At 40.4% G+C, this 288,358-nt stretch overlaps 8 protein-coding genes and 1 long non-coding RNA gene across 30 annotated transcripts in view; 1 reads left to right on the forward strand and 8 right to left on the reverse strand.

Annotated features, from left to right (window-relative positions):
* Positions 1–5,982: 5,982 nt before the first annotated feature.
* On the reverse strand, positions 5,983–27,768 carry slc6a4a (solute carrier family 6 member 4a). 3 transcript variants are annotated; one of them, XM_063493258.1, is made up of 14 exons: positions 27,284–27,768; positions 18,743–19,658; positions 17,440–17,574; positions 16,751–16,973; positions 15,483–15,621; positions 12,116–12,250; positions 11,858–11,961; positions 11,490–11,617; positions 11,228–11,340; positions 10,313–10,444; positions 9,496–9,595; positions 9,184–9,284; positions 8,815–8,982; positions 5,983–7,865 (listed from the first exon to the last, which is right to left on the reverse strand). In XM_063493258.1, exons 2-14 carry the CDS (start codon positions 19,212–19,214, stop codon positions 7,791–7,793), a joined length of 2,025 nt encoding a protein of 674 aa, XP_063349328.1. In that variant the 5' UTR covers positions 19,215–19,658; positions 27,284–27,768; the 3' UTR covers positions 5,983–7,790. The 3 variants fall into 3 exon arrangements, with proteins under 3 accessions (XP_063349328.1, XP_063349329.1, XP_063349330.1); XM_063493259.1 differs by lacking the exon at positions 27,284–27,768 and adding an exon at positions 21,533–21,691; XM_063493260.1 differs by lacking the exon at positions 27,284–27,768 and adding an exon at positions 20,667–20,795.
* A 7,060-nt stretch (positions 27,769–34,828) lies between these two features.
* On the reverse strand, positions 34,829–56,477 carry blmh (bleomycin hydrolase). Its single transcript, XM_063494128.1, has 13 exons — positions 56,393–56,477; positions 55,774–55,920; positions 53,510–53,707; positions 51,413–51,522; positions 50,579–50,720; positions 50,344–50,432; positions 50,132–50,224; positions 43,285–43,440; positions 43,019–43,177; positions 42,858–42,925; positions 41,967–42,084; positions 41,617–41,683; positions 34,829–35,136 (listed from the first exon to the last, which is right to left on the reverse strand). The coding sequence occupies exons 2-13, from the start codon at positions 55,781–55,783 to the stop codon at positions 34,988–34,990; spliced, it is 1,359 nt and encodes a 452-aa protein (XP_063350198.1). The 5' UTR covers positions 55,784–55,920; positions 56,393–56,477; the 3' UTR covers positions 34,829–34,987.
* Positions 56,478–57,428: 951 nt separating this feature from the next.
* si:dkey-52l18.4 (uncharacterized protein LOC560708 homolog) lies at positions 57,429–61,039 on the forward strand. Of its 3 annotated transcripts, XR_010095513.1 has the most exons (6): positions 57,429–57,687; positions 58,183–58,524; positions 58,620–58,865; positions 58,963–58,991; positions 59,098–60,644; positions 60,739–61,039. XR_010095513.1 is itself a non-coding variant. In XM_063493524.1 (5 exons), the coding sequence occupies exons 1-5, from the start codon at positions 57,636–57,638 to the stop codon at positions 59,203–59,205; spliced, it is 777 nt and encodes a 258-aa protein (XP_063349594.1). In that variant the 5' UTR covers positions 57,429–57,635; the 3' UTR covers positions 59,206–61,039. The 3 variants fall into 3 exon arrangements, 2 of the variants coding, with proteins under 2 accessions (XP_063349594.1, XP_063349596.1); XM_063493524.1 differs by having other exon boundaries at positions 59,098–61,039; XM_063493526.1 differs by having other exon boundaries at positions 58,632–58,865; positions 59,098–61,039.
* A 94-nt stretch (positions 61,040–61,133) lies between these two features.
* On the reverse strand, positions 61,134–155,625 carry rap1gap2a (RAP1 GTPase activating protein 2a). Of its 6 annotated transcripts, XM_063492788.1 has the most exons (24): positions 155,515–155,625; positions 134,992–135,027; positions 84,764–84,848; positions 78,496–78,531; positions 76,028–76,060; positions 75,331–75,363; positions 74,972–75,193; positions 74,765–74,868; positions 73,299–73,377; positions 72,868–72,921; positions 71,973–72,056; positions 71,762–71,862; positions 71,116–71,245; positions 69,400–69,555; positions 69,233–69,304; positions 67,747–67,833; positions 67,481–67,621; positions 66,316–66,465; positions 66,051–66,163; positions 65,859–65,957; positions 65,623–65,743; positions 63,636–63,738; positions 63,419–63,492; positions 61,135–63,096 (listed from the first exon to the last, which is right to left on the reverse strand). In XM_063492788.1, exons 1-24 carry the CDS (start codon positions 155,553–155,555, stop codon positions 63,088–63,090), a joined length of 2,163 nt encoding a protein of 720 aa, XP_063348858.1. In that variant the 5' UTR covers positions 155,556–155,625; the 3' UTR covers positions 61,135–63,087. The 6 variants fall into 6 exon arrangements, with proteins under 6 accessions (XP_063348852.1, XP_063348855.1, XP_063348854.1 ...); XM_063492782.1 differs by lacking the exons at positions 134,992–135,027; positions 155,515–155,625 and adding an exon at positions 102,569–103,227 and having other exon boundaries at positions 61,134–63,096; XM_063492785.1 differs by lacking the exons at positions 63,636–63,738; positions 134,992–135,027; positions 155,515–155,625 and adding an exon at positions 102,569–103,229 and having other exon boundaries at positions 61,134–63,096.
* Positions 155,626–161,532: 5,907 nt separating this feature from the next.
* On the reverse strand, positions 161,533–181,221 carry LOC134640952 (von Willebrand factor A domain-containing protein 5A-like). Of its 7 annotated transcripts, none has more exons than XM_063493066.2 (37): positions 181,111–181,221; positions 180,506–180,983; positions 180,268–180,383; positions 179,247–179,381; positions 178,792–178,849; positions 178,213–178,415; positions 177,901–178,123; positions 176,578–176,744; positions 176,380–176,494; positions 176,081–176,253; positions 175,903–175,991; positions 175,666–175,810; positions 175,105–175,184; positions 174,900–175,014; positions 174,623–174,781; positions 174,434–174,537; positions 173,952–174,172; positions 172,572–172,622; positions 171,125–171,172; positions 170,685–170,887; positions 170,373–170,595; positions 170,083–170,249; positions 169,885–169,999; positions 169,565–169,737; positions 169,386–169,474; positions 169,154–169,298; positions 168,418–168,497; positions 167,935–168,049; positions 167,643–167,801; positions 167,426–167,529; positions 166,935–167,140; positions 166,106–166,162; positions 165,544–165,573; positions 164,618–164,677; positions 164,026–164,171; positions 163,696–163,819; positions 161,533–163,600 (listed from the first exon to the last, which is right to left on the reverse strand). In XM_063493066.2, the coding sequence occupies exons 5-37, from the start codon at positions 178,829–178,831 to the stop codon at positions 163,521–163,523; spliced, it is 4,209 nt and encodes a 1,402-aa protein (XP_063349136.1). In that variant the 5' UTR covers positions 178,832–178,849; positions 179,247–179,381; positions 180,268–180,383; positions 180,506–180,983; positions 181,111–181,221; the 3' UTR covers positions 161,533–163,520. The 7 variants fall into 7 exon arrangements, 6 of the variants coding, with proteins under 6 accessions (XP_063349136.1, XP_063349135.1, XP_063349134.1 ...); XM_063493065.2 differs by having other exon boundaries at positions 180,820–180,983; positions 181,067–181,221; XM_063493064.2 differs by having other exon boundaries at positions 180,796–180,983; positions 181,067–181,221.
* An 18,081-nt stretch (positions 181,222–199,302) lies between these two features.
* Positions 199,303–223,654, reverse strand: LOC134641038 (von Willebrand factor A domain-containing protein 5A-like). 2 transcript variants are annotated; one of them, XM_063493223.1, is made up of 23 exons: positions 223,549–223,654; positions 222,101–222,195; positions 221,890–221,937; positions 221,524–221,726; positions 221,212–221,434; positions 220,719–220,885; positions 220,521–220,635; positions 216,495–216,643; positions 216,333–216,421; positions 215,251–215,395; positions 214,697–214,776; positions 214,507–214,621; positions 212,777–212,935; positions 212,588–212,691; positions 211,619–211,839; positions 208,225–208,260; positions 207,535–207,567; positions 206,723–206,752; positions 205,972–205,992; positions 203,430–203,474; positions 200,335–200,489; positions 199,824–199,947; positions 199,303–199,733 (listed from the first exon to the last, which is right to left on the reverse strand). In XM_063493223.1, exons 2-23 carry the CDS (start codon positions 222,129–222,131, stop codon positions 199,654–199,656), a joined length of 2,373 nt encoding a protein of 790 aa, XP_063349293.1. In that variant the 5' UTR covers positions 222,132–222,195; positions 223,549–223,654; the 3' UTR covers positions 199,303–199,653. The 2 variants fall into 2 exon arrangements, with proteins under 2 accessions (XP_063349293.1, XP_063349295.1); XM_063493225.1 differs by lacking the exon at positions 222,101–222,195.
* Positions 223,655–228,754: 5,100 nt separating this feature from the next.
* Positions 228,755–229,568, reverse strand: LOC134640869 (uncharacterized). Its single transcript, XR_010095491.1, has 5 exons — positions 229,494–229,568; positions 229,336–229,379; positions 229,168–229,227; positions 228,928–229,057; positions 228,755–228,844 (listed from the first exon to the last, which is right to left on the reverse strand). It is a non-coding gene; the product is annotated as an uncharacterized LOC134640869 (long non-coding RNA).
* A 24,822-nt stretch (positions 229,569–254,390) lies between these two features.
* On the reverse strand, positions 254,391–263,238 carry LOC134641799 (von Willebrand factor A domain-containing protein 5A-like). The gene is made up of 18 exons (XM_063494383.1): positions 263,175–263,238; positions 262,849–263,051; positions 262,537–262,759; positions 261,449–261,615; positions 261,251–261,365; positions 260,949–261,124; positions 260,769–260,857; positions 260,481–260,625; positions 260,102–260,181; positions 259,825–259,939; positions 259,573–259,731; positions 259,372–259,475; positions 258,841–259,049; positions 258,693–258,725; positions 257,093–257,140; positions 255,071–255,219; positions 254,775–254,898; positions 254,391–254,658 (listed from the first exon to the last, which is right to left on the reverse strand). The coding sequence occupies exons 1-18, from the start codon at positions 263,212–263,214 to the stop codon at positions 254,579–254,581; spliced, it is 2,259 nt and encodes a 752-aa protein (XP_063350453.1). The 5' UTR covers positions 263,215–263,238; the 3' UTR covers positions 254,391–254,578.
* Positions 263,239–279,160: 15,922 nt separating this feature from the next.
* LOC134641797 (von Willebrand factor A domain-containing protein 5A-like) overlaps positions 279,161–288,358 on the reverse strand; it is a 17,389-nt gene continuing 8,191 nt past the window's right edge. For all 6 annotated transcript variants that reach the window (XM_063494377.1, XM_063494381.1, XM_063494380.1 and 3 more), the window contains 3 exons: positions 279,877–280,040; positions 279,580–279,703; positions 279,161–279,464 (listed from right to left, as the gene is read on the reverse strand). In XM_063494377.1, the coding sequence (XP_063350447.1) occupies positions 279,385–279,464; positions 279,580–279,703; positions 279,877–280,040 (368 nt within the window). In that variant the 3' untranslated portion in view covers positions 279,161–279,384. The remainder of the gene's footprint in view (positions 279,465–279,579; positions 279,704–279,876; positions 280,041–288,358) is intronic.

Consider the following 288,358-nt stretch of genomic DNA (forward strand, 5'->3'; position numbering starts at 1 on the left):
CCCACAAACCTTAGCTGTGATTGTTAACTCTCCTGCTTATGCTGCTGCTCATGACTCTAAAGCTTTCTGTGAGTTTGCAGTGTCATTAGGTTTTTTTCTACACTCTCTGTCAGTTAAACCTAGAAGCAGCAGGTAAGCCTTCTGGGGTGAAACTCACCAAGACCTCAATTAGCCATAGTCGCATGAAGTGGGTGTTTTGAACCACACTTCTGAGCAGTGTTCTGAAACATCTGCGTTTTGTAAGCTCAAACCGTCAGTATCAAGCCTGCAATCCCTTGCCAACCTTCCAGTGATTTTCTAGTGTTTGTTGCAGTCCTCATGTGTTGATTTCCTTGTGTATGACAGGACAGTTTCATGTTCTTAGCTCTGCTCTTTCCATGGATTATTTGTCATGCTGTTATCCTGTTTATGACCTTGACCTGTAACCTATGACATTTCTATGGTTACAAGTAGGAATTTTGGACTTTAACTCTTTAATTATCCTCCGGTATATGAGCCTTTTTGTGTGGTCATCCTCTGATCTGCTCAGTTTGGACTCTGATCCTATGGATTTCTTCCATATACTTCTCCATGCAGAATGGCAGTGCAGGAGGAACACCTGATGTCCGTTGTAATACATGTAATGCATGCTAAAAATTTGAGTTTTCTTGTATAAGCTGGACAACTTTGATTTATATAGAGTCAATTCCCTGCCACAGCCACCTCAGGAGCACTCAACATTAGGTAAAATGTTTTCCCATTCTGTTTAAGGCTATTTTGCACATCTCAAACACTTCCACCTCTACATATATTTTAATTCAAGCACAATGGATGCATTTCAGAGAGTCTATTAAGCATCGCTTCCCCTGCTCGGTCTCTGTCTCCCTCATCTCCTCATCTATAATGAGAAGACAACAGATCAAGGACCTCTCGGTGTATCTTGGCAACAATTATATGAACTAAGCACACAGGAAAAGTGAGAAATGGAGAAAAGAGAGACAGATAGAGAAAGTGTGTCAGAGAGAGAGAGAGAGAAAGTAAAAGAGGGCCCACTGTGCGGAGATAAGATGGTATTCTCCATTTGTGCAAAATGAGTTCATTAGGGGAGGGAGAGACAGTCATTGCAGGGAATCAAGGTGTCTGTGTGATAAAGGGTGGGAGCGACAGATTGGAGGGAAAAAAGAGTTTCATTTCCTGTTCTTCAGAGGCACCGACGGTATCGGAGAATCAGCAGAGAGGCTGAGTAGAAGAAGAAAAAACCGGAGAGACAGGGAGAGGACCGGCCGAGTGTGTTAGAGAGGTAAATGCCAGGATTATTTGTCAGGGAAAAGAAGAGTCACCCTCTGAAAAAAAGATGACTGAGGGGAGAGTTGAAAGATATGTCAAATTCAGCTACTCTGTAAGAAGTGGAAAGCCACTGTGACTAAGTGTTAGGGTGCAAATCAAATCCTGTGAGGGAGTTCTCAAAGTGACAGCAGCCCAGACACAGAGCACTGGCCCAGGCTCGCTCAGCCCAAATTCATATAAGAAAGAGAAAAACAGGAAGATACGAGTGCTGGGAAAGAGATGAAATGAGCTGGAGGTCTTGATAGACACCTGATAGTGAGGGAGGCTGGCAGACAGGCAGCTCGGCAGATGCTGAGATGACAGGTACAGCGGGGTGGAGGGATATGCTGGCTGTGCTGCGCTGTTTAATATAGATCTGCAGCGATAAGGTGAGACACAGAACACAGGATGTGTCCATCAGCTGGGGCAGAGGGAGCTCAGAGGAAATTGCCCACAATAAAGTGCAGACCATCGCACATACAGGAGGAAAGTCTGGCGCGCAGCTTTTAGCATGTGGACCCACTACCAGGGAGGTGCAATTTTTATTTTTTTTTTAAGTCAATTTTAAAGTTCATTTCAAGCTTGTCAGATGGAGCGGCTGATGTATGGAAAATGAGAAAAACTGCTTACAGAAATCATAAACAAAATTTTCTTTTCCATAGTATCAATACCAACGCTGATGCTGGTATCGGATCAATACTAGCTTCATAGGATCAATCGGTTGTTTCCATCCTCTAAGTTCACTATGAAGTCCACTGAACTGTGTTGAAGAAATTTTTCTTTAGGAAGGAAAAAACAACATCAAACACGAACATTTACATCCCAGCTCTAAAAAACTAACATTTTCAAAATACATGAAAAGCTGAATGGTGTTTTGTTACATTTAGCAACAGGAATTGAAGTTCTTGTAGAGGACATATGCACATTAGCTTTAATTTGTATTCGACAAAAGAACAAAAGAATAATGGTAAAGTGCAAACTTGACGGGGGAAGAAAAAAACACATTTGTTGCGAACACAACTTTGGCTCTTTGCAAGCACCTGCGCAGACAGGATGCTAATGCTAAGCTAACAAGAGCCCAGAGTGAATGCCAACCCCAGCCCAACAGCCAGACCGTGAACTTCAACATGTAACAAATGGAGTCAGGCTGCAGCCTCCATTTCTACTTGTTCATGTTTCTAAGGTAGGAACTGTAACCTCAGGTTCATGTTGTTAAATGGTAATTTTGAGACAATGTGTTCCAAGTCATTTTATAGAGAAATGCAAAATTAATAGAAAGAGCAGTGTCATGAATTACTTTCTCCTGGGAGTAATTCAGTAATTTAGTGCATTACCTTTAAGAAAAGTGTTCTGTGTAATAACAACCCTGGCACTGATCACAACAAAGAGAGGAAATACCTCCACAAACATTTGACCGCACATTAATATGCAAAAATGTCTTTGATATGCTGCTGTGGTGGCCAATGAGGACCCAATGAAAACTGATAATTGATAATTGGAAGTGAGAATCAGAATCACTAAATTCTTATCAGTCCATATCAGTTCAGTTTACAAATTAATGATCATTCATCTGATAAATCAGGAGACTCCGCTCCCTCCTATATAAGCTGCATTTATACTTTAAAAGCATTGGTATTGGCCTTGTATTTTACTTGAAGTTACCAAAATTTGCAGAATCGAACAGCACTATTATACATTTATAGAACTGCTCATCTGATGCATATTCACAGCTCAGATGGGTGAACTTCAGGTCAACATCTCAGCATTGCAGGAATCATACACACACGTGTCTCCTCATATTCTATTGTTCATGTCAGTGTGTGTCTCTCTGTGAACACAAGACTGTTAGCTAATGCTGCTGATAGCAGATTTCACTTACAGGATTAATCAGTGATGACAAGAAACTATTACCTTCTGTGTAATTGTACACACAGATGCACACAGTTTGATAGACAAACTCGGAATATCCTGACAGGTTGGGACAGCCCACGGCAACAGATGACTTGCAGAGGGCTTTGATGCTAATACCTTTAAGACTACATATCATTTTTCACAAAATATTACTCCACTGTATCTGAGCTGTTACCCGAACAGACTGTCATCAGAGAGTGACACACAGAGGAATCTCATAAGATAATCAAATCTTTTATTTTTCTCGGCCTAGAGCACTTACATGTATTTTAGCACAGATACCCAATCTCTTCCAAGGAGTGGAGCCCCCTGCAAAGTCACCCCAATTATAGACCAAAAAAGACTGAAAAGTATGACTTGCTTGGAAGGCTTACCAGGAGAAGATATATCTGATATTCCTGTCTTGGTGTGGTTCCTGCATCATCTTAATACACAAAACTCTCTTGTAGTACAAATGGTCAGAAGTTCAAGTGTTTTCTTTATTAAGTTATACAATATAATAAATATATTATCAAGTTGGGTTTGCTGTTAACCCAATTTAATTTACTCATGATCGTTAATAGCATTAGCTAGCTTCTAGGCTAGTGCTAACTGAATGCTCAGACAACATCACTGGTCAGTTGCAAAGGTGATCTTGTGTTGGAGTTGTTTCTATATCAACATTGTTATAATGATATAGAAACAACACCAACACAGGGATATCAGGAGAAAGGCTTTTCTCTCTAAAAAGAAAGTGGCAGCATGGCCTAGGTTTTGAACAAACCACAAGATTTCTGGAACAATGTCCTGCTCTGTGGGTTCTCTGGGCTTATTTTTAAATTTGTGGTTGTTATTTGGTTTAATGTTAATTGGTCCAGGTGTTCAAGTGTTTCCTTTAGTTCCTGTGAGATTTCCAGCCTTGGACACAATTTCTTTGTGAAGTTACTCCCTTTGCTCTCCCTCCTGTGTCAAGTTGCTATTTTTATGTTAGATATTTCTATTTTAGTTGCCTCTGTTTTACTTAGATGAGCATGTGCCGCTTGTGCTTTGTCTATCATTTTGCTCCCCGTCTCCTTACCTTGATTAAGTTCAGCCGTGTTTTGTGGTCCTGGTGTTTCCAGTTTCTCGGATTGCCTCATGTGGTATATCTACAGCCTTAGTCTTCCTTCAGTCTTTGTCAGAGTGTCTGTTAATATCTTCTTCTGTTGCGTTATGCTTGCCTCTGCTGATAAGTCTGATTTCTTTAGTTTGATTTATGTCCTGGAGTTTGAATTTTTTTTTTGAGCATGAGTTCTTAACCTTATCTGTTCGCCCTTGACTGTCCCCTGGGTGACAGGACAAAAGTGGTGGTATCTGGCACATACAGTGCTCAGCATAAATGAGTACACCCCTCTACATTTGGGCCATTGATTGCAAACAAGATTTGTTAATTTTCCTAACAAACTCATTCAAGCCCATGTTGCAAAAATGAGTACACCCCAGTTATAGTCTTAGGAGAAAAGCCACACCTAAGACTACAAAATTTGAATTAACAGGCATTCAACCACAGGTGAGTCTAATGATTCATTGATGTGACTGAAGTGATGAGACAAAGATCACTGTTTTTGGAACTAATGGTTTTAAAACTGTATGGCGTCATAAAGGTGAGGATTTCAAAGGGAAATGCATGGTGCCTACAGTGAAACATGGTGGTGGCAATGTCCTTATGTGGGGTTGCATGAGTGCTGCTGGCATTGGGGAGCTGCATTTCATTGATGGTATCATGAACTCAACAATGTGCTGCTCTATTCTGCAGAAGAAGATGCTGCCATCACTTCGTGCACTTGGTCGTTGTGCACTTTTTCAACACGACAATGATCCAAAGCACACATCTAAAGCTACTGTTGCATTTCTGAGGAAGAACAGGGTGAAGGTGATTGAATGGCCAAGTATTTCTCCTGATCTGAACCCAATCGAACACCTGTGGAGTATTCTGAAGCGAAAAATTGAGCATCACTCTCCATCCAGCATCCAGGCTCTAAAAGAGGTTATTCTGGAAGAATGGAAAAAGATAGATGTTGCAATATGTCACAACTTGTTCATTCCATGCCTAGATTTGGTGCCGTCCTTGAAAAAAAACGGTGGTCATACAAAATACTAGATGTAGTGGTTTTTGTTGCGGGGTGTATTCATTTTTGCTTCCACCAATTTTAGTAAAACTGAAGATTTTGTGATCTAAGCTATATTATTAACCTTAATTTCATGTTATGGAGTTAAACAAGTGTTCAATAAAACTCAGCCTTGTGAAATTTTTGGAAATTGTTCTTTTGTTCATTGAGCTACTGATTAAATTCATACTTTTTGAAGGGGGTGTACTCATTTATGCTGGGCACTGTATACAAAAATTTTAGAGACAAATATGAAACCATCTGATCCCAAACTATCAAGGTGTTGCAAAGGCACAAAGTCCAGACATGAACTTTATTGAAATGGTGTGTCAGGATCTAAAGAGAACTGGGCACAAACAAATGCCCGCAAACCTCAATCAGCTGACGAAACACTAGGAAGAAGACCGGACCAAATTTCCTCCGCAGAGATGAAGTTATACAGATAAAAATTTAAGTTATTGGGACGAAAGATCATTACACACTATTGTGTTTAAACCCTCTGTTTTTGAGGGACAGCAAATAAAAAGAAAAATGTCTTAAATGGACAGTGGCTATAAAGGTAACCGAAATAAAACTGTTTATTTCAGACATTTTAAATAGTGAATCATACAATTTTTTTTGAGGAAAATACCGTCCCCCGAAAAAAACAACTTTGAGTCTCCTGGACATCTCCATACCTCTGCCTTTCTGCTCTTCATAGTTGCCCTCGCCTCTTCCTTACTAACCCTCTGCACTTCCTGATTGCTTGAATTCATCAAATTGTGAACAAGAATGGACAAACACAAAAACTTACAGATAAGATGACAGAGTTCATTGTTTAATTCCATATAACTTTATTATCTGTTATTTCCCATATATTTATTTGTATATATATATTTTTATATATATATATATATCTTTATTCTATACAGTTGTAGTCTCAATAGTCTTTTATTGACATACAAGGATCGCAGATAAGCTTGAGAGGTACGAGAGAGCGAGGCAAGAGGGAGTTTAATTTCTTCATAAGATGTTTTGGCATTTAACAAGACAACAGGAGCACGTCACAGACACCCACCCACACGCACACACACATTTGTAGCACAGGACACATACACACCACTGCATGCACACATAAAGGGGCTGAACACCTCTAACCCGTACAACATACTACCTGAGGTGTACACACACACGTGCGCACACACATACACACGCGCACACATTCGCACGTCAACGGGAGAATGAGGAGGAGACAGGCATTCACAGGATTACATTAATACCAGACTGACTAGTAAATACACATGTACATGTACAGTACTCGCCATATTTTTAACTCCTGCTCCTACATACACACAGATACTCTCTGGAGCATACATACACGCATACACACACAGGCAGACAGATTTTTTGGTAGAAAGTAAATCGCAGTAACGCTGACTTTCAGACTGTGATACTGGTAATGGTATTAGCTCTGATCCATATTTGGCTTCTCTTACTGACAGTTACGCAGTATGACGGCAGAGCGCAGAGCATGAGTGTAATTAAACAAAGACCATCGGCACTGAGTCTGGTAATGTGTGGTGAAAGATGCAACGACAGCACTGCTACATTGTAAAATAAACTTGTGTTATATTGCAGTTACAAGAATGAATACAAGTGGTTACTTTCCACTGGTTATTATAACAGTCTCTCTTTTACATGACCACACACAGTCACAAACGTACAAATTCATACTACTACCAGACAGTGTTTCACAGTGTAGGAACCTCATTGCAGATCTGTCCTTCCTCCAAGATGCCACCAAATAAACACAGGCTGACAGTCAACACAACAAAACCACAACAATATTGAAACGGCTTTAGAAACAAGAACAGAACAGATATCATATATTTGGCTTCAGTAACAGATGTAAAAGATACCTGAATTTTGCTACATATTAGAATGCATAACTTAACAGCATTAAATAAAAATACAACCATTAACAGTCAGAGCAAAGTGGACTGTAATGTATTTATCTGGCCTTCGCTGACTGAGTTCATTGTACAGTATCTCCTGTTTGGGTACATGTTTTACTGTCTACATTAAAGAAATTGTGTCATACTTATCACTTATTATATAAAATTACTGTTAGAGCTGGGTGACCTGAAGAAAAACCTGGTCACTGAGTGACTCTGGTGACCCCTTTTAGGTGGGACAGAAATGAGAAGGTGACCACAGAGATTCTGCAAAACTGAGGAAAAAAAAACAGCACGAGGATCCGATCTGAACCAAGCTAGACATATCAACTAACGCCTGGCTTCATCTAACTCCATTTAAATTTCTACATCTTGGTTGGAACGAGTGTAGGAGATGCACGAAAAGAGGCAAAGACGGTGAAAGGTAGCCCCCTTGTCCTGTAGTTTTGCAGTATGTCCAGAAGAGGGCACTCCAGGTAGGTAGAGTTGCACCTTTCTTTTGGTCAGGGTTTGGTCAGACTGCATTTGTGACAATAAAATCCCTGTGGCTGTCACCGCCGGGCACTGGAGTGATGCTTTTTAACAGACGCTGTGGATAAAGAGTAAAAAAGAGATAAAGAAGGAAAAAAAGACAGAAAAAAGAGTAAATCATAGTGACATACAGAGTAAGCAGAGCAGTTTTAGTAGTGACAATGGTATCATTATTAGTTACCCTGCCAAAAAAACATCAAGAAGTATCTATTGGTAAAATATACACTGCTTGAATTAAGATCTTAAAAAGAGCATATTTGTCATATTGTTTTGTTCTGAAATAATGTAGAAGAACACAAAACACCTTCGATTACTGATAAAACACAGCCACCTGTTTTGTCACGTTTCACTTACACGCTCGCCATCTCCGTTCACATGTACACAAAAACATGACTTGTGACTGTCGATCTGTGTCGGTGTCATTGTGCACTCTGGCAGCAGAGTCAATAAAGGGCGACAGGCACAGAAGGTCTGTCTAGCGGCCTCTTTGATGTCCTCCTCCCTTCTGTCAACCCCTCACACAGGGTTTAACAAGATTTTAATATCAGTGATGACGATAACGATGCAGACTTTTGCATTCGCTCTGCATTCACAATGCATAATGTGCATTACAAGGTGTTATGCAAAACACCTGGTATGTGTCTGGTGAACACAATTTGTTGACTGATTTGTTTTTTGATGCTGCAGCGCTGCTGACGGACCGTGTCCGGTCACCTTTCAGTTACAGCAACGTGACAGGCTACACATCCGCTGCAGGGTGTGTGCGCGCGCGTGTTTGGTCGCCTATTCTATTTGCTTTTTTTCTTGCTAATCTCTGGCCCGTGCCTCCACCTTGTTCCTTTGATCTCCAGTCATGTGTTCACAGGAGAGAGTAAAACCTGGCAGCACATGGAAAAGAAAAGGGCCAGAAGCAATCCTTTGTTGTTCCAGAAATATCAGTTGGTCAGGAGAGGAGACGGGATAGATGGAGAAAAACAGAGTTAGGAGAGAATTCAGAAATTCTGCACCTGTTTGAATGTGCCCTTAGCATTGAGCAGGTGGTAGACCATGTAAGAGGGCACACAGATGAATGACGACACCCCGATGCAGTAGCCCAGGACAGTGGTCCATGGTGGGTATTGGTACTCAAACAACCTGACCTCTGGAGGGAAGGCCAAGAAGCTGATGATGATGAACTGAGAAAGGGAACAAATCAGAGATCAGACATAATGAAAGAATGAAATATCACAGTAAATCTGACTACCTGTCATGTCAGCTAAAAAGCAAATGACAGCTGCTAAAACTATTTTACCTGCAAGGGCTTACTCTTCAAACTGCTAATTCCAGCAACTAATACAACTTAGTGTAAGTGTGCAAATGCTGTGCATGACACTGACCAGCAGAAAGCAGGGGCAGATGGCCACCCAGCAGACCCTCCAGAAACAACCCGGGTAAAAACCAAGCATGACCTGCACGTCATTACAGAAACGGTTGGTGCCTGCAGAACGCACACAGACACACGGATACACCTCAGAGCCAAATATCAAGAGCGAACATTTGTCTCATTTCTTCTATGTGAACTGACAAGGCAGCTGTGCCACAAATAAAGCTCAGAACTACACTTTACACTGTATTTTAATCACTTATTCACGCTGTGATTCTCATTAAAGTCACAAATTTCCACCATCGCCACAAAAATCACCACTCACCGTAGAACCAGGACACTGCAATGACTTCCAGCAGCACCACAGTGATGACTGCAGGGCCCGTAGCGTACTCCTCAAACAGCTTCACTACGAACGCTCCTCCCTGAGACACGACACGGACGAACAGGAGGAGAGTTATTTCTGAAACGTTTTCTATGAATGACTTATACAACTTGTGAAACAGTGTTCATCTGCCAAGCCTAAGACAATGAGTGTTTAATTGAGCAGAAATCTGTGGTGGTCACTGTCTTACTTTAATGAGGGCTGGAGATACATGGATTACTGAGGCTGCTCTAATCTGATTTTCAGCAGATTGGTAACTGCGACACAATACGCTGCATAAAAACAGAGCAGCAAAATTCAAGCTTATTTTACCAGTGTGAGCAAGTTTTTATAATCTTATGATATATACTGAGTGAATTTGGGAAATTATGGAGACTGAATAATGAAATTTTTAAGCTTTAAATCTTTTGTTGGTAATGTTGGGTTCAGGAATTGAGGAGGTAGACCAAAATAATGACCACTGATCCGGCCGGGTGCAATTAGACGGCATTTTAATGAATACACGCAGCGTGGAGCCAACACTGTACAGATTCAGTGTTGAACTCCCTTACAATAGTCAGAACCCAATATTTATAGGGGTGAAACAGTACAGCCCCCCCCCTTTCTGTTGCCAGGCAGAAACCAAAACCACAATGACTTTTAACATAGTTTAAAAAGAACATCGTCTCGTCTCCATCCAGGTGCCTTCCTGTTGTCCCCGGACAACAGGAAGGCATTCTCTTTTGACAGTAATGCGATTATTCCCAAATATACTTACATATGTAAGTGTAGAGAGAGCTCCAAGGTAACACACACACACGAGGCCAAAGACGAACCACTCTCGTCTCTTAACCAGCAAATGAGGGAACTCATCTAGCATAGCTGTGATTACTCCTTCCAAGCCTGCAAACTGGGGTCAAAAAGATAGCAAAATAGAAGAAAAACATCAAGATGAGGAAAATGAAGTCAGGTGTGTTTATTTGACCATGTTTTTAATACCTTTGTAAAGCATATTCTGACAGGTTTTATCTTAAAAAGCACTATATAAATAAACTTACTTACTAAGATGGGGCAGAAGGAAAAGAAGGTTAGGGCAGCTATATGTCATGTATGTGAAAATTTCACATCTGTGTTATGTGCTAATCATTCACTGTTTCTCTCATCTTGCAAAAGCTGCAAAGATACACAGCTTTGCTTCTGGACTTGGTGTTGAACTGCTCCAACACGAGGTCATGTACACCGACATATTTTGCAGTAATATCCTCAGTCATAAAATCAAACAGCATAGCATCCCCATTGAAGGTTCTACAGTGATTATCAGCTCGTGATAAGAGCTTACGGATCTCTCCACCTGGCTGCCTCCGAGCAGATAAACAAAGGTTTATGGAGACGAGACCATCACACAACAGTGATATGAAACTCCTATCACTTTGTTTTCGCTGAATGTTATTCAAAATTGAACACAGAGGACAAATAATGCCCAAATGCTTTAAAGGAGAAATGAGCACAACTGTGAAATCACAGTCAAAGAAAAAGAGGCATTCCCCTTTATAAGAAGACAAATATGAAACGTCCCCAAGAACTGGGAGTTAGGCAACAAGTGAATATTTTAGATTAAAAATTAAATGCGAGGAGCAAACCTTAAAGAATGGTGACTGACTTTAACACTAAAATCAGTCATTGGCAAACTAACCGTGCTATCCAGACCCAACATGATGATCATGAGGAAGAAGATGATGGCAAAGAAGGTGGCAGCAGGCATGTTTGCTATGGCTTCTGCATAAATGATGAACAACAGACTGGGACCTAGAGAAAAAAAGTGAGACCTGGTATTTATATGCCATCCAAACTTCCACCAACAAACATCGGAGATTCAGTCGTTTATTCTGAATAAATTTCCAAAAAATTCAGTTTGGATAAAGAATTTCTTGCAGTGTGTTGGTGCGGGGCCCGACCTGCATCCTTTGCCACAGCGTCCACATTCTGTTGCCTCATCTCAGCCATGTAGCCCAGCACAGTAAAGATGACAAAGCCAGACAGAAAGCTCGTCAGACAGTTCACTGAGCTGGTGACCAACGCATCTCTGACAGAGGAAACAAGTGTTTAGCAGGAAGATGACAAAGTTAGAGCACCTACGCAAAGGATTTAACCTTCTGGTAATTTCATCAATAAAGATATGTCAATATTCATGGTGACATATATGTTAAATAAAGGATTTGAGAGATAAAACATTTCTGCTGAACTTCAGTAAACACAGAGTAGCATTTTGACATTAAGCAAACAGATGTCACTGATTTATGAACTCATTAACAAAAGTTTTTACTTGTAGCAGTTGTTGTGAAACGGGTTGTAGCTGGCAAAGGCAAGGAGCACGCCAAATCCCGGACCCAGAGAGAAGAAGATCTGAGCTGCTGCATCAATCCAGACCTTTGAGAGAGTGAGAGGTAAAGTGATGACAAATAATGATGGGAGTGAAGGACACGCGTTTAGAAATGATTCAGGAATAAGAGAAAGAGGGCAGGATCTGAGCTCGCTACATATGTTGATGATGGACCTTGTCACACTGAACCAACGGACTCACAGTAGTGGAAAGCAGCTTCTCCCAGTCAGGTTTGAGATAGAAGACGACACCCCTCCAGGCCCCTGGCAGGGTGGCCCCACGGATGAGCAAGATCAGGAGGACCAAATAGGGAAAGGTAGCAGTCACCCAAACTACCTAATACAGAAAGCAAAGAACCGTTTTTACTCTAATTTTAATAAACCTTTATATATGCTTAAAAAAGTGTTTCTGTGGTCCACTCTGCGTTCACTGACTACGTTACTGTACAATAGATAGTATTAGACAGCATTAGACACACTGCTGACAGCAGCGGACGAGCGAGCTACAGCTGACAGCAGCTAGCGGGTCATCTGCTGCTGCCCAGGATCCCTGGGGTTTGACTCGCTAGACCGCTAGTGACCGCTGGTTGCCGCTGGGGCCTGCAACTTCAGGCAATGTTCAGTGTTCTCCCCTGTTGATCGGATCTGATGCTATGCTCTTTGGGCAGCTGTCACCCTTCCTGGCCATTGCAGGGGCTTTGCACCTGGCCCTGTTTTGCCCTAGAATGAAGTCCTGGAGGACATGCTAGCAGCAAACTAAACCGCTTAGACTCACGACTAGTGGTTATAGGCTGTGTAACATCTGTACTGGAGATGGTTATTATCTGGTTTTCAACCTAACCCTGGGCTTCTGGCTGTATGTGAAACACCAGCAGATTAGACACCAGCATAGAGTGGTTCCTAAGATGGATATGATTAGAATCTGGGCCCCTTCAACTGGTGCTGATATAATGTTGTTTCTGTGACTTGGCTATCCAAAGCTATACTGGATAAAGACGTGGCAGTTGACCGTTCCAGAAAAGGCACCTAAGCAATTTGAAATCTTGGCCTTAACTATTAATCTGTTCTATCAGTCTATGACAGTTGTTGGCTGCTATCGGCTTCCATCTGCTTACCCCAGCACGTTACCTTCTCTGGTTCAACTTTTATCTGAATTGAATTTAAATGAAATCATTTTGGTAGGTGATTTTAATTGGGGCTGGCTTTCTTCTGTTTCTGTTTATTTTAAGGCACACTGCTTGTTTTTAAGTCTAACTCCATTTATTCAAAGCCCCATGCACCTTAATCCCAAATCCCCAGATAAACCTTCTCTTATAGACCCTTTATTTATACAATGTGCCGCAGAAGTTTTCCACATTGGCAGTTTTTGCCAATGACCTGAGTGATCACTGCATAGTTGGTGCTGTGAGAAACACCAAAATCTCACGCTCCAAGCCCCACATCATCACAAAAAGAAATTCAAAGCTTTTCAGTGAGCAAGCTTTTCTTCACGATTTATTCAGTTTTAACTGGGGTCGTATTACAATGACTGACATTGGCAATTTAGCTTGGAAATATTTCCAAGAGAGTTTTATCTATTTTGTGGAGAAACATGCCCCTTTTTGCCAGGTCAGGCCCTTGTTCAATTCGGAACTGGCTGGCCTCCTACATGAGAGAAACCAGGCCTGGGCAGCTGCGAGAAAATCCGGATCCGATGATGATTGGCTATGTTTTTGTCAGCTGCGTAATCAGTTTACAGTTTACTGCCTCCATCAGGAAGCGTACTTTCTGACTTTAACCACTGACAGTATAAACGACCCTAGGAGGTTTTGGCAAACTATGAAGCCTCTCCCTGCCAGCTCTCATTCCTCACAGCTACCTCTTCACTTAATTATTGACTTCATTCCTGTGTCAGACAAAACTGAAATGCTTCTTTTTAACAAACACTTTGTTGCTTCTTGTTCTTTGTTTAGCACAGTATCTGATGGTAAACCTCCTGCATACAACTCTGCTAGCAGATCGGTTACTAACACTCTTTTCTTTACACCTTTCATGGTAGAAGAGGTATGTAAGGCTTTGAAGAGCCGCGGCACCAAAAAATTGGCCGGTCCTGACAGTCTTTCTTCCTTCTTCTTGCGTGTGGCAGCAAATATCATAGCTGAGCCAAGAACTACTGTGCAGCTCTTTTTATTGATCTATCAAAGGCTTTTGACACTGTTGACCATGGCATTTTAGGTCAGAGATTACTGGAAATAGGCCTTTCAGTCCGAGCAATTGACTGGTTCTCCAATTATCTTTTGGACCGTAAGCAGTGTGTGCAGCTCAATGGCCTCTCTTGCAGTTTTTTAAATGTCACTAATGGAGTGCCGCAGGGTTCTGTTTATGTCAACTGTGTTGCACAGAATCTAGATGCATCTGTTCGTTTTTATGCAGATGATACAATTATTTATTGCTGTGCTCATACCATTGACATGGTTTTCAATTACACCTAGCTTTTGATAGTATTCATTCTCAGCTGGGTCAGCTCAGACTTAAACACAGAAAAAACCAAAGTCATGCTGTTCTCAAACAGAAAGAGGCCACAGTTTCTATTGAAACTGTGGCCTCATACAAATACCTAGGTAGTGTGATTGATGAAAATCTTTTCTTCAAGCCACACATTGACCATCTATTAAAAAAACTGAGGTTCTTTTTCAGAAACAGATCATGTTTCTCTTTCATGGCAAGGAAAAGGCTTGTTGCTGCCATTTTTTTACCCTTCCTGGATTATGGTGGCATAATTTATATGAATGCCTCTGCTCACTCTTCATCTTTTGGATTCTGTCTATCATGGAGCATTAAGATTTATGACTTATTGTAAACCTTTAAAACACCACTGTACTGGTCCTCATTGGTCTTACGCAGGGATGTTCACTGGTATCATTTTATCTATGAATCTATTTCTAGTTTACTGCCCTATCAGAGTACATGTTACGTAAACAGTTTAGACTGGGGTCTCCGGACATCATTACATTCACCGTTCCATCAGTTCGTACAGAGCTTGGGAAGAAGGCATTCTCCTTTTCTGTCCCGTCTTCATGGAATACATTGCAGAAGGATTTGAAGCTTTCTCAATTGATTTCACTTGCAGATTTCAGACTTGCTTTTAATATGACTGTGCACATTAGACATATTTAGCTTCTTTTTTAAAATATTATTGTTGCAATTTGAACATGTTTGTCTGGAGCAGGCCTCTCTTGTAAACGAGACATTGGGTCTTAATGGGACTACCTGTCTAAGTAAAGGTTAAATAAAAAATAAAAATGTAGGATTTACAGTATAAATCTATTTCTACCAGTCTGTTTTACTCCTTTATCTGAACATAAGGGCACGAACTTTATGTCTAAAAATGGTCCTATATTGCCTTAGCTAGGTTCTGATATTCATTCCTTTCTAATCAACTTTTCCACACTCGATGATGAATATAATGAGGGTAAAGAGAGGACAGGATAACTGCTGGTTTTTTCTCTGTCCATATGTCTCCATCCATCAATCCATCCATCTGCTCTAACTGACACCCCCATCAGCCATGCAGGCACCCCTTCAGCTACCTTTCCAGACGTCTTGACTCCTTTCCAGATGCTGAAGTAAACAATGGTGAAGATGAAGAGCAGACATAAAGCCAGTTGCCAGCTGATAGAGCCCAACTCGTGCAGACCTGGGGAGAGATGGACCTGCAACACCTGCCGGCTGGAAGGAGAAAACAAGAAAGGGTGTTTGTGTTGAAAGTTGAGGTTGAATGAAATGCAAAGAGGAGAGACAAGGAAGACATTTTATGCAGATGAATCGACAAGAGGACAGGAGCTAAAAAGTAACTGAGTAGAGGTGAAGAAGTGTAGGAAGTGGAAGAGGAGGAGAGCAAGCAGGAAGGGAAGGGCATATTGTGCAGAAGTAATGGATAAAACACAAAAACAATATGGGATTGGAGACAAGGGAATGTTGGAACATTAAGGAAAGCAGAGGAAAAGGAAAGAGCACGGAAAGAAGGAAATGTGATATGAGTGGACTAGCGAGAAAAGAAAGAAAACCATCAGTACGCAAGACAAGACTATTACTATTCAAAAGGGTTTAGACAAACTTTATCGCAACTTTTGTTAAAAGCTAAAAAAAAAAAAGGAATCAGAAACAAACTGTAAGGTCAGTGTGTGGACACAGGTTAAGCACCAGGAGCTCAAATGAAAAAACTGAGACATGAATTGTGCTAAAAAACAGGAAATTCTGGCGCCAGACTGAGTTGTGGAATCTGTTACTTTTAAACCTACGTTAGGAAAAGTCAACTCTGCGTCAACCCTGAATCTGTCTCAGCAGTCGGACGCAGTGCTGATAAGACTGAGCCCGTTGACTGCACAGACCCAGAACAGTCAAGAATAACAGAGACATTGTTTTTCAAAAGACCCCGACTTAATCGCTGCAAAAACAGCACATTAAAACCTGGTTAACTCTTGGAGGACTTATATTTTATTACTGGCTAATACCAAGCATTACTTTTCTCTGATACTTTATATTTTCCCATAATCCAGTACTTCAAAAACTTGTTCTCTTACCTGCTCCTAAAGGAGCAGTTCATACTTCTGTATTACTTATGCACTCATAAAGAATCTCCAATCAGTCATTCGTGCTCCGAAATACTAATGAAGTCTCCTTGCACTGTTTTCACCACCAGTAAGGGAAGTGGATTTTTAGGGGATGATGGTGGGGAATCTGTCCCACACACCAGAACCAACCCTGGAATTGAAGTCATCCTCCCTTTCTTCACCTGACGTCTCCCTCCTGCGTAGAGCTCCCCCTATGCCACTACATCTGACTTACATGCACTTACGTATAGAACTCCTCGGCAGGGGACGTAGAGGAGTTGGACCAGGACACGTTGTGGTCTGAGGACATGTAGCGGTTACAGTTGGCTGTATTCCAGGGGTTGGTGCAGGTGGACCAAGGCAAAGTGGGCCGGAATGATGACAGTAGGTAGTACAAGGCCCAGGCCATGATGGTGTTGTAGTAGAAGGCTACGTAGAGGGCTATGATACAGATGGCAAAGCCTATCCCTGGGTGAGTTGAAGCAAATAAATACATAAGTGACACCAGATCACTCACTGCCTACATCACTCACAGACATCAGTGGGTTATTTTTTCAAGCTAATTCAGGTTCCCTTTGGGTGAGTGTGTGACATTTCCAAACAACGACAATTTACATACTATCAAATTTCTGAGCATCTGGCATTTGGCATGAAAATGTGACAATTTCCATAACAGAGAGTCAGAACATCTCACTAGAGGTACAGGAAACTAGGGATGCTCTTCAAGGGTGGGGGGGCAGGGAGGTTAAATGAGCTGTCTCTTGGACTTGGATGATTTGAAACTCCTTCTTCGTCTTTTTTTTTTTTTTGTTTTCCTACCTCTAACTTTCCCATCCCTCTAAAGTTATCTTCTTCCACATTTCGTCCAAGCTGTTTCTTTTGACTTTCTCCCTCTAATCGATTCTCTCTCTCTCTGTACACCCCTCCCTGTTACCTTTGAAGATGGGACAGATGTGTTTCCAGATGGAGATGCAGCCACTGCGATGAAACTGGCCGAGAGCTAGCTCCATGTAAAACAGAGGCACCCCTCCGAACACTGCCATCAACAGGTAGGGCAGCAAAAAGGCACCTGGACAGAGACGTTGGAGAAATTTGGGAGGGAGAATAAATGCGTGACAATGAACACATGTTGTGGGAAAACAGTAAGAAGCCAACTGCACTCAAGAGAAACTGAGCTCTTTCACACACCATTTAAGAACACTGTAAAAATCCTAAAAGGTGCCAAAGCTTATTATTTATATACCTCAATCTATTCAAAAACAACACTGCTGTATTTATTATGTTTTGTGGAGTTATTTTTGCTCAAATCCTATCATAAAGGATCTCGACGTTGATGTTGGCTTTGTTCTAAAATATGAAAGTAATAAAATTAAAGGCCTAACACAGATGAGCAGAAGAACATCAGGACGGCAGCCAGATCTCCGAATCTTCGGCTTTTGCGGTGTGTTTGATAACACATCGCTCTCTCCTTCTTGCTATCTGATTGTAAACTTATTTCCATGTGCACGTGTTGCATTTGTGTGTGTGGACGGGACGGTGCTTGTGCCTCTTTGTGACATGAAAGCAAAGATAAGGGCTGATTGAGCAGCTGCCTGCGAGACAGGTTATTAAGCAAGGAGAAAGACACTGAAAAAAACACAATTAATACTGTTGCCTCTATCAAGTGTGTCCCCAGTCTTCATCTCTACCTCGCTCTGTGAGGCACACACACTCACACACAGAACACAGGAAATTGCAAAGGCTTTATTATTGCAAATTCAATAAAAAGAGAGGTTGTGTTTGCCGCTAGGTGAGGATCGGCTAGTGAAAGAGCAGGGCAGACGCAAGCGTGGACTTTGTGAAGACATACCTTTTTGTACCTCCGATTGCGCAAGAAATAAGCTACATCAAAGCATTCATCCATACACAACTTTGTTAATTGGGGCACTCCTTGTAAGCTATTAAAGCATTTATTGGGAAGTACCACAAATCATCCTAATCTAACTCGGTCTTTAATAACGGCAAAGCTCGAGAGCAGTCGACCGACTTCAGCTGTTACATATAAAACACATAATGTGAATTACAGAATACACAGCAGTGAGTATGAAAGAGCCTTTTCTTCTGTCTAATCCTTCAAATCCTGTTTGCTTTAGCATGGGATCTGACGTGTCGTCTCTCTCTCCATTCCACCACACTTTATGTCTCATTCTCCCCCCTTTGACACGTTTCTCCCCTCCAAACATGTTTTGCTTCCTCACCTCCTCCGTTTTGGTAGCAGATGTATGGGAAGCGCCAGACATTTCCCAGGTCCACGGCGTAGCCAATCACAGACAGAAGGAAGTCCATCTTCTTGCTCCAGGTTTCTCTGGGTCTGTCCAAGCTTGTTTGCTGGACCATCAGAGTCCTTAGGCCTCCCAGAGGTGCTGAGGATCCAGTACCGCCTCCGGGTCCTGAGGCTGTACCCGCAGCGCAAGCTGCAGTTCCTGGGCCCTCCCTGGGGCTCTGAGGGGTGGATGTTGTGAAGCCATTGGACACCTGCTGGCCAGAGCCAGATGTCATGCTCTTGGGACCTCTGTCTGCAAGCCCATCAGCAAGCATAAGTCTGCCATTTTCACGCTGTGTCCCATCATCTTCTCCCCCCATGTCCTCTCCCTCCTTGTCCCTCTCTCCCTCATTCTCCCCTTTGTCCATTGTCAGCATGCTCGTCATCATCATATCTTTTGTCTCCATTGGATTGTGTTGATGTTCGTGTTGGCAAGGTAGTTAGGGGTGGAGAGAGGTTCTCAGTGACAATGAAGGGAATGTGGTGCTGCTGTCTGATATGGTGCCCATTAGTGGAAAAGAAGCTTTAGGAGAGGGGTGTAGTGAGAGTTTGGGACAAGACTGGGGAAGACTGTCCTTCTCATGCAGGTAAAGGAGATAAGGAACGGGAAATGAAAGCTAAAAGAAGAGAAAGGGGCCAGATTGAGGGGGGGTGTATGTGGGGAGAGGACTGAAATGTGTAAGGGTCTGTTGAGCAAGAGGGAATAAGAGCGGGCTGCAGGACAGACAGAGGAGGGTATACGAGAGGAGAGAGATGTGTTTGAACAGGATGTGGCTAGCAGAAAAGTTACAAGAATCTTGGATCTATTCCACAAACAGCTCGTCCTCTGAGGCCCACAGTGATGGTGCAAACTGCAACACACAGAGGGGAAACACACGGGTAAATCACAGGATAAGAGCTGATCTTTTTTTAATTACTTTGCAGTAAACCTAAATAAAAACAGAGCAGTCCTCAGGGCAGTTTGCTTTTTCTGGATGAGACAATGAAAACGAAAATGGCTGTAAAAAAACCTCCAAAACAAAACAGGACAGAGTTTTGTCTTACATGATAATGAATAAGAGGATAAATCCTAAGAACAGAGGAAATTGAGGGGATTCTGCTGCGACATGTCGATTCACTTACTGGAGACTTCTACTTCTGTTTCTCATTTTACGCTATCAGTTGCATAACTTGTTTTGATGCTTATCTGACCAAAGTAAACTGGGAAGAAATTAGAGAATCTAAATACCAGCGCCAGCAGCACGTTTGAAGGCAGGAAATGCACATAAAAAAGGGGGAAGAAAAAAAAAGGAAAACAAAAGAGCATCTGTGGACATGCGCTAGAAAAGATGCTCTCTAATTTTCATAGCGACAATAAACACTGGGCAAAGATTCAACATCAGTCAGATACTCTAAGCTCAACAGGTTGTTCTTTGGTTGCTGTGGCGCTGAAATATGTTTAGCAGTTTTACAAGAAAATAAAGGTTAAGCTGAAAAACAAGACTTGCGCAGCATGAGAACCAACTATTTATCTTTTTTCTAATGCAAATTCTATTTTTTTTAATTTACCCATGCAAAACCGAATTCAGGCAAATAAAACTAAACATGTATTTCAAGCTCAAGGTGCAAACAGTTCTATAAATTCATCTAAAACCACATCATAAAGTTCACATCTCCTAAAGCTGGGGTTTTTTTTGTTCTTTTTTTTGTTTTGCAATAGAAATTAAATTCCGATTCTAATAATCCAAGATGCTTTCGCATGAGCGATGGGTCAAACTATGACATCTGTTCAAAAGTGGATTAGTTTGTTTATAGTGTTAGCCCAATTAGTAATGAACTGTAAAATGTGGGAAGACACAATTTACATGGAATGCCATTACCTTAATGAACAACGAGTGTCCAGCAGTTGTACACGGCACGACATTCATTCCTCACCGACATCTGACTACCACACAACAAAGGACGCCGTCAACTACATGGACTTGAGCACAAAAAGAAACAATGGATCGCTTCCACTCCACTCAAACTTTTTTCTTCTCCTCTTGCAAACCACACTTTTAATTTCTAGCAAAAACCCCCCAAATTTCTTCATCACAATAACTTCCATGTGAATCCTCACCAGTATGAAAGAAGTATTGCGTGTTCCTCGATTTTAAAAAACGCGATGGAAAATCTGTTTTTGACCTACGATGACATCAAAGACGTGAGAATAAAATGAGACAAAAAAAAATAAAAAATCTCCTCAGCTACACTTACCTCATAAAGACAACAAAATTTATGAGCTGTCACACAATCTCACAATAAGTGAAGAAAAACAATGGGAAAGGTCTCAATATAATGCTATTTTCTGGACTCTATGTGCAGACAAACTTCATCACCAGGGAACCCCCCCCACCCCCCAAAAAAACAAATAATAATGAAAAATACACTACACTACAGACTGATACAGTGGTGCAAACTTTAAATTCACTGATCTCAACAGGAAATTATTTAATCTCTTGCCGTTTCACAAAGTCATTTTTAATAAAGAAAGAGACGATAAGATGACAACGTCAAGATTTCAGCAACGATAGACTGAAAGAATACGAGATGTGAGAAAAATACTAATGAGACATTATAAAACAACCCAAATTAAAAACAAAAACACTCTCTGCAGCAATCTTACTAACTTTTGAAGTAAAAGCACTACAAATCAAACCAAAAATCTAAAGTTATAGGTTGTACTCAACCCGCATGCATACGTTACCTTTAGAGACAACAGAAGAGGTCAAGAAGAACATGTGGCGCTTCAATCGTATGTGAAGAGCGGCAGCAAGAACTTCTACCCAAAACTTAAAGAATCCCGTGGAATGGCAAAAACTTGCCAGAGAAACAGCGTGCCCTAGCACATCAGGACACCGTGTTTGCCCATTGAGCTCTCAAACCTCTCTCATTTTTCTCTCTCTCTTTCTCTCTCCCTCCCTTGTTGTCCCTCTCTCTCACTCACCCAACCACACTTCCACACACACACACACACACACACTTCCACACATGCCTGGTTCAGAGAAGCACAGCCGTGCAGATGTATGCACAGATGGATGCATGGATGCATGCAATCAGACAGAAGATAATAAAGAATCATTAGACGAGCACAGACCTGCACATCACAGTATCAAGTTTTTGCTTTGATACACTGATAGTACAAACAGAAATGATGAACTGGAGCACAGATCCAACATGGTATGGTCATGGCAGAACTGTCATTAAAGCACAAACACAGCCACACAGTGCAGACAGGGGAAGTCCTACCCTCGAGTAGTTCTTCTGGCATTGTGGGGCTCTGTGTCAGGGTACGTCTTACCTGCACACACACACACACACACACACACACACACACACACACACACACACACACACACACACACACACACACACACACACACACACACACACACACACACACACACACACACCACCAACATACTACACTGGTAAAGCACTGCTGTGCTGCAGTGCTTTTACTCCCCCTCTTTCCAGTTTTACTTTTAGATTTTGTCAATCTAAAATGTCTTCTAGTTTTTTACTAAAGTTTCTAACGTGCACCTGCTCTGCAGAAATGCAGTCTTTGCTGCTCTGACCCCGGTTGCATACATACAAGTTTCCCAAACAATTTGACTGCACAGTTGATCTCAAATACATTTTGCAAGATACTGTCTTTCTGTCAAATGCTATATTTGATTCATTTACAAGCTGACTTCTGTGTGTTTAAAGTGCATTAGCAATCGTTGGAATTAAAAGCTTCACTTAAACACAGCTTGCTGCTCTGAGCCTCTGAGCAGCTGAATCATCTTGCTTACTGTACTTGGTGCAAGGCTGTGGTAGTCCAACTGTGTTCTCTGTACCTATACTCCCCCAGGTTATTGCTGCAGCTTAAGCATTTTTGCTTACTTGAGCAACAGTTCAAAAGTATTAAATACTCTCATTAAAGCTGCTTTACATATCAAGTTAGGTTGTGAGAAACAGAAACTGGCAGACCCCATAACAACCGGTGTTCAGTAACACATCTTTTATATAAAATAAAAAAAATATTGGCTCTGCAATACTGTTATGTCAACATGTAAGTGCATTTCCAGCCTGCCTGGGTGGTGTGTGGGTGGACGGGGGCACATAAATCTGAGGGCTTATGAGATGCTTAAGTAAAGAATTTAAAAAAAAAAAAAAAGTTATGTTATTGTCAGAAATAATGAATATTTTAGTTTGTTGTTTCTCTGTTATTTGAATGAAACCATCCGAGAACTTATTTATCTTTAACAAATTTTTCAATATGCTTTTATTTTTTATATTAAATAAAATAAAACTCAGGATTGTAAGAAATGCATTAAAAGTCCCATCTTGGTTAAACATTACCACCACTGTTCACACGCAGTGCAGACAGACACAAGCACAAGCATGCACAAACACTTTCTCACGCACACCATTGCTGTATAAACCATATCTGCACTCACACAGCTGAGGCAAAGCAATACCTGTCATGTGTTATTTAAATGTTAAATAAATAATTATATGATAATGCAAAGTCTCCACTCCCGGTGAACCATATGTAAGTTAATAAGTAGGTTTTGTTTTTTTCCCCCCCAAGAATCCCAAAGAGGGTCTCAGTGTATCTCTTACTCTAAAACAACTCAAAGCTTTTGGGCTCTGTGCCAGCTTCTAACAGCCTATAGTCTGGACCTTAGACGACAGGAATGTTTGAGTAAAAATAATGTGCAGTATGCTTTGGCAACTCTCAGGGGGTTTCCTGAATGATTTTGGACTCTAGCCTGTAGAACACAGTCAACACTATTAGCCAACCTTCTTTTTGTTCAGCTTTTAATCTGAACGGAACATACCTGACAGAAATGAACAATCAGATTGGACCCAACAGCCAGTTTTTCTGACTAACTTAATTTATTAGAAATGAATAGCTAGGTGAAGACAAAATTACCTTTGACTATATTTTTGTACTGTGAACTCCTGCCACTATCTGGCTGACATCAGGTTGGGCTGGAGCCCATCCCAGCTATCATAGGACAAAAGGCAGAAAGCATCCCGGACAGGTCACCAGTCTATCACAGACAGACAGCCATCCACACATGGCCAATTTAGAGTCACCAATCAACCTAATGTGCATGTCTTTGGACTGTGAAGAGAACCCACACAGCAACAGGCGGATAAAGCCGGACAGTAGATTAGAACTTAAGACAAATGTGCTACTCACTGATTTGTGAGAAGCCAATATCCTGCTGTATATCAACCTAGCTTAAATATTGATGTATATTATCCATCTGTCAGTTATAGTGCATATTTTAAGCATTATCTCTTCGTAGTATATTTGGCACAATAAAAGATCTTTCAAAATAATCTAAGTAAGTTGAGAGACACGGGTTAAAATAAATATTATATTTAGGACAGTTATTCGTAAAATTTGTCTTGCATCAACCCAGAAACCCACTGAACACATGGTGTCACAGTTTTGCAGATTTGACATGAAGGCAAATAAAACACAATTTGATTGCTGTACATAATGAAAATAACATAGCACAGCTCAGTATTAATACGCATAACAAAGCCTGTTACTTCCTGACAGAAGATGTTGCAGTAATAAAGGGTAAAAGTAGACGATAGCACAGAAAGAAAGGGGGGAAAGTCCTGTGAAATTATACTTTTGATTTGGTGTTGACTTAACCAAAAAGAATAGTTTGAGTTTGTAAAAATAAAAAAGATAAGACAAAAAGATGAGAAAGAAAATGTCAGAGAAACGTATCATTTGGGCTTTGAAGAAATTTGCTTTTTCAACATTATTTTCCCATTGAATAAGAGACAAAAACACTAAAAAATAATTCATGAATCTTAATGAAGGCCTTTTGTTTGTACCGTTTCTCTGACATTTTTTTAGGCTCTGTAGGCCATAGTTTCTCATAGGTTCCTGACATCACACCAACTTTAGTCCTGGCTAACTGAAAAATAAACAGTGCAGGCAGGAATGGGAGGCAAAAACCATTCAGTGCTGCACAAACAATTTAACTAGAATGTGGGACCTTTTGTAATAATACTCCCAGGAGAAAAACAAGTTTTTTTATTTTTCAGATTGATGTGCGACCTGATAAGCAGGTGTGCAAACACAAATTAAGTGGCTTTACTTCCTTTAAGGTTTCAGTGTTTATAGGGGTGACTGGGTTTTGCTTTCATTTTTGTTGTACTTCTTCTTATTATTACAAAACAAAGAAACCAGTTTAATTCACAACCCCCTGGCTTGATTTGTCTGCTTTTTGGCTGCATCAACACATTTTCTATCCTGGTCTGTACCTCTGACCTCCTCTTTGTTTGAGTTTAATTTGGAAATCGCAATCCAAGTCATCCAATAAAGTAACAAGTGGTAATCTAGGAGCCGAGAGATTACGCATTAAGCAGAATACGTCAGACACAAGCACAATGAACACTGGTACAGCGAGTGAGAAATTTGGATTTAGCCCTTCAGTGACACCTCTTCAAATATAAAAACGGACAGACCTGCAGCTTTTCAACAGCAGACACATTTTCATAAGAAAATCATAACCTTATTATTGTGCTCTCTCTTGAAATCACAGAGTGATTATACATATATGTGCTTTTAACCTAATACTCCTAACCCTCCTCATAAGCTCTAATACAAGTTTCAAAACACAGAAATGTAGTCAGACTGCTCAACCTAAATTTTGGCCAATAACAGTCCATCTAAATACTTGTTGCTGTGCTACGATGAAAACGAAGTGCTTGCTGACAATAACTTATGAAAAAGTGCTGAATATGATCAGGTGCCATGTGCACATTCAGTTTTATTTTCTTTATAAGATATTGCCTAATTATTCTGTACACCCTGTCAAGACATCAACTATACTTTTAGTCAGCTGTGCCAAAAGCATCCATTAATGCAGGAATTTAATGATATTGATACATCAATGGAAACAATGTCTTACAGTGACTCACAGAGGCTTTCAAATGCTATGACCCATGTCTAAACTTTAAATGTGTAAGGGTTTTTTTGTGTGCTTTAAAGAACTGTGTTTAAAGAAAATAATATAAAGGTGAAAAGTACAAAAGCAGCCCTTGGAATGGTGCATCACAGCCTGTAGTCACAATGCCACAGGTTAAATTCCAGCTGGGACACAGGTTACAAACTCTGTCGCTTCCTCACACTTTCCTAACTGAGTCTTCAGTGTGATTTAGTTTCACAAATGAAGTAAGATAATAAATAATAATATCAGGTTTATAAGACAAAGATAAATGTTGTCACTAGGAAACAAAGGCTCTATTGACTGCTAGACGGCCAACACTTCCTGCCAAATAAACACTTTGCCAGCACAACTTAGGAGCTTGACCTCTTACTTCAACCTCAAGTGGTGACATAAGCTCTTGTTGGGACGGTGGCACAGCCACTAAAACTAAAGGCAGTCCTACAGGTGTCCAAGGACAGATTACCAGCTAGGTAATAACAGCAAATTCTGCTACAAGCATTATGAAGTTATACTATTAAAATAAACACGAAAATACAGTCTGAAACAGCCTGGGGCGTAAATGCTAGCAATGGGTTAAAATAAATGAAGTTCAGTTCATAATTTGACTCTCATTAGAAATGTCCTGGTGACATTGAACACAGCATCTTTGAGATGTTGCAGATATTTTCCAGGAAGGCTGAAAAAAAAAAATGACCGCCTCATTACTTATTTGATTAGCGATTATTAGGCTAAAGGCTATCCACCCTAGATATTCTTTACTGCTATGAAAGGATGTTGAAACCCAACTATCTGCAAGCACTTATTCCTATTTCCCTTGAAACCACAACAGTGAGATTCAACTAAAACTTGGCAGAGTTATAATCTGTGGGCAGTTGATGTTTGTGTTAATTATTTGGGGACTTTCTCAAAACTGAGCAGCTTAATGTCCTCGAGGGAACAGCTAGAGCTGACCTGTTGAGCAACGCCACACATTACCATCAGAGAGGTTACAGTCACATCATTCTTTATTCTGTATTACAAAACATCTGCCACGAAGATTGAGAGCATAAAATAGAGAAGAACGCAAGAGGTGCTAAAAATCATCGAGAAGCTTTGATTTGGCGTGCATCGCACTTTTCGTTGAAATATGAACCCATTACCGATAATTACTTCCATATTCATTAATCCAAAAACTGAAAGTTTGTCACAAATCTGGCAGCTTCGAAAAGTACAAATCCACATAAAAGAGATTAATAACAGAGATGAGGATATCAGAGGCCCCGAAAGGAAATTAAACTACTCCCATCCAACGCTTACATAAAAATACAAAAAACACCTCTCATCTCCTAAATCCCTCCTGGTGTTGCTGAACATTTACACACATGCACCAGGCATATGTAAAGATCTCACACACTCGCTGGATATGAATTTACAGCTGAGGACTGATTACAGTAAATCGCATATGATGAACCTGCTGGTGAGGAGTCCAGGCAGAGTAGTCTTACCTTGATATCGTTAGAAGGACAGCGTGCGTTGCCCGTGGAGCATCCGGTCATCTGGACCCCCAAGACGTCGCCACCGACCAACGCCGTCTAAACCCAATCACACAAATCACACATGCCTGGGCTTACAGCGGGCCGCGTTCTGCTCCGCCCGGATTTAAGACACAAACACTCGAGCATGCAAGCGTCCGCTCACACCCAAACACACACGCTGAGCTTTAGAAAAGGACACTCGACCCTAATCCAGCACTCCTTGGTGCATATTTATAAGGGTCAAAGAGGAATGAGAGAGGAGCTTGTGTACATTAATTATGCTGCATATGTAAAAAGGGAGGGAAAAAAAGCAACATGATGAAACACCAACATTATGAAGTGAGTGTGAGAGAGAGATTTTTTTAATGTCCCAGGCTGTCTGTGCCCTGGTCTAACTAACCCATTTACGGCCACCTGCAACCTATCCTGCCAAATGGACCGGTGCCAGGTACAGTAGTACAGTCAGTCTACTTGGCCTTTATTGTGTGTGACAGACATGAAATGAAAGAGATAAAAGGAGGCATCCTGAGCAGAGAGGGAAAACAGTCACAGACATGTTGATATTAAATTATAATCACTGTGTCCTCGTTCCTTCTGTCTCACCAACTCTCACACACACAAACTCTCCTTCTTGTTAAAGGCCGGTGTTGAACGTCATTCCAATCAGCATCAGCTGAAGTACTAGGTTAATCCTCACGGCATGCAAACCACACACAGGCGTGCAAACACACACACTGTTGAAGAAATGTGAGGCAGTAATGAGACCGGTTGTGCGATGACCATTCCTGTATGGTTCAGCGATGGGCTAATTCCTCCTGTCAGACACAAACGGCTGTATGTGGAAACTATCATAAGACTAATTTTGATGTCAGGACTTTTAAGCCTAGGTGCACAGGTTCATAAGTTCACAGGCTTGCTTTGTAACACACCGTACAAGAAGAAAACTTTCGAGAGAGGCAACAGGTTGCAAAAAAGGAAAACACTCACATCAAATGGCCATTAACCTCAACAGTGCAAAAACAGAAAGTAAAAAAAAATCCTTATATTACTTGTTTAGAGGTAGGCTGTTAGCTCATGTCTTTACAAAGAAACCTAGAAGACACTGTAGAAAATGTAAGGCAAACAAAAAGAGAAATGTCCTGACATGAACTACAGCTTTTAGGATAAAAGCAGCTCCTCACTTCACTTCACACAAACTGGCTGGTTTATTTAATTCATTCCATGTTTATGGTAAATTGACTGGTACTAATATAGTTAAAGCTTTTCTGCTTTAACCATTTAAGTACATGTCTTATAGTACTTACTGGTACGTCTGAAGGACTGGTTTTATGTACATACCAGTCCATTTAACACTAATAGTAAATGGAAAACACCACTATGTATTGAAAGTACTCGGGCAGGTCCATTTACCATTAATAGGAAATATTCTGATGCTTATATAATAAGAGTTTTTCTACAAAAACTATACAAATACCAGTCTTATAGTACTTGCTAGTACTTGTATTGTTAAAGTAGAAAAACTAAAATTACACTGTTCAAAAAATATAATTAACAAACACGTTTTAATCACAGTATAGCATCAAGTCAGTTAAACATCTGGGGCATTGACCTGGACAGTTAAGTAGCAGAGGGGGTTAACAATCAGTTTCAGATGCTTTGGTGTTTATGAAATTAACAACAGGTATACTAGAGGGGCAACAATGAGACAGTCCCAAAATAGGAATGGTAGTGTCTCTACTGGTAGCATTAGGTGATACCCTAACGCTACCAGGTGAGCCCTACCAAGGTTGTACAGGTAGTCCAACTACCATAATGGAGTTGTGCCACTGCTAGCAGTTTTGCTGTGTCCCAGCAGAGCATATAAGAGATTCCAGGAGACAGGCAGTTACTCTAGAAGAGCTGGACAGGGCTGTAGAAGGTAATATACCCATCATCAGGAGAAGTATCTACACCTTTGTGTACGGAAGAACAGAATGAGCCCTACAAAATGACCTCCAGCATGCCACTGGTGTGAATGTCTCTGACATGACAATCAGACACACACTTCATGAGGGTGGCCTTAGGACCCAACTTCCTCTAGTGGGCCCTGTGCTCACTGCTGGAGTTGGTTTAGCATTTACCATAGAATACAAGAATTATTACCTGTGCTTTCAACAGGTGAGTTCAGGCTCACCCTCATAGAGGGTCGCAGACATATAAAGGTCTGAAGAAGCGTGAAGAACATTACGATGCCTGTAACATTGTTCAGCACGACCAGTTTGGTGGTGAAGCAGCGGCGGTCTGGGGAGGCATACCGATCGAGGGACACAGAAACCTCTACAGTTAACTGCACTCTGACTGCCATTAGACACTTGGGTCTTTTTCCTGGAGTCATTGTCAGACCTTGCACTGGTGCAAAGGACTAGCCTGCCATTTTTTCACTTTGATTTTCAGGGTGTCTTTGAATTCAGCTCTCTGTAGGTTGATCATTTTCATTTCCAATAAATGATGTGACATGCTCTCATGCCTAAAACATTACCCAGTTGATATCAGTATAGATATCCAGCATGATTTCTTTCCCACATCCAGACTTGATGCGTTCCTTTCACTTTTTTGAGCAGTGTGTCTAAGTAATCGTGCATTTACTGTTAAAGGTAAATGGACTGGCACTTAGAGTTGGAGCGTTTCTACTCTGAGCATTCAAAGGACACTGTAGGACTCAGCCTATCACGCACTCTCATGCCAGCATTTTTTCTCTATATCTAAGCGCTTAAGGAAACATATCCGATGCTGCTTCTGGGCTTCACTATTTTGCCCAAGGATACTTCAACACGCTGGAGTAGGGAATAGATCCACCACTGAGACACACAGGTGTGTTACTTATCAATAAACTATGACGTCAGAGATATCTACAGTGCGTTTCCTGCTAATAAAATCCTTACCCAACTCGACAACAGTAACACTTTCGCTGTAATACATGAAAGGAGGAAATAACTGACTAACACCCAGTTCAAAAGTTGAAAGCAATGGCCAAGTTTGCAAACGAATCCTCTTGTGACCCCCTATGAAATACTCAGCTGGTTTATGTGTCGCAACAATAAACAACAGTTTTAGCGCTTAATTTACTGCGGTCATTTGGCTACTTCACACAAGAACAATAACAGCTAGCTCGTTAGCATAGGTGTGACAATATAAGCTATAAGCTAATAAAAAAAATCAGCCTTTGGATGATAACCCACTATTATAAACGCAAAGTCTACACTGAAAATTACACAAACCTTAATTTGTCTTCATAAAACTGTTGTGCTGAGTGTTGAAATCTTTTACTATCAATATCTCCCATCCAAAGGTACAGTACTCTTCTCCAGGAGATAAAACAAGTTACCTGTTGAACCTTGAAGCCTGCTGATTCGTGATAGGCTGTTTGATGTCCCGACGCCCAGATTAACCAATGAAAAATGCTTCACTTTAAAACAAAATAAAAAAACCCACTTTGGTACAAGGGGGTCTATTTACTGTCACACTTAACCACTTCTTCTTTCTCACGAAAAATCAGTTCAAATACCTCTGCATAGGGTACTGCAATAATGTAATGTAGGCCCACTGCATGGGCCTACATTAGTGTCGCCGCAGTCGCTCAAAAGTTTGGAGTAGGCCAGAAAATTTCATAGGAAATGTAATCCAGACACTGACTGAAAATGATTTCTAATGCCAGTTCTGTCTTTCCAGCTTCAGTTCTGTGAAACACAGAGACGAATCGCTATAATAATAATTACTCTGCCCTCCCCTCGTGAACATATTGTGAAACCAGGAGATTTACCAGCTAAGATTTACACACCTCTCTAAATTAAACCCAGATAAAATGCCATTCCTCTGAGGGGTGATTTCTAGGAAAAAAATTTGCTGGGCCATTCACTGACTGTTATAAATACAGGCAGCGGTTAAATCCTACATGATATATCTAGCTCCTGTAGTGTACAGATTTCAAAAACTACTCCACTGTTGCCATAATTCACATCTGACTTAATGGTGGTGTGTGTGTGTGTGTGTGTGTGTGTGTGTGTGTGTGTGTGTGTGTGTGTGTGTGTTGGGGGGGTCAAGTCAACCTGCAGGCATCTGGCAGAAATGACTGAGACAGATGGAAGAAAACTGAGGGGGGTAAGTAGAAGTGAAATAGTTATAAAGAAATATAATCTGCAGATGAAGGCCAGAAAAATGGAGTGCCAGACACAGGACAGGGCGGGGGGCAAGGGGTGGGTGGAAATAAAACTATTAGAAGTGAAAATAAATTAAAGAAATGTAAACTGATCGGTGGGAGGATGTAGGAGTAACAGTTCAGGCTTAACCTTTGTGTGAATATATCAGGGATTGTTATTCTTCTGCTCATTTGTCTCCAGTGAGCAGTGCAGTGTGACAGGGAAAAATGCAGAAGTGGCAACAGCTAGTTACTGACCCTGCAGCAAAAATAAAAGGCTTCATCCAAACCAGACATACACCACAGTAAGTACACTCATGTACCAGTTACGCACCTTCAGTGAGTCTGTGTTCTCCATCCCAGCAGTTTTTCCTTGGATCCGTTGTTCAAACAGCTTCGTTTGGTTTATCAGTGATCTAGATTAGGAAATCCTACATTGTGCAATCTAAGACTAGCTAATGTGTCTTACTTATCTGCAGTTTGGGTTTTTTTTTTTCATCCTGGATGAAATCACCCTGATCCAGATGCAAACTTTTCACAATTACCACATCCTGATTACCAGTTTTCTAAATAAGACATTATCGCCCAGTGTCTGAGCACTGCAGATATAGAGTAATATCCAGCATGCCTCTGCATTGGAACTTCAAGAACTAAATACAAGGAAATATACATTCTGGATCATAGAAAGTGTTTGCTATCTTATAAAAAACAAGAAAAACATTTTAAATATTATTTTGAAGCTCTGATTTGAGGAGCCCGATATTCAGTAAGGTTTGGGTTGCTATAGGAGATTTTTCCTTCTCCTCACAAAGTGCATAAAGCTCCTAAGAGCCTGATGTTTTTCTACAGTGCCACTTAAACGGTGACTCAAATCAGTGTAAATTACACATTTATTTTACTACATCTCCTTCAGGAAATCCACTCTGAATTCAGTTTTCTGCTTGGATGAGGATAACCACCATGCTAACAGTATGATGCAGATGTTAACAAAAACTGCTTTGCTTAATGAAATTAATTTCAGAATCTTCTCTTTCAAAAACACACAAAAAAAGTCTTTCAGGAGCCAGCAGGGTATTGATGTTGATTTGTTTTTTTTAGCTTTAGCCACAACTGCTGAGGATGTCAAGTAGTAACTCCTGTGACACACCAACTGCTGGGAGGTCAGAGGTCCTCCTTACCTTGACAGGAGTGTTTTAAAGCAGGAAGAGCAGAGAGCACAGAGGAAGTGGCTGGATTTTTATGTGGATCTTTAACCTAAGCATCCTGTGTGGGATTAAGTATAAATTTCGCTAGCTTATCTTTTTTACTTTCACATGTATATGCAGTCAGGGTGGATACAGACAGAAGATATGATAGGAAATCATTATTACACATTCACAGTCACAGCTGGCTCCATATTTATTTGGATGCAAACATTTTTGGTTGTTTCAGCTGTTAACTACCACATACTCAAGTTTGTATTTATGCTCTTTATGTAACTAAGTCACTGAGCTTCAGTTTGAAGGTACTCATCTAAAATTGAAGGTAAGTTTTTGAAAGAACAGCTCTTTAATATAGTTCAGTCTCCTTTAAAGGGACCAAAGGTAGTCAGACAATCAACTCAAAAGCAATTTGTTGGACTGGGATTGGCTATTCTTTTGTCATTTCTTATTAAATTAAATGTAGTACAAAGTCTAGAGTTGATTACCAGTGTGGCATTTAAAAGCCGATTCTGTAAACCCACAACATGTGGTCAACGTGGAAGTGAAACACACCACCCTTAGGCTGTAAAAAGCAAAACAAGATAGCAGGAACAAATCCACCATTTTTTAAAGGATAAACTACACTGGTGAATTGGATATATATGTATAAACAAATAAAGAGGTTTGGCCATAAAGGGTAGAGTTTATGAGAGCAGGTACAGATGGTTCAGAACAAGGTGCAAATCATCTATCAGCCTCAAGAAGAAAAAGGGCACAACAGGCATTGCAACAAAAGGAAACAAACCTGCAGAAAAGCTGTGGAACAGCACTGTTTTGACACATGGAACTAAGCTCAACCAGTACTAGCTTGGCAGGGAGGGAAAAAAACGAAAGGAGGCGGCTAAAGATCAGCAAAAGTGCTTTTTGTGCAAAACAAAAAAAAAGGAGAAAAACCCACACAAAAAAACAAAAACAAGCTGCAGACAGCTAGTGATGTGCAATACTGCAAATCTTCCTATCGTTCCGCTGGCAAGTAAACACAGGGCCAGTACTGCAGATACAGATACTGTTAACTTATAAAAGCAGGTTATTTGGGAGAGGGACGGCGTGTCATGATTTATGAGATGACTAATCATCAATGTAGATATTGTGCACGGTTTAATGACTCCTAGATAACTGGGATTTTTATTTTCCACTACAATTAGTTAACACAACAAAATGCAGCTTTCAAATTTAATTGCATTTTTGAACTGGGTTTTTTGGAGACCTGGAACGTAAATGCACCCACCTCTAAAGCACTTTGGGTCGACTTCTGTTGTTTAAATGTACTATAGGCTATAAATAAAAGACGTGACAGTCAATACAAAACATTTCAGACATTTTTCACAGTGCATGTTTGGAGGTATGTTTCTTCATTCCTACAATTAATTTATTTAACACAATTCAGTGGGCTACATACTGAACTTAGAAACAAAGCATGGTTCCTACTGTCTGTCCTGCTCGTATTCATCCAATACCAATACCAGTGTTGACATCGATCTACCCACCTCTACAGACGGCTGCAGCAAAGCCCTGGTGAAGCATGACAAAGGAGGACACCTGCTCTTTTGGTATGTCCGTGGGTTTTTCTTCCAGCAAAGGATTTTCCAAGTGTTACAAATTAACATTTTTGGTTATCAGTTAATTTTCTGTCCCTTAAAAAAAATAAAAATAAAAAATAGGGAACTTCGCATCAAGTTGGCTGTACTTCTCAAAGGGTTAATACAACATTTTTGTTCAGTCTCTCAAACTTCAACTGCATCTGAAAACTGCGCCGCTGTCCAACAAAAATCTGGACTGCTGTTTGCTATTCAGGGGCTGGTTTACACTGTGCTGATTGCAGGGACGGGAGGTTATGATATGATTGCGTTACTAGTGTGTTACTTCCAGCACTTAACTATGAACTGCTGTTTTTTCCTGGTGAAACACATGCACACAAAAGTGGAATACATAAACTTCAATTAAAAACATTCAAACAACTTAACGGCCTTGTACAATATTTGTCAGCAGCTAATCAACTAATAAAGTCCAGAGCTGAGATTGCAGATACATGCAGTGTCTAAGCAACAGAATAAACCTCCAGCAGTCTGAGAAAGAAAAATAGACAAAAGACAAAGGCAGTCTGGTAAAAAAAGAAAACAAAATCTTTATTATTTTTTCTAGAAGTACAGGCCGTTTTGGAAGGAGGTGTTGAGGAAATGTTGGAGAGGTAAAAGCAGCTGAGGAATAGGGCGGAGTCAAATTGACCAGAGGGTGGGGCTAAAACCTAGATTTCTCTAGCTATGCCAGGGATCCCATCGGGTCCCAGGCAGGAAGTACGATGGGATCCTGTTGCATCACTTCCAGGACATCACCGGTCAGGAACCTCTTGTCTACCACCACCTCGTAAACATACTCAGAGAACCAGTCATCCGTCATTATCAGGTAGCCTACAGAGACAGAGGGAGACAAGAAGACATCAGGTCAGCTGCTTGGATTCTCCTTGTGATTCAAGTACTCAGCAGAAGACTGACTCTTTTCAATAAATTACCAAAACAAGGAACAAATCTCAGTCAGGTTCTGGTCAAGAATGAGATAAATATGATAGGTAAAGTTAAACCCTAGATCTAAAAAATTTTCACATAGAAAAAGGTTTTAACTGTTTAAAATGGCAAAATTGTCTGTGAAACCAGACAACGAGAGTCACAGCACTCAAACTTCAGGTTTGAAATTCACTAGAAGGTTTGCACATTTTGTGGTAGAAACAGGTGCCTGAAAAGCAACAAACAAACAAAACAAACAAACAAAAACCCACACACATAATGTATTTTAGAAAACCAAAATATCTCAACACAAGCATGAAAACACATCTCAGGACTGATTTTGATCACTGGCATGAATCCCGTCTAGGTTTTTAAATATAGAAGTGAGGCCTATCGATTATGGTCATCGTTATTAAGATGCTATGCAATTCTTTAAAATCAGTTTTCTTTGAAATCTAGATTGGGTTTTTTTTTAAAGCATAAAAATGGCAAAGATGTACAACTGCTTCCCATTATTGTCTATCGTCTCTTATACATTTGATGATGAGATCATTTCCACAGTTAAATTAACAATTTTGTCGTCCACTAAAGAATCTTCAGTCCTGAGTCCAGTCCCATGTTGAAACATTTATCTTTCAGTATATCTATTTAATAGAAAATGAAGAATTTGGCCAAAATGCAAACAATGAAAAATGTGGGTTTTTTTTTTATAAAGGAATATCGTAAAAATAATAGGCCAACTCGTGCGTAGTAGAATGTTCCTTCAGCTCTTGTGTTTAACACTGAAGGCGACGGCTGAACACATCAGAAAGCTTTACAATGGCACGTTCATCCAGCTCCCAACATCTGTCAATAGCAGCAGCAGCTACACCCAGACCGAGCTGGATAAGAAGCCTACTCTCTCATTGAAATGGAAAACTTACATGATAATGGAAATTGTTTAGCAGAACTCAGGAAATGAGGCCAGTTAGCATTATTTATCAACATCTCTTGTGCCAATATCACAATCTGATATAGACCTTTTTTTTAAAGATTTTTATGAATATGGGGAAAACACCATGAGGTTTTAGTATAAGGTAGCTGCTGTAAAATTCTTCAAATACTAGCTTTTTTTTGGGTCCACTTATTTCCAAATAATTCTCACAGGTAGACAGCACTACAGACTCATACAAAGTGGCTTATTTTATTAATCTAGCGATAATGCGGTTATGCTTCTTTCATTGTAAGGGGAGGAGTAGAGAGGAAGAAGAATTCAACAGAATGGTCCAGCACACTTTGTTGATGCATGCATGTTTGAAATCCTGCTAAGTGCTCTTTAGTTTTAAACTATTGTTCAACAGGCAAAAGAGCTTTTTGCAGACACGAAGGACCCCCGCCCGTTATAGTTCACACTATCCCACCCTTCAGTACGGCATGCATTCAGCACTTTAGCTATCAGCTCTGCATGCACACCCTGATAAAACCAAACAATGTCTGCTTCCCTCTCCCTGTGTCCCTGTGTGCAGCCGTACAAGGTCAACATGAATGAGTTCAGATTCCTGTGAGTTTACCTTGAGCTTACACTGAAAGGATGCTGGAATAACCTGATCACTTTCTGGATGAGAATCTAGCCCCATACTGAAACGATTAATTAAAATCAAAGATGTCTGTGTGCGTCTTCCGCATAAATAAAAGAGGCTAGAAGCTCGGTGAAACCAGAGCAGCTCAGACCTAGTGCTGAACTGGCCCATATGGGAAGCTGGATTAGAACTGGAAACACTGAATTCAAAGTTCATTTACTTTTCTTTCCCCCCCTTCTTCATACCACCTTTTTGCTCCAGCTCTTCCTCCCCCCCCCCCACCCTTTCTCGTGTGTTCGGAATTGAGCAAACAAGTGCGTCCCTCCAACTGTCAAGTTGACTTATCAAAGACGTCAGGGTAACCGCAAGAACGTGCACAGTTCAAAACAATGTATTGGGATGGCGTGTGTGCTGTGTATCCGTGTTCTTCCAAGTACGCAAATCTCACATGGCATACTGCCTGGTTCTCACTGCAGTAACCATGTGTGTATTGATGTGAGCTTCCTGGAACCCGCGTGTTGGGTGGCATAGTGTGTGTGTGAATGTTGGGTGTTATTTGTTTTTTGGGATCGGCTGAGTGTCCTGTCTCAGACCAGATGGGTGTAGTGTAAGCGAGCCACCTATTCAGCTATTCTGAACAAAGGACGCAATCTGGCCCAGAGGATCTGTGATTTTAATCCATATTGCAAAAAAGAAAAGGTGATGTGACAATGATTTAGACATTTGAAAATAGCCATTTTTATCCCGTTTTGCAAAATCTAACTACTGAAATAACTTTAAACTGCAAAATGCCTAAAAGCATGACTAACACTATATACATCGTGTATTTGCTTTAATTTCATGGTTTATTTTTTTTTTTTTAAAAACAAAACAAACAGCTAGCTGTTTTCCTTATCAGCATGACTAATGCTCCATTTTACAACTTTTTAAACCCTACGATCACAAATACCACTTTCTACACTGAAGATAACATGTTGCACTTAAATGTAAGACAACACCACTCACATGGCAGTGTGTCTGATTTAAAAAAAAAAAAAAAGACAAAACAATCTTGTTAGTTAGCCAACAGAGCCATTTACCTACTATGGTTGTGAATGGCTGAAAATTGGCCATCCACTAGGTAGCCAAGGTGGTCACCACAGACCTTTTAACCTGACACAGTGGGTAAACACTTGTTACTTATTAGATTAATAATGATGTGAACGTCTGCCAGTGCCATTTACAACACTTAAAATAGCTGCTGTAGAAAAACCTACTTGAGGGTCACAAATGTACAGCCTTCTACACTCGACTTTCTGACCATCACGAGTTCACCACCTGAGTAACCACACTGCAGCTGTACCCATATTACTTGTAGCCGTACAAGCCACGACGGCACAGCCTGCAACGACCGACCATTCAGTACTGTCGTTTCTTCCGATGCGTCTTTCTATGGGTCAACTCAAAAGAGAGAAACTTTGGTGGTGAAATTGCAGAGCAGTGAACAAGTATAAATGTGTGCAGTGGAGTCAGCCACTTGTGTAGACTCAACAAGGTCATTTCAGCTTCTGTAGTTTTGCAGCATAAATTAATGATCAAGTGGAAGAGAATAAATGGATCAGTGGATATTAAAATTATATTTATTTGTTTATTTATTTAAACACTTGGGCTCTTTCATAGCAGTTTTATAAATTTAAAAATGTTAGTTTCCTTTACAGGACTAAAGAACAGATAACCGTTTGGGTGAAAATAACAAATCTACAGAATCCTTAAACCCATATTAAACTCTCAGCGATTGGGGCCAAATATTACTCTTAAACGGTGTAAAAAGTTCGAGTTGTAAAGTGAGCAGAGTCATAACAACGTCTGTTTGAAGGATTAAAGATGGAGGAAACGGAAAGTTAAAACTCTCCTGAGAGATCCTTTTATGGTTAGAAGAAATATTAAAAGACTAAAGGGAGACATCAAGTCTTTGGAAATCTTACAAGCACTTTCTTTCTTGGCTTCCTTCTTTTGCTCACTATTCTTTAATTTCTTCAGTTCTTTGTCATTTTCCCCAAATTGCCTCCACATCTACTTCCCTTCTTTTCTCCCCTCAGCTTTTGTCAAACAAACAAAGCCTCCAGATTCCCCAGTGAACTCCACTTCTCAGACTTTTCTTCTCAAAAGAAAAACTTTATTAATTTGGCTGTGGAGGGGCTGGAGGCCCTGGCCTTCCCCCATCTGCTGGTGTTTATGGAATAAGATATGCATGAAAAACACTTCATTTGACTGAGGGGTTTTCACATATTTTCTCAACAGTCACTAAGGTTTGTGGGTTCAAGCAAATATTGAGAGTAAGTGTGCGTCTCGTTATGTGTACATCTTGTACTGTATGTCTCTGTGTGTGTGTCACGAGATGATCCACCACTGACCTTAAATACTCTCCCATCATTTGGAGTGGAAGCCCAAGCTCAGTAACAGGGCGGTAAGGCAGAGAAGATCAGAGGAAGATTAGGAAAATGAATAAATAAATAAAATAGTGGGCATAGCAACAGTCATCTGGGGCAGTGGTGTGGAGGACCTGTTGTGTTGGGAGGGCTGTTGCATAAAGGAAGCCAAACCTACTTAATCACAGACACCCTACAGTTTTCCATGATGCCTCAAAATGCTTTATTGGTATTTTGACCAAGACTGACTCAGGTTATCAAAATTAAATCTAATATGTGGTTTAAAAATAAAACAAAAAACAACTAGACCACTAAAAAATAAACCGTGGTTCAAAAGTTGAAATTCTTTGTACGCTTCTGGTGTGTTAGACAATCAAAAGGTCTCCATGTCAACAGCTGAGGACCAAAACACACTTTGAAACATTTCAGACCTTAGCTTCTGCTATGTGTCTCTCTATTTTTAACGTTTACCTTCAGCTCTAATAACTTTATAAAGCACATTAAAATGTGCTTTATAATCACATGTGCTGGTATGGATATTTCATCCCATTTCCAATTGGATGCTTAACTGCTGGGCCTGTATTCAATTCACACTGATAGGATAATTTAAGGCAGGTGGCACGGTGGTTAGCACTGTTGCCTCACAGCAAGAAAGTCCTGAGTTCAATTCCACCACTAGGCTAGGGTCTTTCTGTGTGGAGTTTGCATGTTCTCCCCATGTTTTGCATGGGCACTCTGGCTTCCTCACACAGTCCAAAGACATGCAGTTAGTGGGGTTATGTTAACTGGTAACTAAATTGGCCCACGGAGACTTTCTAACGCATTTTAGTCATGTGATGCAGTCATGTGACCAATTAAACAAAGATAGCGGAGGGCATTATACAGCAGTTGTTTTGTTTGCTCTCAATTTTGACAGCCCTATTAAAGATTAATATCAGTTTGTACAAGCTTCAGATAGCTTTTCTTCAAATTATTTAATTCTCCCTCGCTTTTGCAACTTTGTACTTTTGTGTTACTCGCAGCAACAACTCCACCTCATTGTTAGTCCATTTAAAAAACTCAGTGAGTTTCCTCGACCTTTTGCCGCGACGTTTCAACGAGCCGGAAAGTAAATAAACAGCAGATAGAAATGAGGCAGGTCAAATCTTCTTGCGTTTCACGCATGCGCAGTACTGGAACGCAAGTGTTTTCAGCCGTTTCAATGTTGACGCACAACTCTGTGAAAACAACTGAAAATGCTAGCGTGGACGCGGAGCATTTTCAGACGAAAACGCTGTTTTCAAATCTGTCCGGGCTAGTGTGGACGTAGTCTGTGTCTATCTGGTATCCCTGCAACAGACTGGCAACCTGTCCAGGGTGTACCCTGCCTCTCACCCTCTGACAGCTGGGATAGGTCACAGCCCCCCTAAGACTAATGGACATTAGTTATACATGGCACTGTATATTAAAATGCATTAAAATCAGCTAATTAATTAATAGATTAGTGTTGTTGAATGAACTGTTGTTCTGAATATCCAACCATCTTAACTTAAAAACACTGTGTCATACATCACTCTAGTTTTTCAGTCAAACTTCAACTCTCATGCATGCAGTACCTCAAATAGCCAGTTGAGTCAGTTTCCACAGACACACATGTAAAAGGCCCATTTATTAATGAAATTAATGAACTGGACCTCTCAAACATGTTTCTGGTATTGCTGGCTTTTGGAGATTTATGTAAAAAAAAATTATCTGACAGATAAGTCAGCCTGCTGGATGTTTGAGTATAGTAAGTCTGTCCAAGAAGACTGTTCTCCACATTTGGCGAGTCAAATTCTGTTTTATTTATGCGTATATTTATTAGTAGATACTGAGACAATAATGAGAAAGTTCCTATGTTTGGGAAATTACTATTTTTGATATCTGTGCCTGAAAAGTACGCATACAGTCAAGCTAGCTTTAGCTGACAGTTTGGCCCCTAAATATTCAGTGCTGACCAACAAAGGGCCTGGCATTCCTGACTCGAGTCCAGAAAGAAAGATATAACTGTTGCCTGTGAGCTGTGTTGCTTTATCCAACATTCCTTATTTCCTCTGCTATAACCTGCCCTGCAGAAGTGCAGATATTTGCACACAATTATGAGACAGAAGCCAATAGCAGAAATTCCTTTTTTGAATAAACATGCATAATCTGTATCAAACTTAAGCTCTGTAAATTTCATAACTCTTATTATTTTTATTTTTTTAAATAAAGGCCCCCTGCGTTTCTGTTGTGGTGAGGAGGAACTTAACCAATTACAAGTTCAAGACCCTGTTTTTAATTTAAGGAACACAAACAGGAAGATTACAGTTTAATCACCCGACCAGAGGCTGACAGCCGATAACCAGCGTCACATTAAAGAAATCAGGCTTCTGCTCTGCAGCAAGAGGGTTTTGTGTTACCTTTGTTGCCACGGTCATCACCCCAGGAGTTTTCCACCCTCCACTTTTCATAGCCTTCTTTTCCATCCTGAGAGACAGAAGGAGAACAAGAGACAATGGGAGATAACAGTGAGACAAGAGGAAAGAAAGTGTCCTGACAGCTGGGGTTACTTAAAAAGGGGGGAAATTGACAGCACTACAAAAAACTGCAGCGGATTAAAGCAGTGTAAACACACGGCAAGACTTTCATACAATAAACCTTGGGAAATTCTGAGTGTGTATTCTCGCTGGACAGTTTGTATAAGTACTGCATGTATACATGAGTGTACCAAACAGTCACATACCTGTACTGCATGATTGTGTGAGCGTACCTTGTCTGTGACAGCAGTGAGAATCATTGCATGGGTCATGAGAGAGTCGCCATATATCAGTCTCTCTGCCTTTGAAAGGTTCTTCACTGAAACCCCAAACACAAGCTCATGGTTGAACCTGTATGAAATGCACAAAATCATGTGATAACTCCAGCTCCTCTACACACTTATGACAAGAAATGGTTTAATGCATTTGTGATTTGTCATGTTCTAACAATAATAAAATCTGTTTCTGACAGGAACAGTGGGAAGAGATGTAATGACCATAAAAAGCCAAAAAACACGCTGCCTTCATAAGCTGGGATTTTGCAGCTAAAAAGGCAGCCCGCTGTTTCATTTCCACCTGGAGCATGTCTGTCTAGAAATGAGGCCACATTAAGCCTCAGCCTCATTCCAGTTATAATGTACTGTTACAAGAAGAGATCTGTGTGAAAGATGAGCTTCAGTGCAGATGAAACCAGACATTCGGCACCATGCTGGTTTGGTTCAGCGGGCAAATTTAAGCCTGGCGCCAGCAACTCAGACACAGATGCTGCTGCTGCTGCACCTGAAGGGCAAAGATGGGCACTTTTCCTGCGTGGGGAGACGGACACCTCAAAGAGGCAGATGTTGTCTGGTCCGGTCAAATGAAGATGTGGCACAGATAAAAAAGCTCCCTTTGTTGTTAAGGCTTTTTAAAGATACCTTTACCACAGTCAAGTGAACAAAACAGATTTTGTTTGCCGTAGACACTCCCGCTGTTCCTCTAATCCTTTAAGTGTAAGAGAAGGGAGAAAAATCCAGTTTCTTTGTTTGGTATGCCAAAGTTTATCTTAAGATAAAGGACTACTTCAACACTTGTTGGAGACTTGTTCATATACTGTACACTGGACATCCTTCAGTTATACTCACACATTCATGTCATTAATGCCCAGCTTGCTGTGGAAATGTTTCCCAACGTCACAACCGAACCACACAGCCTAAGATGGGTGGAAAGAAAAAAAACCAAAACAATAATCACAGTTGTGCACACACATCTGTGCCTGGAGTTGTGCCCACTTGTGCCAACGTACCTCTCCATCCTTTATGGACTCAGCTGCAGCTTTTTTCAGTAGCTGGATGGGCTGGTTGTTGTACAGAGTGCTGCGACCACCAACCATGTTACCCAAGAACTCGACACTGTATAGCTTTCCATAAGGATTCTGGGGTCGAGGGTCATTTACAAGGCAGACCTGGCGATAGAGGAAATAACCACACAAGATCAGAGTTTCTACAGCTACACAAAGACCACAGAAACCTACAGGCTCTCCATCTGTGGTGTCCAAGGGGGGTCACTTACTTTGTCCTGAATGTTGTATAGGGGTTTCACATGCTTCCTGTAGAACTCCTGAGGAGTGAGCGGTCCCATGCGATTGAAGTTCTTATCCTTGTCCCTGTACTCCCAACAGATGGTCTCAGGAGGGCTGCCTAGACAAACACTGGCCACTCGGAAAACCTGCACAGCACAAAGACAGTTTAGATAAAGGTTTGGCTTTAAAGTCTATTTAGCATTTGTAGGCAGTTTAAAGCAAACATGGCACATTTCAGCAAACTCTACATTTTAATAAGGCAAGCAGAGATTCCTACCAATTCACCTCAACTACAGAGACGGAGGGAGCCACCGCTTTCACTTGAGCCTGTATATTCAATATTCCTAATTTGCAAACATCTGTTGTCCATCCCTGCATACCCTTGATGAGTACCAAGACCTCTTCCAATTATCCCTGCATTTTCCCACTGCTGCGCTTCCATTCTTTTCCACTTGCAGCACACACCCCTTTGCCCTTCCGCCATGTGCGTCTTCCTTCAGTGCAGAAGTTCAGAGTGAGTTCTTGTGGGCTAAATCAGGTTGTTTGGACTGGGCCGTCTGTCAATCTGGCCCTCCTAACCCCTGATATAGCTATCTCTGGAATTTCCCCCTTAAGCTTTTCAATACTCCCATCCTCTGTTCTTTTCCCAAGACTGAGCACATACTTTTCCTATGAAATATGATTAATAAGGGACTGAGAAATTAATCATTGTATCGAGACCATTATTCGCCGTAGATAAAAAGAGGGCCACTAGACAGTGACACATTGCCTTGGCAATGTATCGCTTCAGTGTGTGTGTTAAAGGACTAAAGGAAACCTAGCTCCTGTGGCAGCGCTTTCCTGACCTTTACACACATTTTAAATATCCCATTATATAAAGTAGAATGTAGGAGCCCCACTCCAGAAATGCTCACATAGTGGAAAAAAGGCATAAATTCAGGCCAGTCTTAAACAAACAAACCAATCCCCTCTTTGTTACAAAAATGCGTAAAGTCACAAAAATACAGACGCACACAAAAATACACACTTGCGCTGAGTCAACAAAAGCATCTGCTTAAGCTCCCCACACCTCCGAACTACTTTGTTCCCAATTCAGCCACTTTATTTAGACTGCTCTGTGGGCAGGAGGACACACCAGGGTGTCCATCCACTCGCTAGGTCTTAAAAAACACCCGCCGGGCTCCACTCCCTTTTCCTCCAGTTCCTGCATTTAATCTCTCCTGGCAAATTAAAACATTTCCACTTGCTTTACAATTTTCTTCTTTCCGATGCCCTGACACATACAGCAAGTGTCGCCCTTAACACCAGCCTTGTACATTCTCATCAGACCTGGCAATGTAAGTAAAGCGACTGTGAGGAGAGGAGACCTTAGTCAAGAGAATAAACAGCGACAATGACATCAGAACAGGATCAATATAGAAACACCTGCTGCCTCAGTGACTGACATGCATGAGTGATGGGGAAAGAGGGACAGGTGGTGGGGGGGGGGATACAGAATAGCAAGTTTGCAAAATATTGGGCTCTCTCTTTCACATCTCAATGTAATGTGTCTGATTTGATAATGTCACAGAGTAGGTTTGAAATTAATTTGCTCAACTCCAAGTTGCAAGCTTTTTCTAATTTGATTCTCAGAAACCACTTCAGTGAGTTAAACTGTCTAAAGATTTGTAAATTCCTATTTTGAGACAGTTTACAATGACCCGAGCCAAAGCCCCTCGATTCTTTCCTTAAACCCAACATGCGTTGTTCATAAAAATCTGCAGAGCTCGATCTGTGTTTAGATTCTAACTTCAACAGCCATGTCATTCATATCTTAATATTCTAAACATCTGAACTGTTAACAGGTTTCAGGAACCAGCTGTTGTAAGTGATTATGATGGAGTTTGTCAACATGCGGCTTTCTTTTCAGCTCATCAGTCTCTAGTGGAAGACCCACCTCAGGTCTGTCTCCATTCTGTGACATAGTGAGTTTGCATGTCTTGGTACAAACAATGAGCTGAATGCACGCTATTGGGGCTAACCCTGGCTAATGTTTGATAGCATCTGCGCTCCAGTGTTGAAGACGATGGCCCGAGTTGGCTCGACTCAGGATGCCAAGTAAAACGTACACAAAAGCTGAAAGAAGTGATTAAAAAGCAATTTTCACCTTTAATATCATTGCAATTTAAGAATAATTCACCAAAGTTGGTACATAAACCACACCTTATTGACGGTAAAAATTAATTTAGCCGTCAATACTTGTAAAACTAAAATCTTCCACATTTGTAACATGCTATAGCAACAGATTTAACCTGCAATCCTTGTTTCTGCTTTAAAAACTGAGTGGTTTCTGTCATATCAGGCCTGGTTTCAGCCAGATGCACACTCAGCCAAAATGACTGAGTGTGCATCAGAAATTAGTGAGGGTGATCAGCTTTACTGGTGCTAACCCGTAAAGTATTCAAATGGTCACTGAATTGAAACCATGTCTTTATGGATATACATTTACACCTAAGTGTCAAAACTCTTCGTTAAGAATACAGAGGAGGGCATCAAAAGTCATCTTTATGCAGGAAAGGGTTAAAACATACATTGAAAATGTTCTTGGATTGGCACAATTTGCCGAATTGAGGAAAACCATGCACCTCGTTGCTACTCTGAGATAAATTTATAACCATTGTCTAGAAGCTGGACTTGTGAGTGTAAGCAAATGACACCATGCAAACAGTTTGGATAAAAATGAGTGAGGTTTTGATTAAACTTCCATGTTTTGTAAATATGCAACACATGTGGGCATTGTTAAATTCCTGCAATTGTGCATGAAAAAAAAAATTCAAGAAATGTGGGTGGACAACTCTAAAGTGGCTATTCTGAGGCTGCAATGACTGCAGCCGGTAACAAAGACATGTAGGAACCCACCCACATCGAACAACAAATCAACTGAGCCAACAGCCTGCAGCGCAGGGCGTGTGAGCTGTGGTAAGAGGGTTCCTCTGCGAGTTGATGGCTGTCTTGTAAATTAGACTTGTCTTAAGAATCACTCTCTCTGTATTCAGAGCCAAGAGCAGAGCCGCACATGGTGTTTCTGATTCCATGACGCAATGGAGCATGGAAAGGGTACGGTGGTGGCGTGAGGAATACCATCTGTGTATGTTTCATGTGTGTGAAGTGCTGCATGTGCATGTATAGTTTCCAGCGATTGTGCCTTTGTACTGTCTACTTGTCCACACAATTGACAGAAGAGAAACCCCGATGCACATCTGAGAGAGCATGAAAGAAGAAGGCTGCCTCAACAACGCTTGTATGGACACAGGAATCCTAGCAACAATAACGACAAACTGTCAGCGCACAGCGGCGATTTGAACGCCGTTTCTGCAGGTGCATTATGAAGTGGGTTAAGCCTCTTTTGCCAGGGTTCTTAGATAAATGTTATGTGGTTTGAGTCAATGTGCCTGAGCAGTGTTAACACACACAAAAAAGACTTGATTCTTCACACGCAAAGAGATTCATTCAAATCAAGCACACCCCAGGTACAGTAAGTGGAAGCAGAAGCAGCGACCCAGTGTTTCTGTCAGGGGACTGTGTGTGGGGCTTGGTGATGAAGACCAGGGCACAATTGCAGCTGCCACGTATGGCGGGTGGACAGCATCACTTCCACATGCACCCAAGTAGGACTGGCATGGCACTTTAATCCTGAGAAACACGTGTGCACACATGGATGCAAATGCACATGAGCATGCAGAGCTAACACTGTGTTTCCAGACAGAAGTCTGGAGGTACACAGGGTTCTTGTGTCCACAAACACTGTTTTGGTTCTAAACGAGATGAAATAAACAGTGAATTTTTAATCTTAAACACAGGTTTCTTAAAACCTGCCTGTTCTGCATGAACTTGGGCTCACGATTGGCATTGGATGGTGGTATTGTGAACTGGCTGCAAAGCCTCTGGTAAAATGTCCGTCATCGAAAGTTTGACATCTTGGTCCTAATTTACAGAGCTACTATTTAGGAATGTTGTTAAAGCTACAGCAACATGGGGGCGGGGCCAATCCCAGCTGTCACAAGGCAGAGGCAGGGTAGACCCTTGACAGGGCGCCAATCTGTCCCAGGGCTAATGGAGAATGGACTGTAGGACCAAGCCAGAGTACTCTGAGAGAACCCATGGACAACATGCCCTCATATCTACATACAGAAAGGCCTCAGCCAGGTGGCGGATACAAACCCAGGACCTTTCTGCGAGTGCTAACCCATGTGCTGACCCAATGACGTTCCAAGTTATAAATTAAAAAAGAAAGAAAAAGTAACAAATCTTAAGTGACTAATTGTTTAAACATAATCAATGAACTGGACACGTGGATGGATGGATGGATGGATATAAGAATCATTATACAATTTCTGCTGATAAGCAATAAATAAATAAAAAGACACCTCAACACTTCAAGGAAACCATCCAAACAAATGTCTGTTATGATGGTGAAAGCAAAACTCATTACTCATCTCAGCAAACCATGGAGAATACTTATGATCAAATACAGAAACTATGGTATAACCCCATTCACAGAATAAACAAAGTTTAAAGACATTTAACATTTATTCCCTTGTTGCATTTGCTGGGAGCATCCCATTATGAACTGTGATCAGAATAATTTGGTTCCATTTTGTAAAAAAAATAAAAATAAATGAGTGTGGTTCTTCACAAAACAAAACACTTCCAGGTGTACATACAAACATGCTGACAAACCTCTGTCCTCCCACCCAGTCCTCCATCTTTACTCTTGCACAGCATGTGTTTGTGGATGTACATGTCTTTGTGTTGATGGCTGGGCATCTACCGAGCGACTGTTTAAACAAGCAAACAGCCAGCAGCACAATACGACCTAACAGCTGACAACAAAAGCTGCTTAACCGGACCCAATTGTCTCAATGGAAGCTTGACTGATTGATCGATTGACCCACCCACATACACAAGAGCCGTGAATAAAGCTTCACGCCTACATAGTGCAACTTGCCCAGTGTTCAGAAAGCACACACGCAAGCACACTGTGTACCACATGTAGTCCCTTAAACACGTGTTACGCTCATGACGTGTTGCATGTGTTTGTTTACATGTGCCTGCACACCTTTCATTGTATTGTCTCTTTGAGGTAAACCAGCATCACTGTCCAGCATTAGACGTCGGACTGTTCCATAAACAAGATCACTATCAGCAACTTTGTCACATGAGAGGTAGTGTGCAGGTGAATGGACACAAACACAAAATGTAGGTCAAAACACTGTCTGCACATTAGAGAAAGTTATTAAAAAAAAAAAAAAAAAAAAGGCCCAAGATGCATTTACTGTCTTTACAAAAAGTCCAACGTGAATGAGCACTGTAAGAAACACAAAAGTTATCATGCATATGCAGACAAATGTTGGCATTTGTCTGGTTCTATTTAAGGGAAACCTGTCCTTAATCATTTATAAACAAGATGTTGTCAGTGTTATGAGCCTGAAGCCAACATAAATGCATTTGTTTTTGTTTACTTTTTTTTTTTTTTTTTAACATAGAGTATTGTGTTCTCCCTTTACCTTGTCTGCAAATGCATGTCTCTGCAACATGCACTGATGTTTAACTATAGCGCTGGGATATTATAAATGCATTTCTATAAAACCGATTATTTATCATTAGAATTTAAAAATCTCAAATTCTCCTATTGGACTTGGGAAATTTTGATACCTACATACTAGATGTCACAAACTGAAACTATAGCTTTGTAATAAGTTAAAAGTCGCTGACAACTTCATATAGAAATTGAACACATCACCTGCTAATGTTTAATCTAATATTAGTGTTCATAGACACACTGAATACATACAGCCTGCTTTGAGCATCTCTTCTGGCTAAACATTTCTCGCCTCAGTTATGTATTATTTGACAGCTCCCTCTTCTGGTAAAAGTGGAACAATGTTACAAGAGCTACATATTTTCCATTTGCTTTCAACACTTCTGTGTCTCTACAGGTCTAACTTCCTGTTTCTAAAACTACAACAGAACTACCAACTTCTGCTCTCTTTTACACACTTCTGCTTTTATTTCCACTGCTGCAGCCATCAAATCTGTCCACCTGTCACAACTCTGATCAATTAAAGATGAGAACCCCTCAAACCCATGTCTTTAAATCTGCTGATGAATGAAGCTTACATGTAATTAGTCTAGCCGGAAGGCAGACTAGACAGCAGTTTCAGTGCTAACAAATACTACTGTGTACAAGTTGACTTCTTGTCCAAATATTCATACCAGGCTTTATAAAATTGTAACAACCAGCACACAAAATCATCATGTTTCAACATCCCATGTGCTTAAAAAAACAAAACAAATCTGCCAGGACAATTATCAGGCAGATATCACCCCACATGCATGGATAAACTAGGATGAAAATGATCAATTAATAAGAAGAAATAACACTGAGTGAAAAGAAAAAATTAGAGCTGCGGACTGGAACCGGAGCTTACACACAACTCGTCAGTAAAAATGTACCTGAGAACTCACAATGGTTTTTCACACACTCTTCTATTGGTTAACCATTTGTATTTTTTATTTTTACCTGAAAAATAATTTTTGGAGGTAGTGGGGTAGCTGAGAGGGTATATGATGCTGCTACCTAGCAAAGAGCCTGGGCATTCAGCCAGGCGAACTCAGCCCTTAGAGTTCCTGAATTTTTGGGAAGTAGCACACTTTGAGCAGGGAACTGCTCTAGCGGTCCCACGCTTATTCAGAAGTTCCTTTGTTCAAACACAAACTGTGATCCTATAAAAGTTTGCAGTGCTCTGAGAAAAACACAAGCAAACAAAGAAACTGCACATGCGACTTCAATCTCACCTCCTCTATCATGCTGTCCATAGCGTCAGACAGTTCGGCTTTACTGGCATCGCTGGCCACCATGTTCCTCAGTCTTAGGCAGTATTCTCTCAGCTGCAACACATCATGAGGTAAACAGTCAGGACGGGCTCACTGGCATTATGGGACTTTAGCTGGACACATATGTGAGCTCCATTTATTTTGTTTGAACTGAAGGAAGTGTGCAAAAGTACCTTATGATTGAGGATGTCATTCATTCTGCGTGAGGCCTCTGAGCTGTGTGACTCTGGGAAGCATTTCTTTGGAATGACGCCATACTTCTCTGTAGACAGCGCAACATTAAAAAAATTAATTAAATAATAAAAATAACATTATTTTTAAGACCAGAGATTTTAAAACCAATGAAGCTCACTTTCTAGTATAAAATTAACTAGAATACACAGCCACTGTGCAATGATAAGAACTAACCAATGAGATTGACCAGCATGTCCCACTGCCCTCCATCATTTGTTGGATTGGAGAGAAGAAACTGGACCAGGCGTCCATCCACTGGCTCCTTCCTCTGTGCCGTCTCCACACAAGCTTGAAGGAAGTAGTAACAACGCTCGATCTGAGAGATAACAACAACAGAGACTGTCAAAGTAGACAGTCGACCACATGAGACTTGAAACAAAACCAAAGAAGAAGAAAAGAAAAGAAAAAAAGGTACCAGAGAGGCATCGTTCAGCTATCATTAGACTTATTACAATTTAAAGAGCTACTGTCATCAACTGTAATTTGTTAAAATTAGTTTTCATTTAAGTTAAAAATCTAATGCAATAGCTGATAACTTAAGGAGAGTTTTACTGTTTCTTTGTTTACGACTAATACCACAGTAGCTGAAGCTCGCATGTCTGGCACCTGCCACAAAGAAGGGGTGTGTTTATGATGGGCCTGCTAAAAATACACACAGTTTAAAAGAGAAAGATGACGGCATTTAAAAAAAAAAAAATCAGCAAGGCGTCACCGTGACGTTGGTCCGGGTGGAGCACTGACAACAACGCACAAAAGAGGGTTTTAGGTGGGACAATGACTGTATAGTAGAAAGGTGCAGCATAATAACACCACACCAGTGGCACATGCATGCACACGCAGTGTCCCAACTCCAAAACAACAAAAAACATCCATTTACCAGAATGTTACATCACCAAAATCTACAAAAATAATAATAATAATAATAATAATAATAATAATAATAATAATACTAAAGGAGTGAAAAAGCCCACAACCATAACCAATGTGTGGTGTTACTGTGTGTCTTACCTTGTCCCAGAAAAATAGATAGGACTGACTAAACTCAAACTCCTCTATGTTAAACTTTTTCATGAAGGGCAGTCGCATGACGTTGAGGCACGAGAAGATCCAACATCTCCCTAGTGATTAAGAGAAAACAGATTTAGAAATATGCAGGTTAGTAAAGGCTAACAGCAATATAAAGCCATCCTTGTGCGCTTGTGATGATAACAAGTATCACAAAAAACCTGAAAGACTAGAATCGCTTGTTTAATTAGATCCCTTCAATGAATAACAGGGCTGTAGTGGACCAGGATTTCTGCAGCTGAGACCGATTGGGTGGTTCATTAATTAATGATTGGGTGGAAATTTAAGGTTTTAAATTTGCTGAATGCTGAAATAAACGGGCAGCAATGGCTGTCAACAGGGGCTGATACATGAATTCATCTGTTTCTAAACAGCAGCCTTCTCTTTTAATGTGGCTGGCATGAATTGTCTTAGAGATGCCCCAAGTCTATCATTTCTTTCTTATTTAATCTATTTTTGAGGCAAGACTAACTTTGGTAGCCCACACCATCCCCACCAACACATGAGTCATTCCAGCTGGATCTCTCATGAAGGCTGTGAGGTGCTGAAATCCACATACTAGAACAAGATTTCGGTTTAAAGAAAACAACCCAAAGATGTGTCAGCTGACCTACCAGAGGTTAATGCCAAACTGCGCAAGTGAAACATGCTAAAAAGGGGAAAATAAACTCGTTATTTCAGTGAGAAAATATGTAAACACAATGCAAATTTTACATTTCGTGCAAAAACTATAAATGATGACAGAAGCTCTGAAAGAGGGAGTGTGGCATACTTTGCATACATCCAGAGAAACCACAGCAATGATTAATATACAGTATATATTCCACATTACATACAGTCCCTCTGACAATATAAGGAAATAAAAAGTAATGCTGCTTCCAGTCCAGCTAGGTGACAGGTCAAACCCCCTTCTTTCAGCTGCCCCCTTTAGAGGTTGCCATAGAAAATCTTTTTTCATCTGAGTAAATATCACAGATAATTGTGTCACAATACACCGATACCGTAAAGAATCAGCTGTAATGTTTTGACTATTACAGAATCACTGTATAATCACAGCATTATTATCATCATCGGCTACATATTACAGTCATATCTTGAGTTAAGACTGTGATTCCCACTCTTGGCAATAATTAATCAAATATCCAGCCATGTCTATTCATCGTTTGTGATGTACAACTGCAATCAAATTATATGTTAGGAAAATAAAGCGTTATTTGCTTCAGAAATGACATCATTAACCGGTGTGCACCAACTGTCAACGGTTTGAACTGTAAAATGTTGCTGTGAGGACAAATATACAACATTAGTAAATTCAGTGTGTTAAGCAGCTGTTTGGGTTGACTGACAGGTACAGCGGTACAGAATAATACACCCAAATGCAAATGTGGAAATAATCCACGTCCTTCTTGATATTAAAAATAAATACATGCAAAGAACTGTTTTAAGAAAAAGTTACCGCTAAATATTTTGCACATAGAAGTTTATTTATCACCATCAAACAAGGTGTAAACATTTTGAGCATCTGTGACTGGCGGCAGGTGCAAACATGACAATGAAAACTAAAAATGGGAATGATTTCTAAATGAAACAGACAATAAGTGGCACTCCGACACATAAAGAAGAGCATAAAGCATCAGGCGTCCCCTAGCTGATCATTGACTAGTTTTGGATAAATGGCACATGGGTGGCACAGGGGTGCCGTAGTTAGCACCTCATAACGCCCCCCATTTTTTGCTATGAGGACGAGGTCGTCCAGCAAACGCTCTAAAGCTTTCCAGGCCAATGAGTTCCTTAATGATACAAATCAAAACTGATTTCTGAACAACCCTAATTTCATAAATCAGTTTTGGCATCCACCTGGCACTGTGAAGGGCACGTGGCTGGAAACCTGAATCCTTTTGGACGATGGCCAGCACCCCCTGAAACATGGCATTTCAGGAACACCTTACCCAAGCCATTCAGCCCTGCTAATACAAACACTTTAAACATGCATCTTGTGCAGAGTACATGTGTATGTAACTGTATTACATCATGTCCTACCTGAGTTTTTCTGGTTGGTGATGGGCTTGCCCTCTGTGGGGATAGAGTGCTGGAAGATGTGCACAGTATCCTGTACAGTCTGCCGGTGAAGACAAACCTCCAACGGGTCGATGCAGGTTGACACATTCTGGGCCAGCAGATAACGCGGCTCAGACCGCATCCGCTTAACAAAGGTGGCTACCTTCTCTTGACTCAAACCTTTAGGAACAAGAAGTGGGAGACAGGGAGTGTGATGGTGAAGCGGAAAAAAATAAGAAGGGATGGAGAGGGAGGACAAATAAAGTTAGCACATTATAGAAAAGCTTACATGGCTAGACATTCAGACAGATTGTCTGCATCCAAAAGTGGAATTTCCTACTGTTCCAATTCCCATGACTCAACTGTGCGGTTTAAGCATGCACACTTCCCACTTAAGAGCTATCTTTTGAGTACTCACGCACTCAGATGTCAGAATGATGCCTCTAATACCAGATCGATAGTCATAAACTAAGAGCATATGCTTTATTGAACACCATAACCGCCTGGTACTTCACTTCTTTTTTCCACAGTCCACACAGAGATTACATTGGAATCTATAAAAGGTACCATATACGATTAAGATTAGCCCTCTGATAAGGAATATTCTGGGTACATGGAGAGGCAGTACCAGCAAAAGAGGACAAAAATGAAGAAAGCTTTGTAGTAGCACTACTACAAGTTGCCCCAGGGAGCTGAGGGCTGGTCAGAGCTGGCTGCTGGGATCACTCATCTGGCTCCATCTGTGAGAGGAACGCACTGGAAAGCCTGTCCAGTCCCACTGGATGGGGGTAAGAAGGGGTGTGCGCGTACACACACACAGAATCAAACTGGCACTAGTGTGTGTATGTGTGGTTTTTTTATTCCGTCAAATAATAGCATGGAGCAATTAAACATTGAGAGGGACATTGCCTAGTCATGCATGCTGCCTCGAGTTCAAACCTCTTGCTCAGCTGCATTCTGTTATTTTCTATCAACACAAAGCTCAAATGCACTGACCATCGCAGATTAGGACAGTGTCAAATCTCATTAGCTGCTGTGTTATCAAAAAAGAAAAATGGGAGAAAAAAAATGTAGAAGCCAGCCTAAGGCAAAGAGTATTCTGGGAGTGCGGCCTCAGTCATGTGTCAGCGCAACACGGTTTTCCTTAAGCCACAACAGCTAAAAGTTATGACATTGATCAGTATGGATAGATGAGGAGGACGTGTCAAAAGGTCAGCCTGTAATAGTAAAAGCCAGCAGCTTATTTAAATACAATATCTGATAGGAGTGTGTGCACGTGTGTGTGTGTGTGTGTGTGAAGAAACGGGAAAGACTCAGCCCAAATAAAGTTAGTTGGCCAGGCTTTTAGTCAACAACTGAGTGCATGAATGGTGAGGACAGAGATCACGGTGGCTTTCTATGGAGAGGGGCCAAGCACAGGCAGCCAGGGTGACTTGCAAATTTACACACCAGTGCTCTTACAGCTGGCTTTACATTAGCCAAGCACTTTATTATCACTTTATTATTACTGCTCCATAGAGCTGGAATACAGACTTTGAAAAAAGGAAACAGGCTTAGGAGGTGGTCATTGTTGCTATCAGCTTCACAATAAAAAAAAATGACAATATTGAAATTCTTAATGTTTTTAATTTGTTTAATTTCAACGTATTTTTTATTGGTAAATGTTGCTGTGTAAATCAGAGCAGCTGGCTACCACAGATCTTAGGTTCAAGTTCAAAGTCAACCTTTGCCCAGAAGCATATAAACAGTTGTAAAACAAAGTAGGGAGTATTCCTCGGCTGATTGGGGTGGTTATTGAGATCTACTGAAAAATAAATGAAACTACTCTCTTTTCTAGTAAAAAGCAGGGTTCCCCAAACAGAACTCTCACTTCCATGAATGGCCACGACTTTAAAGAGTCACTGTGGCATTTCCAAGACGAGCTAGCTACTCTCTGGCTAATAAATCCCGTTCCTGGAAAGAGTTCCTAACGCCTGAGCAGAGGAGCAAGATTAATGTATTTAAGATTGTGATGTTGGCACCGTGCTGACAACCCCATAACCCGTCGGGGGGGTGAACTGTCAACCTAGCTCACAGAGAGACGGACGGCATAAAGTCGTGCTAGCAGGCTGGCATGCTAACGCAGTGAATGCTAACTTTAGCACGGGTTAGCTCGGTCAGCTGTCATTCTCCTGCAACCAAAAGCAAGCTCCACTCATCCAGGCAGCCACAAACACTGAGAGGGGACACAGTGACATTTAACCTACCAGTTTCCATGTTGCCGAGAAGCTTGAGGAGCGTCAACTGTTGTCCAGGAAAGTCGCCGGCTCTTTGTTTATCTCACCGACAGTCTGTCAGTGTGACCACGGGGTGCGCTCGTTTATGGGCTCCTGGCTTAGTCTTAGACGTGGCGGCTGGGCGGGGTTTGAAGACAATGTAGACAACATTAGCTCATGAAGACGATTCACATACTTTGTAAGGGCACATGCCCTTTCCCTGCTCAGATTTACATCTCTACTGCACGTATTTTACTCTTTATTTATTCAAGAATATAAAATCTAACTTAGTTTGGTGTAGTTCTACTCAAAATTTAGCTTAAAATAAAAAGCTGTTATCTGTAACAAAGTAAGGAAATAAAACAAATATTTTTTACACTGTTTTCCTAATTAGTCAACATTTCCTGCTAGAAGCTTACAAATGAGTAATTGTTCAGTGTGAACACTTTTTGCCCATGTATGCAAATCATGTTACAGAGAAAGGGACAACATTAGATATGCTCAACTTTAGCCACCATTTTCAGCCTCTCTGGGTTTCTCAGCTAAATCGCATGAATAATAACATCAGCTGTAAAAGCAGGCTAAATTAAACTAAAGTAATAACACTTACTACTGGCGTCTGTAGTTTTTTTTAGTTTCTTTCCAAAAGGAAGCATCCTTCTCACTTCCTCTGTATTTCCTGCACAGCGCTGTGGAAGATAAACAAGCGCTCCCAAAAGTCAAAACTGAAAGAGTTACCGCATACGAAACGTCCGGTTTTCAAAATAAGATCACGTGCAGCGCTTTTTTAGCGACACAAACATCACATAGGACTTAGCAGGAAATGGGGACTCTATGTGCTTAAATCACTTACATGCGAGTATATTCCCTTCAAAGGTAACCAAAGCGTTTACTTTGAAGATTTGTTGTGCGCTGGGAATGGGCTTGCAGTTGTACTCCGAGTGGAAAATCCCTTCCTGCGCGTTAATAGTACAACAGAAACGTAATCGTAAAAAACTTTCCCCAGGCTATTTTCTGAAATAAAGAGAACACAAAGCACTTTCGCTATAGTAACAGCGGTAAGCTATGCAGCCAATGCAAGTGGGTCGTTCCTAATATTTGGTGCCATCTGAGTCCCCGTGACAGAATATAGTGTATTTGTGGAAAAGTATTTGTGGAAAATTTCTGCAAGCTTGTCTTACACTATTAACCTCCTTCTATCATATACAGCAATTATACGCTACCAAAATCGTTAATTTCTGTGAAATATTCAATGTTTTCTTTTTTAATAATTTATTTTTAGTAGGAGTAGTGCTTGTTTGGCTTCTGAAGTGGGAGATGCCAAAGTTTGAAAACCACCGAGCTAGTGAGCTATTCAGCTTCAGCTGTCAGAGATCTGTAAACTCCAAATAACCACATAATCAGCCATGTATGCCTTAATCAAGGTCTCTGGACTAAAATGTTAATCAAGACCTGCACAGAAATGAGAAGGAGAAGGATTTGCTGGTTTCTGTTCTCTTTTGTCTCTTCATGTTATAGTTCTTTGAAGCCGGCCCCTTTCCTGCAGGAAATTTTATATTCCTGTTCATGAGATCACTGCTTCCCGTATTTCAGTTTTGCGTGCGTGCTTGTGCCTGCATGTGTGGGTAAGTGTTCACTTCCTTCATCTCTGACCGGATAGGAACAACAGCAGGAGAAAGGAAATACAACATAATTACCGAGTAAAAGAAAGTGAAATACCGTGAGCCCACTCACTCGCTCCCTAAGATTTCCAGAAAGTGTGGCAGCATTTAAGAATCAGCCGTAAAATGTAAGCACAAACTCTCTTAGGGGAAGTGACAGAAACACCGTTAAACACATCCTTACAGTCAGACATGTATACCTATCTCCTCGGTGTCATCAGCTTCGTTTATGTCTTCCATGCTGGTAAGTGATCTCTTTTTGAAACTCTGACCAAAGTTCTCATTACATAAAGGAAAGTCTCTCTTCTTGCCTTAAGTTTTTTGGGTTTTTTTTTTTTTGTTAAAGCACTCGTGTGAACTCTCCATCTTCAGTATTCTATAATAAGATGCCATTTGCCATGTGTTTGCCTTAAAAGCTGTGGTCATGGCAAAGCGCACTGCGTGCGTCTAGTTCTTTGAAATGTTTGTTAAGCTCCGTGCCTTTTAAATGTGGCCGCCATATGCGTGTTTTATTCTGAATGACGTGTGTTTCACTGCATATGGAAATTAGCAGATGTACCAAGTTAAACAAAAACATGTGAGTTTGTGCGTGTGTGTGTTTATGTTCCCTGATTATTAATGCGTTTTAGTGGTTATAATCTAACCAGATTGGGACAAAGGAGCACCAAACTGCACGAGTTTCCTTGGCTACACATTCACGTTCCGCTACAGTGGCTTAAATCTAAATTCCTTCTTTTAGGTCTCTGTGCTGAAGAATGCCAACTTAGTATTTTGGCAAAACGCGAGATGGATTATGTGCCAGAAGGGGGCATCTTGTTATTGTCCTGTGTAGTTCAGCACTGTGGAAACAACTGGACCGCTGCCTGGATGTGGGAAAATTCAACATATGATTTTAGGAAGCCTGTGAAGGAAAGCGAGAGACACCATTTGACCAACAAGACAATTTCAGCCAGTCAGACAAAGCTATTCTTAAACATCCAGAGTGTCAACCAGTCGGATGAAGGTTCCTATGGATGCATGGTTGTTTGGGATACAGGTGTAAGTGAAAATGGACATCGCACACACGTGAACATTACCGCAGGTACAGAGAATGACATATAATGAAGTGCATCACAGTGCATCTGCATTTTTGCCAGCAGGTCTTACTGCTTGTCATGTATCCTCCTCATCATATAGCTCTCATCACAGGTCCCTCTCCAAGGAAACTCCTGCACAGGGTTTTGATCTGTGCTTGTGCATTACTCTGCCTTCCCATCATCCTGGAATTGGCTCGCTGTCTGAGCTCAGAGGTCAAACCACAGCCACTTCCTAGGGCACAGGTCATATATGAAGTTCCATACGCAACCCAACCAACCATCTTGGCTCCACGACCTCCACCTCGATGCCCGGTACCACAGAAATGCAAAACATCCCCTCCCAAAGGTATATCCTGTGTTTCCTTTTGTTAACCTTATGAGGCAATACTCAGAACGGGAATTTTTACCATGCTGTCTTTTCTTCTTTTTTTTGTTTTTTGCAGTTCCACCTAAAGTCAAGAGGAAGCCAGAAGTAAGTGAACATACTGTTTTGAAACAGTCCTTGAACATTGTGAACTCGCTGACAGGCTTGCATCTCCTAAACTGTGCCGCCCCCCTTACTTTTCACAATGTTACAGGTGATGTATGCAGTGATTTCACAAGGTGCACTGAAGCAGCAGGGAGCCACGAGACAGCCTGCCCAATCTGCAACTGTCTACTCATCCCTCAGATTTGACAACCACTAATGGAGTTATGCATTATTTTTATGAATTAAATCATAAAGTTATATAATTTTATATATATGTCTTTACGAAACACTGAACGTGGTAGCTGCCACTTCTTGTGTTTTGTTTTTGTTTTTTGCAAACTGCATCTTTGATACAAGCTTGATACTCTGCATTTTGTGAAAAGTCTTTAAAGTGACAGTTTACCACAGAATCAAACACAGGTTTTTCCCTCTGGCCCATATTTGCTATTTTTCCATCTAGATTTTTTTGGGGGGAGGGTGTGAGGTGCTAGTTACAGATGAATCTCCCTGCATTGAGCAGTTTCATGTAGGAACTACTCTTCCTGTCAAATTACAACCGCCAGCCACATCACCTGACCGAAACAAGCCAGCAGCTTCCTAGTAACACAGGACAGGAAGAGAGAGGGAAATGCCTGTGCTTATTATCTCCTACCATACTGTCATACTGAGCAGGAGCCTCTCACCACAGATGCAGCTTCCTTCTAAAAAACCAAAACACATGTATAGTCCTGTAAGAAGGTTTTCTCGGGACTCTGTGCAGTCCTACGAAAAACTAAGACCTTTGCTGCTTCCATAGGAATTAAAGGGGTAAGTAGCAGCCAGGTGCAGTTGATCAATAAAAAAAAAATAAAACAAAACAAAACAAACAAAAAAAAAAAAACGGCGCTGGCACGGCTGGCAGCCTTAACCCAATTTCCCTCGGGATGAATAAAGTATAATCAATCAATCAATCAATCAATCAAATGCATCTGATAAACTGATCACCAGGTGTGAACGCCTCTATGAGAGCCGAGGTTTGGGCAGTTTGGAGGTCTGGAGCATTCAGGTGTGTGTGAACACAATGAGGGAAGACATCAGCAATGTTCTTAAAGAAGCAATTGCTGCTGCTGGTAAGAACTACATAACAGAATCAGCGGGCTGGGTTAGATGTGGATAAAAACTAACAAAACAGATGAGCATGGCTTTTTTGGATGTTTTAAGACAAGAAAATGTATTCTCTCTAAAATGGGAAAGACCAAACACAGCATATCAGCACAAACACCTCATACTAGCTGTCAAGCACAGTGGTGGAGGGGTGATGTTTTTGGCTTGTTTTGCAGATACAGGACCTGGGAACCTTGGAGTCATTGAGTCAATCATTAACTCCCCTGAATACCAAGATATTGTAGAGTCAAATTTGAGGACATCTATGTGACAGCTAAAGTTGCGCTGCACCTGGGTCATGCAGCAAGACAATAATTCCAAGCAAAGCAGCAAATCTACAACAGAACAGCTGAGAAAGAGAAAAATTGATGTGTTGCAACGACCTGGTCAAAGTCCAGACCTCAACCCGACCGATATGCTGCGACGGGATCTTAAGAGAGCTGTGCATAAACAAACCTCAATGAACTGAAGCAACATTGTAAAGAAGAGCGGACACAATTCATCCACAAGGATGTAAGAGACTAAAAAATTTCAAATGTTCAAACTACAGCAGCTAAAGTTGATTTTGGAAGCTATTTAATAACAGTGTGGACTTACCTTTCCACAGGACTATAAAGTATGGGACTACTTTAGGTAGGAACCAGAAAAAGAGCCACTTTAAAAAAGGATCACTTTCATGTAATGTTACATATAATAAGGAGATATTGCATCGCCCAGCTGTACCACCCTGAGGCGCTACAGTGAGCAGACTCTGCTTTGTGAGACGATTTCACAGATCTTCTGGTTTGTATCGTTCTAAAATGTGACCACATTAACTGCTGTCAGAATAATGTGATGGTGCTGCAGTTTCAACAAAATGTGAAACGAACTTCACTCACATGTTCAAATATATTACACATTAAAGTATAGACAAGAAAAGCACCCGTGTGGAGAGATTGCATTAAAAAAACAAAACAACAGAAAACCTGAAACAAGACAAATATGACACAAAATACAACATTTTATTTTAGAATAAATTCTCAATGGCACATTACATAACCAAATATACATATACATGTTTAGACATCTTTTAACTTAATATATTTCCTTTAATCATTTCACCGTTAATTAGCGTACTCTGCAGTAACAATTTTTACATGACATCGATGCAAAAAAAGTTTAATAACTTAAGCGTATTAACAAAGGAAAGGCTGCAGGGCTTTTTTTTTTTTAGGCGACACCTGCTACAAACTATATGACATCTGAACTTCCCCAGAGGATTTCTATCCCTGCTTCCCTTACTCGAGGTAATCACCGACCGAGGGCAGCGTGTTTGGCAACACGCCTGCCTCTAGTCCTGATAAATTAGAAAGGTACTACTCAAGTTAGAACAGCTTCCTGGCAAGTTAAAAGGTGACCTACATGTAAATCACAGAGGGCGTTTGTAATTTGGGTGAACCTAGCTATTAAACCTTTTACACTCTTAGGCCAGCCTAAACTACAGGAACTGTTCCCTACACAGTAAGATTACACCGACATTAACACACACCAGCTTGATTGTTTTTGGTCACACTGGAAGCGAATGTGTGTGTCTTTATGCTTCTTTTCCAGGCTAATGTCAGTTGAAGATTAGACCCGTGGTCCTTCTGTGCCTGCGAGCACCCGACTTTGCAGTTTTTACTTGTATTTTTGCAACAGCTAAGTCCTTTTTTTAAAGGCTCATAGTTTACATTCAAAGTGTTTTTTGTAACTTCAAAGGTGGTTCGTTATAACCTGAACTTCATATTTTTCAAGTCATCCTCATCAGCTCACATCCTGGGAAAAACCCTGGAGATGTCCTAAAGAGCCGCCGTACGTACACGCCGATACACCGAGCTAGCGAGTTTCAATGGGAGGTATCAGAAGGTGAAATGTTTTCACTGAGTGCAACATCTATTTTGAGCAAATGTGGGTGTAGATCGGCAACCCACAACTGTGCTGTAACCAGATCCCCGTCCTCTCACATAGTGAGACGCACAGAGACGAGACGGAGGCTGAGAAAGAACGTGTCAGCGGCGAAAAGGGCTTTTTTTATGTGTGTGATGTGATAGATTGTAAGGCGCAGCTTTGGCTAAAAGAAGCTTGTGGCAAAATGTGTTGGCAGTGCCCCTCCCCACCCCGCCCCCCACCCCTGCTCTTGAGTTCAAGTCTATGAAGTTGCCCCTACGGATACAGAAATGCTGTCCTAGGAGGAGACACGTCACGTTTATAGTGCAGTAGACACAATGCAGCAGCTAGCGGGATTACAAAAAGCCTCGTCGAAATCAAAACTTGTTCTCTGGAAAAAGCATTTACATTATGCAAAGAACAAGCTCAGAAAGCACAGTGGAGAAGACTCCCAGCCGCGGTGCCTCCGAGGTCTTCCTACTGCGAGTCTTCTGTGCGCAGTTTTCGTCTGTTCAAGGGCGAAGGCAAATACATCCTGATGGCTGATGATTTCTTTTTTTCTTCCTTCACTGGGCACTCAACAGTCAGTGAGATAAAGGTTAACAGTTCGGCCATAAACTCGTGTCACAATTCTTCTAGGTGGTCATCATGTTTCTCTCTATCAAACAAGACGCTTGAGGAAAAAAAGCCGAGCTCGGCTTGAACTCACAGTATCACAGCCACGCCAAAGACCCTCACGTAAGGTGGATGAGCAACGGTGCAGCGAGTATCGACTAATCTGTAGCTAAAGGTTGGTTAGAAACAAAAGCCAAAATGTCAGCTGCTTCTCCTCCCTATATACTCACAGTAGTTTCAGTTAGATTCTAGTGTGCGGGGGACTCGGTAACCTTCTCAGGTTATCCTTGGCATTGGGAAGTAGTTCTACAGTGATTTTGTGGTTGTTGTTGTGACTTTTTTATTTTGTTGTCGTTGTTTTATTTTTTTGCAGCTCTGTCAGCAGGCGCTGTCCCTTCATTGTGCAAGGTTGGGGTTTTTTCCGTTCCACCCAAAGCTACTCAGACTGAAAGAGAGAAGAGGGAGAGCGTTCAGCACACGTCTTTCAGTCCGGGCTTATTACCCAACATCAGCTTGAGTGTTTCAGTCACATTACAGAGTTCCAGAGATAATGAGATGTCTATAAGATAGACAAAGTGTTAAAAAAACAGACAGACACACACACACCAGGGGACTTTTTGTCATTGCTGCCAGCATTCTGCCATAATTATCTTAATTTCAGTGTCGAACTTTCTCTCTTTAAAAGTTTTATGGAGCTTCTGTCTCGAAAAGTTGGAAATATCCTACTGAAAAATCTTAACAAGGCAGTGTTCAAGTATCAGACTTACAGTCGTGGATGAGTGGCTCATTTTGTCAAAGCGGAACTTCAAGTTTGACCTCGGTGAAGTCTTAGTTTTTCCATCTGTGGAAGAAAAAAAAGGGAGGAGACGGAAAGGAAACAAAGGAAATGCTCATTAGAAAATGAACTCATCCACCTCTGGCGTATCATTCTGTTCAAACTGGACTAAAAGCTAGTCCACGAATGCTTTATGAATTTAGGCTTGCCTGTTGGACTGCGGCACATGATGACAGGGGTGCAGGACCCTTGGCTTTCTATGTTGAGTGCGGGGCTGAAGGCAGAGGAAGAAGCTATGGGTGGATGGCTGGCCTGAGGGAAGGAGAGAAAGCGGGAGGACAAAAGTTAAATATGGACACAGACGTATGGGGGTGGGGGGCTAAAAGAGGTTCTCTGAAACGAGGGAGCAGAATTTTGCTGAAGTTGAATTTAACTTGCCCCTCAGCAAAGTGGGAAACATTGCAAGGAGTTGGGTAGAGCTGGCTTGGAGGGAAAAATTATCATAAAATGGGTTAGATTAAAATAGGTGATGTGGTGTCTTAAGTTTATTTCTAACTCAATATTTTGATTCCTGCATTCTACTAGAGTCAATTTGCATTATTCATAGTTAAAAATAATGCTTATTTATCTCACACAAGTCCTTTGTGCAGCTTATCACAGCTGCTGTGAGGTGAGAGGCAGGGTACACTCTGGAGGCAGCGCCAGTCTTTTGCTAGCTAACACAGACAACAATTCACACCTACAGTCAGTTTAGAATCATCAACCTAACCCCAGTAACTGCACGCTTTTGGGTGGAGTAGTTGGAGAGAACCCACACAGGCACAAGAAAAACACAAACTGAGGTGAGCACGACTCTCGCTGATATCATCAACACAACAAAGCAGAAAAATATGCTTTAGAGAGACAGTGCATAGGTAAACAACATGGTAAATGGACTGGTTCTTATATAGCGCTTTTCTACTCTATCTGAGCACTCAAAGCGCTTTCAAAGCGGATTAGTATAATAGCTCTCCTAGAAGATTTTTAGGGGTAAAGGTTTTGAAATATGTATACATATATATATGTATATGTATATATGTGTGTGTGTGTGTGTGTACAGTCGGCTAGTATGCTAGCTAACGAGCTAACTGTAGCATAAAGACTATACAAATGCTAATTCGCCTGGTTCCAAAGGTTGTAAAAACTAATGAACTAAAAAAAGTAAAATAAAAAAACAAAAACTGACCCCTACAAACTTTACAAATAGTTTTAATCTGCTGCTTCAAGTCTCTCTATTGCGCTAATAAAGACTGCGTTTTTCTTCCCATCCAGCCTATCAGATTCTCCCTTGTGATCCCCACTGGTGTACTTTACTGCTGCATCAGGCATTTAACAATTGCTTTAACAGTTTTCTCTGGCATTTAAGCCGTGTCTCTATCTCTCTCAGAGTTTCTACTGCGTAGGGATCATCTGTGCAAGCTGATCTCCTGCCAAACACTGAGAGGAGGAACAATTTCATAGCGTTTCTCAGGTAAGATAAAATAACACCTTGAAGCGGTTTTATCTGATACAAGGCGATCAAGTAGAGCTGCAATCCTCATAATTGAGATGCGCTTACTATGAAGCAGTTCTTAGTAATTATAGACTATTTCATCCACGACACTGACACCACCAACTACTTCAAACCTTTGGTTCTGACTCCATACAGATACGACAGAGTATTAGGGCCACATTAAGAAAAAAAAAAAAAGTCAAAATTTCGAGATTAAACTCGAAATACTATTTTGAGATGATGTTGTAGGCTGCTATTCTCCATCTACCTTGTGTAGATGACTTAGAGAAACAAGTTGATCAGCTGTCTTATTGTGTCTTGTGCTTCAACATACATCCTCTTTGCTGCACGAGGGTGTAACTATCTGTATGTTTGTATTTGTCCATTGCCACCTAATGCATCTTGCACAAATCCGACCAACTCTTCCAAGTTTGTGTGATTTTTCCTTCAGACCAGATGCAGCTTTTTGCACCATCTCTTCAATGTTCTTATACTTTATTCTCAAAATATTATTTTGACTTTATTCTCAAAATGAACATCAGTATATTTTGTTTATTTATGTGGCCCTAATACTTCTTTGTAAAGATGTAACTCTCAACAGCACAACACATTTTCTTTCTTTCTTTCCTTCTTTTCAAATGAAATGAATAAAAGTTTGGGCTCACCGTCTCCAATTCTTCCAGAGCTTCTGTTTCTCCCGTGGTGCTGCTGAAGCTGCTGGTGCTGGAAGAAGAACGAGAAATGTTCTGCCTGCCGCCGCCGCACTCCTTCAGCTTGACAAACGGCCTGTTGAGGAGAACACAGAGGAGCAACCGTGAGTAAAATTTGTACTGACGTGAAAAAGCAAACATTAAGCAGTATTGTTAAAGTATTCTTTAGATAAGATCAGCTTGGGTCTCACCTTTCTTTGTTGGGACAGATCTCAGGTGAGCTCGGATTGGATGACGTCTCTGATTTCATGTCCTGGGACAGCGGGCAGCTCTCTGCAAACTTTTGGTCGCTGCATACAAAAAGCAAATCCGTAAGTCAAAAGGTAGCTGTTTAAAAAGACTGTAACAGTAATAACTTCTGAATGCAGGGACCTTTAACCTACCTACGCGTGTGTTTGTCTGAAGAGGTTTCTGTGCTGGAGTGGAGACGGGGGAAGAGACCCGAGCGCCGTTTTACAGGGCTCTTCAGGGGAGACTTGGCTGACAGTACAGGAGGCTGCGTATAACAGAATAAAGAATTTGGCTTCTCTTAGTATTGCAGCACTTTAAAAATGTTCCCCAAAAATCATCCAACATTAAATATGGATGAGTAAATGAACAAGAACCAAAGCTTTTTGCTCAAGTCACATCTTGCTGAAGTGAACTCACAGTGAAGGTGCTCTTTGTGCATTCGCTGGTGCTCTGCGGCAGACCTCCACCACTGAGGCTGGCTGGAACACCACCTCCTACACCGGGGCTCCTGTGACGGTGAGACCCTACCATAGTCTCCATGGAGTGGCTCCTGACCCGCATGGCTCTCTGGAGAAACAGGAGAAAAGAGAGAATGAGCTCATGATGAGGGAGAGGAGGAGGTTAAGGAGTAGAAGCAAGTAAAGACACATGGAAACGGTGTGAAATAATGAAGTTGGGGGGAGGCAGTGTCAAGAAGGTGACCACAAGAGGGCGCAGTTGTCCAAGGAGAAGAAAAAGCGAGTTAGAGAAGAAAGAGTATTGTAACTGTGTTACACTCATTATTCATATCATTGGTTCATTGATATAAAAGGAGTTTATGATAACTTCCGGTTGGTAACATTCAAATCAAATGTCGATACTTTTCCCACCTTTGCTATCTGCCTCAGCTATGACCAGCTCAAATTCACACACACACAAACAACATCATATGAGATCGTCTTTATTTATCATCATATAATTCCCCCACGTGCATTTACAGTGACACAGAAAGGTAATACACAGCAACTGCCACGACAGCAACAATAAGAGCGCCCCCTGGGACCGACTGCAGAAACTGCAAAGCCGCCGTCCACAACACCTGCGAAGAGCGATAGAATCAAATGATTACATTAGTTACACATTTTCGTGGCGACAAACAGAGACACACATTCAAGGCGGTCCTTTTAAAGACACTCCAGCCTTCAGTGAGCACGTGCAATGGCGGTGTGATGGGTTAGAGAGATTTAGGTGGCTGGTGAGAGGAAGCAGAGGAGAAATTCATAAAGAGAACGTCACAGTTTCATACAGATTTAGCGCCGCAGCGTTTTGCATGTTCACATGTTCACACTGAATACACACACACACACACAGACACGCACACACACTGTGAGTATAAGGTCAAAATTCTCAAGCACAGAGAAATCCAGGAGCGTCTGTGATAACAATGGTTTAGCGCCTCAAGTCATCTTGCAGACCTGTGACATTTCGCTGACCTACAGCGAGCAAACCTGGCACTCTTGTGCTGTAATGACGGTGATTAAATAAATGTCACAGAGCTGAGAAAAGATTGAACGATGTACTTTTTGTCTAGGCTCATGTTCACCTTGAAGGACTCCAGCAGGCCTCCGTGTCCCCCGTTCTCAAGCTTGTCCTCCTCTCCGACCTGTCCCAGACCAAGCGCGCTTTGACTCTGTCTGTGCAGCTCGTCGTGGAGATTGTCCAGCAGCGCGGCTCGTGTTCGCCCCTGAAATTGGTTCACACACACGCACACAAGCAGGAACGCATCAGGAAAACGATTAGGGATGAATCGGCAGAGCGGACCGAAGGCATGCTGCGGTGTTTTGGTGTAGCTGTGCGCGCGTGTGTCACCTCCAGTTTGGCGAATTTGTCAGATTTGTAGCAGGCGTTTTCAGCATTGATCAGCTTTGTCAGCAGGAAGTCTCGAAACTCTGGGCCCTAGAGAGCGACAGAGGCGAGGAGGGAAGTTGATGAGCAACAAGGAATGGGGAGGGTGACAATGACGAAAGGAAAAGGTGACCTTAACGATATACAGACAACAGTGCCTCAGCTCATTGTGCTGTGGTGATCATGAGCGTAAATGATTTTAAAATCCCATCTGCCTCAAATTCCCCCTTTTCATCCTCTTATTCTGCATTGAGCAGCTTTATTATCGACTGAATGCTGAAACCAGTGTCTCTAATTTTTTTCTGCATTGGAGTTTTGCTTTTGTGACAGAATCCTGAAATAAATCTTTCATCCTTCACTAAGCAATAACTTTATAGAGATACTAAATACCTGTGACTGTATTTTCTTATTATATTACCTTTGGATATTTTCTCCACGAACAGGAAGTCTTTTGCACTAAGCTACCTACAGCTTCTTATCTACTTTAAGATTGGCATCAATCTCCTAACCAACTCTCTGCTGGAAATCTAAAAAGGGTATTTTCACATGCTTGCAGACACCTTTTACTGAAAGGCAATCCGTGCTGCAGGTCAGCGTGTCATTTCCTGCCAAAAGCACTACTCTTCTTCTTCATATTGAATGACTGGCTGCCAGCGGAGGATATCAGTTCATTTCAGTGAACTTTAGCTTTTCGTCAGCACAAGCCATTGAAGTCAAGGTCAAAAAGTTGACTCTGCCTGGTGTGTTTTTGGTAGTGTTTGCGTGTGTGTATGTTGTTCTGTCTGTAAACAGCTCAAAAGGTTTTCAAGGAACTCGGATAAAAACTGGGGGATGTAGAGACCTTGAAGTCCACCAAGGTCTACAAGGTCAACTCAATGATTTATTGATCAAAAATTGACAAAAAGCCTTAAAACTATTTTTTAAAAGTGTGGTGTGTCCTGCAACGATATAGACAGTACCGTTTGACCTCTTCTTTATGGTCAAATAAGGTCAAACTTTCATAAAATGACTTTTATCTTTAAAACTGTGCTTACATTCGGAAAATACATCCTTTGTTTGTATTAGCAACATTTGGTAAATGATTCTAGTGTATGGGGAAAACGTGGCCAAATATCATGCCACATTTGACCTCTGACCTCACATTTCCCTTTCTCTCAAGTGAAAACAAATGATATGCTTAGTTAGAAATATACTGTAGTATAATATTATATATAATATAATATAATAATTCATTATGTCAAGTTATTTACAAATCGTACCTATTATCCATTATCTACTCCCTTGCGACCCTTATCTGATTTTTACTGCACTCAAACCTCTTAAAAAAACAAAGAAAATAAAGTCAATATATAGAAAATATAATATTATTCCCTTAAAAGTAAATACTGCCCAGACAGCGAGCTGCCTTGGTGGTGCTTCTTTTCATACTGAGATCACATCTGCCGCTCACCTTCTTGAAGATGGCTGGGTTTGGGAGGGGAGGTCCAAATGAAGGTACATCTTCCCTCGCCGTAACAGACACCTGTCAGCATAAAACAAGTAACAGCCACATGTTACTGTGGCCACCGGCTCACTACAGCACACACGGAAGGAGAGGAAGTATTTTCCGGTTTGTACCTTGTATGTCGTGTGCTCTGTGCAGGGGTTCTCTGCCTGCACCAGGACGTAGGCGTGCAGGAAGTTGGAGGCGATCATGTCCGGAACAAACGGTGTGGGCTCTTCTTGGAAGACTGCGGCCACAATGTCGTTTCCTATGTGCCTTTTTCTTTGGAGCTGAGGAGGAAATAATTACCTCGGGTCACCGGTTTTTGCTATGTGTTTGTTTTTGAACGCTTTCAAAATAAGAGCTCGGGATATGGCTTCTACACTACATGAGCCCCTGAATTCAAGAAGGGGTCATATGGTTCTCGGGAGGATTTTAGAGACTTCACATCAAACCCTCAGCGATAGCTTATATAAGAGCAATTTAGTTTTTTATTAGGATGGCAAAGCTCATTGTCACCGAGCACTTTAAGACTACAATGAAGGTTCAAAAAGAAAAGATCTTAACACAAGATTTAATAACTGCCAGTGCAGGGCCCATCAGGCTTATCTCAGTGCTGGATTAGAATAAGAGGAGCGTGCTACATTGATAGCAAGTCCATAAAGTCTTCATGATAATTCTCCTCTGAAACAGAGGGGAGATTTTATTGTTTAGAGTTCATTAAAATAATACATTTGTATGATAGAAAGGCCAGAAAGGTCAGTGGTTTAACACTGTGTGCAGATTTTGGTTGTGCATCTGCTATTTTCACACGTCGTCCACAAGTGCCAGACAAGACTTGACATGTGTCTTAGAATACATGCAGTTATGTGTGTATCCAAGTCATGCCCCCACTGTAATTTAGTGCGGATGCTGCTGTCAGAGTCTGAAGAACACTGAAGGTCACTCGTTGATGAGACTGTTCATCTTTGGCTACTCATATTTTTTTCCCTTCTACTTCCTGTACACTGAAAACTTTAGAATAGAACATGTTTGCAGAAAAATGAGATTCAGCACAAAACTGAGAGCTCACTGCAGACACTAAAAGCAAAAGTCTCTGTAGCATTTAAGCTATTGTTTTATATGGTATATAATATACTGGGGTGACAATTTGCTAATAAGTGATTTAATACACTGCTACAGCATTTTAGGCCATCTAGTCGCTCTTTTACTCCTTTTATGAATGGATTTTAAAAGTTTTGTAACTGATCCTCCTTTATGTTTTTCTTAGTTTTTTCATAAGAAGCCAAAGAACAATTTATTTAGTTTCTGAAACCAGCTGAAAGATATAGATGACACAAGAAAGGTCAGCTTTGTTCAAATATTAACTTCAGATCAGCACCAGATGATCCTTTAACCCTAACCACGATTGAATCCTAACCCCCAACCCAACGATGGCTCGAAACGCTCCCTTTGTTGGATTTTTTTCCTGAGTGGACATCCGCAGGTTCTTTTCTGTGTCGCAGGACATAATAACTATGTGATTGGTCACTTGCAATAGTAAACCTGGATCAATATTAATCATATGATGATCCAGGAACAACACCAACACGTGAATATCAGATACACCATCAGCACCACAGGCATAAAAGCAAGAATGTGCTCCTTTTAAAGTCCTCTTTTATAGCTGTGAGATGATCTAGTGCATTTAACTCAACCATTCTTCCAACAGGGGATCAAATCTGAATTCAGTGCCTTTGAATCAAAGCAATTTGATATTGATATTTCTGGGTTCAAGTGCCCCATTTGGCAGCTAAATCCATACATGCATTCAGTGTAACAATAATAAAGGCAGAATTAAGCTGTGATACCTGCTGAACATCACCCTCGGTGAAGGGAAGCTTAGTTGACACGTGGAACATAATCTCCCTCTGTCTGAAGACGGTGTAGACAGATTCAGACCCCGTCTGTCCATGGGACACGTCCAGCCCACCACGGAACCTGTCACAGGATCAGAGCTCTCATGTTCTCTGTGCAGCCTCCAGCCTTCACTTACAAGGTTCTGTTTCATGCATTTTAAAAATCCTGTCATCACATTTTAAGCCTAACTGGCTCCAGTGTCATTCAAATGTGATGTGTCAGCTACAATTTATAGTCTCCTTATGTAAAAGCAACAAGTGTAACCCTATAGGAGAAAGCTTGCGGCACCCCCCCCACCCCCCACCTTACAATAAACAAAGCTCTGATTACCTGTCCATGTGGCACTTTCTTTGCACAAATCTGTTGCACTAAGCAGTTTACCCACGTTGCATGCTGAGTCCGAAACAGCAGGACAAATTGCTCCAAGGTTACAGTAATTAAAGCTCGCTATGTTCTTCACTGTAATAAGCCCATGGTTCCTTCTTTTTAGACTCACTCGTTCCTTTGGATTTAAATTTGACTGAATCCTTTCTTCCTGCCACTTTCTCTCACATTACTCTAGTTGTTTTATGCCAACGAACTGCATTTTACCCTCACCCTTTAAAATCTTGAAGTTCAACGGTGTCTCCTAGGATACTGAGAAACTCCTTGAAAGCTGGCGTCTCCTCATTGTTTCCAAATAGCTCCTCTTCTGATGTCTGAGGAGGAAAACACACACATGCACATAAAGTGAAGGACAGAGAAGAGAAAGATAGATGAGATAAAAGGGTACATGTAAAGTGAGCGGAAGATAATTAAAATAGCTCACCTGTCCAAACTTCTGGTAGATGACTCCGAATTTGAACGTGTTGTTCACCTCATGTTCATCGTAAGCCACTATTAACTGGGATCCCTGTACGTAAACAAAATAGAGGAAAAGTCGTACTTTCTTCCTATGATTATAAGCTGTACACTTTTAAAAAAAGAAGTGTTTTCCTCCTCTATAACACGTCTCCAGGGCAGGTTTTATTGGGTCCATGTTATGTAAGGCTGTCATGCAACAAACTGTATAGCGGCCCCCAGCGAGGGCAGTGATCCTGTTGCTGTCTCTTGCATACGGAGACACAGATGGTTTTTTTCCTTCCCTGAGGCACAGGCTGAAAGCATGCTCCATCACACTCCTCCATCAGGCTCACAGGAGGAAGAGGAGGAGGAGGAGGAACAGATCCATCAAATTCATTTTAGAGAGTTGCGGTATCATCAATCGTTTCTTGACTAATATGCTTACTGCGCAGGGCAGATGTTAGAGAGGCAGGAGGTAGGGGGTAAAATGTGACAAGAAGGACGTGTTTTTCTGGATAAAATTTTAGGAGGTTGAAAAGTTAATGAAATCCAATGTGTAGGGACAGGCAGGTGATGCTGGCAAAAAATAATTAAAGCTCAAATGTCTACAAAAGCCCCGGGCTTTAAATAAAAGCCATCAAATATTTATAGAAATGAAAATTCATGAAAAGTTATTTATGAACATTACTATAAAGTTGTGGCAGCTATAATTAAATGTCCTTTCAGCTATACTGCTCCCCTTTGTGTCTCAGGAGACGTAAGGGACTGGAAAAGCTACCTCATTTCAGCTTGAATGAATATTTGCCTTGACGAGGACGGAAGAGCTCAGGTCACACTGGGTGTGATGATGGTTGCAGTGCAGGAACTGAGGATGAACTCACCCGTGGGTACAGGACCGGGTTGAACTTCAGCCCTGTGGCATCATCACAAAAGACCTAAAAGACGAAAAAACAGAGAGAAGGATCACTGTAAAGGAGCACTAATCCAATGTACCAGAAAATGTCTTTGAGATAATAATAATCAGTCACATGTCAGAGAGCAAAAAGAAATATAACAGGAAGGGAACAATTCCACTTCAACATTTTTTCCTGTTACCTTGACTTCTTTAACCTAATGCAATTTTTGTCCTGTTATTACTTGTGAGAAGTGCTATTCTGAAATAATACATGTGATTACTAAAGTCTTTCCTTCTCCCTCACGCTCAGGTTTTCACCATACCTCCCTGAATATGTGCCATTATGTTTTGATGTTGCTATATGTGCATGGAAACTGTCTGCCTTTAAACCTGGTGTACCTGTGAGCTCTATCTTACCTTGGCAATCTGTGGTACGCTGGGCAGCTGGTTGATCCCTGCTAAAGAGATTCTATCGTGAACTGTTTTGGTCCTCGACCTGCAAGAAGAATATAAATTGGGCATCCACTTAGAGCAGGGATCTCAAACATAAGGCCCGTGGACTAAAATCGGGCTGGCAAAGACTCTGATCCGGCCCACTGGATGGCTTTGGAAAATGTAATGGAGGGCATACATTTTGGACTTTTAACTGTGTTTTCATAAGTTTTCCTACCGATTAAGAACTCATCTATGGCATTTCATAGGACACTAAAGTAATTTTGTGATAGATAAAAAAATGAAAACAATTAACAGAAAGTTTTTTCACCGTATCCTATAAAAATGTCAATTTTTTACAGTGGTCCCACAGTAAAAAAAAATGCAAAATGTGAATGAACAAAAACTTTATTTTATAATTACAGTACAGTCTGGGCAGGGAGCTGCATAACTTTTTCTCTTATTTTACACAATTGTTTGTTGCAGTTTAAACCCAATGGGGATTAAATGGGCAGTTAAAGGGGAATTTCACTGGCCCCGCCCACTCAAAATGGGCTGAATGTGGCCCACAATGTAAAAGGAGTTTGACTTATAGGACCGTTCAAGAATTTGTTCCATCAAAGAGATTTCTAGTTAACTCCTAGTGTCCATGTAGTTCACTGTGCTGGTGAAATTCAAGGAAGAATATGAGGAAATTTGAACTAATCATTTTAACCAATTTTGAATTAAGAAAAAATAAAGTCACTGGGTTCATTGACTAAATGTAGCAGTGCTGCTCATAACACTAGCATTATCACAGTCATCTGTCATAGAGAAGATTAGCAATCACCTGGCTACAGTTCTCTGTGCAACACCCACAATGGCTACGTAACAACAAAGCATTATGCTATTTGTTTTGCTCGCCCGTTAATCAAAATGTCACCAACTGTGATAATAGCAAAAAACATTATTCATCACAGAGCAATATAATCATATGAAATTTGGTAAACATGGAGTGCACAGAGCTGCAATAAAACAGAATGGAGGCCTGGGTTATTAGTGTGTTTTAGCCATGCCAACAGTGTTTGTGTGTCTTCAGGGTTTTAGGTTTGTCGAATAATTAATTGGAGCTTGACTGTAGTTCAGACAGAAATGTCACAAAAATGTATCGCAAATGTTTTCAGATATGTTGTTCACTTTTCCTGTATCGGCACTATGAGAATGGCATTTGGGTCGTGTGGATGGATTGATTTTTGCCACAACATTTGTTTTAGAAGAATCTGAATGAACTAGCACTAGGCCAGGACAGGTTTTCATTCATCCTACTTTTGCTCTTATTATCACTCTATGGCAGGAATTTTTGGTTTAGCCCATCACTAACAGGAACATGAAGGAAAACCACATCAGACTTTAAATCCTGAACTTATAATATGTGAAGTGAAGCTACTGTTGCTGCCTTTGCCTGACTGTACCTGAGCATGATGCGCAGGAACTCCTGTCCCTCAGCCTCTTCGTGTTTCAGGGACATGATGAGGTTGCCTATGCTGCTGCCGGTGCAATAGTAGTTCATGTGCTCCTGGGTGTATGTATATAGAAAAGGAGGTAAGCGAGGGAGAAAGGTGCAGTTTAGACTTTAAAGACTCGCACTGCTTGGTACAAACTGACATGACTGCTCTAACCTTGCCCAGGAAGTGTTTGCGGTAGGCACGGGCTGTGCTGTTGCACTCCAGACGGTAGCTGTGCCCCCCACCGGGGCTCATGCCCTCTCCTCCGTCTTCCTCCTCACAGAAACTAGATTCTGAGGAAGATGGAGTTCCTGCCGGTGCTTCCACATCCTCAATCCAATAACCCCCGAACTGGGGCAGGATTACCTGGGGGTATGGACCACCCTTCTCTAGGACCTTGCGTGTAAAAGGTTGGGAGAGAATGAGGAACTAAAACATAACCAACTAAAAAAGTGTGTGCTTTTCATGCTTTGCCAAAGGTTGCAAATGTTTTGCATTATGGCTGAGTGAAAGATGAGCTAGAAATGACTCACATCTTCTATCCGTGGGTAGGGGATATAGTCATCCTGTAAAAAAAAGAGGACAGACATACATACACATATGAACACACCATCAGTAACACTTTTAACTTGTATGAACTTCACTGATTTTTGCGACGGTGAAACAGATCCAAGCACATCCACAAACACAGGTGCGAAAGGGGAGTGCAGCTCAAGATACTAAATAAACGTCGGGGCGATGATGCAACGCAAAATGCAAAGTCATCAGCAAACATCAGCGAGGGAGTGTGTTTGATTCAGTGGCCCCTGAGATTTTAGAGCTGTTGTGTGCCTTTGGCACTGCTTGCCCGGCTTCAGTGTGACCTCTAAAATACTGCTGAGGCCTGTCTGCATTGTTGGTGGTGCAGGGCTCCGGGCAGCCAGTCATTTATATTCTGTGGCAGCAGGAGCCAGCAACTCTGGCAGGCCGGAGAGGATCAATTGACAGCTGGAGTTCATTCAACTTATAATCAATCTGATCAGGGGGTTATGGATTTTTGCACTTTGAAAGCCCTGAGAAAAGTCTGAAAAACGTTCACGGGGTGTTCAGAATTCCTTCGCGGCGAGGAGTCCGACCACAGAGCAAAGCAGTGCAGCAATGAAGCACAGCATGCAGAATAAATGGTGACACACACAGACACACTAATGAGACCCACAGAGAAGATATCAACAAGTGTGTATCGAGTCACACCTTCCATTTTTTGGTCTCTTCAGCTTTAGGGACCTTATTAAAGTCCAATCGCAGCATAAGAGTGGAAAAGCACAAGGGTCAAAAAAGAATTTAAAAAAATACAAGTTCAGTTTATTTGTGCAATGTTCCAAAAGGGTGCAGAAACATTCTTGTTTTCAGACTTCAGACTGTCTCATCTGCTGACAGGTGAAAACAGAGTGAGTCATACATGCTAATATACTCTCCAGCAAACACAAACACACACACATACACGAGCGCACACAGGTAATGCAGTCACTTAGTCATCCTCTCTCTGAATCCAGCTTCCACACACTAAGTGTTCCTTTCTTCACTTGCTATTATCATTTGTTGTTACACAGAAACGCTGAGGCGCAGGCCAAAGCCTTTTTTTTTTCATAGTGTGCAGCGCAGTGCAAATATATGCAGATATGAAAAGCCAATCTAGTAGACACAGTAAATTGGCCAATTATGCTACGGGCCCAGTGGAACAGCTCATCTACATGACTGAGAATAAGAGTGAGGAAATAAATGCATGTGTGCAGATTCACAGCTCTTAGCATACACACCACCACCATCGCTTATACTGCCACCAATCATACCAAGAGTCAGGCAGAATTCATTTGAAGAGAGCAAATGCAACCCCGACACACACACACATACAAGTGTTTGCACACACTTCTAAGTCTAATCTGTAGTGGTTTATGTCTGTCTGAGTGCATACTGATGGAGCAGCTGTTGCAGTCAGCGGGGAGTCAGTGTCAACAGTATGACACTGATCAGAAAGAGTCTTCAGAGGCTTCGATTTTTGGTCATACAGAAGAGCCAACAAAGGCAGAGGAAGCAGAGAGAGGGGTGAAAATTGGTGAAGCTGCCAAAAGAACAGGAAAGGAGGGAGTGGACCGGAGATGGAGAGCAAAAAAAAGAAAAAAGTGACCTTCATCATCAGGAATACACTTTGAAAGCCTGATTCCAAACGTTCAGAGCCCAGACGAGAAGGTCAGTGCAAGCTGAGCTTCAGCAAAGACTGACGAGCTGCCAGTTTCACTCTGCATACGTGTGTGACTCTTTGATCATCAGGCTGCTTAGGGGGCCGTCATCCTCTAGTTACACTTTCTAAATAACTCCAGTGATGTCCTCAATCAGGTTCTCCCTCACGCTGACTTACTATCTCACACCTTGTCTCCTCTTAGCTATTTCTGTTTACTTCTATTCTAATCACAGATGCTATTTTACATTGTTTTTGACACAGTCTCTTACACGATGCTGTGTTTCTCTAACTGTAACTAGACCACACGGCAGTCTTACTTGCTGTTACTGATACTGTAAAGAATATTTTCAACAGTGGATCAATGCGTATGTGGTACAGTGAATAATACTCACTGCAATAATCAGAAAAGGCTGCGCACATGAGACTGACCTAAAATGAACTACAGAGGCCGACAAGTCAGTCAATGCTCATTGAGTTTTTGAGCGCCAGTAGAGTCCCACAGCAAGGGGGAATATCATATTTCAGGCTTTGGATGCACAGAATTGTTTGTTTTGGTCTTTTTATAGGATTCGTTGGCAATAGAAGGAAAAAAATAAACACAAATCATCAGCAGTCTCAAAGAAAGTTTAAAAGAAACAAATGGAAATGTTATAATTTTGTTGGAGGGCGCTTTTCTGGTATTTAATATGGTGCATTCAGGGGTCACTGGATAAAACTGGCATTCCTTAACTTTCAGCTGCAGGTCAGTTCACACCTCTTGGATCCTGAGCGAAGAAAGTCTAATGACTTAAAAGTATGGGGCTTTCTATTCTTAACCTATTAATGGTTCTGCCGTCTCGACCCAGTATGACCACCTAATAATTCACGTCTTGAACATCTAATAATAAACCCGCATGAGCAATTATCTCTGTCTGAATCTTCCTATGGTCATATGCTCCCTTTTTGGTATGTTTTCTTTCCTACCTTACTTCTCTTCCTCCTCACCCTTTTTAACCCCCCTCGCCCAACCCCATCTGTCCTCAGACAACTCAAAGCCTGCACCCTTAGGGCCCTGTGGAGGGCACAAAGTGGTCGAACACAGAGACAGAGACAGACTTTGTTCAGAACAAAAATAAAATCAATGTATTCCACACAGAGAAGGAGAAAATAGTCATGCCAGTCCAGATCTTTGTGTGGATGTTCTTCTCTGCCGCCTGCATGCCTATTATCCAATCTAAGACACACGCAGCGCTGACTTTCAGTGATTAAATCATCAGCGTGAGCCCTATTCAAGTATATGTTAAAGCTGATTTTGGTCAAAGAAAAACAAGGTGATAGGAGGAACCCTCTTATGGCAAAAAAAACTCTCTACTATAGCTCAGTAGTGCTGGCTGAAGATAGGGAAAGAATGGAGGAAATAGGGATACTGAAATAAGGAAATGATAGAGGGACAGCAGCAGAGAAGGAAATGGCATTCAGAGGAATGTAAATTTCGTCATACCTGCATCTTTTCCAGCATGTCGAAGAACTCTGCGGACTGGAACAGAGACAGAAATAGATTACAAAGTATCTAAAACAAGCTGAAAGAGAGCTAAACTCTGACTGTCAGAGGACGACAATCTACTGACACCATTTAGTCGACAGCAGTTCAATCATCGCCCTTTGGCTGGCTTCAATTTACACCTCACACAAGTGTTTTGACACTCAATGCTCAACCTAAACGTCTGCATTTAAAGCCCTCACACTGATAACATTCATCTGCAAGAGTAGATTGTGCCGCTCCCTCCCCTCCACGGGATCAGCTCTGCAGCGTCACAGAGGGCTGGGTCAGCCTCTCACACCCGCACGCGCTCACACACTGATAAAAAACCACTTCCTCAAAGAGCAACACATACTACACAACACACAAACCAGCTTCCTTAAGTGCATTCACACACACACACACACACACACACACACACACACACACACACACACACACACACACACACACACACACCGCCCTGTTCCCACGGGGCCTCCGCCTTGCCACATTAACAAGCTGTAAGGGTGATAATGGCACTTATGGCCTTTATGCTCAGATTTTGGCACATATATAACGTGCAAAGCAATGCATGGACAGTTTTAGGTAACAAGTGTGTGTGAGCGCATCAGCGCTTTGACTCACATCACAGGAGATACTGATCTCTGACCCTAAATTAAACTTGCCATTAATAAAAGCTGGTTTAAACACAGACAGAAGTTGAGCGCCTCTCATCATCAACTCTATAACTGCAGTGTTGTGCTTCCTTTTTAAACTGCTTCTGCAAAAACAAACAAAGTCGACTAATGCCTACTTTAATTATATTTGACAGCTAGAGTCATGCTGGCACATGTGAAGGAGTTTTTGCTACATTGAGTGCCCAAGGCAGCTAAAAAGACACGCTGTAGCAGTTCACCTTTGCAGCGTCCCAATGGGCTCTTGGGAGTGCAGACAGCATGTTGAGCCTCCAATGGTGTCCAGACAAGTCCAAGGACAAGGAAGCCATATCTGCCTTTCTGTTCCACTGTCAGTCTAAAACATATCTCTACATGCCTACTTCCCTTTTCTCACCGTTGCTCTCTAATCTCAGTGTGTCATTATACTAATCTGTCCCCTATACTCTCTTATTACTCAGTCATTTCCTCTTTTCTTTTATTAGCCTTTTTCTCTCTTAGTTTTTCTTGCCTTTTCTCTCCTGCTCGCACTCGTTCACTCTTTCTGTGTTAGCCCGGTGACATCTGGATATCTTATTTCCCATGGCAACCTGTGGAGGCTGCCACGATCAGCCTGTCTGTCTGCCTGGCTGACTCAATGACTGGCAGACTCACTGGTAGCTAGAATTCACACATACTCACGCTAATCATGAACACAACCACCCAGACACTGACAGAAATGATGACAAAGCACAAAAAAAGTAAACGGGAACTGAACTTGCTCACATTCTTCTTCTGCTTTCTCTCATATATATATTATTATTATTCTCCAAATATCAGAACATTACATCTGCAGCATTTGCATGGCATTTCTATTTGAAAAGTCATTAATTAGATGCACAGCCTTTTTGGGTGAAGGGATGGACCGAAACTAAAAGCCCTGACCTCTCAGCTATCAGGTGTACATGAAATCCAACCGTTTGAACCCCCCCCCCCCCAAAAAAAAAAAAAACCCTCTCACCATTGCTCGGCTTTGTCACACTTGTGGCCCAATGGCACGCAGCTGAACTGACACGCATGTGTAAATGTAAAATTTTAGCTCTGTGGTTGCAAAATGTTGCACACGTGGGTGTAAAGCAGCTATTAAGAGGGCACAAAACTGTAGAAAGTTTAAGAGGGTGCAGAGGATGCCGCTACCTCAGTCATAACACTAAGCGCCTCTGCGGTTGTTTCTCCTGCAGTGACTTGAGGACGTGAAGTTTGACTCGATGTGACATACGCCTATTTCTGAAGTCACAATATAAACAAATATTAGCTGCAAGACGAGGTAACTGATTAACTTAGCAGCAATAACAGTAAAGTTTGAACACATGTCTGATAGCTTCAGTTAAAGTTCACTTGCTTTGATGTTGTATTTACATAGAAATGATAAGTTGGTATGAGTAGAAACTTACTAATCTACATTCATTCATTCATCATAAACTTGCGCGCCAAGTTGAAAAAACTCCCCATTACACATCAAACTGCTGGGACTTGCATGGTAACCAGTGCAGACTTACCTTGAGAAGGGCAGCCAAAACATTTGAGTCTTTATGTGTCCCTGCCTTCCTCTTATTCTTACCCTTCCTTCTACATTTTAGAAGAGCTCTTCCCTCTCCCACACATTTATAATGTCTGTTTTGCCTTCAAACATGGCCACTAAAGCTTAAACAGGAAAATCAAGTAAGGCAGCAAACTGAATTGTTTGTCAAAGCAAAACAGGTCATGCCCTTGTTTATGAGTCTGACACACACACACACGCTTAGCCTTACCCTAATCATCAAAAATGAATGCCTAACCCTAACCCATAGCCTAAACCTAACAATAACACAATTGTAAATCTGACACTAAAACCTTATTTTGAGCCTCAAAAATGCCTTAAAACTTGTATGGACAGGCATTTTGTCCTTATAAGACTGTTGGTCCTCACAAGTATAGTGACATGCCAATTTTCTGTCCTCTCAAAGATGCCTAAACAAGTACACACACACACACACACACACACACACACACACACACACACACTGTAAGTCATCCAAGGTATTGCCAAGTTTGGTGTTGCTCTCTTTGAAGACTGTTGACTATCAGCATCCATACACATTATTAACGTCACAGAAGGAAGTGCCTGAGTAAAGTATTGTACAAATACAAACATTAGATCATCTGTAAGGAAGAAATTCCAGGCACAAACTATACAGTCTCTGTTTTAACATACACTCCCTAAGCCAGTCTACTGCTGTACAATGGTGTGGATAAATTAGAGTTAAACCACCAAATACATAACTACTTAGTATGCTAACTTATAAATTGATCATGGGCCACTTTGTTAGGTACACCTGTTCAACTTCTTGTTCAGAGCATTCTCATTCCCGACGCGTAACATGCCGACGATTTGTCACGTCCCGAGGCGTCCCAGGGGAATGCGAAAGGTAACCTGCCGCGCCCCTATGATATGCGCCTGATTGTGGATGGAATCCAATAAAATGACGCTCCCGGCGGAAACACACGTTCCAGCAGTGTATTCCAGTCCTAACCCTAACCCTAACCTTTACCACAACCTTAATCGTGTTAGATAGTGTTTTGCAAAGCAATTCATGAGGAGAAAGTAAATAAATGTACATGTGTAGATTCAGTCCAAATGGTTCTCATGTTTCCTCCTGTTTCCGAATGCGTAACATAGGAATGTGTTGGGTGGCCGAAAGCGTAACTTACCGGCTATTTGTCACATAGCGTAATATGTTACGCTTTGGGAGTGAGAACGTGCTGTCTTGTTATAGCAAATATCTAATCGGCCAACGAGATGGCAGCAACCACATGCACTTAGGCATGTATTTGTGGTCAAAATGGCCTGCTTAAGTTCAAACTGAGCATCAGACGGAGAAAGAAATGTAATGGTTGTTGGTGCCAGACAGGCTGATCTGGGTATTTCAGAAAATGCTGATCTGCTGGGATTTTCCCACACAACCATCTCTGGGGTTTACAGAGAATGGTCTGAAAAAAGAGAAAATGCCAAGTGAGCGGTGGTTCTCTGGATGAAAATGCCTCGTTAACATCAGAGTTCAGAGCAGAATGGGTCAGACTGCTTTCAGCTGATAGGAAAGCAAGAAAAACTCAGATAACCACTTGTTCCTTGGCATACTCTGGTCTCCTTAGCTCCAGCATGGTTTAAACACAACAGCCTATCTGAGCATTGTTGCTGACCATGTCCATCCCTTTATGACCACAGTGTGCCAATATTTGATGGCTGCTCCTAGCAGGATAAGAGAACATGTCACAAAACTAAAACAAGGAGTTCACTGTTCTCAAACGGCCTAGACAGTCACCGAATCTCAATCCACCAGAGCACCTTTGGGATGTGGTTTAATGGGAGATTCACTTCATGGATGTGCAGCACGCCGTTGAATCTGTGCCATCACGGTTTAAGAAAGTTCAGAAGTCAAAAAGAGTGGCTGGTGTGCATATATGTCAGAATAATATTATATTTACAGATGATCAAGAAGGGGTTATTTGTTTATAACATTCAGCATTTTGGATCTGAATTTCAAAATACTCACATCACACACGTTATATAAGCTTGTGAGTGGCTTTTGACTGTAAAGCAGCAGAAATGGAAATACTCAACAAACCAGAAGTACCTCCGAACTGCACTTAAACGCATCACTTGAGCAAACACAGTTTTCCCGCCGCTGCTGCCTAAACACGTTTGCTCGTGAGCTGTCCTCTGACGCCTATAACCTTAAACGCTTTTCCTAACCACGTAAAGAGCTTCTTACGAGTGCACCTATCTAGCAATTAAAAAACAAAAATGGATAAATGCAGGATTAGCGCCGACACGGTGCTGACAAAATGGATTTTATAAACGTGCTTTGCGATCTGAGAAAGGAGACAAATGTTTCTACACAAAAGGCACGGATTTGCCGTAAACTGCAATTATAGAAATTATATGTTTCATACGTTCACTGCCAGTGTGACTTTGATGATGAGGATCTCGCCATTAGGCCACTCTAGCTCACAGCAAAATTGGAGGCTGCTGTTTGATAATTACAAGAAATCAGCCACACATCAAGAAGGTAATTGATGCCTTCTGTCTTGAGTTATATTTCTTCCATAATTTCTCTCATATATGATTCCTCTGAGAGCATAATTTCGGTTCAATCGTCCCTTTCTGACCGTGGACAAACTCCCATTCAGAGGACTCGGTAATGATGGCTTGCTTTGAGGTTGCTATCCTGACCAGGAGCCATCAGCTACTTCCTCACCATGCTAATCTCCCTCCATACAGAATGTATTCTTTCTTTTTGTCATGCTGAAGGAAAATGGAAGATCTTCCGCTTTAGTGTGAGAGTAGTGCAGAGAGAGTGCTGAATGTCTGACAACATCACACCTCACACCACATGAGTCAGTGTAACAGCACCTGAGGAAGATGATCATCTACAGCCAGATGGATTTTATTTGGTATTAAGATCTGTAGTTTAGCTACACTCTCATTTTTTTTCACTTTGGTTCACAGTTTGAAGACAATTCTTCCTGGTTAGGATGCATTCGGTCTGAGAATGGGTTAAATGGGGTCCCACTGTAGTAGACCATGATTCAATTTACATCACAATTCATTTTTAACAACAAAACTTTCTATCTGCAAAAGGAAGCTCAAAACAATGACAAGCATGGAAGAAAAGTGAGATCAGGTCCTCGAAAACCGCTTCGTGCTGTCATATACGGAAATTTCCAAGTGCCAGTCAAGGTAACAGGAGCCAAGGTAAAGTGCACACTCAAATGAATAGACATTTCCTTTTACTGGATGTCTTGTAGAACGCATCCTTCACTTTCCTGTAAAATTTCGAGACAAAATATAAAGCCAAGATTTAGCGGCACAGATGAGCATTCATTGTATCTCAGGCTCTTATTCCGCTTGCCTCCAGACGTAATCCCTTTTTTTTTAATGGCAAGCAGACATTGGAAAAAGAAGGATTACAGTACTCCACGCCTGGAGGAACCGTCACAGCAAAATAGGCAAAAGTGCGACTGAGTTTACACAATGACATCAGCATGTTTACGTTCTCTGAGAGCAATAATAGATATAACATATAATAATAGATATAAATAATGAACCTGATTTGAATCTTTAAAAAATAATAGGTTTTAATTTGTGGCATAGATAGCAGATGTTGTGAAAGCATAATAGCCTGTATTCGCCTGACATTTAGTCAGGACAACGATAGGAAAACTGCTATTTTCATTTGCAATAATTTGCAAGAGATAGCCAGAATCAGCTGAGCCATGAGCTGATGGGGACTCGCACTGAGATCAGCTGATTTGCCGGGATTGTAGCTTTGCTTGGCTTTGGCCTGCCCGAACTAACACTGTGCTTTATTTACGTGCACAAATATGTTCTCTTGAACTTTTGTGACACTGGTGTTTGTCACTGTCTCTGAATTGCATGCTTGTTAAAGGGCTTTCACACTGAGAACAATCACAGTCAGCTGATTTAACACATGTAGACAAATATCATATCCCACCATTAGCAAACATGCGTAGGTGTGTCTGGCTGCTCATACCTTCATGCTGGGTGGTGCAGTGCGGGGTGGTGATGGGGGACATTCTCCCAAAGGGACGTTGGAGATGTTCAGCAGCTCCTGTTTCCTGGAGAGAAGAAGAAAAAATGAAGAATAAATACTAAATCTTTTTTGTTTTTCTGGAACACATTTAAAGGTGTTTCTGCTGTTTAAACACCGTCCACCATGATATAATAGTAGTAATAAACAATTTTAAAGCTAAACTGTTTGAAATATGCAATATTTCAAAGTTCTCTGTCACACAAAACCTGAAAAAAAAGTCATCTGGGGCTGGAAGACTATGCGATGATTCATGTGTTTCTGTGTATCACACTTAAAAGCATGAGCACACATTAATGATCCCAGACGTTCAAGACTGAGCTGTCACTGATGGACAGCTGGAGGATTAGCAGCAGCTTCAGTCGTGACGGTTTGAGATGAACATCTCTCATGTTGAATTTAAGATCAAGATCGAGTTGGTGGTGTAGCGGTGAGCATAGCCGCTTTCCACACAGTTCGATTTCTACCTCTACTTCCTCTGGAGAGAGATTAGAGTCCAAAAAAGACAATGGAACACAATAAATGCATATGTCTAGCTTTTTTTTTAATGTGAAATGACTATGCCCCCTCCTTTTTGTTCGTTAGATGGAGCTATCGTAGCTCCTCCATCCTTTCATGCAGCAGTGTCAAGTGGTCATGTAATGCAGAAATAGTCCTACTCCTTTCTTTTCTGTAGTTAAATCAGCAGTGCACCTTGATGTTGGCAGATGACACACATTTTTTTATGAGGCTCACATTACAAAAAAAAAGAAAAGATGCAAAATCACAGCCACATCTCCATTAGCCATATTTTGGGACACACCCAGAGACAGCCCTACTTGTTCTTCAGGACACATGAAAAGCCCAATTCTTTCCACAGGCACGGTGATCACACAATGCAGCGCTGTGTTCACCCTGCGTATGTAGTATGTTAGCTTACAGTCGGCGGATGATGTGTGAATGTCAGTTGTAAGGAAATACAGACTGGAGGAGTTTATAAGGACTGAAAAAAAACCACCCATCATTTTCTTAGACATTGTTCATTGCCTCTCTTTGTTCTCTTTACCCTAGAGCAGGGAAGGACACCGTTGCCTTTTTTTCCCACTGACCTGTGAAAAGGAAAAGCTTGTCCAGACTAAGGTCTCTGTGTAAACCCCCGCTGTGTGTCTCTACAGCACAGTGGCACCTATCTTTCTGTCCCTTACATTTACACCTGTGCGCAGGGATGGAGGGAATTTGTGTCCGCAAGAAAAGCAAGGAAAGATGTGGAGCTGTTGTCCTTGCAGCCTGGGCTGTGTCTTTGAGGCAATAAAACTACGATTGCATCACATCAGATAGCTACCGCCCAGGAAGGGAGAGGACGCATTGGGACAGCAGAAAGAAGGAAGCAAAGAAATAAATTAGGAAGGTCATAGAGTATATGTGTGCGTGGGACAACGTGTGAATAGAAAGTTTGGATGAAAATGTGGTGTGTCATACTCTAGGAAGGCGCTATTAAAATCAGCCTCTATGAAAACAGAATAACACACAGTTGTTCAGCAGACTCCTTAGAGGAGAGCTCCACCCTATAAGCTAGACCTAATACCAGCAATAGGGGTGTGAAGGTCAGAGTTTGTGAATGAAAGTCTGGATAATACATTAAAATTACATCTCACCGCATAATAGCTTGCTTGTTATTTTTAGGAACATTGGCTTCCTGACAAATCATTAAAGTGAGGGTCAGACTGCGACCACAAAGTGCCCATCAAGGAGGTATCATTTAGTAATTTCCTCCAGTGGTAGATATGTATCGTGTTGTTATGACAACACCTCCTATCTGCACTCACTGCGAACGGGTGAACCTTGTCTTTGATCTCCCTTTCTGTTTAAGTTCATTAGAGCCAATTAAAGTTAATTAAATTAAGGTGGATTATGTATGTTAACACTAGTGGCTCAGAGAAGGAAATATGAGAAGGAATCGTGTGTGCATGGAGGCAGGGGGAGATAAGGCAGCACTGGACGCGTCAGTGATGACTTTATATTGTAAAGAGGTGAGTGAAGAAGACACACTCAGTGCATTGTGGGAAGTGCCAGGAGCCTATGCCTAGTGTAACTAAAGGAGGATTCATGGTCACTCGATCCAGCCCTAACAATATGCTCTATCAAAAAGGAAAGGTTTAAGCCTAATCTTAAAAGTAGAGAGGTTGTCTGTCTCCTTCAACTGGGAGCTGGTTCTTGATTAGTGCACTGCCCTCTACTGGTAATTTTTTGTGGCTCCTATAAAACTATATTTAGATATGTTAAAGAGTTTCGGAGATATGAGTTCACTTCTTGCCTGAGAAAGTGAATGTGTTAATAAAATGATAAGGCTAGGTATGAGAATTCCCCTTCCTAGCCTAATATGCCAGATGATACGTACAATTTAAAACTTACATTTGGAGTCTTTGAACTTGACTTGATTCAACAAATATAAAAGTTTAACATATGGTCCAAAAGACAGATATGAAGCCTGGTGAAAAGAATTGAGGTCATCATAGTCCCCGGTCAATGTGGCTTTTTATACAGTTCTGTGGGCTGCCACAGGCTCCAGTGGCACTGGAAGAAATTACAAAATGATAAAAACGGAGATATATAAGAAAAGGAAGCATTATGGGTGTCCTGGCACCAGTTATCAGCTGTCAAGTCTGCTCCGGAGCCTCTGACTTTATCATGAGGAAGACAGAATAAGATATAGCAGAGAAACTTTTATTTAACATGTAATCTTGTAATCTTTATCAAGCAATGGATGGAAATCTGAAAGAAGAATCTTTGAGATTTCTAGTTATTCCTTCAGAAACTAGGGCACTTTTTAAAGGGCCTGGTAGGTTTGGGAAATATTGCTGTGTATTCAACTTTGTGACTCAGATGCAAAGATAAAAACAAGATGAGAATTCTGGGAATAGGCACTTTTTTAATTAACAAGAACTGTGGTCAAAGAAAAACTAAATACCTGAATAATTGTCTGGTAAGAAAAAGAAAGAGTAAAAACTACAGTGTGGTTAAAAAAACAAAATGCTGGCCTGTTAGGTAGCTCACAAGGCTCTGCAAGCAGTGTTGCTGGTACTTAGAATGTGAATTTTCTTTGCATAGGTTTGCATGTGTGGCTGTGCTTCTTCCTCACACCGTCTAAAATACACATGTTCGATTAACTGGCGGTTCTAAATCGGCAGCGTGACAGTGTGTGGTCTCTTTGTGTTAGCCTTGTGAAAGACCGCTGACCTGCTTTGGTGTATCTCACCTTTCACCCTGAACCTGACCTGCTAGGACAGGTTCCTGCCTATCACTTGGATAAATGTTTAAGGAAAGGGGAACAACATTAACAAGTAAGCACTCAGGCTGTTATAGGTGAGATCACGGGGTCAAATTGCATTCATTCCTCTGGCTCTGAGCTAGCATGGATAATGTGCAGCATTCATTTCTGAGTGAGCAAATGGGCAGTGACTGCCACACTGTTAGATTCTTTTAATACTGCTGGGGAGGAACAGCTGTGTGGGTCTGTGAGGTCTGGGTACTCTTCCAAGAACTGGGTAGTCACATGTGAAATAGCCATTCATCTATCCACAACAATAAAGTGGTTATTTAAACTGCAAAACAAAAAAAAGGTGATTGTTGGATAAATTAGGTGCACTGTAACTTAACTCGGCCTTCTGTCACCTGGAGCTAAGATTAAGAGGTTGTAAACTCGCAAAGAAAAAATAGGACATGCCATGCTCTACATTTACATCAAAACTAGTACAAGCTGTACCGTTCTTGTACAGCAGTGCGTGCCTATAATCCTTCTTGGATTTAGCTGGTGCTAATTATGGCTAATTCAACAGTAATTACATCTACACAGTCATCATGTTTATCTAATGACGATGTCAGTAACGCGTGCATGTGTGTGTGTGTGTGTGCGTGTGTGTGTGTGACAGAGGCTGAATGAAAGGCCCATAAAAGAAAAAAGGCTTTAATACATCTCCGTTATTGATTAAACCCTCGAGATTAGATTTGGAAAGCGGGTCAACGGGAGAGCTATCCAGGACACAAAAGAGTGTTTGGGGAACAAAAAAAAAAAGAGGGGACAACATCTCTACATGACTGACTGATCCTAGTAAGGAGATAAGGAAATGAAAAGAGGAAATCAGGACGATGGAGAGAGCTGAGATGATAAAAATAAAGAACAGCGGACAGACACAGAAGGACCGGGAAGAGGGTGAAGTGCGGGTCTCTGGTATGGAGCCCTCTCCCAAGGGCTCATGAATCAGTACTGTTTCCAGTTGGTCCTAATATTTGTTAGGAAACCTGATAAAGAGCCTGATCTTCGTGCTGATTGGCCAATTACATGACTGATGGCTCCTGTAATGGGGCTAATACAACTGTAATTGGACACAAAAAAAGGAAGAAAGATGGTTGAGTATGTGGGGGGGGGGGGGGGGGGGGGGGGGGGGGCAGGGTACACAAGAATCCATCAACCCTAATGTATATTGGTGTAGGCTTGTAATAAGGAATAACACCACACAGCACAATCTGCTGCAATGTCACATATTAGACCTGGCAGCTCCAGCCCTGATCAGTACTTATGCTGGCTGATATTGACAGGTGGCATACAGACAACGTGATTCCTTTTGACTCATATACTCTGTAGTTAAGTAAGGAAGTCATGAATGGATCCTAAAGAAGCCATGATGGTATTTTATGAATGGGGCCTTGAATTTAGATTTCCAAACAAGCTAAGTGTAGCCTTGAAAAAGGGTGCCTGTATGGATGAAAACTCTTACGTTTGCCATCGTGTGTTTAATCTAGTTTCCCATATTAGCTGTCCCAAAAGTCTACTCCACATATAGATTTAAGAAACGGATGCACGGCTTAGTCAGCTGTTTGCCATGAAGACTACAGGCATCCCAGATATGCACGGATATGTGTAGAGGTCAGGAGAGAAGTAATTATGAGGCAACTGCAGCCCAAGTCACCGGCTGCTTCCTGCGGGAACATCATGCCTCGCCCTCTCTGTCTTACTGCGACATGAATAGATACAAATTTGGCAGCCGGCAGGAGATTAGACCGTCCAGCCAGACAACCTGAAACACTCTCATTATCAATAAGAGGGGGAGACAGATAGCGAGAGGGGGGTGAAAGGAGGGGGAGGAGGGAGCGGCATGTCTTGTATCCCAAAAAAAGAAACGCTGCTGCATTTCTAAATCAATAGATAAATTTGTTCAAAAATAATGGCTCCTTCATCTACAGAGTTGGTGCACTGGAGGGAGAAGAGGAAGTAAATAACCTTTTCATTTAGCCGTTCTGCTGATAGAGTACAAGAAAGTAAATGGATTCGGTGTTCGCGTGTGCCTCTATGTGCATGTGTGACACTCTCCAGACCCTGTTTTAAGAGCAAACACACACCTGAAGATGCACTCTGTCATTATCACCCTCACAACTTGTTTTTGTGACAGACTGGAACTCTCACCCAAGGGCACTAAAATATTCAAACACACAAGCTGGAAGCTCTCTGGCTCTAAAGGAAAGACAGTTTGCTGTAAAAGTAGAGACAGTTGCCTTTGCATTTCATAGACTAAACCATAGTGACAGTTTACATATACCAGCCAATTTATTGGGTACACCTTGCTAGTATAGGGTTGGATCTGTTTGGCCTTCAAAGGTGCCTTAACTCTTCATAGTGCTGGAAAGAGTCTTTTGAGATCCATCCTTTATGCAAATCTCCCAGTCAACCACATCCCAAAGGTGATCTATTGAACTGAGATCTGGTGGCTCTGCGGGTTATTTTAGTAAAGAGAACTTATTGTAATGTTCAAGAAACCAGTTTGACATGATTTCAGCTTTGTGACATTGTGCATTATACTGTTGGAAGCAGCCATCAGATGATGGGTACACTGTGGTTATAAAAAGATGTGGTCACTGTGGTCATCAACAATACCCAGATAGGCTGTGGAATTTAAACAATGTTCAGTTAGTACTAACAGGTCCAAAGTGTGTCAGGTAAATATCCCTCACACTGTCAGATCCACCACCAGCCTGAACCGGTCGTACAAAGAAGGATGGATCCATGCTTTCATGCTGTATATGCCAAATTCTGGCCCTACCATCTGAACATCCCAGCAGAAATTATGAGTCATTAGACCAAGCAATGTTTTATTATTATTCTCCAACTTTAATGTGTCTGTGTGAATTGTAGCCTTAGTTTTCTGTTCTTGGGTGACAGGAGTGGCACCGGGTGTGGCCTTCTGCTGCTGTAGGTTTGATATGTTGTACATTCAAAAAAGCTCTTCTGCGTACACTGGGTGTAACCATTATTTGAGTACACTCAACAGTCTAGTCATTGTCCTCTGACCTCTGATGTCAGCAAGACACTTTCATTGCTCACTGGATATTTTCTCCTTTTAGACCATTCTGTGTAAACGATAGAGATGGTTTATGTGGATAGGGCATAAATTGTGATTCATCAAACCAGGTAACCCTTTTCTAATCTGCTGTTCTCCAACTTTCTTGAGCTCTTAGTGTAATTGTAGCCTCAGTTTTCTGCTCTTAGGTGACAGGAATGGCACTGCCGTGGTCTTCTGCTGCTGTAGCTCATTCAAGGTTCAACAAAGTATGCTTAGATTAAGAAAAGATGCTCTTCTCCATAACTTGGTTGTAAAGAGTAGCTATTTGATTTACTGTTGCCTTTGTATCAGTTTGAAGCAGGCCATTTCTTTCTGAACATGTCTACATGCCTAAATGCACTGTGTTTCTGTCAAGTGATTTGCTGATTTGCATTAATGGGCAGTTGAACAGGTTTATCTAACAAAGTGGTTGGTAAGTATAATATACAACTTTTTTAAGCAAATATTTTATTGTAATTTTCACAAATTAAAGAACAGGGTATATATGAAGTGGATGATAGAGAAAAAATGTCAACCTTGAAGTGAAATTAACCTGTAATAGCTTTTAGCCATCTTCCATTTATACCACCTATGCATTCAGAGATACTCTTTCAAAGCTTTTATCAAGCTATGGTCTTCATTCTCCAAGACTCTCCTTGGGTTCTGCTCATCTTTCTCCTTTTTAACTTGACTCTTTGGTTCTCTCCTCTCCTAATTATTTCTGCATTTAACCCAAGCATCAGATTAAACACATGCCAGTGAAGGTCTTGCCCTCTCGAAGGCCGCTGACTCTCACCCTGGGAAATTATGATCGTCCTGTCAAGGAAAATGGTGTTTAATATGCCGCCATAAGTCTGCTACCCTGGAAAAAAACAAAACAAAACGTCTTCTGACTGACTGTAACTGTGCCATTTAATATGCTGGAGCCAGAGGTAGTGACGAGAACTCTGACTTCTAAGATAAAAGATGTGCAATAAACCAGTGTGTCAGACACACAAGCACGCTTTGTTGCTCGACACTGAATTAACCATCTTAACACCAAAAGAAAACACTACAAGCCAGTAAAAAGGTTACATATTGTAGCTTTAGCCTCTGAAATGTCAGTGTTGTTCTCTGGCTCACTGCACCAGTGCTGCCAGGAAACCGTTAGACATTTATGTGTATTTACCTCCCAGCAGCAGAGTGACACTGATAAAGGCCACGGGCTGAAACATGTTTGTTTCTTTTTCTTCGGCCGTGCTTCGTGCAGTTAATTACACTTTGTTTGGATATCCCAGCAATGCTCATAGTCACCGGTCTGTGAGGTGATGACGTATTTTGTGAGTTCATTAGCCTGCGGCCATTCGATCCAGCAAACACCTGAATATCAGCACAATTCCAGTAAGAATATGTAATGCAAACTCCCTCGCTGAATGAAATGTCATTCCACATGGGTTCAGAGAAGGTGTCGTGTCAGTGCTCTTTGTAATTGCTTTTATTTTTTCAGCACTTGCACATCCCCTGGTGTTATCTAATGATGTATCCCTAGAAAGATTCACCTGTCTGTCTTTTATTCTTTTTAACTTTTGTCATTTTTAATCACACTTCTGTCACATACATGTATCAGTGCATTCATCTGAGGCACAGAAAGTGCATTAATGAGACTTCTTTCTTTTTATTATTCAGATGATCTGCATGAGGTTTGTTATCAAAACTTTTGATTTAAGGAAGCAAGAGTTTTTTTAAATTAATATTATGATTATTTGTTCTCTTGCACAGCACTGCATTGCAGTGAAAAACACAGTTACCTGGCATCAATCGCTATCAATGTCATATCAATCGAAATGCCTCAAATCCTGCCTTATCCTATTCATTTTGTGATGTGTGTGTGTGTGTGTGGGGGGGGGGGGGGGCACTTCCTCTTTATCATTGCCCGATCTCACCCAGTGTCACTGACTTGAGTCAAAAAACAAAAAAAAAACTGAGTTAAGCATCTGTCGGATGACACTGAATTTGTCTCTTCTCCGCTAGCTCCACCATGTCGGAGTACTTGATAACCACACCAGAGCAGAAAGGTCCTGGAGAAAAATGGAAAGATATGAAGACAGAGAAGCAGAGACGCAGAATGAATGAATACCAGACAGATCGCTGAAAGAGAGAAGGCCAAAGAGCGAGGTATGGAGAGCGAGAATAAATGAATCTGCAGACTAAAAATAGCTCTCTCAATCCCCTGTGCAGAGCTGGGTAAATAGGGCTGTCTTGCGTGGGTCCCTGGGTACTTGTTAGAGACAATACCATCTCATCCATTACACTCAAAGACAAGGTTGTCTGTCATACACACACAGTATATGTTCACACAATTTGTTCAAGCAATATGAAGCATATTGCTTTTTTCATTCACCAAAAAAAATCTCACACTAATGTATAATACTGGCAAAGTTTAGGTATACCTCCTCAATTAGAGCTAATTAGTCTTTGTGTAGTGTCATTTGTTGAGCACAATCCAACATGGTCCTAAACATTATTTTTAACAAAAATCAGCTTGTTGAATGCAACTCCTTCCAAAAAACAGAAAGGCACTCAGCTGGTATTCACAAAAAGAGTGAAACGCTGTGTAAAAAGAGGATTAATTGTGGATAGCGAAGAAAAACACTGCGAGAAGGACGAATGGAAACACGAGTGAGTCAGTGAATAAAAGCGGAAATGTTAAACAGCGGGAGGAGGAGAGTTTGACAGCGAGCAGAGGGAAGGAGCTACGGCAGAAGGAAAAACTTTGTAAGGTTGTCAAGAAAAGCAGCATGAGAGACTGTAGTTTTAAACAGTAACTGCACTTAATCTCTTAATGAGGATTTCTTTCTGTTAGCACAAATGTTTAAAATCTCCCATTGGCTACGCTGAACACCTATAAGAAGTCTCAGATTTCCTTTTCTGCAAAGTCATAATAAAAAAAAAGAAAACAAAGAAATCTCACTGAACATTTTAAATGCATGATATCATTCGAACAACTTTAGCTAGGAAAATAAGGTTTCTCATTACAGGAGCAAAACTGAACATTTAAACAAACTGCATGGCCATTTGTTTTCATTTACTTTTACAAAACCCTATGAGCCGAACTGCAAGAAATTAATTTCATGGTTCCAGTAGGTCTCACTGGAAGAAGAACCTTACATTAGTTTACAATATAAAGGACCTTGAGGTGACTGTGGTTATTTGGGGCTATATAAATGAAATGGAATTAAATTGAAAAATTGAATTGAGCTAAACACCTGGAGCTAGAAACCTGGAGCAAATGAATATTTGAAAGCCAAACTAAATTTGCAGAACATATACTTTAAACCTGTGTAACAAGAGTCTTTTGTGTATGTGCACAGAATCAAATGAAGTAATGTTAGGTTGAAAAAGACAGAAAATGTAAGGTCAGATTATTAGCCCTAATTTCCTTGTTCTTCAGTGCACTAAAAGAGCAAATGTTTCCATTGATTCTAAGGGGCTTTTACTTTTGCTTCAAGTCTATTTTCATAGAACATGAATTCATCAAGTTGCAGAAAAAAGACGGTTAATACTGAGAGTTAGCTTGACTAGTTAGCTACCCTCACCATCTGTTACACGTGTTAGGACCCTACTGGACCACATTTTGGCTTTAGAACTGTGCTACGTTTTCATGACACAGATTCAACAAGCTGCTGGAAACATTCCTCACAGAGTTGGATCCACACTGATATGACAGCATCAGGCAGTTATTGCAGATTTTATGGTTGCAAATACATGATATAAATCTCAAGTTCCTACACAACCAATGGTGCTCCACTGGATTAAGATCTGGCGACTGTGTAGGCATTCACAACATTCAGGCACCTGAATGTTGTGAATGCCAAATTCTGACCTTACTGTCCAAATCTTGCAGCATAAATTGGCAATTATCAGACCAGGTAACATTTTTCATATTTGCTTTCGTCCAACTTTGTTGAGCCCCTACAGTAACTGTAACCTCAATTTCCTGTTCTTAGCAGACAGGAGTGCCATCCACTGTGGTCTTCTGTTGCTGTAGCTCATCTGCTTCGAGGTTCAGCATGTTATTATGCAGAGATTCAGAAAAGATGCTCTTTTGCATACCTTAGTTGTTGTAATGAGTGGTTATCTCAGTTACTGTTTCCCCCATGAGTATGGAGCAGACCATTCTCCTCTGAACACGTCTATATACTTAAATACACTGAGTTGCTGCCCTGTGATTGGCTGATCAGGTATGGGTTTATCTAGAAAAACAGTCAGGGAGTGTAAGGGCTAATAGTAGCTGCCATGTAGAAATTTCAGTGAGCAAAATTGGTAACTGTCTAAATGGGCTACCTGCTTTTGTGTATCCTTCTCTGAAAATATTGTTTTTTCAAAAACTACATTTTTTGTTTTTTTAGGGGGAGTAATCCTACTTTATTATTGTATACTTTATAAGTGTTGCACAAAAAGAGGAAGCTTGCCAGGTGGAGCAACAGGAAATACAGGAGTTTTGGAAACATTTAATGTGACCTTTAGGCATAAAAAAATCCTTCTGCCTTATCTGGTTTTTGAGATGTCTTGTGTTTTGTGCAGGGGTAGCTCTAATTTTCTTCTTCTGGCTTACTGCTTTGCAAACTGGGTTGTCACTGGGAAACCAGGAAGGTTTTTCATGATGTTTGTAATCTGTTACCAACTGATAGCATGATCTATTTTGCTCTATCACAAATACTTCAACCACCACATGACCCTGCAGGACACAGCTAGACTTGATGAGACAATACAGGATGCTTGTTAAACAGCAACATAGCCATTTTAAAGTGTATCATGCTCTTCAAAGAGACACAGCTCTTAAGTTATTTTTTGCTGTCCATATCAACGACCCTCAAACAGAAGGATCCCGGCCACTCAGCAGTGTTTGATGAGATTTTCTCTTAAGGGACAACAAGTGTTGAGATACTTCAAATCAAATTAAACCTTCTGAGTCCAAAGGGAAATACAAGGGTTTAATACACCGAAACAAGTCGTACATCTGGGATAATCACAGAAAACTGCAAGACCATAACAAATTATTAAAAACAGTGGCGATGGCAACAGAAGCAACGGCAATAAAACCATTTTAAAACACAAATCTGGCACATGTGAAACCTCCTAGACTTAGAGGTCAGGAGGTAAATGTATATGAAAATGTTTAAAACGCTCGTGCTCATCCTGAAAATGACACCCCGACCCCCTCCCAGCTTCTCTCGAGAATGAATCTGAAGGAAAGGCTTTCATGGTTAATTTATGGACCTACTTGTTCTAAGTGTCCTTGACTGCCCCTACCTACTGCCTTTTATTATGCTAAAAAACAGTCTGGTCTTGGCTGTCCGTGTAAAGAAGTACACGTCAAACCGTTGAAGGATAAAGGAATGAAGGGTTGCTGTTTGAGAAACCTTGGTAATCTTAAAACAATTCCTTCCAACACCAAGGCCTAAGTATAGTGACTGTTTCAGCTGCTTCGCAGAAGACAACTGAGTGGGATCAGTACTCGTGTCCTTACTTTCTGCAAGATTGGACAGAATGTAGAACTTGTTGCGCCATGACACAAAATCCTCCTCCACAGGCCGGCAATCTTATTCCACCCAGTCCTTGTGGGCTGACTAATAACCGACTCATCAGCACATTTTGTTGTGTGTCTGTCCTCATCATTCCTGTGACAGTTGTTATTATAAATAATATATGTAAGGTGAGAAAGACCTTGTGAGGATCTGTAAAGAGACTGGATTTTTGAGGGAGAGTGTTTCCAGCTACTCTGATATGCTGGCTGAATCAACAGTTTGAACTAGAAGGAACAAGAATGTCTGAGATGCAGATGAAGGTTTATGGGGAATGATAAGACTAGAGTAATGATTGACTAGGCTTTTATTGTTGAATTTCTCTCAGTTGTTTAAGACCCTGTGCAGATTAGATGGTTATCTATACCTGTTGTTTAAGGAGCTTACCAGCCTGACATTTTGACATGAGAATGATCCAACTGGGGCTGAATTGTCATTTTTAATAATTGTGTTGGAATCAATGTGCATGTATTACCCTTTTCGTAGACAAAGGAGTAGCCTGACATTTTGAGAAATATGCGTATTTGCTTTCTTGTTTAAAATCAGATGAAAATATTAATAGTACAATATAACTTTGTGCAGAAGACTAAACAGGAAACTGGAGCTTTTTCGCATAACTTTCCAAGGGAGGTGAAAACAAACAGACATCAAAATCTACCAAAAACAACATTAATTCTCACTTATTAAAAAACTGTATATTACTAATATGTATATAAAATCAAAGGCAACCCTCAAGCTTCTCTGGATTTTAAGGCTAAAATACAAAGCAAATTCAAAAGTGTTAAATGTTTTGGTGTTAGTAGACTTCATGCAAAAGTAGAGTTAATTTTACTCAAAGTAGAGTCAGATTATTTTAATGTAACTCTGAGGTGTAAAATACTATTAGTTAAAATCAAGTGTTAAAAATTAAGTGTTTCTATATCAACTCTGGAGGTGTTACGATGGAAATGTTAACTCTTGACCGCCTAAAGGGGCTATGACACTGATAGTGTAAATTCACAGGCTCCGCCCCCAGCATCACAGGTTCCAACGAAAGCTGAAGCAAAGCCATTTCAGAGCATGTTGCTCTCCAGAGTTGTTTGCCACGCTTGGTAAGTCATTTTTTTCTGAGATTGTTTTAGTCATTATTATTAGCTTTTTACTTCTGTGGCTCTTTTGAGTTGAGACAAAGCTGTGTGAAAGGCATTAGCCTCGTTGCTCGGTGGTAACATAACAATCTGTTTTAGCTCGCTGGAATTTATTGTTTGCGGGCAAATGCTATAGCCTTAAAAAAAAGCTTGCATATGAATATTCAGTCCCATTTTTTGCTAACTCAAATACACCTAAAACAATTTTTAGACTGTGAACTGTTGGCATAAAATTATGGCGCTACTTGAAGCCTGAAAACTATCTGTAGCAAACGGCAGCAGCAGATGTGCTGACTGGGTTCTAGGCTAACATTTAGATCCCTTCAGAGTTTTGAGCATATGATTTAGGTAAAAATTAAAAAGACAGGTTTTAAATTTATTTCGGCATTAACTGTTGTCTGTGTTCTTCAGTTGTTTAAGAGAGCACCATTTTAACAAACGTGTTCTGGGTAGAATATTGGGTTTAAATATGGGCAATGGATTCGTATCTAGGATTGTATTTTGGGAAAATACTTTACACAAGTTAGGCTCAAAATTATTCTTTTTTTTACAGTGTTGCAATTGTTTACCAGATTATTTGTGCAATTAATTACTGCACAACTAATTTAATTTTTGAATTTCCACCTGCTTGCGGAGGTGGAATATGGGGGAGTGCAGAAGTATGTTAAAGTTAACTATCGCATGTCCGCCATTACCTGTCCGAAACCGGAAGTGACGTCATTTTTGCGGAAAATTTAGTTTTTTACCTTCAAAGCCTATGTTGGTGTTTTTAAAAGTCATGTCTCACTTTATGCTTTCTGTATCGTTTCTGGGATGCTTAGAAGTCAAATTACACTGTTGAAAATAGTTTATTTTGATGCACATGCTGTTTTTTTGCAAATTTGCATTATAATATTTATTTTCATTTTTCCTGTAGTATATTAAAATTAGTGTATCTCAAACATAAAACTATGAAGACACTCAAAATAAATTTCTCGTGGTTGGAAACTATTTTGTGCAGCTTTTTTGTATTTACAGTTTTGAGGGATAAGCCTCTTAAATTTCTCTAACTAGAAATATATGTAAAAAACAAAACAAAAACGATTTTCAATTTTTTTGTAGTTTATTGCACTTTATTTTTGCAATTTATGTAGTTTCTATGGACTTAATGCATACATATTATTAAAATTTGGGCTATAACGGTTGTATTGATGTATAGCAACTTGAAATGCTCCCACAAATGGCACTACAGCATGTAAAATGTAAAGATAAGCTCTGGCGGACTTGGTTCTATGGTAGGTCTTAAAGGGTTAAATAGCCTGTGGCAAATATATTAGTGTTGTCTTCTCACTATACATACTCTGAACTTTATGCAAGAGAAAATAAAGTATAAAAAAATGATATTTTTCGCAAAGGAACTCTGTCTTGTGGTTTTGCGACATGGTGCTGCTTTACGTGCACCCGGATTTGCGACATGCTTTACGGTAACTCAAAACAAAGACTGCACCCTCTCCACTCGCTGTTTACAGACTGCATACTTTCCAGATGACCACAGGTCAGGTGGTATATTGTGATATATATCGTTATCGTGATATAAAAGAATTCATATCGTGATAAATATTTATTCCATATCGCCCAGCACTAGTTGGTGTACTACAATATGTTAAAATCAATGATACGTGTACACTTTATGAACAACACATTACACATTACTCCTATAGGAACTGCTTGACCATGCAAATTCATACATGAAGCTCCTGGTGCACAGTTTTTGTGCTGATGTTAATGCCAGAGAAAGTTCGGTGCTCTGCAGTTAGTCAATCAGCAGAGCGTTGCAGACTTTTAGGCACTCGGTGAACCTGCTGTGTAACTTTACATGTTCTGGCATTTCATGACAGAGTTGCTGTTGTTCCCAGACTTTAACTTTGTAATAATACTTAGAGTAACCGTATGTAAGCATGTTTAAGCATATTTCTGGAAACTGTGATGAGTCAGGCTAACCTTGTAAATTGAAATATGCAAGAGAACTTTTAACATCCTTGAAAGATTTGAATAGCAGATGCAAAATAAAGTTTTCCTTTGACCTTTAGAAAACCCCAAGAGAAAAACATTTGCATGAAAGACATACTTGTAGTTATAGACAGTAGTAATTATTGATTATCAGTGAATAAGTTATATACAGTGAACCTCTGCATGCATTTTTCATCATCAGAAAAAGCATTTGGAGTAAACATATTGACATATAGACAGGCACAGTGTATATATTTTCAATTGTGTTATTTAAAGCTTTTGATCTTAGAGGGGGCAACACAGTTTGAACAGGAAGCCGCATACTGTGATTATGGATTAGGCCTAAATAAGCACTCTAGCATCACGCATGATGCTGTTGCTCATACTAACACACACACACAGACACATACGAACAGACTGGAGCACTGGGGAAATTTCACCAGAACTGCACATCAGTTTGTATTATAAGTGTTTTCAATAGCTTGAATGATGCATATGAGGGTTCACATACAATGGGACGGACAGTGCGTACACAAACATGTACACACAAAAACAAAGCAGGTGTGCAGCTAGAGATAAATGAGCTGTAAAGGACATTAATGTATCGCCAGTAAAATAAATATTCAGATACAAGCAGCAGAACTCATGCTGTTCAGCTTAATGGGGACCAAGTACAGAGAATGACTCTATGAGAGCAGAAATAAAGAAATGCTTTGGAGACAGGCATAGAGCACAAGCTCTTTTCATATGTGTTGTATTAATGAAAATTAGAAAACTGGATCAAATATATATATGTACTTTTAATTCTTTGCTGAAGAGTGAAGCAGTGTAAGTGTAAAAAAACCCCAATACGTTACTCTTTTCCAGTAGCCTAAGCAATCTCACCTATTATTATGTAGTTAGAAAAGTTCAGCTCTAATAACAGTAATCAGTCACCTTTTTTATATTTTCACTTTTCCTTGTATTAATAGTTAGAACATCCCTGCTTTAAGGCCACTGAAATTACAATGGCTCAAGTACAGCTGAGAGAAATAGTAGTATGAGAAGTCTGAATGGATGCAATCATGCACGTAATAACCAACACTTGGAATAAGACACCTTAAAAATTGTTGGCAATTGTGCCTAGATCATTATGTGACACAGTCACTGTAATGGAAGTACTAGCAATGGGACTGTGTTGTGGCTTGCGGCTATTTCCACTGTCCAGATATGGTTTTACTGTTTTCATTTGGCTAAAGGCAAAAAAAAAAACCCAACACAGAATCAAAATCATAAATCATTTTGGAAGCACATAAGAAATGTGCAAAAACAAATTAAAAAAAAGTGTATTTGTTTGCATGCCTGCGAATATCTGTGTAACAGTGCAGGCAATCATTACTCCAGGCATGGCTGGACTGATCAATGAAAGATCCCTTGGGGCAAAAAAAATAACTGTTGGAGTCATTGTGTATAGGAACCCCACCACTTATCATATCATTATTAGATAATAGTCTAGATAACGTTACAATTTCTGTGTCCAGGAGGTCTGAGGCCAGATTTGCATTTTTGCTAATCCAGTCTTGCTGCTCAGAGTTAATTTTATACTTAATGTTAAACTAAATTACAGTGAGTGAGAGAGAGAGGGCGAGAGAGGTCACATAAACTTTTGAAGCATTTGCAGAGTTTCAGTCTATTTTAATACAGCCTATTTTGGGCCAGACCATTACAACAAAATAGCAAAGTGCATCTTGTGCTGCATATCTGATCTTTACACACACACACAGACTCTCACAAACACACACACACCTTGCACCAAGACAATATTGAACAGGCAAACTCCAATTTCCAGCCATCTCCTCAGATTCCAGTTAAACGGCTGCTGATGTTAGCTCCCCTCTGCCAGGGTGGGGGCGATCTCGACCCAGACAACCTCAAACACTTTTTGTTAGCAGGTGGAACATTCTCAGGGGTCTTATTGACTGCACTCAACCGAGCTAGTGTTAACAGTAAGATGATCAGTCTTCAACACAGCATGTGGGGAAACCCCCTACACACACATGGGGATGCTTTTGGATGGGCAGTTTTTTAAGGAAGCAGGGTTTCAAAAGCCTTTCTTAAAGGAAAGCATGAAGCTGTGGTGCAGCTTACCTACTGAACTCAGCCTGTCAGCCTAAAAATGTGTGCCTATGCTGCCCCCATGCTAAAGCAATGAGACAGATATATTACAGACATCAACAAGTGCCCACTAATGCTTGTGTGTGTACAGCAGTAACTCTTAAGGTCTGGATATAGAAAGACTCCTACTTCGAGTCTTTCTATATCCAGACCTCAACCTCTGTTTGTCCACGTTCCTCTCCCTTTGCAGGGAAGCTTTTATTCTCAGAGCCCCTCTTGAAAAGCACTCCGAGCACACCTCCGTTCACCTAAACTCCTCACAACCTTTCTCTCTCCTTCCCGTCATTCAAACTGACCCAGATACAAGCGTGAGCACAGTCAACAAGACGCTAAAAACACACTCACACACAAGGACACACTTGACAAAATGGACCTATAATAAAACTGCACTCAACCATACAGAGCTCAAAGTGCCCTGTGGCTCTGGAATAACAAAGACATTACAGACTTAATAAAGTTTTCCCACACAAACCCAGCTTGACTGCACTGCGGACTGCCCGCCTGTCCACAGCGTTACCTACCCAGCACGCCGCCCTTGCTTAATGTACAAACTTCACCCACCCTTCGCTTTCCTCTCTCTCCCGCTCCTTCTCCTTGACTTTGCGAGACTTGTGCAGGAGTCCGATGAGGATCACGGCGGCCCGGATGCCAGCTTTTTTGTTGTGGAGCCGTCCTCCGCTCTGAGACATGCCGGACGTTTCTGCTGGTGCCAGCAGGGGTTCGGGTGATAGCTGGTCCAAGGTCAGGCTGCCTTCAGGCTTCCTGGGGTGCAGGACCTGCTTGGTGGTGGCTTTGCGGGGATCCAGTTTGATCAATGGATGCGACAGCCTCTTCTGTATGATGTCCGGCTTGCGGACAGAAGGTGAGTCTCCAAAATGAGAACCTGTTTGAATTCTGGCCTCTGTCTCTGCAGTGAGACCTTCTGCTGGGAGTCTGGACCAGTAATCCCGAAGTTAAAGAATCTGGCAGCCTGTCAAGTCTGATGAAACCTCAGCTGTTCTTCTTCAGCAAATGTTTTTTTGTAATCCCAAAGGTCCAGAGTGGCACTGCCGGACTCCAGCTCAAGGTGAACTCCTATCTGCATTCCCTGCTCCTGCAGTGAATCTGTACATCACAGCTCCATAGCACACTGTGGTCGCTGGTGATAGGATGAAGAGTTGCAGGCTCACAGACACGCTCACTGTAGCACCGCATCTCCCCGTCTGCCTACCTCTACCTTCCCACCTCTCCCTTCTTTCTCTAACGTGCTCTTCTTCTTCTCCTTCTCTGTCTGCTGCTCCTCTGCTCCCTCCTTCCTGTCATCCAAGCCCCACCTTCTACAATCTGATAGGCTGGGGAACACAAGGTACCGCCTCCTCTCCTCCTTTTCCTCCTCCTCCTCCACTGTATTCCTCTCTCTATCGCTCCCTGTCCTTGTTTCTACCTTGTTAATAATTTTATATCAATCTTCCTGACCTTGTCCTATTTTGTGCTTGATTTTATGATTTCCTTTCTAGACACAGGGATGTACTCCCACAGCCACCCACCGACCCCTAAGTACACACTCAGTCACTAACTCTTTGTCTCAGTGTGAAATCTCAATTCAAACAGCCTTATCATCCTATTGCCTGCTGTGCTGTTGCCAAGGGCATCCAAATTGAAACGTAGTCTCAAGAAAATGAAGGGAGATTCATTGAGACCTCATGAAAGAAAAAAAATGCAATTGTAAGAAATCCTACATGCTTTTTTTCCCTTGCACTCATGTGGAAATACATAACACATATTTTTCACACTGCATTTCTTGTTCTTTGCCTCCAGTTAAGCTTTTCCGCTATCTATTTTCTCCAATACACCTCTCGGAGAACTAACAAACTGCATGCTCGCCTGCCATCCTTCCAGTGAACACTTACTCCGCTGTTCTCCCCGGCTTTAGCCAGAGCCAGTTCCCTCTCAGTTGTCTCACTTCAGTAAACACCACCAAATCAGTCATCTTCCCAGAATATATCGATCCAAAATGTTCCCTTTCCATCTTTGGCCACCTGTTCTTCTTCCTCTATGAACTAACCAGCTGACTGACTGCGAGTGAGTGAATGTTTGAGTAGCTGCATCACTTTCAGTAGCTTATTAATTCCTTTTCAAAAGGACGTTTTTACCTGTTTTACTTCCTTGAACTTTGCCGGTTAATCGCTTGCCCTTTAGTTCCATCATTCATGGCTTTGTTTAGACACAAATCTAAAAGCAGAGACGTGGAAACAGGAGTATTTTAAGTTGAAGTGAAACAACAAATATAAGGAAATAATGAGGTAATTACGTTTTCTGTTTTCATTCCTCAAAACAAATACAGATAGCAGACATCTATGGGCTTAATGGCACAGTCACGTGTTCACACAGCAGCGTAGATAAAACTTTGTAGACAGACAAGGACGTAGGCACACAAGCCGCAGCCTGATGCAGCAGAAAAACCAAAAATAACACCATTCATACTGCACATCTGCTGCAGCTTGTCTGGGTCAGAGTGGCGATAATATTAAAAAGATGAATGCTGTTGTGTAGCTGAAATGGATTGTCCCAGGCTCCTCTTACACAGAGGCAATTAGAGAAATGCAAGAAACAAAGAAGAAAAAAACAAAGAGGTTTGAGCAGATAAGATGCTTCAGTAATTGTTTGACATCAGCCAGGGAATAGCAGCAATAAACACGGCAGTTAAACTGAAGCCCTCCCCTCAGCCCCTTTTCTCTTCATACATTGCTTTTCCTGTGTGTGTGTGTGTTTCTGAGAGGGAGATCAGTGCCATAGCAACCAGACAGCTGCCAGAGGACCTGCCCAAAGGACCCCTGAGGCCGCAGCCCACCCACCCCTTCACACCCATCCGAGGAAAGACCGGGTAGATTTGATTTGATTTGATTTGGGTTAAGGTCATTTCAGAAATTTGCTGCCAAAAACCGTAGTTCAGCGCTTTTGATTGACACAATCTGCGATCATGACTCCAATGCACAAAGACACCTGAGGATTTTCCCAGCTCCCATGTGGTGCCGCACAAACAAGCCCACAACTCAACCGGACTGTCAAACATCCCCGAGAGACACACTGTTAAAAACACAAATGCGGTACATGCGCACATACATGTAGGCGCTCGGCCTTTTCCCTATTGTGCGTCATCAAGAAGAGGAAATGAGACACCTGTATCTATTCACTTACAAACACACACACCCGCTATCGCACCCTTTCAACCCCGTTTTCTTCCTTTTGTCGAGCACACACGCCCTCATCCACAGGTGCGACATTGTTCCCGAGCCATACGCTGAGGTATAACTGCCATACTCTGAGCGTGAGGGTGGATAGTATGTGTTTTAACTCTGTGTTTCCAGCAGCAACTCATTATGACGTTAAATGTTTTTAATTTTCCTTTCACTATTCCAAATGGTATGTGTTTCTTGCAAGGCAATAACCACGATCATCATAGTTTGGAAAATAATTTTGTTGAGTATCCTTTTTCTGTTTGTTTTTTTGTTTAAAGAGGCAACAAGCCGTTGCTGAAAGCCAATATCTACTGTACAACTTCCTGAATGGCCATTTGAGACTTGCATTAAAAGCAAGTGCCTCCCCACTAGCTCCAATGCTAGAATGGTCCTTTTTACAGCAGAGGTAAAGATGATTACACCCTTTTTAAAAATGTATATGTATATATATATATATATATATATATATATATATATATATATATATATATATATACACATACGTAAACGTGACTTAAAACTTGCACTCTATCTGAATGCCACCAGGTGGCGATAGCTATGGCTGCAAAAAGAGTTGCCGTTCAAAAGAAGTCTATCTTGATCTCTTTCACACATTCCTTATGACTTCATGGACTCAGGCGCTGACTGTGAGTCACACTGAATAAAAAAAATTATTAAGTCTGTTTTGTAAATCGTTGTCATACCATATTCAAAAACAGAAGATTGTCTGTGGCACAAAACCGGCTAAAATGTTGTCAATCACAAGTCATTAGCCAATGAGTATGCGGCTTCACAGTCAGACCCGCCCCTCCATTCCACATTCAGTTCTTTGGAAGCAAGATGGGAGAAATGCTCTTCTTGTCACAGTAGCCTATCTTTTATACTTACATTATCTGTATACACTGACAGTATATACAGTTTACATATCTTTCATGGGCAGTTCATTCAGTTAACCGTTTCTGTATCAAACCTAATGTGTTTTGCTCCTTCTCCCCACAATAAATGAAATTCTTATTCCCTTTTAGGGGAACAAGAAAATTGTCATAAAATCAACAAATTTTAATTGTGGATGTAAAACAGAAGCCTTGTTGGGGCTCTGCGATGAAACAACATGATGGTTTTGAAACAGCACAAGAAAATCAATGTAAACATCTACATGTAAAGTTACCCTTGCTCTGGGTGTTTGCTCCTTACTACACACCCAGAAACTTGCACACATGCTTGCGTGCGTCTCTTAATGGTGCCAGGCAGCCTTTCCTGTCACTTCACAGCTCCTCAAGTGTCCCACAGACAAACAGATGCCAGTCCAGCAACGTCATCTCACTTTGCTACTCATTCTATTGCAGGAAACACACACATACAAACACACACTCAACTCTAAAATGCCTTTTGTAGTAAACAAAACTATACCGTGGCAGCTCGTCTAATAGGCTGCACCCACAAGGCCAAACGCACACGTACACACACTCTTAAAACAAAATGCTTGACCCAACTATAAGGCTACTGCAGAAAATGACCTTCACAGCTGCTGAATAACTAGTTTATCCACCCAACAACAACACACACACTCATACACACACACACACACACACACACACACACACACACACACACACACACACACACACACACACACACACACACACACAGAGATGTTGTTCTCTCCCTCTACTTTCCTTTTCAGTTAAATCCCCTGTTCCAACACGCTCTGTTCTACACCATATTGGTATATCACTTTTTGCTGTCCATATCATGCATGTCATGCATGAAATAGTATCTTGGCAGATTCAGCTCCACCATGTAGTGACTCCTGCCTGTCTGGGCCAGGCAGAGGTGTCTGCTGTTTATGAAGAAACGCTGGAGCTGAAATGGAAACGGCAAACGTGCCATAAATAAGAGCTTAACTCTGGGATGTCTGTCATGTTGTCATATAAATTAAATGAGGAGCCCTTAGAGTAAATCCAGAGAAACGCCATGACTCACTATCTTTAAGGTCATCCACAACCTCATGTAGAGAAAATATGGAGAATTTATTTGATGGGATTTTAAAAAAAGATGCCGGCTCTGATTATGCTACAAAAAAGTCTGTGTATTTCAGAGATAAGTGGATAGATCCAGGTTCTACAACGACTGTCAGACCCTTTCACAAAGCAAAGCAGGGTGTTGAGCATTTATATATAGTAGTTAAGGCTTTTTAAGCTGCTTTGATTGCTATTGAATGTGTCTTTGTATTGCCAAGCATCATCATAATTCCCACAAAAGCCGAGAGCTGAGGCATGTTTTCACTTCTGTCCGTTTCCCAATCAAAATTTTGTGAAACTTGGCGGAAAGGCAAAGCGCGGAGCCAAAATAAAGGGTTGGCCTTGCTGAAAGGAACTCTTCTTTTAATGTGATGGTGTTGTTTTACTGACGCTCGGATTCGCTGTAATGAAATTAAACAAAGATTTTTTTTCAGACTGAGCCCGTGCCTGCTTGGGTTTCTTCCACGTGCCCTGGTTTCTTTCCACAACCCAAAGACAGGTTAATTGGTGACTCTCTATATATACACATACTAATGACCTGTCCAAAATGTGTTCCCTGCTTTCTGACCTGTGTCAGCTGGGACTGGCTCCAGCTCCCTATTAGGATAAGTGGGCACAGCTAATGGATGCATCTGCTCTGCATGTATTGTCTGGTTTCATTTATCAACTGCTTGATCTAATTTTTCTGTCCTACAATTTCCTCTTTTTTAAAAAAAAATTTTAATTTTATTTTAGTGCCCTCAAATTTTCACTGAGTCTGTTTTCATGCAGGAGGTGTTGGTGGTCTGAAGCCTGCTCCCCCCATTTTTGCCACTGTTTGGGGGACTTCTCTCCTTAGCAACAGCACCGCTTCTCTTCCTGTAGCTCTCGTCTCTCCGGTATCTGTCACCACACTATCACTCTCTCTCTCACTTTCCCTCTTGTTGGTGTTATTTTCCATTAACCCTTTTTTTTTCTTCCTTTTTTTCCTTCCACACAAATCCCTCTTTCCCCTCCCCCTTCCCTCACTCCCATTTCTTTTACTACACTATCCCGCACAATAAACTTTAATCGATTATAATATTACAGTTACTAACTCTAATAAAGCTATATTTGGAGAATTCAAGAATTAAAATCTATTTAAACCTTTAAACTGATAACACTGCTCACTCACGCACACACACACACACACACACACACACACACACACACACACTTCTTAAAAGGCACGTTCCATTTTACAGTAAATAATTAAAATGTGGTCATCGCAGCAGGATAAATGATCACTGGTGATGTTCACTTTAGATACTCAGTAATCTGTAACCGATTTCCTGCATCATCTCAGAATCTAAGCCTCTCATTCATGGCTTTTAGTCACTGCCATTTAGTCTCACTTCATATCACACCTTCCTTTTATCTCCTCTCTGTGTGTGTGCTCCCTCATTATAATGCTTTCCACAATTCAGTATTTGGACCAAAGACTTTTTTTTATATCAAAGAACTAGAGTGCACTATTATTATAGTGACATACGCCGATGGAAACAGAACTGTACACACACAAGTTACGGACATGACACGACACAACATTTGAATACAAATAAATGAACACAAATCTTAAAGCGGGACTATCATGCTTTTTTCTTATTAGACGACAGGACAGCATCAGCAAAAATATTTTGTTTGTTCATTCCCCCCTGGAGAAATCGTACTTAGGGCAGCATAAGGGTAAACTGTTGCCTCACAGCAAGAAGAAGTGAAGATCTGAAACCACTGGGCAGCTGGGGCCCTCTCTGTGTGCAGTTTTCATATTTTTCCTTTGCTTGAATGGGCTCCATCCGGCATGCATTTTAGCTTAATTGCTGACTTTAAACTGGCTTTAGGTGTGAATTTGAGTGTGATTGGTTGTTTCTCTGTGTTAGCCCTGCAATAGACTGGCAACAGGTTCAGGGTGTAGCCCATCTCTGACTCGGTGACAGCTAGGGTATGCTCCAGAGAGGTCTAATGCACTACAACTTAAGAAAATACCAGCAACAGAAAAACTGCAAAAGCACACAAAACACAAGCAAAATGAACCCCCCCCCCCCCCACAACTACCCCCAATTAAAATAATCAGAGGATTCTTCAATGTTGTGAGAGAGAAAAAGATGCTAGGTAATGTGTGTTTTAATCACATGACTCATATAATTCTTTGCTATTAGTCATTTACTACTTAGCTTGTCACTTCCACATCTGTTTCGTCACGTTATTCTGTCCTCTAAAACACTTCCATTGTGTTTTGTGAATTTAATTGTTGTGTGCTTTTTCTAATTGCAGTGTATTTGAACTCCCATTGTACTCCAGCTGCACCTTACTGAATAATAAATTAATAAAAAGGATGGAGGACAAAATCATTCCACTTAGCTCCGCTGCGTAAAACATGGCTGAAACCCTGATGTCATTTCCCTGGTGAAAACTGTTAACATTGTATCAAGATTATTACAAGAGAGGAATTAAATGAATTTACATTTGTTCTTTTAAACAACAAAAACTAATATTGTTAGTACACAGCTGTGAACAGACATCCACAGTGACGTCTTCTCCACAGACCAGCATTACAGAGCCTGTTTTTTTAAGTTGTTTATGATTTAAAACATCTACTTCTGTTTCACGTGCTGCATCATGAACTTAATGCATTGGACTGTTACAAGTTCCCTTTCTGACCACAATGTCAGCCCTTCAGCAAACTCAGGAATGCCATCACTCAATGTAAAAGCAGTTACGTCAGTAGGTTAAAGTATTTGACCCAGACGCATGAGATCACAAGTTTGAAGCACCACTGATGTGTGTGAGGTTTTTTTTCATCTTTTCATTATTTTTTAGCAAAAAACTTAAAAATATGACTTTAATGAATAATGAGAAAGGAGAAAACAATACATTATGGCTAGACATGGAGAAAAGACCACCAGCTGGTGGTTATTTAACATTGAAATGCTTATTGGGACTCAATATTCTTTTCCTTCTTGTCTTCCAAACACCACCTGCTTTCACTCTATACCAACCAACAGTGCCCGGCCCCATTGTTGGTCTGGCGAAGAGAAGCTAAAATAGTTTTAAAGGGACTGCAACAACACCCAGTATACAATAAATAAAGATTATTTTTAGCTGACCTTAATAGGTCCACTTGATTTGTGAAGGTGTTTCCAGTAAACGTGCTCACAAAACAGTCAACTGATTTATAGAATTAGGTTCCTCATTCTGTTCTGCTCACATATCATTTCTCACTGACACCGGGGTGCTTGCCGTCAGGTCATTGTCATCCTCTAAACAGCTAAAATTGGAAGCTCTAGTGTGGACTCTCAGTGTGAACTCACTGGAATGAAATTCTTAGTATTGCGATATCCTGACATTCAAACTGTCAACAAATCTCTTTAAATGACAAAATCTAACAATGACTAAATCTTAGTAACAAAAGTGCCCATTCAGTCAAGCCTATTTTTATCCCATTCTTCAGCTCCATTGTTGTCATAATCCGTTACACATGAATGAAGCACACCACTGCCATGTTCCATTATTATGATAAACACACACACTGGGCTGCTGCTGCTGTAAAGATTTACTAAAGCTTAAATATGCATTAGTGCTGCACTAAAAATAGTCCTTAATGAAAACACTTTTTATTCTATTTGATTAAAGTTTACTGAAAAGTACACCGTGCAGCTCTTTAAGGAAATAGTCTTAAAATATGGAAATTCACATTATTGACAGGTTTTATGGATTGAAGATTGAAAGAGTCCACCAGACACCTAACTATATGATATTATGATGATACTTAAATCTCGATTTGATATTATTGTTGCTTTGTATTGCAGTAACTTAACTGTGATTTATCACCATTTACAACAGCAAATTATGTCCTCAAAGTTAAAATTTGTCAATCCAATAAGATAAAGTTATCTCACATGCTATTTTTAGCTGGTGTTAAAAATAGCTGCTCAGGTGACCTGTGCAGTCGCTTTGCAATCGAGTGGTCATGAATGTGCAACACCCTCACCCTTGCTTGGCTAACAATATCTCAGGATGTTGGTGCATGAGACGAGCCTTCTTGTTTGCAATATTCCCCAATTATTTTAATGTATCTAATAAAATAGCAATATTTGGTGTCCTCCCATATGGAAAAGATATATAAATCTTATAAAGTTTGTATCTGTCTTGTGTGAAACTTGTATGAAAAGCATACAAGAGTGAAAACAGATATAAGATCCCTTGAAAAATTATATAAATAAAACTTATGTTTTGAATACTTACTAAAACAATATATGAAAGCGGCCACTTTCATGAGTAAATCATATAAGCCTTATATGATTCACTATATGAAGTAGGCCAAATCTGATGCAAGTCTTTATACATTTTTTCTATTTCTTTTCCATATGGGCTTGTATGGATACAATATTGCCACACAAAATGTTGCGATACTTAAATCTGGGGAGCCTTCAAGCCACATAACAGGAAAAAAAGGAGACAGCAAGCTGACAGAGACGTGTTTCTCTTCAGCACGCTTGCCTTGCTCTGTCCAGTTAATTTGCTCCTTTTGTCTTGGGTTTCTGTTAATAAAATCTAAGTGTCTCTGGGTGGCTTTCGTATTTGTCTGGCAGCTGTAGCCTCTCATGCAAACTACCCATTTCCTCTGCAGGCAACATAAAATGAATCATCAACTGCTGATAAAGGATTTTCCCAGACCAGTTTGACAGCTGTTTCTAAACGTGAAAGCTTCATGAATCACTGTTGTGTCATATCAGCTACAGAGCAGCGAAATAAACCACAGAACGTGTTGGATTATTACTTTAAGATAAGTTTACTACAGCCTGCTGTCTGTACTTCGCAGACAACGGAGCAGAGATGAGTTATTACTTCACACAGGGAGGGAAAATGCTCTCATCAAACACATAAATTAACACTGTTACGCACAGACACAGACAGACGCAACCAAAACTGCAGCCACATACAGTGCTATACATCGCGTTAAGCAATGCAGAAAGCTCGAGTGGTTAATAAGACTTAAAGTGGCAAATGGAAAGGCAAAGGAAAACAAGTGTCTTTTATAATGGGACACAAAACAGAAAATGTATGAAAGAGGCAATAAACTCCAACTCGGTGCTGGTGTTTACGACACTACAAGAAGAATTGAGACAATTTTAACTAGACTATTATAAGTGAACTGAGCACTTATATCATGTTTTCAAACTTTGTAATATGCATATATAACAGAAAATTAATATATTCAGGGCTCGCAAAATCGCTAGCCCGACGTCCCGGGGCCAGCGATTTTTCCAGTCGGGCTACCAGAATCTATCCCTGCCCTGCCCGTCGGGCTATCATAGGAAGGAAAAATATATGTCAATGCTTTTGCATTCTTTCGGAAATGTAGCTGGGTAAATATGTCATTGGCATCGGTGAACCACTGTCAATATGTGACTAGGGCTGCTCAATTAATCAAATTTTAATCTAAATTACGATCTGGGCTTTCAACGATCATTAAAAATGACTGAGCCGATTATTAGCACCTCCCTCGTGCTTTACTCTCGCGCTGCTCCGTGTGACAAATCGAGCGCACCTCTCTGCGTTTCGAACACGCGGTACAACAATTAAGAGGAGCTGACAGAGGGAAGCTCGGAAAGCTAAGCAGAAGTTATTTGGAGAGGAGAGTGACTGCCGTTGGTTGAAAAGAGAGGTAAAAAAAACCCTTCAGTGGTGTGGAAACATTATGGGTTCGCGGAGTCAGACGTGGATCAAGTAGACATAGTGTGTAAACTTTGGTGTCGTAGCTGCACCACAGAGCAACATGGCAAAGTTTACTAAACATAGATGTTTACATTTTATTTTTTATATTGCAAACATTTGCACTGTATTTGTATTTGCACACTATTTTATACTATTTTTGACAATCTTTAAAGCCATTATTCAATACATTGTTATTGTTAAATAAATATCAAATAATCGAGATCTCAATTTCAGTGAAAATAATCGTGATTATCATTTTTGCCATAATCGAGCAGCCCTATATGTGACATATTGAAATCGCATTTGAATTTGCGCTTGTTTTTTGCTTTCACTTTGCAATCGCGCAAACTGTGTATAGAGAGCGACGGTACTGATTGGTGAGTGACGATAATTTGCGCACCAATTCCTCTGACATCGTCTTATCAATCGTTAGTTTACTATCAAACATGACAAGTGAAATCTCCCGCAGGAAGCTTAAACATGTGAGAGGTTGATCGCGCAGAGAATCGCTGAGCGTTATGTGAGTGTGTGTGTAAAGGCAGCAGGATATATATTTTAGTTCTGCTGAGCCAAATAAGACCGGTCAGGGTGAAGAAGTGACAGCCAAAGAAAAGCTTACTACAAAACGGAAAAGTTATGACAAATCAGACTAAGGCAAAAAGAAAGTGCAGCTTTATGGTTTCATGGACAAAAGAATTTCTGTGGCTGGAATATGACAAGCTAAATAACCAGGGGTGCACATAAGTGGTCCGCAGGTGCGCATTCGCTGTCAAAATAAAATACGCGCACAAGATAAGAAGTTGCACCCGTGTAAATAACATAATGTTCTGCCGGGTTGTTGGTTTCCCTCGATTTCTGAGTCGACGAGCGCCTTTGTTACTGGGACCAGTAATTTTAAGAAAGGCCCCCATTAGAACCCATGAGAAATGCAAGAAATGGATTATTGCTCAGTCTGCAAATAACATACTAAAAATCAACCTGAAAAATCTGTTTAGAACAGCCTACTATATTGCAAAGAGTGAACTACCACTGGCAAAATTTAGCAGTCTTTGCAAACTTCAAAAAGCAAATGGCCTAGATCTTGGTTCCACTTGCCTCTTACCCGTGACTTCAGTGGAAATTTCAAATTCAGGATCTGACACAGACTGATTCCTGTTGTACAGTTCTTACAAGTTCATAGAAATTTCTGTTCAATTACAACCAAGTATTTGAGTTGATGATTGTAATTTTTATACAATATTGTAATTTGTGTTTCAACAATTTTTTGATTAATGTTTTGTTTCTGTTACAATATTATACATTAAAGTATAATATTGTAACGGAAACAAAACAGGAAACAAAACATAAAAAAAAATTGCCCCCTTTTTTATTCGGGCTACTTAAATTTATTTTGGGCTACCAAAAACTGAAGAGTCTCTGCCCGAAGGGCTACCAGGGATTTTGAAATTTTGCGAGCCCTGATATTGCATTAGTGCAGGCATAGATTTGACACTGAAGCCACAATTTCACTTTGCATTTCCTTTCCTTCCTTCTTTCCTTTTTTATTCATTTTTTCCCCTTTAGTTTGGTATTTTCATAGGAACATAGGTTCAAAGGTTTCAAAGAACATAGGCTCTTTGAGTGATAGAATCATGCTTTAATCATGTTTTAACCTCAGCACAAGAACAACTGTCTACTTAGCTTTGATCAAATGTGGAATGACCGATTAATAACATGCAACATGCTAAATATATATGCAGGTTAATGAAATAGGCTGTATAAGATGGGCGTGGTGCCGCCACTGCCAATCATGAACACGCTTTTTCCCTTTTTTATTAGGGCCCAAATAACACAGGGGTTTCAGACCGTCTTCGTTTATGCTCTGTCCAACCCTGATCAGGTCAGCTTTCATACGCCAGCAGTGACGTATCGCCCGTCACTTTGATTTATTCTTTGTTTCTCTCAGTAATGAAGAGTTATTTGTCCTAACATCTGGATAGCTCTTCAGCAGACCTTTGGTGCCCAGGTGCATACACGCACTCTGCATTTTAAGTGCTGTTCAAAGTGCACTTAATGCATGCATTAAAAGCTCTTTGGATGAAACAGTAGAACACAAGCCGACTGACGGGAGCACGCATGGCAGCATGATGACTGTATCGCTCCACAAGCACATCATCATGTCACACAACCAGACTGTACAGTCGCTACTATAATTACCCTGCCCCTAGCTGACTCAGGCATGTGCAACTCTTACATGCTGTTATCACTGTACATGCCATTATCGACTTAACACTCACCAAGAGTTCCAGCAGGCACGATATGTTTATGTTACTAAATCTATAACTGCTAATATCAACTGATGATTTTTTTATTTTTGCGTTTTTTTGTTTTTTTTTTAATTCCCAATTTAAATTCAGATATTTAGAATGAATTATAGGTGCTTGGAAGCTTCACCAGAAGAATTTAAAAATTAACTTAACTTATCAAAAAAGCGTTAAAATGCTGCAAGTTATATTCAGAGATGAAATGATTTGATTATCACTTTGTGAAGATCTCAAGGAAAAGCTTTGACTCCCACACCTTTTAAGCAGTCTCTTTGCCTTTGAATCTCTTCAAAGACAAGAACTTCTGTTGTTCACAAAGGATTTTTACATCCCACACAGATGTCTGCCCAGCAGTGGAAGGTGATAGACCGGAACCAAAATATGATGTTCATAAAAAGCCAGGGCCAAGTTTTATCCTTGTAGGTCTATTTCACCTTCTCTGCCCACAATTAACAGTATTTATGCCTTCTTCCCTTCCAGTCTTATCTTCCTTTGCTCTGTTGTCTCGTTTCTTCACGTCTCAGTGGGCTATATTAATACTCTGGCACAATTTCAGGGCGCACAGTATGAACCTGCTGACAGCTTCAACTGAATGAACCACAGTCTGCTCCCTAAAATACCATTACTAAGGGTTATCATTCTGTTTTGTCTTTTTTTTTTCCTTTGACCTCCACGCTTAGAAATTATGTGCCCCAGTGACGCATAAACCTCTTCATAGAGCCTGCCTCATTTTTGTGAGGCAGGCTCTATGCCTCTATGCCATCTCTCATGCACAACAATGCATGAGAGATGGTGGAGAGCCAGCACGTGTGTGCTTCTTTGTGTGTGTGTGTGTGTGTGTGCACGTGTATTTGCAACTAGCCCACAGAGCTGGGGGCCTTGCTGAGTTGACCAAATAAGACACCATGTGTTTGTCACGGGGCGACAGATGGAGAAGGAGGAGAAAAGAGGGAGAGAGAAGGTGGAGATAGAAAGTCTACTGTATGATGGTCAGCGCGTGCACACACACACACACACACACACACACACACACACAAACCTCTAAAAAGAGAGAGAATATGAGATCATTGCTGTTAGCTGTTTTTACACTATACAAGTTGTTGCTTTATATGTCTGTGCCAGACCGAGGCCGGTCAAACACCCATAACCGCAAAATGATGCAAATATCTAATTATATTGCTTTAAAAAACTTAAAAACTTGGAGCATTACATTTTATGCTTCAATCAAGTGCTTTGCATGCTGTCTAACTGTGGAAGAACTGCATTTTATCCCAACTGGAGTTGGTGTAGCCAACTCGCATTTTAGGGAGGCAATGTGCAAGAAATAAATATGTCTTTCTGTGTTTAAATGTTGCTTTTATTTGTAGCCTGTTATGAACCTTTTACTGTGGAAAGGCCATTATCATATAATGTCTGGCCTGTAATATTTTGACTCATCACTGCAGAAAAAAGTTCAAAGGGAAATCAGTGCATGAAGACTAGTTTACCAATGGTTTGAAATTCAGCATTGGTGATTGATACCAAAGCCATATCTTTTACAGAATAAAGTGATAATAAGTCACTATTTTAGTAAAGCCCAACTGATTTTTAACACCAATGTGAATATTTGGTGAAGTAAAAATATGTTACGCCAATGTACAGTAAACATACAAAATCGGCCCGCTAAACATTCAGATCTGACTCACTGGACATTTTCGGAACAAGCAAAAGAGGACATAAATTTGAGACTTTTAACTTTAGTTTGATAGGTTTTACACCTTTTCCTACTGATAAAGATCTCTCCCATGGCAAATCATACAACACTAAAGTAAAATAAGTACTAGATAAACAAATAAATAGCAGAAAGTTCCTGTTTTTTTACTATCTACTTTAAAAATGAAGTGTATGAGTTTTACAGTGGGTTCACAGTTAAAAAAAAAAAAAAAAAAAAAAAGGAAAAAAGACCAAAGCAGCATTTTTTTTATCATGTGGATAAGCTAGATCTACTGTTGAAATGGCAATTTTTACTTATATTAAAATATATCAGGGATTAAATGTGTAGTTAAACTTCTTTACACTCGCAGGCAGAGGAGATTCACTGCTCCAGACCACTTAAGACCATAATCAGCTGTATGTGACTAATGATACGTTTGACATCGCTGGACTAAACAGAGGCAGATTCCTTAACATTTGCTGTATGAAAGCCAATTATTTACCTAGTTACATTTTTTGGTGTGTTAAATATGTGTGTCGTCAACAGTTGGACACTATGCAACATCATGACATGGTTGAAGGGTGATTTTTTGTAATGTAATTTATTGGCAGTTATAAATTACAATACCTGTAGATTGGCAAATAGCTAATATGAGCTGATAATGACATGCAAAATAGAGGCTATGCAGAGTGCAATGTGTCACACCAAGAAAATGCAGACTAAAGAGGGAAAGCACATTTTAGACTTTTAGGTATTTCAGATGAGTATGTGTCAAATGTGTAGTTAGCTGTTAGTATGTATGTATGTAGGCTTGTTAATGATGAGGTAAAATAACATATTTTTAGAATTCTGTAAAAAAATGTAAAATAACATCTAGCATGCAGAATTAGATCCTACCAAATATAATGTTAATCACACATATATATAACATTTCAGAGAAAGAAAGTCTGTATGCTTTACACATAAAGGAAGAATTTTCCGATCAGCAATCAACATGTAAATCTGTGAATTACGAGATTGCTGAGCAGAAGGTTATATACAATATTCCTACAGTATACACTGTTCCCATAATGTTCCCATGCTGATATCATTAGTGTTGTTACAGTCTGTAATAGTACAGTACAGTACAGTACAGCAGTACCACAAAAGTGTACATAATAAATTGCTGTAGGCTCTATTTTAAAGTGTCTGCAAACAAAGCGCAATGCAAAGGTCTTACTTGTGGCATATTCTGCTAAAACAAAACAACACTCATTAACCGTAAGGTGTTTAAAGCAATAACTGCAGAAGCTTTCATCAAGTAACTGGAAAACATTACAGTTGCCCTATTTCAGTGGGAAATAGACTGAAGCAAAGGCAATTTGCAAGAAATTGTTGTGTTATTGCTTTAATTTAAGCTTGACTGCTCTCAGTGTACTGACTTGTTAGTTTTGCTGAAATCGAATGGGACGACTCAATCATGTTTGGTCCCATCCTGATTGTAATTTCATCTCAAACTGAACATTAATATGTGCAGCAGACATGTCCACAAGACTGGTGACACAGATATCCAGCACTGTTGTAAAGAGTGTTTCTACATTGCTGATAATGACAGGATTGTTTGCACTGTGCAACTTTGTCAGAGGGTGATTGTCGACACACACAAACAGCGGTATACTTCCCCTGGCACCTAGCTGTGGGAAATAAGGGTGATAAACTAAAGACGAAATAGCGATAAAGCTGTCTTTGAGTGTGCGTATGTGTGTGTGCAGGAGCGCGTGCGTGTGTGTCATGTGTGAAGAAGTAGCAGCAGAACCTGTGAATAGTTCTGTGAGATTCAGAGCAGAATAAAGAAGAGAAAACATTTTCAAGGTCCCCCTACACACACATACACCCACACACAAACACACTTAGACACATATGCAATCATTCATACTGCAGCACAACAGCCCAGACAGCTATTTCAAACTGCCCTCTTGTCCCCACAGCGTCCAAAGTGGCGGCTGATGGATGATCCATCATGAGGACTATTGGTGTCTGGTCTGCAGATAGGCTGTGACACGGATAACCTAGCCAGAGCACGGACAGCATCATGGCTGGATTCTGTCAGCACCAGGCAGGAGAGGAGAATTTATACGAGATGAAGCAGCAAACCTGGGCTCCACTCGCGATTACTGTCATCCCCAAAGTGAAGGTGATCATACAGAGGCAAGAAAAATGTCACTGTTACACTCCGAGCAGAGCAGAATCCAAACCTGGCACATTATGTAATGGATAAAAGTGAAGTAGCATACTGAGGATTGAGGGTTATCCAGAAAAAAAGATCATGGCAGTAACGTCCGCTTTCATTTAAAATTTATGGTGGGATATTTAGGTTAGGTTAATTGGTAATTCTAAATTGCCCATAGGTGTGAATGTGAGTGCGAATGGCTTTCTGTCTCTATGTGTTAGCCCTGCGACAGACTGGCAACATGTCCAGGGTGTAGCCCACCTCTCGCCCTATGGTAGCTGGGATAGGCTCCAGCCCCCCTTCCACATAGCAAGCAGGTCTGGCCCGGATCCGGTATCAAGCCGGCACTGCTGGCTGACTTCTGGCATGATAAGACGTATGCCATCCAGATATGGGACAGGCCTGGCATAGATGGCACTGTCTATGTGATGGCATGCCATATCTGGCTCGATTGTAGTTTGATGTATGTGGCCCAGGCCCATAGAAAACAGGTCTGGCCCGGATCTGGCATCAAGCTGGCACTTCTGACTGACGGTGTCATGGCAGGGTGTATGTCAACCAGATGTGGGCCAGGTCTGGCAATGATGGCACTATTTATGTTCCTATTTTCCTATTTTAGTTAGAAGACCCAAATGCCATGTTGCAATACTATACTGCTATGGTAGCCAATGTTTCAAATGCAGGTTTGACAGGTTTGTGAGTGTACACTTTATCCCAAACCTAGTGATGGTTTACTCATCTTTGCCAGCGGGTGGCTGTAGCTCAGGAGGTAGAGCAGGTGACCTACTGATCGGAAGGTTAGTTGTTCGATCCCTGGCTCCTCCAGTCTGCATGTCAAGAGTGTGAATGTGTATGAATGTAGTTAAGAAGCACTCAGTTTAGAGAAAGTGTGTGAATGTGGCATGTTGTATAGAGCACTTTGAGTAATCTGGGAGAGCAGAAAAGCATTATTTAAGAATCAGTCCATTCACTGTCTGAACAGAGTTTCGCCATGTTACCTTTGCACTATTATGTTCCGGCGCATGTTGTTATTACATGGCTTGATTAAGGTACACATTAGGCTGACATCTGGGGCCAGAGCTGAAACTGTTCTGGGCCTGCAGTGTGTCTACAACTGGCCCATGGCTGCACACAACTTACACATGGCCCATATACTGCAAAGAATGACGGCCCTTTGGTGGCCCAGATCAGGTTTGCCAGAGGTAATCCACACATGGGCCAGCACAGGACCACCAGGGTGTCTGCAACTGGCCTTGTGCTGGCCCATATGTGGGCCACATCTGGAAAACCAGATCTGGGCCACCAAAGGGCCGTCATTCTTTGTGGTATGTGGGCCATGTGCAACCACATTGTGTGGGTCAGATCTGGGCCATACCAATTTTGCTATGTGGGCTGTGACTCTAACAAGGATAAGTGGAAGAGGATGGATGGGATATTTTTATTTTTATTTTTTTGGAGTGAATGCCTCCTAACAAATAGATTTAAGAAGTACTTGCTGACTTTGTAGTAATGGATTTTCAAAGTTACAGAGATTATTTAAGACTCAAGTCAAGTTTTTAAGAACACCAAGGAAAACTGGAAAAGTTTTAGCTTTTGTTTGAGGGGAAATTTAAAAAAAGAAGAAAAAAGAAAATAATTTCATGCCAAATTGACCCTAGACCTCAGACTTCATCATGCAGTCACATATCTCTTCATGGAAAATCACTGATTCGACATAAGTGAATCAGTAACAGCTGTGTAGAGAAACACCACCCTGCATCTGCACAGTCTTATAAAAATCTGCCACTTAAGTAATGGATGGAGGTTAGGGAGGATGGAGAGGATGTGATTGCATCTATCCTCCTATCTATTCATTTTCTAAACCACTTATCCATTTTAGGGTCACGGGTGCTGGAGCCAAAGAGCGTGCATCAAGAGAGACAGGCAGAGAACACCCCGCACAGGGCCAAGGGGAGACTCTCTCCAGATTATTAGAAACTGTCAGCATCTGATGCCAGTTGTGGATTACAACTTGTTTGGCCAGGACAAAGTGCATGCCTACATGTCCTCCCTACTCCAGCTGTAACATACTGGAGTATGTTATAGCCCCCAGGCTGCTTCTGCTTCTGTTTCTCGCTCCAAAAAATGACAAAAGACTCATTCAAATCATCACTGAGACACAGATGCTGCAGACAAAATCTAGAGAAACTAATACAAAATAAACTGTGGCATGAAGAGTAAAAGAAAATCCAACACTGAGAAGAATGTGTGAAAAAAGGCCTAAAAACACATGAGGAAACAAGGTTGAGGAAAGAATCAAAGACACACTGCAAACAAGAAGATAAATGAGCAGAGGGCAGAGAGAAAATGCAAGTGAGAGAACAGAGTCGGAGGAGAGAAATAGGATGAGTGATGCAGGGCCGTGCTGAATAAGAGATATATCCGTCCCTTTGTGAGCGCTGATTACAGTGTCAAATCACAGACAGTCCTTTGTTAATCACCAAGCACACTGGCCTTGACTAGCTCTCTGCTCCGTGCTGTCATTTCACCGAAACAGAAATGTCATCAGACAATTATTTTCACACACTCTGGGCTATTTGAAGCTCGATTGTTTATCTTTGCTTGCGATGTGTCTGTAATTTGGCTTCAGGTGATGTTTTCTTCTCTCTTGCATATGCATAAACTACGTGCATTTCTGAAACGTAATTGCTGGGATGACTGCAAATGGATTTCTGATAGGTGTGAAAACATAGGTGGGCAAATGCAAGAATTTCAAAGATGCTGCATCACGTGAGACAACAGGAAAAAATGAGCGTCTTTAGATAATTACGCCCTCTCGTTCCTCTGTTCAGCTCCTCTATAAAGCACTGCTCAGTCGAGGTTTGTGGAACTCTTTTATCCCTTTGTTTCTCTCCGTGTCCCCTGGGACCATAATGTCATGCGTAACATCAGAGAGGTAAATCAATTTCCTGCTTTCTCAGTTTGCTTGGTTGAGTGGGATTTCGGCTGACAGCTGGTTGCCCCACGCGAAATACACAGAAATACACATGCATGCGTTTAGATACGCACCTTGGGAAATAGACATTGAAGGGGCACAAGAGGAATAACTCATCAAGGAAGAAAAGTGAGGGAAACACAAATGCAGTCACAAACAATGTGTCACTGTATTCTGCACTTGCACTATATGTGAAACCCGCAGTGCAGATCTTGTCTGTCTTTCCCCTTCCAGCAATAAGAGTAATTGCACCAACACAGGAGATGATGACGTATGATGTATCCCTCTAAAAGGAAAAAGCCACACCAAAGGTAATCTGTTTGTTCCCACCTTCCATTTTATGACTGTCATCTTTCTTCTGAACACAGGCTTTCCTTTTATTATCTGAAGCTTCAGAAACTTTTGTTCACTCTTCCTCTGTTATAATCTCACTGTCTGTAACCTATGCTCCTTCTCCCTCACTATGAGGGTGCAGATTGTGTATAAAAGACCCACTGTGATGCCACCAGCACCACTCAGCATCTTACAGTACTGAAGCGTGAACTCAAATAATCAGGCAACACCCTATGGGCAGCACTTGGCAACTGTGTGAAGGAAGAACTCCCTTTCAACAGGAAGAAACGTCCAGCAAAACCAGCCTGAGAGAAATATAAACTAAAAAACAAACTATGGCAAAAGGCTTATAAATGCAATGACAATAAAAAGGGGTGAAATAGAGGCAAATTGTATCATGGGACAACTATAGCAGGATCACTAATGGTAAATGGACTGATTCTTATATAGCGCTTTTCTACTCTCCCAGAGTACTCAAAGCGCTCTATACAACATGCCACATTCACCCATTCACACCCACTCGTACAAGAACTTCTAAACTCAAGTGCAACTGATAAACATTCACACATTCACACTCCGATGAATGCATCAGAGGGCAATTTGGGGTTAGTATCTTGCCCAAGGATATTTGGCATGCAGACTGGGGGAGCCAGGAATCGAACCACCAACCTTCCGATCAGTAGCTGATCTGCTTTAAGCCCAATCGTAAAATGAAAGCATGTATTTCAAACACCGGCTGCCTCACACACACATAGATACCTGCTAATTAGTGCTAAGTAACATACTAATAAAATACCAGAAATTCTATCACCAAAACAGCATCACAAACTTCTTGGATAGGCTGTTAATATAATTAACTGCATAGGAACCATATAATTCCAATATAATTGCTCCAAAGGCGCCAAGACCACAAACACCTTTGAGAGATCCAGGTCAGTGACTCCAATTAGCTGAGATGAAGCCCGACAGGCTGCTGCCAGCTATAGCCGTCTGTGTCGCCATCAGCCTGTCAGTTAAAGTGGTCACCATTTATCATCCATTATTGAAGCCTTTTTTACAATAAACATTCAGTTAGTACATAAGTTATTGGACAAAGACACAAATTTTGCATCTGTACACCACCACTTTGCGGATTTTAACTCAAACAATCGAGTTGAAGACTTTCAGCATTAATTCAAAGGGTTTTACAGAATTTTCTGTTAACTGTTCTGGAATTACAGCCATTTTTAAACACAATCCCCATTTTTTGAGGCTTTTTTGTTCATTTTCTCTACATATTTAGGCATATTGGTACACTGGTGCAGTGGTTAGAACGGCTGCTCACAGCCAAAAGATACTTGGTCCCAAACTACTGATATGATTGTCTGGCTCTCTGTGCTAGCCATATGATAGACTGGCAACCTGTCCAAGGTGTATCCCACCTTTTACCTTATGATAGCTATGATATCTGGGATAAACTCCACAATGTTCCTGAAGTGGTGAGGCAGAAGAAAAAGAATGATTCTGTGTGTGTTTGTAGCTTTTCCATACTGAAAAGAACTGCTTTATACATCTCTATTAATAGCATTTGTCAATAGAGGCATAGTCTACTGAGATTTTGCTGCAGCTACAACAGCTACAAGAAACTATTATTTCAAAAATATGATTATTATTATTACCATGTGAGAATAGAAAATATATCGATATAGCACAGTAACAAAAGACGGTAAGACTTGATAAACCGTTTTAATGGTTTCACCATCTGCTTGCTTTAAATGTTTTCTCCCAGTCATGTTGCACAAATAGCTGTCACTTGGTGCACGTGATGTGATTTTGTAGTGACCTGAGGTGAATTGCAAAGATCTATCAACACAAGTCATTACCATTTCAGCTGCTAGCAAAAATGTGTGGGCCAAACAAGCAAGGCTAAGCTGAGGGTATCAGCAGGTTGCTCATATGGAGATGAATTATTCCTTTGAAAGACAATTGCATTTGAGCTCGGCTCTGACAGGGTCGTGTTCCCTGCCTCTGATGTATGTACAAAATGGACACGGTTGGAGGGAAATTGGGTGTGCTCGTTTTTTTATGTGTCTGCATATAAAACGTAGAGCTGAATAAAAGCCAGTGGCTTGGTGAAGGGCATTTGAAAGGAGAACATAACCTCCCCTATTTGGTGCTAAAAACCTGAGCTCCCAGAGGAAACCCGCAGAAAGAAAGAGAGAATATGCAAACCTCACGCTGAGCCACCATGATGAGTCACTGATACTCATGGAAGATTAAGAGATGGTCTTACACTGAAAAATAAAAAGTTAACAGTTTCACTAAATCCTCTAAATAAGCTTCCGAATCACATGAACATCAGCGGCCAAGAGCTGAACCATCTGTCAAGAGCTTTCATATGGACACTCGCGGATGACCTCACAAGGGCCGAGAGAAGCAACGGACATGTGCAGCTTCTCGCACACAAACTTTTACTAACAGAGGTCGAACTTTAGGAGAGAGAGAGGGGAAAAAACTGATCTTTCACAGCCCCACTGCTCCTTCATTTTTTCCTCTTTGTTATTTCTGCTCTTTCCCTTTTCACTGTTCACAGCTCATTGTTCCCGAGAGAGAAGCTATCTTGTTTTTCAGTCCCTCCATCCTTCAGTTCTTATTACTTTTCTCTTCAGTCTTTACTCGTTCAGATGTTAAGAGCACCTCCTCTATGCAGGGTGGACGGCTGTGCCAGAAAGGAAGGAAGGAAGGTCGAACTTTCTCCTCTCTTTTCTATTTGTTCGGTCTCAGAAAGGATCTGTCTCCCCTGCTCTATTATTGTCTCCTTGCTCTCTTTATCGCCCTTGATCCATCTTTCACTCCTCCAGACAACCCAAAGTCCATCTCCATCCTTTCGCTTATTCCCTTTTTCATTTTCTACGCTTTCCACAGTATCACTCTGCTTGCTTTGAAAGACTGAGGAGATGGACTATAATTTGCCAGTATGTAGGTCTTAAGTGTTTGTGTACAAAAATCGTCAACAGACAAAATCCTAAAAAAATATATATATTCTGAGTTTGTTTCTAATGGCAACGGTGCCAGCCAATGACTCCTGGAGAAACAAGACAGAGCGAGAGAGTACATAACACATACCAACACCTATCACTTAAAAATGTGGACATATTCTTGTAAGTTTTTATTGGTTTCCTCAAAAAGTGTATGTTATTAATGACTATTCAAATTATTTGATTTACAGCAGTTCACTTTTTCCTAACATACTTAAAGTAGTACTTACAGTACTTACATGGAGTATATTGTATATTTAGCTTGCACTGGGTCTTGGTGAAGCCCCTTGCTGTATCTAACCTTCTCCGTTTAAGGCAGTTTCCCAACCACTGCTGTGAGAAATGATCAGGTGTGCCGTGGAAGGTTAGCTGGTTCCACCTGAGTAGTACTCTAAGCGATCTGTGTGAGTAACGGGCAGAACACTTACATTCTCTTCCACTAGAGGGCAGTACAACTACCTGCTCTAATTAAATGGGTTGCCAAATGCCAGTAAAAGAGAAGAAGATGAAGAAAAACTACATAATACTCATGCTGTGAGACGATGCAGTGCGTAATGGCAATGGATAAACATTTGAAAAGAAAATGTAATCAATCTGACCTGGGTCCTGGAGAAAATTCCGACCCAGATGAAGGCCCTAGCATGAGTAGCGGTCAGAAGAAAGGAAAAAAGGTATACTGGGGACAAACCGAGCCAATTCTGCTATAGCTGGTGCTGAAAAATTATCAATATGCTTTTTGTGACATTTTTGTTTGGTGGTGCGGCGTGTGATTTTTCTAATATAAAATATGTGCCGTGGCTCCAAAAGGTTGGGAAACACTGGTTTAAGGAAACCGCCTTTTAATCGACTTTCTTACGATGAGCAACAGTGGGAAAGAAGAATTCCCAACTAACAGGAAGAGACCTAAATAAGGGAGGAGTTGCCATTTGCAAAAAAGCTTGAACCGCAGACAAAAATAACAGAAATTACTATATTAAAACAAAGAGCAGGAAAAAACTGTCTGAAACTGTTTGTTTAGAGCAGTCTGAGTTTTTTGGCTAGCAGATTTGGTTGTGAAAAACTACCAAAGCCAGATATGTGTTAGTTTTTCTTAAGCATTAATCTACCTTCTTGCTGTATAACAAATCTCTGAATGTTGCTCAAAGATATAATTTTACTAAACATCTCTTAATCTTTTCTGCAAATCTATCGATATTTTGCAGACATGTCACTGCTAACCACATAACGCAAACTTGTTGGTAAAATCTTGTTTACAGTGTAGGATTAAGATACACAGGCCTAGAGACTGCTCTAAAGCCATCTGACAACCACTGGTTGTGAGGTGAAAATGAGGTATGAGCCTCACATTACATAATTCGTAATAATTTTAAGTCGCTTTCATGTGATGAAAAAAACAAGCACACGCACAAAGCTAGCAGATGTGCATCTGTATCGGGGCTGACTCAGATGTAACTGTAGGGTCAGTTTGGAAGTTTGCTGAATCAATCTCTGTTTATCCTCAAAGCAAGTCAGCGAGGCCAGTAGTTACGAAGACATTCTCAGAACAGGACCAGGTACATCCTTTGATGCTCTCACCTCCTACCTGTCTCACCTCCTACATCCCCAGTGGATGTGAATATTGAATTTGAATGTGCGTGGGCACATGTATGCAGAAGAAATGTGTTTGTGTATGTGTGCGTGTGTGTCTGTGTGTGTGCTGTTTACCCGCCCGGGGAGCCCTTACGGCTCTAAATAGGTGAGGGTCTACTTTTATGAGCCCTTAACAGCCCGCACTCAGGCCAGATGGTGCGCTATCAGCTACTTTGTGTGTGTGTGTGTGTGTGTGTGTGTGTGCGTGTGTACGTGTAGTATCAGGGAGAAGGCAAGAAGTAAATATTTGTCAAAAGCAAAGAGGCTGCTGGCTGTCTGGGGGACTTTAGAGTAACAAAACTGTCGCTTTAACAAGCTGCAGAGCACATGCGGTGACAAAACATTTAAGAAACAGCGAGAGAGGACAGAGGAAAACAAGCAGACAGTAATTTGTTTTTACTCCTTGCTTGTTAATAATCAAAAGAAAACCTGTGTCAGTAAAGCCTTCAGGCTAGAGTTTCATTTGCTGTCAGCCATTATAGAAAGTAAAACAAGAGCACACGAAGAACAAACAGAAAGAAGTTGGCTATTTTCTATCTGTGTAGTTATGATTAGTGTATGTAAATATGCTATAACATAACCAGCTCATTGGGATGAGGAATAGCTCACATGGCTATATGTACTGTACATATTCCCACAATTTACAAATATTTCAGCTTTCATTTTTTGCTGATTTCTTAATAGTTCCCTCTCACTGCTCTTAGAATACTTAAAACCTGGCACTTAACAGCAGAAAGGAGAATAAAAAACATCCAGCAATCAGCTGGTAAACATAGTCAAGGGTGATGTAACAGAGTCAGAGAGAGAGAGCAGATATTTCTGTTGCTGGTGACTAAAAAAAGAACTTAAAGGGGACTAAATGCTTGACTTAGATTGCCCCAGTAACCAGAAACACAACATCTGATGAATGCTGCTCTGGTGATTTAATGATCGTCTCAGAGGTGCAGTCTAGTGTTGACCACTTTGAGAGTAAGTAAGTATTACTACACAGGGATGTGATTGTGTTTCAGGGAGCCCACACTACTCCCCTCCCTGCTGCTGCTGTAGCTAAGAGCAGCTAACACGTCCTGTTTCCATATGTTCACCGTGTGTATCGTTTCTCACTGATACCACCTTAAACCATGTGTAAGACAGCAGGCAAACGTGATGAAGTGCTTATTTTAGCAAATGCAGATTAAGTGTAAATATAAGGAAACTAGAGCTTAGGAAGAAAAAAAGTAAAATAGGACACTGGGTCAATAAAACACAAGATGTTTCATATATACGTATACTGATTACTTGTACTTTTTTACATCATTTAAAAATTAAAAAGTGTCTATTGTAACAAAAAAAAAACATTTGTATTGAGGTGTCTCGAATACAATATGCCATGGGACTGGAAATATACATAAACCTCCAGCATTTTATTAACTTTTAATAACAATAAGCAAATTAATGAATAAAACAAAACTTCGAGTGTAGGTGATCGCTCGTATTACAAGTCACGGCATCTTTCTGCAGGTTGTATTCTTATGTGTTGCCGATGAAGTCCGGTCGCAAGGTGAGACAACCCAGGCTCGTCACCATGGTAATGAGCAATGCTGGACCATCAGCTGATCATCAGTTCTTGCTGCCATGGCAACAGCCACGGCTCCCTATAGGCTGTTGAAGACAATATGGCTGTGGTTTTGTCTTGCAGTGGTGCAGACATGAGCCTGCTGGACTTCATGTTTATATCAGGAGAAATTTAACTGATGAGACCATCATGCAGAATTGTGCCTTTTTTAATGTTGGTAATGTGTAACATAAATATTTAAGCATATGCAAAATAAAAACACCTTCCAATTTGTTAAGTATGACTTTAGTTAGTTAGCTTGCATTGCCTTTATTGGTTTACCTAGATAATTTATTCTTACGTCATTTCCAGTAGTACTTTCAACAGGTACACGTTAACAGGTGGGACGGCCATCGGCACTGATCTAATAGAGAAACTGTTCCACCCAGTGGATCTTTTACTTCACTTCAGCTGCTTTCATTGCAGTGCACTGATTTTTGCTCACTGCTGTAGGAGTCAGTTTGTGACAAACACATGGACTCGGCTCCCTCTTGTGGCCACAGGAGAGATGAATCGTGGTCCATATTTCTGCACAAAGATATCAAGATCTCTAAATAGGTGGATAAGTATATAAAAGACTAGGACCCCAAACAAAAATTTTAACAATTGAATGTAAATGATTTTTAATATAAGTGGATACTGGCAGTTATTTTCACTAGAAAAATTAGATGGCACACATAAAAAGTGTGTAAATGGTTTCCTATGGCGTAGCTTCACTGAAACTGGAGGTGTGACATGAGAGGAAGTGTGACATCCTTTGTTGAGTGCACAAGAACGGGTGGAGTCCGACCACTTCCCACATCATACTGCTGCTAATGCATCCGCAACTGTGTGGTTGCTTTCTCTAACCTTTTTTCACACGGTCTGAGGCAGAGGGAAACAAAACACACAGGCAAGGCCCGAAGCTGCGCTGCCAAAAGAAGCGAACTGAAACTGAACCACCTGACCTCAGTCAGCTTGCGTATATTGAACTCTGGTTCCCAGATTAACCCCAGCTGAAGGTCACAGTCACTGTGGGCAGCTGTGCATTAGATATTAACTGAGTGAACTTCTGTCCTTCATTTCTGCTCTTTGCTTTTTCCCCCCCTGCCAGTGATTGCAGGCTTATATTAAATTATGTAGCAGACTGTATCTGTGTACACTGCATCAACAAGCACTTCCAATAAGGAAAAACACAATAAAGTTGACAGCTCATTAAGGCTGTATACAGCCTCCCTGTGACTAATCACTGCTTCTTCTCTTCGTGCTGCCGAGCAAAGCCTCGAGCTTTAATAAGCCGTCACCTAAAGTAAATATAATACCAGCGGACATTCAGTCTCCTGTTTGTTCGGTGGCCACAACTCGCCGTCGTTCCCCGCAATATAGAAGGTACACCGAGAGATAGATTAAATGCCAGGCTCCAGAAATAGCAGCAGCGGCAGCAGCAGCCCATTTGCTCTTTTCCATGATGCTGGCAACCAGATAACATTTACACCTGGCCCCAAAAATCTAGGCTAGACAACGACAAGGGAAGGGGGCTTTTTTCATTTTATCGTGTCCCCTCTTTTAAAAAGACCTCTTTCATATTTCCTCTTCTCTCTTGAGCCCGTCGGCCACTAAAACTTCCTCTCAGTCTGGACAATAATCCGGGTGGACGATAAAGTAAAACTTTTTTCATATTTGCAAAATAACTACATTACATTAAAAAAATGTACAAGTGCAGTTTGGTTACAGTCTTGGAGAACATCACAGCTTTATCCACATCCCATCCACTATAAGCCATCCATCTGAGCTGGGAGGCGCTTTCGGATTCAAGCAGCTGCTCCGCTTAGACGGAGCAGAGAATGAATGGAAATAACATATAACAATGTATAATTAGCAGCAAGTGGCTGTGACCTTTGCGCAAACACACGCATGCATGCTAACAACAGTATCATCAAGAAGCCGAGCAGACAGCCCGCTGTTAAGGAAAAAACAAAACAAGCCAATAAAACAATCTGTGGTTAACCACGTTAAACAAGATATCCAAGTCATTTGTTTTGGTTTACTGCACTGTGGAAGCGTCTGTCGCTGAAGCGTCTTACAAGAGAAAGCCGGGAGCCATGACTGTGACACAGAGCTTCACTAATAGACACAGAAAGATCAATCCTTTAGACCGATTTCACATCCTGGGTATCCACCTCACGCAGACCAAAGCAATAATCTGATCTGTATCAGACAATGTGATGAACAGCTCTATGACTGCCGCGTCAAATATCCTGAAGTGACACTGTTTATTACAGTCTGCTCCAATACACTCTGATCTGTGCTGCTTTTACCAACTTTAACTAGATTCAGTGCAGTCCACACTACTTTACTTCAACCCATGTGAAGTTGAGTAGACTCGCAGACACGGAGGGAGCTGCTTGTTTCCACCGTTTGTGCACTATTTGCCTGTTTAGATCCCCATTAGATACTCTGACAACACAAGAGAGATGCTCTTACTAGGCCAACAGAGTCCTCACAGCACCTTCAGCGGACAAAAAAAAAAGCAATATGAACTTATTCATAGCAATCGAATCAGAAATCTGCTTTTCAGACTTTAATAACTTCTCGGCAGGAGGAGAAACTACTCCACTGGTTTCATAAGATCTCAGGTGTTACGCAACAAAGTGCGAGCTAATATAAGAAAAAAAATCTGATTTAAGAATGTAATAAGGAAAAATAGACCCACGAGAGAAAAAGACTGCAGTTACTCACCACAGCTTGCGCGGCATCGTCACACAGTATTAAGAAGCCGATCAGGTGCAACCTTGCCCCCTTTTCGTCCTCTCTCTCCTCTATTATCCCTGTTTGTCCACTTGTGATATTCACTCACCCTCAGCACCACTTGAAGACAAAACAGATGCATGTGTTTGCTCCACACACACGCACATGCATGCACACACACGCACACACAAACACGGGTTTGATTATACAGGTATTAATGAGGTGACGGCTGTACGGTGAAGGAGGAGAGATCCTTTGTAGCACCCGTGAGCAAAGAAGAGGCAGACGGAGACCGGGATTAATGACAGAGGAGAGATGAGACATGGGGAGAAAGAGCTCGAGCAACAGAGGAATAAATAGCACACTCAAGGGCAGACGGGACGGAAAGGGGAGAGGAGAACAAAATAAAACCCTCACACCTGCTGCCCTGCAGCTGCAAACTTTGAAGTGTGCAATCCAACTGATGTTTTTGCTCCTTTGGCCTTCTCCGTTCTCTTGTTTCCTCTCCTCCCCCCTTGTGGATCTCCTGTACTGTATATTGCTGCATGTGGTTTTGTCTTTTCATTTTCATTTTTTTAATTACAGAAATTTTGCAAACCAACTTTCAGGAATATCCTGAAAGTCATGAATTAGGAATATGACTAATGTCCAAGTCCTCAAAGTATAAATTAAACGGGAATTTCAGGAAGACGCTGTTTGCATTAAAACAGCAACAGTGGATCAGACCTGGTGACCTGTCCAGGCAGCACCCCATCGTTTGCCCTATGACAGCTGGGACAGTGTCCAGCCCTGCCCGGCAACCTGAACTGAATAAGTGGAAGATAATCGGTAGATGGATGCTAGTAACTCTCACATTTCCTGTGACCTGTAACGATATGATTCACCAGGATCACATGAGTAATGAACTCACTTGCATCAATTCATCTACACCTCTGTCCCCATCAACAAATCATCGAAATACTGCAAAATGTCTTTTGCACAGACTGTCTTCTCCTTTATTTCCAGTCCTACAGTTCCTGCTTCTGCACTGTTTTCTTACATCTAACGCCTGGATCAAACACGCAAACACGCACACACAGGTCGGTTTTATTCATCGCTCGTGCAGACCAGGAGCCCCAGCAGAAGTCACGACTCACTCATTGATATTCAGACCCACTACAGAGTAGATGATCTAATGACACCTGGCCATGCAGGAGACACTGAAAGTGTGCACAGCTGTTTGTATGTGAGAGAACAGATAAAAGAGGAGCCCTACTTTACATGTTACGCGCTAACCTGCTTTCACTTTTCTGTTCAGACCACAAAATCTACCATGATTAAGGTTTTACCATAGCAGCATCTGGAGCCCTGTTCCACCATTTCAAGTACTGTTCATGCAAACCTTTTACATTCTTATAATGCATCCTAATAATAATTTTTTTCATTTCTCTTATTCTGTGGAAATTCAAGACAATCACTTGATTTCAATAGAATAATAAAAGTTCACATAAACCCAGAACTTGGATTTGTAAAACAGAGAAAAACATGAATAGAAAAAATATCTATGTGCCACTGCTATCAGGCTACTTGTTTGCAGTTCAAATCAGCGTGTTGCAGATATTTTGTTAAATCCAAACTTCTAATCCTTGATTCTGCGATTCCAACATGCTTTGTTCATTTTTCTTTGAAGATGCAGAATCATTAGCATGACATGGAGGGGTTTTATTTTGTCTTGTCTGACTATACAGACAAAGTCTGGCCACCACCAAGAATAACAAAAGTCATGCTTACATATCTAAAATATGATCTGTTCTCTAAGGCTATCCATCTGGCATGTTTAAACAGATGGTGCCATCATGGCACCTATGGAGAAAAGAGAGAGACGTTGGTAAGAAAAGTAGAGGAGTGTGTGGTTCCTTTGGTCAAGAGAAATGGTGTATGTGCTTAAATATGATGGCTTTGGGGTATAGATAAAGATAGAGTTGACACACACAAAAACCCATAATCTGTCCTCACTAAGGCAACTTCCTGTAGCGAGGCTTGCCGGTGGTTTGTTTCAACACAGAGAAGTTTCACATACATAATATCCTCAAACATTGCCACATGAATAAAGTACACAACTGTGCAAGTGGCATTCACATTATCACATTCTCTGCCCATGCCCTGAATGAATTAAGGTAAAAGCAGAAGCAGTAATTCTACACCTCAAAAGTTCACAGCACTGTGTAATTTTCACAACATTGTTCCTCTAAATTTGCAAAGTCACTGCCCACATTTAAATCCACAGGAGACAGCTTCTGTCTTCTCCTTGCAGAGGTGTGAAACATGAGCCGAAACTAATATCTGCTTGTTGAATGCTGTCAGTTCTTATTAACAAAATTAAGAAATCCAATCTAAGAGTTAGCAACACCATCTTAGCTCAACTCAGCCACACAAAAACAAAGCAAATGGTCAGAGAGCTGCAGCTATGATAGGTCCTTGTTAGAAAAAAATAAAGGTCTGTTACAGTACATGCAAAGAAATTTCATGCACCTGGTGAGATTTAGACCACATTCAGATGCTACAATCCACATGCAGCAATCCAAATCCACACAGAGAACATCTCAGTCCCTCAGTAGACGGACGATGGTGGCAGCCAATTAATTACCATGCCTCTTAAAGGCAGTCTGAAATGATGCAGTGGTTCTTCCTAGTATCATCCTTCACCGCTAAGCTTGGAGAATCTCAAAAAACCTTAATACATGCATATATCTTAAATTTATCTTAAAGGCTTTAATAAAGGTTAATATGATGCCTTTAATAATTCTAGCATGTGTCTCAAATGTCTGTATTCTTTGTGCAATGAGCTATAAGCTGGATTTAATTACTTATTTTTAGATCGTACAGCCCAAACAAACCCTTATGGAAAAACCCAGAGAACGCTGCTTATGCCAGTACATAGTATTCAAAAACTGCAGTCACACCTGGGAGCCACAGTACAACCACAGAATTTACCTAGAACTCACTCGAGTACTTGGCAGTACAGGTATCTGCATGAGAAACTTCCTCCTTGTACGGGTATGACCTGCCAACAGGTACAAGCTGGCAGTGAAGAGAAAGTAAATGAGAGTGAATGACAGCAAAGAAGAAAGGAATCAATTTAGAAAATCTGTCACTCGGACCGGGAGTTGGAGATTTGCGTAAAGAGGTGTATATTGAATTTTTATGTGTCTAAAAAAAAGATTCATAGCTCTGCTGAGACTTTAAAGTCCATCAGTGTGATGGAAAATATGTTTATCCGATGTTTTAAAGGTCTTCAGCTCAGTCTCAGCATGTTTGCAGAAAATATGGCTTTGTGCTTGACGGACACATTTCTGAATATTATCTGGAAGTTGTGGTGATTGGGCGATTGGGTTCAGAAGAGAGAATAAGATTTCCAAAATGACCCAGAGTGCCCATGTAGGCTGTCAAAGGAATAGACCACACCAGGGTGGCCCAGGCCCTTTGCTTTACGTCATCCTCCCTCTAAAACCTCTAAAAATAACAAGAACAACAACAAAAAAACCACTTACCGTGCTTTCAGTGCAGACAGAGTGGACTTGTCAATCCTGGAAAAGAAGCAAGAGAAGGCAGACACACACATAAAGGGGAAATTATTATTGATCATGTCTCTGATACAAATTGCTCCAAGCAGCAATTCAGTTCTTTAGTCTAATTGCTCCTAATTTACTAAGGACATAAGCACAGGAAGGCAGGCAGATAAAGACGGTTAGGAGTGAGATTTATGTCTCCACGGGCCCCTCGTGCTTCTGTGGCTTTAAAAAAAGAAAAGGTCATTAAAATTGTGGTTGCTTCTATTTGCCTTAATAGCTGCGGCAGTGTGAGTGTAAGCAACTGGCATAGAGCAGAGCCTACTTTATGACAGACAGCCTCGTTTAACGAAGTTACCTCTCGGCAAGCTGCTCGACGTCTCAGTGCCTCACTGCACACTGGCCACACTACAAACAGGAGCAATCGGCTGTTTCATATTCACAACATTTCAGTTTTGGTGCTGCTGTTCTCGTGCGAGTCATTTGAGGCTTTTCCATAAAGGAAACTATAAATATGTCAAGAGTCTTAATTTAAGGTTTATTTTGTGTGTTCTTATCAGCAAATGCATGCCTTACCGCAATCTACGCAGTGCCCAGCAGAGACATTTTAAATATCATTTGAATGTTTTCCACTTATTTGATATCAATAACAGTGCAGCATTACAGCAGCATCAGATCAGAGATAAACACTGTAAGCTCTTGTGATGTTTCACCGTCATGCAACAAAAAAGCTGATATTCAAATGTCAGAACAGAAAGTTTCTTATTTAGCTGCAGTTAGTTCATCATGTTCCTAAAACAACTATTGGACTTTATGGCCGTGCTGTGACAGATGAATTACCCTCAGTCATATTGTAACAGAGCAGCAGCTGAAAACACACAATCTATATTATGGCTCAATAATCCACCAAATCATACAATTTATTACAGGTAAGGGGAAATGATAACATATGTTTGTTAAAACATATTATGAGAGCAAAATCTCATCACCAGATTTTAGCAGTAAAACCACTATATATGCTCACCAGCCACTTTATTAGGTATAGTTTGCTAGCGTTGGGTTTAGACCTCCTTTGGCCTCTAGAATTTCTTTAATTTTTTGTGGTACATATTTAACAAGGTGCTTGAAACACCCGTCACAATTTTTGGTCCATACTGACATGACATCATCACGCAGTTGCTGCAGATTTGCTAGCTACACATCCATGATGTGAATCTCCTGTTGCACCACATTCCAAAACTGCTCCATTGAGCTCGGATTGAGATCTGGTGACTGTGGAGGTCATTTGAGTACAGTGAGTATTCTCATGTTCAAGAAACCGGTTTGATACAATTTGAGTTTTGTGACATAGTGTGTTATTCTGCTGGAAATAGCCAACAGAAGATACAGTGGGTACACTGTGATCATAAAGGTCAGCAGGTAGGCTGTTGCATGCTCAGATGGTACTAAGAGGATCAAAGTGTGGCAAGAATATATCCCCCACACTGTTACAGCGCCACTACCAGGCTTATGTGCTGATACAAGGCAGGAGTGATCCATGCTTTCATGTTGTTTAGGAAAAATTCAGACCCTGCATCCACAAAAATAATCATTAGATCGATTGGTTTTTTTTTTCAATCTTACATCATCCCGTTTTAGTGAGCCTGAGCGAAGTACAGGCTCAGTTTCCTGTTCTCAGCTGACAGGAGATGTGCTTGTGTGGTCTTCTGCTGCTTCAAGTCTAAATGTATTGTGCATTCAGAGATGCTCTTCTGCATACTATGTTTGTTAATAGTAGTTATTTGAGTAATTGTTGCATTCCTATTAGCTTAAAGCAATTTGACCAATCTCCTGTGAACTTTACATTAGCAAGGCCCAGAGAACTGACTTAAATCACCTCACCTTCCTCATTCTGATGCTCAATCATCATGTCCACGTATACATGTCTAAACGCACTTAGTTACTGCCATGGGATTGGCTGCTTGGATATTTATGTTAACAAGCAGTTGAACATGTGTACCTAACAAAGTGGCCAGTGAGTACATTTTTCTTATCCAAAGAAAGTCACAGATGGTCACCATTGTTTGGTAACAGTAAGCTCGGCGTCCTCTTCACCTCTACATTTGATTTTACATTTACTAATGTGCTGATTAGCAGATGTTCAAACAGCTTCCATTTATCCATATCTGTGCCCGTGATAAACCAAAAAATGTTCAAATTTGTGACTAGATGGACTCATAATTAAATACTACAGATGGAAGGTAAACCTAATGTGACTAAGATTTTGAAACTGCTCAAAAACAAAACACTGTAAACAGCATTTTAAGGAACTTTACAGTAGTATGTTGTCAGTTTGCATCTGGATGCTGCTACATTTAAGCTCACACCCAAAATGAAGAGGGTTCAACTTCTCGGAAGAATCAATTTGTACAATATCTAAATACTTATATGCTGATGTTCTTTGTTTACAACTGACAATGTACAAGAATTTCAATTCATTATCATCAGACCTGTGAGAAGTGCATTTTCCCGTCACACCCTGCCTAATCTTAGCAGCATACAAAACACAATCTTGTAAATTTCTAACAGCAATCCAAAATAAAAGAAAAATAATCCCCCTTAACATATCCCTTCATCTCATACTGAGCATTCAAAAGAAGAAAATTAGAGACATTATTCCATGAGCTTTAACATTGCTTGGTTTAAAAATTTTGTAAAATGCTGATACAATTTTTCTTTTAGGGAAATATTTTTTTCCCAAGGATTAAAAAGACTGGATCTCTAACAGAGAAGTATCACAGAGAGACATTAGAGAATATTTTAACTAGCAGAGGAATTATCATACAGTACATTACTCATCTTCCATTAAGCCTGTGGATGAATAATGTCTAGGTTTCAATCACCAAGCATTCAAACATGTGCTGAGACTGCACTGTACTTGAATTGCACTTGGACCCGTAACTCATTATCAGTCCAAACTAAAGCAGTTGTGGTTTATTTAAACCTTCTGACCACTTAATTCTATTTTCGCGCTATCACCATTGACTTATGACAGTGGATGATTACATCTATCCTGAAAGTTATTTTTTAAAAAAGACATCCTTTTTAAAAATTAGTGTATCTGAAATCTTTTTTCTTTTTTTTTTGTCCAGCTTTTTTTTTTTCTTCTGCAAAACACAACATATTGCACGCAAAGCTGCTGCTGCTGCTGCTTCTCAGCTCTGTCTGTTCGAGGTTATCTCAGCCTGTCTGGCCTATGCTGCATCAGCCCAGCTGGGAAGGTTAAGTGCTCTGAAGATGTGCTTCAGTGTCAGAATGACGAGCAGCAAGGGAGCCAAGCGCACAAAAACACTCCATCCGAGTGTGTCACAGCATTCAGTGCTAAATGGGCTTGCTGGCAGCTTCTTTAACGCTGCATCATGGGAACTTCCCTCTGCCAATATAGTAGGAGAGCATTACCAGAACAAGCTGCGTCCCTTTACCAGCACAGCAGCAACAACAACCACAACTGCCAGCAGGCAGAAACAAAGTCGCCTGTTGAATATAATCCCTCCCTCAACAGAGACAACACAGAGTGAAACTGTAAATGATCACACACACACACACACACACACACACACACACACACACACACACGCACAAACACAGACAAACAGAGGACAAAGTGTTAGAGGTGTGACACAGAGGAGCCCTCCACCCATCCTTCCTTTTCATAAAAAAAGTTTACATTTCTACTCCACCCATTCGCACACTGTACAGTAACAACAACTGGCATACGCTGCAGCTGATTATAAAGCACAATGGGAAGGATTCAAACACAGTGTAGAACTGCATGTAAATGGACACAAATGTGAGCATGGACATGCACAATGCAAACTTTCCTAAACACACGTGAGCATTGAATGAAAACGCATACATACCATCCAAATCCACCAAATGACACACTTCTCCTCCTCAGCATTTTGTCAGTCTGACCTTCTCAGCAGTCTCTTTTGCCTCTCTCCTCTGGGAGCTGTGTGCTCTGCTGACAGTCTTCCTCTATGTGTGTGTGTGTGTATATATATATATATACACACACACACTCTGTATACTTGCACTTTGTCTGTTTCTGTCTGACCCAGGCTCTCTGTCTCACTCCCTCTCTCGCCCTCTCCCCCTCTGTTTGCCTTCCTTTCTCTCTCCCTGCTCTTTTTCACCTGCCTCTCCACAGCTGCTGTTGTCCAATTTGCCACTTGACCCGTCAACAACTTTCCTGAAACACCGGTTCACAGTCTGTCAAACCCGCGCTCAAATCTGACACACTGAGAGATACAGGTACACATATTTCAGCAGGGTAGGGGAGGAGCCAAATGAGGAGGGGCCACAACCACCCATCTGACTCTGCTGGTTTGTTTCCCACACAAACACACATGTAAAGGGCTACACATGCATCGAGCTCTATCTCAATAACCACAACCAAAACACATGTACGTTGTATTCTTGCTTACACGCTGTCCAACAGGAAATGCAATAACTGCCTGCACTGCCCCCTTTTTTTTGTTTGCACTCACACATGCAAAAATGTCCCTGAATAAGCAAAGTTGATAAGTTGATCGAGCATTTTGATGTGGATTGTAGAAACTTCAGGTTAACGCTGCAAAAAGCTATATTTCTATTGCGTCATTCCTATTTCTAATCTATTATAAGTGTATCAGAGGAGTCTGTGTTGAATGGAAAATATGTCAGTTGCTCAACAGAGGAGTCAAACTGGATTATTTTTGTTGCACTACATAGCATTAACACTCCTCTGAAGGAAAGAAAAAAAGAGCCCAACAGTTGCGCAGAAAGACTGCAGCGAAACCTCTCATGTTGTGGCCAAAGGGAGTGTCCTTCCTGACGCCCTTTCTTCTCACTCCAGAGTTGACACTCTCAGAATTTACAAGCCCTCAGTTTTTCAACAGTTCAATTTCAATGTGCAGTGTGTTTGCGATCTGCAGAGGTCCAGGCTGTTAAATATACTAGCAGTGTAAAAGCAAAAGCAGCTACTTGAAGGACATTTTTACCAGCTATTTTTAAGGAAAGTTAACCTTGGGCCATTTTAATATTATAATACAATAGTATTAATAGACCAGAATACGGCCATTCTAATTCTGATGAGTGAACTCTGTTATGCAGACCACGATCAGAGAAAAACACTTAAAAGAATCTAGGTCTATTTGCCTACATTGTAGGTGTAGGTGTGGAGACTCTGTAGGTGTGGAAACAGAGTCTCACAGGAAAATTAATATAGTCAGAGGTTAAAGTGGGATTTTAAAGGTGGGGGAACCCAAGAGTGATTGTAGTGGTGGAACATGGAAAAAAGCATAACTTGGAAATAAGTCACAGCGCTCCAGAAGATTTTCTTAACTTACCACAACTTAACATTATAGCACAATATCTCATGTAAGCTTTAAATGACCAGTCTATTAAATGCCACTCCTTACCTTTAAAATTAGTCTTCTGTTCTGTCTTTCTTGCATCTTTTTCCATCTCTGAGTGAAGTTATCGCACACTTTTCTCTCTCCTTGGAAAATAGAGTAGCTGTACCTTTAGCTAGCTAGCTGACGCACTGTGTGGGTGCTAGCTAGATGCTAAAGTACCACACCTTACTAACATAGGTCCGCTGTAACACCTGAGTATAGCGCTATAAATGATGCATAAACCCATCATAATCATCATTATTATTATTATTAGATTTTTATTTTTTGTGTCTTTCCTCCTCATGTAAAATAAGCAGTAGCGACGGGCACGTTATTTAAGTTTAAAATTTAAAGTTTAAATATGGTTTAGTGTTGATGTCAAATAATAACTCTCTAAAGTAAGGAGCCTGTTTTGCAAATTAAAGAAAAAGCTCAAATAACGAGTTGTAAAAAAAAAAAAAGGTAAATCCCAAATGGGGCTAAGTAAGTAACAGTTAGTAAAGAGAACCCCCATACCTTTGTCAAGTGAAGTGACACTATGGACATTTTTTGCAGCAACAGGAACATTAATGAAAGTTCACGTATAGATAATGATATGGTGATAAGGAGCTGGGGAATAATTACAATTTGGAGCAGGTAAAATAATAAAGAGGTTATTTCAATTTCAGCTTAACAATGAACTGAATAGCAGCTTTCTAATTTCACAGGCCGTGGTTTGACAAGATGCTGTCTTCAACAGTAACTAATCCAGCCACTCTGTGGCTGCCATACTAGTGAAGCTGTCACAAAGCATGCCATAAATACAAGTAATAACATAAAACCCATTCAAACAGACATAGTATCATTTCAAATGCAATTCCCCCCCAAGGCTTTTCTGTTGAATTGAAAAGAATGGTTTCAGTTATTCTTTTTCACATTGAAATAGGCAACACGTCCTTCTGTATTCAAAGAGAGCTACTTTCATTTCCAGTCACTTCAAAACATATCCAGTGAGAACAAGAAACCAAACAAGCACTTTAGAAGTCTGTTGAATGTGATGGCGTAATGCTTTCACAATTAAATTCTCAATTATCAGCATGCTTTCAGTCTCTTTTAAGATTGTCAGTCACTCTCCCTCTAGTGGTTTAGAGATGTGAGAAACCATGAACACAACAGCAGCAAGAAGAAAATGCAAATATCAGACTGACAAAGAAAAAATACTTTGATTCTCAAACCTTAAAGGTTCTGAAAATTTTGGTCTTTTGTATCCAGTATCATGAAAGATCAAACTCAATAAATGCTGCAAATTACTGTGTCGCACAAAAAACAGAGGCATGTCTTTATGCTACACACACACACACACACACACATGTCTGGTTTGCTATCCTCGTGGGGACATCCCATTGACATAATGCTTTCCCTAGCCCCTTACCCTAACCCTAACCATTAAAAATGAATGCCTAACCCTAACCCTTACCCTAAACCTAACCATAACCTAATTGTAACCCTGACAGTAAAACCGCATTTTGAGTGTGAAAATTGCTTTCAACCCCGAGGGGACCTGGATTTTGGTCCCCACGGTGCAGAAAGTCCCCACCAGGATAGTAAAAGTCAGATTTTGGTCCCCACCAGGATAGTACGAACCCGTACACACACACACACACACACACACACACACACACACACACACACACAAAGTTTTATGACACATCAGGAATCCATGTTCTGTATACATGGGTGGGCACCTAACAGCACAGGGGAGCAGTTAGGCAGCAGCTGGTGACGCAGCAGCCGAGGAGCCAGATGTTACTTTCAAAACATTTTTGTGGATGAAACAGGAAAAATCAACCCTCCTGAACAAATGCAAACTATCAACTTTTAACACCAATTTAAAATTTCCCCCCATTTGTATTGATAGTCCTAAAATATGTAAATAAAAGAATGATGCCATAGCAGGTTAGAAAATAAGATTAATGAATGATTGGAAAAACAAAAGATAAAATAGGGACAAGTAAAAAATAAAGTACAAGCCAGTGACAAGACCTTTGCTGCAGGTCTTAACTCCTTGGCCAAAACTACAACATGAACATGAAAAGCTGTCACTATAGTGATGACACAATTTTGCGGTTGTGTGAAGTATACACCCTGCAAACAGTAGCACAAAAATATAAGCATGTTTCTCTTGGTAAAAATAGCTTTAATAAAGCGTCATCTGGAGCTAAAGTAACTGCATGTGTGCAGCACGTATCACTACTTGCTGGCAGATTTAAGTCAGAGGATCATCTTCTCTTTTTTCGCACAGCTTCATTTGTTTAATCTAATACCCGATGACTCAATATCTGTCTATTCTGTAGATATTTCACCGTGGCGAGTTTAATGTTAGCCTGAGAAAGAGCAAACTGCAAGTTCAGTCTTATAAAAACTGTGGAATAACGATATTTATGACACTCATATTTCCTCTCAGGTTTAAGTGCAACACACTCATTTTATCTTTGAGATGTGAAATGTGCATTCACAGCACCACGGATGTTTGTAAGTGGGCTGGGTGACATCACCCGACAGTAACCAGTTGGCTGATGTCACCAGGTCGCCACAGTGTTCGCAACTGACAAACAACACCAAGTGCATGGTAACTATTAAAACTCCATTAATTTGTTCAAACTCTTTTATTAAACGCAGTGCATCAGCAATAAAGACTGATGATGGCACTGTGTTGTGCCAGAGACCTTTTCCTATATATAGAAGACATAGCACTCAGACAATTGTGGTCTACCTGAGACGTGAGGCATTCTAAGGATGGCGATTGTCCCGTCCCTGTGTGACATCGGTAGCTAAAATGGGAAACATTAGCCAGTCACACTGATGCACTGATGACTGCAGAGTGAAGGTTCACGACTGTATCAGCTGTGTGGCGGCATATTTCCTTGTTGTTGCAATAATCATGTAGAGAAACATGAACTAGCATGGCATTTGTTCAATGCTCCCATGATGAAAATATGAAAACATGTAAAAAATATTTGAAATAAATGATAGTGGTTGCTACATGAAACGATTATGTACAAAATTTGTATATACAGCACTGTACTTGAGCCAGCCCTCGTTTTTATATTTTGCTCAGAAATATAAAAATTATCAATGTATTAATTAAAACTTGGCTATAGATGCTCACTGGTGTGTACCTCCTGTTCTCCTTTGTACATACTGACAAAAATTTGAGCCAAAAATCTCAAATTTGTATTCATCACTCCAGACACTGATGCTGAAGCTGTCCTGAAATTGAACTTTGTTTACAGTTTGGCATACCACAGTCTTTTGTCTGTTTGCCTTCCTTAATGATTACTTGACAGCCACGCTTCCACTGGGACCATTTCTAATGCAATTCAGTGAACAGCAGACGGATCAACTGAAGGGTCAGATGCATCTCTGAGGTCTTGTGTGTCAGGTCTTTGCTGGATTTTTTCCCTATTTCTTTAGCATGTGATTTTGAGACACTGTTCATCTGCTGTAGATTGGCTTTTAGGCTTGTAGGAGTAATGCTATATAAATTATGAATTAAGTACTTGCTAATACCAAATGAATACCTTAATCATGCTTTATAGTGTGACATTATTATAAAGTGCTACCAAACATTCCTCTAAAAATGGTCATATACCAGAAGAGTACTGAAAACAAGTGAAAATGTTGGCAGTGTTCAGAGGAAAAACTTTAAAAGACCTTCTGAAGGCCTGGAGAACTCCTTCTGCCTCCTAGGAAGCACATACACACACATCATGGGTATATAATGTTTGGAAAATATAAATCAGATTATGGTAAACTACACTACTTTAAATGGATTGTAATGTAATGTATTGTTGTAAAACGTTGGACATGCACAGTAGAATATTGTTCATTGGTAAAAAGTGATTTAAACCTTTGGAAAAAGGAGAGATTTATTGTTTTGTTTTTTTATTTACATTTTTTTAAACTTAGATTTTGTTGGCAGTTTAACATAAATGCAATTTATGACCCAGTGACACTGAAGAGATGACTCCTACCATCTCCATTCATTTCTATAGCAGTGACTTCAGCTGTCAAATCTTCAAATGTTCGGGATTTGTTCCAAGATAGCTGCCAAGTTGCAAGACTTGTTTCTAGCAGGACTTTGTGCTGCTGCTATAAAAGACTAGCTTAATATACATAGGTATAACACATCCTGCATTTTCTTTGTTGCTCATGAAACTGTAAAGCCTGATCTGACTGTGTAGCTAGACCAGTGGGCCATCTGTGTAACAGGGCATGAGTCATTTGCAATCTTATAAATATCCTTTATCAGTGTCTAATGTCACAACACTATTCCAGCACAGGTTTGCTGTTCACAGCATCTTCCTAACACTCTTCTGTTAACGTGATGCTGATGAAACAACATTAACTAAAAAGCAGAGCTTTTTGGATGACAGATAAGAGGGTGTGTGTTTTTGTTTTGTTTTGTTGCATTTACAACGTTGTGTGTTAGTTGTTGATAGCAAGGTGAGAAATAATAAAGAAAGGACATTTGATGCTGAACCTAGCATCAATATGATTAATCCTTTAAAGCTACGGCAATCCTGTAAATTGACATATTTTAAAACTGAACTTTACTGCTGCAATAAAATGTCTTTTGGGGAAAGGAAGACTGTCTTCACTTCATACACGTTTTTTGGTTTTCACAGTTTCAAGCATCCATTTCTTGAAAGCATCCATTATCTCATAACTGTTTGCAAAAAACACCATTTTCAAATAATATTTTCTTCTCATAGGACTGTTTCAATACAAGACAATATAAAACCCCTTTGCTGGCAAAACCAAAATAATCCCATCAAAACATCCCTTTTCTGTATATATAAGACTTAAGTATAAGTATTCATTACAAACACCAGTCAGTAAAAATATGTGTGGGACATTTTGGATTTTGAAAGGAATAAGAAGAAAAAAATCTCTCCTTTCACTCTAATGAGTTTTCTCTGCCTCTCAGATGTTTGTAGCCAGTTAAAAAATGGTACTAATGGATCAATCCCATAGACCACAAGACTTCAAAACGTCTAACTTTATAGTACTAAAAAACCCCTTCATATTTACAACCTGGTACATGAAATTATATTGATCTATAGGCATATATTCTATGCAATGATTTGAAACACACCAACAAGTCCACCTTTGAATGCCTCAGAATAAACAAAATGAATGTTTTGGAGTGGCCTGGTTAAAGTCTGGGCTTAGATCTGATTGAGATGCTTTGGCATGACCTTAAACAGGCTGTCCACGCTTGAAAACCCTCCAGTGTGGCTGAATTAACACCAACATTCCTCCACAAACACTTAATTTGTAGTTCATGCTGCCAAGGGTGGCACAACCAGTTATGAGGCTTAAGGGGGAAGTTACTCATTGCTTCCTTAAGAAAATGAAATCATGTATCATCATTTTGTATTTACTCAGGTTTTTTTAAAAATAAAATATTAAAATGTGATTATCTGAAATATGCAAAAAATATGCAAAAATCTAAGAAATCATGAAAGAGGTGTTTTTTCACAGCATTGTAGCTTCGCCCTTCATAACACCAGCAAAAGTGGGTGACTTTTAAATAACTAATCAATCAGTCTGGATAGTGGGTTTATTGACGTTGTTACTTTGATTTACAGGCTTCATCTACCAGTTCGAGTCATCGAATTAGACTTCTTAGTCATGTTTGGTTAGCAAATTTCTAGCCTTTTATTAGATTGCTATTAAGTAGCAGATTTTTGTGTCTTTGCTTTGCAGCTGTACAGTTTATTTATATAGTTTGCTAACCAAATTTGCTAGCGTTAGGTGACAGTACTTCCCCATCACCTAATTGTTGTCACACCTGGCTCCCAAATTAATAAATAAATGACAAATAACATGGTGCTGACCAAAACACTAATGCTGAGTGTAAGGAAGAGGACTCCCTTACTACATTTATTTATATTACATTATCTGTATAGCACTTTAGAGCATACCTTTCACTTTATTAAAAGCACCTTATCAAGCACTTTATTGAGCATTGCACTTTAAGCATGGATTTGCACAGTAAAACATTTGCACACAAGAAGTTTAATTATTTATTGAATATTTATTGGGAATTTTAAAATCAGTTGGTAGCCTTGTTTCAGATCCTGCACAGCTGCTCCTCATCAAGGAATGTGGTGGTTGTCTGTCAGGAAACAAGAATGGTGATTGAGATTGTGATTAAGGTTTACCAGTAAGGAAAACTAATGCAAATGTGTGTGTGAAATCTAGGAATAAAAGTGGTGCAAATAAGTGTTTGTAAGATAATGATTACTCACCGTTCTTGCCAGTGTCCTCTTCAAGGTGTTTGGGCAAATGTTTCCCCGGGGGTCCAGACACCATTTAAAGGTTCCGGGAGAGACCATTGGTAAAGAGAGTGTGGTGAATCTTTTTGTGCGTGGGTTTCGGGGTTTTTATAATATTGGGTTTGGTGTAACATTAAAGTGTGAACTATTTATTAATATGAAAATGTGAAATGTATTTATGTATTTATTTATTCTAATTGATATATTGTATATTGTGGTGGAAGGTTGGGATTTAAGAATTTACCTAAGAGTGGAATAATGGTTAAGTCGGTGACAGCTGAACATATTTAAGGCTGCCAGTTGTCATTAGAGGTGGGATTTTTTGCTGTGAAGAAGTGCGATAATTTAATTGTTGTAAGGAGAGATGTGTCGTCAATAATTACTTTTGTTCCACTGCACTTGCCCTAGTCCATCTCACTGTGTTTCCAGCCGCTAAGGGCTGGCCTGTGACACTGAGGCTGCAAAACTGATGGGTAACGTTTCAGCAGGTACAACCATCTTTTATGTACAGTCTATGGTGTCACCTATGCATTATGAAGTGGCTTATGCTGTTCTCCTCAAAAAATGTATACAAGTGTGAACAACATTGTTTTGTTTTGTGTTAGCAGTGATTGTAATTGTGTTTGTCTTTTACCACCCGTCTCAAATGCATCACAATGCAGGGTGTTTTAGTGAGTAAGAGTGTGTTAACGAAGTTTTCAAGTAGAGAAAACAAGATCTGCCAATGATGCCTATATGTGTAAATTGCCAAAAGGGGGATAAATTAATTAAATGGGTTCAGACGACTCAGCACTGGATTCAGAAAACGACATTTGGAGTTGTAGCAGTCAGAAAAACTGTAACATAAACAGCACAGTGGTCACTGAGTATGTTTGTGTTGTATGTGTGAAAGTAATGCATATTCATGTCTCATAATTTTTTTTTATCTCAGACTTTATAAATTCAATTTCTGTTTTTTTTCTCTCTTCCATCAATCGAGTTTTGTTTATTTCACTTTAGTCCCTCGTGTCTTTCTCAGTAGCAATTCTTCCCGGCAGCTGGTGGCAGCGGGACACCACAAGAGACGCAACATTTCCATCTTTATTTCTTCTGTGTCGCTTCTCCCCTCTTTCATCTCTCTCACAGCCATGTAATGAGGTATTTAGTCATTAGATAGATTCCCAAGGGGGAGATACACAGACAGACACGAGAGACCTTTCGCTTTTCTTCGTCTACCTCTCTCTCCCTCCTCCCAACCGGCCTCCCCTTCTGTGCCACTAATAGGTTACTTAGTCTTATGAGGTTTTACCAGAGGGTTGCTGATTTAGTAACAGAGCTGATGCTCTGCTTAATGGCTCCTGCCTCATTCACATTAATCACCATCTGTTATAACGCACACAGAGCACAGAAGAACCAAAGCTGCCTATTGATCGACTACCAGAGAATATATGAATGTCATAGGATTTCTTTCATAGGATATTGGTCTTTGAATACCACATGCACACAGCTGGTACTGCACAGCTGTTTTCTAGTGATGAGTTTCTGTATTCGGCTGATGTCCTTTAAAGGTTTTAGCGAGCTTTAAAAATGCATTTAAACTCACCGGCCACTTTATTACTGTAGGTATAATGCAAACATCTAATCAGCCAACCACATGGTGGAAACTCAGTGAATATATGCATGTTGCCATGATCAAGCTTATGTTCAAACTGAGCATCAGAATCATTAAGAAAGATGATTTAAGTCACTCTGAATGCTGAATCGCTGTTTGTTACAGACAAGCTGCACTGTAAAAAAATCCTAATATAAAAGTATTTTACTGTGTATTTTACAGTTTTGTTCTGTTCTTCTAGAATATCATTAAATTTACATAAATAGACTGTGATTTCACATTTCAAATGTAAATGAATGTAAAATCACTGTAATGTAATAAAACATAATTTTCTTGTTTTTTAAATGTATTTGTCTGTACATATGTATATTTAGATTGTTAAAATACATTCACAAATGTATCATGATTTCACAAATATTTGTCCGTTATTTGAAAGATTGAACTGTTAAATTCAAATGTAATGCTATGGAAAAATATATGAAATGGTTCTTAGAAATTTTTTTTACATCAAATAATTGTTATTAGTATTGCTATTTAGGGTGATCGTGGCTCAAGAGTTGGCAGTTCGCCCTGTAATCATAAGGTTGTTGGTTCGAGCACCGGCTCGGACACTCTCGGTCGTTGTGTCCGTGGTCAAGTCTCTTCACCTACCGCCTCCTGGTGATGGCCAGAGGGGCCGATGGTGCGATATGGCAGCCTCGCCTCTGTCAGTCTGTCCCAGGGCATGCAATCCATTATTATTTAAACCAACTGTTAACTGTATATTTCTGTACATTTAAGTATTATTATTCATATTGCCACATTCATTGACCTTGTTTATAGGTAATTTCATTGTTTAATCACATTAAAATGTTCCTAATTTAATGTATAACAGCACTTGAAAAAGGCAAAATCCCATGTAAAATTAGGGCAACAAACTGTATTGTCATTACTGAAAATAATCGTATTTTTATGAGAAAGTTATTTTCTGTTATTTTATGGTATTATTTTGGCGCCCCAGCTGCCGGAATATTACTGTTTTTCTAAGATGTTTTTTCTAACAGTGTGGTCTCAGTATTTCAGGAAGTGTTGATCTACTGGGATTTTCTTCTACAACTATAACTAGGCTTTTAATGGTGGGGGATATTTTCTTGGCACACTTTAGTATTGCTGCTGACCATGTTTGTCCCTTTACAGTCACAGTGTAGCCCCAAAGCTGAAACCATTTCAAACTGGTTTCTGGAACATGATAATGAGCTCACTGTACTTAAATGGGCCACTGCAGACACCAGGGCTCAATTCAACAGAGTATCTTTGGGATATGGTGAAACAGGAGCTTTGGATTATGAATATTCAGCTGACAAATCTGCAGAAATGGGCAGAAACTATATGATGCTATTATGTCAATATGAACCAAAACCTCTAGAGAATTTTCCAGCAACTTGTTAAATCTATGCCATAAAGAATTAAGGGATTTCTGAAGGTGAAATGGGGTCCAACTCAGTGTACATAACAAAAAGAAGAGGAAATGTACAAGCTGCTGGTCCATAGCCCATATATATCAGAGGTCTAAAAATGGGGGCACAGCCAAATATGCAGATCGATCTGCTGCAGAGAGCAGATGAGAAGAGTAAAGAGCACTTAAATATATTAATGGACACACTTGTGTTTCCTGATTTGAAAATAAAACATAAAATGATAGAGAATTTAAGTAGAAAGAACGAAGTAGAAAGAAATTATAAAAATAATTTACATATCAACTGAAATAATACAAATGTAATAGTGGAATGTCAAAATAAAAAACAAGGATAAGATACAGCGTGAGTAACAAAATAAATTCATATAAAAATCTTAAAGTTGAAACAGTAAGATTTAAGAATATAGAACAGTATAAAAATGCTATATTTTTCCTAAAGAAATGTAAAAATTAAACGAAAATTTACAAAAAAAAGAAGAGGAAGAAGAAGAAGACACTGATGATCGGAGTCATATTTGCTCAGGCAGTTTATTCCACAGTCGAGGAGCCCTAACAGCAAATGCTTGACTGAATTTTGTCTTTAAGGATGAGGAGGGAACAGTTAACAGGTGTCTGCCTGCGGGTCTGAGGCTGTGCCTGATACGGGAATCACACAGTAAGTATTTATTCTGAGGCAGGACCATGAAAAGCTGTAAAAGTAATAAGCAGCATTAGAAGTCAGCACACATAGTGTGAACTTTTTCCTGCACTCTAGTTTGTTAAACAATTTATTTTTGCAGCATTTTGTTTTTGAGCTGGTGAAAAAGTTTTTTGATTAACCCTAAACAATGTTGGTTAACAGTCATATTAAAATGATTCTTATGCTATTTTATTTTGAACTAAGCACTGTGAAATGAATAGCAATAGTGACTGAGGTACTAAATATAGTTTGATGGCACTGAAACATTATTAAATCCACATTTTTGATCCTCTGTGGAGATGTGTGTTTGCCTAAAACACATGAGGTGAGTAATGGAGCTCAATGCACTTTATTACCTAACAGAATTGATTTAGAACCCAAGATAACATACTTTATTCAATATATGATAAAAATCTAACAAACTTTATTTGATCATTAGGAACCCCCTCAATATGAACTGTTATTGAAGAAATATGCAGAAGGTAGATATATTTTTCATTTCCTTCTTGAGTCGGTCTCTGTGCAATAAACCTTCCTTTTTTCTTCTATTCTATTTTTATTTTCCCATTTTTGCCCCCCATGGTTCATCGCTTTGTTAGTGGATTTTAGTAAAAATGACAGCGAGCCCACCCATACACCCACTCTTCCAATTCACCCACACAGAGAGATGAGAGCGCACATCCATAAACAGCAGGCATCGCATGTGCACAGGCGCACATTCATGCATTCATAAATTTCGACACATGCACACATTCATGCGCTCAAATTAATAAGCTGTGACATGTGCGCACGTGCTGCGCCTCCTCCACCCACGGGTGACACAGTGCTATCATTCCTTTTTTTAATCCCATTATTCGGCAACATTGATCAGAAAAAAGAAAATCCACTTCTTCACATACTTCCCGTTACTGTCCGTGACGCCAAACACACAAGGCTCTGCAAACAGAACCAGACACCAACCAGGGGCAAGTGCAATTGCTCAGCCTACAAAAAAGCAATTTAATCAGGTGTGCTGTGAGAACATGGCAATTTCCTCACTGCATTTCATTTTCCACTAAATGGGAACACACAAATGCAAACACAGGCTGAGGAAGTTTAACGCAAATCCCCTCTGCAACTGATGACTCATGTGTTTCTGTATTAAAGTGTGCGCTGATCTCATCAGCAAAGAAGGTAAGGGAATAAACAGGAAGAATGTAATCGTTCTTTACTGAGGGCTAAATAATTCTCAACTGTAACCAAAGCACGATGGAAAAATAGTAAAATACAACTGAGTTCAAGTGGAGTGAAGGTGCAAAATTCAGTCTCGAAACACTTTTTGGAATCATGAGTTTTTTGATCAACTTCGGTCTGATCTTCATCTAAGCCTCAATTTTATAAAACCATTTTCTATAAAAAAAAAATCACATAGCTGGACTTGAATTTGAACTCATGCTAATAAAAGAGAATCTCTGTGCTAACAACTTCTCTAAAAGCTAGGGAGATGAGATCGCCCCTTGCTATAAATAAATGCACACATAGTCTGGTTAATGTCAGAGTCTGGGTAGATGATGCATTACAACAATGCACAAAGTTGGAAAAAGCTACAAAAGGATTTCTAGTATGAACAAAAGTGAACCAAATGTGTACAAATGGAGGGAACCCCGGACTGTTGTTACTCTGCTGAGGAGCACGTCCTACAAATATTACAGAAGGTGAAAACTCTTATCAAAGTAACTCGTTTAAAACACTCGATAAGAATAGTGCTAATAGAAAGACACAACTAAGAAAAAATCTTACTCTTCAGTGGAAAACAAAACAAAACAAAACATAGAGAATATCAGATGTGTGCTAAAGACCTCTCTGGAAAATGCTGATGAGCCAAAATTTGATCTTTTTGGTGAGAATGTATGCACCACGTTTGAAGGGAAAGGGCAATGTGAATCAGTAAAACATGGTGGAGGGATCATCATGGTTGGGGGCTAAATGTATTGTGGTCAGTAAGGAAAAATTCCCCTAAACACACAAAGAAGACACCAGCAAATGGTTAAAAGAGATATAAAAAACCAAAAAAGTAAATGAAACTTAGGGACATCTTGGGGGGGTTAAATCTGAAGAGGGCTGTTCAGTCAAAACATTCAGAAAATATTCATGAACTGACTGGAAGACAGGGCTAAATAATTGGCAAATCTCAAAAAACCGCCACAGGAAACTATACTGTGCTGCTAAACAAGGGTCTATCAATTATTCAATTCAAGAATTCAAGTTGACTTCTATACAGGTTGCAATGAGGGATATTACTCAAGTGTTCTAAAAAGAAAAAAATGGGGATGAATATGTGCCAGTTTAGTGAGACTATCGATGACTGTGACCCGGATGAAGATCCGGACACATGGTGAGTAATCAGTGCAGAAATCTTGGTATTTCCAAAGCTTTTGGGAAAAAAGAGAGAGGGGAGAAAGAGAGAGAGGAATGTGAAATGTTGATAGATTGAGGGATTCATAGATGTGATAATGACGGGCAGAGGAAGGAGGAGATGAGAGACAATAGGACAGGAGTTCTGTGAGGATAGAAGAAAGTCTCTGAGTGGTGTTGGTTGATTTTTAACAGCCGTCAATTGGTCTGCTCAAGATAATATGGGGACAAAAGATATGAGACAGGCAACATGGGCATGATAAATAAACCCTTTTAAATCCAATGGGATTAAAACAGATGAACTAAACGCAGTAACTATTCACACTGAACACTGTTTTGAAAGAAGGTTAAAAAAAACCTCCTAAATGCAAAGGACTGACACTGACTCGCTGTAAGCTCGTCTGCATGCACAGTGTGTAGGGTGTGTTTGCTCAAAGAAAATGGGACAAATCCTGGAGGTACAGATTAGCCATCATGTATTTTGAACTGAATCATCAGCGGATTGCATGAAATGCTGCCAGCAGGACCAGTCGTCCACTTGACACAGCAGAACTGTGATTTGTAAAGCGCTTTAGTCTGGGACTGCTGTGTCAAGAGTCTCTTTTTGGTTGATGTGACGATTCTGAAGCTCCAAAGCTATTAATATCCCAAAGTCTGCCATCACTGACCATTCATAACAGGAGTGGGCTGGGGGTGGGGGGTGGGGTTCAGCTGAAGGCACAGCTCATGACAAAAATGCATTACCCAGTGGTCTTATAATTCTTCATGGCCCAAATCTTCATACAGTAACTGTAGATTTGGGCCATCCATCCATCCATCCATCCATCCATCCATCCATCCATCCATCCATCCATCCATCCATCCATCCATCCATCCATCGTCTTAACTGTTTATCCAGCCAGAGGACCTGGGGGTATGAATCTTGGCCACCCAACTTGAATCAGAAGGTAGTACACTAAATGAGTAAAGATTAAAGTGTACATAGAAGTAGAACTGTAATCATTAAATAAACAAAAATATGAAGAAATAAAATATTTGCTGCTTTTCTCTTCTGTGTTTTAAAAAAAATAAGGTTTGGATTACTGTTTGGCCAAAGCAACACTGTGACGGTGTCACTGCTGCCAAAGCGTCTTTCAGCTGTTCCCTTATTCACAAGGGGTCCCCACAGCAGATGGATCCACACATTTGGTTTGGCAGATTTTTTTTTTTTTTTTTACACCAGACGCCTTTCCCGACAAAACCATAGCAGGGATTTGTGCCTTCTCGAACCAAGGAGCTTTTGTGTGTTGGGCACTGGTGTCTCTGCTTTCACCCAGGGATGTGAAATTAAAAAAAAAAGATTTTTTAAAAGACATAACCATCAGCAGCAAAACACCATGGAAAAAAAACCCTCATCTACTGTAAGTCCACATCTGACACATTCAACTGCCATAACTTTTTTTTAAATTCCCAGAGTGCCATCATGGTGATAGCGAAATCTAGCTGGCTGGTACCAGAAGACCCCCCCCACCCCCTCCATCTGAACAGCACGCAAAAGGCACATAATATCTTGCACCTCACAAAGTATCCTGCAGGAACAACAGAAATGCGTCACATTTCTTCATCAGATGATGCTTGCATATCTACTCCTTCCTTACTATTACAGCACAATGGAAACCCTCTGTGCTTGTGAGATGTCTTGAAAGGTGTTGAGAGCCTAATGTTATAATATATTATCTTAGGGACAAAGAGTAATGGTTTTAATATTATTATTGCATTTCTCCTTTAGCACTGCATTCAGCAGGGATCACATTTCCATATTGCACTCACACACATACACTGTGATGTATATACACATGAGCACAAATGAGTTCCCACCAGCACATTGTTGGAAAAGTCATGAGTACATTAAGACTCGTACCTGTTGACTGACAAACAGGTCAGAAAGTAACATCTCAGAAATGATTCAGGTGCTCCTATTTTCCTCTTCTTCTACTCAAAAAGATCAAACATGTTTGTTTTTTGAGTGTTTGAATGGCTGAGCGTCTATCGCTTGCCTTGGATTTCCTCCTGTGGCATGAATGTTGGTGAGATGAATTTATGAAAATATTAAGAAGCACTGTTCTTGTCCACCCACTCACATATGCAGAACTTCATGCCCCCACTCACCATCCCCCAAACACGCACACACACACACACACGCGTAAACACAACATGGTGTCATAAACCGCCAGAGAGTGCACCACCATAAAAAGACATTGCAGCACTGTTGCTGCATTGGAGGGAAGAATATCTGCGTGCCATCAGATTTCCAGAGGCTCTTTCTCAGCAGACTCCCTGCACGCATGCAGACAACAACATACTCCCAAGTTTAAGAAGACATAAAAAAGAGCACAAATAAATGAATATAAAAGGAAGTACGATCACTTCCCTTTGCTGTGTGTGTGTATGCAGATCACAAGTGCCAGACCTAACCTAAAAACAAACAAAAAGCCTGTTACTCCAGCTGATGAGTTCTCACACAAATCAGCACACACACAAACACAAACACTCACACACTAATGCTCTTCCCATCAGGCATTTGGCTCTCAGTTAGCAGTTGTCAGCAGCCAACAACAGCAGCAGTAACATCTCAGCTCCAGAAGAGACGAGGGTGAAAGCCTTACCTCGGCTCCCCTGCAGATCCTTTACAAGCTGGACTGAACATCTCGCAGTCAGTGGACGGTGCAGCATTAGCAGGAGACCGGTGGACCAGAGGAGAGGTTGAGTGTATGTGTGTGTGTGCATATGTGAGAGAGAAAGGGAGACAAGGAGAGAGAGAGAGAGAAGGGGAGGGTAAGGGGAGAGCGCATATAGGGAGCGGGCGCAGCGATAAAGGGTAGGGCAGAATTATGTGATGAGAGACAGCGACAGTGAGTGTAAGAATGGGAAACAGCGTTACCATGGAGAGGACTACACCCAATCTCCTCCAATCTTATTAAGAAAAGGTACAAAAAATAAATAAATAAACAAAAAGGACAAAAGAGAAACTCGAGCTGAAAATAAAAAAGAAGGCAAATGTTTGTTTTGGCAAAGGCAGGAAGGACGGACCACAGGATCACAGAAATAGTTGTTGGAAAAGGATATGAATGAGGAAGGAGCACAGGATGGAGGGGTGAGAGGTAGGCCTGGGGCAAGGTAAGCTCTTTACTCATCGGTAGTGGCAGCAGGAGCAGAAATGCACAGGTCACAAACAGACACATGATGTACAGTTTATAAAATACAATCACATGCTTTTTACATTTAAAAAAACCTTTATTATTGAATTATTGATTAAATGTGTCTGTTTTTCTGATACGACTGTTCTGGCCCATAATTTTATTATATTTACAGTATATTAAAATCAAGCTCATAACAATTAAAGTTGATATGTAGGCTTAAGCTCTATATTGTCATTCCAGGACTGAATTAGTAGCTTGGAATTACTTAAATAAAATAAAATAGATAAATAAATCCTAGGCCTAAAGAGCCTTGATTAACCTCCTTCATTTTCAAGGCTTCCCTCTTTTAAAGGCTTGGTTTCTATACAGGGAAATCCAAGCTTACATCAGCTCCGCACATGAGGAGAAAAACTTTTAAAAACAAAGTTGTTCGCACATGGGGATTACAGTTACATATGCTGACCTCATTATTTGTAACTTAAACAAAAAATGTCTTTTATGGTCTGATTTTAAGGCCTGACTTGATCTGATTTAATAAATAGTATAAAGATAACAGTTATCATTAGCTGGGAAATAGCTGCTTTTTGTTCTCTATATCAATATTTAGGAACCTGTGGGCCTCTTCCATCAAATAGCTGCCACACTGAAATTGTTTTGAAACACAAAAACAGTTAATTGCTCTTTAGTGAGAGAGGGCTAATCTTTGCTGTTACCAGAGCAGCTGGTAAGTTGTCACAGGGTGTTGCTTTGTGAAAATGGTTGCAAACAGGGTGCAACTGCAGTTGCTTTGGTTGCTAGCAGATTTCCATGGTTGCGTATAGTTTGCGATTTGTCTGCAAGCCCTCATTAGAATCTGAGGGATAGCAAAACTTGCAAAAGTGAGATGCAAACTGGAAATGGAGACTGGTCGCTTTCAAAGTAAAAGTTGTGCCTCTGTTCGGCAATCAACACATTTCAAAAATCGCAATTTTTACTTTAAAGGCGAAAGGGTCATACTTTTAACAGCTTTGCTACCACTCAGAGCAGCAGGTGACTGTTTGCTGGGTTTGAAAGGACAAGATGGGTTGATTTCTCTACATAAAAAGGCAAAGCAATACAATTCACCTGATTTAAAGTCTAAGGAGCTTGGAAAGAAAAGCGTCTGGACTTCTTAAAGTTGCTTGAAGACGTTTCACCTCTCATCCGAGAAGCTTCTTCAGTTCTAAGGTCAAATGGCCGAGAGTCCCAGATTTAAACCCAGTGGGAGTATCCCCCCAAAGAGGGACAAAGGACCCCCTGGTGATCCTCTAATCACATGAGCCAAGGTGTGAAAGCGGGTGTGGGACCTAATCAGCCAGGGTTTCGGGTGAGCTCATTGTTAAACCTGGCCCCACCCTATCATGTGAATTCTGACCTCAGGAATTCACATGATAGGGTGGGGCCAGGTTTAACAACTACGATGACCTGGATGACTGAGAACCTTCACAGACACCTGATTTAAACAAATTCTCTCTGAATGCGAGTATGGTTCAAGTTTAATTAGTATAATTAATTATGTTTGGTTTCCTAGCTAATGCTAAAGTCTGGCTACCACATGATTGACTAGTGGACACATTGTGCGTGTGCTCAGTCACATCTGTCCCTCACTTTGGCTTTACAAACCAACATGGCAATAGAAAAAATGCTAAGATAGGATTTACATTTTTTTTAAAAGGGACGTCACAAACCAGGGAGTGTCGGGCTGATGTCAATGATTCTCACACGGTCTATGAGTGCACTGAGCTGACATTTTTACATTAAACACTTACTTTCGATTTCGAACATATGGTTACTGTTTCCGTGAATAAAACTCTTACACAGGCGCGCACTAAAAGGGTTTAAAGGAAAGGTCATCGATTTAGAAGTGTGACACACATTTGAACTCCAATAGACACAGAAATCCAACAACCTACCAACACCAGGGGATCATGGGTGTCAGTTATTCAGTAAAGTTGATCCCCTGCTGAAGTACAAAGGCTGTCAAATCAATCTCAAACACACACAAACCTTCTGCACACACAGCATGGTTTGTGATTGATGTGCAGCTCAGAGGCCACAGTGTTCGACTGATGGCCCTAAACAAAAAAACAAAAAAACTAACCACACACTGGTCTCTCTAAACTATTTCTTATTGATCTGGTTTCCTGCCTGCAGCTCTACTGACACACGAACACCCAGCAGTCCTACAGAGAAAGAAACCAAATAGGGAGAACGAAGGATTGAAATTGGTTTAATTAAATTCACCCCCGCATCTCCCCCCAATGGAAAGACTGAAGCAGACACAAGTGAGCCTACAGGTGCATCCGAAGTCACTGTGCTCCCCTATTACCCACCACACACATACATAAAGACATATCCCACCTATCATTTGTTGTGTTTGTCGTCTCCCCCTTTAATCTCCAGGCAGTTTAATGCTTGCGGATCCTTTGTCAGTTCTAATTGGTCCTGCTCGTTGGGGTTGCCTTGGAAACCAGTTTAGAAAGTGTTGGCTGGAGGTCTGCCAAAGGTTGTGATAAGATTAGCTGTAATGACCCACTGTAACCAACACTGTGCACGTCATGCAAACAGAAAGTAGTTGCAGTGATGCTGTTTGTTCCTTTTTTTTTTAAAAAAATGGTGGGAAATATAAACAAACTAATTTCAGCTCTCTTAAGTTTAACATGGAACATGACGTTACTGAACAGGTAGGGCATGGTTCTCTTTACTGCCATTAATTATCCATTACATACATGGATGAGGGAAAATTTTCTGTGATGGAAGATGGAAGAGCTTTGGCTGCTGTTGGTGTATGACAGCGGGTATCAGTGTTGCATGCTGCCTGCCACAGTAACAAGACCCCCCACCCCCAAAGGCCTAAACCTGTCTTTGTGAGCTTTGCTAACAAGCAAAATGTCTGAGTCTTGTCAGGGTGAGCTTATGGCACATGCCAGGAGCTTCTTGTCCAATTATATAGTCAGACATATATATACTGCTGACACGCTCTCTGTCTTTGTCTCTCTGAGACACGTGACCCCCAACCATGTGACTTTAACTTGCCTGCCAGTGCCAGTTTGAACATGTGACAATCATGGAACAAGTGAATATGATTACAGTCACACAGTCGATGACCATCAGCCACTTGTTAGAAGAAAAATTAGTATTACCTGACAGCAGGCAATAGTGCAATAATACTACAACAGCAGCCAAAGCTTTTACAGCTTATCTCACAGGTTGCAAGTGGAAGCTGATAGCTCTTGCTCAATGTAACCACTTGATTTAAATTAATTCGTCCTTTATAACAAAAACAGAAAATGATTGCTAAAGCCCCAGTCACACAGGTCCAGAGACCTGTGACTAACCACTGCCCTTTGTGATTGCTTATTTACCGCTAGCATATTGGGGCGAGTAGTTTAAACTAAAGTGGAAAACTCATCTGCAAACACTGGCCAGCTGCTCTCCAAACTGTAGTGCAAATGTAAAAGGAGCAACACAAACTGAAGTTGAGATCTTTGGCCTTCAAAGTAAGAGTTGCACCTTGTTAAACATGTTGGCTGCACGGCTGAGGTATAACTTGTTTTTGAAAGCGTCACACTTTTTGAAGCTGTACGACCACTGGGCTACTATTTTGGGACAATTTGTGCAAAAAACTAGAGGAAACTGTGATGATCTGCTTGCAATCAAAACAATCACAGCGGGTTCTTTACCTCTGGTTTACCCCAGCAGCCTTCAGCAACACACATTTTTCCGTAGCCCATCCAATATGGTGCATTTATATTTTATTTTAATCTGTTGAAACATGTTAAGCAAATGGCTGAGAATGAATGAATACGCTTACAGCAATTTGGGAAATGACAGGATAGGAATTACTTTAATTTGAAAGACAATACCTCATTTTTTAAAATGTATTTATTTCTTTTTTCTTTCTTTCTTTCTTTTCTTTTTTTTTTTTTACAAAACAAAGCTCACCCAATCATATTCTCTCTATAATTTTCTTACTCTTTTCACTTGGACAAATCTTTTTCTACTACAGCTCACAATACACTTGCTTGAGGATATGCAGAAACTATTCCATGTCAGATTTTGGGGGGTTTGTGGACAAAGCCAGATAATATCATCTTGTCACTGAAAGTGATCTCTTCAAGACCTTGAAATGTGTAATGCCAGATTAATGTCTGGGTTTGAGTCCTGTAAATAGGAGACAGGAGCACCTGTCATCACAAGCAGCACAAAGGTCTACTGCATTAAAAGAGCATGTTAATCCTAAAGGTCATACAGCCATAAATTAGGTTATATGCAAAGAGAGGAAGAGTGAAGTGGGAAAGTGGGACAGAAACAAGACGTGTAGGAAGAAGATGAGCTCCTGCTCTTTTGTCTTCATGGTATTCAAATTAAGAACCAGAATATAGTATTATTTGTATTATAGTATTATATTTTTGTACATTATATTCAGTATTCAGTATAATAACTAAAGAAGCAGGCACAGTTTTCAAAGACACATTTAAAATAGAGTATAAGTCATTAAAATGTTAAGCTTTTCAGGTAAAACCAGGTTGTATAGATGACAATGTAAAACAACATGGAGCATCATCTCAGGTCAGTGACTGATTTACTGGAGTAATGTGGATAATACTCATTATAAATGACAGGGGGATAACATACAGTCCCTTCCCAGCCACACATATGAGGACAAAGAACAGACATCAGAAAAAACAAGCCTATATAGTAGGAAAAATAAAAATAGAAAACAATATTTGCCAATATTTGAGTATTAAATATGTTGTAGATGTATTTAATTGGCTATATCCGCCCATCGGTTTTCTTGTGAGGATGCTGGAGCTGATCCCAGATAAGCAGTGAGCAAGAGTTGTGATTTAACCCTGAGGATATACTATTGGGGAAGTTTATAAATATGTTGCACCATCCAGGCTTTCTTTGTGGTAGCTGGCTTAACAAAACCTAAAACCCCACCTGACCAGGTGTCACGACAGTGCTTATCAACTATCTCTGTTAAGCCTTTCTGCTTCAGCCTTGGTTTGCGCCTATATAAAAATCTTGTGCCACACAAAATGATCCCTGTGAGCGCCACCTACTCCAGTCAGAGATGTGATTGATTGATCATGATGATGATAAAACAGTGATTAAAAATGTAATATTAGTCAGGTATGCCTTAACAACCTGCATATACAAAACACCTTCCACCAGCTGTGAATCCACACAGCACTTAAAACATGCTGTAAATAAAAACAAATCTGTGAAAATGTGGCACTTCCAGACTTTGCACCATAACTCTTAACACATGTTGAGCATAAGGTACCAGCCAGAGATCCACTTTTATGAACAGAAAACTCTGGCTTATAGCTCAACTGAGTTTGGCATCCCATTAATCTCGCTTCTTAGTACAACTTTGAGTGGACAGATTTTCCCAGATCCTATCACTGACTGTATGACTTAGAAGTACAAACTGTTCTATCCTCGCTAAAATGCAGATGTGGTTTCTTGTTTGGCATACAGGTTACAGATTTACCAATGAGAGAAAAAAAAGAAGACTACATTTAGGTTGAGGATCTTTATCAAATGCACAGTAAACTCAGTTACAAATTCACATACGCACAATGATGAACAAGCACTGAATAATGAAAGATAAGATAAATACAACAGACAGTACAAATTCACATCAACAAATCCAGAGAAACCATCAATTAGACATCAGACATTTATCTTTATTACTATATCAACACAGGAAAAGCTAACACATGCTCAAATATAAGGACAACACTAATTGTTTAAATATTGTGCATGAACTGATAATTGGTTTAGCTAAGCATCGTCTCAAAGACTCTGTTTTCTCTGTATTATTGTAGGGCGTTTACCCCACAATGTAAAGTGCTTTGAGATGACTGCTGTTGTGATTTGGCGCTACAGAAATAAAACTGAACTGAATAGATGAGATATAGCTCATCACTCACTCACATGCCTCTCAGGGACAATTGGAGAAAATAAAAAACAATTGTGCAGAATGTTTTAGTGTGTATGCATAAACTGTAGCAACCATTACATTAGGCATTAGTTATGTTCTGTTGTGAAGCATCGAGCTGAGTATTTCCACCATTGGCAGAAACACGGCACATCACAAGGTGAAACAACCCTGAAGTTTATCCTGCTTTATTCTCCTTTTTGATTCTAATCAGGAACAGAATTTAGTGAATGACCATCATGCTGCATTCAGAAAGACAAACCCCTCTATGAAAGTGTAAACTTATACAGCAAACAATAAAGATGATTACCCGTAGGCATACGAAGACTTCTTTTTGCAACCAGAGGAGTCTCCCCCTGCTGCCCATTAAAATGTTACCGTCTGTGGTTCTAGTGATTTTGACCTGATGAACTTAAGGCCAAAATCACTCATTTCAAGCCATATTGAAGACAAGATGATTATACTCTTTTTTTTCTGATGATACTCTTTTTTTATTTTATTCTTTTAATTATACAGGAAATTAATTTAGTTTTAGCCCACTAACTATCATAAGGTTACAGTAGACTTTATCTAAAGTTGATTCACTTCACTATTTTTATAAAGTTTAAAAGTTTCTTTTTGAGTTCTTCTACATGCTTTACAAAGTCTCTTATTTTACTTGACATCAAATTGGAAATGTCTCCGTATGTCTGCTTGTCTCTACCTCACAAATGTTGACATTTTGTTGCATTTTCATGAGGAATAGGGAGCATTTTCCATCTCAAATGTATGTTTCTAACCTTACTTGTCCCGCCTTTCTATACAACTTAATTAGTTCTGATTGGCTCTCGTCTCTCCAGAATGCTTTCATCTTGTTTTTATTCGTTGATGAAAGAGTCAGTACATTTCATCATAGTTTTTGTTTTGGGAATAATTGGTGAACTAAATTAACACTGTCTAAGGAGCTTGGAAAGAAAAGCGTCTGGACTTCTTTAAGTTGCTTGAAGACGTTTCAAGTCTCATTTGAGAAGCTTCAGTTCTAAGGGTCAAATGGTGGCGCAAGCAACTTAAAGAAGTCCAGACGCTTTTCTTTCCAAGCTCCTTAGACTACGATGACCTGGATGACTGAGAACCTTCACAGACATAAATTAACACTGCTCACTCATGATATCTGGTATGAATCGTCTGAGATGGCAATAGCACCTTAGAAGCTGAGACTTCAGAAAAAAGTGGGTAATGTTACAGTAGCTTCATCCACCTTTTATATCCAGTCCATGTGCAATTGAAAGGTCTGCATGGATAAACAGCACTGCTGAGTCCACTCTGCCACCTCTAACAGGGGCAGCACATCAGTACCGAGGTAACTAAGGCACAAAAACAGAGCTGAGATTACACCTTTTTCTCTTTTTTGTTTTTACAGAGGTGAAAAACAAAAAAGTAACACACAATAAAATATATAATAAACAAGAGGAACACTGATAATATGCAATACATAAAGTTGAATTCTGAAGGAGGAGCAACTTCAGAGCCCCAAAGCATCTTTCGTTACTCTGCAACCCAGCAGCGCATTACCGGCCTCCACACACTCTGTCACACACGTCGCTGAAAATAAAGCGAGATTAAGCACAAACAGAACACACTGTAAAACAAAAACAAGTAAAAGAAAACAGCAGTTCAATATTTATTAGTCTTATTACCATTCTGAGCACAGAGCCATGAGGCAGCCTTCACAGCCAGAAGCTCCCACTCGTCCTTTGCATCCATCTTGAAACCATGAAGCCAGATCAGAGCCAGAATGGTGGCCCACACTTCACTGCTGGCCTAACTCCACAAATTAAAAGCAGTGCATATGTTGAGATTGCAGGCTATTGCCCTTACACTTAGATATGATTAGCTGGAGTAAAGGTTTAAAAATTAAATAAGTTAATAAATACATTATTTTTGTCTACCACACTTTTGATGCTGTGTAATACTACTAATGCACTGCTGCTTAAACATCTATGACTGAATAAGTGATGATTACCCACCGATGCAGGTTTCAGGTTTGCCACCTCCTTGCTGGTCTTCCCCAGCACAGAGGCCAAAGCTGGCTTCAATAACCAGCATCCAGAGGCTTCCAGCAGGGAAACCAGCTGCAGCAAAGGGTCTTTGACTGACAGCTGAGACTCGGTGCCTGTGATAAGAAAGTTACATGTATGAATATCATGGTAATTTTGGCCCTGGCCAAGAAGAGCAGCAGAAATATGCCAGAAGCTTGTTGATGGCTACAAAGAGTGTCTCGTCAAGGTGCAACTTGTTGAGGCACATTAAATATTAGTGGCAGATGTGTATAAATATGGACCTGCATGCATAATTTTGACCCTGCGTGGATTAGATTAAAAACCTGTGGACCCATGTCTTGGTTTTTAAGGCATTAAAGATGGATTCTGTACAATCAAGCCACTCCAGAAAAAGAGCAGTTCAAGAAATCATTAAAAGCACAAAATAAGTGCACATACTGAAGGTTATTGTTACAGACAGACACATGTATGTGTCATGTATTTCATAGAGTTTTTGACATGCGTACTTTATTAGCACAAATAAGAGAAAAAAAAGTAAACATGTCATTTGGTGACTTACCCTTCCTCTGAGGTGAGCAGCTTTGAGCATGCTTGAAGTGGGAGTTAATGCGGCTGAAGGCTGTTGATGGGGAAAAATTTCAGGCAAACCATGAAGATGTATTTTTACTTCTATGTGGAAAATGTGTGATTCACTTTTAGTTCAGTCAAAAGAAAAAAGTCTAAAATAACATTTTGGAGGATTACATGTGTGAATAATTTTGTTAATAACAATAATTTTCTTTTTTCTTTTTTGGAAGGTAGGGTAGCTTTAATGACAAGAATGTAAGTGTGATGAGTGGGCAGGCTGTGAGAGATGGATCCTCAGAGGACCCACAACTTAATGGGGGGTGTTGATGGGGGTTGATGTTAAAATTCGACTTCTCCTATTCCCAGTATGCATATGTGTGGTTTGTTTGGGTTAGCTTTTGGTTTATTTTCCATCTTTTGGGAAATTTCATTGATTTATGCTGGTGCTTGTAAAAAACTCTAAAAGTCAAAACCAGAATCTTAAAGTGCAGTCTGAAGTTGATGCAGTGAATGCAATGAAGTGTGAATACTTAGTAAGAAGCCTCACAGCAGCATCCTGAACGATCTGCTGATGTTCCAGAGAGGAACTTAGGAGAAGTGAACAATGAATTACAATAACCTTAATTAAATAAAGGCATGAATAACAATTTCCAATTCAGACCCTGATACACAGAACTCAGCTTGGCAAGTGATTAAAAACAAGAGTGAACCAAACATTTAACATTGGCAAATGTGGCCTAAAGTTTCCATTACTTTGTTTCCACTCTCATTAGGCTCAAATCTGCTGGGCCACAAACAAGGACATCTCTTTTTTCTTCATTAAGTAGTAGACTTAATGCACTAAACTCTGTGTGTGTGTGTGTGTGTGTGTGTGTGTCTACACAGAGATTCAATATCTTGGAAGAGTAAATCCTTTACCTGATCTCAGTTTCTCCGTTACAGAGATCCCTGCAGAGATAAAAATCATAAAATTTCTGTTACTTTACATCCTTAACATTACATTGATGGAGCTTGGCTAAGGATCAGTTATATGTTAAGTGTGACTTATGTCCAGCAGAGGTAACGTATGCACTGTCTGCTCCACATCAGGGACTCCCCATCTGCCTACCCACTTATCAACCAATCAGTTTTCAGTACAAGATTACATCATTTTCTTCCAGCAATGTGCCGTCAAGATATTGGTGGACAGTGTGAGAAGGCGTCTGGGGAGAAACCCCTCGCCCTCTCAAACACTAATATGTACAGGAATAGACACATTTACAGGACCATCAATCCCGCTTTATGCTTTAAGAAACTGAACATGTACACAGAATGTTTGCCTTTATCATTTGAGACTCTTACAATGTGGGTGTAGCTGGAAATTTGTGGCACTTCTCAGAAAAGGTAAAAAAAAAAATGTATCGAATGAGATTTGTGGAAAATCTCAAGGTCGTTACAAGTGTGTGTGTGTGTGTGTGTGTCAAAAAGTAACAGTACTTACCCTTACTGCTGCTTGGCTGACTCTCACATGAATCCACCAAATTACACTGTTTTAAACCTGTGTCACACAAAATAATCATCAACTTCATCATCATCATCATCATCATCATTTAAAAAAAAGAACGAGATAAAATAAAGTCACAATAAAGGGAGAAAGATGCAAAAGGGCAACAAAAGCAATAATACCACTAAAATATAACAAAAACTAAAAAAAATGATACAGATAATTTAATGAAACGTCTTTGTCTTCTAGCAATTTCTAGACACTAATGATAATGGCAATTTTATTTATATAGGACATTAGACTAGATGTGCTGAACATAAATGTTTAAAACATGTTAGTGGCCTGTTGCTAGTTAACCTAAGTCGTTGCAAAATATTCCTGCAGCTGTTTCTTTTTAAATGTATTTTTCCAGCGTTTTGTTGCCCCTGTCTCAATTTTTTGTGATGTGTAGCTGATATCAAATTCCAAAATACTTCATTATTATTATTATTTTTTAGTTCACTCTTTCTTATTAACATTTGATATGTTTTCTAAATTGTATATAATTGCTCTCTGTGTTTATTTACAATTTAAAGAGCGTCCCAACTTCGGGGTTGTGAAAGAATCAGACAAAACGCTGTGCTTTGAGACGATGTAAGTTAGACAGTGCAATAAAAAGCGAGCCATCTTCATGACACTGAAAACTCAAATGTCAACATATTTTGCTGAGCCATTAATGACACTTCTTAGTACAGCCCTGTGCTCACAAAGTAGGACTTGAAAGAAAAAAACCTCAGCAGAACTTTGAACATTCACTATTTCAGAATAAATCAGTGCTAACACTCACTGGGTGGTGGTATCAGGGGTTCTTGTATCGCCTCACCACTGCTTTTACTAACAGCAATAAAGGCAGTAAAGGCACTGCTCAATCCTGACTGGATACTCAACTCCTCCACCTTCTTCTTCACTTTGTCATCCTCTCCTTTGTCATCTCTTGCTTCCATCTCGAGGGAGCGAATCAGAGTTCGAGCAGCCAACATGTGGACTGTAAATCTGCAAACAGGGGGAAGGAAGAAGTACAGCTGGGGTTCTTCTTACACTTTCATCCTAGTAATGGTTAATAACATGACAACAATGACATACTCACAGCTAGCTCCATCCACAAACAATGCATACAAACAAATCTTAGTATAATCTGTGCATGCTAAAATGTAATGCACAAATCTATTGAATCAGTAGTTTTGAATCTGAACTTATTTTTACTCTAATAAAAATTTTAGAACTGCTCCTGACCAAATGTATACGCTAATTCTACCACCAGACTAACAGCTCATTTACCCAGTGTCCTCTGCAGGTCTGAGACTGAAGTGCAGCTGGTTCTCAGAGGGATGACCTGCCAGGCTGTACTTCAGCGTCACACAGCCCTCTGCTGCCTCTGAGCTCTGACACAGAATTACAGTGTTAGAAACCAACTACATCTTCACATGAACATCACTGTTAATCATATTTCAAAACACAACAGACATATTTCACTGTGAGAGGCTGCTGCTCCTACCTGTCCAGTGAGCTGGGCATAAATCAGTGACCTCTGACCCTGCAGAATGGATGTGATTGGGGGTGAGAGGACAGTGACAGACACTTCCTTTGGTAAATCCCATGTGACTGAGATGTCAATCACAGATGGCTGCAGAGCAAATTGCAGTGATTGCATCACCTGAATAATAATTCAAAACAAAGAGTTGGGAGCTGTTTTTTTTTTTTTAATACCTGGAATCACACTCTCTGATTAAATAAGTATTTGCTGTGGTTTTGTTTAATTTGACTTCTGATTGAGTCTAATGTTTTACTTTTGGTTGTATCTTGTCAGTCCCTGTGATAAACTGAGCGTGACCTCCTCCTTCCTTGGACATCTTATTAATGAAATTATAGCTGGTGTTTTCCCCTGTCCCAAAAGAGAAACACCTGCAATACAACAGTTTCCATTAGATGCAAAGACAACTTTTAGCACAGTCTGGGAATTCTGCCGATATCTGGTACCACGCAAAAGTCTTAAGCCGTCCCTCATTTTGTTATATTTAATAAAATATTGAGTTAAGTGCCTTTTTATGCTTGAATGACTAATAAGTCAATGTCATGTGACTTAAACAAAAACAGCCACACAACCAGGTTCAAAGTAAAGCATTGAAAGACCTTCAGAAAGACTATTCCCCAAGACCACCTTAAATATGGCGCACAAAAAAAAGATATTCCTCCTTAAAAGCAAAATACTAAGAAAAGAGGGATGGATCAAGACTTTTGCACAATTTTGTAGTTATGTTTTGTGTTTTCACCTGTGAGAACTGGAATTCTTCTTCACCAGATCTATCACTTCTTTGTCGTTCTTCACCCATCCGCGAGTTAAGACAAACAGCTAGAGAGAAGAGTTTCACCATAACAGATGTAAAACAGTAAAGTTGGTTCTAGAAACACAAATGGTTTATGAGTAACAAACAATGCACAGTTAGTATGAAGACCAAAAAACCAGCAAAGCAGTTACCTGAACAATAATGGTCCTGATAAGCTTTTAAAAACAGTATCTAGAATTGCATGGTAATATTACTGCAAACAGACACTTGAAGAACTTGTATTTTTACTTGTGTGTGTCAATCCAAATTACATACCAGTGTTTCTGCTTGTGTAACAATGGAGATCCATTTAGGATAGTGTGACATATATTTTCTTATCAGAAAGTTAACGTGCGGCTCTATGCAGATGTCCTTATACTCTCCAGTTCGTTGGGCCACTACACTAAATTTGAGTACCTTATTCAGCCGTGAAAATAGTGCAATAAGAACAAGAACAGCCATCCAGCTGTTTCTGTATTTGTTGATAAGGTAAAATAGCCGTGTGAAGCTGTACAGTCCCAATACAGGGAAAAGAAGTAAGTCACCATAGCTTATCTCTTTAGATTTTTAGGTAAATATATGTTCCAAGAGTACCTTTATGCAACTATTAGTTGTAATTAAGATTGGGGTGAGCTCCTAAGTCGTGTGTGTGTGTGTGTGTGTGTGTGTATGTGTGTGTTACCTGTCTAGGCTGATTGGGAATGCAGGGCTGGCTGTAAATATGTTTGAGGGGCTCCAGGATCTCTGTTTCTCCAAGATCAGCCTTCATCTTCTTTACTTTCTTCAGAGCCTCCTCCATGGTCTGCTGGCTGTACTCCACACTCTTACTGTCATTACAAAAAACACAATTACACAAGTACATGTACTTCATACCAAAAACAGGAAGACTTTTGTTGGGTGAAGGAGAGACTCACGGGAAGATGTGTTCATATCTGGACCCAAAACTGTAAATGTTGAAATAGCAGCCCATTGGTAAGCTCTTCAAGAGGAGCAGCAGAGTATCCTTAAGGGAAGAGGGAAAAGATGGAGAAAGCCACTGTGTGAGAGGGACACCAGGGATTAAAGACTTCATGAGTAAACACATTATGAGTACCTTTGCACTGTGGATGCAAGTCTGAAGACTCCTTCTTTTGATCCTAAATCTCATACTTCCAGATCGATCCATTAAGAACACAAACTCTCCACATGAAGCCATTGAAGACATCACAGACTGGGGGAACTCAGGGTACAGACTCACCATCACCACTGGATCACCCATCAGAGAGCCTGAAACACATGAAAAGGGGAAAAGAATGTAAACTTTATATTTTACAATATATTTAAACACTGTTAACTCCCACCGGAAGAAAGAGGAGAATTTTTTAATCATCAGTTGTTAGTTTGCAAATAAAAATGTGCAATCCAACAACTCACCCGGCTCAGCAGAGACCTGTCCTGCCTCCACCACAGCAGTGGGCTGGTGGGCGTCTTTGTAATAAATCAGCAGTTCAACATCTCTGTCAAACTTGTGTCCTGCAGCCAGCTTGACCTGCACACCACAAACACATTCATATTTATTCCTCAGTAATAAGTAACAACCACACACAGCAGACACATCAGCACTCTACCTACCGTGGCCTGGGTTTGATCAGTGTTGAGGTACTGCAGAGGGTCCAGGGAACAGTTGGACTCTACTTTAGAGATCGGACGAGGAGAGGACACTCGGGCAGAAAAAGACAGACTGTAGGGCACCAGAGAGGCTGGAACAGAAGTCACCTGGACACCTGCACCTTTACTACCTGGAGTTAACGTGAGAGAAAGCTGAAAATCACTGTGGGACTCATTGCGACTCATGCTTGTTACAAGCATGATTATTTTGTGATAAACAAACTAAATTAATAAGTGTTGGATGATTTTCCTACCCTGAGGTTGGTATCGAGGGTTGAGCACAGCAGGCAGACAGAACCTCAGACCATCATCAGCCTGCACAGCCAGCTCAGTGACGTACTCCAACCTGATGGAGGCGCTCTCTCCTGGAGGCAGACTGCCCACACTCAGAGAGAATATATCTGGACTCTCATCACTCTCCTCCAATAGGAAGGCCTGCTGACCGGAGCTCAGAGCATCATCATACTCCTCACGAGCCTGAAGCACAGGTGACACATGTCAGTGACATTCACTGTGTTTATTTTGAATCTCACTTATAATCAGGTTATATTTACTGTCCAGCTCACCTTCTGTTTCTCCTTCACCTCAGCTACAATCTGTGTCTGTCCAATCTGAGCACTGAAATGACAGACAGCAGCATCTCCAGGCAGAGGGAAGACAAAAACAGCCTCTAATGGTTTGTCCTCCTTGTTCTCATAGTTCAGAGTGGAGACCACTGTAGCCACATGGTCCCTCACCTCCAGCTCCACCTCAATGCTCTTCAGAGGAACTGACAGACAAACAGAATCAATACATCCAAACTTACAGATGGTACATTATGAATGAATTATGAAAGAGGTAGGGTCTAAGTTAATACTTCTTCCACTTTTTTTCCTACTTTTCTAACTTCTTTAGTGTTTCAACAATTCTGGGCCTTTATAGTATTTTTCGTTTTCTGATGCACCAAATCTGAATCCACCTTCATGCCATCAGAGATGCAGGAGTGGATGTTTTTTTTTTTTTTTACCTGGGTCCTTCTGGGCAGTTAGCAGACCACAGGATCCCGTATTTGTACCTATATAGAGACAAATCATAGATTTCAGTTTACTGGTACTGATACATTTACACATTAATGTCATACAAAGGCAAACTGAGAGAATGAATACAGAAAGTGAATATGACACGGCTAAAGGATGCAATCTCAGGTCTTTTTTACAAAACACCTGAACTAAAGTTTGTGATATCACATACAGAAGAGCAGGAAGTTATTTTAAAAAACACCTATTGCATTAGTTAGATTAAAATATCTTTCTTTCTCTTTTCAACCTTGCATTTTGTAGACAGTCCCTGCACACTCCCCTCTGAGTCACAGTTTATATAAATAAATAAAAATTTGTATTTATCTAGTTCAAAGAGTAGCACAATTTCTTCCATTTTATGGTTGGAAAATATATCAAAATTATTATTATTTTCAATTTTACTTGGTATCAGAATTTTGGTTAAATTCAATGACTGGTCAAAATATTCTCAGTAGGTTTTAAAAGGTCAGTTTTTAAAATAAAAAAGCAACAAAATATCAAGGGTGGGGTTTATGAGGCTGGATAAACAGAGAATTCCATACTTCCGTATGGAAGACAGAAGCTGGAATATTGGACTACTGGAATATTGGACTACTGGAATATGGGAGGAAACACTGGACTACAATCAATTAAATGAGAGGTAGTAATACTATCCCATAATTTATAAAAATGATCAAAATAACTGACAAGTGACAAAGACTATAAATCAAAGTCAAGACAAGAAAGTGTTGAAACTTATAAAGACTATCAAAAAAAAAAAGTTAGACTAAATGCAGAGAAGACAGGGAAGTAACAAAATACTGCCTGTCATTAATAAAATCTATGGAAAATAGCAAAAACTAAGACAGAAACTCAAAGAAACACACAATCCAAAAACATAAAATTCCTAACTAAAATCTTATTACAGCTACTCCCTTTCCTTAAGGGCTTATTCTGCAAATGTCCTTCCTGATGAAACCCAAATGTAGAATTTATGTCTGTCTGGAATTAAACAAGCAACCACTTTCTCGCCGAGAATATGTGTTAACCGCTAAACCCATGGAGGAACTTCCAAAGTGCCAATTTATTGGTTAAAAAAATGACTAATTGAAAAATTAGCTTTAAAGAAGCTGGACCTTTCTCCAATTTTTCAAAGTAGCTTTAAGCAATAGTTTTCCAGAATGCTTGTGGAAATAAATCCTAGTACCCGACCATTTTCCCAGGAATGCTATTTGCTTGTTGGTTAGTCAAGCCAGGCGGAGAAATATTCCTGAATTTTAAATAAATAAAGAAATTACAAGAAAGCTTCTAAGAGAGTTCAGGCTCCGCTGAAGAATAAAGGTGGCACGAACTCTGTTTTGTTTTATACACTATTTTTCAGTTTATCTTTGCACATGCTCCAGTAAAACTACTTACCTTTACTGATCTCACAGGAATCTGAAAAATTGTATTCGCGAAGGTATAAACCTGTGTGACACAAGACAAAGTTATAATCATGATTTAACAACAGTGTCTTTGAAGTGCATTTACAGACAAGCTGTAGCAAAAAAACTTAATTCAATCATAAAGCCATAACAATTTTGAAAAAGAGAGTTAAAATCAGGAAAAAGATGCAAAATACAAAATAATGTTTCAAAATGTAAAAAATTCCTGAATATCATTTTTTGCATTATCCATATCATGACACTTATTCATTTCAGTATATCCTTATTTGATGTCTGCAGTGCCTCAGATGTTTTATCTGTTTTCCGATAAGTCACCGAAAGAAACCATTTGAACTTTTTTATAGTATATCGTCATATTTTCACACTTACAAATGTAACTAATGCGTCTGAAATGGAGACGCAGCAGTGTAAAGCCTTTGATTCTATTTTACTTTTCCACAAAATAACTGCTCATAATTTCCTGCAACCACCAGGTGGTGGTGAAGAGTCTTTTTCTCTCACATACACACAGTGGCTAAAATAAGTATTAAACATGTCACCAATTTTCTAAGTTAATGTATTTCTAAAGGTGTTACTGACATGAAGCTCTAACCAGAAATCATTAACAACTCATCCAATCCAAAGATACTAAGAAATCAAGCCAAACATGTCCATAAATTATGTGTAAAAATGAGAAATGACACAGGGGAAAAATGCATGAAGAAAGGGAAGTGCAAAAGGGCATGGAAAGAAGAATATCTATCAGTAATTAAAAAGCAGTTCTGACACTTAATTAATATCAGTTTTCTGCAAATTAATATCAGTTGCTTCAGTCCCAACTGATGGCCTCTGAAAAGGTGTCTCATTACCAATGTGTCACACAAGAAACATCTCGTGATGGGTAAAACAAATGAGCTTTCACAAGACCTTGGCAACCTTATTGTTGCTTCCAGCGAGCACTACTGGGGCCATGTGCATGCACTGCACATTTTGTGCTGCTGTGACTTTATGCATACCTTCCTTCAGCTGTGTTAGTAAGATACAGCTCTACAGACTACATGTGTAAAACTTATCTCTTATGTAGAGGCCTACATTTTGCATATTTTAAAGAGTGATTTTGAACTGAAACTCTCAATATAACTTGCTCCAGACCAATTAAGTGTAGGCATAAGTTACCACTGTGAATGAACAAGATAAAAAGAAATCTACATTCCTGGCAATAAAAACTCTAACTCAGAGGTCAAAATATGGTGCTAATAATCATGTTTCACAGTGCATCCCTCTGAGCTCGTGTTGTGTTAATAAAGTAGGGCTTGAAAGGACAAGCAAAACAACATTCAGTGTTTCAGAAAATATAAATGTGAATACTCACGGTTTCCTTGACTTTCTATGTGTATCAGGGGTCCTTGTATCGCCTCACCACTGCTTTTACTAACAGCAATAAAGGCAGTAAAGGCACTGCTCACTCCTGACTGGATACTCAACTCCTCCACCTTCTTCTTCATTTCCTCATTATGCTCTCCTTTGTCGTCTCTTGCTTCCATCTCGAGAGAGCGAATCAGAGTTCGAGCAGCCAACATGTGGACTGTTAATCTGCAAACAGGGGGAAGGAAGAAGTACAGCTGGGGTTCTTCTTGACAAAATAAAGTCAAAAATGATATAATTAATGCAACTTATTAATGAACAGAAATCTGACATGAAATTAACTTTTTATTCTTTATCCTACAAAAACACATGTAGTAGTTAGGTGCTCTTGTGCTCTGAGTTAAAAGCAAATGCAGTCATGTTGACATATGCATAATGCTTTATTCTGTTGTCATATCTAATTCTGACACTAGATAGGAACTCATTTACCCAGTGTCCTCTGCAGGTCTGAGACTGAAGTGCAGCTGGTTCTCAGAGGGATGACCTGCCAGGCTGTACTTCAGCGTCACACAGCCCTCTGCTGCCTCTGAGCTCTGACACAGAGTTACAGTGTTAGAAGTCACGTTAATTAATGTCATCAAATACCTAAACAACAACATGAGAGGCTGCAGCTCCTACCTGTCCAGTGAGCTGGGCATAAATCAGTGACCTCTGACCCTGGAAAAGTGTTGTGATTGGTGGAGAGAGGACAGTGACAGACACTTCCTTTGGTAAATCCCATGTGACTGAGATGTCGACCACAGCTGGCTGCAGAGCAAATCGCAGCGACTGCATCACCTGACAACAACAAGGATTAGAAAAAATATACGTTTATGTTTTTTTGAAATCATTCTGTTCTAATAATAACATCATGTTGGGTTTTTATGATGACAATTATTATGACTTATTGTCTTACTTTTGGTTGCATCCTGTCAGTCCCTGTGGTGAACTGAGCGTGACCTCCTCCTTCCTTGGCCATCCCATTGATGAGAGCAGAGCTGGCCCCTTCCCCAATCCCAAAAGAGAAACACCTGCAATACAACAGTTTTTGCTGATTACACAGAGGACATGTTGGACATTCTGGTAATTGTGTAGATATAACAGGTTTTTTGTAGTTTCACCTGTGAGAATTCGAGTTCTTCTTCACCAGATCGATCACTTCTTTGGTGTTTCCCACCTCTCCATCAGTAAAGACAAACAGCTAGAGAGGAGAGTTGGCACATAAGGACATAACATCAGACCCAGAAACACACAACTAGTTCTGAGAGCTGAGTTAGGTTTCAAAAACAAAAATACTTTCATGGTAATACACAACAAACAAGCAAACAAAAGAGCAGAACTGTTTCCTGGACACTACACTAACTTTGTATACCTGTTCAAGCTGGGCGTTTAAAAAAAAGTGCATTAATAAAAAACAAAACAAAACAAAACACATATCCATGGTGTCTGCAGCACTTTTTGTAATCTGTTGTTTAATCTGGTAATACATTTCTGGCCTCCATCATGTTATACAGAAGCTGAACAGTTGCATTATAGGATAAAAAGCAAGTCAGGTTAGCTTATCTCTTTAGATTTTGAGGTGAAAAGTTGTTTTAAGAGTAGCTTTATGTAAGTATTAGTTGAATTTAAGATTCATGTGAGATCCTAAGTCAGTGTAATGTCAGTGAATATGTCTGTGTTACCTGTCTAGGCTGATTGGGAATGCAGGGCTGGCTGTAAATATATTTGAGGGGCTCCAGGATCTTTGTTCCTCCAAGATTAGCCTTCATCTTCTTAACTTTCTTCAGAGCCTCCTCCACGGTCTTCTGGCTGTACTCCACACTCTTACTGTCATTACACAAACACCAATACACAAGTACATGTACTTCATATCAAAAACAGACTTTTGTTGGGCTGACTGATGTGAGGCAGAGACTCACGGGAAGATGTGTTCATATTTGGACCCGAAACTGTAAATGTTGAAATAGCAGCCCATTGGTAAGCTCTTCAACAGGAGCAGTAGAGTATCCTTAAGGGAAGAGGGAAAAGATGGTGAGGACACTGTGTGAGAGGCACATCATGAAATTAAAGATTTCAGAGTAAACTTGTTATGAATACCCTTGCACTGTGGATGCGAGTCTGGCGAGTCAATCTGTGGTTCCTAGATCCCATACTTCCAGATCGATCGATTAAGAACACAAACTCTCCACATGGAGCCACTGAAGACATCACAGACTGGGGGAACTCAGGGTACAGACTCACCATCACCACTGGATCACCCATCAGAGAGCCTGAAAATAAGAGACAGAAAAAAATTACATAAATTTTCTTTTTACTTTTTATTCCAACACATAAACTGTTTGTTAAAAAGTAAGGATGATGAAATGTGTATTTGCAAACTAAAAACTTTCACTCACCCGGCTCAGCAGAGGCCTGTCCTGCCTCCACCACAGCAGTGGGCTGGTGGGCGTCTTTGTAATAAATCAGCAGTTCAACATCTCTGTCAAACTTGTGTCCTGCAGCCAGCTTGACCTGCACACCACAAACACATTCATATTTATTCCTCAGTAATAAGTAACAACCACACACAGCAGACACATCAGCACTCTACCTACCGTGGCCTGGGTTTGATCAGTGTTGAGGTACTGCAGAGGGTCCAGCGAACAGTTGGACTCTACTTTAGAGACTGGACGAGGAGAGGACACTCGGGCAGAAAAAGACAGACTGTAGGGCACCAGAGAGGCTGGAACAGAAGTCACCTGGAAACCTGCACCTTCGCTACCTGCACACAGTATCAGACTGATTAGAAGTAAATCTTTTGTTACAGTATCAACTTCAATGTTCACAGAAAGATTCATTGAACCTCGTGTTCTGGTTTTCTTTCTATTGTTAGTTGATTTTAATACATTTCACTTTAGTTTTATTTGTATAGTACCAAATCACAGTGAAACAAAAGTCACATGTGAGGAAAAGAATTATAAATTTGATTCTGGATTTGACAGTGAACCAATTAGGAGAAGCCAGTATGGGATAAATATACTCTCTTTTTCTAGGCCCAGTCAGTACTCTCGCTGCAGTAATAAATGCATGAACTAGTTTTTCAGCATAATTTAGTTCAATTGTTTTTTGCCATCTGGCTTCAACAATAGATAAAGCTAAGTATCATCTGCAGGGCCGTATATTTGGATGTTGACTTTTAATGTTCTCTGTAAATCCCCCTCACATTTACATAAAGGGGACGTAAACCCAGGTATGAGAAGGTGCAGTAATAAAAGCTTGTGTACATATTATGTTAGGTGCCTTTTTCATGGGCACCCAACTAAAGGGAGGAACCAGTGTTGTGTCTACACATAACAGACACTTAGCAAAGTGGACACAATTTTAAACTGTATCTTTAGGCAGCCTGTTGCAAGTACACATCAGTTGTTCCCATTTCTTTAGTTGAAACCATGAAAAAGTCCAAAAATAACACACTTTGACATTTATAAAAAAATATTTTGGCACCAATAAGATGATTGCCAAAGTGCTATTAGATAAAAACTTGACATATCTGGGTAAGCTGTACAGTGTGTCCTTAAAACATTGTGGAAACTAGACAGGTGAAGAAGTGCCAGGCCTGACAAACTGTCTACAGGACATAATGATTTGAAAGTCATGTCCTTAAGAAATAGCAAAAAGATCCAGCGAACAGCTAACAGGGCCCGAGGGATGGATCTGGGTCTTTAGTTGATCCATTTACTGTTCATTGAAGCTTCATCAGAAATGCTCTCAAAAGGAGGGTGGCTATCAAGAAGCCATTCTTATAAAAGGGAAAAAGGGATCGAGGCATATGAATTTACACAAGAGGTGGACTAAAAATCAGTGGCAACAAAGGTTATCTTGACAGAGAACAACACAAAAGGCAAGCAGGATCAAAAGAAAAGCTACAGTTGTCCTACCCTGAGGTTGGTATCGAGGGTTGAGCACAGCAGGCAGACAGAACCTCAGACCATCATCAGCCTGCACAGCCAGCTCAGTGACGTACTCCAACCTGATGGAGGCGCTCTCTCCTGGAGGCAGACTGCCCACACTCAGAGAGAATATATCTGGACTCTCATCACTCTCCTCCAATAGGAAGGCCTGCTGACCGGAGCTCAGAGCATCATCATACTCCTCACGAGCCTGAAGCACAGGTGACACATGTCAGTGACATTCACTGTGTTTATTTTGAATCTCACTTATAATCAGGTTATATTTACTGCCCAGCTCACCTTCTGTTTCTCCTTCACCTCAGCTACAATCTGTGTCTGTCCAATCTGAGCACTGAAATGACAGACAGCAGCATCTCCAGGCAGAGGGAAGACAAAAACAGCCTCTAATGGTTTGTCCTCCTTGTTCTCGTAGTTCAGAGTGGAGACCACTGCAGCCACATGGTCCCTCACCTGCAGCTCCACCTCAATGCTCTTCAGAGGAACTGACAGACAAACAGAATGAAACATCCAAATTTACAACACATCTTAACTTGGTCAAACCAGTTAAATGGACTGGTTCTTATACAGCACCTTTCTACTCTATCTCAAAGCACTTTACACAACTTGTCTCATTCACCCATTTGCACAAGCACTTTTTTCTATGCTCTTTCTATGGAAGTGCACAGGCAATCATGCGCCAATAGATGCATCAGAAAGCAACTTGGGGTTGGTACATGGCCCAAGGATCTTTGGTATGCAGACTGGAACAGACGGGGGTCGAACCTCCAAATTAGTAAGTAACCTGCTCTACCTCCTGAGCTACAGCCGTCCCCCCCCCCCCTCCTCCTATGAAATTGTATTTATTAAGTGATGTTTTACCTGGTTCCATCTGGACAGTGAGTAGACCACAGGACGACATCTTTGTACCTATTCACAGCTAAATCAGAGATTTAATTTGAACATGATCGTTATACTGACATGTAACTTTTATTAAAATACAGCCAGCCTGAATACAACATAAAGTGATTAAGATATATCTGAAAGACTTAACCTGAGGTCATTTTCAAAATACCAGAACAAAAACAAAATAAAACAAAAGCAGTCATCCTTAAAGATATAAATGGAAATATTATAATTTGAAAAAAACTTTGAAAGATATTTTTGTTGTTGTGTGGGCAAATAAAATCTTTTTTTTTCAGATATTATTCTGATGGGGAATAAAATGGAAAAGACCCACCATGTGGAGACACTGTGATCTATGAAGAAGGCTAATTTCGATCAAAGATTCTGATGCGTCATCTTAACCTTCATAAACACATGGAATAAATGCCTACCTGTTACGACACTGACGTTGGTCAAGCAAATACTTTCCTCCTGCTGTTTGTGACGTAAACACGCTCGTTTCTAAAACAGTCGCAGTAAAAGGTCCAGCTGAAGACAGAGGTGTCCACTTTGTGCTCCGCAGACAGCTGTGGAAAAAACACAGTGCTGAGGGCTGGGACAGTCAGGTGGGCGAGGCTTCAGCAGCCAGCTGAAGCAAACAAGTGTATCTACCAGCTGCTGCTCACCACTGTGTCTTTAAGAGCCTCTCGTTTATCAGCGCAGTTAATATCAATTAAAGTCAGTGAGCAGAGAGGAAGCAACAGCCACATAACAGCAACACAGTGCGGTGTTAGAAAAAGTCACTGTGCCTTACATGAAGTTTTTCATGTACTGCATGAAAAACCCTAATTTGGTACAAATACCAAATACCAGTTTACAATAAACACAAAAATCAGAAATCAAAAGAAAATTAAATCAGGATGGATATTATGGCACAACACTAAATTTAAAGCAGTATGAAGTCAGTAAACCAAACGCTCAGAGCCCCAGTTAATCTTTTGATGCTGTAACCCAGCGGTCCCCAACCTTTTTTGCGCCACGGACCGGTTTATGCCCGACAATATTTTCACGGACCGGCCTTTAAGGTGTCGCGGATAAATACAACAAAATAAAACTAGTACCGGTACCAAAAAAAAAGAAGATTTATTCATAACACACGTGAAAAGACCCAGGAAAACCGAGTTAACGATAAAAATGATAACAAAATAAAACCGATAAAAACCCTGAAAACCATACATTTCACACCTGAGCCTCAACTCTCGCGGCCCGGTACCAAACGACTCGCGGACCGGTACCGGTCCGAGGCCCGGGGGTTGGGAACCGCTGCTGTAACCCAACAGGACTTTTCCAGCTTCCACACACTCTGTCACACACAGTGCTAAAAACACAGTTATTACAGGAAAAACAGCTGATCGTAGCCATGGCACACTGTTAAAATAAACACACTTTATCAGCTATTATCATGGTTTCTACCATTCTGAGCACGGACCCATGAGGCAGCCTTCACAGCCAGAAGATCCCACTCGTCCTTTGCATCTCTCTTGAAGCCATGAAGCCGGATCAGAGCCAGAATGGTGGCCCACACTTCACTGGTAGCGCAAATCAACAAATTAAAGAAAATCAAATGAAACAAAAACATCGGAAAGCTGCATACACTTATCACAGACATGAACGTCATGATAATTTGCGACCTTTTATGATTTGTTCGCACATTTCTTTTTCGAGGATCGAATGATTGTACAGCAGACATCAAGAATTTCGTGGACAAGCTTTAATTTATCTTGGATTTTGTCTAATCTAATAACAATAATTGCTATGAGGGTTTCTATATCAACTCCAGAACACGGTAACTTATTTACTAAGATCCGTGTGAAAATGTCCTGATTAGACCTCAAAAGGTCCTCGTGGTCAAAGGGTTATATCAACTGTAGCAGAACTGAATTTGAATTTAAGTGTCACGGCTAATGGAAAGTATGGACTCAAGCGCGGAGCTCTGGATACAAAGCAGACAGTGCGTTTATTTACAGTGCTCAAATACAGTCTTAAACAAAGACGTGCGATTGTCCAAAGGTGATTTTCTCCCAATTCCCGAAGGTGGTGCTGATGAGTGTTCAGTGAAAATCCGTGTGTGTTTCTCCTCCCGAGTGATAAAACCAGCGAGCCCTTTTCTCCGCTCCGTACTTCTCCACCTGAGGGACGAGCAACAACAACAGCTGATGAGAAGGCTAGCCTGGCTATGCTAAGTCACAGAATCGCGAGCACACTAAACTACCGAGCTTCGAGTACAATCCAGCGTCGACTGCCGTCTGGACACACCGTTAAATACCTCAGCCCAAGCGAGGAAAGATTAGCGGCAGCTGGGTGGAAGATTACACGCAGGTGTGTTGGCAGCCGAGCGGAGACGCTTCCGGGTCAGGGGTCGGCCATTCTCTCCCGGAGGCGCGGCTCATAGACAGCCGGACTCGGAGAGTATAGTGGAGAGGGAGACACACACACACACAAGCAGGACCGTCCGACCATGACATTAAGCTGATGATGCTGACGTTCATTCATTGAATTCCAACTGTATACTGTCTAATCTAAAGACAACATAAACAGTGTACTGTCAGTGTATAGAGATGGAAATCAGTCAGGACAACTTATGAAATATCTGCTTACATCTTGTTGAATTCAGTTGTGTGCATCCACAAAGAGCAACAGATCAGCTGATCACAGCCTGTAGATTAAGAAAAACTACTGGAGGGTGAGGGTGGGAATAGATGTTTGTATCTGTGTGTGCCTGTTTGTCTGTGTCTATATGTCAGGTTGGGTATCAGACGCCACCTCTCTGAAGACATCTCAGGCCCTCCAAGGTTTGGAGGCCCATCTCCCCCCACCACTTCCCCTGCCGGTGGCGGACGCCCTCAGACATCGGTGCGTTGGTGGTTCTCTGTCTCCGGGGGTGGGCGCCCAGGTACCCACCGGCTCACTCCTTGGCGGCTGCTTATTGGGGCCTGGAGCCTGGGGCTCGCTCGGGCCACTTTGGGGATGGGGTGCCCTCGGCCTTACGGCCCGGGGCTCGGCCACTCAGGCACAGCTGGCTGCCGGCGGAGCTCACGGGCACGTCACTGCAACCCCCCCTGGCTTCTGCTCCGCGGCTGCTGAGTGACCCCTCATCTGGGACTCTCCTCAGCTCTTTCTGGGATAGTGGCGCGGCTGCCCCTCTGTTGGTCTTCCTTGGTCTCTTGTGTTCTGGGGGCCTCTGGATGTCTGGAGTCTTGATCTCCTCCATACCTGCTTCATGCCCTGGAGGTCGGGGCAGTGGCCCCCCACACCCTCTAGCAGATCATTACATGAAGGAACCTTTTAAAAACAAGCGCGTTCATGCTCACAGGTGTACACACGGGTGATCACACACACAAATTACACCCTTTTTGGCTCCTACCTCAAAGCACACTGTGCGCTGTCGATCTCACGTGCTGCACAATAATGTTTAATATTTAGTATTTACTGTCATATTCTCATATATCATTGTGATCTTGTTTATTACTCTCGTTTTCTTCTGCTTGCTTTCTTTTTTCTTTCTCAACAGGTGATCCAGGTGATCGATATATGTATTTTTTGTCTGCTTATTCTGTTGGTTTTTGTTTTTTGCCCTTTTTCCCCGTCCCTCTTCTCAGGTTTTTTTCTTTCCCTCTTTCTTTCTCCACATTCTCTCCTCCAGTCAAGTCTGTCCCGTATTCAGCAAGTGAAAATAAAATAAACAATAAAAAGTTGAATCAAATGGACCATTACGGCAAGGCTGGGATGGTCCATTTGGTAAAGTAAATCCGTTGGGCATCTTTCTTCGCCTTTAGACAATAATTCTGATGGCAAAAGAACCAAACGGGACAGGTTAAAAAAAAGAAAAAAAAAAAAAAAAAAAAAAAAGAAAAACTACTGGAGCTCTCAATAGAAATGATTGTGTCTGATTATTCTTTTCCGCACATTGAGCCATTATAACTGATCGTTAGTGATGGGAATAACGGCGTTACATATAACGGCGTTACTAACGGCGTTACTTTTTTCAGTAACGAGTAATCTAACTAATTACTATTCCTATCGTTACAACGCCATTACAGTTACTAACAAGAAAACGCGGTCCGTTACTATTTTTCAACAAACAGACGGTTGAAGCTGTGTTCAGCTTACCGCATCTTATATCAGTTTCACGGAAGGAGCTGACTACGTAAGTAATCTGGACGCTACAGCTTTAAGTTGTATTTTTTAATGTATATATATATTTTTTACTCTTATTTATGAAGTACCTCTATAAGTAACAAGTCTTTAATTAGTAGGGCACTACTGCTGAAAAGCAGTTAAACAGCATCTTCAATGTTATTAGAAAAGAGCTGTTATCCAGTAGTTTAAGATAGAAAATTACTTTTTTTTTTATTAATTTTTGGGTTTGTTTCGTTTTTTGCACTACATTAGACAACATCAAAATAGCGTTGTCATTTTTGTTATTTGTGTTTTGTAATCTTTATAAAAAGCCTAGAAAAAACACCTCTTTATCTTTTGTATATGGCGAGGTGCTGTGGACACCCAAGTCTGTGAGAGTGTAGAATTTTCATGTCAATACCATGGTTGCATCTACTGAAAATCTCTGTGAAGTTTAAATCTCAGTGACCTTGACTTCAAGGTCAGAGGTCAACTTTTCTGAAAATCAGAGGAGTTTCACATTTATAACACAGGTATGTCTACTAGGAGGCTGAAGGGTAGCACTATACATTTATAAACAATCAAAAACAACAATTATTACACAATTTATTTCCAATTTGTATGGAATTTATTTCTGTAAACATGGTTTTAGGTCTGATTGAAGGACTGATGTGATGGTAAGGTGTCCGCTGCTCTGCTTTGAATATTGGTAGGCTTTTTTTTTTTAAATTTTCACAAGAATTGCTAGTTCCCCTGGAGTTTTGGCCACCCCAACAATCAGACGATTCCCTATGAGCAAGCATTTAGCGACAGTGGGAAGGAAAAACTCCCTTTAAAAAGGAAGAAACCTTCGACAGAACCAGGCTCAGGAAGGGACAGTCATCTGCCGCGACTGGTTGGGGTGGGGGGAGTGAAAATTAAAAAAAAGAAAAGCCAAAGTGATCATTATTGGAGCAGCTTAATTAATTTTTGCAGTGTAATTTGCTGTTAATATCCTTTTCCAACCCCAGTTTGTGTCTTTATCACTTTTGTCCAGGGTGGAAGATGCCATGCTGGAGATTGATTCTGTATGGTCTTTCAATGTCGATACATGGGAACCTGTTAGAGAGGCCAGGGCTGAAAAAGGGATGCCGGAGAACCTCCGAGGGTGTTATCCGCTGGTGTGCATCCAAGGCCAACATCTCTTTAATTAGGCTGACAAATAAGCGTTGGCCAGCTTCTGATCCTCGTCTAAACATCATTATTTGTTCGAGGTCATCCAGACATGTAAGTATTATGTATCTTGTCTCCTGGGATTCATGTCCTGTCCCTGGAACAGAGCCTTTAAATTGTTCTTCAGTCTTAAATGTCCAGCGCCGTTTCTTGTATTTGTCTTCAATGAAATAGTTTTCAGTGTACACGCCAGAGTCTAGAACATGATCTGGTGGCTGACCCTGAGTCTCTATGATGAATTTCACATAATCATAGTCATTCTCCGAAGGGTAGAGTGGCACCCCTGTAGCAAGCTCCACAGCCACCAGCCCCAGAGACCACATGTCACTTGCTTCGTTATAAGGAAGGCCAAGCATAACCTCAGGTGCACAATAACCAAACGTCCCCACACAGTCACCAGGCATCACTGCAGACGCAGGACATGCGAGGCCAAAATCTATAAGTTTGACTTTGACTGGAGAGTCATGGCGGTTCACAACCATGATGTTTCCAGGTTTGAGGTCAGCGTGCACTATTCCCATAGAACCCAGGTGGGACAGAGCATTTGTGAGTTGACCTAAAATTGGCCTGACTTCGCTTATGGGGAGACCCTGTTTATTCCGGTCCTGTATGTAGTCCCACAAGCATTGATCAAGGAGTTCAAACTTTAGGCAAACCCGCTCTCCATCGTGAAAAAAGCCGTTCCATTGGACAATGTTGGCGGCATCTGGATCCAACCTTCGCAGCTGCTCCAGGATGAAAATTTCCACATGTGCCTGTTGCAGAATATCAGGGTCGCTCTTGTTGACTTTAATGGCAACAGCTTGGTTGGTTTTTGTGTCGCGACATTTGGCTACAATACCAAAGCCCCCTTCTCCGAGGAAAGCCTCTACCTTGTAGTGGTTTCCCAAAATGCTCCCTTCAACTATTTCAAGCTCATCTGAGCTGAAGGATGGACTGGCTGATGTGTGGACGAATACTTGCTGGGAAATTTCAACCGAGTTTTGAAAACTGCAGTTGATTTTCTGTGATCTCTTGCTTTCCAAGTTTGAAGGGTGCCGAAAGACCACAGGGTTTTGTCCCCCTGTGCTACTCGCGTCAATGCACAGGGAACTCTTAGGGTTGAAAAAGGGATGCCGGAGAACCTCCGAGGGTGTTATGCGCTGGTTTGCATCCAAGGCCAACATCTGTTTAATTAAGCTGACAAACAAACGTTGGCCACTTTCTGGTCCTCGTCTGAACATCATTACTTGTTCGAGGTCATCCAGACGCGTCAGTTTTATGTATCTTGTCTCCAAGGACTCATGTCCTGTCTCATACTGAAATTGTTGGTCAGTCTTAAATGTCCAGCGCTGTTGGTTGTCTTTGTCTTCAATGAAATAATCTTCAGTGTACACGCCAGAGTCTAGAACATGATCTGGTGGCTGACCCTGAGTCTCTATGATGAATTTCAAAACATCATAGTCTTCATTTCCAGGGTAGAGTGGCACCCCTGTAGCAAGCTCCACAGCTACCAGCCCCAGAGACCACATGTCAATTGCTTCATTGTAAGGAAGGCCAAGCATAACCTCAGGTGCACAATAACCAACCGTCCCCACACGGTCACCAGGCATCACTGCAGACGCAGGACATGCGAGGCCAAAGTCAATAAGTTTGACTTTGATGGGAGACTCATGGCGGTTTACAACCATGATGTTTCCAGGTTTGAGGTCAGCGTGCACTATTCCCACAGAACCCAGGTGGGACAGAGCATTTGTGAGCTGACCTAAAATTGGCCTGACTTCGCTTATGGGGAGACCCTGGTTTTTCCGGTCCCGTATGTAGTCCCACAAGCATTGATCTAGGAGTTCGAACTTTAGGCAAACCCGCTCTCCGTCGTGAAAAAAGCCGTTCCATTGAACAATGTTGGCGGCATCTGGATCCAACCTTCGCAGCTGCTCCAGGATGAAAATTTCCAGTTTTGCCTGTTGCAGAATATCAGGGCGGCTCTTGTTCACTTTAATAGCCACAGCTCGGTTGGTCATGGTATCACGACATTTGGCTACAATACCAAAGCCCCCTTCTCCGAGGAAAGCCTCTACCTTGTAGTGGTTTCCCAAAATGCTCCCTTTAACTATTTCAAGCTCATTTGAGCAGAAGGATGGGTTAGCTGACATGGTGAAATTTGTCGGCTTGGTCGGTGAATTGCTGAGAAACGTGAAATTCTCTCAAAACTCTCCAAAAGGGTTTTTGTTGCTGTCAGGTCAAGGTCCGTTAAGCACTAAAGTTTAACAGAGCAAAGCCCCTACTTAAGGGTTTTTGTCTCTCAGCAAGAATATGACATAACAAAGGATCAAAGGCATTCTACTTTGGATCAAAAGCATTCTATTTTTTCAGTTGAAACACTGAAAAAAAATAGTGTTTCAACAGGCCAGGCTGCATTTTCTGCTGCAACATCTCAACAGGAGATAATAAGATAAAGACAAGGAAGACTGGTGATCTATTCATATCAGGAACATCGGCAGGTTTCTAGTGCAGGAAGTAATAAATTCTGGCCTCGTGTTTGCACTACAGGTTGCTTTCATGAGTATTTCTGTCTTTTTGTGGTGGGGGAATTTTTCCTTGTTCCAACGATGTAAACAAAAACATTCATCGTGCTTTCCACAATGACTAGTAATCTTTTTGTCCTACTGTTCATTTACAGTACATGAAAGGTTTTGTTTGGTTATGATTGTTTTGCAAGAAATACTTCAATCACAGTGGGGTAGTCTTGATTAAAATGTTATATGAGAACTGTGGCACCATGTGTGACCAGATATTGACATGTAGTCGTCGCCAGACTGTCATCAAACATGTGAAGTTTGAACACTGGACAAAATACATTTTTAGAGATGAAAATCTTATGTCCAGTTGTAAATGATCAAAATTCCACCACAAACATGGCTTTGACGAAGATGTCCCTTTCTGAAGTAACCCCAAAAAGTTCCTGAAGTAACCAAATGGAATTTAACCAGTGACCTCTCACTTTGCAGGCGAATGTGTAAACCAGCGATGACTGGAAAACACTAAAACTGTGCCAAAATGTCATTTTACATTCAAAATGGCGGACTTCCAGACTTCCTCTTTGGATTGGGTTCACTGAATCTGTGTGTAATAAATGTCATACACGTATTTCAAGCTGTAAATAAGTTGTTAGAAGTTCATTAAAATTTCTTAAGTGGTGCTGTAGATCCATTTCCGCAGTGCCAGTGACTTTTTAAAAAAAAGTAAATTTTGACCTGATGTGAAGAATGCAAAAAATTTCATTAGTTTTGAAGCATGTTTGGTATATGATATACTTGCCTGACTAATAATTTCTTCTTCTTATTATTATTATTACTACTATTGTTGTTGTTGTACAATGGGGCCTTTCCCCTGTGAATGTCCAGCTCCCAGCTAAAATGTGTATTTTGTGCCATGTATAAGGTCAGTGCTTTATCATACCTTAAACTATGCAGGGTAAAAGCCTCAGTTGCTGGGAAAAGCACAGATGTATTACAGTTTTTCTGAATTGCTAAAACACTAAACCCCATTGTAAAAACTAAACTGTCAACTATGAAAACTCTTTCATCAAATCAATCCCACAGTTGCCAAAATCTTAAACACTATTCATCTGGTTAGGACACCATTTGCAAAGCTCAGTCTCCCATTTACCAAAACTCTAAACACAAAACACACTTAGCAGTGTGGTGCACCTGTTGTCGTGTGAAGGCTGTGTGCAGTAGTGATGTCTCCTGTATGTTGAAGCTTTGAAGCGTGTGTCGGTAATCTCGGGGTAGTTTTGTAAAGCACGTATCGAGGCTTGCTTTGATTACGTATGCAGTGATGTTCGAGGCCTCGCGGGCAGTCCGTACCACGTGACTGATTCAGGAACTGGCTCGCCGGTTTGCACCAGATTCTAAATAAATTGGGCAGCAAAACACAGCTGATTCCCATCACATTGTGTTGTGGAATTGGATTACGTCCCAGTTACATACTTACTTGAGCATTTCTTCTTCGAAGGAACCAGCAAGGAAGAGAAGATTTCCCCTGTCTGGCAACATTTAGATCTCATCTCTCCTAATAAAGTATGCACACAGTAATAAATATCACAAATGATAAGTACCATAATATAAATCAACAACACCACAGATCTTATAATCTGATTTCTGTCTTTTAGTTTATTAAAAAGTGAAGCACCACACACTAGTTTGTGTCATTATTCAGATGTACATAAGCATGATTACACAGTTACACAATCATACCAAAACTCTGTCCTGATAGTTTCCACTTTCTCTTTTGTATCAGACATACTGAGACAATATTCGGGATAAATAACCATGAAAACAATTTATTAAGTTTAGAGGTTTACACATCACATCATTATAATCACTGAGCCTATTTGACTTTAATCGTCCACTTGATGGCGCAGTAGAGCCAATGAATCATCACAATGCTTCGAACCGTGAGTCGACCAGTTGGCTGGAAAGCTTCAGTTCATCACAAGGCTTCATTTCACCATCACTAATGAAAGCTCTTATAATTTGGCTGCTATTAGAGACCAGTACAAATGTGGACAGCTAACTGGATATTACAGCGCGATTTCAGTGCATAAATACATAAATACAGGTCTGAGACGTAAGTGGTGCAATATTGATAGAGCTCACATGACTCCCTCCTGTTCGTATCCCAGAAATCCACCAGGATTTTAGTGCCTCATATACTGCACAGGTCATCGGCACACCTGTGAGATTCAGGACGACATGCTAAGCAGTGCTGTGTCACCATCAATAATACACCATATTAATGCAAGGTACAATTACAGCTGGGCTCCGCCACGTTTTATTTTAACAGAGGAAATAAAATATGCAGAGCTAGCTGAGTTGGTTGAAATTCAGTTGCTACTTTAAGAGAATTTCATACAAGAATAATTGAAGATGAAATAGGTTATTAAAGCTGTCGTCATTGCTTCAGTGCCATATTCTCTCTGCTGTAACTCAGATTTGAAGAGGGGTTGTTTAGGCAACAACTCAGAGCACTAACTATACGATCACGGCCGGTCACTTGGGTGATTTGTTATAAATGTGAAAACAGCTGTGCAGGTTTAATGCAAGGAACTCTTTACTCAGTGTTTGGCATGGGTCCTAAATCAAGGAGGGGTAGTCTGTCATTCATTGCATTCCTCACCTGCATGGGAAACTTCCCAAACTGGAAGTTATCAGAAACATTGGAGACAATACTGAATCCACCAGAGACAGCTGGGACAGGTCCTGGTCATTGCCATACAGAAAAGAACGGATTTATTTCAGTTCAGTTCAAATCAATAAGGTGAAGAAAAAACAGAGACTGCATCTTATGTGTTTTCTATTCTATTCTAGTAGTTTTAGAATCCAATAACTACACAAACAATCATGGCAGTGAGGTGTGGAAGGCCAGGAGTGACCACTGATACAGTCATTGGTTACAACACCCATGTTTTAAAGCAAACGTACACCAACCGATGCATACTACGTCATAGTCAATGACGTTCAAGTAAATGACATTTCCCAGAATGCGCCGCGGCTTCTAGTGACATCCACGCCACGACGAGCTGAAGCGGTTATTTACGTCCCGATGTTACAAACTTGTTTCCCTGACCTGAGCTCTAACCACTGTTACACCTGAGTGAAGGCGCTGCCCCTAGTTTTTTGTACTCCGGAGTCACCCCCAGACTGACGCCATAAGCCAGACCAGCTTGTTTTTCGGTGAGTCTACTGCAATGCTATCATCGTTTCCCACCAGGCTATTTGCGCGAAGGTCGCGCAGCCTGTCACCGTGCAGTCGCGTCCTTCAGACCAGCGCCAGCGGTGGCGTCAAATGACAGCCTACAGGGAGGCGACACTCCTGTAAGACTGGATGGGAGTAAGTACTGATTTTGACTGGTTTTGCTGTTAGAGGAACACATCTTATGATAACTAGCTATTGAAGTGACAGTGCCACATTCTTTTCCCTCAGGGACTTTGTTAGCGCTTCCGGCCTGGCCATAACAGCCAAGCAGGCAAAAAATAAAAAATAAAAAAATGGAATAATCTGAAGGCGAAATACAAGGTAATGTACCTGTTCCTATCTGATTCCTTAGATTGCTCTAACAAATACTTGTTTACCGTTCCTTAAATGTAAGGTTCTGTTTTTTTGTAATAAAATTTACTTTGCAATTTAATAATACAGTAAGTGTAACTGTGATAATATAGCAATTAATACATATTTTCAGGAGCTTAGGGACCCACCCACAGGCAAGGGGGTAGAGGAAGGTAGCCCGACTGCCGCCACCTGGCAGTGGTATAGTATGATGAACACTGTGCTGCCGGGGAAACACTCAATCAGTCCACCCCTGGTAGTGGCAGCAAATCTGACGTCCACTACAGGTGGCGCAGTCAGCGCGCCGGCCTCGCCCTCTTCTGCCGAAGTGCCCAGCAACAGCCAGAGGAAGAGATCCAGGGACAGCCAGGCTGTACTGCAGTTTCTGAGAGACCAGGCGGAAAGAGAGGGAGAGAGAGAGAGACAGGCTCTGGCTAGGGAGGAAGAGAGGGAGAGGGCAGCCACTGAAAGGGCAGAGCGATACCTCTTACTATTTGAGAAGCTTGTCGATAAATTGTAAATAAAGAAGTTTATATGCCAAAAATGAAGTCAGGTTTTTGGTGCATGTGTAACAGGGAAATCTCTTTAGTTAAAGTAAAACATAATTTAAACAGTATAACCTTTACAATAACATTTAACATTGGATTCAACCTATACATGAACACACAAGGTTTATAAGAAATATGCATAAAAAGAAAACTACTGCACACTATTTACAATTTGAACAGATAAAGATGCATTTAAAATAATTAATGTAATTTTGCTAATGACTAACACTAATTAGGAAAAAAATGTAATTTGAAATGAAATTTTTTTTGACCAACAGGAGCCCTTTTCCTGTGGCCTTAGCTGCCTACATATCTGCTTCAGCATGACTACATCTTGCAATTGAAACCTTTACCTAGATGTAGTCATGTTCAAACAGACATGCAGGCAGCTGTTCAGGAGCAGACACTTGTGCAGCAAGCCTGGCTTGGATACAAGCTCCTGAAAGCTCCATGTCTGCTTCTGTGCCTTCTGTTTCGGCTTCTACTCCTGGTTGTGCCTCCTCCTCTCCATCTTCTTGGTGGACGTCATTTGTTGCCACACAGATATTGTGGAGGATGCAGCAGGCCCCCACAACTTTTGGAGCAAACAGAGGCCGAATCTCAAGGGCTCGGAGGAAGATGGAGCGCCAGCGTGTTTTGAGGATTCCAAAGGTTCACTCTATGATGTTCCTGGCCTTCGCGTGGTGCCGATTGAACCTTTCTTCAACTTGAGCTTTAAAGGAAAAAAAAAAAAAACTTTTATTCAGTTCTTAGTAAATTTCAATTAGTGTAATAGGTAGAAATATAATATTGCATTTGTCTGTTAAAGCTCTGCATGCTTCACAGTAAAAGATGTAGCAGTACACGTGTTTGTAGGTGTAATGAAAAAGGAATTATGTTCTTACTGGACACAAGCTGGCGATATGGAGTCATTATTGCCATGGGATGCTGAAGGCATGGGTATCCTCCATCTCCCAAGAGGAAAAATCCTGCTGGTGGATACAGGGCCTGTTTGTACATTGGGGATCTTCGCAGCACACGTACATCATGCACAGATCCGGAATTACCAATGTACACATCTAGGAATGTACCTCTGGGGTCACAGATGCCCTGCAGCACAATAGAGGGGAACAGTTTCCTATTGATGTAGGACCCCTTATGTGGTTCCCCTGGTGGAAGAATTCGGATGTGGCATCCATCAATTGCACCAGCTGTGCAACGGAATGCTTCATTGCCGGCGAGGCGTGCAAAGCCTGCCCCAACCTCCTCCATCTCTTCTGCCTTGGGGAAATGAATCACTCGGTGCAGAATGGTTATCATTTCCTCAATGACACTGTGAACAATCCTGCACACTGTTGCCACCGGCATGGAAAAGATGTCTGCTGTCACTCTGTATGACACTCCACAGGCCAGCCAGTAAATGGTTACAAGCACCTCAATTTCGTGGTTCCAACCGTGTTGTTTTTCCCGGGGGAGCATTTGCACAAGCATGTTGATGCTTGGTCTTGACAGTCTGAAGGCTGGTTTGAGGTCAGCTCCAGCAAAGAATATTGACAGGATGGGGACACTGTAATTTATTTGTGTGTACATTTTGGCTGGGCTTTTTTCCTGTTTTTCAAAAAGAAAAAATACACTTAAAGTATTTAAACAGATATGAATGAGGTTTTTTTTTTTATTTTTTTTTTATACATCTATTGAATAGTTAGTGAATTATTTAGTTATTTTTAGTATATGTCATGTTTACTTAAATTTGTGATTAAACGACAGTATGAACTTCGATGCCTTTCTTAACTGTATATTTCTCACCATTTGCATGACATAGAAATGGTCTGCTTGTGTTATTAAGTTACTTGACATCACGCTTGTCTTTAGAGAGCAATGCTTGTATTAGTACTACAGTGGTACTTTTGTTAAACTGTATAGGCTTTATATAGTATTGATCTACCACCGTATGATATTATACACAGCAAATGCAACCTTTTCTCTAGATGTTGGAATACATGCATAGAAACACCACGCTATTAATGATTTTTTTTTTTTTTTTTTTTTTTTTTTTTTTTAAATGTACCGAGTCAAGAAGGCACGCCATGAAGGCACGTCTCCTCTCCCTCATCTTCATCCTGGCTCTTCTCTCGCTGATCCATATTCTCAGTTGCGCTGCTTCTTCTTCAGCCTGAAGGTACAGAACATTGACTGTAGAAAAGATGGACGACGCGACACCGCCTCCTCCCATCGTGGAAAAATGGAGCCAAAATACCCCGCTTGTGGAGGCTGCCATCTTGCAAATTTGGAGCCAGAGTCTGCGCAGTAGTGACTTGAGGTGGAGCGACTGTGTAACGCTTCCGCCCACACACCCGCTGGACATGACCGCAAACACGCCCCCCCTACACTTTTTACGTAGCCCAATTGCTCGAGTTCTTTTGCTGGTTTACCACGACTGACAACTCGTTTAAGGTAAATACAACCATGTCACTGTTATAAAAAAAAAAAAAAAAAAAGACACACAGCTTATCATCTTATAGTTCTAAAATCACTCTGTTGCTAATTCGTTAGTTAGATTAGCCGCTAGCATACGCACTGTGTTCAAGGCTTGTTGCTAGCTAGTTAGCGATGCTACACACCTAATACTCTTAATAGTCTGTGTTATTGAAGGATTCAGCACTGCTTATGTTTTTTTTTAATCCATTTTTAGACAGCGATGAGATCATCTGCACACTCCACAGAAGTTACAGAGTTACTGTTAATATCAAAAATATAATGCTGTCCTTTGAGATTTTAACATAAGACTGTGAGTGTAATGGATCTAAAACTGTTTAAATCTTCAGAGCCCTCTACATCCTGGTAACATGGAAACTTTAAAAACAGCAGCAGGTTTTCTACAGTCAATGGGAGTGACAAAATGAATTAATTAAATATGCCATTAATTATTGAATTAAATGTTTCATTTTTTAATTAAATGCCCATTCACTTCACTAGTGTTTGTAGTTGTTGTTGAGAAATGCCCACTGAAAGAATGGCCACCAGGGCAGGTGCCTGTAATCAGATTACAGTAACACGTTACTTGTAACGCATTACTGCCCAAATCTGTTGAGAACAAATAATGTAAATGAATAATAATGTTCAAATTGTTCGTTAAAACTCTGCATATCTCAGAAAAACTAAAAAAAATTCAGCTTTCTTCACTCACTTCTTTACAATGCAGCCATTACAATCTTCTTTGATTGGTCGCTGCAGGATTGCCATTCTTCTCATGTTTAGTTTTTTCCTATCAGTGTTTTAATTCCTTGAAATAAATTTTTCAAAGTCACTTTTTGCTTTCACTAGCTTGTTTTTAGTGTCTCCCTTTTGGATCTTCTGAACTCACTCTGATTAAAGTTGTCATTGTACTGATGTTATTCATGTGCAGCTGACTTCACAGCTGTGTGTATTATTTTTTGCAACTTTTTGTAATATCTAAATGTTTAACCTGTTCAATAATATTATTACTATTCAATGATTATTATATATGATTATCACTCTGCTACATGTATAAATCTGTTAAATCTCAGCGACACAAGCATGTCTTCATGCACACACAGTTTCTACTCCCATTCATTCAGGTTTATATTTACACCTTTTAAAGGAAGAATGGACAGCCATCACTTTAAGGAAAAACAAAGAGAGAGAGAGAGTATGAGTTCAGGGCAGGTCAGTTTTTATAGAAATGCATAGATGTGTGTTGTACTTCCATTTGGCTTATTACTTTCTAATGCAGGGAAAAGACATTGGCAAAGAAACACCTACTACATGAATAGTTTGATTTTAAGTTGCTCTTCTGAGTCCTCTCTATTGACTCTGACATCCTGCTATTAACAGTTTCATGGTATTGCTTTTTTTGCTTTAAACAAACCTCACAGGGTGGTAGAATATGTCTGCGGTGCAGAGGTCCTTGGATCGCCTCTCCGTTGTCTTTGTTGACAGCAATGAAGGCAGTGAAAGAACTGCTCACTCCTGATTGGACACTGAGCTGCACCACCTTCTCCTTCACTCCTCCATCTTGCTGTCCTCTGAGCTCTCTCTCCTTCATCTTCAGGGAACGAATCAGAGTGCGAGCATCCAACCTGTGGACTGTTAATCTGCAGACAAGGAAGAAAACATTTACAGTTGTAATGTTTCCTATTTTTGCTACATTAGTACATCACTGACTTTTCTGTTTTTCACTCCACTCTATCCTTTTCAGAGGTGGAGGCTAATCCACCACTTGGTTAAGACTCACAATGATAACATGATTGAAGATAGCGGTCTACAGAGGATTAAAATCAAAATCAAATGTGAAAACTTGCTTCAGAGTTGAAATATGCCATTAACTCTGTTATCAAAATTAGAGCTTTCACAATATAAATGATGCAGGTATAACAAACCTTACTTGATATTACTGACACACACCTGAACTAGTTCGTCCTCTCTTCAGTTGCACTCAGTTAATTCAACTCAAAAATATTAAATTCCAGGTATTTCCACTTCCTACTGGTGTCCTCAGGGACCTCTACCATTTCTTATCTGGCTACTTCCAACTGGTCATCTCTCCTACACATTTAATATCAATTTTCTCTGTTATGTTGATGACACCAAACTCTACCCGTCTTTAATGTGAAATGTTTATGTGAGAAATAAACAAGTCAGCGGAGGTAGATGATGGTTTTACCATTGTTGTTTCTAATGAACAGACACATGAAAACAATCGCCTGCCCATCCCAAGTATGGTTATTTTAATTATAAGATAAAGTAAGAACCATCAGAAGATAAGACAGACACTACACATGCTTTGGCACCTCGTCAACAGTTTCTTCCTCCCCTTGAAAGTTGGCACCAGTACACATCCTCATTCCTAAGGCGTTCTCTCACTGCCCAAGATTGAGTTAAACAACCTGCTTAAAAAGTCCACCGCCCTCTCTCCTACACACCTCCATACCTCCACAGGTGTGTCGTTTGGACCAGGCACCTCTCCACTCTTCATAGTTGCCCTTTTTTCATCCTTACTAATTCTCTGCACATTCTGATTTCCTGTCACAGCCAAGGGGATGAGCCGTGTGGAGAAAATCACTCAGGAACCACGCGCAGGCACTCGCTGAGATGAAGGTGGTTTATTGTAAAGTACAAGCACAAAGTGAAAAATGGCAAAACGGAACTAAAGATAATCTAAACTGGGAAAAACTAAACTACTAAACAGCAAACATGAACATGAAGGAAGGTGAGCAGAGGCAGAAGAAGGTGGATGGCAGGGAAAACACAGAGAATACACAGGAGACTTACAGACAGAACAGCAACTAGTACATGAATAGACACGACTTAAATACACACAGAAGAACACAGGGAGATTACACACAGGTGGGGAACACAGCTGGAAGTAATTGACAAGAGAGACAGGGGAAGCAAAACTGAATTCACTCACATGAGACACGGACCTTCACAATAAAACAGGAAACAAGAAACAATTCACAAGGCCTCAAGCAGCTGCGCGCGCTCCCGCGGTAATCACGATCACTGTCTAGCACAACACCTGGAGCTAAGGAGGCAAAACAATCACACGAGTGCTGCTGTTTGACTGAGGAAGAATAAAGTAGTCGTGGTAAGCCAATCACATGACCACTTAAAGACAAAGCAACAAGGTGATATATACCAGTTTTTAAATTGTGTTGATAGGCCACGTAAAACCAGAGTCATGATAAACAATATATACGCAGCGTTTTTTCCTCAATAGTTTCGTCACGTTTACTGTCTAAGGACAGAGCTAGCAAGCACTCTCTGCTTATGAGCAAAAAATCTAAACAAAAAAGGGGAAGTTTTAAGAGTGACGGCGAGAGAGCGAGTTTTGAGATGTGAGAGATTTGTGACGTTTAGCGTGTTTGGAGTGTGTAGTTAATGTGTTGTCTTGTGTAGTCAGTGTGTCGTGTTCTGGATAGTTTTGTGTTGTGTGTCAGAACAATGAGGCGACTGCTGTCTCCAGGTAGAAACAGGAGTGATACACCTGCTGCTGTCAGACCTGCAGGTATCAGGCTGTGATGTTCTCCTTTATAGTGGACAGAAATTATTTTTTTGGAGTGGCACAAATAATTTGTGTGACATCTTAAGAACAGCTGATTGTTCTGTAAATAGTTTGAAATGGTTATTTAAAAAAGGGTAAAAGGTAAATGGATGCAAATAACTTTGTTGTTTGCAAAAGTTGTGCATAGGATTTTAAAATTGACAATTAATATTTGCATTCAAAGTTATGAAATATGATTCATTAAACATGTTTGTGGTTGTTACAGTAAAAAATATAACTTTTTCTACTCTGATTTTATGTTTTTTGTCTGATTTTAGATCAATTGTGTTAATACAGTATGTCAAAATGAAAACATAACTGTAAATTCAGACACATGAGGTTGTGCTGAAAAGAATGATACCAAACAAGGCAAAGTAAATCGTTTTTAAAGGTAAAATGTGGAGGGAAAATCAAAAGTAGTTAAAAATGGCCAAAAAGTAACGCAATAGTTACTTTTCAAGAAGTTAATTACTTTTAGAATATTGTAACTCAGTTACTAACTCAGTTACTTTTTTGAAGAAGTAACTAGTAACTATAACTAATTACTTTTTCAATGTAACTTGCCCAACACTGCTGATTGTAGGGTTCCCCACCTCATGAATCCCACTGTAACCTCTGCCCTACTCATTTTCCTGTTTAGAGGCAAACTCACCCTCTACAATGTAGGCAACAGAAAATTTAGATTTTTTTAATTGTACTTTTCATCTGCTCCTGTTTTATTTTACTGATTCAAGCTGAACACATTTAGTAGAATTAAAATTTAGACTGAAGTCAAGCTTGTAATCCCATTAATTTATATGATTTTATTATTACATTAATATAGCACAAGGTTCAGTTAGCTTTGGAGAAAAATAAGTGGTAGAAACGTCCCCCAAAGAGCTACTTGTTTATTTTCTTACTTTTAGTACATTTTAGAGTCTCTGCTTCTTTGCTTTTACTTGAATAAAGAAGTTGGATCATTACCTCAACCTTTACTGGAGTATTTTGAGCACTAGTATCTGTACTTAAGCACAGAATCCCAAAAAGTTGATTCTGTTCATGTGGAAGTAGCATTTTCAGTGGGATTAACGTTTCGTCACAAATCCAAGTGACTTCTTCAGCCTCAGCATCCAAAGCCAACATCTGTTTAATTAGCTGATAAATAAATGTTGGCCACTTTCAGTTCCTGTTCTAACCTGTTCAGGTCATCAAGGCGCTGAGGTTTCTATATATCGAGTTTCCTGGGATTAGAATCCTGTCTCATATTGAAATTGTTTTCCAGTCTTAAATGTCCAGCACTGTTCGCTGTAGTTGTCTTTTATGAAATAATATTCAGTTCTCATGCCAGAGTCTAGTATATAATCTGATGGCTGACCCTGAGTATGTATGATGAATTTCAAAACATCATAATCCATATTCCCAGGGTAGAGTGGCACCCCTGTAACAGCTACCAGCCCCAGAGACCACATGTCAGTTGCTTCATTATATGGAATATGAAGCATAACTTCAGATGCCCTTTACCAAACTGTCTGTATACAGGCACTAGGATGATGCAATGATGTAGCAAATCTGTTTACACACACACACACACACACACACACACACATGTCTGGTTTGCTATCTTCGTGGGGACATCCCATTGACATAATGCTTTCCCTAGCCCCTTACCCTAACCCTAACCATTAAAAATGAATGCCTAACCCTTACCCTAAACCTAACCATAACCTAATTGTAACCCTGACAGTAAAACCGCATTTTGAGTGTGAAAATTGCTTTCAACCCCGAGGGGACCTGGATTTTGGTCCCCACGGTGCAGAAAGTCCCCACCAGGATAGTAAAAGTCAGATTTTGGTCCCCACCAGGATAGTACGAACCCGTACACACACACACACACACACACACACACACACACACACACACACACACACACACACACACACACACACACACACAATTAAACAGGCATTAATCTTAACTGACCAACTGTAGCAACTCAGCATAACCATCACAAACTGAACACTTACTTTTGTTTTTACTTCCATTTTGTACACTCAGCCTTTGCAGCTAGAAGCTCACACTCTAAAGTAGCATTTACAACCAGATATACAGATTTTTATCTATCACCCTCGATGAATCACTACTGTATCGTGGTGGGGGACTTTGCAGGGGCAAATAAGTCCTAGGTGAGAGACCAGACAAAGAGCAATTCAGAAGTTACTGGCTACAAGACCAAGTGAAGAGTTCACCTCTAAATGCCACCATTTAAAGAGAAAAGGAAGTGTTCATCCAGAAAAACACATACTGAAACTCTCCTTTAAATTGTACAGTAGATCGTATCATTGTACAATCTACCGTACAATATAAAGCCCCTTGAGGCGACTGTTTTTGTGATTTGGTGCTATATAAATAAAATTGAATTGAATTGAATTAAAGACTTTAATGCAGAGAAACAAGTCTGTGTTACCAAATCATGTGTTTTATTAGTGTTGAGTCAGCAACATTTGACAGGAGGTTATGTTAGTGAGAATGAAACAAGTCAATCACATCTAGTGGAAGAGAAAGAATGAAAACACCTTCTGACTGAGCTTCTACAGTAGATGTCAGAAAGTGTGTTTGGAGTATTCAGATAATTCTGCAGACACGTGTTACAGTGTTAAATCCAATGTTAAATACCAATTTGGATTCAAGGAAAATAATGATTTTATAACAATTAAAGGGTCAGACTAAAGACAGCAACACAGTATAGTGTAAGTCAGTATCCTTCTGCTTAACAGTGCTGAAGGTGAAGTCACTTTAAGAAAACCCTCAGAGTCCCAGAGCTTCTTTCTTCACGCTGCAACCCAGCAGGACATTTCCAGCATCCACACACTCTGACACACACAATGCTAAAAACACAAAACACACAATGATTATAGAAATTGATATGGGGGAAAAAGCTGACTATATCATTTTATTTTCATTGTGATGATTACTACCTTTGTGAGCTTGGAGCCATGAGGCTGCCTTCACAGCCAGAAGCTCCCACTCATCCTTTGCATCCATCTTGAAACCATGAAGCCAGATCAGAGCCAGGATGGTGGCCCACACTTCACTGCTGGCCTAATTCATCAAGTGAAAGACAATCAGATAAAACAGGAAACAGGAAAATTATCATCTTAATTTCTGCAAATAATAGAATAATATAAATGTAAAATAAGACGGTGATAGACTTTAAGAACTTTTGATGATGAAAATGATTTCTGCTGCTTTGTGGTTCCTGGACAATATCAGACTTTAGTGCAGCTCAGTGGTTGCTCATGAGTGTGAGTGTCTGATATACAGATGCTTATTTTCATGCAGCAAGAAGGCCTACAGTTAGTCTGACTTTATTTCCATTTGTTTTATGTTGTGTTGTAATTCCAGTTTTCATTCAGATCATGCTATGGAATCTGTTATACAGTATCTTACATTTGTGTTACTATTTCAACAGCCAAAGCAACAGCCCACCTTTTCAGGCTTTGACTTTTCCACCTCCTCGTCGGTCTTTCCCAGTGCAGCAGCCAGAGCTGGATCAAGCAGCCAGCAGCCAGACGCCTCCTGCAGGGAGACTAACTGCAGCAAAGGGTCTCTGGGTGGCTGCTCAGGCACAGCAGCTGGAAAATCTAAGATGAAATAAAAACAAAACCTGATTATGATGCTAGATGAGACAACATAAAGTGTATATGACTAACCAATTCATGTGACAAACTGTGTATTTACAACAGCCTAAAAACTGAGAAAACCACACACCCCAGCATTAGACATTATGAATTGAACAGTTAGTAGGATTTTAATGAATAACTTTTGAAAGTAATCAACCTGATCAGATGAATACTGACGAAATGATGTTATATAAGGTCTTGTTCTCATGCTTTATAATAAAAATATGTGGCCAATATGCTAAATCCAAGAGATCAGAAGACACTAAAGCAAACAAAACTTATTAACAGTAAATCCTCGCTTTTATCTGTTTTATTATTTTATTATTATTGTTTTATTATTAAGGGTCCTAAAAGAGTGTGCAGACCAGCTGGCTGGGATCTTCACTAAGATCTTCAAAACTTCACTGTCCCAGTCCTGCATCCCACCATGCCTAAAGTCAGCCACAATTGTCCTACTGCCAAAGCGTACTAACATTAGCAGCCTCAACGACTACCGACCAGTTGCTCTAACACCTGTTATAATGAAGTGCTTTGAGAAACTGGTTCGACGTCACATCATGTCCTGCCTGCCACCCACACTCGACCCTCTCCAGTTTGCATACAGAGCTAACAGATCAACTGAAGATGCCATTGCTACAACGCTCCACACCACCATCTCTCACCTGGAAGTGCAGGGCCGTTACGCCAGGCTGCTCTTTGTTGACTTTAGCTCTGCTTTCAATACGATACTCCCGGACAGACTAATAGTTAAACTGCTGGAAATCGGACTTCCTTCTACCACCTGCTGCTGGATCAGAGACTTCCTCTTAGACCGTGTACAGAGAGTTAGAGTGGGGCCTCATCTTTCCTCAGCCCTCAGCCTCAACACTGGCTCTCCACAAGGCTGTGTACTGAGTCCCCTACTGTACACTCTGTACACACATGACTGTGTTAGTACCCACCCAGACAACGCATCAAGTTTGCAGATGATACCACCGTGGTGGGGCTCATCTCTGGGGGAGATGAGACGGTGTACAGAGCTGAAGTTCAGAGGCTAGCAGATTGGTGTGTAGATAACAACCTGGACCTCAATACCACCAAGAAAAAGTTGTCTTCAGAAGGAGGAAGTCTGAGCTGCAGCCTGTCAGCATCAACGGGGAGTGCGTGGAAAGGGTCTCCAGTTTCAAGTTTCTGGGTGTGCACATAGACACAGACCTCCAATGGAGCTCTAACACCTCTGCGGTTTTAAAGAAGGGCCAACAGCGTCTCCACTTTCTGAGAATCCTCAGAAAAATGGACCTGAAGAAGGAGCTGCTGACCGTCTTCTACCGCTGCTCCACTGAAAGTGTGCTGACATATTGCATCGGTGTATGGTTTTCCAGCTGCACCACAACACACAGAAAGGCACTCCAGAGGGTCATTAATATGGCCCAAAAAATCATTGGACATCCTCTTCCCTCCCTGAAGGACCTGTACAGCACTCGCTGTCTCAAGAGGGCACGCAGCATCCTACGGGACTGTAAACACCCAGGACACCGGGTGTTTAAGCTGCTGCCGTCTGGCAGGAGGTTCAGGCTGCTGAGGTCCCGAACAAACAGACTCAAGGACAGCTTTTACAACAGGACAACAGCCCTAATTAATGCAAATAGCTGACCTGATTGGCTACCTCCCTGGACTTCTTTGGGGGGGAGGTAACAACGGTAAAAACAATAACAATAATAATATTTATATTTATAACAAGGTGCAATAATAATTAATGTGCAATAATAACAGTGTGCAATACACATACACTTATTCTTTTTTTTTTATTATTACTAAGTTAATATACTGTGTTGTGTTGTTTGTGTTGCAATGTGATGTGTCGTATCGTGTCGTGTGTTGTGTTATATGTAGTGCCGACGTAGGACAGTTTTCCAATTTCATTGTACTACTGTACTATGTATGACTGTGCAGTGACAATAAAGAGTTATCTTATCTTATTACAATATTAGACTAATAAATTATTCAGCAGGAGAAAAGTGGATCTTCTGTCAAAAAAGGCATAAAGTAGAAGCAACTGCTACCACCAGCAGCAGCTTAACAGCTCAACATTGCTCATTTGCTGTTGTAGGTTACTGTATATGTCACGTATTCTCAAGATTGCTGTAACAATTTCTACATGCAGTAGCTAGAATATAGAATAATAATTTGCTCAACTCCAAAAATGTATTGATATATAGGGTGCCTTGTCCTTGATTTTTATATATTGTGACTGTCGTCTGTCTTAAACTACACTAATAACAGCTTATTACTGAAATCTCATCCATCTTTTTGCACCTTAATAAATATGGTGAGGTATTTTTCCCCAGAGGCACTGCATAATCACTCTGTGATTAAATCTGTCTCAGTTAAGGTAAATGACTGCAGAGACAGGATGGGGTTATTTCTGTAGACTCAACACTCTTTTGTTAAATGGACTCTGCCGTATGTGTCCATGCAAGATGACTGCAGCATGGAAATACAAAAGATGTTTTGCTCTGAAATTCTCAGTCTTACACAAGACACTCCTGTGGCTGGTTATTTAGGGGTTAAAATGACCATAGCTTACCCTGGCATTCCTCACAATATCTTCAAGGTAAAGTATGTTGACCAATATCAGTTAAGGTAAAGTATGTTGACCAATATCAGTTAAGGTAAAGTATGTTGACCGCGCCACAGTCGTGCATCTGGAGTGACAGTGGGCTGGGGAACAGCTAAAACCCATCCACTCAAAAATCAAAACGATTGTGATGTTCTCAGTGCAGTCATCCAGGCGTGAGTTGCAGCACTTTTTGGGGATGGAAGGTTAGTGCAGAGGTTTCTGTAAAAATGTTTCCACTGTCGCTTACTGTATTTACACAAAACACACATCTTTGTTTCTGTTCTGTTTAGTGTTTCACTTACCTTGTGAAGCCATAGCACACTGCTGGGCTTCTGAGGAAAAATGTTCTAGATAAACAAAGAGAAGAAATAAAGACATTACAACAAATCTTTATTATTATGAACTTGTTAAAATGTAAAGTTTTTAAAAATGCAACATTTTACACACTGACTTAGAGCCCATTACAAGTGTTTAAAATGAGTGAGTCATTTAAAACCATAATTAAAATCACAAAAAGATACAACTTTGAATATTAATGTTGGAACTGTATCCTTGCCCAGAAATTTAAATTCATGCTTTGAAAAAAAAAGAGTGTGTGTGTATATATATACATATATATATATATGTAAATAACTCATGAAAGAATAAAGTTACGTTGAAACCAAGCACACCATTGATTTTCTTGTGACATTACCAATAAGTTTGATGTGTCACATGGCCCTCTTCCTATTGAAAAAACAAAAGTTGTATCCAAGATGGCCGACTTCTAAATGGCCACCACCCATCTTGAGGAGTTTGCCCCCTCACATATACTAACGTCACCAACCATTCCCATTTTATTACAGTGTATCCATATAAATGGCCCACCCTGTATTTCACTGTTAGTCTAAGTCTAAAAAATCAGACAAACTAACATGTAGTTGTGTGTTTCATAACACATGTATGAAAAATAACCACATGTTAACATTTTTCCAAATGAAAATTTAATTTTCATAAACATGGCAATAACTCGAAATAAACAAGCACTAAAAAGACAAGAGCCTTTTCCCTTTTAGCTCAAAGCCTTACATCCTTGAAGAATATATGGCAAACCAGGAGAGCAAACACAAAAGCTCAGAGTATTTAAAAAACAAAATGAACAAAACAATGAAAAAGGCTCATGGTACTCAATTACTCCACGTTATTGTGTTTTACTTACACTTTTCAGTTGTAGTTGCTGACAATAAATAATATTGATTTGAATAATTAATGATTTTAGTACAAGATACTGATGAGTATAGATACCTATTTCTCAAATATTTTGATTCAATTTTAAACAAAAATATTAAGTACATGCAAAGAAGGTATTCTGTGAACCACATACTGAATTTTTTGTCTGAGATAAATGTAAATAATACCTTAATTTAACACAAACACATACGTTAACATTTTAGACATTTATTTCAACTTATCAAACTCAAATAATTACTAAAAGGATATTCATAGATTTTATCAGACTCATCTAACTTAGGCTGCTGCCCCTGCGACCTGACCCCGGATAAGCGGAAGAAGATGGATGAATGGATGGATGAAATATTACTGAACAGCTCGCATACTTTAAATACTACTACTACTGATGCTATTGCACTCTAAAAAGTAATTCAGAGGCTTAGTAAATATCACTATAAATATAAGTTAGATGAGTCTTATACGTACTCTGTGTGTATAAGAACCATAAATGACACCTGTTAAGAGACGTGGTTACGAAGCGGATTTCAAACTCCAGGCTGTCAGTCACGCAGTAGAAGTTGGGAACAGAGCAGTTGTGAAATCTGTCTCTTTGTTATTATGCTCAGCGTCTTTTAGTTTACATTTTGACTGCACAATTGTGAGCTCTTTGTTATGCACAAAAACAACATTGTTTTCTTTTATTTATGGAGCATTATTATTTAATAAATGCTCATAATTTATTTTTGAGTAATTTTTTCATGTACATCTACGCTGTATGTTAATAAAAGTGCCTGTGTGACATCTGGGAAACAGCTTTAACTAAGAACTCTCTTTTATGGCTTAAAAAAAAATCGCGATATATATCTTATATCGCCATCCAGCTAAAAAATATCGAGATATGAATTTTGGGTCATATCGCCCAGCCCTAGGTGAGGGTGTAGATTCTGTCTGTTGATCTCCCGCTCCTTTCACCCGTCACTTGTAAACAAGACCCTGAGATACTTAAACTCCTCCACTTGGGGCACTTAGGCCTCTGCCTCAGAGTGAGCACTCCACCCTTTTCCGGCTGAGGACCATGGCCTCAGATTTGGAGGTGCTAATCCTCATTCCCACGCTTCACACTCGGCTGCGAACCATTCCAGCGCGATCTGGAGGCCATCACCCAAGTGAAAGCCTTTCGCCACTTGGCTACACCCATAAATTCTGTCCATAAAATTTACGAACAGAATCGGTGACGAAGGAGCCCTGGTGGAGCCCATCACCCACCAGGAATGAGACCGACTTATTACCGGCTATGAGGAGCAAGCTTTTGCAGCAGTTTCATATGGATCGAATGGCCCGTAATAATGGGCCAGACACCCCGTACTCCCAAACACCCCCCACAGGCACACGACACTTAGAGGGACACGGTCGAATGCCTTCTCCAAGTCCACAAAACACATGTAGATTGGTTAGGCAAACTCCCATGCACACTCAAGTATTCCTGAGAGGATAAAGAGCACTGGTCCAGTGTTCTACAACCAGGACGAAAACCGCATTGTTCCATTGTTAAAACAGAAATGTGTTGCTTTGCGTCTGTGTTTTTGAAAATGCATGAAGAGAAAGATGTTGTTCTGCCATTTAATTTTTACTTACTTTTATGCAGACGATCACCAACTGTGAAGTAAAAACAAAAAAGAAAGAAAGAAAAGGGAGTCAAGATATTTCATAAGAATTTGTTAAAGAGAACAATTAATGGACTGACTGTTTCTAATTTATTTGGATGAAATACAAATACTGCAAATACTATTTAAAATGTCTGATATCTTCCTCCATTCAGTCTGGTTGTTCTGTTTTCATGTCCTAACTCTTCAGTCATTACACAACTTGTTACTCTCACCTCCCTGACTTGTCTGCCAGTAGTTTCCTCACCATTCCTCGCCTGCATCCTGTTCTCTGATTGGTTGCTGAAGTATTTCTACCAGTTGCTCACCATCCTCGATTTGCACAACTGACTATTTCCATTGTTTTCTAGTCTTAAGCTTTTTCCTCTTAGTTCTTTTCCTATTACTTGTCCATCCTGCGTCAAGCACTGTCTGCCACATGTTTGATTCAGCAGTTAAGACGAGATGATTTGAAAACAAAATATAAATGAAGCTACTGGATTCTGATTTTACTGCTGAACCTTACAGCTCATTATAAGTAGTCTTTTATGTCTATGTGGTGTTCAATAATATTCTGAATAAATCAAAATGTTGTAAAAGTTCAACCTTCTTCAGTCACCACTTTAAGATACTCTCTGTTAATATGTTAATGTGGCAATGTTCAAAGAGAAATGTGTTGGTTTGTTTACACTTCTTTTTAAACATATGTGCTGTTCTGCCATCCAGCTTTTACTTATACTTACCCCACCGACTAAACATCTGGAAGGTACCAACTGTGAAGTCAAGAGTTAAAAAAAAATAAATTAGGTTTCAAACATTTAAGAAGAATTTGCTAAAATAGCAACAAAAGTACAGATTTTTAATATTACTGTGGTGATATATAAATACAACGCAAATATTACAAACAGTATTTTAGGTTTATCTTAGCAGTCTAGTTTTTACATCCTGCGAGGACCTGTAACTCATTCAGAATTTACATTCCTAAATACCTTAAGAAGGCAAGTGGAGATAATGTCCCCAACTAATAAAAGCAAAATAGTTTACTTAAAATGTAAAACACATTTTCATTTATTTGGACTTTTGACGTATCATAATCTTATTTGTGTTATTTTATAGCTCTGAAGTCCTAAATGTTGTAAATGTAGGAAATAGTGAAAACAGTCAAATCCTTCTATGAATAAGTGTAATCAAACTTTTGACACATACTGAAAATTTTTCTTCTACTCTCACTTTTTGTTGCACACTCATAGTATACAAAAATAATCTAAAATACTGGATTCTGATATTATGTGGTGCCTCAAAACTCATAACAAAAATGTAAAATGTAAATATGTTCAATTAAATTATAAATGTTGCAAAATGTTGTACGAACCTGATTTTCTTCATTTACTGATGTAGCATACATCCTGTCTACCAAGGCAAGTACTGCAGCTACACTACATACAGTATTTAATATATAAAACTTCAAGTTAAAACACAAATATTTTGTTTCTGTGCCTTTATTTGCATAGCTGTGTATGTGTGTGTGTTGATTTGTCATTCAAATTTTACTTACTTATGGGCAATGGAGCACTCTTCTTCATTTTGCCTACAATGAAGTCAAGTCAAAAAGAAAAAGAAAAAAAGAAAGAGTCAGATTTTTCTGGTATTTGAAGTATAACAGCACAAAGTTGATGTTATTTTGGTGATATAACACAAAGACAAATATTACAATTGGGTTTTAGAGCTTCGTCTTTTCAGTCTGGTTTCATCTTCTAACTCTTGTGTCATTTCAAGACTTTTTCCCTTTCACAGTTCTCTCATCTCTAATTGGTCACTGCAGTATTTATACCACTTGCTCATTACACTTTTTTGGGGTCAGATTTGTGAAATTACCTAGTTCTATTGTTCAACAGTATTTAGTTTTTTTCCACAGTTTATTTTGATTCCTTGAATCATGTGTTTAGTAGTAAATCTCACGTTTTGTTTAACTGCAATCCCTTTTATACTTTGGGATCCACTGAGCTGACTCTAGTATATTCTCTTCTTCACTATATCAAAAAATTGATATGCAAAATGAAACAAAAACCTGCTGATTGTAATAGTATAACAGTACACTCTTAAGCTTTTTTGCTCTTAACATTTTCATTGGGCTGATTTCACCGACAGTCAGGTAGATGTTTAAATCTGTTAAATCTCAGGGACAGAAGCACACCTCCATGCACACACACAGTTTCCATCACCTTTCACTCAGCTTTTTACTTACATGCTTTATATGTAACATAGGATGCTGAACAGCAATCTGTAAGGTGAAAAAAGGAGATAGAGTATGAGTTCAGAACAGGTTAGTATTTATAGACATGGATAGATGTATTTTGTACTACCATTGATCTTTTTAACTTTCTAATGCTACTGAGATGTGCATTAGAAATGTGCTTTGAACCATCTCTGATATTGTCCTAATCATGATAATATTCCTTTTATTTATGATCAGTGATCTTTATCTTCAGAGCTGTGGGTGACACTTTTAGTGTTTGCTTTAAAAAACACAAAACCTCACAGGGTGTTGGAAGATTTCTCTGCACAAGAGGTCCAAGAGGAGCATTGCTTTCAGCTTAATGAAGCTTTCATTTGCTGCATCTGTTCATTCTAGTTTGTTCAAATAAGCTCTCACAGTGGATCAACTACTGTTGCGCTGTTCGGCAAAAATTTGCTGAACCACAACGTTAACCCTAGGAATGAGCAAAGTGCAGCCATGTCCTTTGGTGCAGGAGCTTCAGAGATGGCAGTCAGGTGGACTGGGTGAGGACACAAGCCCTTCTTTGAAATGACATCCCAGGAATGGAATATGCGTCTGCCCGAATGAACTTTTACTGGAATAGATCTGCGGACCAACATCCTTCAGAGGCCTGAGAACAGCATGCAAACGTTCATTGTGTTCTTCATTCATGTGTCCATTATTACGCTTTTATTAGGTTCACGCAAAGTCTCAAGTCACCTTTTCTTGACACCACTAGAGGACTCAGCCATTTGGATGCATCCACTGGTTCAATGATGCCTGCTTGGAGCAGATGTTTCAGTTCGGCTGACACCTCTTTGCATATGCTGAGTAGCAGATGCCTCAGTTTTTACTTCATTGTTAACCTGAACTTTGTGAATGACCTCTTTAACACATCCAAGATGGTGGGCAGAAACAGAATCAATGTTGTTCACCATGCATGTCTGTTTAAACTTTTCCATCTATAATATTAATTTTAAGTGCTTTATATGATCTTTAACTATGTAGAATAATCCTGGCACTTTTTTGTCAACATTTGTCAGCACTCTCTTCTTCATCTGCCTAAATAAATACTGATCCATATGCAATAGGTTATGGTACACATCCATTTTTAAAAGTCCCCCATTACTGATGGTGTGGCAGAGGTGTGGCCTGTGGCTTAGCTGCAGCTGCAGGGGAGGGGTGGGGCAGTGAGCTCAAGGCGGCGGTGCCAGGAAGGCTGGAGGGAGGGACAGGTGGTGATGATTGTCCCAAAGAGGCTTTTCCTTTTTATAGTGAAGCCGGAGACCAGAGAAGCCAACTGGAAAGTTGGTGGACGGGGTGCCGAACAGTAAAAACGATATGTGTGCAACTTCAATAAACCCTCCTGAAAGTGGTCCCAGTAACAGTGTGTTGGGTCCCAGTCTTTACAGATGGAAATCTCAGTCTAAGGCTAGCTGCCCTAAGATTTGATTTTCAGCCAGGTGTCATCCACACACCTATACCAATGGCCCAGTGGTGTTCCAGGGTAGAATGACAGAGGGTTCTTTTACACTTCCTCAATATAAAAATGGGCTGTAGTGGGTGAAAGTGGGGAACCCATGTTTCTTCCTGTAGTACTGACCCTTGTATGCGAATCCATAATGACATCTTTCACCTTAAACAAAATCCAAGGAGTTCTGGATGTGGTGTGGCTGTGGTGTTTAGGGCTGACTAACAATTTGTTGAAGACCAAAGCCAGAAACTATGAGATGTTATAGGTGGCTGAGTTGATCAAACAGATAGTGGGTCTTAAAGGTACACCATGTTTATGTGTCTTCTTTGAACCCTACAGACTTTGCGTAGCTTCTACTGGGTATCACCTGTGGTCTGAGGTCAATGAGCTTTCTGGGATTTCTTTATCTGGATGACTAAGCATGCATCAAGATTTTAATAAAATTTAAAATAATAAAAACCTAATTTAAAAAAAGATTGCTGATTTTTATAAAACACACTGCCCTTTTGTGTCTCTCTGCACTTTACATTACTATTACATTACTATTAGTATGGTGATGTCATTCACACTCACCTATATGTACAATATAAATCTATTAAATCTCAGAGACACAAGCATGCCTCCATGCAAAAAATAGTTTCCACTGCCATTCATTCAGGTTTGTACTTGCATGTTCTATGTGCTGCTGATGATAAAAAGCAATCCATTGCCACTATATAGCATGAAAAAGACGTGATATCATAGACTGGCAGATGTGTGTTGTACTTCCATTCAGCTTTTTACTTTCTAATGCTCTGTGGCGAACACAGTAGCCTGTAGGCATCTACTGCTTCATTAACTTGTTCACCAATAAGTTGCGCTTTGGTGTTCTTTGGACTAACTCTGATATTCTCCTCATAGGATCATAATAGTATTCCTTTCGTTGATGCTCAGCTATTTTTAGCTTCAGATGTTGGTGACAATTTTAGTTTTGCTTTTTTGTCCTGGTGCAGCCACAACAACCTGGTGCTGAATGCCCAGAAGACAGTGGAGATTATTGTGGACTTCAGGAAGCACACAGCCCCACTCCCCCCCATCATCCTGACTGACACCTTCATCACCTCTGTGGACTCACTCCGCTTTCTGGGTACCACCATCACCCAGGACCTGAAGTGGGAGCCCACCATCACCTCCGTCATAAAGAAAGCCCAGCAGAGGATGTACTTCCTGAGGCAGCTGAAGAAATTCAACCTGCCAACATGAACGATGATGCAATTCTACACTGCAATCATCGAGTCCATCCTCACCTCCTCCATCACCGTGTGGTACGCTGGAGCCACTATCAGGGACAAACAGAGACTGCAATGTGTTGTGCGCTCTGCTGAGAAGGTGATTGGCTGTAGACTCCCATCTCTGCAGGACCTGTACACCTCCAGGACACTGGGGCGTGCAGCTCGGATCACAGCTGACCCTTCTCACTCTGGACACAGTCTGTTTGACCTGCTCCCCTCATGCAGGAGGCTCCAGTCCATTCGCACCAGAACCTCTCGCCATAAGAACAGTTTCTTCCCCTCTGCTGTTGGACTCATGAACAATAACCATATGACTGTTCCCACCACTAACACTGTGTTCACTGCATCATTCCATGTTTGGCACTGATCACCACCTGCACTCATGTATATATATCTATCTACTTAGCACTTTTAATTCTTATTTTTATGTTTATTTAAGCGTTATCCGACAGTATGTTTGCACTAAGTACCGCAGCAATTTCCTAATGTTGTAAACCTGCTCAACATTTGGCAATAAAACCCTTTCTGATTCTGATTCTGATTTTTTAAAAAAATAAACTGGACGGGGTTTCTCATTGTTATTCTGATTCAGTAAAAGGACTAGCTGTTAGAATCCCTGACAATGAAAAAAACTCACGGGCTGTTGGAATATTTCTCTGGACAAGAGGTCCTTGGATCGCCTCTCCATTGTCTTTATTGACAGCAATGAAGGCAGTGAAAGAACTGCTCACTTCTGATTGGACACTGAGCTGCACCACCTTCTCCTTCACTCCTCCATCTTGCTGTCCTCTGTGCTCTCTCTCCTTCATCTCCAGGGAACGAATCAGAGTCCGAGCACCCAACCTGTGGACTGTTAGTCTGCAGATAAGAAGGAAAACACACAGAATTCTAATGCTTGTCATTGTTAACACTGTGTTATTATAGGATATTAGTTTACCAGTCATTTTACTGTTTTTAACACCACTGTGTCCTCTTCGGGGTCACACAGTGATGAACATGTAAAAAGGCAGCATCTGATGCAGTCAAAGCAGTCCCTCAGTTGCAGTTTAGAGTCCAGACTGGAACAACTCAGTTTATCTTTCTTTATGGCTGATTAATAAGTGGGGACCAAGTGAATCGTACAGTGATCTGACAAAAAAAACTGATTAGCTCCTCTGATAGTGCCATATGTTTACATTTGTTCTCATCTTGTCGGATACTTGAAGTTATTCACTCAGTCAAAGGACATTTACTAAAATCTCCCCCCAAAACAGTGGTTCCATTGGAGCATATGCTAGAACATCTATAACCATAAAGATATCTTGAAGTTCAGAGTAAATATTTCAAGCCTTTTTGATTTAGCTTTGATGATTTTAGCTCATGAAAATCAGAAAACCAGTAGTTTGTGACACCCTGAACTCTCGCCTTCAGCCATGCACCAACTACATGAGGAGAGAGATTAATCAGCAGATTACAAACAGCTGTGCTGCTCTTCACAAGTGGCACAGCACCTAAAACCATTCTACTCCACCTCTCCATCCTACCAACCACACACCCCTGCTGTAATTAGTTTCAATTCATGGTTATGACCCACAGAGCGCTGTGCTCTACATTAAACATGTTTTACCCAGTGTCCTCTGCAGGTCTGAGACTGAAGTGCAGCTGGTTCTCAGAGGGATGACCTGCCAGGCTGTACTTCAGCGTCACACAGCCCTCTGCTGCCTCTGAGCTCTGACACAGAATTACAGTGTTAGAAGTCACGTTAATTACTGTCATCAAATACCTAAACAACAACATGAGAGGCTGCTGCTCCTACCTGTCCAGTGAGCTGGGCATAAATCAGTGACCTCTGACCCTGGAAAAGTGCTGTGATTGGTGGAGAGAGGACAGTGACAGACACTTCCTTTGGTAAATCCCATGTGACTGAGATTTCGACCACAGCTGGCTGCAGAGAAAATCGCAGTGACTGCATCACCTGAAAACAACAAGAATTAGAAAACAATTATGCATTTATGTTTATTTTGAAATTATGTCTTCTGTCCAAATAATAACATCTAGAGATGGCACGATACCACTTTTTAATGTCCGATACCGATTCCGATATCATAAATTTGGATATCTGCCGATACTGATATGAATCCGATATAGCGTATTTTGTAATCAATAAAACAGTTTCTTTTATAAATATCTTGCTGCATTTTGTATAAGTTCATACTCAAGTTTTAAAAAACAAGAGACTGAAGCTACTCTGTTATACCTGTATGCAAAAAATACACTCCACCGAAACATTTTATAGTTCAGCAACACTGATCAATCTAATAAACTTAAACCTACACCATCCTCCCTATTCTGGTATTTTAAAGAGTACTTACCTACCTAACTAATAGGGTTGCCAACTCCCAGCAAAAATATTAGGGAACCACCCCCCGCCCTTAATCGATGTAATCAACTTTAATTTAATGCAAGTGTAAAACAAATGCACAGAAATCAATTATTTTTCTACAATAATTAAATAGATTCAACATCTTTCTTCAACAGAATTGCAGACTGCACAGATGGTACCTTCCCACAGGAAAAAGTACTATAGCTTACTAGGGTGTATATTACCCTAGTAATAACCTAGTAGTAACCTAAAAGGTAAACCTGTTTCTCCATTACCTGTTCAGCTCTGATGATTCAGTAAGGACATCTCCTGGTTTCATCTTCATCTTTCCCTCTCACCACATATCCAAACAGATATCATGACCAGCAGCTTTACAGCTGTGGTCCCAGCAAACCTCAGCTGTTACTAGAAAGTAATATTAAATACATTCTAACAACAGCTTATCATGCTTAAACGTGCTGCTGTTGTTTATCCGCTGGTCTCCTCTTTCTAGCGCAAAGTGGGCGATAAACAAACAAGAAAGATGGGACTTGCGGCAGAAAAGCCGATCAGCTGATCATTGATCAGTTTCATGTTTGAAGTAATAACAGGAGAGGGAGGGGGAGTGAATGAGAGAAGTAGATGCAACTGCGCAGCAAAGACAGAATAATTCCAGCTTTGTGTCTATTTTTTAATTCTTGCTGAAGTACGGGACAAATCGCTTCCTTTTCACCTCAATATGGAACTCCGATGGCCAGTCCAGCTCAATATATCAGTTGTTAAGCTTAACGTGAAAATACTATGCAAACATTCTGGGATGAACTTACACACTTGCTTTACTTCTCTGGGATAGTTTTCGCCGAGATGAAATGCCGCGGTTAGGAAGCATGTAGCGAGGCTCCAAATGCTCCAACAGACCGCCGACAGGTCTTGCAGACAACAGCCGCTCTATCACGTGACACATACTGCTCCGATGCGCCGAGCTGGGTTACGCCAAGTAGCGCGTTTTGTGAGGTGATTTTGTGATACTTCGGGTCAGATTACATTTTTTATTTCTCTCCGATATCCGATCCAGTAATTTAGGTCAGTATCGGACTGATACCGATACGTAATATCGGATCGGTCCATCTCTAATAACATCATACTGCCTTTTTAATAATTATTATTATGACTTATTGTCTTACTTTTGGTTGCATCCTGTCAGTCCCTGTGATGAACTGAGCGTGACCTCCTCCTTCCTTGGCCATCCCATTGATGAGAGCAGAGCTGGCCCCTTCCCCAATCCCAAAAGAGAAACACCTGCAATACAACAGCTGTTTTTAAAACACACAGGTTTGGTACTCAGCACATGTCATCATCTTTTTGCTGTTTTACCTGTGTGAACCTGAGTAGTTCTTCACCAGATCGATCACTTCTTTGGTGTTCCCCACCTCTCCATCAGTAAAGACAAACAGCTAGAGAGGAGAGTTTACATACAAGGCCAAATTATACAAGCTGAAAGTAACACATATACACCAGTCAGACATGACATTATGACCACCTGCCTAATATTGTGCTGGTCCCTCTTTTGCTACCAAAATAGCCCTGACCCATCAAAGCATTGAGTCCACTAGATCCATGAAGGTGACGTGATATCTTTAAGATCCTTTAAGTCCTGTAAGTTGTGAGGTCGCACCTCTGTGGATCGGACTTGTTTGTCCCACAAATGCTCAATTGGATTGAGATCTTGAGATCAAATTTGGAGACCATATTTTAACCATATTTGCTTTGTGGCAGACCAGTAACACCCAACAATGGCTGCAGATATCATGGTGAATACATAATCAGTGTTATTTAATTTACCTATCAGTTTATTAATATAAACTCACACACTGTGTGTGTGTGTGTGTGTGTGTGTGTGTGTATGTGTGTGTGTGTCTGTGTGTTACCTGTCTAGGCTGATTTTGAATGCAGGATTGGCTGTAAATATGTTTGAGGGGCTCCAGGATCTCTGTTCCTCCAAGATCAGCCTCCATCTCCTGAACTTTCTTCAGAGCCTCCTTCATGGTCTTCTGGCTGTACTCCACACTCTTACTGCCATGAGATACACATAAGTGTCACAGTACTGGCTCTCTGACCCAGTGTTTGTGTTTCAGTTCTTGGTTTAATATTCTTTGATTGTTATTCCTGGTTTTGGTGATCTTTCGTTTGTGCTTAGTGATCTTAGTTCTTCCTCCCTTTGTATGTTTCTTGGTCTGTGTTTAGTCTCTGCCCCCATGTTTTCTCTGTGCCTGTCCTAGTCCCCAGTCGCATGTCTAATCACCCTTGTCTCCATGTTCCCTCTGTTACAGAGTCAGTTATCTCTGTGTGAAGCCCGTTTCTCTGAGTCTGTGTCTTTGCTTATGTGCCGTGTTTCCTCTTTCCTGCCGTGTTTAGTCCGTGTCCTATGTCAGTGTATCCTGCTTTGCTTCCTGTGTCTTGTTATGTCGGATTAGCCCCAGCTCGTTAGCTCCCTCGTTACTCCCCTGTGTATATAAGCCCTGTGTTTTTCTCTGTTAGTTGTCGTTTCCTCCGCATTAGCTGTGTGTCATGTTTGTTATGTCATGCACTGCCAGTTTAGGTCATTCTTCCTAGTTTGAGTTTTTGTTTTATTTCTAGTGCTCATATTTGTTTCTCATGTTTCTCAGTTTGCGCTTGCCAGCGAATAAAAGCTGCTGCCTTCAAGTTAAATACTCCATCTTAGAGTGCTGTGTTTGGGTCCAACCACTACCTGCCACACAGCAAACCTTGACAATAAGTGATTGAGGGCTGTTTAGCACTGCCAAATTCTACACTGTAATTTAATGAGTTTCACTCATGCACTTTCAAAACTGCCTTTTAGAACCATAACATAACAGCAGCTTACCTAAATGAGCCGTAAGTATTCTAGAAATGCATTATCTGGTCTAACTAGGGCAGATATCTTATGACACACTTTACACACAAGTGACATCATTGACTGAAGCACAGATTTTTGGACTGAGTCACTCACGAGAAGATGTGTTCATAACTAGACCCAAAACTGTAAATGTTGAAATAGCAGCCCATTGGTAAACTCTTCAACAGGAGCAGCAGAGTATCCTTCAGGGAAGAGGGAGAAGATGATGAGGCCACTGTGTGAGAGGAACACTATGAAACATCACATTATGAATACCTTGGCACTGCTGATGCGAGTATTACTCATGCTTCCAGATCGATCCATTAAGAACACAAACTCTCCACATGAAGCCATTGAAGACATCACAGACTGGGTGAACTCAGGGTACAGACTCACCATCACCACTGGATCACCCATCAGAGAGCCTGAAACACACGAAAAGGACAGAAAAATGTCAAGTTTACAATTTTTTTATATATTCCAACTGTTCGGGTACCTAACAGTGTTTTCAGTTTTGTACCTTTATTTTGTGTTCTCATCTTGGTTTACGACTGTGAGGGTTTTGGTTTCTGTTTTACATTTCTATTCCTCCAGTTCATCTTGGTTTGTGATTTTGTGGTCTTAAGCTTTGGTTCCAGACTCCCTCTGTTCTGTGTCCAGTCTGTGTCTGCCCCGGTCCCACATCTATGTGTTCCCTCTGTTGCAGTGTCAGCTTGTGAGTCTGTGTCTGTAAGTTCAGTCAGGGTTTCCTGTTTTACTTTGAAGGTCCGTGTCTTATGTTAATGTGTCTGGTTTTGTCCCAGCTGTATCTCTCCTGTCTTCCATTCCCTGATTGCCCCCTCTGTGTATTCAAGCCCTGTGTTTTCCTTTATCTGTGTCGTGATCTCCATTATCCCATGCTGTGTGTTCCGTCCGTCTGCCTGCCAGTTTAGTTTCTCTATTCCCAGTTTAGCCAATTTTCTATTTTTGTCATTTAGTAATAAATCTTTGTTTTTAAAGTCTGAACTTTTGGGTCCATCATTCCTCCTTTCCTGCCTGCACACAGCCTTCACATGACACCAACATGTTTGTAGTTGTGGTTTATATTCACTTATCATGTAAATGATTGTCATTTGGCTTTTGACTTCTCTGGGGGGGTTTTGAGGGTGAAATGAGAATGCAGTCATCTTTGGTGACATTATTTTTGACTTTCTCTAATTCACACAGGGTCAAAATTATGCAAACAGGCTCAGATATGACCAGTTTAAGCATGATGTTACCACCACAATGCTTGACAGCTGGTACATTGTTCTTATATTTGAAAGCCTCTCCTGCAAATTTAAGTCAAATGTAAGGGGCTTTTTTTTGTTCCAGAAATTTAAAGTTTATGTTACACTTGAGAATTAGTGATAATTGGGTTGTTCCTGAAGATCTCAATCAATTTCTTAAAATTAAGAGTTTGGGTCTTTCTTCAAACTAATTAAAGTGGTGACACATCCAAAAAAACTTTTACATACATGCAGTTGTTTGAACCTCGAATTTGCAGGTGTTTCGTTTATGCAAATCTAAAATTCTCCTCCTTAGATTTTCACTGACTTACTTTGATTTTTTTCCCCATTGTTATGAGTATTGGTCAGGCCAATGAGTGATGTCGCAACAAATAACTTGATGAGAAAGAGTAACTACAGACGTGAACAAAATTGTTGATGCCCTTTGGTCAATGAAAGAAAACCTCACAATGGTCACAGAAATAACTTTAATCTGACAAAAGTAATAATAAATAAAAATTCTATAAATCCTAACCAATGAAAGTCAGACATTGCTTTTCAACCATGCTTCAGGTGAATTATTTACAAAAATGATGGTACCCACAACTTAATATTTTGTTGCACAACCTTTTGAGGCAATCACTGCAATCAAATGATTCCTGTAACTGTCAGTGAGACTTCTGCACCTCTCAGCAGGTATTTTGGCCCACTCCTCATCAGGAAACGGCTCCAGTTGTTTCTGGTTTGAAGGGCGCCTTTTTCAGACGGCATGTTTCAGCTCCTTCCAAAGATGCTCAATAGGATTGAGGTCAGGGCTCATAGAAGGTCACTTTAAAATAGTCCAATGTTTTCCTCTTAGCCATTCTTGGGTGTTTTTAGCTGTGTCTTTTGGGTCATTGTCCTGTTGTAAGACCCATGACCTGCGACTGAGACCAAGCTTTCTGACACTGGCCAGCACATTTCTCTCTAGAATCCCTTGATAGTCTTGGGATTTCATTGTACCCTGCACAGATTCAAGACACCCTGTGCCAGATGCAGCAAAGCAGCCCCAGAACATAACCGAGCCTCCCCCATCTTTCATAGTTGGGACAGTGTTCTCTTCTTGATATGCTTCATTTTTCTGTCTGTGAACATAGAGCTGATGTGCCTTGGCAAAAAGTTCAATTTTTCTCTCATCTATCCACAGGACATTCTCCCAGAAACTTTGTGGCTTGTCAACATGTAGTTTGGCATATTCCAGTCTGGCTTTTTTATGATTTGTTTTCAACAATGGTGTCCTCCTTGGTCGTCTCCCATGTAGTCCACTTTGGCTCAAACAACGACAGATGGTGAGCTGACACTGATGTTCCTTGAGCATGAAGTTCAGCTTGGATCTCTTTAGAAGTCTTTCTGGGCTCTTTTGTTACCATTCGGATTATCCGAATGGTAACAATCTTTGAGCTGTCATCAATTTTCCTCCTGCGGCCACGTCCAGGAAGGTTGGCTACAGTCCCATGGATCTTAAATTTCTGAATGACATGTGCAACTGTAGTCACAGGAGCATCTAGCTGCTTGGAGATGGTCTTATAGCCTTTACCTTTAAGATGCTTGTCTATGATTTTCTTTCTAATCTCTTGAGACAACTCTTTCCTTTGCTTCCTCTGGTCCATGTTGAGTGTGGTACACACCATGTCACCAAACAACACAGTGACTACCTGGAGTCCTATATATAGGCCCACTGACTGATTACAAGATTGTAGACATCTGCGATGCTGATTAGTGAACACACCTTGGATTCATTCTTTTCTAGGGGTAGTGTCATTTTTGTCCAGGCCTGTTTCATGAATTTATTTTTTAAATAATTCAGTTGAAGCATGGTTGAAAAGCAATGTCTTACTTTCATTGGTTAAGATTTATAGAATTTTAATTTATTATTACTTTTGTCAGATTAAAGTTATTTCTGTGACCACTGTGAGTTTTTTTCTTTCATTGACCAAAGGGCATCAACAATTTTTTCCATGTCTGTACCAGTTGTAGTCAATCATGATCACAAATGAGAAGTTAACAGGCCTTGGCTTTGTCAAGTTTAAAGAAATTGCAGAACCTTAAGCACCACTCAGTAAAAGATTTAAGTGAATGTATGTACTTAAGCTGTATGTACATTGGTATGATAGAGTGTTTGTCCCCTTCCTGAATTCATAGTTGTCTCATGTCTCAGTTAAGGTCAGAGTTCATGATTCAACAATTAAAAAAAAAAAACTGGTCAAAAATGGCATTCACAGGAAAGTTCAAGGAGAAAACCACTGCTGACAAAAAACAACACAAAGGCTCACTGTGGTAAATGGAACCATGAATTCTACTAAAACATCCTGAAGGAGAACGTCTGGACATCTGTTTGTGACATCAAGCTGAAACACACTTGAGGTTCTGCAGCAGGACAATGATCCAAAACACAACTGCAAGTCCACATCTGAATGGCTTAAGGAAAAAAATGAAGACTTTGGAGTGGCCTAGTCAAAGTCCTGTCCTAAATCTGATTGAGGTGCTGTGACATGACCTTAAAAAGTCAGTCAATCACTTTATCACACAGGGCGATGTAGGTTTGGATTTTTTTCCCTTTCATATAAAACACGTTCATTTAGAAACTGTATTTTTTGTTTACTTCTGTTGTCTTTGTCTAATATTTCAATTAGTTTGATGACCTGAAAGTGTGACAATCTAAAGAATCTAAAAAAAAAAAAAAAAAAAAGGGAAATCAGGAAGAGGGCAAACACTTTTTTAGACCACTGTAAACTTTGAACCATGTATGGATTAGAGAAAATCCAAAATACATTCAAACTTATGCAAGCTTAACATTTCTTATTTTTCAAATTCATTAAAGATCTATGCTGGACAATAAATCCACTCTGGAAAAAAAAAACCCAGTTTAAAGATCATTAAAAGTCCAAAATTACCATAACAGTCATACCCACAAGCAGTGTATGTTTCTGATCAGAACTATTACTCTTGAACTCTGAAGAATATGGATAATGATATTTTTTACTAAAAAGCTAATAACAACACTAATGTTACTCACCCGGCTCAGCAGAGGCCTGTCCTGCCTCCACCACAGCAGTGGGCTGGTGGGCGTCTTTGTAATAAATCAGCAGTTCAATATCTCTGTCAAACTTGTGTCCTGCAGCCAGCTTGACCTGCACACCACAAACACATTCATATTTATTCCTCAGTAATAAGTAACAACCACACACAGCAGACACATCAGCACTCTACCTACCGTGGCCTGGGTTTGATCAGTGTTGAGGTACTGCAGAGGGTCCAGGGAACAGTTGGACTCTACTTTAGAGACTGGACGAGTAGAGGACACTCGGGCAGAAAAAGACAGACTGTAGGGCACCAGAGAGGCAGGAACAGAAGTCACCTGGACACCTGCACCTTCACTACCTGTACACAACATCAGGTAAAATATGCTGTAATTAATGAGGCTGCTTATACTGAAATCCTTTACGTTACTAAGAACATCAAAACAGTTACCTCGAAGTGCTTTATACTCTAAATGCTGCAATAATACAGAGAAACCCCAACATGACCCAATATGAGCAATAATTTGGCAACAGTGAGAATGAAAAACGGACTTTCAACAGAAAACCTCCAATAGAACCAGTTTCAGGAAGGGCAGCCATCTACAATGACTCGTTGGTGTTGTGGTTTTTCATTTTCAAAAGTGTCATTGAAGCATTTCTGGTCCAAGTATTCTGAAGTTGTCCTACCCTGAGGTTGGTATCGAGGGTTGAGCACAGCAGGCAGACAGAACCTCAGACCATCATCAGCCTGCACAGCCAGCTCAGTGACGTACTCCAACCTGATGGAGGCGCTCTCTCCTGGAGGCAGACTGCCCACACTCAGAGAGAATATATCTGGACTCTCATCACTCTCCTCCAATAGGAAGGCCTGCTGACCGGAGCTCAGAGCATCATCATACTCCTCACGAGCCTGAAGCACAGGTGACACATGTCAGTGACATTCACTGTGTTTATTTTGAAGCTCACTTATAATCAGGTTATATTTACTGTCCAGCTCACCTTCTGTTTCTCCTTCACCTCAGCTACAATCTGTGTCTGTCCAATCTGAGCACTGAAATGACAGACAGCAGCATCTCCAGGCAGAGGGAAGACAAAAACAGCCTCTAATGGTTTGTCCTCCTTGTTCTCGTAGTTCAGAGTGGAGACCACTGTAGCCACATGGTCCCTCACCTCCAGCTCCACCTCAATGCTCTTCAGAGGAACTGACAGACAAACAGAATTGTGATACAAACACAGCCCATATATTCTTGTGAAAAATGTTACATTTTAGCCACATGAAACTGTTATAAGAAATAAGTATACATGAAGATTTTAATAATGAAGTGAGGTTCTAGTGAATACAGTCTCTTTATTTTCTATCAGTACCTGGTTCCTTCTGGAGTGTTAGCAGACCACAACAGTTCATCATCGCACCTGTGAAACAAAAACATTTAAGGAAATGGTGATGCAAACACTTTTATAGCTGCTGTACAATCTTCCCCATGAAACTCATCAGATAATGTAATCACATCAATGAATGTGGTTATCTTTACTATTCATATAATAATATTATTACTATTATTACTACTATCCTCACAGGAAGAATATCCTAGATTTGAATCCACCATCTGGCCACGGCCCTTGTGATTGAGTTTGCATTCTCTCCTGTCTGCGTGGGTTCTCAACAGCGTCCTTCCACAAGAAGACAACCAGTTAGTGGGATTAGGTTAGTCAGTGTCAATGATTATCTGCAGCCCTGCGACAAACCTGCGAGGTGTCATAACCTGAATTGAATAAGCGGAAGAGAAGAGATGGACGGATTGATGGATTAGTATCATTAGTACTAATTCTGATTCAGTAAAAGGACTAGATGTTGTAGTCCCTGATAATGCTACACTGTTAAAAAAAAAAAAATCCTAGAAAAACAGTAATATTCCGGCAGCTGGGGCGCCAAAATAATACCATAAAATAACAGAAAATAACTTTCTCATAAAAATACGGTTATTTTCAGTAATGACAATACAGTTTGTTGCCCTAATTTTACATGGGATTTTGCCTTTTTCAAGTGCTTTTAAACATTAAATTAGGAACATTTTAATGTGATTAAACAATGAAATTACCTATAAACAAGGTCAATGAATGTGGCAATATGAATAATAATACTTAAATGTACAGAAATATACAGTTAACTTAAATAATAATGGATTGCATGCCCTGGGACAGACTGACAGAGGCGAGGCTGCCATATCACACCATCGGCCCCTCTGGCCATCACCAGTAGGCAGTAGGTGAAGAGTCTTGACCAAGGACACAACGACAGAAAGTGTCCGAGCCGGGGCTCGAGCCGGCAACCTTCTGATTACAAGGCGAACTGCCAACTCTTGAGCCACGATCGCCCTAAATAGTAATAATAGTAATAATTATTTGATGTGAAAAAAGTTTATAAGAATCATTTCATATATTTTTCCATAGCATTACATTTGAATTTAACAGTTCAATCTTTCAAATAACGGACACATATTTGTGAAATCATGATACATTTGTGAATGTATTTTAACAATCTAATTATGCATATGTACAGACAAATACATTTAAAAAACAAGAAAATTATGTTTTATTACATTACAGTGATTTGAAATCACAGTCTATTTATGTAAATTTAATGATATTCTAGAAGAACAGCACAAAACTGTAAAATACTTTTATATTAGGACTTTTTCTTACAGTGTAGATTGCTAGATAGGTACTAGATTGGACATAGTGGTGGTAATAGTGATGATCACTATTATTCTTATGGATACGGCTGACAGTGCGACCAGTGCCACGCCCCTCCAACCATGACTTTCACTTTCCTGTGGTCTGCGGCACGGAGTTTAAAAACAGCACAAATGTCTCATCACCACATGGATCTATTTCATTTTATAACAGAAACACAGCTCGTAGAGAACTTCACTGTGACAGCACCCAGATTGTTGTCATACATGTTAAAGTTGTCGTATCAGTGAGCTGTTGAGCTGCTTAAACAAACGCACACTGGGAACTTACCTCTAAGAACAGACTGTAAGAACTGTGTCGCTTCACTGGAGTCCTGTCTTGTAAATACGTGGAGAATATTCTGCAAGCACGAAGCGCTTCAGCCCACACAGCGACTTCCCGAAACAGGATGACTTGCGGGTGTGCTCGATTCTCTAAAAAGAGAGCACCGGGTGGGTGGAGCTTTACGCTGCGGTTTGAGATCGGTGGGATGTCTCTCTTTTTTTATATATCTATCTGAAACGCTGGAAACTCTCGCGCTTGTAAAATTATACTGTATTTGTATTTTGCTGTTCTCAAAAAAAAAGCTGCATCTACAATGGAACAAGCAACACAGTTTTCATTCAAGTCACATCCAATCTAATCACAGTCATTTCCTTTTTGTGATGAGTGTATTTTGCTGGGTAGATGTATTATGTATTATGTTGAAGCTGAAGCTTTGGACTGTATCGCTTTCATCTGACACTAAAACTATCCCCATCAATACATATTTTTTCCTTCATAGTGCACCCGTCTTGGACCTGATAGAACAGACAATATCAAGATATGAGGCTGTGTTTTTTTCTTTCTATTTTATGGTATGGTATAATTTTGTAGATGGCATAGGTTCCTGTGGGTTAACTTTTCAGAAATATCTGTCCATATGAGGTATGAGTGCTTCAGATTATCGACTCGTGCAGAAAAATGATCAAATTGAGCTATTCTTGGAAAGTGGATAGTTTGTTCAAGAGCGAGTCAACACAGCACTATTCCCTAAATGTCTTCTCTTAAAGACAAAAATGCAGTGAACCAAGTCTTGCTGTTTGAAAGCGTTAGAAAGCAGCTGAGACAGTAAACATAGTTCCATTTTTAGATTGTGTTTTACTTATTCTTTAGAAACTGAAGGATCGTGTGCTGCTGTGGGACCTTTAAGGAACGATCAGCAAACATTAGCAGAATACAAGCATTTTATTGACAAAACTGCCTAGAAGCTGGAATGAACCTGTTATATTAGCTGTTTAGTTCATGTCACTGTCTCATGAGCATCCTGAACTGAAGAAAGTGGAATGACTCCTGAAATTGGCTATGGTTTGTGAAACAAGTCAAAAGTCACAAAGTATGAACATCATCACCATCTAGTGGCAGAGAAAAACACACACACACACACACACACACACACACACACACTAGCTGTCCAATGTGTATTATGAGTATTCAGATAATTCTGAAACACTTTTACAGCATTAAAGCCAAATTGGGCTCAAATTTAAAACAACAGTTTAAACAACTGTCTTGTCTGGACTTGTCAGATTGTGTTTTCTTTTAATTTGGGTTTTATCCTTTTTCCCCCCTTTTTTTTGTCAGCCTCATTCTGGTCTGTTGCTTGCACCCGCGCCTCTGTAGCCGGGCTGGATTGATCCTCCGCCCCTGTGCTGTGCTGGGAATTCTATATATATATATGCATATGACTGTGATCGAGGGTTTGGACAATTATCACAAGCCGTGGTTTGACTCGTGGGGTGCAAGTCTTCCAGTCTGCGCTCTGTGTGCGTGCATGTGTGTTGTTTCTGTTTTATCAAAGATTGAAAAGACTGATTTTGATTTTCCTCCCCATATGCAGCGACCTTGGGCTCAGTGTCCTTTTTTAAATTCTTTTAACGTGCTGTGTCTTGTGCTTTTATTTTCAGTGAACAGAGGACGTGCCAGTAGCCCTGGGACTTCAGGTGGTGGGTCGTTTTCACACTTTTTTGTACAGCACTGGGTGCAGGCTGTAGTGATATTTCCGTGTGATTTTCTTTCGGGTCCACGGCTGCTGGTAAGTCCTAGCTGGATGATTGTTTTATTGTAATTTAGGACACTGTCAACAACAACACTACATTCAGTTTTCTTACTGTTTTATTCTTTATTTTACTTCTATAATTACAAATAAAATTGTATTAATATTTGAGCCAACCTGCCTCGGTGTGCATCCTTGAACTTGTGCGACCATCTCAAAACCATTTGAGATGTTGCTCAGGAAGAAGTAGGCAAGGAGTTTGTGCGCAGATACTTAGAAGAACTGAAGGCTGTTGGAAGTAGTGTTAAAGCAGGTTTCTTGAGTGTTATTCAGAGTGAGGTCAAAGAAGCTCAACATTACTCTGAGACTCCTGACACACAGCCCAGGATGGTGACATATCTCTCCATGACACTGTAGCTAGTGATCATGATGAACCTACTGATTGTACACAGACCCACAGTGCGTCTGCTAGTGCTGTGGTGAACCCTGTCAATATCGATCACTTCTTAACCCACCTCAGATTCAGAAGCTTGTTGTTGAGCATGCTATCAGAAATGAAACAACAACCTCGTGGTCTACACAAACCAGACTGCGCACCTTCTCTGGCTGCACTCCTAGGCCCACTAGAGAGGTAGACTATGAAACATGGCGCACACAAGTGGATCTTCTCCTCTGTGATTCTCCTTTAATGATGCACTAAAGGTTAGGAACATTCTTGAAACTTTGCTCAGTGCAGCAGCAGATATCGTTCAGCGTTTTGATGTGAGCTCACCTCTCAGAGCTTATTTTAGGCAGCGTGATTCTGCTTTTAGTGTTGTAGAGAACGGAGAAGAGTTATTTGCAGCCTTTCTCAGCTCCAATCAGAATAGTGGAGAAAAGCCCTCAGCATATTTGAACACACTCCATAGCCTCCTTATTCAAGCTATTTCTAGAGGGGCAGTCTCTGTTGAAACCTTGAGCAAAAACATGCTCAGACAGTTCAATAGAGGCTGCTGGGATGAGTCTCATCATGGCTCTCCAGCTAGAGAACAAAAAAAACCAAACCCCAGTCCATCAGCATTTTCAGAAGTCCTCCTCGTGTTAAGAACTGAGGAAGGTGCTAGATCTGTAAAGCTAGGCTAACATATCTTTGTTCTATGTTGGGAAGCACTAATGAAGTTTTTCCTTTCCACTGTCGCCAAAGTGCTTGCTCAGGGGGTCATATGATTGTTGGGTTTTTCTCTGTATCTATGAAGCGCCTTGAGGCCACTTTTGTTGTGATTTGGCGCTATATAAATAAAATTGAATTGAATTGAATTAACAAAGTGTTCTGCAGGTTACCTCTGTGGCAGCCATCTTGTTTCCCCAGTAAAGAGGAGGCCTGCTTCAATTGCAGCTCTTTTATAGGCCAGTCTGAATTGAGAAGGCGTGGTCTTTAGAGTATTTAAAGTGGGCAGGAAATTTTAAAGGGGGCCATTTTGAGAAGATGCTGTCTGTATGTGCATGATATTGGCAAGAGACAATAAAGCAATTACTTCAGTTAAGATAGAGTGAAGTCTGATGTTTCCCTCACCACATCTGCGTAACATTCTACAAAAGCAGCTGTACATGCCCACTCCATTTTTGATGCACCCTCCTATGATGATGAGCCTGTTCCAATACAGACTACAAAACAGAGCGAGGCATCTAAGCTTGAAAGGAGAGTGGATGAGGTTGCAAAGCAAGTAGACAAACTGAGCCAAAGGTCCGAGAATCCTCCTCCTGACAGTGAGCTTAGTGCAGCGTTAAAACAGAGACAAGAAGAAACTGTTGAACTTCAAAATAAGAAAAATGAGTTGCCTAAGCTACTGAGAGCTCGCTCAGAACTAAAAATGTTAAAGAAAATAACAGTGATGGCAAAGATTACTTAATGGCAAGAAATAGCAGTGCCAGGAGACCTGTTAAGGTTCCCTCTATGCCAAAAGTGTGATTCTCCTTTAGATGTGGTGAAGAAGCCTATTGCTGCTCGATGTCCGAATGAAGCATTAGTGTTCAGAGCAAAATAAATAGTTGGGTTTAGACTAAAATCTAAACACTCTCCTTTACAAATAACTGTTTAAAAAAAACCCTCCAAGCAAGTAGTTGAGCATGTAATTTATGGAGTGCCAAGAATGCTAAAATAAATAAACAATCAATAAATAATAAGAATGAGTGCATTGTTAAATTCATTAAATTTAGGTTTCGCCATCACTTTGTATTATGCGCACAACACCTGAACTGCACCACTGACAGGGAGACGGCAGCATCATCTGCCCTTCACTGTGTACTTAAACAACTACCATAGACCTTCCACGGCACAAGAAAGACTGAGTGGACCGACAGTAATTAGTATTAACAACAAAGTTGGCCATCAGATTTCTTGCAGTGATGTAATGAATGATTTTCCCTCTAAAAACGGTGAAAAACACTGACTGATTTACAAATCAAGTTCCCTTATTGCACCTACCTCTATGAATTTACAATACTGAAGCATTTCTCTGATATTTTTGTATTTTATTTAGTAGTTAGAACTTAAAACATATGAACTAGGTACTGTTTTATTTAAGGGATTTTTCTTTGTTGTTGCACATTGCTCTTACAGTTTATTTATAACTAGAAATAATAAAGCAGTTGATGTGTTTCAGCCTGTGACTTTTAGTATCTGTTGGTACTTCATCACTTTGAATAAGTGTAAGTCAACACCAGGCCACACTTTCAGCACTTTCAATCTTTCCATTAAACAAATGAACAACAATCCACTATTTTCACCATTAAACAATAAAATATGCTTCTTGATGCAGGTGCCCACCTACGACCTGGTTTATTAATACTAAGCTAAAGAGGAAAGGAACTCACTGTAGTTCTCACAGCTCAGGACAAGCAGACACCTGATGTTGAGTGACTGAATGGAACTAAAACAAGAATTCATAATTATGTTTGTCTGCCATGAACACGTGATGATAAAACTCTGCATATGCAGTCAGGAGACTGATGACCTGTGAAATGAGCTGTTAGAAATGTGCAGATATGTGTAAACATTGATCAGCATTTAACATCCAGGATGGAGCAAAACTTCTGACCTACATGTATGAGAACCTTTAATCACATCATCTTTGTAGTGAAATAGCTGATGACTCATTAAACCTTTCCATGTATTTTATCCACAGTGAAAAATATTCACTTTGCTGGATCTGAAAACCACATGTTCATTTCATTAGACACTAGCAATACTATTAAACTGGACCTTATCATTATCATATAGCATTAAATGTGAAACGGAGTCATATCATAACAATCTATATATGTAATATGTGTTTGCCTGAATCTTCCAGCACAAACAGAAAGAGGGGCTGTTGTCTGAGTATCAATGCAATTACACACCAGAAATCGTTCAGTAAAGACAAATTTAATAAATGAAAGCTGGTGAGAGGGCCTTTAATGTTCCTCTTTGGATCATCCTTCCATCCATTTCTTCTGCTTATCCAATTCAAGATTGGAGCCATTCCAGCTGTTATGGGGCCAGAGGTGGGGGTACAACCTGGACAGGTGGTCAGTCTAACACAGAGAAACAGACAACCATTCACACTCACATTCAACCTAACTGCATCTCTCTGGACTGTGGGATGAAGCTGGAGTACCTGGAGGGAACCACAAAGGCCCGAGGACTGTCTTGCTCTGAGGTCACTGCCGTTCACGCTGCTCTGAACACTCTCAGTTGTCTTTGGATCATCCTGTTGTTTGTCTCCCAGTGTCGTTACTGCTCCTCTCCTTTCAAAGACAAACACCAAATAACAGCAAATGAGAGTGAATCACTTCAGAAACACACGAACACTCCTGGTTATTGTGAGCAAACGTCATAACAAGATGAATATATTTACCATTTTAATGAGGGAAAATCTTCTGTGTGGTGTTTCTTCTCAGCTTGGCTCTTTTCCTGACTTTTAGAAACAAGAGGCAGAAAAGAAAGAATAAAAGTTAAAACCTCGATGAGTTTCAAATATTTTGGGATATTTTAGAAACAACCTTAAACACTATTTACTACTTACCACTTTGTTCATTCTTGCTGACGTTCACTCTCCTCATCGTCTCTCTAAAGGACAAATGACAGTAAAGAGTGAATCATTTTAGTAACTTTATCAACCAGGTAAGCAGAATTATAGATCTTTATCAATATTATGATTAAAAACAGAGTGAATCTTTTTACGAGAAAGGGTTCAATCCGTCCTGTCTTAGATCTTAATGTCACCTTGTCTCCTCTCGGTTTTCTCTGAAAAACAAAAGAAAAATGGGAAGAAAAAGATTAATAAATGATTTCAGCAACTAGAGGAAGTGATCACTGAAGAGGAGCTGTCATAATAATATAAAATCAATATATACTTATCTTTTTTTTAATGAGAGTTTACGGAGAACGCTGGCTTCGCTCCTCCCTCCGCTCCTCTCTGAAAGTTAACTGGATAAAGGATAATAACAATTAATAACATCATCAAAACAGACAAACCTGAAAGAATTGCTGATCAGAGTTGTGACAGAGTCACAGGTTAGATGGATGTATACTTATCTTTCACAATGAGAGCGTTTGCATAGACGTCTCTTCAGGTCTTTTTCTTGTTTTCTCTCTGCAGAGAAAAGTGATGAGACTGATGAGGAAATACTAAATACAAAGACTGACAAAGGGAACTGAAAAAGTCAAACCAAAACCTATACTGGTGGAAAACTATAGGAAACAGAACTACTGAGGCAAGGAAACACGAGGGGACGGAGACTAACACTCTGACAAGGGACAAAGGGAGACTGACACAATATTTACACACAGGAGGCTGATTATGGGAACTAAGGACACATAGAAACACAGCTGAACTGAATAAGAAATGAACAACAAGTCGAAACAAACTCTAATGACAGTTCAACAAGTTTTTAAACAGAACAAGTAACTTTCAGGATGTTTCAACAATGTGTAAAATGCATTCTTATCTTTTTTTTGTGAGAGGGCCTTCAATGTTTCTCTTTGGATCATCCATCCATCCATCCCTTCTGCTTAACCAATTCAAGGTTGGAGCCATGTTATGGGGCCAGAGGCGGGGGTACAACCTGGACAGGTCAGCCTAACACAGAGAAACAGACAACCATTCACACTCACATTCAACCTAACTGCATCTCTCTGGACTGTGGGATGAAGCTGGAGTACCTGGAGGGAACCACAAAGGCCCGAGGACTGTCTTGCTCTGAGGTCACTGCCGTTCACACTGCTCTGAACACCCTCAGTTGTCTTTGGATCAAATAACACCAAATGAGAGTGAATCACTTCAGAAACACAGGAACACTCCCTGTTAATGTGAGCAAACGTCATAACAAGATGAATATATTTACCATTTTACTGAGGGAAAATCTTCTGTGTGGTGTTTCTTCGCAGCGTGACTCTTTTTCCTGACTTTTAGAAACAAGAGGCAGAAAAGAAAGAATAAAAGTTAAAACCTCGACGATTTTCAAATATTTTAGGACATTATTTTAGAAACAACCTTAAGCACTATTTACTACTTACCACTTTGTTCAGGCTTGCTGACGTTCGACATGCTTCACTGTATATTATATTCTCAAGCGCTTCCTTGCTGGAGTCGGGCTCCGGATGCTGCTCTCTTCCTCCGGAGCCTTCCTCTTAGCACGCTTTGCCGACGTATTTAGAAAACGGCAGAGCACCGACGTGAGAACTCTGCCGTCTGCACTGTAGTCTGTTATTCTCCAGCGGTTCGTCATCTCAGTGTCCTCTGTTCGGTAAACAGTGGAGATGACTCTGGTGACGGGGAGGCCGTCGACAGTCAGGGTGCGGACGCAGTTCCTCCGATCTGCCTTCAGCACAGCAAGATCCGCTTTCTCTGGAAGAACTGGAGTCAGGAAGCGTGGATGAGAGCTGGAGCCCGCAGGCGGCAGCATCATGCCAGCTGGTGAGTCCGTAGGAGGAGAAGGAGTGGTGTTCTCTCTCTGGCTCTGCCTCACATGGACAAATGGTGTCGTCACCTCGTCCCGGTGGAACAATCCTTTAAACAATATGTGAGGAAAGTCCTTGGATCCCGTCACCAGGTTATGGTAAAGAGTGAGGACCAGGGGGGACATGGAGTCCAGATGGCTGCTGCTCAGTTGACAGTTCCTCAAGTTAGTGACGACCATCTGAGGTGCAGTTATTGGACTCACCAGCTCAGCTATGAGAAAGCAAAGCGTGCGTCTATGTTAATCATGTGATCGCACAAATTAAAGCCTGAATTTAAATTGTCGAGACATGGCTTTACATCATCATAAGCTATTCCACACACAAACAGTAAGAAGCTCCCAGCAGAACTCATTGTTTATAAAAGCCTTCACATTTTTCACGTGGTAAAAGTTTTCATGTGGTGTAAGGCTGCATGGACTTTCACTGAGGTTTTAATACGCATTCACATTAAGGAGTAATATTTTCATATTAGTTGAGCATCAATCTTTTGAGAATAAAGCAGCTACATTTAGGTGAGAAACCTCACACCTCCTTATTGCAGGCACACACTGTTTCAATCTCAAACTCAGCCAGCGACTCTGTGAACTTTTAAAACTCCATTCTCCAGCTTTACACATTCACAATCTATGAAACTTTCATGTATAACTCAGCGCCAGCAGCCCAAACATGTCAACTCAAACCCTCTACATGCAAAAACGGGACCGCGCACTGACGTCAGCGTCCTCCAGTGCCTTACGTCGTTTCCATGGCGCGTGCATTCAATTGTTTTTTTTCACCAATTAAAAAAAAAAACATGGCGCCATCTTTATAGTGTACTGGCACATGTTAAAATTGATGTTACTCAAGTGTGAAACATCTCATCCTAAATGTTAACACTCATGAAGTCCTACTTCAAACAATAAAAGACAAAAATCTAAGTTGTATTTGTTTGCTAGCACTCTGACATATTAGCCTGCTGTACTCACCATAGCGTTGATCTATCACATCGTCAATGAAAAGGGAGAGCAGGTGCATCTCGCGATTGAAGTTGGTAGAAGTCATTTTGCAAATCCTTCTTGAAGATTTTCAAACGTTAGCTGTAGTTTGAAAAATCCGAGTTTTCACAGCACTAGTGGGAAAAAGCTCCTGTTTGCGCTCAAATGTGAAACCCGAATTCCAATTTCGCCTCCTGCTTTTATACCTGCACTCAAACACGTCATCATCACCATGACTCCCAGTGTCACCGAAAATCAATATTAGTTATATAAAATAAAAATCGTCTAATTATCATAGTTTTGTTTTGTTTTTTACAAAAATTCTCATTTTATTTTACAGTTTTATTCATCCCTTTTAAAAATATACTGACAAATTTTGTCGTTTTAATTCTTTAAAAAAATCATTAATTCACCACTTTACAAAAATGAAGATCGATATCTGAAATTTATAATTACAACTAATAATGGACTTTTTGCATCAAAGAATAGTTTTTCAATGTGCTTTAAATGTTATCAGAGCCGATGTTGTGCCAAAAAGTGATCTCAGTCCAAAAAGTGATTTACAGCATTAAAACGATTGTTTCTGTCATATGTGTGAACAGGGGCGGATCTAGAAGGGTGGCATGGGGTGGCAAGTGCCACCCTAAAATGATCCCTTGCCACCCCAAGTGCCACCCCAGTTTTGCATATGACAGTGTTGTTAATTAAAATAAGATAGCATTAACAGTTTGAGCGTAGTTACAGTCAACAATGAATATAAATGCTAAAACTGAATATATTGCATAGTGTCTGTCTTTTGGTGGACAAACTTTTTTTTTACTGGCACACATCATTTGTGGGGCATCTTATTGCGACACCTGATTGTTCTCTCACTTTAGTTTTAGTAATATTTTAAAATGGTTGCATAAAATGAAAAAAAAAAAACAGCAGGTGTATTGGCTGCATTTTTAGATAAATAGTTGTATATGTTTACAAAATGTACAATTTATATTTGCATTTCAAGTTATAAAAATTTACTCAACATGTCTGTGGTTTTTTTTTACAGTAAGAAATGCTACTAGGATTTTAAGTTCTTTGTGTGATTTCAGATCAGTAATACTAATGCAGTATGTCAGTTGAGCTGAAAAGAATGATACCAAACAAGGTAAGGGGGAAAAAATAAAATGAAACAATTTGAGGGTGAGATACAAACGTAAATTCAAAAGGAGTCAAAAATGGCTGCTGTATTTCAGACCTCAGTGGGTTGATCCAACAAATCATGAAAAATTAGGTTTACATTTTTGTTCATGACAGTGTAGATTTCTGACATTTTGTGTAATTTAAGCATCTAACAATGTGATTGTTTTCTAACAAAAAACAGTGTGAAACTTAAGTTAGACTTGTGTTTGTAAATGAACCGTCCCATGTTGTGTAGCTTTCTGGATTTTATACTTATTGGGCTACATATTTATTTATTATACAGGCTATACAGTACATAGAATCAAAACTCACATGTTTTATGTAACTAAAGTGTTTAATTATGTGGGCTACAGACAATAATTAAGTTATAGAAAATATTTATATGAGAAACGTGTATACTTACCACATTTGAATCATTTTAACCATATGTAACCACCTGCATATGTGTTTGGGGGGGGCTTTGATTTTGCCACCCCATTTGATTTCTTTGCCACCCTCATGCCACCCTAAGAAAATTTCTCTAGATCCGCCCCTGCCCATCAGATCTTTGATGTGTTAAAGCAAAAACCTGCTACAAGACACAATCAAGAGGACTGATGAGAAAAGAAAGTGAACTGGCTTTTCTTCAAATTTAAAGAGCACCGTTAGATTTAACTCATTTATCTTTGTTAGTGAGCATACATGTAGCTTACTAATAAGTAAATTGAATTAAGGGAGGGAAGAATCAACTTGAAGGCTGAACTCCAGGAAAAACTAGGAAGCTTGAAAGGGAAACAGCAGTTACTTTGGCTGCTGCCACAGCCGCTCCTTAAATACCTGGTCTTGATGACACACTTAATTATCAAGCTGGTGCCTACATGAAGGTGAGAATTTCACTCCCAACCACTGAATAGACAAGATTGTATCCACACGACGGCTATAGAACAGCTGCTATAATTGTGCCTTTTTGTCAATGCTGGTACAAACCCTGTTCATGCTTTATTGATCCCTTTGCAGAGGTTTGAACTTTTTTTCAGTACATCTCAGAAAATCGGTTTGTTTTCGATGTTTAAATTATTTTTCCGCAACAACAAACAGGAGCAAGCCTGTGAGCATCGGTCCAAACAAAAACAATACAAAGATATTATTAGTAGCTAAATGGTAAATGGCCACTTGTATAGCACTTTACTTAGTCCCTAAGGACCCCAAAGCACTTTACACTACATTCAGTCATCCACCCATTCACACACTGGTGATGGCAAGCTACATTGTAGCCACAGCTGCCCTGGGGCGCACTGACAGAGGTGTATTATACATATTGAACTTTAGGCTACTGACTAGATAGTTACTAATGTCCTTATATTACGTGAGGAAATACAAGAATAACTCTGAATTAAATTTGACTGAAGAAAAACAAGAACATTTTTTGTTTTTAAAGTTTTCTTTATTTTGTGCCAAATCAATAAATGAGCGGTAGAAGCTACCGTTCACAGATGGAAAATGTAAAACACTCACTTGCCACTCTATTAAGAACATGTTGCTTTTTGGTCAATGTGACGGACCAAAAAGCAACAAAGTTATTGTACCCAATTGATCCCTATGAGCGACCGTGGAGAGGAAAAACTCCCTTCTATCAGGAAGAAACCTCTGGCAGAACCAGGCTCAGGGAGGGCGGCCATCTGCCTCAACTGGTTGGTGGATAAGTGAGTGTTTTTTGTGCATGTTAAATATTTACTTACTGTGAATGTTATATTAAATATTTAAATGACATATATACTTACCTGAAGCAGACGTGATGTGGGAAATTTCTGAAAATGCCACACAATAATGAGCAGCCTTCAAAGTGGTTTCTGAATTTGAAGGCTGCTCATGTATGCTGTGTGGCTTACCTATGTCTACTATTTCTGAAATACATCTCTGAGTCTTCTTTCCACCTCACAGCGGGATTTATCCGAGACGCTTTCTTCCCACATCTTTCTGAAGTTCCTCTGTTGGACCAGGTCTTTTAGGATGGCCTTTCCATGGGCTCTGCAGAGAGATGCAGTTTTAATCAACACTTTAGTTTCTAAGTAAATGCAGAGAATTTAACAAAAGAAAGTCAAAATAGAAATATCAGCCTATAGTTGTTCAAAGTTCACACTGACCTGACTTCAGAGGAAGCATCCAGACACAGCTCACTGACAGCCAACAGGAAGGATTTGGTGAAAATCTGACCTGCAGACAGAACTTTGAATTTAGTGATTATGAGGAGCCCCAGTGCGGCACCAGCTCTCACGAGAACGCTCTTATGTCTGATGAAGGAAACACAGACAAATCCACTCAGTGTGTTTGATTTTCACCTGATCTGATTGTGATCCTGGGGTCACAGATACTCTTCACAGGTGTGAACTTACTTCAAACCAATAGTCACCAGGCTGTTTAGAAAGCGACTCGGGCTGCAACCGTGAACCAGAGCTGTCAGAGCTTCCTTTGCAATGCAGTCAAATCCAACAAATGCATAAAAGCAAGTGGCTGCTCCTGCTAATGTCCCCTAAAAAGCGAAAGGGGAAAAACCTCCACTGCCATATGTGCTGGTTTTATTCAGGGTCTTATAGTTCCTGTAAACAGTAGATAAACTGTATTATCTGTTAGAAAAGTCAATCAGAAAAAGAAAAAGAAAAATACAGCAGATGCCAAAATAACGGGAAAAAGGGGGGGGGAAGGGGAGGCCACACTCAGATCGATTTAGACGGTTGTCTTCAAATCTGTACCAGTTGTTGATGTGACGGTAAGTATATGTAAGAAGTGCACCTTTTTGCCTGTTAGTGTTACTGCACTGGAGCTTTATGGACAATACTGCAGTTTGTTCAGTGTCCATGAAGTTGGCATTTGCTCAGTAATTCAGGAGAGTGATGAGAGTCCAGATATATTCTCTCTGAGTGTGGGCAGTCTGCCTCCAGGAGAGAGCGCCTCCATCAGGTTGGAGTACGTCACTGAGCTGGCTGTGCAGGCTGATGATGGTCTGAGGTTCTGTCTGCCTGCTGTGATCAACCCTCGATACCAACCTCAGGGTAGGACAACTTCAGAACACTTGGACCAGAAATGCTTCAACTATATCAGTGAAAGTGTTGAACCACCTTCCAACCTTCACATCACTGACAGAACACAAAATAACACAAAAATGTGTGTGTTTTTTTTTTTTTAATTACGTCTTCCAACTTTGCCAGTTGCTGAAAGGCGTGAACACAGAAACAGATATGCAACTGTTTCCACATAGAGGAAAACATTGACAATGAGAAAAATCTGGAAGATAATTAGGTCAAGTTTCAAGTTGATTTCAGCTTCTCCTTCAGTGGCATTAGAATAAGACTGAACAAGTGTGGCTTATTTTGCAGGGGTTGCAGGAGAAAACCTCTTGTCTCAAAAAGAAATTGGCAGCATGGCTTATGTTTTCAAAGTTGCACCTGAACCAATCACAAGACTTCTAGAACGATGCCCTTCTGACAAACAAACCCAAAACTAGAGATATTTGACCGTAATGCATAGCATCACAATCAGAGAAAAACAACCCCAACGTATCAGCACAAACACATTCATAAAACCTTGTTGGGACTGGTGTGTTTAGTTTTCACAGGACTGCATTTGTTTGTTGATTATAATTTTTTTTGGAAGTAGGTTGATGCAGTGTGCAAACACAGACTCTCCCTCTCGTCATGATTTTATATCATTAAATGGTTTTAACTAATTAAGAAAATGTTATGTGGAGTTTGCCTTATTTTTCCAAAAGTTAGATCATAAAGAGGTTTATAATTACTTAACACTCACTAGCTCTCGCTGACATAAAATTTTATATCACTTAAAAGGTTTGTTTAAAAAAAAAAGAGAGGCAAAAATTATTTTTTCCTCATTATACTGATATTTGTCATTATACCATCCATAGATCATAAAAGTCAAGAGCATATTTACAAGAACAAACGTATTCCTTTTCTGTCACTTTTTATGGTTTTAAACTAAAATAGCTGTAAAATAGTTTTGGTTGTCCAGTGATGTTTCTTCTGTCTCCTCTCCTCGTCCAATCTCTAAAGTAGAGTCCAACTGTTCCCTGGACCCTCTGCAGTACCTCAACACTGATCAAACCCAGGCCACGGTAGGTAGAGTGCTGATGTGTCTGCTGTGTGTGGTTGTTACTTATTACTGAGGAATAAATATGAATGTGTTTGTGGTGTGCAGGTCAAGCTGGCTGCAGGACACAAGTTTGACAGAGATGTTGAACTGCTGATTTATTACAAAGACGCCCACCAGCCCACTGCTGTGGTGGAGGCAGGACAGGCCTCTGCTGAGCCGGGTGAGTGAAAATGAGTGAAGTCATTAGTTTGCAAATAAAAATTCAAGATCCCAGTTCTTCAACCTGGAATTTAATTGTGTTGGAATATATTAGAAAATGTAAACTTGACATTTTTCTGTCCTTTTCATGTGTTTCAGACTCTCTGATGGGTGATCCAGTGGTGATGGTGAGTCTGTACCCTGAGTTCCCCCAGTCTGTGATGTCTTCAATGGCTTCATGTGGAGAGTTTGTGTTCTTAGTGAATCAATCTGAAAATATGAGTAATACTCGCATCAGCAGTGCCAGGGTAGTCATAAAGTGGTGTTAGTTACAAAATATTTCCTCAAATCGTTCCTCTCACACAGTGGCCTCACCATCTTTTCCCTCTTCCCTTCAGGACAGTCCTCTGCTCCTGTTGAAGAGCTTACCAATGGGCTGCTATTCAGATATTTACAGTTTGGGGTCTAGTTATGAACACATCTTCCCATGAGTTGTATTCATGTGATCTCAGTGACTTAAAGTGATATCACTGTAAAACACCATGTTGCCTTTGGATGATTCTGCAAAACTCCAGGTTATGTTTGATTTACTTGCTAAAACAGTTTACTGACAGCATACTTGTATACCTGTCAAAGAGTTGAGTTTTTGCTTGTGTAGATGAAAAAACTCTCCTCTCTAGCTGTTTGTCTTTACTGATGGAGAGGTGGGGAACACCAAAGAAGTGATTGAGAATTCAGGTTCTCACAGTTAAAACAACAAAAAGATTGTTGTCAGGTGATGCAGTCGCTGCAGTTTGCTCTGCAGCTGACTGTGGTCGACATCTCAGTCACATTGGATTTACCAAAGGAAGTGTCTGTCACTGTCTCTTCACCAATCACAACCCTTTTTCATGGTCAGAGGTCACTGATTTATGCCCAGCTCACTGGACAGGTAGGAGCAGCAACCTCTCATGTTGTTGTTTAGGTATTTGATGACAGTAATTAACGTGACTTCTTACACTGTAATTCTGTGTCAGAGCTCAGAGGCAGCAGAGGGCTGTGTGACACTGAAGTACAGCCTGGCAGGTCATCCCTCTGAGAACCAGCTGCACTTCAGTCTCAGACCTGCAGAGGACACTGGGTAAAACATGTTTTATGTAGAGCACAGCGAGAACCCATAAATAACGACTGCTACAATAATTTATTCAAACTCAAAATGAAATATTTTAATAAATTGAATCAGAAATATGGATTTCTGATTTTCATGAGCTATCATCTTCAAAGCTAAAGCAAAAAAGTCTTGAAATATTTACTCTGAACTTTTTCAAGATGTCTTTATGCTTATAGATGTTCTAGCATATGCTCCAATGGAACACATTTTATTTTAGTTTTGTCCTTTGGCTGATTCAGTGAATAACTTCCAGTATCACTTTGTTCACTTGGTCTGCACTTATTAATCAGCCATAAAGAATTTCTAACCAATGTAGAGACCATCTGATAGAACATATTAGTCTTGATACAGCCTCTAGATCAGTGGTTCTCAAACTTTTCATAGTGAGTACGACCTCATAAAAAATATGGCTCTTAAAGTACCACCCTTATGACTGACATTAAAGTACAGTAGTATAGGCCTATTTAACACCATATACAGTTCACTGACAAATAAGGGACCTCTCATCCAAGACCTGCTATCTGACTGTCTGAAAGTTTGACTTTTTCTGTTTAACCAACACCTGGCAACAACCTGATGACTTTTCCAGACTAAATGAATCTACTCCTCCAGGGATTATTTACTTTTCTAAACCTCACTGCTCAGGTCATGGGGGTGGTCTGGCGATTATTTTTCATCAGCACTTGAAAGTCCTGCCAGTGAGTACTGATACCTTTAGCTCCCTAGAGTGCCTTGCATGTGAACTGAATGGACCTATTCCCACGATCATAGCTACTGTATTCTGCATATACTGTATATCAATATTCCTATGGATAATAATTACCTTCTGCTCACCTTTCCTCCTGTCTCGAAGGCTTGGAATTAAAACAATTTATCGATTTTCCCACTCACTCGAAAGAGTACACCTTGGACTTGATCTGCTGTCTTACTCCCTCTAATCATTCTGCTGCTCAATGTCCTTGATAGGGATGGGTATCGTTTAGGTTTTATCCGATACTGGTGCCAAACCGGTACTTTTGAAACGGTGCCGGTGCTTAAACGGTGCTCGAACCGGTGCTTAAAGAATGGAGAACACAAACTTTGTCCAAAACCTCTCATATTTAACTGTTTTTTTGTAAAAAAGATAACAATGTTAGCCTTTTCTGCAGCTATAGGGCATATATGGTATCACTCTTGGCTGGAAGGAGTGCTTAAACAATGGAAAATACACAAACTTTGTCCAAAAACCTCTCATGTTTAGCTGTTTTCCACTTTTTCTTTGGTCATTTTAGCCTTTTTGGCCAGGGTGAAGGGAGTATCTGCCATGAAACAAGAAGACAGCCGCATGTAGCTACGACAGTGTTTGCTAGTTCACCTTACGTGCATTAATTTAATAACGTGGTTAGCCTACTCAACGTAAATTACACACGAACAACATTAAGCTACTCACGCAGAGAAGAACGGCTGCTGCTGCCATCATCATCCATCATCATTCCTGCTACACTGTCAGGGCTTGGGGCCAGGACTGTACTCCTCGGGTTTTTGTGGGATGTTGCTAACTCCAGGTCCGATAACAGGAACCACACCCGCAGTAGATGTGCTCGGTGCTCGGTCTTGCAGCAAGCTATCAAATACGGTGCATTTCTCGGCTTTTAAAAAAACCCGCTATGCGTCGCCAGGTGTTTCATCAGATTCGAGGTGTTACCTCCTTTGCACAGTATCACAGTATCACCTTAAAGCACTTGTTGCAGGCTGCTGAGTTTGCATCTTTTGCTGTGAAGTACAGCCAGACTTTGGACCACTTCGCCTTGGGCATTTTTAATCTGTAGCTCTGCTGTACCTGGGCCCGCCTACTAGTCTTGGAAAGGTAAAACGATTGGCTAGAATCTGAAGTGTATGACATCTCAGGAAAAAAAAGCACCGAAATGTGTGCTGTTTTTCGGTCTGGTTACTACCGTTTATGTCAGAACCGGATACCAGTACCCATCCCTAGTCCTTGATTCTCTGGCTCCTGTAAAAATCCACTCTGTTTCCTTCGCTTGTTCTGGTCTATGGTTTACCTCTGACCTCCAAGCATTGAAGGCCAAAGCTCAGTAACTAGAATGTAGAAATAAGAAATCTGGTTTCAACTGTTGATGCAGAAATCTATAAATGTCATGTATTCCTGTCTAAAGATGCCATCATCCAGGCCAAACAAAGCTTTTACTCAGGTACTATCAGTTCTTATGAGGATAACACCAGGATCCTTTTTTCGCTTCTCAACAAACTTCTTCAACGCCCTGACGCTTTACCACCACACTTCTATTCTTCTGTAACTCCTTGATGTTGTTCTTCACTACCACAATTAATAACATTCACCAGCAACTCAATTCGAATGTTGTGTTGAGCTTTTCCACCTTTCATGTTCTTGATATATCTGATATTTCTGAGTTCATATGTAAATCAAAGCCTAGTATATGTCATCTTGAGCCTATGCCTGCGTACTTGTGAAATCTTGCCCCTCTTTTTTACTGCCACTCATCTCTGCTATCATTCACTCTTCACTCACCACCGATATCGTATCTTCTTTGTTTAAGATTGCTTCAGTCACTCCTATATCGAGAAAAGAAAAACCTTCCTTGGATCCTAACAGCTTTAACAACTTCTGTCCGATTTCTAATTTACCCTTCATTTCTAAAATACTCGAAAAAATAGTCCCAGCTAATCTTTATTCACACCTGGTTAATAATAACATCTACAAGAGATTTCAATCTGGCTTTTGCTCATGTCACAGTACAGAAACCGCTTTGCTTAAAGTTACTAATGATCTTTTACTCGGAGCTGACTCTGGTCTTCTCAACATCCTGGTTCAGTTCAGCCCTCGACACCATCTCTTACTCCGTCCTTCTAAACAGACTTTCTTCTCTTGGCATCTCCGACAAACCCCTAGCCTGGTTTCAGTCATATCACCTTGACCGTCCGAGTTTATCCAACTTAGATTATTCTGCTCTTGTCTGTTCCCAGTCACTTCTGGTGTACACCAAGGTTCAGTCTTAGGCCCTCTTCATAATATACATCCTCCCTCTTGATACCATTTTCTGTAAATTAGATCTTCAAATTTCACTGTTTTGCTGATGACACCCAGTTATATCTCTCCTGCAGGCCTGACTCCTCCCTCCCACCTTCTTCTCTTACAGAAAGCTTATCCTAATTAAAATCCTGGTTCAGCTTTCATTTTCTTAAGCTCAATGAGGATAAAACTGAAATCCTTATCGGCAGTAAATCGAACCTGCTGAAGGCAAATCATTTCACTCTCACTATTGAAAACTCCAGTTTTTCCTTCACCTCAGTTTAAGACCCTTAGTAACCTGTTTAGGATGACACCATCCTATAAATCTCACATCAGTGATCTCACGCCCTCTGTTTATTTCCATCTACACAACATTAACTAATTACGTCCTTCACTTTCCACCCAGTGTGCGTCCATTCTTGTTCAGTCTTGTTATCTCTCGCATTGACAATTGTAATTCTCTCCTGCATGGTCTCCCCCCAGAAATCCCTCCACAAGCTTCAACTGGTTCAAAACTTTGCTGCCCGCATTATTACCAGAAGCCCCTCCTACCAGCACATCATCCCTATCCTTCAGGAACTTCACTGGCTCTCCGTGAAATAGTATACAAGTTTCTTCTGCTCACCTTCAAGGCCCTTCATAACCTTGCTCCTCCTTACTTTTCTGACCTATTAAGCACTAGCTCTTCTGCTCACTCACTTCGATCTTCTTCTTCTATCCAACTTGCTGTGCTTTCATTGCGCCACAGCACCATGGGAAGCAGAGCTTTCAGTTGAACTCTCTTTTCTCAGATATAAGATACATCGGTTCTCTCCCCCAGTTTAAATCTCAACTTAAAACCTATCTGTTCAAGTCTGCATATTCACTGTGAACCTGTTTTTTTTTTATAGTTCTTTGTTTTGTCATTATTCTACTTTGTGTTTTATTCTGTTGTTAAGTGTCCTTGAGTGTCTTGAAAGGCGCTTTCAAAGAAAATGTATTATTATTATTGGTAGTAGTGTTAGTAGCAGTAATAGTAGTAGTAGTAGTAGTAGTAGTATACCCCTCCCATGTTTTAAATGTACTGTAATGTAATTTTTTGTCCTTCTCAGCTGTCATCCTCTCTATCCAATTTTGAACTTCCCACAATAACTCAGCTATCTTCCATAATTACTAACTTAAAGTCATCATCATGTAAACTTGATCCACTGCCGGCAAATCTTGTTAAACTCTCATTCCCGTCTCTTGCCCCACTGATTGCTAATATCGTACACTCCTCTCTTATATCTGGTTCTGTTCCTTCTTCTCTTAAAACTGCAATAATAACTCCAATACTGAAAAAGAATGGTTCAGATCCCTCCAATCTAAATAATTTCAGGCCAATTTCAAATCTCCCTTTCCTAGCAAAAATTCTTGAAAAGATAGTGGCTATACAGGTTCATCATCATCTCATTGGAAATAACTTGTACAAACAGTTTCAGTCCGGCTTCCGTTCATGTCACAGTACAGAAACAGCCCTAGTAAAAATCACCAATGATCTTTTGCTTGCAGCTGATTCTGGACTTATATCTATCCTCATTCTCCTTGACCTTACAGCAGCTTTTGACACTATCTCCCACCGCATCCTCCTTCACAGATTAGCATCTATTGGCATCAATGGTACAGTACTCGCCTGGTTTACTTCTTATCTCTCTGGCCGCTCACAGTTTGTTCAGTTACTCCCTCAGATCAGTATCTACTCCAGTTAATTCCGGTGTACCCCAAGGCTCTGTCCTGGGTCCTTTGCTTTTTATCATCTATCTCCTACCCCTAGGTAATATTTTTAGGAAGCATAACATCCAGTTTCACTGCTACGCAGATGACACCCAGCTCTACCTATCCTCCAAACCCACAGCTACTCTCCCACCCACATCCATTTCTGACTGTTTAAGTGAAATCAAGGTCTGGTTTACTCACAACTTTCTTAAACTTAATGGCAATAAAACAGAATTCATTTTAATAGGCACCAGATCAAAACTGACTACAGTTCCAACCAGTCTTTCGTTATCCATTGATAACTCTGTTGTCACACCCTCCCCTCAGGTTAAGAGTCTTGGTGTCATCCTCGATAGCACTCTGTCCTTCACAGCACATATAAATAATATCACTCGGTCTTCCTACTTTCATCTCCGTAATATTAACCGTCTTCGTCCCTCACTCACACCACACAGTACCGCCATACTTGTCAATGCTCTTGTCACATCTCGTCTGGATTACTGTAATTCTCTTCTCTATGGTTTACCTCATAAATCCCTCCATAAACTGCATTTGGTTCAAAATACAGCTGCTCGTATTATTTCCAGAACTAGATCCACTGAACATATAACACCTGTTCTTAAACAGCTCCATTGGCTTCCAATTCACCTCCGTGTCAATTTCAAGATCCTGCTTCTCACTTTCAAAGCGCTTCATAACCTTGCCCCTCCATATCTATCCGATCTTCTCCATACATACTCACCCCTTCGTACACTCCGCTCTTCTTCAGCTTCCCTTCTGTCAGTTCCACCTGCTCGCCTGACTACCATGGGACTCAGAGCCTTTAGTTGTTCTGCCCGCGACTTTGGAATGCACTTCCACTTGCTCTACGGACCACGCACAGTCTCACCACTTTTAAATCACTACTCAAAACTCATCTGTTTAGAATTGCATACACTTGATCTGTCTTAGGCCATTTTTACCTTGCTCAGTTTTTATATTTGCTTTTATACTTTTATGACTGTTTATGTCTAAATTTTATCTTACCGTGTTTGCTATCTATACATTTTTCTTATGTTTTTATGGTATTGTTTACGTGTTACTGTAAGGTGACCTTGAGGGTCTGAAAGGCGCCTATAAATAAAATGTATTATTATTATTATTATTATTACTTTAGAACAGCAGACAGCAACATCACAAATGAGTGGGCGGAGTGAGGTATGGGGTCTTCACACCCCTTTTCTCTGTTCGCCATCTTAGGCAGAAGGGCTGAGAGGAGAAGCTGGGTATGGGTATGTACTGGCTCACTCCCGGTTGCTGCTTGGCGGGGCCTGGCCCCCGTGGCTTGATCAGGCCCCTTTCAGGATGTGGAGATATTTATTATTTACTATAACTTATGCTTATGTTGGTTGTTGCTGTGGTTTTGCTACTGTGTTTTTCTCTGTTTGCTTGTTTTTATTTTCCCAGCAGGTGATCAAACAGATTTTTAGTGTCTTCTCTCTGTGTCTCTCTTCTCCTATTTTTTCCTTTCCCTCTCCTTCTGTTGAGCCTCTTCCCAACTTCTCTTTTCTTAATCTTTCTCTTTCCCATCCCCCAGTCCTGTCCGTCTGATTGTAATAATTTCAAAGTAAACAAAAGAAAGAAATAATAAAGAGCTAATACACTTTGACAATCAAGTGGACCAGTATGGCAAAAGCTGTAATGATCCATTTGGGAAAATAAATCTGTTCGACTGGTAAACTAATATACTCTAATAATACGGTATGAAAAATGACAAACATGAGAATTCTGTGTGTTTTCCTTCTTATCTGCAGACTAACAGTCCACAGGTTTGGTGCTCGCACTCTGATTTGTTCCCTGGAGATGAAGGAGAGAGAGCACAGAGGACAGCAAGGTGGAGGAGTGAAGGAGAAGGTGGTGCAGCTCAGTGTCCAATCAGGAGTGAGCATCTCTATATATGTATATAGAATATATATATTCAAGTTTTTGTTTTGAGTTTTTGTTTTTTGTTTTTTTTTTGTTTTTCTAAGCAAACACTAAAACTGTCACCCACACCTCTGTAGATAAAGCTAACTAATCATAAATAAAGGGAATATTATCATGATGAGGACAATATCAAAGGTAGTTCAGGGAACTATTATACGTCAGATACCAGAAAAATCTGACTCGTTTTTCTTGTTGTGTTTTTTTGGCTTGACTTCATGGTAGACAAAATGAAGAAGAGTGCTCGATTGCGCCTAAGTAAGTAAAAGCTGCATTGCAAAACAACACACACCTTCACTGCAGATGCACAGAAACCAGTATTTTTTGAATCTTAAATATTAAGTACTGTGTGTACAGTAGTCAATATAATGGGATGTGTCCTAAAGCAGCGAAAGAAGAACTGAGTTCTTACAGCATTTTGCAATATTTAGGATTTTATTGAACACTTTTACCTTTCAACATTTGTAACATTAATGAGTTATGAAGCATTGCAGAATAATCCAGTATTTTTGATTATTTATTGTACACTAAAAGTAAACAACAATAAGTTAAACATCTGTCACATCTATCAGAAGCTTGGATACACTCACTCCTACCAGGATTTTACTCTATTGAAATGTAAAAAGAACATTGAAATTATATTTTACAGTTTTTCACATAAACTGTTTTGCTTTGCTTATAGTTTTTTACACTTGTAATGAGCTGAGTTTGTGTGTATGTGTATGTGTGTAAGAAGTACCACTTTTAACAACTTCATTAATATTGTTTTGTATCATAGTAATAAAGGTTAGTTTTAATGTCTGTATCTCCTCCTTATTTAATCTTGGATGTTCTTTTCTGAAAACCTTATGATTGTGCAAGTACTTGGTGAGTTTAGAAGGTAAGTGAAACACTAAAGAGAAAAGAAAAGAGACAGAGATGTGTGTTTTCTGTTAATACCATAATTGCAGTCATCTTAAACAAACACATGACATTTCTTTGGCACGATTGCTTTTTCATTGATTTGAAACTTTAGTGCAACAATTCTTCTAGTTAAATAATTCTACAGAGGATAGAAAAAATACATCTGTGCCAAGTTTCCTGGGTAAACCGGCTGTCTGTGTAAAAAGCATAAAGGGCTGTTTGTCTTGGTGTATTGGCCTTGTAATAGACTTGTAACAGGGTGGCTGGGATTTTGAGAGTGGACAATTTTGCCAGCATGGCAAACTAGAACAATCTGCTGGGACATCTGATTTTAGGACAATCACTTGCTTTTCCACAGGACACTGACAACCAGACATTAGATGCCACAGCCCTGGCCCACGGTATCCCCCCATGCATGCGGTGGGCCTTCTGTAGCCAATCAGCACTAGCGATTAATCAGAGGAAGGAGAGCAGCTTAATGAAGGTGACAAGGTGAAAATAGGATGATTGATGTGCTGGTGCTGTGAGGGCATGTATAACACCACCTACCCAAGTGTTGAATATAAGGAGGCTTTGAAGGATCTACAATAATTGTGTGTTGTTTGTACATGAATCACAATGTGTTACTTCAGAGGTGTGATGTTTTCAGTTTTTTTTTCTGCACTGCAGAAAATGGTAAAAATACTGTGAAATTGGTGGATCTGTCCAGATCTTTGACTGGAAACTATTTCTATGAATGAGTGGTTCACAAATGTGTAAGTGAAAAGCTGCCATATTTTCCGCACTATAAGGCGCACTTAAAATCTTTAAATTTTTTCAAAAATCGACAGTGCGCCTTATAATCCGGTGCACCTTATGTATGAATTCTGGTTGTGCTTACTGACCTCGAACTGATTTTATGTGGTACAGGGTTCTCAAAAATCTGTCAAAACATGTTTGACTACAACTTTGGTAAGCTACGAAGCCGCACGGCTTGATGGATTGTCAGAGCATTACGCTCACCGTAGTCAGGAGCCTCGCGGAGTAATCTGGGTCCAAAACTCCATCAGCCTCAGGTCCCAAAGTCAAACGAACACTGTGGGATCACTGAGAGCTAAAAACATCTTTAATAAAATGATCAGCGTTGCTGCTTTACCAGGTTTAACACTTAAGTTCAACATCCAGGCATCCATGAAAACTGAATTTATTAAATTTAACTGAGTTAGAGGTTAGCAGGAAGTTAGCTCACTAGTTTCCACCTAAACATGATCATCATAATCAGTGTTACCAATTCATACGCTGGTTAATCATCTAGACTTTTTATGTCTTCTCATCCACCACCATGATCAGGTCCAGGTTTTATTTCATCTTTGATTTTTCAGCTGCTGTGCCTGAGCAGCCACCCAGACCCCCTTTGTTGCAGTTAGTCTCCCTCCAGAAGCCATCTGGCTGCTTGATCCAGCTTTGGCTGCTGAAAGAGCAGTGAGGAGGTGGATTGATAAATGAAATTCACAACAAAAAATCATAATGGACTTTTTCCATTTAGGAATAATAAAAATCAGCTTTCTTTTTAATTGTTATTAACTGACAGTCAGATAACCAGCTTTTAAAAACATATTCATAAACACTTTGGAGTCAACAACATTTGCACAGAGGTTATAGATAAAATAAAAGTATCACGCGTTTTCTAGGTGTGTTATTGTACATATTCTGTGTTATACATCATAATCAATCCAGTCTTTTTTTTTTTTTTACTTACTATTTTAATCTTTATAAAACTGTTATTTATTTATTTTTATTTTTTTGCGATTTCAGCTGCCCTATTGGTCTGGTCTCTCTTGAAAATCTATGAGAATGTGATATTCATAATTAAAGGATATTTAAAAGTTTACTGCCAAAAAATTACTTCATAACAGAAATGTACTAACTGGCTTGAAATAGATTGAAACTGTTATGAGATTGCTGCAGGGAGCAGACATGACACCGTCTTTTAGGTTTCGCCATCACTTTGTATTATGTGCACAACACCACCCTCCTCTGGCTTCCACATGAACTGCACCTTAAACATTAATTGTGATGGGTTGAGTTGGCCATAAGGCTTGTCAAAGTTTAATGTTGGTGGCTTTTTGGGAAAAACAGTCCTGACAAAGTCAATCAGCCCCTCATCCCAAACATTAATGGATGATGCGTGCATGAATACTCAGCAAACATCATCTATAAAAAAGGATCTTTGGCTTTTAAAGGATTCCTTCAAAAGCAAATATTTCATTTCCTCACTTGGACCATGACTATATTTGGGACAGTGTAATATCATGCCTGGAGTGATGAAGGTAAATTGGTTTTATGCTGCTAGTCTTCCTGCACAGTATATTTATTTCCTAATGTTCTGCACAGTTTTCATGACAAATACCAATATTTTGTTCTGATGTGCACTAACTGGTGTATGTTCTGAATCACTATAAAGTTGCTAGTAGCAAGAACACAACACCGCTGGGGGGTATGCCACTCTACATTTATTCAGATCTCTTTTCACACAATACTCTTGTTGCTTCTGAGCCTCTCGTTTTACTAAAGGTTATAATGGAGCAGCAAGACTGAACCAGTGGCTGGCTAACATGAGAAGGAAGGAGTGGAGACCTGCACAAACATCATGTCTTTGAAGTGCTCACTTTAAAACAGAATGCTTTCTAAGAGTGAAAGTTTAAGAATATCTAACTGTAATATTTAACATGCCCACTCTCGTTTTTTTTTTAAAGTACTAATTTAGGGAGCACAGCAGTTGCAGCCATTTTAAGTTTTTTTGTTTTGTTTTCTCAGGCGAGGTCATCTGTCAGAGGGGCAAGAGGCAATATTTTGGTAAGTACTGACACAGAGGTAAGTGACTCAAAGGTAAGAGGTAAGTGAAGCAAAGGTGAAGCAGAGCAACTGATTTTCTTACTTGTTTAGCAGGACGGTGAAAGAGAGAACTGTGCTGAGAATGATCCAAGAGGCTGATTGTTTGTGACCTTTTGCAGGGTTTTAAGATGAGCAGAGAGGCAGGAAGGGCAATGGGCTGGAAGGAGTGGGTTTGTTGTTTTGGAAACATGAAACATCGGGTGGATGTGAAGGAATGAAGGTAGCTTGAGTTTTACTAGAGAAGGGCAGATGTTGTAGTCGATTTTATGAGGTCCAATGAGGCATGGTGCATGCCAAAGATTTTTAAGGGTATGTCCTTAGCTGAGAGCCATACCTTTTTTCCCAGGCTTGTAGTCCAGGGCAGAGGACCTAATCCGCCAGCTCCGTTGTACGGCTCGGACAGCCTCGGTCGTTGTGTCCTTGGGCAAGACACTTCACCCGTTGCTTACTGGTGGTGGTCAGAGGGCCCGGTGGCGACAGTGTCCGGCAGTCTTGCCTCTGTCAGTGTGTCCCAGGGCAACTGTGGCTACAATGTAGCTTGCCATCACCAGTGTGTGAATGACTGAATGTAGTGTAAAGCGCTTTGGAGTCCTTAGGGACGAAGTAAAGTGCTATACAAGTACAGGCCATTTACCATTTTACCCTAGAAATCCTTCAAAGGGAGATAGGCCTGTAGTGGAGGAGGTGAGAGACTTAAAGTTAGGTACATAAATATTTGGACAGAGACATTTTTTTTTCTAATTTTCTTCTGTACGTTACCACAATGAATTTTAAATGAAACATCTCAGATGCAGTTGAAGTGCAAACTCTCAGCTTTATTTTAGTTTAGTGAACTAAAAGATTGCATAAATATATGAGGAACCAAGGACTTTTTAACACAAACACTTCATTTCATTTCAAAAGTATTTGGACAAAATTAATTAAAAAATGTTCTTTTCTAATACTTGGTTGAAATACCATTGCTGGCAACGACAGCCTGAAGTCTTGAACTTATAGATTTCACTAGATGCTCAGTTTCCTCCTTTTTTTAATGCTCTGCCAGGCCTTTACTGCAGCGGCTTTCAGTTGCTGTTTGTTTGAGGGCATTTCTGTCCAAAGTTTAGTCTTCAGCAAGTGAAACGCATGCTCAATCAGGTTAAGATCAGGTGACTGACTTGGTAATTCAAGAATATTCCACTTCATTGCTTTAATAAACTGCCAGGTTGCTTTGCCTATATGTTTTGGGTCATTGTCCATCTAAATTATGAAACCCCGCTCAATTAATTTGACTGCATTTAGCTAGATTTGAGCAGATAGTATGTCTCTGAACACCTCAGAATTAATTTAGCTGCTTCTGTCCTGTGTCACATCATCATCAATAAACACTCGTGTCTCAGGGCCACTGGCAGCCATGCTCACACTGCCTCTCAGGAGTACCAAAGTGTAGAAATTGCCACTCCTAATATTGCAGCCGTTTCTCTTTTTGTTTTTTTCTGTTTTGGCATCTTAAGCATAGCTTGTATCACCTGCATGGAGAGCTCTTTTGACCCCATGTTGTCTATTCACAGCAAAACTTTCTAAATGCAAACACCACACCTCAAATTGACTCTAGAAGGGGATCGCTGTACCTCCTGTGCACCTCAATCACTGTTGCAGGGTTTGGAGGCAGACGAAATCAGCCCTCCTTCACATTGCTCAACACAACCACCGCCTTGCTGACAAAAGGGGGTCCTCGGCTCTGTTTCACAGTAGGTCAGAGGTTCTGGCTGTCCTCTAGGGACGTTGCTTTGAAGTGCATGTCTAAGAAACTGGCTCCCTGATTCTCAGGTCCCTTTGAGATTGAAAACATCATCAGTCCTGTTGCTGTACGGTCAAAGTTGCCTGCTGCCGAGATCCATTCCACTTTCCATGTTTTTCAGTTTAAGCCAGTGTCTTCTAGTCCTCTGTCCTGTTTAATCTTTTCTTGTGTGTTGAAAATAAACATTTTAATATTCTTATTGCTTTTCAGGGTCTGCTTTCTGAGTCCAACTTGAGCCTTGGTTATGATCAATACCATATGTTAAGGGAAGTGTTTGTACTCCTGGTGCTTCATGGAACCTGACATGACAGAAGGTTTATCGTGTGTGGGATAAAAGGTTCAGTTGAGTGATAGCTGTTGGATAGAAGCTGTTCTTTCATCTGGCAGTGGGTAAATTCAGTAACCTGTGCCGTTTAGCAGAGGGGGAGAAACTGGAGAGTTTCTCTGTCTGCTGATGAGCTGTTCCCAAACCAGACAGTTATACAGTACAACAGGATGCTTTATATTGAGAGTAGAAATGCTCTAATAGATTTGCAGACAGGTGGGCCTTCTTCAGTATTCTGAGGAAATAAAATCTCTGTGCCTGTTTTATAATAGGAGCACCGTTTGTTGTCCATTTAAGGACCTCATTGATGTCAACTCCCAGAAATATAAAGCAAGAACCCCCTCAACCTCCTCACCTCCAGATTCCAGTGGTCTGAGCGCCCCTCTCTGTCGCCTGAAACCAATGACTTCTTTTGGTTTTTTAAATGTTCAGCAAAAGGTTTTTATAAGAGCACCAATCAGATACTGACTTGATGTCAGATGTTTTTTTATTATTATTATTTTGTGGACATCAGATATCTGATATCAGCAGAGATGGGAAGTAAAAACCTAAAAACATTCAAGGTTAAGCAGTGATACTTTTTTCTGTTTAAAATCAACACTTTGAGTTTTTATTTCAAATAAGAGCTGATGAGCTTCATCTCCATATTCTACCAGTTGGTGATGGTAAATCATCATCATTTGAATGTACTAATAACAGAGTTGCAGCAACTGAAGATACATAATTTAAACAATTATTCACCACACATTTATTTAATTCAGCTTTTTAACTAAGCATTACTCCGTTACCAATTGATTAAATTGTATATTCTAACTGAGTAAACTTAACTTTTATACTTCTTTAAAAAATCTAAATATATTTTTCTATCAAATGTGTCTAACCGCTTTTCCCCACTTGGCGACACACCCGCCGGGGATCAAACTCTAATTGGTGATTCTGTTCTGAGACGTGAAGTTAGAGACACCAGCAACCATGGTCAGTTGTCTTCCAGGGGCCAGAGAAGGTGACAGGTGACATTTTAAATTTCTGGCTAAGGGTAAACGTAAATTCAGTTAAATTATAATTCACATCGGCAGTAATGATACCCGGTTACGTCAATCGGAGGTCACCAAAATGATTATTGAATCGGTGTGTAACTTTGGAAACAATATTGGAGTTTGTAGTTTTCACTGGTCCCCTCCCCAGTCAGACCAGGAGTGACATGTTTAGCCGCATGTTCTCCTTGCTGGCTGTCTGAGTGGTGTCCAAAAAACGATGTGGGCTTTCCACAGGAAACCCGGTCTTGTTAGGAGAGACAACATTCCTTAGATGGAGCAGCTCTCATTTCTAGAAATCTGGCCAAATTTATTAAACACATATTAAAAACATGACTATCCAGAGTTGGGACCAAGAAGCAGACTTGCAGTCTTACATGCCTCTCTTCTCTCCTCCCAGCAAAACACCGACTTAAATGAGTCAAAACCCCGGAGTCATACTAACTATCAGAATCCTTGAAGCACAGGCCAAGTGCTATGAGATTGACTCTAAGATCACAACCTGATTAAAAACAGAATCTAACATAAACATTCTTGAGATTACAGGATGGCAAAAAAATGTACTTCAAAACAAGATCTTCTTGTTTCATTGGGACAGTAAAGTCCCATAAGAAAGAATAGGCGTACCTGTGTAAGAACAGGTATCACTGCTATGGAGTTTATTGTTTTACATGCAGACTCAGGGCTGCTAGTCTCCTCTTGGCATTTAAACATTGGTGATTTAGAAACTCACAGTTCAACAGCACAACACTGTGTTTCCTTTTTACATCAAACATTTCTTTCAGCCATCTGTTTTTATCAGTGGATACATGACTAACTTTTATTCAATAGCCACAAATTACACAAATCCAAGATTAAATATTTTATTTATCAAAGATACGTGATTACACATTCATACAAGGAGCTAAGTTTCTATAAAAATTAAACAGTGTAAGAAAAACATTATAAAATAATAATAAATGTTTTATAAAAATCATACTCTTTGATGATCACATTACACGTGTTACATCTGTTTTTTGTTTTTTCCGTTTTGGACTGAACATGGTAACACCTGCACCTAAAATATCAGGGCTGATTTTTTTGTCCCAGTCCAGGCCTGCAGCCCTCCATTAAGAAATCATGTTCTGATCTCATTTCCACATTGATACAACCGTGATGAGTTTATTTTATTGTGCTTTCATTGAATCCGTTTGATCTTTATTTAGGGTAATTGGTTGGATACTTATCTGTAAAAAAACAGAAACTCACTCAATCAAATTATTAAGTGGTTGAGCAGGCTGATCCACAGCTGAGCCGAGCATCCCTGTACACCAGACAGTTACAGCAGTTTGCTGGTTAAATTTTTCTGCTCACACCTGTTGCATAGTGAGTTTCAGTTTCTACCTTCTTTTTCTGGTTTCAAAATGTAAAACATGGAGGTTTAAAATAGCTTTGTTGTAGCAGCCATTACTCAGATGAAGAAATTATAGTTTGTTTGTGGTTGTTTTAAGAGCATGTGATGGATGGCTCATGACTGCAGAACAAATCTAGCTCTGCATTCCCTCTGCTGGCCTTGATTTCACTCGCTCTGAGGCATGGCTGATGATGAGGTCTCACTTGTTAATGGAAATTATGTCCAGCTGTTTACTTACATGACATAAATTAAAGAATGAAAGATATGCATTGAAATAGGGAAAACTTTTGCTTTACAATGACTTTGAATTTAAGCTGCATATTTTCCTCAACCATGATTAAATAAAATGTGTTGAAAGACAGAACTGGCCAGGTGAGTTGGTCTTTTTAAATATTTTAAAATTAAATTATTTTTTTTCATGCTGACTCATTAGAAGGAATGATGGGTACAAAGTCATGTGTGTTTTTATTTGTTTAATATTTGATGCTTTCAAGCAAACAGCAACATTAAAATGAGAATACAAAAGCAATAATCTCTGGTCCTCCTACAAAGCTGACTTTGGACACATGCAGCATAAAATAAGGCACATTAGATAATAAAGTTGGATGATGCAAAGATTAATGTGGATGAAGGATGAAGTAAATCTGCTTCTGTGCATGAATCGTAAAGACGTTATTAGCTTAATAAAAACCTCAGAGGCCAAGGGCAGTTTTTTGCACACTGCAACCCAACAATATATTTCCGGCTTCCACACACTCGGTCACAGATGGTGCTGGAAAAAAAAGGAACACACAAAACAAAATAACCAATTAGCATCTTAATAACTGACCGACTGTAGCAACTCAGTATAACCATCACAAACTGAATGCTTATTTTTGTGTTTGCTACCTTTTTGTGCACTGAGCCATGATACAGCCTTTGCAGCCAGAAGCTCCCACTCGTCCTTTCCATCCATCTTGAAACCATGAAGCCAGATCAGAGCCAGAATGGTGGCCCACACTTCACTGCTGGCCTAGTGTATAGAATCAGCAGTCATGTAGTTAAATATTAAATTAAGTGAGGCAGCAAGCAGATGTTCGTTAACATGAGTGTGTAATTTTGAAAATTCACTTTTGAAACCATTTTAATGAATACGTTACAAACACCCACTATTACTGTGTCTTATTATTTTTTTAATAATCCACCTTTTCAGGCTTTGACTTTTCCACCTCCTCGTTGGTCTTTCCCAGTGCAGCAGCCAGAGCTGGATCAAGCAGCCAGCAGCCAGATGCCTTCTGGAGGGAGACTAACTGCAGCAAAGGGTCTCTGAGTGGCTTCTTAGCAGGTGGAAATTCTTCATCCAGCAGTTGTGAAGAGGAAAATTTAGAGGAAAAGTTACGTAATAAAATGCCCTTCCTGGGTGGAATTAAAAGAAATATTTAAAATAATGTGCTGAGTTAAGTAAGAAAATAGTTCTAATGATTTGGTTCCACATGTTGCAATATATGTGTCATATTTAGAGTTGTTATTATTTCTAATTGGGCAATTAAAAGAACAATATTTAACAAAAGACAGCAGCTTTTACAACTAGATATATTTCATAACTTTTTGGATATTTGATGATGATTTCTTTTCTCGTGGAACCAGCTCCCAGTTTGGATTTGGGAGACACACACCCTCCCTACATTTAGGATTAGGCTTAAACCTTTCCTTTTTGATAAAGCATATAGTTAGCGCTGGATCAGGTGACCCTGAATCCTCCCTTAGTTATGCTGCAATATGTCTAGGCTGCTGGGAGATTCCCATTATGCATTGAGTACGTCTTCTTCAGTCACCCTTTTCACTCACTATGTGTTTATACACCTCTCTGCACTGAATGATTCTTCCTCTCTGGCTCTCTTCCACAGCGTGTCTTTGGAGTGAGGGGAGGAAAACAGGACAGACTGTCGCAGCAGATGGTGACACCTTCATGAGGCTGGGTCTGCTGGAGGTTTCTTCCTGTTAATATGGAGTTTTTCTTTCCCACTGTCACCATATGGGGTAATATGATTATTGGGAGTTTTCTCTGGTTTTTTTGTATTATTGTAGGGTCTTTACCTTACATTATAAAACACCTTGAGGCAACTGTTGTTATGATTTGGCCTTATATAAATAAAATCAAATTGAACTGAATTTAGTTATGGCATCTGACAGTGGACTCCTCTCTGTGTTTGTTCTGCTAGAGTTAAGTGTAGCGTTCAGTACTATTGATCATAACAGTACACATATTAAAGGAAGTGCACTACAGTAGTTTGAATCATGTATCTAACAGATTCTAATTTGTGACTGTAAATGATGAGTCTTCTTCACATGCACAACTTAATTACTGAATTCCACCAGGTTCTGTCCTGGGACCAATACTTTTTGCGTAATACTTGCTTCCTTTAGGCAGAATTATTAGAAAACAATTAATACATTTTCATCACTTTGCAGATGACCCTCAGCTTTATTAACCATGAAATCAGATGACATAAATCAACTAGTTTAACTACAGAAATGTCATACAGATATTAAGGTCTAGGTAACTTTTAATAAGTCCTAAAAAACTTAGAAACATGGTGTCTAACCAGACACTTATTTTGATGGTATTAACTTGGCTTCCAGTAAAGTGTGGGAAATTTGACCAGGATATGTCCTTCAATGCACATATTAATCAAATATGTAGGACTGCCTTATTGCAATGTGTCTAACAAACAAAAACATTATGTGTAAGAGTGATACTAAAAAATTAGTTCATGTATTTATTACTTCTAGGCTACACTATTGTAATTCATTATTATAGATCACTTTTAAAAATGTCTGAAAAGTCCTCAGTTGATCCAGAACATTGCAGTGAGAGTACAAACAGGAACTATGAAAGACAGAGCATATTTCTCTCATATTAGCTTCTATTCATTGTCTTCAGAATTTAATTTAAAATCCTTTCCTTCATATAGAGTGAGGAGAACTTTCAGTGAAAACGTTCCTTTATGATAAAGCTCAAAAGTTTGGGCTGGAGCAGATGACTTTGAACAATCGCTTAGCAATGCTGCAATAGGCTACCGGGGGGCTACCTATGATGTTTCTGTTTATCAATAGGAAAAATTAACCACGCTGGCTGTCTCTTTTATAGTTTGCCACACACTAAAAACAACAATTAAAAGTACAAAAGCACCAATTATACATGAAAAAGAAGTCAAAACAGATACCTTCATCCATGCTGTACAAACAGCAAAAATCCATGTAACATCTGTCATCTGTTTTTTCAAAGGAAACACAACAGTAAGCACACCAGATATTCTTAGTTCTATAATTCTAATCCAAATGCAAACAAAATTAAAACATGCATCTTTCATTGCACACTAAATTCAGTAGCAAGCTTAACTGATGTGCAATCTCATTACACTTCTCTGACGGGAATTTGGTTTCTGCTGCCTGAGGTATTCACTGAGCACATGGTTGGTTTTGGCCATCTTCTTGGTGTACTCGTGGATGTTCGTTGTCTCATCCTGGACTGTGGTGCTGACACTCACCAGTCCCCTGCCTCCTTCCTTCTGCTTAGCATACAGCCTCAGGGTGCTGAACTTGGGGTGGGAACCATCCATGCAGGGTCAGGAGTTTCCTGGTCTTGATGTCAGTGGCTTCTATATCCTTCTTTGGCCAACTCATTATCCCAGCAAGGTACCCGATCACCGTCAAGGTGTAGGTGTTGATAGCCTGGATCTTGTTCTTACCATTCAGTTGACTCTTCAGGACTTGACTGACCTTCTGTAGTTACTTGGTGGTTGAAGCTTACCTAGCGGCCTCTATATGGATGCCATTTGCCTGTGGGATTTCCAGGTATTTGAAAAGTTGCATTCTCATAGTTTGATCCAATCAGTCTTCTTTACTATCTGACTACACCTCTCAAATCCAAATGACATTTCAATGTCATTGCTGTATATCCTGGTGATTGGTGAATCGATGTCACGTTCACTCTTGGCATACAGCTTGATGTCATCCATGTACAGGAGGTGGCTGACGAGTGTTCTGTTCAGTAGTCGGTATCCGTATCCAGTCTTGTCAATGATCTCACTGAGGGGGTTCAGGCATATGCAGAACAGCAGTGGGAACAGTGCATCTCCTTGGTAGATCCCGCACTTGTTGGTGACTTGTGCTTTGGGCTTGAAGTTTGCCTCTACTGTTGTACACCACATCCCTATTGAGTTTCTGATGAAGGCTTTTAGGGTCCTGTTGAGCTTGTATAGATCTAGGCATTACAGGATCCAGCTGTGGGGCATCGAGTGTTAGGCCTTCTTATAATCAATCCAGGCAGTGCACATGTTGATAAGCCTAGTGTTGCAGTCTCGGGTGACTGCTCTGTCTACCAGTAGCTGGTGTTTCGCTCCTCTGGTATTCCTGTCTATTCCTTTTTGTGCCCCACTCATGTATTGATCCATGTTCCTATTCATCTTTGCCACTATGATGCCTGACAGGAGCTTCCATGTGGTACTGAGGCAGGTTATTGGCCAGTAGTTGGGTGGGACAGGTTTCTCCTGGGGGTCCTTGGGAATCAGGACTGTCCGGCCTTTGTTTAGCCATTCTGGGTGTCATTGACTAGCAGCTGGTTCATTTGTGCATCCAGACGCACATGGAGTGCAGTCAGCTTCTTCAGCCAGCCAATTTTAGACACGTGTGTGTGTGTGTGTGTGTGTGTGTGTGTGTGTGTGTGTGTGTGTGTGTGTGTGTGTGTGTGTGTGTGTGTGTGTGTGTGTGTGGAAGTACTTGTACTGTGTTTGTGTTTGCAATGGTAAAAAACCTTGTACTCACCGAACGAAATACGGGAACCATAGGCTTCAGCCACTAATAAGATAAGATAAGATAAGATAAGATAAGATAAGATAAGATAAGATAAGATAAGATAAGAATGCCCCAAGAACAATATGAAGTAGATAGGATTGCTAATTATTCTTGTTACTTGGAATATCCCGGTGCAGAAGAGGTCTTTGAATCTCCTTGTTGTTGTCTTTATTGACAGCAATGAAAGCAGTGAAAGAACTGCTCACTCCTGATTGGACACTCAGCTGCACCACCTTCTTCTTTACTTCTTCTTTTTCCTGATTGTTTTCTGCTTCCATCTCTAGCAAGCAAATAAGAGTCCGAGCAGCTAACCTGTGGACTATTAAGCTACAGACAAGAGAAAATATTGGTATGGTGACATGGTCACAATTACCATGTAATTACCATGTTACATACAAAGTAAGTAAGTAAGTAAGTAAAATTTTATTTATATAGCACATTTCTAGATAAAAGATCACAAAGTGCTTCATAAGGTATAAAACAAAAACAGACAAAAGTTAACAAAATGCAACTCTAAAAAGATGTGTTTTTAGTTGTTTTCTAAAAGTGATCACTGAGGCCGCAGATCTTAAGTTCTGAGGAAGAGAGTTCCAGTAAACTATTGTAAACTTATTATCTAATAATTCCAGTAGACTAACAGCTCATTTACCCAGTGTCCTCTGCAGGTCTGAGACTGAAGTGCAGCTGGTTCTCAGAGGGATGACCTGCCAGGCTGTACTTCAGCGTCACACAGCCCTCTGCTGCCTCTGAGCTCTGACACAGAATTACAGTGTTAAACCCAATTTCATCTTTTCAAAACATGACAAGCATAAACACAGAGATCTACACTGTGAGAAGATGCTGCTCCTACCTGTCCAGTGAGCTGGGCATAAATTAGTGACCTTTGACCCTGGAAAAGTGATGTGATTGGTGGAGAGAGGACAGTGACAGTGGATCCCTTTGGTAAATCCCATGTGACAGAAACATCTTCCACTGCTGGTTGCAGAGCAAAATGCAGCGACTGCATCACCTGAGTACAAAAACTGAAATCATATCTTCTATCCATTTTTTTTAAAAAACACAAATAATTTTTTGCTGTAATTCTTATGAGTCATTGTCTTACTTTTGGTTGCATCCTGTCAGTCCCTGTGATGAACTGAGTGTGACCTCCTCCTTCCTTGGCCATCCCCTTGATGAGAGCAGAGCTGGCCCCTTCCCCAATCCCAAAAGAGAAACACCTGCAATACAACACTTTTCACTGAGTACACAGAGGACATGTTGGACATTCTGGAAACTGTGTAGATATAGTTATTTTTTTCTGGTTTGCGAGAATACAGCAGTTGTTTTAAAAACAGACACACTTGGCATATAGCACATATAATCACATTTTTTTATTTCACCTGTGGGAACATGAATTCTTCTTCACCAGATCGATCACTTCTTTGGTGTTCCCCACCTCTCCATCAGTAAAGACAAACAGCTAAAGAGGAGAGTTTACACACAGTTTTTCAACTGCACAAGCTGAAACACAACTCTCTGATATGTAATCAAGTATGCTGTCAGTAAACTGTTTTAACAAGTAAAAAAAAAGAGAAGAAGCTTTAAGCAAAAGTGAGAGGAACAGTAGGAGCCACTCAACAGATCAACTCATGTATAATTAGCAGATTATATGAGACTGATACAGGACTTGGTTCATGGTCAACTTACATGTTGGAGTAATGAATGATAAAAAAGGAAGGACTAAAGGATGACATCATTAAGGCGGTTTGTGTGTGTTACCTGTCTAGGCTGAGTGGGAATGCAGGGCTGGCTGTAAATATGTTTGAGGGGCTCCAGGATCTCTGTTCCTCCAAGATCAGCCTCCATCTGCTCAACTTTCTTCAGAGCCCCCTCCATGGTCTTCTCACCATACTCTACACTCTTACTGCCATGAGAAACAAACAAGTGAGATCAAACATAACCTGGAGTTTTGCAGAATCATCCAAAGGCAACATGTTGTCTAACAGCAGGGAAGATATCTTATTACACATTTACAGTAATATCACTGATCATGTGAATACAACTCACGGGAAGATGTGTTCATAACTAGACCCAAAACTGTAAATGTTGAAATAGCAGCCCATTGGTAAGCTCTTCAACAGGAGCAGCAGAGTTTCCTGAAGGAAAGAGAGAAAGATGGTGAGGCCACTGTGTGAGAGGAACAATTTGAGGAAATATTTTGTAACTCTAACACCACTTTATAAATACCCTGGCACTGCTGAGCCGAGTTCCCTGCTCCTCAGTGTTATTCGTAGGACAGTCCATACTTTCGGATCGATCCACTAAGAACACAAACTCTCCACATGAAGCCTTTGAAGACATCACAGACTGGGGGAACTCAGGGTACAGACTCACCATCACCACTGGATCACCCATCAGAGAGCCTGAAACACATGAAAAGGACAGAAAAATGTCAAGTTTACATTTTATAATAGCTCCAACACAATTAACTTTTAGGTTGAAGAACGGGGATCATTAATTCCTATTTGCAAACCAACAATTTCACTCACCCAGCTCAGCAGAGGCCTGTCCTGCCTCCACCACAGCAGTGGGCTGGTGGGCGTCTTTGTAATAAATCAGCAGTTCAACATCTCTGTCAAACTTGTGTCCTGCAGCCAGCTTGACCTGCACACCACAAACACATTCATATTTATTCCTCAGTAATAAGTTACAACCACACACAGCAGACACATCAGCACTCTACCTACCGTGGCCTGGGTTTGATCAGTGTTGAGGTACTGCAGAGGGTCCAGGGAACAGTTGGACTCTACTTTAGAGACTGGACAAGGAGAGGACACTCGGGCAGAAAAAGACAGACTGTAGGGCACCAGAGAGGCTGGAACAGAAGTCACCTGGAAACCTGCACCTTCACTATCTGTACACAACATCAGGTTTAGAAATGCTGTAATTAATGAGGCATAATACACTCAAATTTAAAACCATAAACCATGTGACAGAAAAGTAATAAGTTTGTTCTTGTAAATACACCCTTGACTTTTATGACCTATGGATGGTATAATGAACCATATCAGTATAATGAGAGAAACCTAACATCATTTTTGCCTATTCTTTCTTCAACCCCCCCCCCCCCCCAAAAAAAAAGAAACAACAAATTTTTTGAATGAGTTTGTGTTGATACGTTGGGGTTGGTTTTCTCTGATTGTGATGCTATGCAATATGGTCAAATATCTCCAGTGTTGGGTTTGTTTGTCAGAAGGGCACCGTTCCTGAAGTCTTGTGATTGGTTCAAGTGCAACTTTGAAAACATAAGCTATGCTGCCAATTTCTTTTTGAGACAAGACGTTTTCTCCTGCAACCCCTGCAAAATAAGCCAAACTTGTTCAGTCTTATTCTAATACCTGGAAATCTAACATTTGATATGCTAGCTGAGGCCTGTAGAGTCTGAGATACAGCTTTTGGGCTTTTTGCAATTTCTCTGAGGTTGCTCTACTTAAGTTTTTCACTGAACTGAAACATTTCTTTTTCACAGCTTTTTATATTTGACAATCACAATGAGATGAAAAATGTCCTCTTTTTCTTGCAGAAAATCAAGTTGAAACTTGATCTAATTATCTTCCAGATTTCTCTCACTGTCTCTGTTTTCCTGTATGTGGCAGCCAGATAATAGCATATCTGGTTCTGTGTTCATGCCTTACAGCAACTGGCAAAGTTGGAAGATGTAATTTATTTTTAACATTTTGTGTTCTGTCAGAGATGTGAAGGTTGGAAGGTGGTTTAAGACTTTCACTGATATAGTTGAAGCATTTCTGGTCCAAGTGTTCTGAAGTTGTCCTACCCTGAGGTTGGTATCGAGGGTTGATCACAGCAGGCAGACAGAACCTCAGACCATCATCAGCCTGCACAGCCAGCTCAGTGACGTACTCCAACCTGATGGAGGCGCTCTCTCCTGGAGGCAGACTGCCCACACTCAGAGAGAATATATCTGGACTCTCATCACTCTCCTCCAATAGGAAGGCCTGCTGACCGGAGCTCAGAGCATCATCATACTCCTCACGAGCCTGAAGCACAGGTGACACATGTCAGTGACATTCACTGTGTTTATTGTGAATCTCACTTATAATCAGGTTATATTTACTGTCCAACTCACCTTCTGTTTCTCCTTCACCTCAGCTACAATCTGTGTCTGTCCAATCTGAGCACTGAAATGACAGACAGCAGCATCTCCAGGCAGAGGGAAGACAAAAACAGCCTCTAATGGTTTGTCCTCCTTGTTCTCATAGTTCAGAGTGGAGACCACTGTAGCCACATGGTCCCTCACCTCCAGCTCCACCTCAATGCTCTTCAGAGGAACTGATAGAGAAATAGTATTAGATTAAATACATGAACCATACATCAGGGTATTATTATGTGCCATTACAACAAAATAAAATCTACATTTGAAGATTTTTTAATGGATTTCTTCTCCATCAGTACCTGGTTCCTTCTGAAGAGTTAGCAGACCACAGCAATCCATTATCTTACCTGTAAAACAAGAACACTTAATACTGAAACTATACATTTTACACTTTACAAATACTGTACATTCAAAACATATAGCCCCAGTCAGAGATAACGGGTATGTCGACCGTGGGAATAAATGTTCTCTGTTAAGGACTTTCTTTTTTAGGCTCTGTGCCTAAAAAACATTTAGTAAATAAAAGAACCACTGTAAACATGGCGCTTCTGGTCGATTCTTAACCGATTTTTAAGCGACTCTTAGTAAGGTGCGGCTTAATAACCTGCATATATATCGATTCTCCCTGCAGCGACTCTATAGTGCATTTGAAACATTTAGTAAGTAAGAAAATCACTGTAAATGTCATCCAGGGAAGGACCGACTTTATTTTGAAGTTACTTTGCTTTGCATGTTGCTGTGTTTTACTCTGTTCCAATGTGGAGTGTTTTTATTTATTTATTTTTTTGTATTGCATGTTTTGTTTATATTTTTGTGAAGTGTTTTATTTATATTGCATGTTTTATCGAAGATATTAACTTCTCCCGGAGAGACTCCGCCCACTTCTAATCACAAATCACATACACCTGGGAAGGCACAGAGGTGGATAAGAGAGCCTGCCAGACTACTGGGAGAGAGGCTCGGGGAGGTATGCTTAGACAGAGCGGCAGAGATGGCGCAATGAATGGTGTCAGGCGGCGGCGCCTGCAAGCCCACAGAAGGGCTGGTGGAGGTTGGCGTCAAAAACAGCAGCAGGATACGACGCCAGCGAGCAGGGAAGCAGAGGAGTGGTCCGGCTGCTGGAGTTATTGGAGGCCAGATCACGCTTCTGTGGGGAATTAGAGGCGGCGAGACAGTGCTCTACCTCCGCGGCGAGACGGGCCGGTGCCGATTGGCTTGTTCAAGGAAGCGGCGGGCAGAGTTGAGAGCTCTGCCCACCCGGGGTAAGTCTTCTGACTTATCCCACTCTAACAAACGGCACTCGCTAAAAGAGTAGTGACTGCCGCTGCCTTTCTTTCTTTAGCGCACCGGGCGGAGAGGAAGGCGAGGACGCCGCCGGGTTTCCCTTCTGCCCGCTTCACTGGATTTTTTATTCTTAGTGACTTTTATACCGTGGCGGACGCCACTGGACTTTTAATGTTGTGTTTTATTGATTTTTATTGTGTTGTCCCCTGGCCAGGGCTGTTTTAGTTCCTTTTATATTTTTAACTGTTTAAATATAATAAATTGTATTTTAGCCTTACAGTTTTTTAATTCGTGTGCATTTCTTTGGCTGCTCCACTGCTCTGTCCGTTTTGAGGAAGGTTTCCCTCCTTTAATAACACTGTGCAAAAATCACCTTCGCTCCGTTACATAAACATGGCGCTTCTGGTCGATTTTAAACCGAAACTCGGAACACAAATTGCTCTCGACCAATTTATGTTTTGAGCACAAGTTACTTTGGCGATTTAAGCAGTTAAAAAGCGATCGGGAAAAACTCGCTGACGTATTCGGGTTTTGTAGTACAGGCCTCGAGTTTTGTTGTAGTCGGTTTTACCAGCCAAGCGTCCCTCTGATCGTTACTTTCACATTAAAACATGCCGTCTGTTGTATAACCCTGTGGACTTTCTCTACTGCATGACAGTATACACACATAAACAGTTAGTGCGGAACGTCTGTGTGACAGCACCCACATGACAGCGATAAGCTTCCAGGTTTTCCTGTCAGTCGAGCTGCTTAAATAACGGACAGACTTAACTCAAAGAATGGACTGATGTTTCCGGTACAGTTTTACTGCAGCCCCCTCCTCTAAATATGTGAAGAATGGTGTTAAACCACGTAATGTTTTCGCTAACAACACTGACCTAACTGAAACAGGACTGCCACCGGGTATGCTCGATTTTCTTGTACGAGAGCACCGGTGTGGGGAGCTTTATGTTACAGTTTCTGGCAATCATGATTAGTCATTTCCTTTTCACGATGTATCTTCTAATTAAAACCCAGAAAATGAGGTATGATTATATAATGATAATGAGGCATGGGACACACGTCACAGGAGCTCAAGCTTTCCACTCCAACTTTATTCCCTCCTTACATCAACTGAGCATATCAAGCCCAAAACACAACAGAACCCGTCCTCCAAGCTTGTGTGTGAGTGGAGCCCTCTAGTGGGTCGCCACAATAATAATAATAATAATAATAATAATAATAATAATAACCCCAACAGAGCTGCACCCAGTGCACAACAGTGGAAAACGGTACTCACAGACACAGGCTCAAGCTAACCTCTGCCTCAGACCACATGGAAGTTCCTTTAAGGCATCATAGCAGCAAAAATGGCTTAACACATGAGCGGGGCATAGAAAGGTATTGACAGGAATACGAGAGGGGCGAAACGTCAGCTACTGATAGACAGCTCGAGACTGGAAGTCCAGAGTCACTAACCTGTGAACTTCTTGGATTGATTACAAGAAAGCCCATGACTCAATGATTCACACATGGATCCTAAAATGTCTAAAACTATACAAGACCAACAGGACCTAAGAGCTATCATCAGGAATTTGACTGGAATGTGGCGAACAACACTACAGGCTGACTTCAAGCTAGATGATCTGTCTTGTTGTGAAAGGATTACTGTATATTTCTGAATTCCTAAGTTGAATTTAAGACTCTCATATTTAAAAAAAATTATTAAATGTTTAGCAATAGAAAAATAATATAACAGCACCTGAAAAAAATCTATTTCTCCCTCGATGTTATAAAACATGGAATCATAGTGCCTATCATTTTGAAAAGAAGCTCCACAAATGTTGCATGACTAGAAAGTGAAGGATGTCCTCTTGACAGTATAGTTGACATATTTGACTGCTGGCATCATCTATGAAGCAGTTTGTTTATCAGCTAGGAGCTAGTTAGCGTAGCTGCATTTTAAATTATGTTTATTGAGCCAAAGGAAAAAGAAAAGATCCTCAAAGAGGAACGTTGTCTGGCAAGGCCATGATGATCCACTTGGTAAAGTAAATCCGCTTAGCATCTCTCTTGGCCTTAAGACAATTCTGATGGCTAAAGATCCAAACGGGACAGGGGGGAAAAAAAAAGAAAAAAAAAAAGAAGAAAAAAAAAAGAGGAACGTTGTCAATATTTTGGACAAAAGAGTCAGTAGATTTTTTGGTTGTTTACTCTTTTTTTTTTTTTTTAAAGGAGTGAAACTTTGTTACCGCTTGTATGTTGAAATCTTCACTCCTACTGCAATGTGTGTGTGAGGAATTCTATTGTTTGATATGATCACCCCATCCATTCTGTCTATGAGGACCTGCGGGAAAAAGGGGCTTCTCTCTTCTCTTTCATGCTTATCAAAATTACAATTGTCTTTCTGTTATTTTACAAAGATTAAATCAGTTTAGGGCTCGTGGCATCCTAGTTGAAGACGATGGTGTGAGTAAATGTGTCCATTCCCCTGACCTCTGACTGTGGTTGCTGTCCATGGTGCTGATCAACACCTGGAAAAATGCTACTGACAGTATTGATTATTGGTATGTGTTATTTTACCAATACAGTGAGAAAGAGAGACAGAGACAGTAAGACAGGCCGAGAGAGACTGTGAGAAGCTGTTTTTGCACCAGGTGGAAAGGGCCCAAAAATATTGCCCTGGGCCCAATCACAGTTGTTAAACTACCTTCATAAATTAAACCTTTTCCCCCCTCGACTCTGGGAGAATAGATAATATCAATAAATGTAACTGATGGAGTTCTCTTTTCTAAACAACAAAAACTGTTATATTTTGCAAATTTTGACAGATGAGACAGGTGTCCATGGGCTTGCTTTAAATTTGCTTTCTTGATACCTGTCTATATGAAGTCTTACTGCTTTAGAACAAAAACCAAACCATTAGGCTGAACTGCATGTAGAGCTCGAAGTCAGGATTGTGTCAAAGCACAGCACCAGTGAAGGTTATTAGAGTTTTTGTTTTATTCTGTTAGATCTATTGAAGGTTTGAAGGAGCACTGCAGTGAATGGCCTTAAGAGAGAAAAAAGTGCACCATAGTCAAAAAATTTTAACAGCACTCTAGTTTTCATACATTCATACTTTTTCTGTACACTCACACTCCACAACACACCCACCCAGCATAGCACCTTCAACACTGTGTGTGTGTGTGTCGGTGTTCATACACTCCTGTTTCACACATCCTGCAGAAAGAGGGTGGCATGGAAATCAAATGGGTTGGCAAAATCAAAGCCATTTCTTCACACATATGCAGGTGTTACATTCTGTAATATGTATGGTTAAAATACATCAAACAGAGTAAGTATATAGGTTTCATATAAACAAAGTCTGTAACTATCTTATTGGCTTTAGCCTAAACAACTGGGCTAAATCAGAAAGTTTAACTATTTGTCGTCCTTTCTTTGTTTAGTTCCTGTTTCAAAAAGAACGAGGACAAATATTAGTTAAACTTTAAAGTTTAACTTAGAAGGTTAAAATGAGCTAGTAATTTCTAGTGAACCGGCAGCATGGTGGCACGGTGATTAACACTGTTGCCTCACGGCAAGCAGGGTCATCTGATTCCATCACCTGGCTGGCTGTGTGGAGTCTGCATGTTCCCCTTGTGTTTGCATGGGTTTTCTCTGGGTCCTCTGGCTTCCTCCCACAGTCCAAACACTGTGGGGTTAGTGGGGTTAGGCTAATTGGTCATTCTAAATTGTCCATAGGTATTAATCTGGGTGCAAATGGGTGTCTGTGTCTATGTGTTAGCCCTTTGATAGACTGGCAACGTGTCCAGGGTGAACCCTGCCACTCGCCCTATGGTAGCTGGGATAGGCTCCAGCCTAGCTCCTGCTGGCAGACCACTGGCTGCTGTAGTCAGATGTTTGTCTGGTTTTGTTTTATTAATTGTTTTAATAATTTATTTAACTGTTTTAAAGGTCGTTTTCAAAGTGGCTGATCATTTATAATTCTACTGACTAATTTTATTTACAATATTAAAAAATTTTCTGTAAGAATTTGTGATCTTTAGATTAATACCAGAACCAGCTCTTACATATAGACACACAGGTTCTGTTTGAACAAGTTTAACTATTTGTTGTCCCTGTTCTTTGGAAACAGATGCCATTGAAAGGACCATGTGCTGTCACAGACCGAATAAATGGATAGAAGTTAAACTGAAATTCCTGCGACTTTTGAAGGAGCTGTGATACAACTAAAAGCAGATATTTTAAAATTGTAACCTTATAGCTGGGTGAGTGCTTATTTTAGAACCGTTAACTTCAATTAATTGAAGACTATTTTACCCTTAACTGCAGCAGTTGTAGGATCACTGAAATGTGAAGAAACCAAGTCTCTCCATAGATTGGCTTTGGTATTTCTAAATATTAGAAACAAGTCAGAAGTCTAGTGACAAACATATCTATACCTCTACAGGTATGTCATCTGGAGCCATCCGCCGGGCCACTCTTCATCTTTTACATAGCTGAGTGACTTCTTACTAATCCTCTGCACTTTCTGATTCACTAACTTTGCTGCATTTGTTCCCCTCTTTCTGTTATTTTCTTCATCCCTCCTTCTATTGTCTCAGCAGACTGTCTTCAGTTACATCTCTATATCTAATCACTGTAACCTGCTGCACATCCTTTCCAGTTCAGTCTCTTTGCCTAGCCACATGTAACAAGTCCTTTCTTTCCTTCCTTAGTGTCTGACATCACATACAGTATAAATCACTATAAGGCTTTTCTTTGCTGTCTTTCTTTTTCTAGTCTCCCAGTAATCCTGTCTACTTTCTTTACTCCTCTATCTCACTTTTTCTTTTCCAGCCACTTTCTTTAAATACTTTCTTGTACATCCACCACTGAGTTTCTGTTCAGAAAATACAGCAAATTCTTTCCGTCACCTCTTCAGCTGTACACCACCACCTCCTTGAAGTCTATCCCTATATAACTACACTTTCTAAATAAGATGACAGGAGAATTTATTTGCTTCACTAAAATATTTTAATTTAAGACAATACTCCATGACAAATAAGAATCTGGCATTCAAACTCCAGCTTAAGTATAACTATGCATATTATTACGAGTATCATATTTATCTCTGTTATTTTATACTCTACTTTATGATTCTAGACTCTACTTTTATCCTTAAGAACACAAACTCTCCACATGAAGCCACTGAAGACCACCCATCAGAGTGCCGGAAAAATGAGAGACAGGAAAATTTACATAAATCTACTTTTTGTTTTTTGTTCCACAAATTTAAATCCAGACATGAAGAATTAGTATAATAAAATGACTTTTTGCAAACAAACAACTTCACTCATTTACTCTCAAACTAAAAATTTTCACTCCCCCGGCTCAGCAGAGGCCTGTCCTGCCTCCACCACAGCAGTGGGCTGGTGGGCGTCTTTGTAATAAATCAGCAGTTCAACATCTCTGTCAAACTTGTGTCCTGCAGCCAGCTTGACCTGCACACCACAAACACATTCATATTTAGTTCACAGTAAAAAGTAACACAGTAACACAGGTTTGATCAGTGTTGAGGTACTGCAGAGGGTCCAGGGAACAGTTGGACTCTACTTTAGAGTTTGGATGAGGAGAGTCCAAACACTGGACACTGGGGCGGAAAAAGACAGACTGTAGGGCACCTATTCTGCCCGTACCGCTACACTGGATACAGTTATGCAGATAGATAAACTCCTCCACAACTGACAGGTGTATTGTCCCTTTTATTGACGCTGCCTTCAATTATCAACAGAGTGAAACTAAAAACAGAAGAAAATAAGTAATACTCAGTCTATATAGTCACACAATAATGCAAATCAGTTGACTAAACTAGCTAACATTGGAAAGAAACAATCTGAATACAGTACACCTTTAACCATAAAAGTGGATAAATAATAATAAATATAGTTTTCTTAACTGTTGTTCAATGTAAATACTCACAAGCAATGCTTTCTGTAAAACAACGAAGAGGATGTTATCAGAACAACATGATGAGTCAGCCTTTACTCAAAGTGTGCTGCATTACTAACTCTACAGCTAATAAAAACAAATCTTATTAACTGTAGAGTAGTGACTCCTGCTGGTGGGAAGAAGAACTACACCAGCACAGCACCAGAGATGCTGGAACAGAAGTCATCTGGACACCTGCACCTTCACTACCTGCACACAACATCAGGTTAGAAATGCTGTAAACAATAAGGCTGCCCACAAGAACAACCTCTGATCCAGAAAAAGATGTCAGCAAAATTTGGTATTTAAACATTTTTTGTTTCACTAAATATTCCTATGTCTTTCTGAATCTGTGGACAGTAGAATTATATTAGTTTAAAGTTCAGAGCTGTTCAGGAATAAATAGATCATCAGAGTGCAAGTGATAGAGAACCATACATCTGTGTGAGCAGCTTTACAACTTAACAATCCACCTGTACTCTGTGTGTTCTGCAAATGTTCCACATACTTGATCAAATTTAATAGATAACCCTGCAAACTGGGACATACATAATCTTTTTTTTTTTTTTAACAGTTTTTACAAAATAAGAAAATCTCCATAAAAAATGTACATTTTCACATTTCACTTGTAGCATATCAAGCTGACAAAAAAAAAATCTAAACAGTGACAGTCTTTGGTTACTCACATCATATGACAAATATATTTGAAAAATCAATTTTCCTTCTAGAAAATGAAGTTGAAGCTTGACTTCATTTTCTGATTGTCAGAAGATAATTATGTTTTGATCAGTTACATGAAATGTATTCTTTATATTTATCAGTGAAGCATATTTCTACATGACTTTTCACCTAGTAACTTGTGTGCTGAACTTCTGCAGATACTAACCGCATCCTGTTGTTTTTAACACTTAGATGTAGAGAAGACCAAGCTCAGCTCTTTTACGAGAACATACAGATGTAGAAAAGGGAAAGTCCCGCTACTGGAGTGACGTTGTTATATTTGTACCACACACACACACACACAGACACAGACTTGTATAAATAAAGAACGCAGGCAGTGATGAGACGCAGGTCGTGCGTCCATGGCTGCCCTCGCGAGTAAAAATGGAACTGCAGTGTTTGTGTGTTTTCTAACTCAGACGTCTCAGCTGAAGAACGGCAGGGTGATTTAAAGAAATCCCCTGTCACTGATATATAGTGTTCTGAGGGTTGGCTAAAGACCTAATATGGTTTAACTGTTTCTGGTCCAAGTGTTCTGAAGTTGTCCTACCCTGAGGTTGGTATCGAGGGTTGAGCACAGCAGGCAGACAGAACCTCAGACCATCATCAGCCTGCACAGCCAGCTCAGTGACGTACTCCAACCTGATGGAGGCGCTCTCTCCTGGAGGCTGTGAATAATAAAAAAACATTACTGTAATTCTTATGACTCATTTTCTTACTTTTGGTTGCATCCTGTCAGTCCCTGTGATGAACTGAGCGTGACCTTCTCCTTCCTTGGCCATCCCATTGATGAGAGCAGAGCTGGCCCCTTCCCCAATCCCAAAAGAGAAACACCTGAAACACAACAGTTTTCATTGTGTATATAGAGAACATGTTGGACATTTTGGGAATTGTGTAGATATAGTTGTGTTTTGTGGTTTTTGAGAATACAACAGCGATTTTTAAAACACAGATTTGGTACGGAGCACGTGTCATTATACTTCTTTGGTATTCCCCACCTCTCCATCAGTAAAGACAAACAGCTAAAGAGGCGAGTTTACACACCGTTTTTCATCTACAGAAACTGAAACACAACTCTCTGATACGTATCCAAGTATGCTGTCAGTAAACTGTTGTCCTAGCCTGAGGCTGGTATCGAAGGTTGAGCATGGCAGGCAGACAGAACCTCAGACCATCATCAGCCTGAGCTCAGAGCATCATCATACTCCTCACGAGCCTGAAGCACAGGTGACACATGTCAGTAACATTCACTGTGTTTATTTTGAATCTCACTTATAATCAGCTTATATTTACTGTCCAGCTCACCTTCTGTTTCGCCTTCACCTCAGCTACAATCTGTGTCTGTCCAATCTGAGCACTGAAATGACAGACAGCAGCATCTCCAGGCACAGGGAAGACAAAAACAGCCTCTAATGGTTTGTCCTCCTTGTTCTCATAGTTCAGAGTGGAGACCACTGTAGCCACATGGTCCCTCACCTCCAGCTCCACTTCAATGCTCTTCAAAGGAACTGACAGAGAAATATTTGTATAATAAATATGTGAACCACATAGCAGGATAATATTATGCCCAATAACAACAAATGTCTACATTTAAATATTAATGAAAAGAGATTTGAGAGAAATCAGAAGTCTCTTTGTTTTCTTTCAGTACCTTGTTCCTTTTCAAGAGTTAGCAGACCACAGCAGTTCATCATCGCACCTGTGAATTAAAAACATTTGAGTAAAATAAATCAACTCCACAGCTACTTTACAGTCTTCCCCATTAATCTCATCAGACAGTATTACAGCCATTGTGGTTATGAGAATGAATGTGAATGTGACCAGCCATGCTTTTAATAAAGCAGACAGCATAACCAGTATGGTACCCTTTAAAGCTTGTTGTCATCTGATCATTGTCCTAGTTATGGTCCAGCGAATCCAAGCAGCAGACTCAGGACAATAAAGTTAGTTATTGTATTTTTATTGTACAAAATTGAATGGGAGTGTAGCGGTCGGTAGTTAACGTGAAGGGGACCAGATGACAGAAAAAACAACCACAACAGACTTCAGTCGTTTTCCACAGCTATGAATATATCTCTCTCACAGATACAATGGTTCAACACTCTCACCAGCGGCACGTCTAAATGTGAAATGTGTAATGGTGGATAATTAGGGAACTCCTTTTTGGTGAATGTATTTAACCCATAATCATGTGTGCATTCCATAAATCAGGCCTTCAGGATGTTGACCTCAAAAGAGAGAATGGTTAGTGGACTTGGTGAGGGAGATGCTTCTCCGCACCCTCACAGTCAGATTAGCAGATGGTGTGAACGAATGACCCCTTTTTGTGTTTCACATAATACCATAATCCTAGTCTGTCTGTGTGCTGATCAAAATAAAATCATGCATGGATACTCAGTGAAGCTGAACAGCAGTAACTGAAGATTCGGCTCTCCCAGATAGGAGTCAGGTCAGTTTCATTCAAGACAAAAAAAGATTGGCACTTAGAGCCAGCTCGTTCGCAAATGACACATCAAAAGAAAAAGAAAAATCTTTTATCCTTAAATGATAAAAGGCATGAAGAGAGGAGGAAGGAAATCTCCCACACAGACCCACAGTCACAGCCCTTTTAGAGAGGCAAAGAATATCCAGGTAGCTGATTCTGTGGTGAAAGCAATGTTTCAAACTGAGTGAATCCATATTGACGGGGACAGTCTGACAAGGAACTGTGGCACCACACCCCCGTGAACTACGTGCTGCAAAAAGACTTCATGCAGAACAGGTGTGGAAAGGTTTGCCCACACAGAGAAACTCCGGCCCATGGTGGAGCGGATATTCCCCCTTAAAAAATAGTGAGAGACAAAGAGGGGAAGAAACTAAATAAAGCCACTACAAGACTTTCTTTTTACTGTGGTCTGTGTCACTGAGTTTAAAAACAGCACAAATGTCTCATCACCACACAGATCTTCTTCATTTTATCACAACATGAACATAAACAGAGTTCGTAGAGAACTTCAGTGTAAAGCACCCAGAATGCTGTCTCACATTATTAATAGTAATACTGATGCTGAGCAGTGAGTGATTTGGCTGCTTAAATAAAAGCACAACGGGAGCTTATCTCTAAGAACAGACTGATGTGTCCGGAGCAGTTCTACTGCGCAGCCTTTTTAAAAATATGTGACAAATGTTGTTAAAGCATGAAGTGTTTACGCACACTACCACGTGTCCTTGATTTCCTCATAAAAGAGTACCGGGTGGGTGGAGCTTCATGCTGCAATATTCAGTTTACAGAGCCGAATACATATCTTAGTATGCATTTTTAGAAATAACGCCAACATACAGGAACCTTTTTTCTTAAGAATTCTCAGATATAGTTTGGCCACACCTTCACATTTAATGTTTTTTTTCTTTATTTTCATGACTATTTCCATTGTAGGCTCTCACTGAAGGCATCAAAACTATGAATGAACACATATGAAATTAGGTAGTAAAAGCAAAAAGTGTGAATTAACTCAAAACGTGTTTTATATTTTAGATTCTTCAAAATGTCCATCCTTTGCTTTGATTACTGCTTTGCACACTCGTGGCATTTTCTATATGAGCTTCATGAGGTACTCACCTGAAATAGAGAAAAGGAGTTCACATGGATGCTGCATACTTGTTGGCCCCTTTGCCTTCACTCTGCCGTCCATCTCATCCCAGACCATCTCGATAGGGTTTAGGTCAGGTGACTGTGGAGGCCAGGCCATCTGGCACAGCACTCCTCCGGTCTAATCCTCTGATCTTAGCACTCCATTACTCTTCTTGGTCAAATACCCCTTACACAGCCTAGAGGTGTGTATTTAAGGAGCGGCTGTGGCAGCAGCCAAAGTAACCACAGTTTCCTTTTCAATCTTCCTAGTTTTTCCTGGAGTTCAGCCTTCAAGTTCATTCTTCCCTCCCTTAATTTGATTTACTTATTTGTAAGCTACATGTATGCTCACTAACAAAGCTAAATGAGCTAAATCTAACGGTGCTCTTTAAATTTGAAGAAAATCCAGTTCACTTTCTTTTCTCATTGGTCCTCTCGATTGTATGTTGTAGCAGGTTTTTTGCTTTAACACGTCAAAGATCTGATAAGAGGGCTTTAATAAACTGCCAGGTTGCTTTGCCTATATATTTTGGGTCATTGTCCATCTATATTATGAAACCCCGCCCACCTCAGAATTAATTTGACTGCTTCTGTCCCGTCTTGTGTCACATCATCATCAATAAACACTCGTGTCTCAGGGCCACTGGCAGCCATGCTCACACTGCCTCTCAGGAGTACCAAAGTGTAGAATTTGCCACTCCTATTATTGCAGCCATTTCTCTGATGTGTTGTTTTCTGTTTTGGCAGTTTAAGGATGGCTTGTTTCACCTGCATGGAGAGCTCTTTTGACCACATTTTGTCTATTCAAGCACCACACCTCAAATTGACTCTAGAAGGAGATCGCTGTACCTCCTGTGCACCTCAATCACTGCTGCAGAGTTTGGAGGCATACGAAATCAGCCCTCCTTTACATTGCTCAACACAACCAGTGCCTTCCTGACAAGAAGAGGTCCCCAGTTGTGTTTCACAGTAGGCCAGAAGTTCTGGCTGTGTTCTAGGGACGTTGCTTTGAAGTGCATGTCTAAGAAACTGGCTCCCTGATTCTCAGGTCCCTTTGAGGTTTAAAAATATCATCAGTCCTGTTGCTGTACGGTAAAGGATAGCTGCTGCCGAGATCCATTCCACTTTCCATGTTTTTCAGCTAAAGCCAGTCTCTTATGGTCCTCTGTCCTGTTTAGTCCTTTCTTGTGTGTTGAATATAAACTTTTTAATATTCTTATTGGTTGTCTGGGTCTGCTTTCTGGGTCCATCTTGAGCCTTGGTTATGATCAATACCATATGTCAAGGGAAGTGTTTGTACTCCTGGTGCTTCATGGAACTGACATGACAGAATGTTTATCCTGTGTGGGATAAAAGATATACTGAGATTTCCTGGAGGTTTGGATGTGGATTTTAAAAATCCAAAAAGTAAAATAAAGAATCAACTATCAAGATACACAGATTAATTAGATAGAAGAAATCTAAAAATGCTTGCAACCAGTGTGAAGCCAATTGTGAAAATGTAATGTGTCTTATTGCAAAAAAGTGGGTCTGAGTCTATACTGAGTATAAAACTTACTGTAATGTCACGGGGCGGGGGGCTTGTTTAGTTGGGTGATAGCTGTTGGATAGAAGCTGTTCTTTCATCTGGCAGTGGGTGAATTCAGTAACCTGTGCCGTTTGCCTAGAGGGGGGCACAGGGAACAGCCTCTGCCGCCTCTGTCCTCCAGAGACAGCAGGGGTTGGTCAGTGATGTCCTGAGCAGTTTTTATCACCCTCTGGAGAGTTTCTCTGTCTGCTGAGGAGCTGTTCCCAAACCAGACAGTTATACAGTACAACAGGATGCTTTATATTGAGAGTAGAAATGCTCTAATAGATTTGCAGACAGGTGGGCCTTCTTCAGTATTCTGAAGAAATAAAGTCTCTGTTGTGCCTGTTTTATAATAGGAGCACCGTTTGTTGTCCATTTAAGGACCTCATTGATGGCAACTCCCAGAAATATAAAGCAAGAACCCCCTCAACCTCCTCACCTCTGGGAAGTACAAAGCTTAGAAACATTCAAGATTAAGCAGTGATGCTTTTTTCTGTTTAAAATCAAAACTTTGTGAGTTTTTATTTCAAATAAGAGCTGATGAGCTTCATCTCCATATTCTACCAGTTGGTGATGGTAATGCATCATCATTTGAATGTACTAATAACAGAGTTGCAGCAACTGAAGATATTTAGTTTAAACAATTATTCACCACACATTTAACTCAGCATGTTAACTAAGCCTTAATCCATTACTAATTGAACTAAACTGTATATTCTGAGTAAACTTAACTCTTATATTTCTTTAAAAAATCTAAATATCTTTTTCTATCAAATGTATCTAACCACTTTTCCCCACTCGGCGACACACCCACCGGGGATCAAACTCTGGTAATTGGTGATTCTGTTCTGAGACGTGAAGTTAGAGACACCAGCAACCATGGTCAGTTGTCTTCCAGGGGCCAGAGAAGGTGACAGGTGACATTTTAAATTTCTGGCTAAGGGTAAACGTAAATTCAGTAAAATTATAATTCACATCAGCAGTAATGATACCCGGTTACGTCAATCGGAGGTCACTAAAATCAATATTGAATCGTTGTGGAACTTTGCCGAAACAATATTGGACTATAGTTTTCTCTGGTCCCCTCGCCAATCAGACCAGGAGTGACATGTTTAGCCGCATGTTCTCCTTAAATTGCTGTCTGTCTGAGTGGTGTCCAAAAAACAATGCGGGCTTCATAGATAATTGAGAATCTTTCTGGAGGAAACCCGGTCTTGTTAGGAGAGATGGCATTCATCCCACTTTGGATGGAGCAGCCCTCATTTCTAGAAATCTGGCCAAATTTATTAAACACATATTAAAAACATGGCTATCCAGAGTTGGGACCAAGAAGCAGAGTTGCAGCTTCTCTCCTCCCATTATCCCCCCAAAACCCCATCCCCACTGTGTCAACTCCCAAACAGACAAAAAACAAACTAAAAACCAGCAAAACACCGACTTAAATGAGTCAACACACCCGAGTCATACTAACTATCAGAACCCTGAAGCGCAGGCCGAGTGCTGTGAGATTGACTCTAAGATCACAATCTGATTTAAAACAGAACCTAACATAAACATTCTTGCCACTGGAAATAGCACCAAGATATTAAGAGAATATGGCTTTGTCATTTCATCAAAAATATCTAAAATGGCGATGTTTTAAGTGGAAATACGCCTGAATGTGGTAAGGGGGCCGGTAACACTGAGCTGTGGGGCAGCTGGTAAGAACTTGTGTATTTCTGGACAGTCTGCAAAGCTGTCTTGGTTGACTTAAAAAACTCTGCGTGATTCACTCGTCAAAAGGCTGTAAATTCAGCTCGTTGGTCAGATCAAAACTGTCCGCAGGTTTTTCAGTGGACCAAGTGAGAGCCTGGCTCTCTGAAATGACTTCATTAATCAGAGGTTTTTTTTCATTGGTGAAAGCTAGGGCCACCTCTATTTTTGAACTGCTTTATTGGTGGACAGCTGCACTGTTAAAAGTAGTCCCAGAAACAACTAATATAATACCTCACAGTCACAAGAGGCTGCTGTTTCTAGCACTAGCCAGGAAGACGTGGAGGAGGAACAGCAGTCCCAACAAGAGAGTGACAAATGACACAGGGGGGTGTAATCAACATGCTTAGAAAATAGATGGGCAGAACTGGGAACGGAGAAGTTCAAGGAAAGTTAACGGTACTTTGACCACAAGGCACTGCCAGTAGCTATTGTATCTTTTAATTGTCACATGCTGCCCTGCAGTAATACAAAGATGTGTAAGCCAACAACAACAACCATACCAACCTGATTGAAAAGAAAAACTGCTTTTATTTATTTTAGACTGAACATGGTGCCACCTGGACCAAAAATATCAGGGCTAATCTTTTTTTTGTCCCAGTCCAGGCCTGCAACCCTCCGTTAAGAAATCATGTTCTGATCTCATTTCCACATTGATGCAACCGTGATGAGTTTATTTTATTGTGCTTTTACTAAAGAAAAAGATCAGTTTGACCTTTTTCTTCAGGGTAATTGTTTGGATACTTATCTGTAAAAAACAGTAACTCACTCGATCAAATTATTAAGTGGTTGAGCAGGCTGATCCACAGCTGAGCCAAGCATCCCTGTACACCAGACAGTTACAGCAGTTTGCTGGTTTAATTTGTCTTGATGGCTCACACCTGTTGCATAGTGAGTTTCAGTTTCTACCTTCTGGGCAAAGGTTTCTGGTTTCAAAATATAAAACATGGAGGTTTACAAATAGCTTTGTTGTAGCAGCCATTACTCAGATGAAGAAATTATAGTTTTTTGTGGTTGTATTAAGAGCATGTGATGGATGGCTCATGACTGCAGAACAAATCTAGCTCTGCATTCCCTCTGCTGGCCTTGATTTCACTCGCTCTGAGACATGGCTGATGATGAGGTCTCATTTGTTAATGGAAATTATGTCCAGCTGTTTACTTACATGACATAAATTAAAGAATGAAAGATATGCATTGAAATAGGGAAAACTTTTGCTTTATTATGACTTTGAATTTAAGCTGCATATTTTCCTCAACCATGATTAAATAAAATGTGTTGAAAGACAGAACTGGCCAGGTGTGTTGGTCTTTTTAAATATTTTAAAATTAAATTATTTTTTTTTTCATGCTGACTCATTAGAAGGAATGATGGGTACAAAGTCATGTGTGTTTTTATTTGTTTAATATTTGATGCTTTCAAGCAAACAGCAACATTAAAGTTAGAATACAAAAGCAATAATCTCTGGTCCTCCTACAAAGCTGACTTTGGACACATGCAGCATAAAATAAGGCACATTAGATAATAAAGTTGGACGATGCAAAGATTAATGTGGATGAAGTATGAAGTAAATCTGCTTCTGTGTAATAATCGTAAAGAAGTTGTTGGTTTAATAAAAACCTCAGAGGCCAAGGGCAGTTTTTTGCACACTGCAACCCAACAATATATTTCCGGCTTCCACACACTCGGTCACAGATGGTGCTGGAAAAAAAAGGAAACACAAAACAAAATAACCAATTAGCATCTTAATAACTGACCGACTGTAGCAACTCAGTATAACCATCACAAACTGAATGCTTATTTTTGTGTTTACTACCTTTTTGCGCACTGAGCCATGATACAGCCTTTGCAGCCAGAAGCTCCCACTCGTCCTTTGCATCCATCTTGAAACCATGAAGCCAGATCAGAGCCAGAATGGTGGCCCACACTTCACTGCTGGCCTAGTGTATAGAATCAGCAGTCATGTAGTTAAATATTAAATTAAGTGAGACAGCAAGCAGATGTTCGTTAACATGAGTGTGTAATTTTGAAAATTCACTTTTGAAACCATTTTAATGAATACGTTACAAACACCCACTATTACTGTGTCTCATTATTCTTTTTAATAACCCACCTTTTCAGGCTTTGACTTTTCCACCTCCTCGTTGGTCTTTCCCAGTGCAGCAGCCAGAGCTGCATCAAGCAGCCAGCAGCCAGACGCCTTCTGGAGGGAGACTAACAGCAGCAAAGGGTCTCTGAGTGGCTTCTCAGCAGGTGGAAATTCTTCATCTGGCAGTGCTAAAGGGGAAATTTGAAAATCAAAGTACAATCATAACATTTTTTATGCTGACAACTCTCCTGCTATGAGTTTAATTTATTTAATAAAATTGTCTTAATTGGGGGAATTAAAAGAACAAAATATAAAATAATGAGCTGAGTTATTAAGAAAATAGTTCTGACTTGGTTAGTATCCATGTGTTGCAATTAAAAGAGTAATAATTAACAAAAGAGCAGCTTTTACAACCAGATATATTTCACAGTTTTATGGATATTTGATGATGATTTCTTTTCTTGAAGCTGCCATGTGATGCCAAATGTTATTACTGTAAGTTGACACTGTACTACTGAATTATTTAGATTGCATTCCTAGAAGATTCATCCAGAATCTAATTTAAAATCCTGCTCCTCACATACAAGGTGTTGAATAATCGAGCTCCACCTTATCTTAAAGACTTTGTAGTGTCGTATCAGCCGCTCTCTGACTGAGCTGTACTTGTGTTTAACTCCTGTGGAACCAGCTCCCAGTTTGGATTTGGGTGACAGACACCCTCTGTTCTTTTAAGACTATGTTTAAAACTTCCCTTCTTGATAAAGCATATAGTTAGGGCTGGATCAGGTGACCCTAATTCCTTCCTTAGTTATGCTGCAATATCTCTAGACTGCCGGGAGATTCCCATGATGCATTGAGTATTTCTTCTTCAGTCACCTTCACTCCCTATGTGTTTATACATCTCTCTGCATTGAATTATTCCTCATCTCTGGCTCTCTTCCACAGTGTGTCCTTGTCCTGTCTTCCTACCCTCATCCCAACCCCTCGCAGCAGATGGCCGCCCCTCCCTGAGCTTGGTTCTGCTGGAGATTTTTTCCTGCTAAAAGGGAGTTGTTAGGTTTTGTATTGTTGATTGTCATTTATGCTTAGAAATATCTACTCATATATGCTTAGAGTTTTATAATTAGTTGTAGATTAATAGAAGTTTGATCCTTAGTAGTCTGTAGACATACGTTGTGTGCATTCCAGAGCACTCTGGCTTTCACACCCACATCCTGGGAGCATGGGAGAGGTCATACCTTGTCTTATTGTTTTATGGTAGGATAAACGTATCTATGTCTGTTTTACTCTAAGTGCATTTTGTTTAGATGAACTGCTGGACTTCCAGGCCAGCAGGGTTAGGAAGTCATTTTATCCACACACACACACACACACACACACACACACACACACACACACACACACACACAGGGCATTCTTTGTTCACATGTATACCTGGGTACGCTGTTATATGTTAATGACCCTATGCATATTCATGTAACCACAATAAAAGAGCAGTGTTACGGGGGAGCGGACGAGAGCAACTGGGGTCAAGCGAAGGAACGGCGCCTGTCCAGTTCTCTCCCGTGCACGTGAAACATAAAGAACTTTGCCTACTTCGTGTCTTGCTTGCTGTGTAATTACATTGTCTTCAACGTTCCAGCGAATCGGGTTAAGCTACAAACCTATCATTAATTGGTCCTTCGACGCCGGAGCCCTGGAGTCGGCATTCACCGAGGAGAGAACCCTGACGTCAGCAAGCCGTGAGAATTTGTCATCGGGCCTGTGGATTAGCTGTGTTTTCTCTCCTCGACGAATGACGATCGGCGGGATCCGAGGCTGATATTACACGCTAAGCAACGCCGAGTAAGTTGAAAGAGTGACTCTATAATTGCGAAACATTGGGTTAGTGTCCCACAACTGGGTTAGGGTCCCGAAAGAGAGGTTTTGGTAAAATCGCCCAAGCGTCTGGTGAGTGTCCGGTTTTGAAATCGCCCTGGGTTTGTGTCCCGAGCGTCCCTTCATTGGGTTTTGAGTCGCGCGACTGGGTTAGCGTCCCAGAACTGGGTTAGGGTCCCAGAATTGGGTTAGGGTCCCTGGGTTAGGGTCCCAAAAGAGTGTTGCTGTGTTTGTGTGAATGCTGCGGAGCAGGCGCGGTCTGTGACACGGTTGTTGTTATCATGGGTTCCCGAGCAAGTAAGACTGCCTCACAGGGAGACAACACATTTTTGCAAGAATTTACTCCTAGCAGTGTGAGGTATTTATATTCTCATAACTGTCATGAGCGTAAACTGGTCGCGGGAGAATCTCAAATGTTGGAAGTTTTCAGAAAACACGGCAGCCTTGAAGAGCGTGCAGAGGAGGCCAGCCCACATCAGCAGCAGTTAAGCTATGCTCTGGTGAATGGCTTTCACCTACCCATTGCTGATTTCATTAGGAAGCAAAATGTTAATCATAACTCTGACCGGTCCTTCACATGCATTAACTGCACCCGCTGTGCACAGGAAGGAATTAAAGAAACACAGAAGAAGTCACAAAACTCTGCAGTCGCTGCTTCCCTGGCAGATAAAATCATTTTCCAGGGACAGACTGGAAGAGGGCTGACTAGGGGCAGAAATAAGAGAGGTGAAGGCTCGCGGGGATTTAGGTGGGAACACGACAGAAGGAAGGAGAAATGCTATGCATGTAGAGAAAGGGGTCACTATGCGAAAGAGTGTCCTAAGCGCAAGCCTGAGTAACCCCACCTGTAATAAATGATTAGTACCAATCAAAACTGCCAATACACACACATGTTTAGATTATTTTTATTTTTTTAGCTTGCCCTGATCAACAATAGCCGTGCTCCAGACCACAGATTTGATTGAGGTGGATGAGTGTTAAAAGTAATCTGCATTAAGCTTGGGGTTGCTCAACTTCAGTACAATGACATGTGAGATGAAGTAAAATAGATAAATATTTTACCTAATTACGTGCATAGAGGCACTTGACCTGTTTGAAAACTGTCATCCTAATATGAGCCATTGTTGAGATATAGAGCACACTTATGAAAACAACTAATAAGCTGAACCCTGTATGAAGCGGCTGAAAACTACATGATGGAGAAGCTGAATTGCAAGTCTTTGCCACTGTGGGCAAAGCACACAACCACTGTGTGAGGTTGTGTTGCTGTCTCTTCTGAGCTGATGAGCAAGCTACACATTATCAGATCAGGAGCTGGCTGAGAACTCATCAAAGAAAGGGGAAGAGAACTATGATAACTCGAGTATGTAGCGTATCCGTGAGTTCAGCTTCTTCTTTCAGATGCGCAGCAGTTTTCCTGCATCTTGATTCATGTGTGTAGAGTGTTCATAGCATCAGCATCATGTTCTTGTTTATTTGTTTTGTTGGGTTGAAAAATAATTAAATAAACTTGTGATCATACTTATGGATCACCATGGCACCTATCATCAGCCATATGATTTATTTATGCAGATGAAAAAAAGTGAGTGTGAATGTGCCTGACGTCGCAGTGTGTGTGTGCGTTGTGTAAATGTGATGTCACAAATTGTGAGAGCGGTGATTCTGCAGGTCACCAGCTAGTGTAAAGAAAAAAAAGAGTAAAAAGAGACAGAATCTACATTGTAGATGAAAAATCATAGGAAAAAGTTTTTGTGTTTATTAGCCAAGAACCACTACAATCTCATTTTCTGCTTTTAAGAAAGGAGAGTTCTGTGTGTCAGTTAAGCAGTGATGATAATAATGAAAATGTCTTAGTTTGTCACTTTCAGATTAAAACAGACCTGGACCAATTTTCCACATGCAGCGGTCGGAATAAAGTTATAGTTTAAGATCATTGGAAACAATCAGGCCAAGTTTTTGGCTAATTTATTTACAGCACCATGTGTCCCTCAACCTCACAAGTGAGCTCTCACTCCTCCCTGAAGACAAGGAATGCAGTTCCAAAGAGCAATAATATGGCAGATAAAGAGACAGCAGCAGAGTCCTGAGCAAAGAGACCCAGCAAGCAGCAGCAGTGTGGACAAACAGCAGTGGAGAAGAAGAGCAAACCACCATCCTGACTGATTGGATGAATGGCACTGTGTTTGCAACTAGCTGCAAATTCACTGTGCTTGTGAAAAGAACGTTTGAGGAGAACTGAGGAGACTGTTGGAAGTTGACATTTGCCACCTTTGGAGAAAATGGCAAAAAGAGACAGTGAAGAATACAGGACAACGCTGAAGAAGAACTGCCGGCTATTGGACTGTTGAAGTGGGAGAGGACAACAGAGTGAGAGCAGGTGAGAACACAGAGGAATGCTGTTGTTTAATGTGGGAAATCAAAAATTTGGTTAGAAAATCTGGGGAAAAGAACACTGACTGCTTACGTTGGAAAACTGTGAAAGAGTCTGAAACACTGCAAAAAGAAACATATACAAAATCACACACACAAGCAGAACGTGCGTTAACCCTACTAACACAAACAAAAGAGAGCTCATGAAGATTAGACAGCATCTTGAGCATGTGAGTCTGTTTATCATCTTGTCCAAGTCACCTCGTGTGATGCAAAGACCAGTGGACTCATAGCACGTTAGTTAAAAATGATCAAATAATAGCAGAGAAGTGTGTAGGAAAGGCAGCTTTAAGAACATGCCCTGCTGGAGATGCAGCTCCACAGACACATTGATTAAACCTGCCTAATAACAAACATACATGCAAAGAAAATCAGCTTGTAATCTCTCATCAGTGTTAAAATAGTGTCAATTTAACAGACGCTTGTTAACAAATGCTGAATTTATCCAATGCTGACAGTTAACTCTCCAGGTTGCAGGACAACAGTTTAATTTTTGTGGGGAAAAAAGATTCTGGTTTGACCAACCAGTGATCAGACAATAAATTTAGTTGATTAATATAGTAAATTGGGAGATGCTTTCTGCCTGATTGATGCAGCACAAAATATTTTACTGTATGAGGGAAATTATATTTTTGTGATAATATTTTGAACATGCATTTCTGTTGTCCTGTCATCTTAGTGGGTTAATAGCTGATATGCAAATTAGTTGATCGTTCTTAGATTAATGAAAGGTGACTGAATTCTAGCACGAGTGAATGGGATGTGTTGGAGTTTGTTAGAGTGGAGACTCTAAAACACTGAGTTTCCTGTTGTGATGTGCGAGTGAATCCTGCACCCAGATACACAACTCTGCACACATAAGAACACACTTCTTTTGTGAAATATCTGATGACATGTCACATGTTTTATGATGACGGGGAAAAAAGAAAAACTAAATGAGATCTTTGGCCTAAATGAGTAAAAAAGTACAGATTAAATTCATAGCTGATAAGACATTAGGTTTATGTTATATGTTGTGCGGCTGATGGTTGGTTTGGAATTAATCTAGGTGATGATTTTTCTTTTGTTGTGAAGTTGAGCCTGCCAATTAGTATGATGGTTTGATAAATCATGCTAATGGTATGATTTACCCTCCTGAGATGAGGAGCGTGTGTCATGACTTAATGAGGCCTTTTTATTTTGATACTTTCACAGTGCACTGAAAGTTTTGTTTGATAATCTCTGTTTGAGCAGATCTGCACGATTGGAACAAAAGCGCTATACGACATGTCGAGAAAACCGTTGCAAACCGTTGACTTTCTCCAAAAAATTAAAATGGGCTCAGGAGAAAGTCACTTATCTGGGATAATTTGAATGAAAGTCCCTGTTAAAAAGGATTCAGTGAGATAATCCAGTCTAAATTCTTCTTTTGAAATTTTCTTCTTTTTCTTTTTACAATGACGTCATTTTGCTGAGTGTGGAAACTGAATGCGTCGATGGGTTCCACTTTTAGCAAAGAATGAATGAATGCATGAATGAGTGAATAACAAATGAGTAAGAGAAATAAAACTGACTGATTGACAACAGCTGACAAAAGCTGACAAGATTTTACTGATGTAACACGACTGTGCAGAGTTAACCCCCACCTGACAAAGGTGTAGATGAATTTATGTGTGTTTCTTTTTACAAGGAGCAGGAAGATGACAGCACCATCCGAGGTTGCATGACGATTTAGCCTTTTAAATGCCACTTTCTGTGTTTGCATCTACCAGGGGGTGTTATTCACTACCTTGTGTTGCTCTCAGAGGTAACTGTGAGAAAGTGTGTATACACCTGCGCAGCGCTAACATTTCTACAACATTACAGTTCTTCATGTCAGTTGATCATGTGATTTATACCAGGATAGCTGGTTGATGTTTTTCTACGACAGGATTTCTGGGTTCATGTGTGAAGAAAACTGTGTTTACAGGTTATGAGTTGGTGATGCTGTTACACTGTGTTGTTGGGGAAATGTGAAGGTTATTTTGACGATGTGAATAACATGTGAAACATTTCCTGTGTTGAAACTAGTGTCACTTGTGTCCACAGTTATGGTTGGCTAACTTTATGGTCTTTTTACAGCACCTCTGGACCCTGTCAATTTGTGCCTGACCTCCAGGATTGTCCATGTGTGTTGCTAAATGTTTGTTTTTCTAAGTTTGCATGTAGAGGATTCAGCAGAGACGGACAAGTAACATGAGAAAGCAAATGAGAGATACAGTGTTTATGGAATAGTTTAATATGGGGCTCATTAGCTGGCCACTACTGAGCTCCTAGTGATAGCTAAGTGGAGTGACTTTGCTTAAGGGAAGTCACCGATTACGTTAATGTTAACTGAGCACATGGGATGATCCATGTCTGAGGCAAATTATGCCAATAATTGCAGTTTACTGATTTGAGAAAACCTGCACATGATACTTGTCCTGTTGATGCTGAATGCTTTCATACTCGTATTATACAATTGTTTATAAGTGTGAAGGTTGATTTTACTTCTAGATCTTGTTTTCCAGGCCATGATGGTGTGTATGCAGGCTCCTGGCGGAGCGGGGTTTTAAGCAAACCTAATATGCAAAACACACTAACATCTTTTATTGCAGGATTATAGGTCCGGGGTGGTGCTGCTCCAGAGGGGGAGACACCCTGATGGTGCCTGGGACATGATCTAGCTAACTTTTTCTTTCAGACAGGAATCTAGGTTTGATGAGTTGACTCATGGGAGTGTCCATGCGTCAAGAGGAGGGGTCCAGAATTACAGAGTTACATGAAACTATCTTTTATATGTTTTCTAAACTATGTTTTTAGGATTTTTGTGTGATTAACGGTTCATTTACAGGTATTAAACCTATGCAAAGTGGTGCATCTATGTTCAGATGAGGCTTTGATGGTCCATAGATGGAGCTCACTGAACTAAAGAATGTGGTTCGATGATGATTGACATGCTTTCCAGATAGAAGTTTTTCCTCCTAGCAAGGAAATACAGGTGCAGCAGTCCAGGGTATTGCTGAAAGGAATATTCTGAGGCCCAGTGAGAAGCGAACCCATTCCAGGCATAGCTGACAGCCAAGGCAGTGGTTGAGGTCAAAGGTCGAGCTGTTTGGGGCCCATCATGAGATCAGACTTTGGAGCCAGAGCAAGGACCACGAAGCTGCGTTGGAATGAGAGCTGTGCCAAGGGGGTCTTTCCAGAGGCCAACAGAGGAGATTGTGGACGACAGACGGGCATCTGAAGGATAAGGGGAGCGTGCCAAGCTCCAATCGACAGCGCAGGCAGATTTCGAGGATGGCATCATGATTCTGTGAAAAGCACAGGAACCAGAAGCTATGGTGGTGATGACAGCAGTTTCCTATGAACATCACCTAATGCTGTGTCACTATACTGTGCATACGATGGCACACTGAAGACTGCTGGGATCACAACAGCAGTAAGATAACTGGATCCAGCATCCTTTCCACAGAGTTTTTCCTGCAGAGAATGGACAATGGAGGAGTCATAAATATCCCCCACAGGACAAGGAGGCCTGAAGTGAGGTGATGGGGGTTGGCAGAGGCCGTAAAACTCGAGCGAGGTCTGCAGCTTTCAAGATAGCTGAGACCCATGTTGACAAACAACAAACTCAACTGGTATGTTTGAATGTTTATTCTACATACATTTGGACTCTGATCCTATGGACAGTGATGGGAACAACTGGAAGAGACATTTATGCAGAACTTAAACCACTCTGCAGAGAGACGGGTGATTTACATGTCTTGTAGAGGAGCACCACCAAGCTGGAGTGTTTTTGAAAATGTTAATTTTTCTTTTGACCATTAACAATTCATTTGTTTGCTTTTAGGATGCAGTTTACCATTGAATGAGATCAATGAGAACTTGGATAACTGCTAATACATTTGTCAAACTGTGCGTGTTACAGTAATTTAGAGTGATTGACATATGCTGAGTATAAAAATGGTTGCATTGACACTGTCAGACACGACATATTCATAACTGGGTACTTTTCTAGCATAACTGCCAAAAAGGGGGGAATGTTAGGTTTTGTATTGTTGATTGTCATTTATGCTTAGAAATATCTACTCATATATGCTTAGAGTTTTATAATTAGTTGTAGATTAATAGAAGTTTGATCCTTAGTAGTCTGTAGACATACGTTGTGTGCATTCCAGAGCACTCTGGCTTTCACACC

Source organism: Pelmatolapia mariae, linkage group LG14 (genome assembly GCF_036321145.2).
Source record: "Pelmatolapia mariae isolate MD_Pm_ZW linkage group LG14, Pm_UMD_F_2, whole genome shotgun sequence".
Classification (NCBI taxonomy): Eukaryota; Metazoa; Chordata; class Actinopteri; order Cichliformes; family Cichlidae; genus Pelmatolapia; species Pelmatolapia mariae.

Bases quoted from the DNA above. Each gene is read 5' to 3' on its own strand.
- slc6a4a (XM_063493258.1), bottom strand. From the start codon at position 19,214: ATGGAGACAAAAGATATGATGATGACGAGCATGCTGACAATGGACAAA. The intron at 11,962-12,115 runs GTGAGTCCGTTG...ACTCTCTCAAAG, and splicing joins AGAAGCTGCTTTCCACTACT to GTCTGGATTGATGCAGCAGC. The intron at 9,285-9,495 runs GTGAGTGGTGAT...TGCGTTCTGCAG, and splicing joins TGCAGTGTCCTGGTTCTACG to GCACCAACCGTTTCTGTAAT.
- blmh (XM_063494128.1), bottom strand. The intron at 51,523-53,509 runs GTAGGACATGAT...CTTAATCACTAG, and splicing joins CACCAACCAGAAAAACTCAG to GGAGATGTTGGATCTTCTCG. The intron at 50,225-50,343 runs GTACTTTTGCAC...GATGTGTTGCAG, and splicing joins ATGACATCCTCAATCATAAG to CTGAGAGAATACTGCCTAAG.
- si:dkey-52l18.4 (XM_063493524.1), top strand. From the start codon at position 57,636: ATGTATACCTATCTCCTCGGTGTCATCAGCTTCGTTTATGTCTTCCAT. The intron at 57,688-58,182 runs GTAAGTGATCTC...TCCTTCTTTTAG, and splicing joins CGTTTATGTCTTCCATGCTG to GTCTCTGTGCTGAAGAATGC. The intron at 58,992-59,097 runs GTAAGTGAACAT...ACAATGTTACAG, and splicing joins AAGTCAAGAGGAAGCCAGAA to GTGATGTATGCAGTGATTTC.
- rap1gap2a (XM_063492782.1), bottom strand. From the start codon at position 102,696: ATGTCTCAGAGCGGAGGACGGCTCCACAACAAAAAAGCTGGCATCCGG. The intron at 76,061-78,495 runs GTATGACGAAAT...GACTTTAATAAG, and splicing joins ACATGCTGGAAAAGATGCAG to GTCCCTAAAGCTGAAGAGAC. The intron at 74,869-74,971 runs GTTAGAGCAGTC...ACATACACCCAG, and splicing joins GCAAACACTTCCTGGGCAAG to GAGCACATGAACTACTATTG.
- LOC134640952 (XM_063493066.2), bottom strand. From the start codon at position 178,831: ATGTCGTCCTGTGGTCTACTCACTGTCCAGATGGAACCAG. The intron at 175,992-176,080 runs GTATTCATAACA...TCTTCCCTTAAG, and splicing joins CTCGCATCCACAGTGCAAGG to GATACTCTACTGCTCCTGTT. The intron at 171,173-172,571 runs GTAAGTAGTTTT...GTCTCTATATAG, and splicing joins TTCCTGTGAGATCAGTAAAG to GTACAAATACGGGATCCTGT.
- LOC134641038 (XM_063493223.1), bottom strand. From the start codon at position 222,131: ATGGTGGATTCAAATCTAGGATATTCTTCCT. The intron at 216,644-220,520 runs GTGAGTAACATT...CGTGTGTTTCAG, and splicing joins ACAGGCCTCTGCTGAGCCGG to GCTCTCTGATGGGTGATCCA. The intron at 200,490-203,429 runs GTAAGTGAAACA...ATTTCATCTTAG, and splicing joins GTGTGCTATGGCTTCACAAG to ATTTTCCAGCTGCTGTGCCT.
- LOC134641799 (XM_063494383.1), bottom strand. From the start codon at position 263,214: ATGGATTGCTGTGGTCTGCTAACTCTTCAGAAGGAACCAG. The intron at 259,476-259,572 runs GTAGGAGCAGCA...ATTCTGTGTCAG, and splicing joins ATGCCCAGCTCACTGGACAG to AGCTCAGAGGCAGCAGAGGG. The intron at 258,726-258,840 runs GTAACAAGAATA...TTATCTTATTAG, and splicing joins TCTGCACCGGGATATTCCAA to TGGCTGAAGCCTATGGTTCC.